At 37.8% G+C, this 288358-nt stretch overlaps 10 protein-coding genes, 1 non-coding gene and 1 pseudogene across 19 annotated transcripts in view; 5 read left to right on the top strand and 7 right to left on the bottom strand.

The window, feature by feature from the left end:
* The window catches only part of evi5l (ecotropic viral integration site 5 like), a 75383-nt gene extending 35310 nt beyond the window's left edge, over positions 1–40073 (bottom strand). The window contains exons 1-9 of the mRNA XM_051704531.1: positions 39852–40073; positions 8680–9075; positions 5394–5583; positions 4730–4954; positions 2980–3054; positions 2706–2831; positions 2216–2359; positions 1768–1857; positions 8–105 (exon numbers count right to left, since the gene is read on the bottom strand). Coding sequence (XP_051560491.1) covers positions 8–105; positions 1768–1857; positions 2216–2359; positions 2706–2831; positions 2980–3054; positions 4730–4954; positions 5394–5583; positions 8680–8921 — 1190 coding nt within the window. The 5' untranslated portion in view covers positions 8922–9075; positions 39852–40073. The remainder of the gene's footprint in view (positions 1–7; positions 106–1767; positions 1858–2215; positions 2360–2705; positions 2832–2979; positions 3055–4729; positions 4955–5393; positions 5584–8679; positions 9076–39851) is intronic.
* An 828-nt stretch (positions 40074–40901) lies between these two features.
* LOC127444885 (ATP-dependent RNA helicase DDX39A-like) lies at positions 40902–51667 on the top strand. The gene is made up of 10 exons (XM_051704502.1): positions 40902–40967; positions 42900–43112; positions 43406–43533; positions 47592–47868; positions 49031–49149; positions 49345–49476; positions 49592–49701; positions 49915–50059; positions 51006–51153; positions 51382–51667. Exons 2-10 carry the CDS (start codon positions 42905–42907, stop codon positions 51396–51398), a joined length of 1284 nt encoding a protein of 427 aa, XP_051560462.1. The 5' UTR covers positions 40902–40967; positions 42900–42904; the 3' UTR covers positions 51399–51667.
* A 45413-nt stretch (positions 51668–97080) lies between these two features.
* On the bottom strand, positions 97081–129121 carry LOC127444899 (UPF0687 protein C20orf27 homolog). Of its 4 annotated transcripts, none has more exons than XM_051704530.1 (6): positions 128868–129118; positions 124146–124245; positions 123648–123784; positions 115621–115771; positions 114720–114845; positions 97081–98916 (listed from the first exon to the last, which is right to left on the bottom strand). In XM_051704530.1, the coding sequence occupies exons 2-6, from the start codon at positions 124162–124164 to the stop codon at positions 98900–98902; spliced, it is 450 nt and encodes a 149-aa protein (XP_051560490.1). In that variant the 5' UTR covers positions 124165–124245; positions 128868–129118; the 3' UTR covers positions 97081–98899. The 4 variants fall into 4 exon arrangements, with proteins under 4 accessions (XP_051560490.1, XP_051560488.1, XP_051560486.1 ...); XM_051704528.1 differs by lacking the exon at positions 97081–98916 and adding an exon at positions 103234–103552 and having other exon boundaries at positions 128868–129119; XM_051704526.1 differs by lacking the exon at positions 97081–98916 and adding an exon at positions 105603–113417 and having other exon boundaries at positions 128868–129121.
* LOC127444891 (uncharacterized) lies at positions 101087–105462 on the top strand. The gene is made up of 9 exons (XM_051704513.1): positions 101087–101183; positions 101623–101684; positions 101989–102158; positions 102264–102325; positions 102548–102702; positions 103163–103308; positions 103661–103722; positions 103803–103960; positions 104190–105462. Exons 2-9 carry the CDS (start codon positions 101645–101647, stop codon positions 104276–104278), a joined length of 882 nt encoding a protein of 293 aa, XP_051560473.1. The 5' UTR covers positions 101087–101183; positions 101623–101644; the 3' UTR covers positions 104279–105462.
* Positions 129122–129281: 160 nt separating the features above from the next.
* LOC127444879 (zinc-binding protein A33-like) lies at positions 129282–139189 on the bottom strand. 5 transcript variants are annotated; one of them, XM_051704492.1, is made up of 8 exons: positions 139063–139189; positions 137706–138348; positions 137436–137531; positions 135339–135572; positions 134275–134422; positions 133300–133344; positions 132503–132529; positions 129282–132395 (listed from the first exon to the last, which is right to left on the bottom strand). In XM_051704492.1, the coding sequence occupies exons 2-8, from the start codon at positions 138339–138341 to the stop codon at positions 131830–131832; spliced, it is 1752 nt and encodes a 583-aa protein (XP_051560452.1). In that variant the 5' UTR covers positions 138342–138348; positions 139063–139189; the 3' UTR covers positions 129282–131829. The 5 variants fall into 5 exon arrangements, with proteins under 5 accessions (XP_051560452.1, XP_051560451.1, XP_051560453.1 ...); XM_051704491.1 differs by having other exon boundaries at positions 137706–138363; positions 139063–139170; XM_051704493.1 differs by having other exon boundaries at positions 137706–138313; positions 139063–139161.
* A 3098-nt stretch (positions 139190–142287) lies between these two features.
* On the bottom strand, positions 142288–157609 carry LOC127444781 (uncharacterized; annotated as a pseudogene).
* LOC127444895 (uncharacterized) lies at positions 157469–161287 on the bottom strand. The gene is made up of 4 exons (XM_051704521.1): positions 158983–161287; positions 158627–158851; positions 158228–158343; positions 157469–157615 (listed from the first exon to the last, which is right to left on the bottom strand). Exons 1-3 carry the CDS (start codon positions 159323–159325, stop codon positions 158228–158230), a joined length of 684 nt encoding a protein of 227 aa, XP_051560481.1. The 5' UTR covers positions 159326–161287; the 3' UTR covers positions 157469–157615.
* Positions 161288–164837: 3550 nt separating this feature from the next.
* Positions 164838–170772, top strand: LOC127444893 (40S ribosomal protein S6-like). The gene is made up of 6 exons (XM_051704518.1): positions 164838–165004; positions 165505–165636; positions 165891–166101; positions 166462–166608; positions 170302–170459; positions 170646–170772. The coding sequence occupies exons 1-6, from the start codon at positions 164999–165001 to the stop codon at positions 170733–170735; spliced, it is 744 nt and encodes a 247-aa protein (XP_051560478.1). The 5' UTR covers positions 164838–164998; the 3' UTR covers positions 170736–170772.
* A 5940-nt stretch (positions 170773–176712) lies between these two features.
* Positions 176713–198108, top strand: LOC127444881 (WD40 repeat-containing protein SMU1-like). Its single transcript, XM_051704497.1, has 13 exons — positions 176713–176770; positions 177321–177531; positions 177776–177928; positions 178950–179060; positions 180383–180460; positions 180708–180836; positions 182187–182306; positions 186728–186844; positions 188731–188858; positions 192458–192584; positions 192667–192834; positions 193895–194047; positions 196529–198108. The coding sequence occupies exons 1-13, from the start codon at positions 176745–176747 to the stop codon at positions 196625–196627; spliced, it is 1620 nt and encodes a 539-aa protein (XP_051560457.1). The 5' UTR covers positions 176713–176744; the 3' UTR covers positions 196628–198108.
* Positions 197751–207924, bottom strand: LOC127444886 (dnaJ homolog subfamily A member 1-like). 2 transcript variants are annotated; one of them, XM_051704504.1, is made up of 9 exons: positions 207643–207895; positions 207257–207410; positions 206496–206676; positions 204613–204717; positions 204173–204400; positions 203955–204069; positions 201560–201675; positions 199566–199666; positions 197751–199268 (listed from the first exon to the last, which is right to left on the bottom strand). In XM_051704504.1, the coding sequence occupies exons 2-9, from the start codon at positions 207386–207388 to the stop codon at positions 199044–199046; spliced, it is 1203 nt and encodes a 400-aa protein (XP_051560464.1). In that variant the 5' UTR covers positions 207389–207410; positions 207643–207895; the 3' UTR covers positions 197751–199043. The 2 variants fall into 2 exon arrangements, with proteins under 2 accessions (XP_051560464.1, XP_051560465.1); XM_051704505.1 differs by having other exon boundaries at positions 197752–199268; positions 207813–207924.
* A 2565-nt stretch (positions 207925–210489) lies between these two features.
* On the bottom strand, positions 210490–210562 carry trnak-uuu (transfer RNA lysine (anticodon UUU)). The gene has a single exon. It is a non-coding gene; the product is annotated as a tRNA-Lys (tRNA).
* Positions 210563–215159: 4597 nt separating this feature from the next.
* On the top strand, positions 215160–242186 carry LOC127444878 (E3 ubiquitin-protein ligase DTX4-like). The gene is made up of 9 exons (XM_051704489.1): positions 215160–215455; positions 215668–215882; positions 225351–226413; positions 234775–234836; positions 234961–235122; positions 235238–235299; positions 236321–236641; positions 238376–238465; positions 239656–242186. Coding segments are annotated over exons 1-9 (2205 nt in total). The 5' UTR covers positions 215160–215453; the 3' UTR covers positions 239884–242186.
* Positions 242187–288358: the final 46172 nt, after the last annotated feature.

Below are 288358 nucleotides of genomic sequence, written 5' to 3'. Positions count from 1 at the left end.
CACTCACTTTTTCATTCTCTTGGGATTGTACTTGACCTGATAAGCCCGTAGGATGAGTTTATCTGGGCAGCTGTCGAACTGATGTGGAATCACCTTCTGAAAGTGCTGCGAGATCAGATGCAGTAATAGATGACACAAAATCATTCCCATACACTAGATTGTTAAAACACACATCAAATTTAATCCTAGAATGCATACGTAACGTCAACCCCCTTAAATGCATACAGTATGTGGGTCAAAAAAGACCCAGGTGAAATCTAGATGCTCATTCTTTACAAAACTACGTATAACTTTGTATAACCCTAATGATAAATGTATTAGTAATTTATGTTTTTAAATTATTGATTTATCTTTTTTCAATTCTAAAGAGTTTCAGAGACATTGAAAATAGAGTAGGAATTTTGGGTGGTAAAATATGAATTGTCTCAACAACTCTACTCACACAATCAGGATAAGGATAAAATGTTTTTAGTAAAAAAAAAAGTTATAAACTTGTAAAATGACAACCTTATGTACTCCATTTTTCTGAATGACACTATATTTCTATATTACTCTGTGTAGCTATATGTTTTTGGGAGTGGTGAGGTGTACTTAAAAAAAATAATAATAATAATAATAATAATAAATAAATAAATAAATAACTTTATTGAGGAATACCAGAAGAGGCAGATCAAAAGATCACTACATGAAAAAATGATGTTCTAAAATCTAGACGCAAGGTCATTTCTAACCCACATTTGTGCTCTACAGTTAAAGGAGTTGTTCACCCAAAAATGAAAATTCTGTCATAATTTACCCTTGTGTTGTTCCAAACGTGTATGACTTTATGAGGAAGAAAAGTATCATAAATGTAGTCCATGTGTCCCATGCTACATATTCCAAGTCTCAAATGACTCACATTTCAGGTTGTTTCTTACCAAAACCTACTGTATGCCTTCAGAAGACTTGGAATATGACACACAAGTCACATGGACTACTTTATGGTAGTTTTTGGTCCTTTCTTAAGCTTTAAAGTGAGTCAATATGAAAGGAATAGTTCACCCAAAAATACTTATTCTCTCATCATTTATTACCCTTACGTTGTCTCAAACTCGTGTGACTTTCTTTCTTCCATAGAACAAAAACAAAGATATTTTAATGGAGATATGATGTCTGTTTGTCCATACAATTCAAGTGAATGGTGACCAAATTCTGTGAAAAATGAAAACAGTGAAAACAGTAAAAACTTTGTAACATTTTGGTCTGTTCTCTCTCAAAACCAACTGGATCGATTTATGCAGCCTTTATGTCATTTCTGGAGCTCAAAATTTGATCACCATTCACTTGCATTGTATGGACAAAGCGATATCTCAATTAAAATATCTTCGTTTGTGTTCCATGGAAGAAAGTCATACAAGTTTAAGATGATGAAAGGGTGATTAAATGATGAGAAAATTCTAATTTTTGGGTGAACTGTTCCTTTAACTGCCACTATATTGAATGTCAGAATGACAACTGAAAGATGGACTGGGATATTCATTAATTTCTTTCTGTGTTCTGCATAAGAAAGAAAGTCATGTGGGTTTGGAATGATACAAGGGTGAGTAAATTATGACAGAATATTCATTTTTGTGTGTACATTTCCTTTAAGTGTTACTTTTGTTTTATGCATCAATGCAGATAGCAGAGAATTAATTTTAGAGAGTAGTCGCAAGTGAGAAAGATAGTAAGGTAAGAGGGGAGGGTGTTGTTTACTGTGTGATAAAAAGGGATTTTTTTTGTCCTAACCTGTGACATTCCCTCCATGTCTAGCTGTATGAGGTCTGTCTGGTTGTACTGCAGTATTGCTATCCCAACTCGGAATATAATCTCCAAACCCTGAGAAAACGGCAAAAGGTTTATTACATAAATACTGACAAAAACATGCACATCCTTTAAATTATTTTTGTCTTTAATACATTTCTTACAAGCGCCTTGATACACTCACACCTTTAAAGAGCCTGAAAACACACATCCAACACATTCACACAGGTTAACCAAGCTGTCTACATTGGGACTTTCCATTGCTCTTAAACTATTTTGACATTATGAATGTGACTATATAAAGTTAACAGACATTTTTAAGTCTCTTTATGTATCTTTCAGAGAAGAGGGTTTTCAGATTTTGTCTGTCATTTTATTCTAAAAAAGTATAGCTAGGACAGAAGCACAAACAGAAAGACTCTTTTGTCCATACCTCATACATAAAGATGTCAAATATACGTGTAGCTATTGGTAGGGGCAGGAAAGTGAGGAATAGCGTGAGGAACCAGGATGAAGCGTACATAGAAGTGTGGAAACTCTGAGAACGGAAATGAACATTCAATTCGGGCAACTGCTCCTAATGGGAATGGAGAACAGAAGAGATACCAGTGAAAGAACTGTCCAGTGACAGAAAAATGGAAACTTCTTTGTTACTGACACAACTTCAGACTATCCACTACTATAAATCTGCTGCCTCCTTGTGGACGAACATTGTATTCCTCCAAAGTCAAACATCTTAAACAGTACATTTGAAAAATGTAATAACATAATAGAAGAAATATATGTATTAGAATAAAGAACAATGAGAATAAAGTAATTGTAATTGTATATCTCTATACCATCTTAACAACATATTATGTTAGACATTATTTTAAATACAACATTTAAAATTAGCTTAGATACAAGTCATTTGTTTCTCTTACCTGTAGCAAGTGTTCAAACTGGTAGATGCACAGACCAAGTTCAGCCATACTGGGTTTAAACAGCTCTCTAAGCCTGTACTCCTGCATTAGTCTAACAAACACACAGAAAGCCTCCTCTTCTGGCATCTACACACACATAATGAATGAGACATTGAGTTCAAGCAAAGCTTTGGGAAACGGGGAAGCTCACAGTATGTCTTGGCTAACAGACATCTCTTTACATGTATTTCATTAAGCATCTTCAGCTCATTATAGCAAAGCAGAAGAAGCAAACCTGCATCAGTAGTAATCCTACGATGAAGGCACTGCCCTGACAATAACCAACCTCCCGATCCACCAGAGAATATGCCTAGGAGACCAACACACATTCACATGTTAATATACAAATGATAAAGTTCACATTTTAAATAACATTTTAGAAAAGTAATATTAAAGTTTACTAAATAAATAAACAGGCCATTGTTTAAATGTGCCTTTAAAGGAACAGTTCACCAAAACATGAAAATTCTTTCATCAGTCGCTCACCCTCATGCCATCCCAGATGTGTATGACTTTCTTTCTTCTGTTGAACACAAACGAAGATTTTTGGAAGAATATTTCAGCTCTGAAGGTCAATACAATGCAAGTGAATGGTGAACAAAACTGCACCAAAAAGCACATAAAGGCAGCATAAAAGTAATCCATAAGACGCCAGTAGTTAAATCCATGTCTTCAGAAGCAATCCAATCAGTTTTACGTATGAAACAGACCAAAATATAACTCTTTTTCACTATAAATCCTGACATCAGCAGTCTCCTTGGCGATCATGATTTGAAGCTCAATTACACTTCCTAGTGTCATCTAGTGCTCTGTGCATGCATCAAGCACTAGGAAGTGTTATCAAGCTTGAAAACATGATCGTGCCTAGAGACTGCAATGATAAGATGTGCAGTGAAAAAGAAGTTGTATTTTGGTCTGTTCTCACCCAAACCGAATAGAACGCTTCTGAAGACATGGATTAAACCACTGAAGTCATATGGATTATTTTTATGCTGCCTTTATGTGTTTTTTGAAGCTTCAAAGTTCTGGACAGCATTCACTTGTTTTGTGAGGATCTACAGAGCTGAAATATTCTTCTAAAAATTATTTTGTGTTCTACACAAAAAAAAAAAAAAAGTCACATCTGGGATGGCATTTAGTTTTTGGATGAACTATTCCTTTAAGACACCTTGCATTTGAAATAAGAAGCAGCGCTTCGAATGAAAATAAAAATTAATCATTTACTCACCCTCATGCCATCCCAGATGTGTATGACTTTCTGTCTTCTGCTGAACACAAACAAAGATTTTTAGAAGAATTTCTCAGCTCTGTAGGTCCACACAATGCAAGTGAATGGGTGCCAAAATGTTTATGCTCCAAAAAGCACATAAAGGCATCATAAAAGTAATCCATATGACTCCAGTGTTTTAATCCATATCTTCAGAAGTGATATGATAGGTATGGGTGAGAAACAGATCAATATTTATGTCCTTTTTTTTTTTTTTTTTTGCTTGAAATTATTCTGCCTGCCCAGTAGATGATGCTATGCATGAAGAATGTGAATCACCAAAAACACAAGAATAAGAATGTGAAAGTGATCTGTTTCTCACCCACACCTAGCATATCATTTCTGAAGATATTGATTTAACCACTGGAGTCATATGGATTACTTTTAAGCTGATTTATGTGATTTTGGAGCTTAAACATTTTGGCACCCATGCACTTACATTGTATGGACCAAAAGTGCTAAGAAATTCTTCTAAAAATCTCCATTTGAGTTCAGCTGATGAAAGAAAGTCATACACATCTGGGATGGCATAAGGGTGAGTAAATGGTGAGAGAATTTCCATTTTTGGTAGAACAATTCCTTCAAGATCAAGAAGTAGTTTTTTTTTTTAATTTATTTATTTGAGTGATAAAATTACTTTTTGTTCAGATCTTGTTTTTATCTTACTGATCTTAAGTAGTAATCTTTTACTTGTCACTCCCCTTTCTCAACGTCTTACCTTCATGACGTTAAACAGAACTTCCTGCCCCAGGCTGTCCTGGCCTTTGAAAAAGTCGTGTTCTGGGTACGTGCGGGCAATGTCTCTGCGTATGAGTTTCTCACATGGAGATGACATTTTTAAGAGTTCAGAATACTGATTCTTCACAGGCATGTCAGTGGCATTACATAACAATTGCCAAACAATTGCTCTGAAATGATGAGGAATGCCTTTCCTAATTAGCTCCTGCGAAATAAGAGAAACATAAAGAAAAAGAGATGAATATATACAAGTTTCAGATTGTTTTCTGTCTATGAAACTTTTATCATGTGGGTTATTATGGGCTTAAAGAGATAGTTCACCCAAAAATGTAAATTCTGAAATCATAAACTCACCTCATGTTGTACAAAATCTGTATGACTTTCTTCCTTTCATGGAACACAAAAGGAGATGTTAGGTAGAATGTTAAGTACTGACAGCATTAGTCACAACTCAGTTTCATTGCATTTTCTTTCCATACAATGAAAGTGAATGGTGACTAAGACTATTTTGTTGAACATCTCCTTTTGTGTTTCATCGGGAAAAAAATGCGAAATACTGACAGCATTTTTATTTATGGGTGTGGGTGAACTATTCCTATAACATGACACATCTAGGCTATTATCATTCAGGACCACTAAATAACCTTCAAAAGTTTGTCCTTTTTTCGTCTCCACTCGTCCCACTCGTTGACGATGCGTCCCCACAGGATCCAGGTGTCCTCTTCCAGATGGGACAGGTTAGAGGACGCAGATGAGCTTGACACCAAAGAGGACCCACTATTTCTCCGAGATCCACTCATTGAACGCATGGATTTAGAATCTGCCTCTAACAACCTGCATGCAAACGAAACACTGAGATTAACTGATATTATTGTCCCTAAAAATCTATCTATCTAATATATATATATACATACATACATACACACAGTTGTGCTCAAAAGTTTGCATACCCCAGCAGAAATTGTGAAATTTTGGCATTGATTTTGAAAATATGACTGATCATGCAAAAAAACTGTCACAGATTTCAGCCACAAATGCCTGAAGAATTGTTCGGGATACAAAGAAAAACCCACAGGTAACCTCAGGAGAAATACAGGCTGCTCTGGAAAAAGATGGTGTGGTTGTTTCAAGGAGCACAATACGATGACACTTGAAGAAAAATGAGCTGCATGGTTGAGTTGCCAGAAAGAAGCCTTTACTGCGCCAATGCCACAAATGACAACACCTTGACATGCCTCACAGCTTCTGGCACACTGTAATTTGGAGTGACGAGACCAAAATAGAGCTTTATGGTCACAACCATAAGTGCTATGTTTGGAGAGGGGTCAACAAATACTGTGCTCCTTGAAACAACCACACCGTCTTCTTCCAGACCAGCCTGTATTTCTCCTGAGGTTACCTGTGGGGTTTTCTTTGTATCCCGAACAATTCTTCTGGCAGTTGTGGCTGAAATCTTTCTTGGTCTACCTGACCTTGGCTTGGTATCAAGAGATCCCTGAATTTTCCACTTCTTAATAAGTGATTGAACAGTACCGACTGGCATTTTCAAGGCTTTTGATATCTTTTTATAACCTTTTCCATCCTTTTCCATCTTCATAAAGTTCCATTACCTTGTTACGCAGGTCTTTTGACAGTTCTTTTCTGCTCCCCATGGCTCAGTATTTAGCCTGCTCAGTGCATCCACATGAGAGCTAACAAACTCATTGACTATTTATACACAGACACTAACTGCAATTTAAAAAGCCACAGGTGTGGGAAATTAACCTTTAATTGCCATTTAAACCAGTGTGTGTCACCTTGTGTGTCTGTAACACGGCCTAACATTCAAGGGTATGTAAACTTTTGATCAGGGCCATTTGGGTGATTTCTGTTACCATTATGATTTAAAAAGGAGCCAAACAACTATGTGATAATAAATGGCTTCATATGATCACTATCCTTAAATAAAAGACAGTTTTTTTTTGCATGATCGGTCATATTTTCAAAATCAATGCCAAAATGTCACAATTTCTGCCAGGGTATGCAAACTTTTGAGCACAACTATATAAACTACCAGTCAAAAATTTTGAAACACTTACTCATTCTTTATTATAATTTTTTTTTCCACATTTTAGAATAATAGTAAAGTCATCAAAACTATGGAATAACATAAATGAAACTATGGGAATTATGTTGAGACTAAACAAAATCCAAAATAAATCAAAACTGTGTTATATTTTAGCATCTTCAAAGTAGTCACCCTTTGCCTAGAATTTGCAGAAATGTACTCTTGACATTTTCTCAACCAACTTCTTGAGGTATCACCCTGGGATGCTTTTTAAACAGTATTGATGTTGGGCACTTATTGGCTGCTTTTCTTTATTATTTAGTCCAAGTCATCAATTTCAAAAACTTTTTTTTTATTATAAAATTTTAGTTTTATAATAAAATAAATTAATATGGTGGCACAATTATATTTTTGTCTACAAAACGAATTTCAAACATTTAAGCATACGCCTTCAGATCAAAAGATTTTTAAGATCATGAGAAACATTTCAGTCAAGTGTTTCAAAACATTTGACTGGTAGTGTGTATATATATATATATTATATATATGCTATACTTAAATTTATCACCCATTTAATCATTCGCCAAGCAAACCTGATTAGTCTGATTTAAGCACACTTACATTTCTACGACTGCATTATCAGCTCCTTTTAAGGGCCCATTAAAGTACTACAAACAGCATGGTAACTGTTGCTATTGTGGCTGCCAGGAAACCACCACAAATGATTAATAGTGAAAGCCTGTTACATATCAGCTGTTACAGGAAGAGGAGCATAACTGCTCCGAGTTTCACACTATGGCACTCACAGGTCAAATGATAAACCACGCACAGCCCTCTTAAGCACGCACAGAGAAGCCTTTGTCAAGACTCTGGTACCATCAGAGTAGACTTTCATGTACATGAAAGATAACACACACATCATATACACATGGTGTTGCACTCTGATACTGATTTGATGTTGCAGACCCTCGCTCGTCAATATTTTCTTGTGTAAGACTGTCAAATTAAAATCTGAAATTAAAATATACACTGAAGATAAGATAAAGATGCACATTCGAATTCTAAAATTGTGCATTCAAATTTTGGATGCGTGCCAAGCACTGACGATTATGGATGGGCAATTCGAGTAATTTTGTGGTACTTGAAATTTAGAATTTAAGTTCAAACCTGTTTTTCTTATGGAAAAAGAAGCACTATGCATAAACAACAACATTTAGATTCAAATATGACAAAAAGTCATTTGTACACATAGAAACAAACATTCCAAGTCTTTTGAAGCAATTCCTTTAACATAATGCAAGACTGTAATGGCAAGATTTAGGTGTGAGAAGCAGTTTCATTTTTGTCCACGGCAGACAAAAGCATAAAGGAAAATCAAATTGCAATATTCGAGTAGTGTTTTTACTAGTCGAATATTTAATGCAGAACAAGTACTCGATTAATCGATTAGTCGTGTACGTCCCTACTGACGATGACTTCAGACAGATAGCTAGACACAGGGCAACTATTATAACAGAATGCAGGAGTCTAGAGTGGTGTTTTAAAGATTTAAGTTCTTTTTAACTTGACATGGCATCTAAAAACGCAGCACTCCTGTGCTGGATGCGAAAAAAAAAAATGACCTAATGGTCAAAGACGTCCGACTAGCGCATATTTACTTAGGAAAATAATGGAAAAACAGCAGGAATGGACACAAAAGGCGTTTGATATGATCGGCCCTTTAGGTGAAGTTATTTGGCCGCACAAGAGGACAAATAATAGCATACTGGTTTGAAATGACATGACAGTGAGTAAATAACGACACAATTTTAATTTTTGTGTGAACCATTCCTTTAACTGATATCAATGCCACACTGTTTGCGTGCATGTTGCTCTTGTTCTACCTGTTCTGTTCCTCCAGTTTAGCCAGAAGCTCGAGCTCATCTGGACTAAGGTTTTCTGAGTCAGCTGGGGAAGCTGCCGGGGCTGAGAGTGCGGTATCATGGGAACTGGAGTCTGGACTGAGCACTGGACTGCCAACAAAGGTTGGGTCAGTTTCCAACCCTGGAGGTGATGAGAGGTCCTCCAGTTGAACAGAACCCACCACGCCTCCCTCTCTCTCTGGACTGCTGCTAGGGCTTGACATGGCTGAGGAACTCGGGCCAAAGTTGAGGAGCCCTGGCCAAGAAATATCAAGCTGAAAGGTAGGAAGTGGGAGGATGCTGGAGGGGTCTCACTGGTTTGACGCTGTGGACATGAACAGGCCTCCTTGATGGCGTGTGTATCAGGCCTGGGTTAGTCTGTGGAAATCAGAGAAGAACTATCAGAGCAGACATTCATATATGACATGTCAATCAATAATATCAATAGTTTCACAATAGTACCCACCCACATTTTCAGCCGTCTTGGTGCCAGAAATATTTTTCCCATTCGTTTTTTTTTTCATAGGGATTTCATAAATTTCTTCATAAAAAAGTTATAAGCCTTGAATCAAACCAACCAGCTTCGAGGTGAAATCACAACATTACAAATTTTGATTTGACAAATATTTGAAAATCAGAAAAAAAAAAAGATGCTAGACTGTGTACTTGCCATCTTTCATGAGGGCATAAACTACAGACCCATAAAGCACTGCGAATGACATAAGCAAATTAAAAATGATGGAAAAATATAAAACTATTGACTTATATAGACTATATCTATAAAACAATAAATTTTAATTTTATTACAACAATATTGTGATATATACAAATATAAAAGTAGTTTGAGAGTGAAGGGAGACCCTTTTGCTGCACTTTGTTGATGGGTTGTGCAGTTCTTAACCAGGAATTCCGCTTTTAAATAAAAATTTTAAGGAAAGACGTAGAAATACAGTGGACTGAAAGATTAAGCAGAAGCATATCTCGTCGATTGACAACTCTGGAGCTCATAGGTGTTACTAGACATTTTTTATGAGGGCTTCAGCCCCCCTAAACTTCATCTCAGCACACCCCCCCACCCCCCAAAATCTGTGACTTTACAATCAGCATGTAAGTGTTTTAAACAGCTGCAGCCACAACGCTGCACTTGTTTGAATCGTGAGGCGCTTTGGTGGCTTTTCCCACCAGTAAATTCTGACTAAATTGCAAGCCAATAGCATTGGAGTGTGGGCTGTAAAGAAGCATATCATTGGTTTCACCCACTGAACGAATAGGCCCGGCCGCGATGTGTGCTACAATCCCCGGCGTCACATCAAACTCGCGCGGGGGGTGCAGGTCCGGCGACGCATTTAATCATCACTGCTCCTATATATATATATATATATATATATATATATATATATATATATATATACACACACACACACACACACACACACACACAGATCAGCCACAACATTAAAACCATCGGACTTGTTGGTCCAGTACATCCCATAGATGCTCAATCCGATTGAGATCTGGGGAATTTGGAGGCCAAGTCAACACCTTGAACTCTTTGTCATGTTCCTCAAACCATTTCTGAACAATTTTTGCAGTGTGGCAGGGGGCATTATCCTGCTGAAAGAGGCCACTGCCATCAGGGAATACCCTTGCCATGAAAGGGTGTATGTGGTCTGCAACAATCTTAAACTAGGTCAAAGTACCATCCACATGAATGCCAGGACCCAAGGTTCCCAGCAGAACATTTCCCAGAGCATCACACTGCCTCCACCTGCCTGCCTTCTTCCCATGGTGCATCCTGCTGCCATCTCCTCCCCAGGTAAATGACACACATGCACCCGGCCGTCCACATGATCTAAAAGAAAATGTGATTCATCAAACCAGGTCACCTTCTTCCATTGCTCCATGGTCCAGTTCTGACGCACACGTGCCCATTGTAGGTGCTTTCGGCGGTGGACTGGTAAGCATGGGCACTCTGACCAGTCTGTGGCTACGCAGCCCCATACGTAGCAAGCTGCGATGCACTGTGTGTTCTGACACCTTTCTATCATGGCCAGCATTACGTTTTTCAGCAATTTGTGCTACAGTAGCTCTTCTGTGGGATCAGACCAGACGGGCTAGCCTTCGCTCCCCACATGCATCACTGAGCCTTAGAAGCCCATGAACCTGTGTTTGTATATATTCCCAGTGGGTCAGAAGTTTACATACACTTTGTTAGTATTTGGTAGCATTGCCTTTAAATTGTTTAACTTGGGTCAAAAATTTTGGGTAGCCTTCCATAAGCTTCTCACAATAAGTTGCTGGAATTTTGGCCTATTCCTCCTGACAGAACTGGTGTAACTGAGTCAGGTTTGTAGGCCTCCTTGCTCACACACGCTTTTTCAGTTCTGCCAACAAATTCTATCGGATTGAGGTCAGGGCTTTGTGATGGCCAATCAATACCTTGACTTTGTTGTCCTTAAGCCATTTTGCCACAACTTTGAGAGGTATGCTTGGGGTCATTGTCCATTTGGAAGACCCATTTGTGACCGAGCTTTAACTTCCTGGCTGATGTCTTGAGATGTTGCTTCAATATATCCACATAATTTTCCTTCCTCATGATGCCATCTATTTTGTGAAGTGCACCAGTCCATCCTGCAGCAAAGCACCCCCACAACATGAGGATGTTGTTCTTCGGCTTGCAAGCCTCACCATTTTTCCAAACATAACAATGGTAATTATGGCCAAACAGTTCACTTTTTGTTTCATTAGACCAGAGGACATTTCTCCAAAAAGTAAGATCTTTGTCCCCATGTGCACTTGCAAACTGTAGTCTGGCTTTTTTATGGTGGTTTTGGAGCAGTGGCTTCTTCTTTGCTGAGCAGCCTTTCAGGTTATGTTGATATACAACTCATTTTACTGTGGATATAGATACTCGTCTACAGGGTTGGGGAGTAACGAAATACAAGTAACGGGATTACGTATTTAAAATACAAAATATAAGTAACTCTATTCCACTACAGTTACAATTTAAATCATTGGTATTTAGAATACAGTAACATTCAAAAAGTATTTTGATTACTGAAGAGATTACTTTGCATTTTATTGTCATTTGTTTCATTTAATATTTAGTCCTTTCAGATGGAAAGATTTATACATATAAATGATGCGATCCAAAGTGCTTTTGAACAGCGGTGAAACACTTTCTTATGATGTGTTACATTCATACGAGCAGACAGAGAAGTACGTTTGAAGTAAGTTTGGAGCACAAGAAATAGAAATAAACCTTGTGTAAATTGTCAGCTTTACGCTAAGCTAAAATGCTATTTCTAGCCATTTTACATGCACGTTGCCAGGCATGATCATATTTATCAAGAAACTTCACAATGGATCATAATTTCTTAGCCATAATTTCTTAATCAAAATTTATTATTATTTTAAATAATCTTAGCCATTTATTTTTTGCCATTTTTGACCTCATATTGACCTTAAGACATGCCAGTCTATTGCATACTGTGGCAACTCAAAAACAAACACAAAGACAATGTTAAGCTCCATTTAACAAACCAGATAGATAGACAGACAGACAGACAGACAGACAGATAGACAGGGACCAAAAAATAAATAAAATGATAGATATTGTGATTTTTAATTTTAACTGAATTTTTTGCCATGTTTTTCCTTATTCATACATTTCAAAATTTCAGTGTTCAAAAACACATTTCAGGAGGTAAAAAAAATGTATTTGCCTAAGTGATAGATAGTATCAGTTATTTCTTTATGCTTTTTTTCTCTTTATTCTTTATTTACATTCCCGATTTCTAATCTGTTCTCTTACTGGTGCCTTTTTTGAGCACTGCATTCTAATTAGCGAGATCTTGTGAGTGTGCAAATGTAACAAGTATAAAATGTATTTACTTACACATGCATTTTACATGTGTAAAATTACACAAAATGTTCAATGTGTACGTGATGTGCCTATATCTGTATGTCTTTGCCCCTTTAATTTTCAGACTGCAATTCTGTGCTCATCGATCATTTCCTGTCTTGGCTCCTCCTCTTCCCTATTGGCATTGTGTCTATTTGGTGAGGTACTGTTTTTTTTTTGTTTGTTTTTTTAATGTATTTTTAATTTGCATGTATATCTTATTATTTATCATGTATATTTAATTATTCTCTTGTTCTGACTTGTTTAAAGCTATATTCCGTTTTCTGTCTCATAACTGAACTTAAACACCTGTTCAGTACATTACATCATTTTTACTTTACAGAAATTCACATAGGGTAAACTCACACAGTTTTTTATTTTATTTTATCAGAGAATAAATCAAGAGTTGACCCAATTACGGATGTCCAGATTATTCATTTCCATCTAACACACCACGCAGACTACACCAGTCACACTTAAGATGTGCACCAATCAGAATAGCTAATTAAACGTCAAAGAATTCTGAGTTTTTAAAAAATTGCACACTCATAATGCTATTTAATTACAATTGCGATTAATTGCACAGCCCATATCAATATTTATACTGTTTATTTTCTCTAAATAGTTTATAAGGATGATTTTTTGATCAGAGGAACCTTCATTTCAACCAAACTGCCATTGTTGCAAAGGAAAAACTGATCTAAGAAAAACCTGTATAACCCTGTTTCATGCTGTGTTACAACAAGCAAGGCCTAGCTGTATTCTACAACAAACCACACACAGATATAGCACTGCTAAGAGAGAGAGAGAGAGAGAGAGAGAGAGAGAGAGAGAGAGAGAGAGAGAGAGAGATGCTGCATTATATGGAGTCTATATGACGTTCTTAAACTGTGGAAGTTGTAAAATGTGTTATGTCAAAGTGCACAATGACTATTTGAGCACATTAAAAGAAAACCACTGACCATTAAATCAAGAGCCACGGCACACTTTTTACAATTAAACAAATCCCATGGCACACCTCTACCCCACTGTCCCACATAACCATCACTGATAGATTTCCTTTTCAAGAACTTCCATGTTTTCTGTCCATTTTAGTTGCATGTTTACTCGTAATGTTTGAAATTCGGCTATGCAAAAAACGCAAGTCACGTAGGTATGATGTATAATGAGATCACAGGTGGCAAGAGTGCTAATTGGGTAATGAATAAAACAATACATTTGCATCTTTTCTAATTTTTATATTTGTTCTTGCTGATTAATTCTTGCAATGCCACAGCAAATAATTTTTATCTATTTATTTATATGGCTCCAGACTAACATTTTAGAGTGGTAGCACCGGTGTTAAATTTGACAAATGGTCACACCAGCACTTGAGTTGGACCCGGTCCAACTGAAAGAAAATTTGTTTTCTTTCACGGTTTCTTTTTATCAGGATCTTGATGATTAAAATACAGTAATCTGAAGACAAACAAAACCTTTTTCCACAATCAGAGGGCATTAGAAAAGATTTTACACAGAAGGAAAGTTCCATTGTATCCAAAGTATTAACTGTGGCATTTGAAATAAGATCATAGTAACCAAAAGTATAAGTAAAACCATGATTATCAGTAACCATAAAACAAATTATGGCATTTTTCATAAAAAAAACACATACAGAAATTAAACTGTATTCTCTCACTACTATATTGATAGAAGTTCATGGTAAACATTTTTTTTTAATATCTGTGATTGAAACCTTACAATTTCTATCTGTTCATTGTGCAGATTTCGCCTTTATTTCTTTTAAATGCTGTTTAGAATGTTGGGGCCGTTTAATAAAAAAAAAAAAAAAACTGGTTTAATCATCAACACATTATGGGCTTTCATAGAGGTTTTAAACAAATAATCAATGCTGAATTCATGACCCAGCCCGTGCTTCTCACAGCTCTGTTTATGATGATCTGCGCGGCTGTGCGCTCGAGACCGGTCCACGTGTAAATGCACGTCTCTGCGCTGATCTGTCCATTGAGCAGCGCTGACTGATCCGGGTAAAGCTGTTTCCTTCCGCGTTTGGAACATTTGCCGTTTGATATTTCTCATACGGAAAAAAAACGACAGAGCACAATCAGAGAATCAGCCAACTTTATAGTCGCACCAATGCGACCTCTTGTAAAGTTTAATCGAACTGTTAGGAAAAATGGTTGAAAAATTTGTCTCAGTCCGGAGCCCTGATTTATTTTGTGGAATCTGATCATTTTCCACGGCACACCTGACAATCTTTCACGGCACAATAGTGTGCCGCGGCACAGTGGTTGGGAAACACTACTTTAAATACTACCATATGAGAGAGAGAGAACGAGACAAAAATAAGCCACAGCTAAAAATACAGGCCAAGATTAAACCTTTTTAAACAAAGTAAACACACACTGTGGACAAATGGCAGTATTCACAACAGAGGAGCTGCCCAATCAAAAGAACCATTAATGAGTGTATGAATCCAATCTCCCCTGACCGAGAAAACACACAAACGCAAGCTCACATCTCTGGCATCCAAACACAATAGCAGCGTCCTGAACCGAACAGTAATCACTTTGTAAGGAAGGACATAAAGCATAAGAAGAGTGTAAGGCTATCATTATCAATTCTATATTCAGCATAGGGACGTGCAAAAGTACTAGAACTGTCGATTTAATGTGTTAATTTAGTGCGATTATTTATAATAATATTATTACAAGGCACTCTGGAATCCTCAATTCTGATTTGTCAGTGGCGGCATCTAGTGATCTAATATCTCTGAGAAACAGCCTCACATCCAGTGATTCAGACCACTCACCCGGGTACTGCGAGTCATCTTTCCTGCTTCTCGGATCATTGTGCGATCTCTATATTTTAGATAATACAATAATTTCAACGCAAAACAATGTTTCATGTGCATTTATTTATTTATTTGGCAAGTATTCTTGTAATAGGCTGGATAATGAGCAGTCAGATGGTCATTTTCACAAAATAAACACCAACAGAACTCTTACGCAAACCGGAGGTTGATTTCAGCTGTTCAGCGATTAGCAACTTCTCGCATATTTACATAATTTCACCACATATCAATATTTTATGTCTATTAACTTATTTATTTGGTTAGCAGCCATGTAATACTGTAAGTGAGATAGGGCTTCGCCTTGGAGTCCTGAGCACCCTGTTTGGATTTATTTTGCAATAACAGCTGGCTGACTGTACATTGTCCCTTACATAACATGTTAAAAAATGAATGCAATCAAAGTACTTCAACCTTGTAGTATATATATAACCTCCTGTTTTTACGAACGTCTCATAAAATTTCAACTGCATCTGGGAGAAATAGTGCACTAGTTTTATTCACACTTTCTATGTCTTTTACGACTTGGGGGGGGGCATAGTGACTAATGTATGTTGTCATGAAATCAGAGACCCTCCCCTCGAAATCCAGACATAAGTGGTCACAGGAGACGCATTTAAGCGACCAGGTTTGAACAGCGATGTGTCTCGTCTGACCACATGAGATCGGATCACCCGAGACGCATCTTAATACCAGGTATAAACAGGGTCATTGATGTGATTAACTGTGATTAATTAAATGTATTTATTGCATGTCATGTAGTTAATTCAATTAAAAATTGTAATCGATTGATAATGTAAAAAAAAATAGCCCCGTAAATTACATATTTTGAAAATCGACTAGTTAGTGCATTGCCTAGACAACTAGTCAACTAATCTGTCTTAAAGAAGTGCTGAATAATACAACTGGTTGAGTTTACTCGACACCAATTAGATGGTGAGTTCAAGTCATGTTTGAATGATCGTATTTACAAGTTGAGTGCAAAAGAACCCCACCAAAGTTGCAATTACCAGTGAGAAGCAAATTGGAAATTGGTATTAATGTAAGGATTTTGACTTGTACGGTTTAGTTTGTATGCATTTTTTGTACTGTTAATGCAAAATAGCAATATAGGGCTTACCCGAAAGTAAGTCACTTTTAGCTGGTTTTTGAGGTGAACAGCATGTGCAATAAAACTATTTTCTCATAATTACATGCGGAGGCACCAGAATGATCAAATAGGTATATAATTCATCAATTACACACCGAATGCACGGCTTTGCTTTTCTTTTCTCTCACACAAGATTATCCCCATGGAGGACTTATGCCACTTTCACAATCCATGTTAAGAGTATCACACAGATGGAAGGTGGTGGACAGACATTCATGGTTTGTCAAAACAGCTACAAAATGGGTAATGGCATAGACAAACTGTGTTTTTTACTGATTACAATAATGCCACTGTGTGTTTGCTGCATCTCTCTCCTTCTCCTCCTGACAAGCAGCACAAGTGTGGTTATTGTAGCTCTAAGCACAGTGCCAATCACATACCCCTCCCCCACCCACAAGCATTTAAATCTAAAACCTCAATCAGTGTCTGTCTGTTGGTCCCTTCATCTGTTGAAATCACATTTATTCAACTGAACCTTCCCTACAGTATGTAGAGATAAGAGCTATGAAGAATATCTGTTATTTAACCAATACTAAAAAAGGATCTTGGCCTAGAGGCTTTAAATTCATTTTTTAAAGGGTTAGTTCACCCAAAAATGAAAATTCTCTCATAATTTACTCACCCTCATGACATCTAAGATGTGTATGACTTTCTTTCTTCTGCAGAACACAAATGAAGATTTTTAGAAGAGTATCTCAGCTGTGTAGGTCCATTCAATGCAGGTGAATGGTGGCCAGGTCTTTGAAGTTCCAGAAAGCAGATCAAGTCAGCATAAACAAAATCCATCAAACTCCAATGGTAACATCAGTGTCTTCTGAAGTGATCCAGTCAGTTTTGGTGAGAACAGACGAAAATGTAATTCCTTTTTCACTGTACATCTTGACAGTCTCCTTGGTGATCATGATTTCAAGCTCGATTACACTTCCTGTTGACCCGTTTCAGTAACGTCACTTTTTCCTCGCAGCCATATTTGTGACCATCAGTGGGAGAAAAAAACCCAGTGAAATGATATCAATAAAAAAAACATTAAAAATTGCTTTTGATCTATCGCGAGTCCCAGGAAAAGTTCATGCAGGTCTGAAGACAGCACAAATATTGCCAAATTGGACTTTTGTGGACATCTAAATATATTTTATCCACGATTCACCTCCGTACGCCGGCGAGTCTGTGGTGTGACCGGCGAGTCCAAACGCCCACCAGCACATCACCGTAAACATCTCTCATTCAAAAGTTACAAATGTTTTTGTGTTGTTTTCTGGCCTGATTTGGTCACAATATTACAAAACATCTGTGATGATCCCATCTATGTAAATGTAAAAGCTGCTTTTAACTCCTGAAGAAGGCTTTTGTCACATCCCACAGCACAACTCATTTAAGGTAAATAGAAACTGGGTCACAAACATGGCGGCGCGGTCATACAGTGATGTCACATGGAACAGGTTAATAGCACCATCTAGCGCTCTGCGCAATGAAAAATGTGTTTGATTTTGGTCTGTTCTCACCCAAAACCAACTGGATCACTTCAAAAGACACTGATTAAACCACTGGAGTCTTATGGATTACCTTTATGCTGCCTTGATCTGCTTTTTGGAGCTTCAATGGCCTGGTCAGTATTCACTTGCATTGTTAGGAACTACAGAGATGAAATATTATTCTAAAAATCTTCATTTGTGTTCTGCAGAAGAAAGAAAGTCATACATCTGGGATGGCATGAGGGTGAGTAAATGATGAGAGATCTTTCATTTTGGGGTGAACTATCCTTTTAAAGCTGCACTACGTATGTTTTTTTTTGCTGTTGTTGTTACAATTAACAAAAGTTCATTATTGAGTAAATACATAAAAAAATATACATGTTCAAACCCCTGTGCTTGTCTTACCACGATTCACTATGGTAAGCCTATAATAATGATTTTTATTTAGAGCTGACAGGATGGATTTGGTGTGAAATCGCAGGGATAAGTAATTTGTCCTTGGGTGTTTACAGCATGTCCGCAAGCTCAGAAAGAAGTTCCAGCTGGGTAGCTCAGCGAGTAAAGACACTGACTACCACCCCTGGAGTCGCGGGTTCGAATCCAGGGTGTGCTGAGTGACTCCAGCCAGGTCTCCTAAGCAACCAAATTGGCCCGGTTGCTAGGGAGGGTAGAGTCACATGGGGTAACCTCCTCGTGGTCGCTATAATGTGGTTCTCGCTCTCGGTGTGGCCATGGAGAATAGCGTGAGCCTCCACACGCACTATGTCTCTGCGGTAACACACTCAACAAGCCATGGATTAAGATGCGTGGATTGATGGTCTCAGACACAGAGGCAACTGAGATTCGTCCTCCGCCACCCGGTCACTACGCCACCACAAGGACTTAGAGCGCATTGGGAATTGGGCATTCCAAAATTGGGGAGAAAAGGGGAGAAAAAAATAAAAAAAGTGTCGTTTATCTTCCTTAAAGTAAGTAATATATCAGTAATAAATGTTTAAAGGAATAACAAAATAATATCACCATGAAAATAGTATGTCGATTCATGACTCCTGCTAAATATCCAGGTAAATATCTCCTCAAACCATGAGATTTATCCATGCAGAAGAGCAGTGCCGAATCATAACTCACGTAAAATTTTCCTCCACAAGTAACTTGCAGTTTTATGCTTCAACCGCTAGAGGGCCAAAAGTTACATAGTGTAGTTATAAATAAAGATAACTGGCAAATAATATTATTTTCTCTTCAAATATATGGGTTTATCTATCATATCAAGGAACATTTAATTTCATTTTAGGCTACCTTTGATTTGACAGAGCAATCAGGGTAAGAAATTAGCAGGGGCTTGGGACAAAAATGCCCAGAAAAAAAAAAAAATCAATGTGATTTTTACTGTTCTACTATCATCCCAAAAAATCTACTGTATGTCACATGTGAGGCAAAATAACAATAATAATAAAAAATAAAAAATAAATCAGGGCCATATTAAACAGAGGTGTGAACATAGCATTAGATCCTGTTAGCATCCAATCTTCACATGACCTTTATGTCTGGTACAAAAGATCATTACCCTCTAACATACCCTCATTGGCAAATGTCACAAATATACACACTGCATTAATTGTGCATTAATTGGTCTGCCTGTCTTGTCTGAATCACAGATGTTTTCATGATTATAATATCTGACAAAAGCATCACTTGGAATCAACAATTAACTAAACAGACACATCTAAAGGCCTACAAGAGGTGAATCATTATCTGGTGAAACAATGAGAGTGCACTGAAAGTCTTTCTATGGAGTAAATCCTATTACATAGATCTTAAGTTCAGACATGCCGTAAATGTTATTAATACACTATGGAAAGGACAGCATGATATTTAATTGCAGTTTGCATGTTGCCATGCTATGTTTTGTTTACGTTCCACTGGCTATTATTTATCTACTGTATGTAAACTACCAATATGACAGTGGTATGACTGTGGACTTTTAATTGATGCCTAACCATCGGTGTGAATGCAGAATCACATGAAAACAAAAATGTTTGGTTACGGATACAATTGTAGAAATATTCGCTATGTGCAGGCTATTCCCAGGCATATGTGTCACTCATGATTAATTTATTACTCAATCAAAACTGTCCCATAACAGGTGAGTTACCGACAAGGAGGTCTGCAATACCTGGAGAAAGCTATGTATAAGCATTCCCATTTATCTCAATTGCAGTTGCTTGGCTGGCATACGACCCCCCTGGGAGTATAAGATTTGAAATATGCCATCTTTGCTCATGGGCACTCAAGTTCTGGACACAACTGTTTTTAAACCAATCACCTGAGCTGTAAATGCCATGTTATTCATCACTCTGGAGCCGGAAAATTCTGGCCGGCACGCAGTCAGGCTGCACGTACTGGATTATGACAAAATTTACATCATGCATCCTGTGCGTGGAGCGATCAGCAACGCTGATGCGTGAAGTATACTTTGGCCTTCACACTGACAGCATGAGCAGCACGTTGATGCATAGCAGTGAGATAAGAGTTTCAGTGCAGAGCTTATTTTTTGCTGTGTGTAGCTTGCTGATTTTTAGCAGAAAATATAGCTCAAAAGCAACCTAACCATGTAATACAGTATTTTGCAATATAGCCTTTAATGATGATAAAACAATATGAAATATTGGAGTAAACTACTCACCCATTGTTTGAAATCAAACATCTATTGGGTACACAAACACACTTTCTATTCATTAAAATGTAATGAATCAAGACGTTTTAAGCAGTTTACACTTTTGAATTCCCTTCCATTTAGATTAATAACTATTTGCAAGTAATGTGATCCATCTCCACATGTGAATTAGATATCACGACAATCAAGTTTATAATAATTCTCAATTAGGTTCTATAATCTCAACAATGCACAAAACACAAAAGGAATTGCGGAATCCAGTCATAAAAATGGAATTTAGTACTATAAAATTTGGAATTTGACATAGTTGCAGTGCTCTTATGGCACTTTTCCACTGCACGTTACGGTTCGACTCGAATGGACTCACTCTGCTCGCTTTACTTTTCTGAGCTTGCTTTCCACTGCAGTTTAGTGCCGCCTCAACGTGGGTGGGATTATAGGCTGATCGTAATAGTTGTGCCGCCTCTACTGCCGTGACATCATCTTAAACACGACACAAACATTACTGACCATAGACAATAACACGACCGCTAGCTGTTAGCCACTAGCTCATTCTGATGTATAAAGCAATTGTTGCATGGTGATTTTACACAAGTGTAACAGCTAAATTAGCTTGGTTGTTTTAGAAGAAAGCTTTCCAGTAGCTGGTCAACTAAACAAAGTGAAGCTTTCAAGAAGAATATAGAGTTAACGTAACAAAACGTACCATCCTCCCATCGTGGACTCCAACAACGCCGAGTCCAGGGCACTCTCCCTCCCATTGCTCGCCGGTCTATTGCCATAGATAGCGTCCATTTGGTCGAACCACTTCCACTTTCTTCTGTTTGAACCACTCCGGCTGTTGTGGTCCTTGATGGTTCTGTAGTCACTTAAGTTTTTTTTACTTTTCCCTACACTGCTGGTAAGTCCGGTGGTAGGCGTGTGCAGACAACAGCTGAGACAGTTCCTGAAAGACTTTTTCGTTTCGTTCGTCGCTAATGAGAGGAACGTCTGCACCTCGTTTATTGACCACGGCGTGGTTTTGTGCACAGCCATTTCTTTTAACAATTCGAAAGTCACGTGAACAAATTATATTGCTGTCGCTAACTTTAAAACTAGCGGGTTAATGTCCTGTGTCACAAATCCAGTGACGCTGGTAGTGACGATTCTCTCTGACCAATCGTTGATCTGCAGGGTTTTGACATCACATTTAGTATCGGCTCGGCTCGCTTGGAACCTCGAAAAAAGTGTCAGGTACTATCCACAGTGGAAAACCCCCAAAAAGCGAGCAGAGTCGAGTCGAGTTGAGCTGTACCGTGCAGTGGAAAAGCCCCATTAGTGAGCCGGTAAGAACCGGTACATTCAGTACCAGCAATGATGACAAAATTATGTCACAGTACTGGCAGCAACTCTTGCGTACCGACAGCTATTTTGTGATGGTGGTACTGTCCCCAGACAGAGAAACGCTCATGGACACCCCACTTCCGGGTGGACTGTGAAAGTCTCAGGGGCAGGTACGTGCACTGGGGGCACATCCACTGCCCCTCTTCCCTCCTGGGCTGAGGTGCCCCTCTAGAGAAAGTAATTTATTTTGCAGATGCTTTTTATCCACAGTGTCAAAGCGATTTATATCTGATAAATAAGACAACACTGTATGCGTGATTTTTTATTTTTCTCCGCTTTTCTCCCCAAATTGGAATGCCCAATTCCCAATGCGCTCCAAGTCCTCGTGGTGGCGTAGTGGCTCGCCTCAATCCGGGTGGCGGAGGATGAATCTCAGTTGCCTCTGCGTCTGTGACCGTCAATCTGTGCATCTTATCACGTGGCTTGTTGAGCGCATTACTGGAGACCTAGCGCATGTGGAGGCTTCACACTATTCTCCACAGCATCCACGCACAACTCACCACACGCTCCACCGAGAGCGAGAACCATATTATAGTGACCACGAGGAGGTTAACCCAACTTGACTCAACCCACCCTAGCAACCGGGCCAACTGGTTGCTTAGGAAGCCTGACTGGAGTCACACAGCACGCCCTGGATTCGAACTTGTGACTCCAGGTGTGGTAGTTAGCGTCTTTGCTTGCTGAGCTACCCAGGCCCCCCAATTGTTTTTATTGTTGATTTATTTAAACATGTGCTAGACGGTCGTCTTCGGCTGTTGCACTGCACCTCTGTTTTGCAGGCCAGCGGTGCAGAAGCGACAGGGGGAGGGAAAGAGTGGTCCTAAATGGGTCCAACGCTTGCCACTTCAGCAGGTCCATATGTGTAAAAAATTGCCATTTATTAGTAATGACATTGCTCGAGTAGGCCCCAATGTGTTAAAAATTTGCATTAGTTCATAAGGTGAACGATCAGTTCACAGAGCTAACGTAAACCTCTAAAAATGTATACTTTTCTTTCATGTTGTTGTTATTTAAACTTAAATGTAGGCTGTCCAATTACTACAATTGCTGCAATCATAAAATTATAACATAAATGATAAAGAATGATAAATAAAGTGAGCCCTTAAACTGTTGATTATGAGGACAAAAGTTGTCCTGACTCTGTGGGGACACGGCTCGTAAAATCCAGACTGTTCTGGTTTTATCGGACGTCTGGTCACCCCTAGCACTTTCACACAGCAAAAGCACTGCCTGTATGTAAGCTGCAGTTTCATGTTTGCACTGCTTTGACTTACATTGTCTATTTCACGCTTTCAGGAGCCCTTCAAAAAAAATGTAACATAAAAAAAATGGTCACTGGTAAAACAACTACGATAACATAATGAAATGTTTGTGATTAATACGTTCCTTGCAACAACAAAAAAACAATTGTAAAAAATACATGCCAACATTTGGATGGCTGTCAAAGAAGAAAGATGCTCTTTAGATCCAGATTATGTAGTCAAGGCATCCACCAGCAGATGCTAACTGGACCATGCTAATTAACCAAACCTTGACCTCCATGAGAGGTAACCACGCTTAAAGAGTATGTGATACCACGTGCGAGTGTATATCATTTTAAATATACTGTATCCCAGTACTATTTATTTCTTTAGGTCAGTGTAAAACTTTATGGAAAGTGCACCTCTAATTTTATAAAGTGACATTCTCTCCTTAAGGGAATTTGGGATTTGCTAAGATGATCACAAAGGCAACACATGAACACACATACACAAAAACATACCTAAATATGCAAACACACAGCTCTAAACAAAGAGATACTAGGACAAGCCGTGTCATATTTCAGAGGCGTGGACTAATTGTTATGTACAGTATGAGACAAAACCGCACCTTGAACATCACACAATAGCTAAAGCTTCATCACAGAGCTTCTCAGCCCTGTGTGACATTCCCTGGTCAATGAGCTCATCGAGACACACAGGAACACACCCTCACCACCACCACCACACCACTGCCTTTCTCAAAGGCAATTAATGATTCACTCACATGCTACATGACATAACATAAGTTTTTCACTGTATCCAATAATTTAGGGTGGACATCAATAATCAAAATGTTTCTAACTAATGTTATGATGGATTTCGGCACTGTTGCTATCAAATTTTTTTCATTATTATTCAATTACTCTAGGCATACAATGATTGATTATTTGAATAATAAAAAGAAAAAAATAATTGTGTTACATGCTTGCTCTCTTGTTGCACAAATCTTCAACAACATTAAGTGGCTTATGCAACCAAGAAGAGACAATATTGCACAAACATGACTAATGGCTTAACAGTTAAGGCCTAAAATGATTATGTGAGGGTTTGCTTGCAACATAATCAAGAAGGATTGGCCACATTATGCTGACTCACCAACAAGTGGCATCTCCTATCAGACATTTTGCATCGGCTCCAATGTGTTTACCTTCCTCTGCGGTGCGACTGTAAGCGTGCCGTGTCAGCAGCGTTAGGAGACCTAGGATCGAATCCCCCATTGAGACCAAGAAGTAATAGTGTTCGCATAATCAGTGACAAGCGTGATTCTGAGGTTGTATTTTTCCCACTAACATTACAATTTTACTCCACAAATGGTTAAGTTCAGGTTTGGGGTTTTGTTTGAGGGGGCGGTGGATACAGTTTATAAAATATGCATTCACAACTCGCTTTTGGTGCCCATCCGCATGGACATTTCATCCTGAAGATGGAGCTCACACGTGCCCATGTATGCCCAACAACAGTTACCGCTTTGGCCATTGGGGGAAGTGTTTTGCATTTCAGTAAGCACAGACTGATTTCAGCTAAAGTCAACAGACTGTTTCCAATTTCACTGTGAGATCTGTCTCTTGGTGCATCAGTCCCGAAAACATGATAGCATATGTAACTGAATTATAATGCTATACGGGGATAACAGAAAATATTATTCCTCAAAGAAAATGATACATTTGCCATAGGCACTGATAAAGTGTCCCTGCCCAGGAACAGGTCTTGTTTACTTAGTCCCATGTTATAATATGCTATATATGCTAGCTACACATCAGAAGAAAGTAATATAAAGTCGATGTGAAAATGGCATTCATTTCTTTTACAATGGGCCAGATTTCAGAGTGAAACACAATATTCAACAAGGAAAAAGAAAGAGAGATAAATATGAGTTTACTGTCAATTGTGAAGGACTACTTGCATCCTGAAACACCACTGGAAACTCCATTTTGACAGCGACATGGAGGCTGAAGGTCAAGTTCACCCTCGAGAGCATCTTGAAATATCTAATTGGTAATGCTTCTTTCTTAAATATATCATTATTTCCATTTATCACCAAAACCTTAAGCATAAAAGTTTTGTTAATTATATAAGCTTTTGTAGAAAGACAGTATTCCTTACAATAGCAGCCTACAGCAACACCTAAATAGCTATTTGGCATTTGGTTAACATTAACCAATAGGCTAGGTGACATCAGCAAAAATGGAAAGTCATTTCAGATGAAAGATTACTAATCTGTTTTTTTTTCTTTGGAATAACTTGCACAGATGCTAAGGTAAAGTGTGTAATTTTTGCACCACTAGCGGCACCAAACAAAATTGCAAAACTAATGACTTAATGAAAGTTTCAAACACTCTGTCCGCTATTGCTACTTCAGTGCACTTCATAATTAAGAAAATTGTCTCATTAGCTGAACTGCAAACAATACATCAACAACTTTTACAAGAAACTGATTACAAGAAAATTATTTTTTGATAGCTAAAATAATTATCCTCAAATTTAGTCAACTATGAACACTAATCATTTGCACCCCAGTTGCTCTAGTGATAATACTTAATGCCTTTCTAATAAAACAATAAAAAAAGAAAAAGCAAAAAAAATCAAAATCTACAACAACAATGACGATAAGCACTGTCATAACAGAAAAAAAAGACATTACGACATGAGATTAAAATGAGATTAATAAACAATTTAGAGGGTAGAATATGAAAAAGACATCCACTGTGTCGCTAAGAGCAGCTGCGGTTAATTTCAATAAGTATGACTAAGTAAACCCCAACAAAAAGCAGCAGTTGAGCAGAACCCCAGAAACATGATTGTCATGGCAAAGGGGCCACAGCTGCTCTGTTAGAAAGTCATCATCTTTCTGCACACATGCAGGGTTAGACCTGCCTTCACATTGGTGTGCTGTTTGAAAACAATGACGTGGAGCAGTGAGCCAGCAGCTATAAACCAAGAGAAAGTGTGACAGTGCCAGAAGACTTATATAAAAAGACAAATATAAAAAGGGAGAAAGAGATACAGAGGGCAAAAAGAGGGTTGGTAAAAGAGAGATTCAAATTGAGAGCTACAGAAAACAAGCTAAAGGGGGAGGTTGCAGAGGACGTGATGTCTTTCACTAGGACTCTTCAGAACATGTGTGCTATAAAGGCTTGTTTGTCCTGACAAAAACACACCGGATGGCACCATATCAGTTTACCATTCAGAGTTTAGGTGACTGTTCATTGCTGTTCTGTAATGTTCTTTCAGATAATGTTTTTTCAGATAATTATTTTGATGTCATTTCAGAAAAACTCAAGACTACCTCAGGAATCACTGATCTAATTACTTTTTAAAACGTTGCCTTCAAAACAACAATTAGTCCACTGTTTATTTGGTTTAGTATTTTCTGGTGTGAAAGTCCACTTTTCATGATCCAATCAATTTCTGATGGATAGATTCAAGTACCACCTTAAATTTTTTCTTGTTGAATAATTTAATTTCTTGTAAATAATTTAAGAAGATTTATTGAAAATAGGCTGTCAATCGCAAATTTTTTTTAACTGTATTAAAGGAGTGCTCTGTGTTCAATACAAGTTAAGCTCAATCGATGTAATCAATGTTGATTACCACAAAAATTTATTTTGACTCGCCCTCCTTTTCTTTAAAAAAAAGCATAGATCAACGTTACTGTGGGGCACTTACAATGGAAGTGAATGGGGGCCAATTTTTTTTTACGTTAAAATAATGACTTTTTCTTTTTTTTCCTTTTTCTCCCAATTTGGAATGCCAAATTCCCAATGTGCTCTAAGTCCTCGTGGTGGTGTAGTGACTCGCCTCAATCCGGGTGGCGGAGGACAAATCTCAGCTGCCTCCGCACCTGAGACCGTCAATCCGTGCATCTTATCAAGTGGCTTGTTGAGCGCGTTACCGCGGAGATAAAGCGCGTGTGGAGGCTTCACCTCATCCACCGCGGCATCCACGCACAACTCACCACACGCCCCACCAAGAGTGAACCACATTATAGCGATCACGAGGAGGTTACCCCGTGTGACTCTACCCTCCCTAGCAACTGGGCCAATTTGCTTGCTTAGGAGACCCGGCTGGAGTCACTCAGCACGCCAAATACTCACTTTTTCAAAAATATAGCCACAAGACATAAAGGATGTGTGTGTAAACATGATTTCCGTGTAATAAAAATCGCTTACTAACCTTTTCTGTGTAAATTTATAGCCAATTTTACAACTTTGTTACCATGACGATGTAATGTCAACAAACCATAAAACCCTAAAATGACTGTAAAAATTACAATTTAAACAACTTTCCAACTCAAATAATATATGAGTTTTAACAGAAGAATTAAAAAGTATAAGCTTCACATTTCTTTGTTTAAACCCTCCAAAAATTGGCACCATTCACTTCCATTGTAAGTGCCTCACTGTAACCTCAATTTTTGCTTTTTTTTTTTTTTTTAAAGAAAAGGAGGGACGAGTCGAAATGAATTTATGTGGTCATCAACATTATGCCACAAATGCTGTCAATTGAGCTTAACTTGTATTGAACCCGGAACATTCCTTTAATTACATGATATGCAGATTAATTAACTGAATTAAATCGCAATTAATCACATTTCAATATAAGATAAAAATTTTATTTATTACATTATAAAATAATTATAAATATAATTATACTAAGTAAACACATAACACTTAACTGCAGTGCCTAGAACTCTAACCAGATGATCTATTAATACTTAGATAGGTCCGAGTAGTTCAACACTGATGTCTTTCATTTTAATCCTATTCTGTGTGCATCTGTTCAGTTTCCAGCCAAAGAAACAATACTTTAGGCTATGCGAGAGCCCCTCACATTGCGTGCATTCAGAATTACATGCATTTCTTTCATCAATACATCTAAAAGCTATCATTTTTTCTTTAATTAAATTCAGTAGGTTAATAGTTAATAACTTTTGATGCCATGGTTACAATAAATTTCCATGCTTTCATGCTGAGAAAACAGACTCATTGACATATTTGCCAAAGTTTCAGCAACCTTTGGACTGGACAGCTCCCGTAACAAAGCACAAGCGATCTACATGCTGGTTTGGGAAACAGGCAGTACGCCATCGTAAAATAACTAGCAACAGTAGTAAAGATGATCGTAAAAGCTTGCAAAGTTATCGGGAAACTCAGCATTTAAGAGTGTGTGGAGTCTCTAAGAGTGTGCAGGGTGTGCAAAATAAAATAAAAAAAGCTGTTAACTTGTTAAGGCTTTCTAGACAACTTCGCAATTTTTCTTTCCTCGATGCCAGAAGGATGGTGGTAATTGAATTAGCAGACAAGTGATGTGACGTGATTCATTCAAAGAGACAGTGACAGGGGTGTGTTTAATTCAGAAGTGATCATCCATATGCTGCCCTATTACCTTCAAAGACTTTATCATAATTAACCACTGTGGCTTTGGAGGGCTGAAAGGTGTCTTTCGGAACTCACTTTTTTATATTGGAAATTCAGTTTGAAATGATCTTACAGTATGACTATCATTATTGCTCTCCCTTCAATGTGCCCTCCGAAGCCATCAGATATGCCGTTGGGAATGCAGGGCTATGCGAGTAACTTTTAGTCAACTTTGTGTGTATGTGTGGGTGTGTCAGGGGGCGGGGCTATTTGAGCACGTGGCCCTTTCTGTTGCAAGGCCCATTTGAAACAGGTGAATCATAGCAAAGGTAATCAGGTAATTTGCAATGTTAAATACATACTGCATCCATGTCACTAATGCTAATGCTAGCATGCCAAGTTTGGCCATAGTATGCATCTGTTACCCCCTTTTATTGTGTTTTATTATGGAATGTGTGAAAAAAATATTTTATAACAAGTATAAAAACAAGACATTTATTGCTACTGCAAAGATTGGTGTTGGGTGATATGAGTGTTACTATGGCAGACAGATAGGAAGATTAGTCAATGGACAAAAGAATAATAATAATGAGGCACATCAATGTGTCACAGGTGTGTATGGTTTACAGACTACTGTTCCATCCAAAAAACGAACATTTCCAGCGTTTGCCACGTGTCTCTGTGTTACAAACTAGATAAATCAGCCTCCAAAGGGAGAACAATCATAGTAGCCATCCTGTAAGATCACTTCAAACTGTATTTCCAGTAAATATGACTTAAAAGGTGAGTTCCGAATAAACGTTATGTTTGAGCCCTACACCTTTCAGCCCTCCAAAGTTCTGACAGTAGATGGAAACATCTGCGAAGGTAATAGAGCACTGGGATGATCACTTCTGAATGAAATGCACCCTGGGTTGTTGTTGTTAATCATCATCTTCTCTGCTTTGTTTTGCATTGCGTTCGACATCCGGGTTAAATAAACATCGCGTAGCACCTCTGTTTCTCGAAGCATGTGCATATTCTGCATAACGCCGAGGCCTATTGTGGACTGACTGAACTGTATACATGCTAGATGGAACCGATCTACAACCGCATTATCTACGTCTGTTAGTTCAATTTAGAAAAAAAAACAGACTAGTGCGATTTCAGTCGAACTAGGCCAACACGTTTACATGACATTTTAAAGACAAATTATTCCTTAATTATTCTGACAGAAATCAGACTTTTAAAGTGCAAGTAAATGCACTCACTAACTGGGGCATAACAAAGATCTAAAATAATACCATTCACTCCTTTGGATTTCATTACAGCATAACCACACTTAATGTCAACAGTAATGGTCAACCGATATGGGTTTTTTTAATGGCCGATATCCAGAGCAGGATGGCAGATAGGCCAGTATAATGTTGATTTGTCACACAATTTAATACGGTAAAAAAATGCATACAATTGCTATAAAACAAAATTAATAAACTCTTATTTAGCACTATAGACCTTAGTCACACTAGCGCAACCTTTGATTTTTTTTTATGGGAATGACAACGAGACTGTAAGGGATAGACTTACAGTCTCTTCAATGGCCTGTACTGAAGTTTAAAGTGTTTTTGGATCATTCCATGGACAAAACATTGATAACATATGTCCAAGAACATTCAGTATACAAAGTACTCCAGACAACATGAATTGTGGAAAATCAGATGTGATCTAGGAACTTTATACAGCTTTATACCGTTCATGCCACTGAAGAGACTGTAAGTCCATCCTTCACAGCCTCGTTGTCATTGCCATTAAAAATCAAAGATGGCGCTAGCGGGGGACCTGGGTAGCTCAGTGAGTAAAGACGCTGACTACCACCCCTGGAGTTTGCGTGTTCGAATCCCAGGGCATGCTGAGTGACTCCAGCCAGGTCTCCTAAGCAACCAAATTGGCCCGGTTGCTAGGGAGGGTAGAGTCACATGGGGTAACCTCCTCGTGGTCGCTATAATGTGGTTTGCTCTTGGTGGGGCACGTGGCGAGTTGTGCATGGATGCAGCGGTGGATGGCGTGAAGCCTCCACACACGCTATGTCTCCGCAGTAACGCACTCAACAAGCCACGTGATAAGATGCGCAGGTTGACGGTCTCAGATGCGGAGGCAACTGAGATTCGTCCTCCACCACCCGGATTGAGTCACTACGCCACCATGAGGACTTAGAGTGCATTGGGAATTGGGCATTCCAAATTGGGGAGAAAAAGGGGAGAAAAGAAAAAAAAAAGAAAGAAAGAAAAAAGATGGCACTAAAATGAATAAAGTCTATATTTACCAAAATTCCACACAAAACTTTAACTTTGTAAAAAAGAATATTTAAAAAAAATATATAAGATTGTGTTTTAAATGGTAGATAGCAGTTGCTTCTGATTTCTGTTTTTTTTATTTATTTGCACGTAAAGACATTTTTAATATATTAGAAAGAAGGAAATAACAGTGGACTCAGCAGTCTAGCAACCATGGATGGCATGCGCTCATTAGCAATCACATTTTCTCACAAAAGACAGAATCAAACCAGTTGTACAAACAATGCACAGTGAATATGACTTATGAATATTTACTTACAGCGCATGTGAAGTGCTTACTTTGAAGTTGATCTCAAATCACTTTTATTGTCATACAACCACATACACAAGTGCAATAGTGGGTGAAAGTCTTGGGTGCAGTTCTGAGCAACATAGCAGTCATGACAGTGATGAGACATATATCAATTTACAATAAACATCAGATTTACACATCACAATTTACATATCTAATATACACATAATTACACACAACACAATATACAAATAATAATATACAATGTATAGTATACAATACACACAATATAGAATACACATACAATACAGAATAAACTTTATACAATAAAAATAGTATATATAGTATATATAAAATGTACAGTAGGTTGTATTGTACTGTATTGACATTCAGGCTATCGGTTGATAGTCAGTTGCCAGTGTGTTGTTAAGAGAGAACATAATTTATGACAGTCCAGTGTGAGATAATAAGATTAATAAAGTGCAGTGCTGATGTATATTGATCGTGAGAGATCAAGAGTTCAAAAGTCTGATTGCTTGGGGGAAGAAGCTGTCGTGAAGTCGGCTGGTGCGGGTCCTGATGCTGCGATACCGCCTGCCTGATGGTAGCAGTGAGAGCAGCCCATGGCTTGGGTGGCTGGAGTCTCTGATGATCCTCCGAGCTTTTTTCACACACCGCCTGGTATATATGTCCTGGAGGGAGGGAAGCTCACCTCCGATGATTTGTCTGGCAGTTCGCACCACCCTTTGCAGTGCTTTGCGGTTGAGGGCAGTGCTGTTGCCGTACCAGGCAGTGATGCAGCCAGTCAGGATGCTCTCTACAGTGCTGGAAGGATGAGTAGCAATGGTCCAAAACCCTGTCCCCTCGTGTGTTGAAACTGATGTGTTGGTGGTATTTTGGTGAAACTGATTTAAAATTGGCTTTGTTAAAGTCCCCGGTTACAATGAACGCAGCCTCAGGGTGCGTGGTTTCCTGCTCACTTATACTCCCATACAGTTCCTTGAGTGCCCGGTCTGTGTCGGCTTGTGGGGGGATGTACACAGCTGTGATAATGACCGCTGTGAATTCCCTCGGTAGCCAGAATGGTTGACACAGAAGCATGAGAAATTCCAGATCAGGAGAGCAGAAAGACTTGATAGAATGTACGTTCCTCTGATCACACCAGGATTTGTTGACCATAAAACATACACCACCACCTCTGCTTTTACCTGAGAGGTCTTTCGCTCTATCCGCTCAGTGCACGGAGAACCCCGCGGGTTCAATGGCTGAGTCTGGAATCTCCGCAGACATCCAAGTTTCTGTTAGGCAGATAATGAAGCAGTCTCTCGTCTTTCGTTGTGATTTTTTTTTCGTTTTTTATTTTTAATAAATTTGCAAAGATTTCAAACAAACTTCTTTCACGTTGTCATTATGGGGTATTGTTTGTAGAATTTTGAGGAAAATAATGAATTTAATCCATTTTGGAATAAGGCTGTAACATAACAAAATGTGGAAAAAGTGAAGCGCTGTGAATACTTTCTGGATGCACTGTAAGTTTTAGTTTAGTTCATCTCAACCCCAGGTTTTAGGTACCATGAATGTTGGTCAGCTTTTAGTGGTGTTCATCACCATAGCAACTTACGCTACATGGCTAACCTGCTCCGAAGCAGGTTTCGTTCTGGATTACAGATTGCTAACAGATCCTGATCCAATGGGCTGTGTGTAAAATGACATCTTTGATGCAATTAAGTCTCTCCCCCATGTCTCTTAAAGCACACTTTACAAGTAAAATCGTAGAAATCCACAAAATCAAGTCATCATGATAAATTATTTGGAATCTAAATGTAGATTTTCAGTATATAGAGTGTTGTATTTTGTTTAAAATTTAATTGCTTTTCATTTACCCTCTTTAGCCATAGCAAACAATATATTTGAATATATAAACATAATATATTAGGGTATCTATATAACAGCCAGTAAGATGGATTAAAATGATACCTGCAAAAAATTATTGTTTTAAAAATATTAAAAGCTCAAGATTGCTATGGAAAGGGGTGAATGCCATCCAAACGTCTTTTTTCTTTCTTGGACTTGAGATGAACATATAGTATTTTACTTGAAGTTATAATAATATAAGCAGTACACAAAATACATCTTTTATAAAAAGAACAAATGCATCTTATTTCTGCATACAGTATTCCAAGTGCTCACTTTTTAATTAATCAATAGTAGCCTTTTTCATGCTTTTTATTTTGCTTTTTTATTTTTTTTTATTTTTTTTTTACTAAAGACAAATGTACAAACTGTACATCAAGGAAGAGAAATAATAAAAAAAAATATGATGTTATTTTGAATAACCATATCAAATAACCATTCACAACATATTCTATGAATAACACATGTAAATCATTCATTTACTTACATGTTATATTTTATTTCAAATAAAGTGGAAAGTTAAGGCATCAACTCCTTTTTTAATAATTATCTTATTAATAAGATATTAATATCTTCTTACCTGTAAATAATTTACAAATTGTGAATTTGGAAGCTCATACATTTTTGCTAGGTTTGAAAAGGTATCCATTCCTTTATTAGTGAACAGTTGGTGATCACTTTTCAGACGTCTATCTGCCCAAAACTTCAATGTATTATCTAATCTATTTGGCATGAAACCAGGATCTTTAGCAATTTCTTGTAAATTAACTATATCTTTCTTATTTTACTGTCTTTTTTTTTTTTTTTTCTAACCAAATTCTAAAAGTACAAATACAGGTGCATCTCAATAAATTAGAATGTCGTGGAAAAGTTCATTTATTTCAGTAATTCAACTCAAATTGTGAAACTCGTGTATTAAATAAATTCAATGCACACAGACTGAAGTAGTTTAAGTCTTTGGTTCTTTTAATTGTGATGATTTTGGCTCACATTTAACAAAAACCCACCAATTCACAATCTCAAAAAATTAGAATACATCATAAGACCAATAAAAAAAACATTTTTAGTGAATTGTTGGCCTTCTGGAAAGTATGTTCATTTACTGTATATGTACTCAATACTTGGTAGGGGCTCCTATTGCTTTAATTACTGCCTCAATTCGGCGTGGCATGGAGGTGATCAGTTTGTGGCACTGCTGAGGTGGTATGGAAGCCCAGGTTTCTTTGACAGTGGCCTTCAGCTCATCTGCATTTTTTGGTCTCTTGTTTCTCATTTTCCTCTTGACAATACCCCATAGATTCTCTATGGGGTTCAGGTCTGGTGAGTTTGCTGGCCAGTCAAGCACACCAACACCATGGTCATTTAACCAACTTTTGGTGCTTTTGGCAGTGTGGGCAGGTGCCAAATCCTGCTGGAAAATGAAATCAGCATCTTTAAAAAGCTGGTCAGCAGAAGGAAGCATGAAGTGCTCCAAAATGTCTTGGTAAACGGGTGCAGTGACTTTGGTTTTCAAAAAACACAATGGACCAACACCAGCAGATGACATTTCATCCCAAATCATCACAGACTGTGGAAACTTAACACTGGACTTCAAGCAACTTGGGCTATGAGCTTCTCCACCCTTCCACCAGACTCTAGGACCTTGGTTTCCAAATGAAATACAAAACTTGCTCTCATCTGAAAAGAGGACTTTGGACCACTGGGCAACAGTCCAGTTCTTCTTCTCCTTAGCCCAGGTAAGATGCCTCTAACGTTGTCTGTGGTTCAGGAGTGGCTTAACAAGAGGAATATGACAACTGTAGCCAAATTCCTTGACACGTCCGTGTGTGGTGGCTCTTGATGCCTTGACCCCAGCCTCAGTCCATTCCTTGTGAAGTTCACCCAAATTCTTGAATCGATTTTGCTTGACAATCCTCTTAAGGCTGCGGTTCTCTCGGTTGGTTGTGCATCTTTTTCTTCCACACTTTTTCCTTCCACTCAACTTTCTGTTAACATGCTTGGATACAGCACTCTGTGAACAGCCAGCTTCTTTGGCAATGAATGTTTGTGGCTTACCCTCCTTGTGAAGGGTGTCAATGATTGTCTTCTGGACAACTGTCAGATCAGCAGTCTTCCCCATGATTGTGTAGCCTAGTGAACCAAACTGAGAGACCATTTTGAAGGCTCAGGAAACCTTTGCAGGTGTTTTGAGTTGATTAGCTGATTGGCATGTCACCATATTCTAATTTTATGAGATAGTGAATTGGTGGGTTTTTGTTAAATGTGAGCCAAAATCATCACAATTAAAAGAACCAAAGACTTAAACTACTTCAGTCTGTGTGCATTGAATTGATTTAATACACGAGTTTCACAATTTGAGTTGAATTACTGAAATAAATGAACTTTTCCATGACATTCTAATTTATTGAGATGCACCTGTAATACAAATATTACCTATTGATTTAAATTTGTTGCTTTGTTTAGGTAGGAACAGGGATATACTAATAGGTTCCCCCATTTGATAAATTTCCATCTTCCTCCATTTCACTTTAGATTCTCTGTTCATCCAAATCAATAAAGGTTGAATTTGGGAATTTGGGAATAGTTTATTAAATTTGGGAATTCTAGTCCTCCAAGCCTTTTTTGACAACTTAAGAATTTTAAGACTAATTCTAGGTTTCAAAATAGTTTATTCCTTTGTCTAAAAACACTTTTTGATATACTAACTGGTAGATTATGAAAAAGGAAAATAAACTTAGGGAGAATATTCATCTTTATAGTCTCTACTCATTTTGTAATCAATAGTAGCCTATATTTATTTGTAATAGTTTTGTATGATATATAAAGTTTTCAATTCAAATAAATATACAAGCTTTTATATTTTAAATAAATGTAAGCTTTTAAAATGAATAAGCCTGTGTGTTTTTGTTGTGGGCCTATATGAATTCACATACGCAGTGATATACCAGCTGTTTTATATTTTTTTTATCACATTAAAAATTTGTTTGCAGCAGTCCTCTTGAGCTTTCTTAGCAGCCACGGTTTCTTCTTGTTGTGTAAATGTCTTTAATTGCTTCATGTGTTTTAAGTCTTCATGATTTCATGCTGAACTCATAAGCAGTGTAAATTTTTGTCTTGTGCACAGTTTAAAATAATTTAAATTCTTATTTTCATAATCATCAGCTTTCAGCAGAGAGGTAAATCCCGCTGATACTCTTGCGAGAAGTGAATCACGTTCTCTCACACGACTGGTTGTGTGCTGCAAACGTCACTCATTCATGTGCACAACCGCGTAATCTAATCTTAAAGTCAGGATCGAAGCCTGAGTTGACAGAGAAAGTTGATGAGCTGCATAATGGTACCAATTAAGCCTGACTGGATTGTTTTGAATTTGTCAACCTGAATCCAATCCTGAAACCCCGAGTTCGTTCAGCAATCTTCATGGCACAGGCCTCTGGCCTGCACAATTTGCAACAACAATATTCTATTTATTGCAGAAAAACAAATGTTTAAGTTTACAAGGCCTAAAAACACAAGTACAAGATCACTGTATGTAAAGTATAAAGACAATGAAGCACTGGCGAGATGGCCCGGAACTCTCTCACACTGGCCCCTGTTACCTCCAGGATTAAAATTCTTCACTTCAATGTCATCATACTCTTTTGGACAGAATGATCACAATCAGAGATGTAACCGCAATATACATTGACAGGGACAAGTCCCCCCCAATAATCAGATATGGCCAGATTTCCCCCACCCCAATAATTGATATCCTCGTTGCTGTTCTGCTGCAGTCCATTATGCCTCACCGTCTTATTGTCATTAAGCTGTTGCAGGAATAACATAAAAAAGTAAAAAATTTTAGCGTGCTCAGTAGTCTAACACCGCACGTCAATGTTATTTGAGTCGCGGGACTCAAGTGTCAGAAGTCAAGCATAAACCTCATGGATTATTCCAGCTGAACGCATCAGCAAGCAGTTCATGAGTGTTAGTGTCTTATAAGATGACAGTATCTAACTAAACATGCTAAATTTGACCACTGTTTTATGATTAAAATGTTGTACCAACCGAAAGTAATTTCCAACAGTGTAAACTATTCACCATTTGGCGAAATTCACCGTTTGGAATGGAAAATATGTCGTGTACAGTGCGCGATTCGGATGTCATTCATAATTGTGAATGCGAAAACATCAACGGTGTAGTTTTCAGCATGTTAGGCTTAAGATAATGTGCGAATGTGTGTACGTTGTAAAGGAGTTGATCTGGCAGGTTTTTGAAGGAGCTTTTTAGAAAATTCACTTGACATTGTCTAAGAAAATTATCAATAAAACACAAAGTAGAGCGTTATCACCCTCAGATTAGAACTAGAACATGGAAAGACCTGCGACTTGTGACTTCTATTGTGCTTTTAGGTTTTGGCAAGGACAGTGTCAGATAATTTTAGTGCAAATATTATTAGGTCATCATTAACAAACAATTTAAGATTTTCTAAATTTCTTTATGCGTTTAATTAATTCTGAATTTTGTACAGCATCTCCTAAGAATCGTCTTTTTATAAGAGTCTTTTTATACGTTTTATTTTGAGTATGTCCTTGTCACGTCAAATGAGCCACCAGTTAATGGAGTAGTTCACCTAAAAATGGAAAATGTACTTACTCACTCATTTACTCACCCTTATGTTGTTCAAAACCCATATGCTGTTACTTTTTCTTGGAACATAAAAATAGATATATTAAGCAGATCTGTTCCATAGAATAACAGTTTATATTGAGCAGGAGCTGTCAAGCTTCATGAAGGACAAATACTATAAAGCGTAATTAAAGTTTCAGTATAAAGACATCATAAAAGTTGTCCAAATGACTTGTGCACTATGTTCCAAGTTTTCTGGGGCCATAGAAAAGCTTAGTGTTGTATGTACTACTTTTATGGTATTTTTATAATGATTTTTTTCCGCTTTAGACCTTGACAGCAGAGGTCAATATGAAGTGTTTTTATATGTAAAAGAGCATCGTTAGGATTCTTGAAGAAAAGATTGATTTAAGATTCTATGGGGGGAAAAAACAATGAGGCAAAACTTGAGGACAGTAAATAATTTTGTATATTTTCTTTCTGCTAGCCAGATGTCATTATAATATAAATTATATACATCTTTTCTTTGATACAGCACAAAAAAGGCTGCATATTGGCATATTATGGCATATTGCTAGCAATGCAGACACAGTGTTTGCCTTGTACTGTGTGAACTTAAAAAAAAAAAAACATATCTTTTAAAACCAAATATTATTAAATTTTGGTCACATTTAAAGCCTTTATTCTGAAAATTACAATTTTATCGCCTTTACTTTTTTAAGGGACCGAGGACCATTATATTTGTGACATCAACACCCGCGACCCCCCCCACCCCTAAAATGGTTTGGTCCCCCCAATGTTCAAGACATGGTTACGGCCTTGGTCACAATGGATTTCCACAATGGAGTTCACTGCTTTCAGGGAAACAACAACAACAACAACAACAACAACAACAACAACAGCAAAACAACATGGGACCCCCACATGTTTGTCCTAAACTGGTAGTAGCACAAAAGAGCGACCGTCAAATGCCGACTCAACTCTCCTCCCAACCAAAACATGTAATCAGACTGCTCTTAACAATTAGAGAAGACAAGAGCCGGATAATTAATCTTTTAAACTGTGATTCAAGCAAGACAACCCACTTTCCAAAATGAATATAAGAAAGAACATCTATTCACCTCATTGGCCTACAAAAATATAGGCCCATTTTATTTTAACCAAAGGCAGACGTGCTTATGCTGAAAAGTTGACAAATGACAAAAAGCAAATGTGTATATCAGCCATTACTGTCTCATGCATGCATATGCTTTGTGTCGAGATGTTACAGTATATGAAGCCATAACAAGCCATTCGAGTCTTTGAAGAAGCTATAAGACAAAGGGCCTAGTTCAGGCAACAACAACAACAAAAAGATGAAAATAAAACATGCCATCGGCATTGGTTCAGTGTGGACAGTGTGTGTGTGATGCAGACTGCTATACTATCATAAAGCCTGTGGTGTGGACTCAAATGCACCTGATGTCACTGTAGGGGAATGCCAACATCATAGGTGTGCAATAGATCAGTAACACATTATAGTTGAAATCTGAAGGGAAATTCTGTGATATGATTGTTTTGATTGTCCAACGAAAAATTCTTAGTTTATTTTAAAGAGGTTGCATTTAAACGCCCTATGCATTTCGGTGTCTGTGTTAATTAAGACAGGTCACAAACACATATGCATCAGGTGCATTTGTTTCAGTGTAAAATAATAAGAGTGTGGATGGAATTTTTCCCTCCTTGGCAACTGGCAGTAGGGCAGGCTGGCACATCATCATCACTGCTGCTCCAGGCAGATGGGAGCGTGAGTAGGATGCGCTGGAATTTTCCCTCTTTGTCCTAAATTACCCCTCTCCCTCTCTCTTTCTCATATAATCCTGCTTTTCATTTTAAAATGGCTGTTGTATACAAATGGATGGATGCAAATACTAAACCAGCCGCCACATAACGGCAGTGATGGAAAATGCATAGATGAATGAGCAATGCCCACCTGAATTTCAGTCTCATAGCTGAAGCCGCTCCGGTGCATTCATAGAGCTTGCCATAGTAAATATAATCGATCACAAATGTGGCAGATACCGAGAATCCTTTCTTGTACGAAGCCGTTGAGCCACTACGGTAAGCCGGGGACTGAATACTGCATCATATTGATGTGTGGATGCTCATTTAGAGGAAAATATGAGGCGCCTGGGCGAGCTTCCTCAAGGAGAGCCGCGGTCGACGCCTACAAGAGAAAGCACCGCCCAGGTCCCGCCTACCACGCTGATCGCAATTTAAGGAAAATATCGATATAAACAATCACAAGTTATTTTATTACGATAAGCAGGCGATAATAATTAATCCCTAACTGCCGTCTACTCTCTGTTTATTTGGGGGCCTCGTTCAGAATAAAGCTTAGTGCATCGTATAACGTCAGCAGATCCCATTTGATTGATAAGTGGACAACCAATAGGAGGACAAATCGGAGGACTGACCATGAATGACAGCTAATTTCACCAATCCCTTGGCGAGTAGTTTACTGGGGTAACTGTTCAGACCAGTTCGCCCAACTTAATGTTAAACCACATTCATCTGATTGTTGTGGTGTTTTTTTTTTGTTTGTTTGTTTGTTTTTTTCAGGATAAGAATTCATCAGTTGCATAACACGTTGTACGTCAAAATGAGATGTCATTGATATAATAATTTATGATCTTTATTATATATGTTTTGTTCAAAATATCTCATGAACGAAACTATATATATATATATATATATATATATATTTCGTATTATTTATTTTATTTTATTTCAAGATAAATACTTTGACCGTGTCTGTGACTTTAGGCTATCATTAGAAGCTAAAACATAGTATGTAGTGTCCTCTTGTGGACACTTTAGGGAATGAAAGCTGGCAAAGCGCGAATTTCCACAACTGCTTTTTAAACCCGCCCTCAAAAGTCGACGCGCATTTATGTTACCCAATCAAAAGCGTTTCTTTCTTCTCAACCATTATTGACGTTGAATACAGCCAATTAGAGCGCTGCGTTTTCGTTTCCGGGAAGCGCTATACACTTAAGGCCTAACTACACGATTTTTGAGTTCCGACGTTCAGTACCAACATCTTAAGGTAAATGAAGTTTTATTTATACGTTTGAATTGTCCTAGTTCATTGTAACACGCGATCATTAGAGGCACAGTTTGTCTTTCGTTTCCTGTTTAATTTTATTTTTTTTCTCAGACGTCATTGTAGACATAAAACAGCAGAAATAGACAGTGGTGGAGAGATCGCGTTTCAGTAGCCGACAAGCACTCAAAGCCTTAACGCAAAAACGAAACCGATTTACGATTAAATAGCCCTATTTTTATGTCTTCGTACATCTCGTGCGATTTCGAAGTCTTGCATAATCTAAATGCAGTGAATATACGAACAGTGCGGGTCTCCTTTAGGCCAGAATAGCGATTTATATAGAAAAGTATGAATTGCGGCTCTATTGTCTGGCGCGCTGAGCGGTAGGCGAGCAGGTTTTACCTGACATGTACATGTATATCAGCTGGTATTAGCGACTTCGTATGGTTAAAAGAGACCATTGAAGGTAATAAATAAATGCATTTTAAAGGGGGTGGATAGTGCTTGATGGTCTCCTTTGTCTTTTTCTTTCTTTTTAGACGTACTAGTAATGCATGAACATTTTTATGCATTGGCATAGTGGAGTATTTAAGTTAATGACTTGATTGAGTTATTCAAAAATGCGTTATAATGCAATTCACAGAAAACAATTAATTAAATACACATTTACTGTAATGAACAAGTCTTTCTGAGTGCAGTCATTTTTTTTTATTATTATTATTTTTTTGGTGGGGGCTTAAAGTAAAAGAAAACATTAAAAGTGGTTATCTAATTATTTCTTTATTATTTTTATCCCCTTTTTCTCCCCAATTTGGAATGCCCATTTCCCACTACTTACTTACTAGGTCCTGGTGGCACGGTTACTCGCCTCAATCCAGGTGGCAGAGGACAAGTCTCAGTTGCCTCCGCTTCTGAGACAGTCAGTCCGCGCATCTTATCACGTGGCTCACTGTGCATGACACCGCGGAGAATAGCATGAGCCACCACATGCTGTGAGTCTCCGCAGTGTCATGCACTGCGAGCCACGTGATAAGATGCGCGGATTGACTGTCTCAGAAGCGGAGGCAACTGAGACTTGTCCTCCGCCACCTGGATTGAGGTGAGTAACCACGCAACCACGAGGACCTAGTAAGTAGTGGGAATTGGGGATAAAAATAATAATAATAAAAAATAAATGAGAGAACGCACAACTTACCACGCGCCCCGTTGAGAGTGAGAACCACTAATCGTGACCACGAGGAGGTTACCCCATGTGACTCTACCCTCCCTAGCAACCGGGCCAATTTGGTTGCTTAGGTGACCTGGCTGGAGTCACTCGGCACACCCTGTATTTAAACTCACGACTCCAGGGGTGGTAGTCAGCATCAATACTCGCTGAGCCTCCCAGGCCCCCTATCTCATTTAAAAAAAAAAAAAAAAAGTGAATCAATTTTAAGGATTAAATTGTGAAATTAAGGATAAAATTGTGCACACTCGTGTGTATTCAAGGTGCGATGATTTTAATACCTTTTAATTGATGGTTAAACCAATTGACATTTTTAAAGTCGTCACATTTTTTTTTTTTAGAAAATGCTACAGATGCTTTTCAAAAATGCTTGAAATGAGCATAGACACATTAAATTATGAACTTGATTCATGTTTAAAACTAGATATTTTCCTTGGACAAACTTTACAACAACCCTTTTACATGGGTTGCAGCTCAACTGGTAGAGCATCGTGTTGCCAGTACCATGATCATGGGTTCGATTCCCAGGGAACACGCAAACTGATACGATGTATGCCTTGAATGCACTGCAAGTCACTTTGGATAAAAGTGTCTACCAAATGCATAAATGTAAAATCAAGAAAAACCTCTAGTAGTTACTTGGCAGACAGTGAGATGATATCTTGGCTTTTCTTTGATGATGTTTTCCCCTCTTGTTACAACAAAAGTAATCATGGCCGAAAACGATGTTGACAACGAACTGTTGGACTACGAGGAGGATGAGGAGCCACAGACCGCAGCAGACAGTGCTGTCCCAGCTGGCAAGAAGGAGGTTAAAGGCTCCTACGTCTCCATTCACAGCTCCGGCTTCCGTGATTTCCTGCTAAAACCAGAGCTGCTCCGTGCCATTGTTGACTGTGGTTTCGAACATCCTTCTGAGGGTGAGGATTTATTAAGTTGAATGGTTTTGAGAATATACTGCTATGTATTGCATTTGAAATATTCAGTTAATCCATTATATGAACCATGTGTATATATCTTTTAAAATGGCTTTGTGGGTTGGAATGACCTTGACCATTTGGTTAGTGTGTGTTTAACAAATGTAAACTACAACCCAATGTTATGGTGTTTCTTGAATCTGCATTATAAAATCAGATCTTATATTTGGCCAATAAATGTATTGTTGTTTTGTTTTGGTTCTTGATTTCATGACTTTGTATGTATATTTCCTCAGTCCAACATGAGTGCATTCCACAAGCCATCCTAGGCATGGACATCCTGTGCCAGGCGAAGTCTGGTATGGGAAAAACTGCCGTATTTGTGCTTGCCACTCTCCAACAGATCGAGCCAGTGGATGGACAGGTGTGTGTACCAATCTGGAAATTGCACTTCTAAACTCACACACTCTGGCTGCATCTGCCTTGCTGTCTAATCAGTTAATGTGTTTTTGAGCGTTTTTGAATGTATGGAAACTTGTCTCAGTTTCCAAACTGTTCAAAGCCCCTTATTTTCAACGTTCTTCCGTATACAACCTCCAAAGGCAGCACTTTTCAGTTTTTGGACGCAGCTGTTGTTTTGCCATTTGTAACACTGTTTAGCCAGTGGTTTATATTAAGTTTTGTCAAGTAACTTTTAGGTATAGTATTAGTAGTTCTTTGCTAGCTAATATGATATGAAACCTTTTTTTATCCTGTAAGAGCAGCTGGGCCAATATTGTGTGAACATGATTTTAGTTATAAATTTGATTGCTAACCTTGTAAAGTTACATCCAGTTTTACAATAGTAACCACTTGCCATTTTAATGTAGTAGATGTTGACCGATTTTGGATTTTACCGATAACTAAGTTGGGCAGTACCTGCAGATAACCGATTAATCAACCGTTAGTTTTTAAAATTGATACTGAATGAAAAAAATAACACTCAAAGTAAAATAGTTCTGAATCTTTTACAAAAATAAACAGTACTGGCTGAACCACAACAATGTATTGTACTTTTTAAAATGAAATAAATATATTAATATTAATATATATGAACTAATATTTTAATTTTAAAGTCAGCTGATATTTAAATTGATGTTGTTTCCTTAGTCCACAAGAGGGCGCAATAAATACATAAATCATTCAGCACCGTTATATTGCATAGAACATTCCTTTCCTGGCTGTTTAAAAAAAAAAAAAAAAAAAAAAGAGCATTTCATTTTCAGCTAATGTGCATAAAATAAAAAAATTTAAGTCGGTCCATATTCTCAAATGTTAAGTCAAAAGTAAAATTTGGGGGGGGGGGATGCTTCAATAGGCTGTTCACTTGGTGTTACACTTGCACTGATTCAAACTACTCCAGACTCAAGCTTCATAATACCAGCAAAATACCACATTGTCTTTTATTCAGTAAAGTTGTATGTAGAGTAGCAATATTCACAGATAGCAGTGGTATTCGGCTGAACTCAGTGGTGAAGCGACTCAGATCATGAGCCCAGGTCAGGGGCTGTTCAAACAGACAGAACACAACAGACTGGAACCGAATGCGAGGATGTTGAGACACACATTTCCAAGTTGAACATCTTTCTTGATAAAGCATTTAAACAACTCATTGCTTAATCTGAGAAACACTTATAAGAGAGCAAGACACAACGGCCAAAGACCTCCACCAACTGTAAGGGGCTGTTCACACTGAACGCATTTGCAACCATCCATTTGTTTTTCTATGTAAACGCGTGCTAGACGAATGTCTTTGTTTCCCTTTGTTTTTGTTTATTCAGCGTCTCTGCAGGAGTGCTGTTTTTAGATGATGTGTCTAATTAAAAATAACTTTAAAAGCATATTAAGACAACAGCTTTCTGTTAAACTGTATTTGTTGCGCCGTGTCTAGCCTTTTTTAGCGCAAGAATGTGATCGATCTGAAGTCATTGTATTACAGTGAGGATACAATTTTGCAATGGGGGGGGAAACTATTGGCGTGGATTTTTGCCAATAACAATAGTTCCAGAAATCTGTTATCGGTGCCGATTAATCGGCAAAATCGGTATATCGGTCGACCTCTACAATGTAGACCCTAAAGCAACCATGAAAAGACGATTTAAACCACTTTCAGCTTAAATAATATACAAGTTTTAACCAGTGCTTTTATAAAATTATAATATTACATTTCTGCCTTTTTAAACCCTCTAAAAATTGGCCCCATTCACTTCCATTGTAAGTGCCTCACTGCAACCTCTTTGTTTTTTTGTTTTTTTTAATCAACATTATGCCACAAATGCTATCGAATTAGCATAACTGAACCCAGAATATTTCTTTTAAAGGTTTAGTTCACCCAAAAATGAAAATTCTCATCATTTATTCACCCTCAAGCCATCCCAGATGTGTATGATTTTTTTATCTGCTAAACACAAAAATTTTTAGAAGAATATTTCACCTCCGTAGGTCCATATAATGAAAGTGAATGAATAAGGGCAACATAAAAGCACTTCATCTTCTGAAGCGATATGATAGGTGTGCGTGGGAAACGGATCAATTTTTAAGTACTTTTTCCTTCACTTTCACTTTCTCCTTCTGTTTTTGGTGAGTCACATTTATGCATATCGCCCCCTACTGGGCAGAGAGGAGAATTTATTATAAAAAATTACTTAAATATTGATCTGTTTCTCACCCACACCTGTCATATGTCTGAACACATGGATTTAACCACTGGAGTCATATGGATTACTTTTATGAGGATTTTGGAGCTTCAAAATTTTGGCACCTATTCACTTGCATTGTATGGACCTACAGAGCTGAAATGTTCTTCTAAAAATCTTGATTTGTGTTCTGCAGAAGAGGGAAAGTCATACACATCTGGAATGCCAGGAGGGAGAGTAAATCATGAAAACTTTCATTTTTGGATCAACTATCCCTTTAAAGGTGCAGTATGTAAGATTCAGAAACCCTTGTTATTAATGACACCTGTGGCCGTTAAGTGAACTGCAGCCAGCTACCTGTTGCTCGTGCTCATGCACACACTCCATAGGGACGTGAGCATCGGCCAAAACAATGACGTAACGTACAAAGAGACTGAACGTGATTCACCAGCATCATGCTGACAGATGAGGCAGCATAATTTAAAATTACACAGTTATGATTGTTTTACTACAAACTTTGATACTGTATATTATATTTGACTCTCCAGTGCTGGAACAGGGCTAAAACAAAGTGTGGCTATAGGTCTGACTATGCGAGACTGTAGTTTGAAGTAATCACTTTTCTTTGCATGATACATTGACTGCATTTATACAATAGCCTATGTCGGTGTTAGCTAGCTAGCCAGCTTTATCAATAGCTGTTAGTTAAATTTGGAGGATGATGACAGTATCTGTTTATAAAATAGGCTGTAAATTATAAATATGTTGACACAATTCAGTATTGATGTGATTCCATCACAACTGTCATTTTGATATATCGATGCGCTATTGTTTTATAATAATAGAATGTATATATTTTCTGTATAACCAAGTTACGTTACACTAATGAATGGGTCATTTTGCATTATCTTGAACATTGTCTAGCATTCATTTCATGTGTTATTGTAGTTTACCTCGCTGAATAATTACAGATTAACATTGTTTATGACAGTTACTGTGCAGGCAAGATCAAGTTAGCTAAAATTACACAGATCAGTTCTCATGGCACTATATTTCACATGCTTTGCAGTTATGTAAGCTTACCTGTCCAATAAGAAGAATGCCAAATCAGGGTCGGTTTTGATCCCCAAAACCAAACTAAGATCCCTCAAGGAATCAAATGCCCTGCCGATGTTCACTCTAGTTTTCGCTCGACCACGATCACGTTTCCGCTTAGCCAGATGGGATTCAGTAGATAAATATTTTTTATTTAATTTTTTTTGGCTTACTCCGAGTTTGTGTAGAAGTCGGTGTTGTACTGGGAGCCGGACGTTTGCTGGATTCCATCTCTGAGATAACGTTACCTAGTGTTGCAGTTTGTTGTCGCTGTTGAATAGCGGAAGAGAAGCTATTACTGTTTGAGGCAAGGCTCTTGGGAGCGTGCATAAACATCACATCCTTTGGATTTTCCCGGCAAAACCAACCCGCTCCCTTCGCATGAAAATCAGTCTACAGGCTTTAATAGGCAGCCTAGGAAGTCCGGGAAGGGCTCATTTTTTAAGTTGCGTTACAAGCCGTTCACACATTGGCAAAAAAAAAGTGAATATTACATGAAGATTGTTACATATTGCACCTTTAAGTGTTTTCAATTACAAACACAAACAGCTATTGGTTATAATTCATCTTTGTTGGTCCATGCAGCTGTTTTTAATCCTATTTGCTGCACGTGGTTACCCCGAATGCAGATTAAGACTAGTATTTGCCCTTGCTGTTGTTAGTGATGGGGAAATCAACCAAAATTCTTACCCTCCTCATTTCTTCTCCACAGGTCTCTGTGTTGGTTATGTGCCACACACGTGAACTGGCCTTCCAGATCAGTAAAGAGTATGAGCGCTTCTCTAAGTACATGTCCAATGTTAAGTGTGCCGTCTTCTTTGGTGGTTTGTCCATAAAGAATGATGAGGAAGTGTTGAAGAAGAGCTGCCCTCACATCGTGGTGGGAACACCAGGGAGGATCCTTGCCCTCATTCGCAACAAGACCCTCAACCTCAAAAACGTCAAACACTTTGTATTGGATGAGTGCGACAAGATGCTGGAGCAGCTGGGTGGGTTTCATTTTGTTTTCAGGTCGGTTTATGGGTTGACAGGAGAAATATAACATTTTTGTATGACAGAAATGAACAGAAAAGTTTGGAGCTGCTGTTGGTGAGAGATTGGGATTAAAGTAGGTTTTAGAGCTGGTTAATTGAAAATAATTTTGCTTTCGAGTGATTCTGCATCTATGCCGAAAATTGACACTTATAAGCCCAAGATGATTTCTATATCGTAAGTCAAAATAAAAATTAGCCAATTGGTTTGCGTTAATACCTCGCCAAGGAGTGCATGTGCACAGTCGCAATACTGTGAGCCCTCTTCAGAGCATGTATGCATATACACATGATTGTTAGAAAGCAGTCACCTGACAGACAGACAGCACTTGGGTACCGAATTGAGTCAGTACTACCAATGCTGTTGAAAGACTTGTATGGCAACTGTTTTAAATTTTAGTTTTAACTTGGTGGCCAAGACGGTACACAACACAACCAAATTAAGCCACTTCACAGTCAAATTCATAAGATGCACAACAAAATGATCAGAAAAGAAATAGTTATATAAACTCTTATTTGTCCTTAAGTGCTCTGGACAATACCTGGATGGGTTTCTACCGGAACTCAATGCACATAACTTCATTAACATTTCCTGGATCTGTAAGAGCAATGATGCAAAAATTATGTCACCGTACCGGCAGCTCTTATAAGGTGTCCTGCTCTCTCGAAAATGGGCTGTGTCCAGGCTATATCTCCCACTCAGACGAAGAAGTGCCCTGGGGGAACGCTCACAAATCACTACAAGAGTTCCCTGGTCAATGTGTCACAAGACAGTGTTGGATGGGGAACTCGTGTAGTGATTTGCAGTGGGACGAGCAGCTCTCTGCATTTTCCGAGCAGCCTCATGATTCATGATGCATCGAGTCAGACTACGCCACACAAGCCGATTTTTCCAGTGATTTTCAGGTGTGAGCTTCTTTAGCATAATCGCACTTCTCGGCCACTATACCAAAGTGTCAGTACTTTTGACATTGTCAATGGTGTAGATAATTAAACTTTTTTTTTTTTTTTTTACATTTTGAGATTCAGTGAAAGCCTGTTGAATTCCATGAACAATAAAAACATTGAATGTGTGCTTGAAGTCTAACTGTGTGTGTGTGTGTGTGTGTGTGTGTGTTAGATATGAGGCGGGATGTCCAGGACATCTTCAGACTGACTCCTCATGAAAAGCAGTGCATGATGTTCAGCGCCACACTGAGCAAAGAGATCCGACCAGTCTGTCGCAAGTTCATGCAAGATGTGAGTACCCCTGCTTTTCTTTGCGTCTTTTCATAAAACTGTGTGTGTGTATACATGTCTCTGTTTGCAATAGAACTTGGGGTCAACACACCAATTTCGCTCAGAAATTGTGTATACACATTTCATGTGAGCTCAAATTGGACAGAATTTAATAGTTCTTTGTTCTTTATTGTAATGGTCTTCCTTTTCTCTCAGCCAATGGAGGTGTTCGTTGATGATGAGACTAAACTCACCCTTCATGGTCTTCAGCAATACTATGTCAAATTGAAGGACAGCGAGAAGAACCGCAAACTGTTTGACCTACTTGACGTTCTTGAGTTCAACCAGGTGACTATCATTTTCACTTTCATTTCAAGTTTTGAATGTCTGCTTGGTACATTCAACAGCCTTGTCTATCTTGTGTGCTAGCCCTTGTCAACTCTAATATAATTGTGAATTATAGGTGGTGATATTTGTGAAGTCTGTTCCACGCTGTGTGGCTCTGTCTCAGCTGCTGGTTGAACAGAATTTCCCTGCCATTGCGATCCACAGAGGCATGGCTCAAGAAGAGAGGTGAGACAGGCTTTCGATCACATTATCTTGAAATAAATTTGAAGTGTTCATTAAAGATTATCTGCTCTTTTACCACCAAGTTGTTTTTTGCTGGGAGAAGATATGCAAATAATTTAATTGGTTTTTGGGCGGATATAAAATACGTGTGAAATGCTAACACCCATTTCGTTACCACTCACTCATTTATTCACTTTCTCATTCTCTGTACCACAGATTGTCTCGGTATCAACAGTTTAAAGATTTTCAACGGAGGATCCTGGTGGCGACTAATCTTTTTGGTCGTGGGATGGATATTGAGCGAGTTAACATTGTTTTCAATTATGACATGCCTGAGGATTCAGACACATATCTGCACAGGGTACATATACGTGTGTGCTGCACAACAGCATTGTACTTCTCATTTAAATAACTCCAATGACCGGAGACTGGGAAATTAAAATTAGGGCTTAAATCAGTATGGCCTAAAGTCTAAAATCTGTAGGTTTCACACATCATGTTCAACATGAGCTGATGTTTCATTGTGTTTGTTTTTTAGCCTTCATATTTTACAGCAGTGATTAGACATTTCACAATTATTAAATAACCGTCTGATCACGGTTATTTTATCTAACCCGCGGTTAGATAAAATAACCGTGATCAGATGGTTATTTAATAATCACGACGGGTCTAATCGCTGATCATTGGGCAGTCAAATTCCAATCACATTTTAATGCCCAAATAATGGAATTTTAAGCGAATATACTGTACAAATGCCATGAACGGCACCAAACTCCCGCGAAAATATAAACCAAGTATAAACTTTGATAGTGAACGCAGAGCGCTCCGGTGTCACTTTAAAGATAGTGTAATGGCAAATGTTCCTGGTTCATACATGCTGTGTTAATGACACGCAGTGACAAAGAGGAGACGATGCACACTTTATTTCTGTGGAGTGATACAATTATGAAACAATATCTCAAAGGTTTTGCTTCATGACAAATAAGGGCTCGTGGGTTTAATCAAAGCATTTAAAATAATGTGTGAAAATGAAGAAATTTGGAAAGAAATATTTTACTATTGTATAGTATAATATACATACACACACACACACACACACATCATTTTATTAAAAATTATAAAATATGACTTCAAAACTAATCGTCAACCAAATTTCATAATAGTGACAGCCCTAGCAGCGATGTTAAATATTTTTTAAAGTGTGTGTGTGGGGTGGGGCGTCTTGTGTTCTTTCTGGAATGTTTTTATGGTATAACATGGGCATCTTAACATTTTCATACTCTATTATTTTGTCCTCTTCCCTTCAGGTAGCTCGTGCTGGTAGGTTTGGCACAAAAGGATTGGCCATTACCTTTGTATCAGATGAGACAGATGCAAAGACCCTGAATGATGTGCAGGACCGCTTTGAAGTCAATGTAGCTGAGTTGCCTGAGGAAATTGACATCTCCACCTATAGTAAGAGCATCTCATGTTTAGGGTTCATTTGGAATCTGCTTGATTCAGAATACCTGAACTTATTGTGTATATTTAGGTATAATTATCAATAGTTTTTCAAAGCCAGATATTTATATACCACAACTTGGAGAGTAAAGCTTGTTTTAACCAATTGTTTTTTGGTGTAATCACTGTCGGCTAATGTTCTGTCTTTCAATTTTTCACAATCTTTTTTTTCTTTTTCTCTAGTTGAGCAGTCCAGATGAGCTGGGAATGTGCTGAAGTTTTGGTAGCTGTTATCCAGCTCTCCCTACTTGTGGCTCAGTGTGGTTTCTGTGACTGTAGAAGAGAGAAATGCCCAGTTTTATTTTCATATGATCTTGCCCATAAACCCCACTAACTTTATTTTATTCCAGGGGATTGGTGGGGGAGTCCTTTTTTTACTTCTGTTAATTGTGGTGGTTTGTTTGGTTGGAGAATTAAAAAAACATTTTGTACTACATAAGTTCTCTGGCTCTTTCTCTGCATGAAGGGTTTGCTGATTGGCCAGTTCTCCATCCTTGCTCCATTAGAGACAAATAAGTAAGCTTCTATGAGCTTGTCTCTACTGTGAGGAAAAACAAGCATTTCCTATTATAGGACTACCTGTTCTGGTAATTGCCAATAGTGTCATTTACATACTTGTTTGTTGTGCATTATCACTCGTAAGAAAGCATGTTCTAAAACATTAATGCTAAATAAATGAACCTTTCTGGAGTTTAAACCAGTAACCTTCATGTTACCAGCTCAGATTCTAAACCACTAAGATACCACCACTCCTGACCGCATATATATATATATATATATATATATATATATATATATATATATATATATATATATATATATATATATATATCAGTTGAAGTCAGAAGTTTACATACACTTAGGTTGAAGTAATTAAAACTCATTTTTTTTAATCACTCCACAGAATTAATATTAACAAACTATAGATTTGGCAAGTCGTTTAGGACATCTACTTTGTGCATGAAATGAGTAATTTTTCCAACAATAGTTTACAGACAGATTGTTTAATTTTAATTTGAATATCACCATTCCAGTGGGTCAGAAGTTTACATACACTGTTAACTGTGCCTTCAAATAGCTTGGAAAATTCCAGAAAATTATGTCAAGCCTTTTAGACAATTAGCTTCTAATAGGAGGTGTATTGAATTGGAGGTGTACCTGTGGATGTATTTTAAGGCCTACCTTCAAACTCAATGCCTCTTTGCTTGACATCATGGGACCTCAGAAAAAAACTGTGGACCTCCACAAGTCTGGTTTATCCTTGGGAGCAATTTCCAAACGCCTGAAGGTACCATGTTCATCTGTACAAACAATAGTACGCAAGTATAAACACCATGGGACCACTCAACCATCATACTGTTCAGGAAGGAGACAAATTCTGTCTCCTAAAGATGAACGGAGTTTGGTGTAAAAAGTGCAAATCAATCCCAGAACAACAGCAAGGGACCTTGTGAAGATGCTGGAGGAAACAGGTAGACAAGCATCTATATCCACAGTAAAATGAGTCCTATATCAACATAACCTGAAAGGCTGCTCAGCAAGCGAGAAGCCACTGCTTCAAAACCGCCATAAAGCCAGACTACAGTTTGCAAGTGTACATAGGGACAAAAATCTCACTTTTTAAAGAAAAGTCCTCTGGTCCGATGAAACAAAAATTGAACTGTTTGGCCATAATGACCATTATTATGTTTGGAGGAAAAAGGGTGAGGCTTGCAAGTTGAAGAACACCATCCCAACCGTGAAGCATGGGGGTGGCAGCAGCATCATGTTGTGGGGGTGCTTTGCTGCTGGAGGGACTGGTGCACTTCACAAAATAGATGGCATCGTGAGGAAGGAAAATGATGTGGATATACTGAAGCAATAGCTCAAGACATCAGCCAGGAAGTTAAAGCTCAGTCACAAATGGGTCTTCCAAATAGACAATGACCCCAAGCATACCTCTAAAGTTGTGGCAAAATGGCTTAAGGACAACAAAGTCAAGGTATTGGAGTGGCCATCACAAAGCCCTGACCTCAATCCGATAGAAAATTTGTGGGCAAATCTGAAAAAGCGTCTGCGAGCAAGGAGGCCTTCAAACCTGACTCAGTTACACCAGTTATTGTGAGAAGCTCGGTTGACATTCTTGGTTGACTTCTCTAATCAACAAGGAATTTCCGTCCACAGAACTGCCGCTCTCTGGATGCTTTTTTGTTTTTGGCACCATTCAGTGTAAATTCTAGAGACTGTTGTGTGTGAAATTCCTGGAGATCAGTAGTTACAGAAATACTCAAACCAGCCCATGTGGCACCAACATCATGCCATGGTCCAAATCATGGAGATATTTTTTTTTTCATTCTGATGGTTGATGTGAACATTAACTGAAGCTCCTGACCCTTATCTGCATAATTTTATACACTGCACTGCTGCCACACAACTGGCTGATTAGATAATTGCATGGATGATTGTTGGTGCCAGACGGGCTGGTTTGAGTATTTCTTTAACTGCTGATCTGATTTTCACACACAATAGTCTCTAGAATTTACTCTGAATGGTGCCAAAAACAAAACCATCCAGAGAGCGGCAGTTCTGTGGACAGAAATGCCTTGTTGTTGAGAGAAGTCAACAGAGAATGGCCAGATTGGTTCGAAAGTCTATGGTCATTTAAATAACCGCTCTGTACAATTGTGGTGAGAAGAATATCATCTCAGAATGCTATTGTGAGATGCGGATTGGTTTCTGCTTTGGCAGCACGAGGGGGACCTACAGGACATTAGGCGGGTGGATTTAATGTTGTGGCTGATTGGTGTATATAAGGTGTGACATATCCAAGTACACAGTGGACTGCAATAATACATTTGTCTTTTTTCAATATTACATGTTCAAATTCTGAGCATTAAAGAAAAAAATTTACTTTGCTAGTCATAGATAATATGAGAGGCAAAATGACCGCTTAATTCTTCTCAGCAAAAACTAATAATGGACTTTAGAAAAGAAAATCTGTATTTGAAATACATGAGAGTACAGAACAAGGAGTGAGATGAATACATGTCAGAATTTTAATTCAGCATATTTTACATTTCAAGTCTCTTTAACGGTATCTTAATTTTAATGGAATATCAATATTTGAATATTAGTCTTATATTTTATATTTATTTCACATTAAGACTATTTAAATTGCACTTATTTTCCCTTTTGCTAATTACTGAACTTTGAAGCTGATTTTGCTGTGAGTGTGTGTTGGAAGTGCTACTGTAGAGTAATTTTTTTAATATTTAAAATTATGTACACTCACTGTAGTCATATCAATCTTGGAGAAAATGCAGCTTTATTCTACATATGGTGCTGGGAGCCATGTTCATATGACCAGCTGAATATTACTTGCTTTATCTAAATAATTCCCTGTAATTGGACCCTTTCACTTGTGGATGAATCATGGCTGATTGTTAATGGCACATTTTTACAATTAAATTGGTAACAGAGGACTTCATATATGTGCCAGCTTAATTTTGTGTATTTTGCTTTGCTGAAATGTCGGTTTAGATTTTTTTTTTAATAAAAAATTACCTTTTATATTCATAAACATTCATTTCAATTAATTTTTGTCTTAGCTGGTGTCCTTGTGACAAGTCCAGTGGTTGTAACCAGGGGGTCAGGAATTGGCTGGTAGGCTGGTCACCAGAATTACACTGGTACAGTAAAACATTTGTCTCCTTTGAAGGCCATTAAAAAATAAACAATTTATATTGATGAAATATATATATATATATATATATATATATATATATATATATATATATATATATTCCCCAAGCAACTTATCTTTTTTTTAAATAAATTTTGCAAGTGCTCCATTATATTATAGATGTTTTATCAGGGATAGGTTGTTTTTTGGAGGGCTCTTAAAAAAAGTGAAATGGACAAGGAGCTCCTAAAATACTTTACCTTAAGAAAGCGGTCTGTTGACATTTGCATTCATCTCAATGGCAATTGCTTGACTACCACAGGGTACGTAAAATGGAGGCTGACATTTTTGCTTCATGGGCACTCAGTTCATGCAAATTTCCTAAACTTAGGATGGCAGGGGAAGAGATTTATATTCATGAACAAAGCCATACCTAATTAGACATAAGTAATATGCATCAGGAAAGTTATACCTGATTAGTCTGATAAACTTTAGCCCAACCAAAACCCTACCTTTTAACCTAACCCTAACCAACCAGGTAGCACTTTCCTCATAAATATGGAGTCTTCCCATGTCATCCCATGCTTAGGAAATCCGATTCTGGGTTCAGCTATCATGTGACTTCCAGCAGCTACCAGAAGGGGCTAAGAGAGACCTGTTAACCAGCCAATCCCTGCCCCCAGAATTTTTGTCTACCTGCTGCCATTTTCGAGAGTGATCAGTCACAAAACACCTAGTGCCGTAACTGAGCCCTCATGAGCAATCTCAGATCTTGTATTTCCAGGGTGTCCTGCGGCAACTGAGTACTCCCATTGAAATAAATGGGGACGCTAACAGCTATCTCCAGGTATATTAGAACTTCTTGATTTTAAACTGATTTTGTTAGGCTACACTTTGACTTGTTGATTGTATTATCATCTACGCTGGTGGCTAGTCCCATGGCAATGTTTTAGTTGTTGTGTTAGATGTTGATAGCTTTCCAAGGTCTTTAGTAAAAACATACTGGTTTGTTTAGCTGTTGTTGATTGTTTTTCAGTAGTTGTATCTGCAAAAGTGCTTTTGCTTGTTGATAGTGTTGTCATCCTAGGTGGTGTACTTGTCCAGTGGTTGTGATTCATTCAGTTAATATTAATGTCTCAATGGATGGAGATGTTGACAGCTCATGAGTCATTGTTGGAAGAGCAGATGAGGTTGTTTACAAAAGTTAGGTTGAGATTTTGTTATTAGTTTTGGAATGATTCCTTGATTGAATTTCATTGTCATCTCAACTGATGTAGGCTACTAGTGTCAAGTCCAATCATTGTGTTTGGTCTAATGACATTTGTGTCTCAATGGATTGAGAAGCTGATAGCTCACCAGTCAGTCTTTAATAAGTTGCTGAGATTGTTGGTAGAAGTGTTGTGCTGTGGTAAATTTTGTTGGCTTTTCAGTTGTGTCTGGAGAATTCTGGTGCAATAGTTGCAATCCATTGGTTGTGAATGATTCTGTTACACTTGCTGTCTAGTGCTTTGTTTAGCTGTAATTGTTGTGGTTTTTCAGTTGTTGTATCTGGAGAATTCATTATTCTTGTAAATTGCACTGCTATACTCACTGTTAGTACACTGTCAGTGCTGAAATGTCACCTAAGGAGACAGCACTTCAGTGTACCCTCATGGCTGCTTGTGCATAATATTATGAACACTTCTAGTAACCTAATTACCTAACATTGACATTGTTAAATTTGTGCATTTGTATTTTGTGCAGAATAATCTATTAGTTTTGCACAAGTATTGCTTCCTTCATCTGATGTGTATTTGCAATCTTCAGTTTTACACATTCATCTAATGGTCGAAGTCCAAGTGTCCCAGGATCAGTGGAGACTGCTTGGGTACAATGGTTACACTGGGGTCCTGTGACTAGTCCTTTCAGTGTCAAGGATATTGATTATAATAAGTCTCACTGTGTTGCCAGGATTATAGTGCAGTGCACAATGGAAGCTGCACTTTAGGGAGATTCTTCAGTCAAGTGGTGGTCTGCTCTTTGCTTCCCCACAGTGTTACAGTGATAATGATGACAACAATGTGGTGCAGATAAGAGCATCCTTGGGTGTCAGAGAGGAAAATGAGGATCTTGTTAAAGATGAATATGATGGCATGGGAAGACGTCTTTCCCTATTTTTTTTTTTTTTTGTTTCCTGCCTGCAAAGACGTTACTTGGATTGTAGGAGCCCTAGTGCAAAGCACCTGTCGGGCCCCCTCAGTTATTTTCACCTTAAGGGTGGGTGGGGTTGGTGGCTGTTTTTGTCTTTGCATTAGAAAATGTTCTCCTTTAATAAAACTATCCTGAATTTCGTCCACACAGTTCAATTTAAGTACTACTTAAAGGTGTAGTTTTTATATTTTATTTTTATGGAATGGTATGCAGAAAATGTTCCTACTCCTTGAAATATATCACCGAAATAAGTGTCCTGAGATATCTCACTGGTCTCTGTGACAGCACTAGGCTCTGTAAACAGCAAACTAAAATGTGTCCGCAGGCATTTTGTGCATTCTCATGCTGTCAGTTGTGATTTCTCAGGTCCAGCAAAGCCTTCTCTGCTGGCGTAACATGCCTAATAAATAAATATTTTTTCATTCTTCCATTCTCATTGACCTTTTTTCCTATGTATTTTCAATCACTTTCCACTCCTAATTCATCTACAAACGAACAGCAAAAAACAAAGTTTATCCAGTCAGAATTTATTCCTCGATGCAACTGTTTCACAAATCGCATGCTCCTTAGCCGAAGCAGCGTGTGAGTCTGAGCTCCACCCCGTTAGGCCTTCAGAATTTCCACAGAATCCCTCAACACTGCAGGGAATAGGCATCTAAAGTCAGATTGTCAGATTCATCAGCCAATCAGATTGATTTATTTGTTCTTGGTGGGTGTGGTCTTTAGGATATGTCCTAGTCCAGGCCTTCTAGCTGGCCTTGAGTGACGCAATCACGCTTTAAGTGATGTACGTAATTTGAAAGCGAAGAGCACGAGATCTTGCTGATGAGTTGGCTGTAACTGCCACATCACCACTGAGAAAGAGATCCTTATGGATTCAAAAATCTGAGATGTTCTGCATGATAATTAAACAGGAAAGGAGGACTGATTTTCACTTCAAGTAAATTGGTAAGTGCTTTTTGCATTGATATAGCAACATCGGGAGTTTTCTAAGTGTAAATTCAGTGTCGGATCAAATTTTGAAAAGTAACCATGTACCCAGATGAAACAAAATTTATTGCAAGCAAAATTTAAATCGCAAATATTATTAGAGAGCTTTTTCTTGGTATTAGACCTCCTTGGTTCTGGCTTTCGTGTGTGGACATGTTTTTAAAATGTCAATTGGTATTAATAGTTGACTGCCACATAATGTATGATAGGCATACAGTGTCTTATTCATTGTGAAACTGTGTTTTCTTAATGGCATGAATCGCACTGAAGGCCTAGACTTAAAATGCACGGGCCGTGGCTGCATGCTGTTGTAGGTCAGTTTAGGGTGCTGCTCTTCTGCTCGGTGCTGGTCTCAACATTATCTTTGGAGTGCAGGGTTTTAATAAGTGGGGGTGTGGCTAATTAAACGGCTTCGTCTTGTGGAAGTTGAAACGGCAAACACACAGCACCTTTAACTCATGATGCTTTTGGGAAACTAAGATGACTAAGACTAACTCTAAGATACGAATTATAGGGCTGAGGATAACACATAGGCTGCCATCTTGTCACCAAAGTGAATGAAATAATTTTTTGTCTTGGCTAAATAAAAAGTTTTGTCCCACTTTTGCTGCACCCACCCTGTATATATGATTTCAGTTTTTTAATTCTATATTTACATACCCAGTCCTCACAGGTATGCAAAAACTTGGTCAAACTCCACACATGCAATCCATATGCATCCTTCAAAAATAATCCATAACAAACACTCAATTTTAACATTCAACTTTTCTGAACACATATTTAATGCAATTTAAAAGCATTGTGTGTGAAATTGTATATTTATCCAAAGAATCCTCAAACGATGAACAAAACCAGGAGCTCTCTTGCACAATGTTTGCTCTACGTCTCCAACACGAGTGTGCCGGAAAGCGGGTGTTGCAGAACTCCGGTGTCTCAAAACTTATTGGTGCTGGTACAGGCTTTTTCATCTCTGGATCAGACACTCTAGGAGCCATGCCAGTGTCAGGCTCAAGTCTCTCTGGACCAGACACTCTAGGACCTGTGTCACTGCTAGACTCAACTCTCTCTTGTACCAAACCTTGCTGTTCAATGTTCTCTGAAATCAGTACAGGTTCATCTATAAGGGCTTCAGCGGCTGACACAGGGTTTTTAAGGTTCATATTCTCTGTCTCTTGCAGACTAGAATATGTGACCTCTTCTAGCACAACAAAATCAGGATCAGCATGCACAATTTCAACCTGCTCAAACAGATTCTCCCTTTGATTGTGGTGTTGTGGGAGAACGGTTTTCAGTCACCTCTGGTTCAAGAACAGAGTTAACACAAGGGTGCAAGTCAACTCTATGGACTCTCTTTATTGGACTTGGCTTTATATACTAGAGAGATTACATTTGATATTATCACACATAAAATATGTACAGTGGCCTAAATTATTAATTTAAGTTATAAGTAAAAATAAAAACATCTGTAAAATGTACATTTCCACCATATTTAAATAGTCAAATAAGACATAAAATAATTGTTAATTTTGAAATGTACATTTCATATCTGAACAAGTATTTTTTTGGAACAATGACTGCACTTACTTTTGTACACTTGCCAAAAGCAAATATTTGTTGATCACATAATTAAAAAAAAAAAAAAAAAAAAGAAGAAGAAAATAATGTTATACTCACATGCCTCAATACATGATATGATGATGCTTAAGAAGATTTTAGAAAAGTTCACAGTTTCCATAAGAGACTCCTCTGTAGCTGTTACTGTGGCAACCACAGTCTGGTTTTGAAAAATTAACTGAGCTATCACTGTCACCAAGTCAGGCCTGATTAAGGGGGAAAGAAGCCATTACTGTACTACTTTAAAAAACTTCACCAATGACTGGGCCAGTAATAGTAAAATTAGTACTCGCCAAAAGCAATGACAAACATTCATTAATTTCTGAGGTCATTCGATAAAGATCTTGTGTTACATGAGGCGAGGAGTAAAGGAAGGCTTTCTTGCAAGAACCACAGCATTTTCTTGTTCCCAGACTTTGCAAATTCGACAAGAGAGAAGCGTGATCGATTCAAGGAATGCAAGAAACTTTTACACCAACAGAAGGTCGCTTTTGCACTGAAATTCCCGGCCAAATTGAGAATAGATGCTAAGGATGGCCGTAAAACATTCACATGCTCACAGCAAGCGATGTCCTTCATAAAGCCAATGGAGTGAGCAAGTCATCTCATTGTACTCACATTGCAGATGAGTGGACAGGCTCACTGAATATTCGCTTGACTGTTTGAAGATTCTGCATGCTTTTTTTTTTTTTTTTTGTGCTGGTTCCGCCTAGCGGCTGGAGTTTATTTTGTAGAATAACACACCTTCAGGACAGTTTTATGGATGAAGCTACATGCTCTTATTTTTTATTCCATCTATTGTTTTATAGATTATCTTTTGCTGTGTAATTCTGTCTTACAAAATTTGCATTGAAACACCGGACTTGAGCAATCCAATGGCATGGTTGTCATGGGGATTCTCGTAGGCGTACATGGACTGTTTGAGTTTGGAGGGATAGACGCCAGTTGGTGCTGTTGTGCACGGGGTTAATGTGCACGTTTTTATTTTTTCTGTTTGTTTGGTTCTAGGGGATGTTCGGGTTTTGATTGTTGCACTAATGTTGGAATGTGGTCTTTATAATCTTGTTTTTGACACACAATCTATTTTTTCTTATATGTCAGAAGTTAATATGAGTGGATTGTCTCTCTCCATGTGGAATGTGAATGGGTTGGGGCACCCCATAAAAAGAAGGAAGGTTATTTCTCTACTTAAGTGTAAGAAATATGATATAGTGTCTCTTCAAGAAACGCATCTTTCTCTGCAGGAAGCTGAAGAATTTGGAAAGATATGGGGTGGGCATATTTTTTTTTTTTTTTAGTGTTGGCTCGAGTAAGAGCAGGAGAGTCATTACGATGATAAGTAAACATCTACAATTCAAATGTCTCAAACAGAAGATAAATTAGGAAGAGTCATTATAGTTTTAGTTGAAATTCAGGGACAAAGTCTTATTTTGGCTAATATTTATGCACCTAACATTGATGATCAGGGCTTTTTTATAGATCTTGAAGGGATGTTGCAAGCTGCTGGCACCCCTCATGATATAATATTGGGAGGAGACTTTAATCTTTTGATGGACTCAGTCCTTGATCTTAGTGAAGCAATAAAAAGTGTGCAAGCCCCCTATAGCAACATTAACGCTTCACAGGATGTGTAAAAATCTTGGTCTTACAGATATTTGGAGAGTTTAGAACCCATCTGGTAGGGACTATAATTTTTTTCATCAGTCCATAAGATTTACTCTAGAATAGATTTTTTTTTTTTTTTTTTTTTTTAAATATCTAAGTCCCTCATTTCATCTGTCGTTGATTGCTCAACTGGAAACATTTTAGTCTCAGATCATGCCCTGGTGTGTTTAGAGGTGTTGCCACATATGAAGAAAAGGAAATCATATAGTTGGCGCTTTAATGTATCCCTTTTGCAAAATCCTGAATTCCAACAAATGCTAAAGGCTGAAATCAATGTCTATATGGAGACTAACTGGTCTTCAGTATCCTCTGTGGGTGTGGCTTGGGAGGCACTTAAGGTGGTTCTTAGGGGCCAGATCATATAGCATGCCACATTCACCAAAATCCAAAGCACAAAAACTCGTGGAATTGGAAGAGAATATTAAAAGTGCAGAGGCAGAGCTGAAGCGCCGAATGTCGTCTAATGGCCTTACAGATTTGAAATTGAAATACAGATATAATACTATTTTGTCGCAGAAGGTGGAGTTTTGGTTATTCAGGGCAAGACAGGCATACTTCGAGTCGGGGGACAAAGCAGGGAAGCTTCTGGCTAGATATATAAAACAGAGAGAGTCTTTTTCTACCATTCCCTCAGTGAAATCTGCTGGTGGTTAAATATTTACCTCAGCCACTGATATTAATAATGCTTTTAAAGAATTCTATCTTGATCTTTATAGTTCCACATCTTCGTCTACTGAAGAGGATATTAGAAACTTTGTTGAATCATTAGAACTTCCTAAACTTTTGGCTGAGCAAAAAAATTATCTTGATTCTGAGATAACCTTGGAGGAGCTTGATCTGGTAATTAAGGCCTTGCCTACAGGCAAGGCTCCAGGGCCAGATGGCTTTGCCGCTGAATTTTTTTAGATCTTATGCTACAGAACTGGCTCCACTTTTGTTAGAAGTTTATACTGAATCATTAAAGAATGGAAAGCTTCCGCCAACCATGACACAAGCCCGGATTAGTCTGATTCTTAAAAGGACAAAGATCCAAACGAGTGTGAGTTACCGTCCAATTTCCCTGATCCAGCTAGATGTTAAAATACCTTCCAGTGGCCAAAGCAGGGCATTAAGTATTTGGGTATTTTATTCCCAGCAAAATTGTGTGATTAGTTAGTTAATTTTGACCCTTTAATAAAAAGGTTTTCGAGCGATGTGGGCAGGTGGGATTCATTACATTTATCTGTGATTGGGAAGGTTAATGTTATTAAAATAAATTGTATTCCAAAATTCAACTACCTGCTACAATCTCTCCCTATAGATGTCCCCCTCTCTTATTTCAAGCAATTTGATAGCATAGTGAAGTCCTTCATTTGGAATGGTAAACGTCCCAGATTACATTTCAATAAGTTGCAAAGGTGGGCTAGGCCTACCCAAGATTTAGTTTTATTATTATGCATTCGGTCTCAGACATTTTGTTCATTGGTCGCTTCCACTTGAGAGAGCGCCTCCCTGGTTTTGTATTGAACAGGAAGTTCTTGCCCCTATTTTGCCACTGCAAAGCCTTTCTATCAAACTAACCGGAGAAGTTAAGTTATCCGCATTTGCACACGGTATGGACAAAAGTGTCCAGAGTGTTTAATTTGGACATTTATTTAAATGTTGCTTCGAGTATATGGCTGAACCCAAAGTTATGTATTGATAAGTCCCCATTCTGCTGGACAGAGTGGATTGTGAGGGAGGTTAATACGCTCAGTGACCTATATCAGAGTGGAGTGTTGAGATCCTTTGAAAATATGGTTCAAAATTTTAGGATTCCCAGGTCTTAATTCTTCAGGTATTTACAGCGGCGCCACCTGCTCTGTACTATTTTTGGGAGTAGCACACACCCCCTAGAGTGGTAGATACTCTGGGAGTGGTGATTACTGCTTTTGGAAAAGGTCATGAGGCATCAGTGTATTACTCCCTGATAATTCAGAGTCTGGGGGACAGAGCTTCAACTTCTCAAGAGATTATGGGAAAAAGATTTAAACTTGGTATTGGAGGAGGGAGTGTGGGCTAGGATTCTAAAAATAAAGTGTTAATTGGACAAACATTTATTAAAATGTTTATATTTTTCTTCACGTTTACTTACTCATAGTTAAGTGCATAGTTATTTCTTAAACTTGGACAAAGACAATTAAGGCTAAGAAATAAGTGTTCAAAGTTATTGGCATGTGAAGTGAGTTTATCTCACGAAAATTGGATAACAAGACATGTAAATGTTTGTCTGTGAGAACAGGATATTTAGCACTTGAAATAAGGAAAAAGATAAATGAATCAACAATTCATATAGATGTAAATTTATCCACACAATACTGACTGTAAAGTAATAGTGAATTACATCAGTTGTTACATTTTCTCCATATTTTTATAGGCAGATGTTGTTTGCTCATGATATATTTTGGACAAATCTCACTATTCGCATTTTTAGAACAAAATAAGTTCTCTGTGCTGGATCCAAAGGTGCTAGGATAGGATAACATGGGTGCCTGCAGGATTTCACCAAAATCAAACAAAGGGAGTCCAAACAGAATACAGATCCCATCAAACCTTGCTCACTTTACACCTAGGTGTGAAATTCAGAAGGATCGAACTCTCAACTCCTATTGGATGAAATGCACTACAGAACGTGTCCCTCAACCATGAAGTCATCGAGAGTATAAAACTCCGGAGATTCCTCCTAAACTTGCTTCCAGCGACAGTATTCGCCGTGTCTAGTTGCAGCCCTGCTGCTCCCAGGTGTAGCCTCGCTGCCCAAGTAAGTAACGTACTTACCTGAACTTTGGCCATACAACCGCCATCTTGCTGGACAAGCCGAGATTTTCCATGTTCCACTGAGCACGCTAACAGATCCGAAGGAGAATGCTGAGAAATCCACGTCTTACCCTTTTTGCCTGCAGAAATGAAGAAGATTTCTCTTCCTTCTGCAACCGATTCGACTTCGCTGATTTCTCCGCCAACCCACCAAGAATCGGCCACCGTACCACCCGCCGACAGAGCGAGGAAACGGCCTCCCGTCATCACCCAAGCTTCGAGGAACCGAGTCGGAGTCAAACGATGGATGGACACACATTCTCCATGTGACTCAAGTAAGAGGTTTACGTCTGGGCAGAGATAGATTATTATAGTGTGTAATTCTTGTGTATCAAGGTTATTGCTTGTACAGTTTACGGACTGCCGAGTCCACTCATTGCTGCTAATAATACTCAAGGTATTTCTGTAACGTACTGTTACCACGAATGAGATATGCTGTGTTGTCGTCCAACCACGTTGGGCTGTTTGTGCATTTCCACCATCGTGGGTGAGACCATCACATTGAGTGAGCCATTCACCGCATCTCTGAGTGATAAAACTAACGGTTGCCGTCCCTCCCACGATCGCTTAACTGGCTTTGGTGCGGTCACCCTGTTCTCTCTCTCTCTCTCTCTCTCTCTAACTAACCGCACGCACACACGACCCCTCACAAACATACCCGCACACACATTTGGCGAACAGATAACTTGGCAATAGAGCCCAGCTTTGTTCCTAAATTGTCGTACCAGCAGAGACACGTCTTAAACAGGCAGACGCCATTAACCAGTCTCTCCGCCCACATTCGCGGCCACATTCTCTGGCCAGAAACCTCGCATGACGCACTCTCCACGAGAGCCATGCCCACCATTTTGTGCACTCCTTCACTCCTTACACACATACATACATACAACCATTCACACACACCTCTACCCTCCTCTCATGTATTATAGGCTTATCTGTTACCATATCTAATCATGTTACTGTTTAGTTTGTAGTTGGAAGTTTATCGACTGTATTGTATTTATTATTAATTGATATTACTGCATCAATAAACTTTGTTATACTTCAAAGAGAAGTGTTTTGGTATTGTTCTGCATGCACCTGTGCCAAGGGCTGGCAGGGGATGTCAGTGCTCAGATTCCTAAGAGAACAATCCTAGATTGAGGCTGCTATACTGTCTGGTTTTAGTCCCTGATTCCAGGGTGGTGCCCTGGCAATATTAATCCTTTATCTATTGATTTTGATAATTGATAGTTATCTTTGATGATTGTTGATTTGAAGGATTAATAAGCTACTGTTGATTCTAATCAATGTTCTGTTGATTTTAATAATTACACTATGTAACACAATTTTTGTTCCTGGGTAGTAAGTGTTATTTCCTAATTGCTTATGCCTCAAAAGTATAGAAAATGGCTATTATTCCCCACAAACTTTGCTTTTGTGACCAAGACAGTGATATTTTGAAATGTACCTATTTCCAATGAGAAAACAGGCGAATTTGTGTCTTTTCCTTCACAAAATCAGAAAAAAACAACATATGAATCCAAATTAACATGTATTTATACTAAAGTAATACAAAAATGACTACAAAAGATTTAGAAGCGAGTAGTTTTTCGAGATTTACGATTATACTGTAAATCACTTTCATGAATCAGCTCCCAAATGTACTCATCATACTTCAAGGTGTCCAGCAAGGTCTTGATGCTGTTGTAATCCTCTTTGAGGTGCACTGAGTGAGTCAGGGGAAGAGACGGGTACTTGTTGCCATTATGGAGCAGCACAGCTTTGAGGCTCATGGATGAGCTGTCAATGAAGAGGCGCCACTCATTCTTGTTACAGGCGATTCCGATTGCCTCGAACAGACTGGTCACATTGTGGCAGAAGCAGAGCCCATCTTGACGGGTGAAGAAGCTGGAAAAAGGTTGATGACGCTTCCTCTGATCTGCAACTTGCACACTTTCATCCAACTAGTCCCACTGCTTGAGCCTAGACGTCAAAAGCTCGGCAATGGACTTGGTGAGACCAAGATCTCTAATCAAGTCATTGAGGTCTTTTTGGTTGGGGTAGTATGGGTTTCTCTCCTCAGCTCCACCTCTGAAATTCCTCTCTCTCTGACTTTCTGCTCTCTTCTAAAGATGGCTGCTCTCACTCCGGAGGAGTGGGTACGGGGAAATCATGGCAGTGTGGCATCGGGGCGATGAAGGAAGGTCCGGTTACGTGATAGCAGGTGCATTCTTGCCAGTCCGACATTTGGAAGGGTCCATCATGCAGAAGCAGCAGTTGCTTGAGTGGTCAGTGGGTTTCCGCAAAATTCTTGGGATAGCGAACTTCATGGCTCTCTTTTCCCCTCTGTACCATCCTACAAAAATACATTTATTTCACCCATGACTGTTGTGTAAGAGATTCTCATATATTTGTTCATATATGATATATTTTTTCAATAACATTGAAAATTGTAAAATATTTTAAAATAAAAACTTTTACAATTTTAAAAATTAAACATTTTATAACATAAAATTCTGAGCAACAATTGTCCATCTTACCTTCCAGAGTTTTTTTTGCAGTGCTCGCAGGTGAAATGAGGTGCCCAGGGTTTGTCTTGATCCCCTACAGGCATGCCGAAATATGCCTTGTAGGCCTTGATAAACTGGCCACAGACATAGCAAAAATGTGTCTGCCGGATGTTTGCAGCCTCTTGATGCCATCTCAGAAAAATGCAGATATGTATCCACTTAGGCAGCTGGAACTAAACTGAACTGGTGGACTTAAAGCCCCTGTATTTATACTACTTTTTATATTACTGGAAAGTTCTAGAAAGTTCTAGAAGTTACTCCAAGTTTACTCAGCACTGAATCTATCTGGAATGTTCTGGAAAATAAGTAAATTTAAAAATATCATTGTCCTGGTCACAAAAGCAAAGTTTGTAGGGAATAATAGCCATTTTCTATACTTTTGAGGCATAAGCAATTAAGAAATAACACTTACTACCCAGGAACCACCCCCCCCCAAAATAACAATAATAAAAAATAATTGTTACACGGTGTTATCTTTGATAATTATTAATTATTGCTAATAACCAAACCCGCTCATGAACGAAGCCCCAACAACACCAAAGCATTAAATTCTGGTGACTTTGAGAGAAGCATTTTTTTATTTTATTTTCTATTTTCTCGAGTGAGTAGAGTTCATGTAACTGTTGGCTAAAGCATTCGTTCCAGTAACCATTCACTACAAATGCATTCTCGCGCTAAAAAAGCAAAAGCAGGTCTCTCGTGACGTGTTTTTGTCAGTTGAAGAAGTTCTTTTTAACTTGACACGGCGTCTAAAAATGCAGCACTCCCTAAAGAGATGCTAAAACACAGTGAAACGTGACACAGTTGTCAAAAGACATCCATCTAGTGAATGTTTACAAGGAAAACGATTAAAAAAACAGCGCGAGCAGATGCAAAAAGATGTTTGGTTTGAACACCCCTTGTCTCAAAATTACCTCTCAAAAAGACAGCCTTTTGTTTCAGTTGACTGAAGGCAAATTTCCACTGAATCCAGCACTGTTTGTTCTCTGTTTGCACAAATATCCCGATACTCTTTTACTGTGTGAGAACTGTTCTAAATGATTCAGAGAGAGAGCACTGAACGAATTGTACTGAATCACTAATTGATTCAGAACATTTTGCAAGCCTGTTTGGCCAATTTACTGAAAAAATAAAAATGACTCAAAAGAATTATTCATTCACCAAGAGAAATAATGGACACACTTCATGGTTGATGAAATATTCTGAGATTAAATGTTTCTCAGGTCAGTCGGAGCACTCATGGTACGCACAGTGTGTACGGCCATTCAGCTGCAGGCACCACTGGTTGGGAAAGGGGTGATTTCAGCAGGGTTGGTTTGTTTAGCTTATGTTACTGAAGTAGTTATAGGACCTTTGAACCTCAAGGTCTTTTCACAAATGTAACATTAGCCTTTGGACTCTCTGTTTATGTTTTCATATTATTTATAAAAGATTTTGAAAATTCAGAAATGTCTGTCAGAGAATTTATTTATATTTTGCTCTGAAGGGGAGTGGAAGCAACTTGTGGTGTTGTATTTGACCCGGGTGTTATTGAAGGTCTTTTATATGAGGTTTTGGTGAAATGCACAGTGCTTTGTTGAGCTGTTGTTGTTTTTAGCTTTTCGGTTAAAATTGTAGAAGTACCTCGTGATTGTTGATTGTACTATAGCTTGTAGAAGTGTACTTGTTGCAATGTGTACTTGTCCCATGGTTGTCCTAAAAGCTATCGACTTTGATCGCTGATCTAAGTTGTTGTTGGACTAATACATGGTGTTTCAAAAAGTTGTGTGAAGCTGAGATGCTAATGTTGACTTTTCAGTTGTCGGAAAACTGCTTATGCTGGTTGATTGCATGATTGTCATTTCAACTGTGGAATGTTTCGTGAGACCAGTTTTTTTTTGGTTCCAGTTGTTGTCTCAAGGGCTGCTAATATTGACAACACACCAATTGTTTGTGGTACCTTATCTAAGACTGTTGTTGAAGACCATAGTTGTATGCTGAGTATTTGTGATTTGCTTTTCATTTGTTGTTTTTGAGAACTCTTTGCAGTTGTTGACTATGTTGCTTCCTCAGCTGGTGTATCAACTGCCAGCCCATTGGTGCCTATTAGTTCTATGGTTCTGTCTCAAGGTGTGCAGATGTTGATGTCTTATCTACCAACATGGGGGGAAACAGATACGTTTTTATCATTATTATTTTATTTTTTCAAAAATGCAATGCTCTGTGTTGCTGTTTGTTTTTCTGCGTATGCATCTGGAGAGTTCCTCATGCTTGTTGACTGCATTGTTATCTCATGGTGTAGCCAACTAGTTTTTAGAGTTGTTGTTATTATAGTTTGCTTTTCAGTTGTATCTGGAGAATTCTTTGTGCTTCTTGACTCTGTTGCTTCCTCAGATGGTGTGCTAGTTTCTATTCCATTTGCTGTGATTTGGTGCAATAAATTTTATTGTCTCTTGGGTTATACAGTAGATACTGATGTGTGAACTATCATTGTTGGAATCATTGAATCATAGTGCTTGGTTGAGTTATTGGTATTTCACTTTTTGTTTCAGGAGAATTCCTTAGGCTTGTTGAATGCAATATTGTTGAAGCAGGTTTACTAGTTTCTAATACAGTGGTTATGACATGATGCAGTGACAGCTGTTTTCTCAAGGGCTGTAGATATTGATTCACCAATTGTTCTAGGAACATTAGCCTATCTGAGATTGATGTCAAAGATGAAGCTGTTTGAATTTTTGCTATTTGCTTTTCATTTGATGTATCTGGAGAACCTGTTTTGCCAGTTGTTCTTGAAACATTATCTGAGACTGAAGTTGATGACATAGTTGTTTGTCAAGTTCTTGTTTTTTGATCTGCATTTGTTGTATCTAGAGAAATTATTGTGACAGTTATTGTCTCAAGGCAGATGTTGCTGATTTACCAATCTTTCTTGGAACATAAGGCACCCCACTATCTAAACTCACTACTTCAGACTTATGTGCCCTCCAGAAGCCTGCATTCTGCGGGTGAACAGCGCCTCATGGTGCCATCTCATAGAGGCACAAAATCACTGTCCTGGACCTTTACATTGACTGTTCCCTGCTGGTGAAATGACCTGCCAAATTCCACCTGAGCAGTTGTGTCTTTAGCCTCTTTCTAAAACAGATAAAGACACATCTTTTCGTGAATCCATACTATCATACTAACACACTGCCTTCATGTTCTTTAAAAAATAAAAAATAAAATTTCCTTGCTATGTGTACTGCTCTATGCTATGTGAGACTTGCATTACAGCACTTATTATATTGGTGCTCCTTTTGTTGGCTGAATCGCTTATATTGTTCTCCTCATTTGTAAGTTGCTTTGGATAAAATCATCTGCTAAATTAATAAATGTAAATGTAAAATGGTTTGTTGAGTTGCTGTTGTAGACTTTGATGACAGTGTTGCTGTTGTTTGAACTGCAGCTGAGGATGGGTATGTACTTTTTTGGTTTGTTCTTGTTGATTATTCAGTTGTTGTTATTTTAGAGTCTGTTATGCTTGTTGAATACAATTTTTTTTTTCTCAGTAAGTCCAGTGGTTGAGATAAGATTAGTTTGTGTCAGTAGGTGTCCCTGGTTTTGTTTTAATCTGTTAAATAGAGAAAAACTAAGCCACAATCCAAACATAATCATGCAAGTGTTTACAACATCCCAACTATTTATCCTAAACAATCATCACATTGCTCAACTTTATCCAAAGGTTTGTAGTATTCACTGACACTTAATGTTCTTTATATGCCCATGAAGGCTGTCAAGTTACAATGCGAAATTACATTTTTTGTCCAATTTAAGATGAAAACGGTGCATTTGAATTTTGGATGTATGCCAAGCTCTGACAATGACTTCAGACTGATTGCACAACATTGCACAAAATTACATTTATTCATTAATAGTTGCAAGGGTTCCATTAGCATCATGTACACTACAATAAAAATGTACAAAGCATATCCTGGTGAAGATAAGATGATTGGCAATGTTCTGTTTACAAATATATTGCATCTAAATCCAAAACCCTGCATACTGTTTAGTGTTTACATTTATTTGGCATAAAAATCCATAACACAAACTACATAGGCCTACAGTTCACTCATATATTACAACAAAATCTATAACTGTGTTGAACAACGTTTAAATGACATTACGACAGCTAAATTTAAATTGAAGGATGATGTGAAATTAATCAAATAAGAACTTTAAGTCAAATTATGCACAACTGAGGACAAAATAATTATCCAATAGTCTGATGCAACAGGTTTACTGACATGGCCTAATGATACGGGCGATGCTGTTTTGCTGCTGCTGATGCTATGATGTCTGGCTGAATAGATGTCAATTTTAGGCAGAGAGTTGTTTCAACACTCTATATGTTCCTGTACCATGTCTTTATTTTTATTTATTTATTTATTTGTATTAATGCCATGTACAATATAATAACAACATATAAACAAATAAGGACAAAGATATATACAAAGACGTACTTAATAACAAAAATGATTATTAACAAATACAAAGACAATTGACAGGACATTAAAAATGGTTTCTGGGCATTGTAATATGTAACCTATATTATATATTTTAATTAACTAGAGCAATTCCAAAGGATGTTCCCTTTATTTTCCTCCTGCCTCCACTTTTTTTTTCCCTCCTCCACCTTCCTTTCTTCTAACTTCCCCCTTTTCTTTCCTCCACCTCCCCCCAACCACCCCCGCCCCCATGCCCCACACATGCAACCGCACACCCCCCATGCCATCCACCATAGCAACAGCAAGGGGACCAAACAGATACACACCACAGGCCCATTCTACAAATGGAAGCTCCCACCAAGGCACCTGTGGTGGGAAGGGTGATTTCCCACCATTGGGGAATCTGGTGAGACACTCTGTTGATGCAGGTTTACCACAGCAGGTACATCCAGACCATGCTGCCATAGCCAGGTCATACCATGTCCTATGACCCATAAGCATTGTCCATAGTCATTCAGAGTGGTCATACATATCATATCAATCAGGCCCCTTCTAGTTATGATGCAAGGTTGGACCTGCGGCATGCACCAGCCAGCACTCCCACCAACACCACAACCACCGACCCAGAGACCGCACCACCACGGGCCGGGGAATGAGAGCAGAGATGACCGGCAGTTGCAGCGAAAGAAAACAGCACGGAAATCAACGATAGAGTTAATAATATCCACAACAATAAATGTATTGATAATATTAATAATAATAATTAAAATAGTTGTCAAATTTAGAAAATCTATAATTTTATATAATATGAGTAAGAATGCAATATATTTTGAGATTTGTGTTTATAGAGGATGAGAGAGGGAGGATAAATGGTTATATAGTAATATACAGTACATAATAGTAATAACAATAATATGCTAATTTTATAGGAAGAGAGAGAACAAAAAGAAACATGATATACAACATATATACAAGTAACAGCAATCTCTATAATAATAATTGTAGAGGATTTAAGAGTAATTTGAGTAATACTATATACTATAATATTTGTATATTATAAATATATATTAAACTTATACTTATTGAGACAAATTAAATAGTGCGGGTGTTTACAGATAGTCAGATACATATGTGAGGCATCAACTCACCAACTAAGTTATGTTAATATTTAGGGATGATAGAAGTGGTGTGAAGATTTGATTAAATTTATATACTGATTTTTAACTGTAAATATATATTTCTCCTTAATGACATGTTCTCTTAAAAGAAGTAGTAATTGTGTTATTGAGATTTGGTCTTTACATTTCCAATTGAGTAATATTGTTTTCTTGGCGATAGCTAGAGACAGAAGCGGAGGTTTTGGATGTTCGGAAGGGTTCATTTGAGATGTATCACCTAAAAGACATAATGATGGAAGTGCAGGGATTCTGCAATTCAAGAAATCTGATAGTTTATTGGTAACTTTCCTGAAGTGATTAACAGGTGGGCATGACCAGAGTGCATGAAGGTAAGAGTCTGGTGTGTTGAGGTTGCAGTAGGTGCATCTGTCTGAAGTTACTAGTCCCATTTTAAAAATCTTGCATTGTGTAATATGTGTTCTGTGTAGAGTTTTATACTGGATTAATTGGATGTTTGTATTTGTACTTATGATGAAGGTGTTTCTACAGACTATTTTCCAGAATTCCTTATCTGTAATGATGTTGATATCTTTTTCCCATTGTTTAACAGGTGCTGACTTCTTGGTATCTATGAATGATATTCGTATATAATTTAGCAAGTAACTTTACAGAATTACTGATTGTGCTGATGTGCTCTGTAAGTTGTTACCAGTAAACAGATGATACAAGTGTGTGTGATACCTTTTCCTTTCCATTTTATATTAGTGAGGTGTTTTGTTGATTGTAAATTCAGGATTATGCCATATGGGTGAGTTGATGTGGTGTGAGCTCATGTGTTGTTAATGTAATAATTTTCCACCAAGCAGCGAGTGTTGTTCTAATCATAGTATTGTTAAATATGCTGTTTGATTTTATTGTGAACGAAGGGAGATCCAATATGGTTATTTATTTACATTCTGCCTGTTCTAACTCTAGCTATGGGTTATGGAAACTGTCACATTTGATCCATTTGCAAAGATATTGTAGTTGAGATGCTAAGGAGTAGTGTTGGAAATTGGGCGCTGTTAGACCTCCTTGATCTTTATTTTTGTTTTTTTAAGTGTTTGTAGGCTTATTTTAGGACTCTTTATTTCCCCCCAGTAAAATTGGCTTATTGTTCTATTTAATTATGTAAACCACTTCTTAGTTGGTTGTACTGGGGTCATGGTGAATAAATAATAGTTTTTGGCAGTATACACATTTTAACTGTTGCTATACACCCTATGATGGAGAGTGGTGAGTTTATCCAGCGATTTAAATCTTCTATTTTTTTTAATAGTGGAATCCATTTGAGGTTGAATTAGTTGGAGAGGTTTGGGTATATGTGTATTCCTAGGTATGTAATATTATTTATTGTAAATGGTGTGTTCTGTATGCTAGTATCGTGTGGTTTCATATTCAGTGGTAAGATTATTGATTTGTTCCAAATGATGGAATAGTCTGATATTTTGGAATAGTCGTTAATGAGTTTAATTGTTTCTGTAAGTGATGTCTTTGGAGTTTGTAAGAAAAGTAAAATATCATCAGCGTATATAGACGCAAAGAGTAATGGGGATTGGGGGTATCCTTGTCTAGTCTCTCTGGAATGGTGGTGATATGATGCCATTTGTTATGACAGATGCCAACGGTGTACTATATAATGTTCTGATCCAGTGAATAAAAGGGTCCCCGATACCAAATTTTTCGAGTGTTGTATGAAGGAAGTGCCAGTTAACTTTATCAAATGCTTTTTCAGCATCTAGTGATACCCTTATTGCTTTTTTTAGTGTTTTGTTTATACAGTTTCATGATAAACTGTTTGGTCTGGATGAATGAGAGATGAGATTACTGATTCAAAACATGTGGCCAAAGCTTTACTAATTATTTTTAAGTCTGTATTGATAAGAGATAATGGGCGATAACTGGTGCATAATGTTGAGTCTTTATGTGGTTTAAGCAGGATTGAGATTAGCGCTGTGTTCATGTGAGGTGGAATAGAAGAGGTATTTTTAATTTCTGCTGTCATTCTCAAGAATAATGGTGATATGGTTGACCAAAAGTGTTTGTAAATTCTGGTGGATATCCATCTAAACCTGGAGCTTTATTGTTTGATTATGAGTCAAGAGCCTTTTTGTATTCAATTTCTGATATAGATTCTTCTAATGATTCTCTTTGGGCTCTGATTAAACTGGTTAGAACTTTATTATTGAGAAAAGTATTAGTATCTTTAATGTTTTGTTCTTTGTTATTGCTGTATAAGTTTTTGTAGAATATACGAAAGGTGTCATTAATATCATGTGAGGTATGGAGTATCTTCCCCTCTGGGTTATTAATTACAGGAATAAATGTTTTTTTTTCCTGTTATGTTTGAGTAGGTTAGCAAGGTATTTTCCAGATTTGTCATCATGTTCAAAGTGTATATATCTTAAGCGTTGTTTTTGGAATTCTATCTTTTTATCTATAATATCTTCATATTTATCCTTTGTTTTATTTAGCTCCTTTTGTATATGTTCATTGGGATTATGAGTGTAAGTGTTGTGTAATTTGTGTATTTTATTTTCTAATTCTTTTTCCAATTTTTGCTCTTTCTTATGTTTGTATGTAGAATTTGATATGATATTTCCTCTTAATATGACCTTAGCCATCTCCCAAAGAGTTAGTGCAGGAATGTCTGGTGTGTTGTTTGTTTCCATGAAGGATGCCCACTCCTTTTTTTTTTTTAAAGTATTCATTACAGTCTCGGTCTTGGAGTAGTGATGTATTCATCCTCCATCTAAATGAGTTTTTTGTAGTATTTCGGTTATTAATAGTAATGGTGATTGGTGCATGGTCAGAGATGACAATAGGGTTAATTGTATTATTTAAGATGTCTGGGATAATGGAATTACTTATTAAGAAATAATCAATACACGGGTGTGATTTATGAACTGATGAGAAATAGGTGTATTCTCTTGAGGTTGGATTTGTAAGTCTCCAGCTATCTCCAAGACCAAGCTTATTCGTGTATTTTTTATGATTTCCGTGGATCGCCAGATTTTAAAATATGGTGTGGTGTTCGATTTGTCTTGTGTTGGGTCAATAAGTGTGTTAAAGTCTCTTCCAATTATGATGGCTGAGTGAGAGATATTGGATATTGAGGAGAAAAAATTATGAAAAATTCTGCATAATTTGTGTTTGGTCTATAGATATTAGCAATATTGTACCAATGTTTTATTGTATATGGAGATATTGATAACAACATATCATCCCTCTGGGTCAGAAATAGTTGAGTAATTAATAGCTAGTATGTTTTTATTAATTAATATTGCAACACCTCTTTTCTTTGAGTTATAGGATGTGGAGTATATCTGTGTTAATTGTGCATTGGTTAATTTCTTGTGTTCTAATTCCGAAAGGTGAGTTTCTTGTAATAAACATGCATCTGCCTTTAGTTTTCTGAGATGGTTTAATATTTTAGTTCTTTCAGCTGGTGAGTTAATGCCTCGCACGTTCCAGCTAACAAATTTCTGATTTACCATTTGTGTTTAATATTATATGGCATTGTTCGATATCTAATACAAGTATCTGTGCCCTGATATGTAAAACAGATAGAAAATATACATGTAGTTCACATTCAACATCAGACAAATACAACATGGAACATTTAAAACATATTTCCTTTTCAGCTGGTTATGCAGATAACATATTTTGAATGTGGTGGACAAGTGCTCATTTATGTTACATTCATTGGCGACATTTTATGTTGAATAACCAGAATATAGTGTTGTTTCTGTAAAGCTGACCATCAACATACAGTTTGTCTATGGTGAGGACAACTTTTCTTCCTTTTGGCGGAATTGTTTCATGATGGGGATCAGTATTTTTCGTCTTTCCTGGATCTCCCAGGGGAATTGATCATTGAGTCTGAAGGTAGTACCTCACAGTTCTTTACCCTTACTCTTGATCAGATCTTTCTGTTTGTAGTGTTCGAATTTTGCAATGATGAGACGTGGATGTTTAGCGTCTGTGTTGTTATTGTTGTTTTTGGATCCGAGGTGGTGGCCGTGGTGAAAGGTGATGTTGTTCACAGTTTCTTTTGGGAGTTTAAGTGCAGAATGCATGAATTCTTTGATTGCCTCTTCTGGGTTGTCCTGTATTTGTTCTGGTATACCCAAAAAAACCAGGTTGTCGCACATACTACGGTACTTAATGTCTAGTATGGTTACTTTTAACAATTTATTTTCGTATGTTAGACTGTTGATTGTTGCAGTGAGTGCTGTAATCTTTGTATGCATTTTGTTATTGTCTTTTGTAGCGACTCTATCTGGGACTGACTAAATTCAAGACTGGTCTTAAGGTCTTTGATGTCTTTGTGAAGCAGTTCAAGAATTGCCAGTTTGTTGTTTATCGATTCTAGGAAACCCACCTCTACTGTAATTGAGCCCTCCTCGGAGTCTGCTGAATATTCCAGACGTGGTTGTTTCTTTTGTGGTTGTGGCATGGTGAGGAGTCTGTAGAAGTCGCCGTCTATGAAATTTCCTAAGATTTCCACGGTGGGTTTGATCCGGTTGTAGTATTATATAATACTATGCAAAACAGCGAGGGAAGTTACCGTAGTAATGTTAGATGTAGATGTTTGCTGAGACCAGGGAGGTATCCTGTATCTGTGACTTCAAAGCCTGTAGGTGCTTTGTCATAGCAGTTGCTGCAGTGACGGGAATTGGCCTCTCCTCTTTAACCAAAAACTCGGACACGTTTTCAAAGGACTCATAGTTGGCTCGGGCCATTCTTTTCCACAAACTATCAATTTTCTGCATGGTCACCTCTATTTTGTTGTGTATGTGAAACATTGTTACTGATTTCCATTGTAGGGCTAGATTAAGTCCATTCAAGGGGCTGAAAATGTCTGCCAAGTAGGACAATTTACAAAGCCAGTCAAAATCAAAGAGGCGGTCTGCAAGTTCAAATTTGGAGTCAATGAAAAAATGATCTGACCTCATCAAATAACTGGACAAGCCAGGTGAGCATTTTGCTGTGTGAAAGCCACCAGACTTCAGTATGCAGTAAGAGCTGGCGGTGTTCACTTCCCATCTCCTCACACAAAAGGGAAAAGAAACAAATGTGCTTAAAATGGAAAAGTGTTCCTCCGCAAGTAACTTGCAGTTTTATGCTTCAACCGATGAAGGGCCAAAAGTTACATAGTGTAGCTTTAAAGCTGCACCATAGAACTTTGTGCTCTCTAGTTACATCTGTGGTTGAACCTTAAAAATGCAAGCAATTTACAGAAGAAATCTTAACGCGAGTTGTGTTTTGGCCCTGCTCTTCTATGCAGGTGGATCTCATGATTTGAGCTTACATGACATCGCCTGTGATCATGACAGGGAGATACTCGGAGCCGGAGTCATAATGTTCTATTTTTTTCATGTTGATATGTTTTTCTATTAAACATTTTAAACCAAAATATAACTTAATTTGATAAATATAAATTACATTTGTATTTACATATTTTTAATGAATGAATTTTACACTTACTATATAGCACTTTTCTTACACTACACTCAAAGCGCTTTTACATAGAGAACAGGGAATTCTTCTCAACCATCACCAGTTACCTGTATCTTTTAATATGACTGTGTTTTATCTACTATTAATGTTTGTATTTTACTACACTTATCAATTTAAAAGGTGAAACTTGTGATCTGGCTGATGAGTTCAATAAAAGACTTTATCATTTTATATTATATTGTACAGCCTCAGTTGATAATGCAAGTAATAGTACGTCTATGCACTGATCACAATAACACTGTAAAATTGGGAGGAGGGAACTTCAAACAGAAAAAAACAAAATTCAATACATTCTTGACCTGAGAGCAAAATTCCACACATTGGGGAAAATATCACAGAAGAATTTGCTACAGGCTCAAGAACATCAGTCCCAGCTGTATAACAGGGTAGCTCGGATATGGGAATTTACACAGGGAGATAAAGTCCTTGTATTACTACCCACATCAAGCCCTAAATTACTTGCAAAGTGGCAAGGGCCCTTTGAGGTCACACGGCAAGTTGGGGAAATCGATTATGAGGTTAAATGAATGGGTAGGGTGGAGCACGGCAAATTTACCTCCTCAACCTCTTAAAACAGTGGAGGGAGGTGGTCTCCGTGGCTTTGGTGATGGTGGTACCAGAGAGGGAGGAGCTCGGGCCGGAGGTGAACCTAAAAGCCAATTGAGGCACCCTGGTCACTTGCGTAGACCACCTCTCACCGTCGCAAATCATGGACGTGGCCTGGTTGCAAAGAGAATTTTCGGATGTGTTCTCACCCCTTCCCTGTCGTACGAACCTCTTAAAACATCATATCGAAACAACCCCAGGGGTAGTGGTACGCAGTCTTCCCTACTGATTACCCGAGCACAAAAAAGTGGTTCGGGAAGAATTAAAGGCCATGCACAATATGGGGGTAGAATCCCACAGTGACTGTGCCAGACTGTGTTGGTTCAGAAGAGCGACGACTCGGTCCGGTTCTGTGTGGATTATAGGAAGGTCAGTGCGGTGTCTAAATTTGATGCGTATCCAATGCCTCATATTGACAAACTGCTCGATCGGTTGCGCCCAGCTCGCTTTTATTCGACACTGGATTTTTATTCGACACAGTTATTGGCAGATCCCCTTAACAACAATGTCCCATGAGAAAACGGCCTTCTCCACATTGTTTGGCTTACACCAGTTCATGAGTACTGGGCTGGCTGGATGGCTCCCTGGCCTTGCACCCCATCACGAACTTTGTTACAAGCGGATACTACTTTTCTGTGTTTAAGGACATGAAATAATGACATAAGGATGAACATCATAACTGAATAGGGGAATCGGGGTAAGGTAAGGACAGTGTTTTGAAACATTTGATTGTTTTGTTTTTATGTACTCAATCAGTAATTGCATTTTGTTAATTTTTAACAAAACAAATCTTCCGTAGTGCAGCTTTAAGTAAAATCTACTTAACTTTATAACATAATATTGTGAGATAATAATATAATAATAAGTGAGAAAATGTAACTTAAACACTTCATAAATACAGTAACTTTTACTTAAAAATCTGATGTACATGGTACTGATGTGTGTGTGTGTGTGTGTGTGTGTGTGTGTGTGTGTATATATATATATATATATATATATATATATATATATATATATATATATATATATATATAAATTTTTAAAATTGAAATGAACATTTTATTAGTATATTTCTTATATTGTACTTTTACTTATAAACTCATGTTTAATCATATACCACAAGGCATGCAAGCTTTCCACAGGGAAGTTTAATGCATGCTATGTGGTCTATTAGAAAACATAATCTTGCATGAGTGGCAAAAGAGACAATACACAGAGCTGTGCATGCAGACATCAAAACACGATGACACAACAATCAATATATATATATATATATATTTATATATATATTATACATACTACCATATACCATATATACTTACTCATTCTTTATTATATATTTTATTTTTCTCACATTTTATAATAATAGTAAAGTCATCAAACTATGGAATAACATAAATTAAACTATGGGAATTATGTTGTGACTAAACAAAATCCAAAATAAGTCAAAACTGTTATATTTTAGCATCTTCATAGTAGTCACCCTTTGCCTAGAATTTGCAGAAATGTACTCTTGACATTTTCTCAACCAACTTCATGAGGTATCACCCTTCATGAGGTATCATATTTTTGTAATTATAAACAGTAGGCCTACCCTAAATGCATTTAAAAACAATAAATACAAAATATAACCATTTGTAACTTGTAACAAAAATGTATAATATTCCCTTACTCCCCTAATAGAGCCAATTACTAATTTAATAGAGCTGAAGTAATGATCTGATAATATTTGTTATGAATTTGTTTCTGCCTAAAGTACAGTTACTCTTAATATAGTAAATTCAATGGTGTGTGTGTGAAAAGTCTATTCATTTATGTCTGTGCATGGCACAGTGTTTTCTCCGGTTCATCTCATCAGTACTCTTTAGAATGTCAGTACTGTTTAGAATGTCGTTTACCCACCAAGGTTTTCATAAAGGTTTGCACCAGAGAACTCTGTGCCGAATTCAGATGGTTTCCACATCTCACGCCTTGCTGCTTCTCACTGGTTCTCGCAGCGCTGTACTGTTTATAAGTTCTCAGCTTTATCCGTTTAGTTTTATTTGGCTAAGTTCAGTATAGATTCTCGACTCACCATTTAGCCCCTGTCAATTAAGTTCTGTTTAATAGATTCTCGGTCCTACTCTTAGTATTCCTGTTTAATTCTACTTGGCTAAGTTCTATTTTAGATTCTCGGTTCGCCATTTAGCCTTTTAGTACATACTTAACTAATGGGTTAATCTGAAGTAGTTTAGTTAAGCCAACTCTGAAACATAGATTTGTAGTTAATAAGAAATATACCAGAAAACAGTCCTTCAGTATGAATCATAATAACAATTTGTTTTACCAGGTAATAGTAATACATTCAAACAATCCAATTAAAATAATAAATCAAACTCCAAGCTATCAGTGAACCAAGCATAATAATATAATTAAAGTTGCATTCCATTCAAACATTTACCAAATATAAGAAATTCAAATTACATACCTGGTAGATTAAAAAAACAACACACAATAATTTCTGTGTGGGTCTTCTGGCTACAGAGACCCTGATTCCTTTGTCATCTCTCCCTAAATGCCAAACAATTCTATTGTTATTTCAGATGTGTGTGTTTGATGTTATTCAGGATTTGGTTTACAATTTAGGGGTTTGAAGGTAGACCTTTGAAACTTGTGATTGAGTAGGTTGTTTGATGTTTACAAAGAATGCACCTAATCTGCATACAGCATCTGGTCCCTGTGAGAGACTTGGGAGGGGCATGTCCCGGATAGAATACAGTATTTTACTAAGTTCTTAAATCTTACTTGTGATTTGACTTTGCTGAATGGGAATGAGACCGTTTTACCAGCTGCACTGAGATTTCTTGAATGATACCAAATATGTATGATCAGAAAACCTTTTACATTACAGAACAGGATAAGTCATAACTTAGTTTTTGGTGACTCTAAAATGACCTGAGGTGAGGTTTGTAAGAGAGGGGGGCAGATGTGAGTGAGATTTGCATTTTATGGTCCTTAATCAGTAGGATGTGGTGTCTCATGTGGAGATGCTCTACTGTGTGAGTTTTATGACATTGGCTCTCAGAGAGAGCCTCTCACAGAGCCTTTTGGGTGTATATACAGTACACAATATTAGGCAGATGATTTTAATGTTGTGGCTGATATATATAGTGTATATATACGTATATAAAAACAAGGTTACTTTATGGTTAATATAGCTATAGTAAAACCATGGTTTCTGAGGGGGAAAAAACATGGTTAGTAAAGTCTACAATATTACTATAGTAAAAGAGCATGCAAAACTGTTTGAGAAAAAATCCTTCTCTGTCATCTAACAATAACTTTTATTTATTTATCAGCTTGTCTTAATTACACTGACTTACCTCAGGCTGCCTTGGGTGTTTTGCTGATGACGATTAAGGCATTCGTCCGTGTTGCTCCTCAAATTTTCTCGACAAAAAAGTCGTAGGAAAAATTATAGATAAAATACAAATACAAGCGCCTAAATATATCATTAAACACTAATTAATTATGAAGCCGTTAACAGATTCTCGCACTTCTACAAGCAAAACCTGAACCAGAGCCCCTTCTAGGTTAACTCTACTTCCAGGTAGAGCTGTATTTCAAAATCTCACAAGCCAATGAGAACTCCTATTTGTTAGGCCCGCCCACACAAGAGTTTTGTGTCAGAACTGCGAATGAAAACTTTTGAAGCGTGACTGAAAACGTGAGCAGCGCATTCGTAAGTCCTGATCAACGAACGCATGCAGAGAATTTAATTAAAGTATGCAAGTTTATGCAAAGTTTGAATTTATTTTTTTCAGTTTGCTTTTATTCATTCTCAGTTTATATTTTTATTAGTTTCTCAAAAAGTTATGTTCAAAACAATTGGCACAAAAGTAATCCCATAGTTTAGAATATACTCATAGCAAAATACACGTGGAAATATAGGACATATATTTATCCAACAGCGCTCTTTACTCATTTTACTCACATAAAAACACAGATTATATACTCCTCAGAATGCGTCAACACCATGGAAAGAACATAGTGAAACCGTTATGCCAAATTAGGTAAATAAATGCTTTAACAGTGTTCAGTATATTAATCTCCAACAGCTGAGGGTGCGGGCAGGAGACTGGTATAAATGTTTGTAGAACAGCAATAGCGCCGCCTACTGTACAGGGGTGAAACTGTTTTTTGTTGTCATTTTACAGACTCTGTTATGTGTATAGACCTTTCGTCAGAAGTTCGTTTCACAAAATCGTCACGGACTTGGTGTGAACAGGCTTTTAGCACAGGCTAAACATTTGTCGTTCAGTAGCAGGGTTTAAAGCAACAGTGACTTGCCTCAGTTGTTATGTTTCTCTCCAGTAATTTATATTTTGATAATTTTTTTTATCATAATAATCCAGCAAAAAATCCAGCACTATTTGAAACTTTAAATAAATATATCTCTCAATTTTATAAGCGCATAAAGACGTGCTAGAATGTGTTCAGTTGTTGTTTGATTTTCAGTTGTATCAGGATAATTAATGGTTGTTAATTTCATTCTTGTCTCAGCAGGAATATCAGTGCAAGTCCTGTGGTTTTAATTGGTTCTGTTGTTCTTGTTGTCTTGTGGACTGCAGATGTTGATGATGAATGGGTATTGCTTTTTTGATTGGTTGTTTTTGGCTTTTCAGTTGTTGTAACCGCAGAAGTTCTTAAGCTTACTGATTGCATTTTAATCTTTTCTGAAGTACTCCTCGCAAGTCCAGTGGTTTTGACTGGCTCTGTTACTTTTTTTTATGGATTGCACTTGTACTTTGACAACAGTGTTGTCACAACGGTTGTTCTTTGAACAGTAGCTGAAAGTTGTTCTATGATTAGTTGTTCGTGTTTGTTTCTCAGTTGTTGTATCTAGAGTATTTATGCTTGTTGAATTCATTCTTGTCTCAGCGGCTTTACTAGTCACCAGTCCAGTGGTTGTGACTGGTTCTGTTACACCTGTAGTTTTTCGGCTGTATCTTTTGATGTCTCACGTGTTATTCTTAGAAAAGTAGTTGGTTGTTCAGCTGTACCTGGAGAATTAATGATTGTTGACACATCTGCTGGTGTAATAGTTGCAATTTCAGTGGTTTTCATTGCATACTCAATTGTAGTTTTTAAGAAATCTCTTCTGATTGTTGATTTTGTTGTTGTGAAAGGAAGAGAGGTGGTTCTTGTCAATTGTGTATAGTTTTATTTTGTGCATTTGTTTCATATTCAGTAGTTGTGATGGATTCAGTTGACAAGTTTTCTGATGTAGTCTGACGGGTGGAATCTTTTAAAGTGGTGCTTGTAAAAACTGTTGCAGGTAATGTAGTAGAAGTAGTTGTATATGTTGTGAGAGTTTTCTGAGTTCTCTTACCTGTCAGTTACAGTATTGCAAATGTCCATAATGCTGTCATGTTGGCTTATTTTTCAGGACATATTAGGAGGAAGATGGTCCACCATTGTAAATATCTTAGACAGAAGATTGGTGGATTACAAATTGTAAAATATATGAGAACTCATTTGTTTGTGTTTGTTTGATATAGTTTAATGCTAATACAGCAGTCAATTAGATTCAAGTATTTTTAAAGCAGCTTTATAAAATTTGACAAGAGATGAATTTGCTAATTAGTTGTTCAGTGTTGCATGGTTTTTCGATGTATGGACTTAACACCCAAAGATTCAGACATGATTGAACATTTAAAAAAAAAAGAACATTGTGTGTGTGTGTGTGTACACGCAGGTTTAACCTACATTGTGGGGACCAGCCAGTGGTCCCCACAAGGGAAATGGCATATTAAATTATGTTTTTTTTATTTTTTTTTATGTAAAAATACAAAAAGGTTTCTGTGAGGGTTAAGTTTAGGGGTAGGGTTAGGGTTAGGGGATAGAATCTATAGTTTGTACTTTATAAAAATCATTATGTCTATGGAGAGTCCTCATAAGGATAGCTAAACCACCGTGTGTGTGTGTGTGTGTGTGTGTGTGTGTGTGTGTGTGTGTGTGTGTGTGTGTAATACACAGTTAACCAAGATATATTGGTTAGACATTGCTTTGTAAAATTCATCACCTCTGTCTCCAGTCTTGCATCCACTGGAGACTCTCAAAGTAGTGGACTGTTCTTTTGATAGAAATCAGTATTGTTTGAACATTCTTTTCAAACATAGTCTAATTTCAAATTAAAGTGTGTGTGTATAAAAGTGTGTATTTTGTCAACCAATCTAAACTAAATGTGCAGAGACACAAGTATAAGGAAGCAATTGGTTGGTTGATTCCCCATTAAAACACTGCTGGACTCAACCAATGTAGGACTATCAGTTCAGAAAACCTGGCAATTCTGTTTGGTGATGCTAGAGGAACAGAACTTGCACACTTCAGCCTTAAAGTAATAGTACACCAAAGAATGAAACTGTTGTCAGGGCTTGACATAATTTTGAATAGGCAAGTTAAAGAGAATTTTTCTTGCCTGAACGGACAAGCAGCCTGATTAAAATCTCAATACGAATGTTAGCTCAATAGGGAATTGCGGGGATTGAGCATAATTTTAATCGTTCCTGCATGTTTCACTTTCAAAATGCAGGGAATTCACTCCATCGGGTCGCCCTCTCTCCTTCACTCATGGTGCAGCGTTCAGCAGCTTGTGAGTGCTAGCAGTGGGGAAGCGCATATTTACTGAACTTTAGATTTTATATATATAAACGGGTATAAACCTATTAATTAGACATGCAAATGGTGTCGTACCACATCTCTATAAGCGAGCGATGTGATAAAATTATTGCTACTGTTTATAATCAACAAAACTGTCTTCATTGTAAGCACGCAAGTCTAATTTTTGTCTCGTCACATCATAGCGGTCCCTCATAATACAACAAGAAAGGCAGAAATTGCAAAAACGCTTTGTGTAATAATGCCATCTGTAGAGTAAAGATAAATGCTTAAAACAGACTTATGCACCTGTTACATCTCTCATCTTTCTAGAGCTCCATCTAATGTATGTATACAAGGTATTTTCTCTGCCATGTAAATCAATTTAAATAAGTATATAACAATATACATTATAATAATATTAATATATTACACACAATGAAAACATATCTATCTTTAATATGCATATCTGTTTAGAATATACAGTATAACTGATTTAGCAGCAAGGTTCTCTCAGGATTTTCTGTTAACATTTTCAATGCATTTTCTCAATATAAACACCACATTTTATAGTAATTAACATTAACTAAGATTGATAAATGCTATAAAAAATTGTTCACTGTTAGTTCATTATAGCTAATGTATTATCTAATGTTAATGAATGGAAGCTTATTGTAAAGTGTTACCAAAAATTCTGTCATTACTCGCCTGTTTCAAACCTTCAAAAATTGACACATAAGTGGCAGTGGTGGCTCAACGGTTAAGGCTCTGGGTTACTGATCAGAAGGTCAGGGGTTCCAGCCCCAGCACCGCTAAGATGCCACTGTTGGGCCCTTGAGCAAGGCCCTTGACCCTATCTGCTCCAGGGGTGCTGTAACATGGCTGACCCTGCAGTCTGACCCCAGCTTAGCTGGGATATGTGAAAAAAAAGAACTTCACTGTATATGTGCAAATGTATAATGTGTGATAAATAAATAAAATAAAAAAAATAAATAAATTAAAATTATAAAAGTTAACACTGCATTAGCTACATCCCTCAATATATGTTAACTAAATTAGGTAGCTTGCGCACCTAGCTAGGTGGCAAATAGCTGGCAAGCAACTGAAACTAGCACCCTAAAAAACAGTAAATACATAGGTAGCTAATATGTATTGATAATACTCGCTAAATCTCTTTGGGTGAGGGGTGAAGATGAATTTAGGTACAGATGCTGCGTTCCATTCAAATCGGATGTGGGATATTCCACTTAATATCTCAGATCTCCGACTGAAGGCATTCCAGCGCCAGATGCTCGGAAGATGACATTAAAGGAAACAAAACTGCAACACTCCCGTTAGCTTAGCAGGTGTTTGACTGTCACCAGAGATGTCTCCCATCAACCCAATTCATAAACAATCTGCAACACAAGCATTTGTGCTACAGGTATGCGATCATCAAAAGAGAGTATAACTGACCATGTTTTGAACACCTGCTACTCTGCTAACCCTTGTTAAACAAGCTTTAATATCATGTAATGTAGGAACTTTGACTAATTTATCGATATTATTTAATAAAAGTGAATGTTTATCGCTTATTTTGTACATCTTCCTGGGTGCCGACAAGATTGTGTGACATCACGCCCCTGCAACTTGGCAAAATAGTTTAATAGTTTAAAATTTTCCCATGACTTTCCAAGTTGTAATTACGACTTCAAGTGGCATTCCATTGCACTTTTCCCAGTAGGAAGTTGGAAAATCCGACTTTCAGAGTTGAATGCAGCAAGAGGCAGATTGCTAACGTTAGCTAGCTAGCTTTGCTAGCATCACTTATTCTTAGCTTATCTTTCTTTATGCTTCTTTTCTAAGTGCCGATAAAAGTTTGACTTGGTCCCAGCCGTCTCGGTAAGCATTGCATTGCAGAATTTACATACTGTTGTGTGTTTTCTTTTGGATGCTTTTTTGCAGATGAACTCTTTGTGGTTTAGGTCAGTGTTTCCCAATCTTTTTTCTGCCATGGCACACATTTTACGATTAAAAAAATCCCATGGCACACCACTATCCCACATAACCATTGTCGATACTTCTCCTTTTCATGAACTTGTCCATGTCTTAGTAGCGTGAACTCATAATATTTGAAATTCGTGTGGCAGGGCGGAGGGAGGGTCTGGGTCGTGATTCCAGAGGACGGAGGAGCCCGGCCGCCTGGAAGTGGAGGAACGGCCGCCGACCGCGAGGGGAGGAGAGGCTCCCAACCAACCGCCTGGAGCGGTTACCGCTGCCAGGGGCGGGGGAGACCCTTACCGTCCACCAAAAACGCGGCGGGGCATTCCATCCGCCAGGGGCCGGAGGACTGCCTCCAGTCCACCCGGGGAGGCGCGGCTGTCGTCTACTAGAGGGTGGAGGAGTGGCCGAGGACCCGACTACAGCGTATCAGAGAACCGGCAAGTAAATTATTATTTTTTTCTCTCCTCTCTCTCTCCCGCTGCCGCTCCGTGTTGGCCTTTTCCCTCTCTTTTTAAATGTTTTGATAATTTTTTTTTTTTTGTTTCCCTCCCCTTGTCACCTCCCCTGATCCCCAGGGAAAGGGGGGTGGGGATGTACGTCATGCCAGGGGCTCCCAGGCCTGAGAGAATGGGGGAGGAATGTTGCAGGGCGGAGGGCGGGGCCGGGTCATGATTTCGCACACTTGGCCCCTAATTGGGCTGATTAGCCCGAGAGGGATAAAGGCCGACTGGAGACGGCAGTGCGGCAGAGAGAGAGTTACGGACAGCTGTCTGACACCTGTGTGTGTGTTTGTCTTTTTGGTTCAGTTTCTCATTTAATATTATTTATATTGTTAAGCCGGTTCTCGCCTCCTCCTTTCCATTGAACTGTGTTACAATTTGGCTATGCAAAAAACGCAAATAACATAGGTACGCTGTCTAATGAGGTCACAGATGCCAAAAGCACGAATTGGATAATGAAAAACCAACAAATTTGTGTCTTTTCCAATTTGTAGATTTGTTTTTGCAAATTAATTCTTGCAGTGGCACAGCAAATAATTGTATGAATTTTTTTTTTATTATTTATTTACTGTATTTATTCACCGTATTTTCCGGAAATAAAGTCGCACCTGACTATAAGTCGTACCGGATCAAAATCGCATTGTTGATAAAGAGAGAAAAAACATAAGTCGCACTGACAGAGGTTGGATCCGGCAGGCACTAGCACCTAGGAGCAGCTGCCCGGCCTCCATTCACCGGTTCAGATGTCAAATGCGCTCCGTGAAGATTACTGTAGGCCCTACCTCATAATCTACGCATCATATCACAGTGTTTTTGGGCTTGTTTAAAACAGGAGAATTTGCTTTTAGTAATCGTGTGTAACAGTTTCTAATATTCAGTTTATGTTTCATTAGAGAAATGCGACAATTAAGACACATCTGTTCATAACATCTGTAACTCTATGCTGTGCACAAATAAACAGCTTTTAGTCTTTGAGTAACACAATACACCTGTTGTATTCTATTCATTCATTCGGTTCACTGACTGAATGTTTTTACTACAAGTGTGATGATGAAGCATCATTTTGTGGGCATGTGAGGAGTTGCGTTTGACAGCGGACTAGAGTTTGTTAGAACAATAATGTTATGATGGACAAAATATTTAAACTGGTTGCATAAAATACTTTGTAATGGAAAATATGCTGAATTGGCAACTATAAAACTCTTCTACTGTCTTAATGCCTTCACTAAAATACTGGAAAAAAGCATTATTTAAACGTATTCATGGCCGTGAGCCAAAAAGAAAGGCGTAAATCCTGTGCTAGTGTGCTTTGTGGTATTGTATGTTAATGCAACCTGCAAAAGGTGTTCGTCCCATTCTTGACCAGACTCAAAAAGATTTGTTAGGAATCCATTGTTTCCATTAAAAATTTATAATTGCAGCAAAGGTTCACATTTGGTGTGAAAAGGCCTATATGCTGTTTTGCTCATGCTTGCGTAAAACGTTGTCAGAGGGAGAAACTTTAAAGAAATGCATTGCTGAGATGCTGATTGTTGAAAAGTCTTGCGAATAGTGAGAATGTTTCTCTGACGCATAGGACTGTTCGCTCCGTGCGTGTGTATTGTGGGGCTGGTGTGGTCAGTGGCGGATTTATGCATGGGCGACATGGGCAGTTGCCCAGGGCGGCATCTTGCGGGGGGGCGGCACGAGGCACCCACACATGGAAGGAAATTGGTACTTTCACCAAAGTGGCATTCAACTGATCACAAAGTATAGTCAGGGCATTTATGATGTAAAAAAACAGTACCATCCATATTTTAAAAAAGTAATTTTTGATCAAATCTAGACAGGCCCCATTTCCAGCAGCCATCACTCCAACACCTTATCCTTGAGTAATCATGCTAAATTGCTAATTTGGTATTAGAAAATCACTTTATTCACTATTATATCAAACACAGTTGAAAGCTATTTGGTTTGTTAAATGAAGCTTAATATTGTGTTTGTTTTTGAGTTGCCACAGTATGCAATAGACTGGCATGTCTTAAGGTCAATATTAGGTCAGAAATGGCAAAAAAGAAACTGCTTTCTCTAGAAACTCGTCAGTCAATCATTGTTTTGAGGAATGAAGGCTATACAATGCTTGAAATTGCCCAAAAAAAACTGACGATTTTGGAATACTAATTGGAAAAGAGTGTTATGGATCTTTACCCAGTTGAGCTTTTGTGGGATCAGCTAGACTGTAAGGTGCATGAGAAGTGCCCGATAAGACAGCCTCATCTGTGGCAAGTGCTACAGGAAGTGTGGGGTGAAATGTCACCTGAGTATCTGGACAAACTGACAGCTAGAATGCCAAGGATCTGCAAAGCTGTCATTGCTGCACGTGGAGGATTTTTTGATGAGAACTCTTTAAAGTAGTTTTAAGGAGCAATATGTAATATATTTACTGTTCTAAAGCACAAAATGATCATAATATGTTATCAGATATTTAGGAAATATGCTAAGTTGAAATACTTGCTTCTCCGAAAACAATGCTACAGCCAGTATCTTCTACTTTGAAATGTCTGTTCCGGGCCGGAATTTCTGTTTGTGATTTGGCCTGTGTGATCCCGCCCACTGCCCATTTCCCAATAGTATTTCAACACCCCGGGTTTCCAGATTTGAAACAAGTTAGCGGGCAAACACAGCGCGCTGCAGCCATGGAAGCCAGCAATACATCTAGCTAACATTGACAGAGTTATAAAAAATCCACATGAGCTGGTTATAATTAGGCAAACAATAAAAAAAAATTGTAAACGTAAACGTTAGCTGATCAACTTACAATACAAGGCTCATTGCTTGCCATTATCAGTTTGCTCATTCCTGTTGCGTGTCCTCAACCTGGCAACCTACGTAAGCTTCAAGTCTGGGGAGAAGGGGGTGGGGGAGACAACTCTCTCCAATATTTTAGATTTGGACTGCAGTACCCATTTTAAACGATTGATGTCAATGTTACATACTGCTCCTTTAAGAAGTTCTGAACATTTTTTTCAAATTGTAATAGTAATGTTTCACATTATTAATGTCCTGACTATACATTGTGATCAGTTGAATGCGACTTTGGTGAATAAAAGTACAATTTCTTTCCATAAGAGCAAAATCTGTACATTATTCCAAACTTTTGGCTGCCAGTGTAGTTAACAAAATTTTTAAAAGCACATTGCATTAGTTGTGCATAGATTATCCACGATAATGAGGAAATTGAGTAAGGGGGTGAACAGTGTGAGAGTGTGGATTCGTAATTCAGTCCCTTGGTAGAAAGGAGAAAAAAATGTTGGCACTCGTCACCTTCAAAGTTGCCCATCCCTGATGTACAGTGTAAACGGAGTTACATTTTGGTCTATTCTCATCCAAAACCAACAGGATTCCATCAAATATACTGTACGGGAACACTGAACACTCATTGCACACTGGGAGATTAATGAAAAACCATACGACTATGATGACTTACTACTAAAAGATTTAAGGGTTTTCTATAACCTGTATAAATGTTACATTTGCACATAATACTACAGTAATTTACATAAATTAAATGTAGGTAAAAAAAAAAAAATACTATCATATCACATTTTAAACAATTCCTAAATAGTCTTTATACAACAAATAAACAAATATACCAAAAACAAAAAAACAAAAATGAAAAAAGTTTTTCAAATCAAAAGACAACTTTTGGTATCAAAGTGCAGGAACATTTGTGGTTTCATTGACATGTGCAAAAAGAACCTGCAGGTGGAGCAAATGAGAGAGGGGAAAAAAAATATTTTTTTATTAATTTGGCCCACTTAAAGTAGGCCTACTGCATTTTTTGTGGGAAAAGCGGGTGTGAGCATTCAGATGCATTGCTGGAATGACATATGCTGATACATCATCTTTTAGGTTTCAATGTGTGCTCAGTCATGAGTGTTCATAGGTTTTGAAAATACAACCCGTGCAATGGGCTAGTTTTAAATCAATTTCAAATCATGTCTCAATAACAGTTTTCTCTACAAGTACATGACAACCACCTGGAATTCTCAGGGTAGGGTAGAGCAGAGTTAGATGTACCAGTTGGGTGACCCCCCTCTATCTAGGAATCTGTGCACAGTTCTTCCTGTGTTCAGTGTATTTTGGAAGGGCCTATCATATCTATTTATTTATTTATTTATTTATTTATTTATTTTTAATTTATTTTTATGACCAGATTAATTAGTTAGTTAATCTGTTTTTAAGAATCTGGGGAAGTGTGTCCACAAGGAAATCCACCTTTGTTTTAAAGGAAAATTGTGTAGTGTGTGTGTGTGTGTGTGTGTGTGTGTGTGTTTTATGTAAAAGAAGGTACCCTCTGCCTTACTAAACTGATAAAATGCAAGGAGGAAGAAATACATTGTTTTTCCCAGGAATAATGATGTTGAAATGTATCCAGCGTAATACATGGACAACAATTATCTATATTTGATTGTTTAGCTTTATGTAAATTATTTTATTTATATTATGTTTTAATTTGTTAATTTATTTAATTTATTAAACTATTTATTAGTTTAATAAATAATTGTAATTTTTATTTATTTTTTAACCTTGAGTTTATTTGACCCCAGATGGTTCTACAAACCTCTGATATTTGCCCTTTTTTTTTATGTTTTTATGGCCCTATGTAATGAATTGCCTAGTCAAGATCCTAAACTATAAATACATATTTTCTACCCATGTCTCCTCGCCTTGAGGACAACTTAAGTAAAAACTTTCACTCTCTCCCCACTTACCCCATTTTTTCCATTAAATAATACTTGTCCATCCTTGCTAAGTCTAGTCTGGGTACACTGTAATTGAACTTTATTCATAATAAAGATGAGTTACATTTAATCGTAAACATTGTTGAAGCAAAATAAGTAAATCACCAACTTTTTGTGATGGTGTTACTTCTATCACATTATCCATTTCTTTGAGTTTTGGAGTTCAGAAAGTGTTAGTGCTAATATAGGTGTCTGTCTGTAGCCGAATTTGTTATGTAATCAACAGAAAACACTTTGATAGTTTTGATATTAGTATTTGCTTTTCATAAAGGTGTTCCCTAAAATAATGCAGTATTTCATTACACACACACACACACACACACACACACACACACACACACACACACACACACAGTGTTGGTGTGGCTATCCTTTTGAGGACTCTCCATAGACATAATGATTTTTATACTGTACGAACTATAGATTCTAACCCTAACCCTCACAAAAAAAAAAAAAAGTTCTGCATTTTTACATAAAAAAAACAAAAACAAAAACAAAAAAAAACATAGTATGCTTTTTAAGCAATTTGAATTATTGGGACACTAGAAATGACCTCATAAACCACATTTATAGCATAATACCCTTGTAATTACCAGTCTGTAACCTAAAAAAATGTCCTCGTAAACCACCCAAACCCACATGCACACACACAAAGCAAAAATTTTATTTTTAGGGGTACAACAGTTTGTCACTGCGGCAGTACCTTCAAAGGTGCACCCACTGCACACTTTACATGTCAGTCAGAAATTAAAGAAGATATTTGTAGCTTATCTGACCTGAAAGGGAAGATTATAAAACCTTAAGTGACTTATCTGTCTCTGAAGGGAACATATTAACATCTTCAAGAGATCGTTCACCCAAAAATCATTTACTCACTCTCATGCCATCCCAGATGTGTATGACTTTCTTCTGCATAACACAAATGAAGATTTTAGAAGAATATCTCAGCTCTGTATGACCTCACGATACAAGTGAATGGTGACCAGAACTCTAAAGGTTCAAATATCACAAAGTCATCATAAAAGTAATCCATATGACTCCAGTGGTTAAATCAATGTCTTCTGAAGCGATCCAATCAGTTTTGGGTGAGAACAAACCAAAATGTAATTCCTTTTTTTACTATATATCTTGACAGTAGTCTCCTTGGCAATTGTGATATTGTGATAAATTTCACTTCCTATAGCGTCATCTAGTGTTCTGCGCCAGAGTCCTTCTAAGGGGATCCTACAAGCTTAGCATAAAATAACATAACGCGGCTGTTCCATAGACATTCTATGGGCGGTACACTGGCGATTTAAGCAAGAGGTCTTTTTTTATGGATGTCTATGGAGGAGATGCCTCAGTGTGCGGAATAAACTGCTTTTGTGAGGAAACAGCTCATCACTTAATGAATTGACTGTCTGTCTGCTAATCTTCAACATGTTTTACACAAAAAATCCTTTTGGAATGAACTATGTGTGGAGTTTACTACGAAAAAATTACTGTTTTATAAGAGAAGACACGGACAATTTTGCGACAGGCAGGTGTCAGTTTAGGGCTCTCCCCATTCATTTGTATGGTATCTGCAAATGGTGACTTACTGTCGTAATACGCTAGTTGGCCGTTATGCTCTCTCATATGATAGAATCGCAGTGGCTATTATCTCAGTAATTAAAATCATTTCTGTTTGCGCGTGCATCAAGCACTAGGAAGTGAAATCAAGCTTGAAATAATGATTGTGCCTAGAGACTGCAATGGCAAGGTGTACAGTGAAAAAGAGTTATATTTTGGTTTGTTCTTACCCAAAACCAAATGGATCGCTTCAGAAGACATTGATCAAACCACTGGATTCGTATGGTAATCCATAAGATTCTACTGGTTAAATCCATGTCTTCAGAAGCAATATGATAGGTGTGGGTGAGAAACAGATCAATATTTAATTCCTTTTTAACTTTTACAGTCTTCCTCTTTTGTTTAGTTTTTTTGGCACCACCTACTGATTGGGGCTGGTCAATTGTGGAGATTTATAGAAAAGTAGGACTTAAATGTTGATCTTTTTCTCACCCACACCTATCATATCATTTCTGAAGACATGGATTTAACCACTGGAGTCTTATGGATTACTTTTATGCTGCCTTCATTTTATTTTTGGAGATTCAAAGTTCTGGCCATCATTCACTTGCATTGTATGGACCTACAGAGCTGAGATAATCTTCTAAAAATCTTAATTTGTGTTCTGCAGAAGAAAGAAAGTCATACACATCTGGGATGGCATGAGGTCGAGTAAATGATGAGAGAATTTTCATTTTTGGGTGAACTATCCATTTAAGATGGATGTGGCTTGGATGTGGATGGATGGCTTCATTTGTAAATTGAAGAAATCTGTAATCTACTCAATTTGATCAAAGGTGGACTGATTTTGCCTAAATGGTTTATCAGTAATCTGACAAATGTTCTGTAGGTATTCCGCTAACCCTCCATTAAGCATTTCAGAGAAGATGCCCTCAACAACAAGAAAGTGTGTGACACTTTAATAGGTCAGCAGAGGACAGAGCAGTGTGCTTAGTCTTGGGAGGCACCAATGTAGAGAATGGTGAGACTTTATTGTGTGAGATGTATTGCACAGGATGTCAAGGAAATAAAAGATAGAATATATTGTTAACTATAGATGGGAGAATGATTGCATTAAATCCAGCAATCACATATCAGAGTGGATAGTTTCGGTGAAAGGAGGGGAATTTTATCTTACGCGCAAATTCTCATGCATCCTCCACTCACCTGACACTCACTAACGTGCGCTTAGCGTATGACAAACCAGTAGACCAATCATGACGGCTGCTGTCAATAATGTGGACTAACTAGTTTTGTATGTGTATCTTTGCTGTGTGTTGAACTATCATGTGTCACTGTCATGTGCTTCAAAAATCAAAACCTGTAGGTGTAGTATATGGGTTTTTGTGCATGTGTTTTGTTTCTTAGGACACAGTGTCTGCATTATTTACTCCTGATATCACAAACAGGAAAAATCACTTATTCTTGAAATAAATAAATTAATGAATGAATCAAACATTTTAAAAATAAAACTTTCCTTCAAACCCTTAACATTAAACCCTGAAACATTATTTTCCTGGTTCTCAGTCAGTGTCTTTATCAATGGTCTATGTCTATTTATTTTTTTGTCCCAAAGCCTCTCTTTCAAGTATTCATGTCTCAATTTGTACATCTCTGGTTCTGTAACAAATTGGGAATTTCTGGCTCCTGTGTCAAAAATTTTAGTCTCTTGTCATGTGTCTGCATTATTAGCCTCAACTCTAGAGGCTTTGTCCCCAGTCACTTTGTCTGCCTGATCCCTCACTCAAACCTGTTTTTTTTTTTTTTTCAGTAAATTCCCTATTGAAAGTTTCTTCACTTTTGCCCACAGAGCCTTTGTTTTCTGCTCCTATTTCTGACCCAGTCATTTCTGGCTCAGTATCATTGCCTCAGTCATTCCCCAACATGATCACATAGGAAGTCCACATGTTGCTACCGAATGTTCCAGTACCCTGACATTGACCCCATTCTGGCGAGTTACTGACAAGCGAAATATCCCATCAGACATGTTTGCATCAATTCTATTGTGTTTATCTTGTCCTGTGGCACTACTGATAGCAAATTGTGGTAGCATCAGAGACAAGTGTTCAGGTTCAACGTGGAAATTCTGACGTATAATCACATTCACAGAAAAAATGGTGAGCGCGATTTGGGTGTTGCATTTTCTCTCAAAGATAACATTTTTACTCCACTGCCAGTTAGGTTTAGGATAGACATTTGGGGGTAGAGTTAATAAGATATGCATTCCACTTTACTGAATCTTTTAAATCTAAAAACTGCATGCTTTGCAACTTGCTTTTGGTGACCTTCTGTGGACATTTCACCTGGAAACTGGACCTCCCACGTGTCCATGTGTTCAACAACAATTCCAGCTTGAGGAAAGGGGAGAGGAGATGAGTTGAGCAGAGAGGCAAGGGATTGCAGGGTGGGAGAGTTGAGAAGGTCAATTGTGATGAGATCCACTCCAGTTTACCATATTTCTGTATATTTCATGGTCTCTCTTACTCTGAGAGATGCTGGACAAAGCGTTCAGGCAAATGTGAGCAGATCTACAATTACTTTAAAAAAGGAGAAGTGGGAGGAATATCACTAGTCAGCATGTCAGTCAGTGTTGCTATCATCAAGGACCCAACATCACCATCTCTCCTTTGCTGTGCTGTCTTGGGGCAATAACCATTTCTCAATGCGGGCGACAGTATCACAATCATAGAAGAGCGGTTGCTATGCAAGATTTGCTGTCGGTACTGTGTGATGTCCTTTTGTCATTGTTGCGGTACATACCGGCTCACTTTGAGCACTGGGTATATGTCTATAGTTGAATGTCTAATGAATTAACACAATGTCATGAGAATCCGTCTGTATTCTTATGTAATGTGTGGTACTAGCAAACGAACATTTGCTTATGTTCACATAGACACAAAAGCATGCAATATTTTATTTTCTGTATTTATTGGCAGCATTTAAAACGTTATAATTGTATGTACACTACCGGTCAAAAGTTTTGAAACACTTAATCATTCTTTATTATATATATATATATATATATATATATATATATATATATATATATATATATATAATATACACTGTATGTATGTATATATATATATATATATATATATATATATATATATATATAACAATTTTTTTTTTCACATTTTAGAATAATAGTAAAGTCATCAAAACTATGGAATAACATAAATGGAACTATGGGAATTATGTTGTGACTAAAAATCCAAAATAAATCAAAACTGTGTTATATTTTAGCATCTTCAAAGTAGTCACCCTTTGCCTAGAATTTGCAGAAATGTACTCTTGACATTTTCTCAACCAACTTCTTGAGGTATCACCCTGGGATGCTTTTTAAACAGTATTGAAGGAGTTCCCATCTATGTTGGGCACTTATTGGCTGCTTTTATTATTTGTTCCAAGTCATCAATGTCAAAATCTTTTTATTTTTTTTATTAAATTTTAGTTTTGTAATTAAATTAATATGATGGCACAATTATATTTTTGTCTACAAAACGAATTTCAAACATTTTAGCATACGCCTTCAGATCAAAAGATTTTTAAGATCATGAGAAACATTTCAGTCAAGTGTTTCAAAAGTTTTGACCAGTAGTGTATAAATGTAACTTTACAGACATACAAGTGTTTACATATCCATATTGAATCCATTAATACTGAATACATGGAATTAATTGTTTATTTACATTCAATGTTGGGCAAGCTACTCCAAAAATGTAGCTAGCTAAGCTACAAACTACTCAACAGAAAAAATAGTTAAGTTAACCTGAAAGCTACACTTCAGAGAAAGTAACAAGTTACACTGTAAGCTACAGTACATGCCAAAAGCAGCTTGCTACATTTAAGGTATTTTTATTTTTTATTTTTTTTAACCATGCTACTGAGAAATGTAGTTAAGCTAATCACTTCGCAATTTGTAGTGAAGCTACTGCCAATATTATTGCATTTATAATCAATGAGATTAATGAAATGTTCAATGCCTTCACGTTTATTTAACGCATTTACCTCATTCGGCATTAAAATATTTTATTCTGTTTTGTGATTTCTGGTACAGTATTCAACTAATTTTTAATGATTATATCCAAGACTAAACTATAAAATGCTAAAATTAAATAAAAATGCAAAGCATTTAATTTTTATTTTGTTTGCCATGGACACAAAATTGCATTTCAGAATATGCTTTGGCACAAAAAAACTAAACAAAAAAAAAAAAACATAAAATAACCACTGAAGCACAATAAAAACCAAAATATATACTGTAAAATCAAAATAGTAACCCACACAAGTTTTCACTTAGGGCCCCCAAAAGGCTAGGACCGGCTCTGAGGAGAACATTTTGTGATGTAAAAATGTTTACTTTTTAGATGCTGTCAAACCACCCATATTGTACATTTCAGCGAATATACAAATATGTATGTTTAAATGTTACAAACGTATAGCTACATATAATAATATAATCAGGTTGTATGCATTCAATAGAGAACATGTTTATAGTTTAATGTGAGTTTTAATAAATGTATTATAAGAAAAGAGAAAACTTTATTAGAAAATAGAGTGCTTTATTATGCAGTAAAATCGAATTTTTAAGCAACAATAAGAGTCTGTTTGCACACGTTTGCTGTGTGAATTGTTTTGAGAGTACTGACCATAGTTTAAAGAAATGTATAAAATCAAATGGGAAAAACTATAATCTATCCACTTTAAGGTTTGACAATTACCTTCAGTTTACTTTCCGAACCAACATAGTGTTACTCACAGACCTGCACTGTTTTGTTCTGTAAGCTCTAGAAACTAGTAAAAGAAAATCCCTCCTTCACCAACCTATCATAATCAAAGTGGCATAAATAATGCTTCTTCAACTTTCTAGTGCTTATAGTTTACCTCGCTAAGACATTTCATGAAACAACTGTACTGTACAAAAATTATTTTTCTGTTCTGTATTGTCAGCTGCCTCTTGGTTCTGAAAAAAAAAAAAAAGTGTGAATACATACTTTTGGGCTAGACAAAGTAGACATCCATTTTCACAAATTATGAGTTCAAGTGTCAAGAAGATGTGATACAGTACCTACACTACACAGTATATATAGTACATGTCCGCTAACCTTCATGTGGTTATAATGTGGTATAAACCCTGGTTATCTTACTTGTATACAGCAAATTGCATAACTGTAGTTACATGTTCTCTTGTCTGAAGGTTTGAATGCAAGACACAACTGTGAAATGGTTCAGACAACTGCTCTTCTGCTCTTTCCTCTTCCTGTTTGTCTTTTTGCCTCTTCTCTGCCTTCCAGCTAATGCAACATATAGTAGTTGAGATCCATTTTTTCTTTTTCTTTTTTTTTTTTTCAAAACAGGTACTGCTTTACATATACCTGTATATCTTTTTATTTATCTAATTGGTGTGTGAACAATTTTGTTACTTTGTTATTGCACGTGGAGGACTGTATGTTATTTGACTTCAGGCTGTGGCACCTTGAGTTAAAGGAATATTCCGGGTTCAATACAAGTTAAGCTCAGTCGACAGCATTTGTGGCATAATGTTGATTACAACAAAATTGAATGTCAACTTGTCCCTCCTTTTCTTTGAAAAAAGCATAATTCTGCGACGATTTAAACAACTCTACAGCTCAAATAATACACAAGTTTTAACAGAAGACTTAATGTACAGTAAATGCTTTTATATAATTATAAGCTTCACAGTTCTTCCTTTAAACCCTCCAAAAATTGGCCTCATTCACTGCCATTGTGCCTTACTGTAACCTTGTTTTTTGCTTCTTCTGTTTTTAAGAAAGAGAGGGATGAGTAAAAAAAAAAAATTTCTTATAAGTTTTTTTTATTATTTATTGTTTTATTTTTTTGGTAATCAACATTCTGCCCGAAGTGCTGTCGATTTATCTTAACTTGTATTAAACCTGGAATATCCCTCTAATGGCCCCTGGTAATGTAAGAGTCTTGTGACCATACTTGGTGACATTAGAGTTTTGCTTGGGGGAAAATTGTTTTGCTGTTTACTGGCACCCACAAAGGGGAAGAAAAAGAAAGAACAATTAAAAAAATGGAACTACAACAGTGTTGCAACCATAAAACCATGAAATGAAAAACTGTCCACATTTTTGTATGATTCCAGTTTGAAATGGACAAATAAAGACCACTTTTCAAATACTAATATTAAAAAGTAAATTATTGATTATTATTTTATTTTTATTATTATTATGCCAGTAAGGAATGTTTGCCATGCTACCTGTGCTTGTTTGGTTATAGGAGCAAGCCTTTTGTGTTATGAGGAACTAGGTTTGCTGGAAATGTTAGTTTCCTCATGTTTGTTTTGTTTTTGTATTATTATTTATGAAACGTAATAAGAACTTGACCTGGCAGCTCTGAACCTTGACATTCCAAGACCTGTGTCTCCCTGCCCTGTTCTTATTACTTAAAAAAAAAAAAAAAGAGCATATTGGAAATGTCTCACATGTAATATATTTTCAGTGCATGTAATCCAAACCCTAACCTAATTTAAAATCTAAATATCGATTACTGTTCCGAGATAAAAAATAAATACATTAAAAAAAACAAACAGCTAATTCTCATGCTTAAAGCTGGCTAACGTTAAAAAACAATAATAAAAATATCTGATTGCATCTCAGTTATCCATTTCATCTAGAATGTATACTGTATGAGTTAATATATTGTATTAAATATTCTATTCAAGTGAATGGGTTTCCTTTGATGGCCTTTTGATTAGAATAATTCTATCAGACAGGTATCTGATTATAAACTATAGAGAACCTTTTGGATATGCAAGAAAAATATACTCAAGATAAGGGAGTCAAATGCAATATTTCATTTATAATTATTTGACATGTACTGCATTATTATGTGATGGAGCCTGAGCTCTTAAACAGAATTTAAAAGATGTGTATAGGTTTTGCCAAACTTTACTCTTTAAATAGGTTATTTTCACTTGTACATGTTATCGTAAGTCATTCCATACCAGGAATCAAGGCTATTATTAACCAGTTTTTCAGCAGTCAAATATCTGAATCCCTATTGGTCTATCCCCTTTTTTCAAGCAATGAAAAAAAAAAAAAGGTTCTCACTTTAAATATCATCTCACCTGTCTGCTGTGCTCTTTAAGAGTCATTTAACTGCTGACAGTAACTTCATCACCATCACAAAGGTTGCTATTTGTATTAATCTTGGATTGTATATTTTTTCTGAAGAGATCAAGAAGTAAGTAGTACACATTTTCTTTTCTTTTCCTTTTTCTTTCTTTTTATTTATATTTTTGATTTTATGTGCTTTGAGTTTATTCTTGGTATCCACTGAATGTGATCTACACTCTGATGCTCCCAATATACACGTTATCAACTCGAATACTAAATCAATTATTCATGCAAAACAAAACCACTATGTAATAATAAGTATATGCTTTTCTGCAATATGTCAATAATTTTAATTGCACTTGAAAGGTGTATGTATATTTACTAAACTTGTAAATATTTGGTAAACATAACTGTATATGTTTATTGCCTGTTCAGCTCTTGATACTTTTTCAGTTATGTTATCAAACTTACCACCCATGTAGATTTTTTTTTAATTTTTTTATCATCCTGCATATTATTAATTTTGTTTAATCGTCTTACTACTACGCTTTATTTTTACTTTTTAGGGATATTGCCAAAAGAACAGCAATGGAGTGGAGACTTTTATTAGGTGTTCTGTGTCTAATCGGTAAGGAGCTTTGAGTAGTCATTATTGTCCCATATCACTGTTCATAATGAGGACAGAACTTAACAATTATAAATTTAGTAATAATAAAAAAATAACAACAACAACAAAAGTTTGTGAGAAGGAATTATACAGTACCATAAAAGGAAATACCATACTACATACTAACCTTGAAAAGATGGTTAATCTTAAGCAATATTCTCTCTATGTTGGGTCTGTTTCAGTGTGCATTGAAATAATGGCCTCAGACGTTGTTTATTATTGGCAATTTGCTGTTTCCCATTTTTTCGAATTTCACCCTGAACAGGAATCCTACATGTGCCTGGAAATTCAGCAACTGAGACAACTTCAACTGCAACATCAGCCAACATCACAGAGTTTATTTTAAATTTCTCCATTAACGGCACTTTCAAGAGTTCCTACTCCAACATGAGTGATCCTGACACCATTCTGCTGAAAGACATCATCACCTCTTATGTAATGTTTTTATATGCTGAGGGATTATTGGACTTGATTGCATTAGCAGTAGATTCATCTTATAGAGCAGAATGAATATCTGTCTTAATCTCTTTATCTTTTTAGATTGGGACAATCTACAAGACACGTTTCACAAACTTTATACAAATACTTATTCAGCAATTCAGGTAAAGCATTGCATAAAATTGTAAAAACTAACAAAAGTACTTTTAGATTTGCTTCATGATAAACTAATGTATACATTTTTTATTTGTTGGCATATTGGTTGGTTCATAGTTTACTTGTTGGTTGGTTAGTCACTTTGTAAGTTAAATGACCAGATGATTCATTATTTAGTTGTTCATTCTTTAATTATTTGCCTATGTTTCAACATGACTGTGCCTTTTTAGGAATGGCTCCATTGTTACAGATAGCATTCTTCAATTTAACAACAATGGCACTCATCCTAATATCACACAACTGAAACAAGCCCTTGTTGATGAAGTTGCAAATGAAACTTTTAACACCACTATCATTAAGGATTCCATCAATGTTATTGAAATTGGTCAGTATGCAATCATTTGTACATTTTCTTTGTAATCAAATGCAGACATCTGTTATATATGGTTTTATAAGTGTACAAATACATCAACAAATATAAACAAGTAATTTGTATCTGTAATGGAATATCATAAACTAATTCATTACCGATCCGCTTGCATTTGTACTCTGCTTCAAAATATGTAGGCCTGCTGTACATGAAATATAAAATATGCTCTGATTGGCTGTGATTGTGCTGTGTTACACTGTAGTTACTCGTTCAGTGCTGAGCTAGGGGCTCTTTACAACACTGTAGCCTATTTGATGACAGTCATATCATTTGGTCTTTTTGGAGCCACTAATTGCTATATTTGTGGTTTAGATTGTGATCGTTAGTGTTATTTGAAATAATTATAAGGATTTTTATCACTCACAATGTACTGTGTCCCATTTTCCTGTTATTCTACACAAAACTTTCCCCAAAGTGACAAACGCAACTGGCAACGGCACGACAACTGCATCTGTTAAAGAGTTTACTATAAATTTTAAAATTCTTCAAACATTCAAGGAAGTCTACTCCAATTTGAGTGCTCCTGAAACCATAGACTTGATAACCAACATCACCTCTCAGGTAATAATTTTATCCAGTGGTTCAATGATTAGACTTATTCTTATATAAGTATTACTTTGCAATAGCAGTGGATGTGGATGATGCTGTGTATTGTCAACATTAAGAACAGATACAAGTGGTGATATAGGCCAACATTTATACAGTTTTTACATATGTTAGATGTAGATTAAATGGCAATTTTTCCAGTCGTAAAACCAAATACGTATTTGACGCATGATTTGATCGATGTGAAGATTTGTCCAGTCTGTAAAATAAATAAATAAATGAATCATACATGATATACATAAAAAGCTACAGAAAAAACATGGCAATCTGTTTTAAACTATTTATCATTTATATTTATCTTTTATAGGTTTCTGTAGTTTACAAGAAACATTTTGTGAACTTCATTCGTATGGTTATTCGTCAATTCAGGTAAACAGTGCATAAAAAATAGCAAATTCTTTTGTTTGTAATTTTTTTGACCATGTTCAAACATGACTGTGCCTTCTCAGGAGTGGCTCCATTGTGGTAGATGGAACGTTTGAATTTGACAAAACTGGCACTATCCCAAGTGTGACAGATGTGACAACAACCCTTCGTGATGCAGTTGCAAATGGAACTATAAGCTTGCAAATTGATTCAAATTCCATCAGTGTTACAGACCCCGCAGGTTAGCAATAAACATTTACAGATACTTTCATCCAATGATTTATATGCAGTTTCTACAGAGCATAATGTCAGCCCATAATAATACTGTATATGTTACATGTGATTGGAATTCTCAAATTAGTTTTTTTTTTTTTTTTATGTCAATTTTCTCCATATTTTGTTGAAGTTATTATTTTTGTTATTATTATTATGTCATGATAATTAATAATACTTTGGGGGTTTTTTAACAGCTTCGGGGTCTCCAGTCTTGGCTGGTATGCTGACAGCATTGTGGATGACCCTTGCATCACTTATGTTGTCAGCTGTGATGCACCTCTAAGCATCACACTTGCATGAGCAAACAAATAAAAATCATACTACTACATCTATCCATCAAAACAAGCCATCTCATGTCAAGTTATCGAGCTGTAATATTTATTGTTCTTTCTTGCCACATGCAAAGGCAGGTATGATACAGATATGTATGGCATGTCTGATTTACTGTATTCTGGGGTCTGTTTTATAAAAAAGGACATCCTGTATGTACGTGTACACTGAGCTGGAGAAATAATGAGGATGGGTTTATACAATTAAACCAAATCTGAACACTCATCCATGCCATATGGTACAAATAAATATTATATTCAAAAATGTATTAGGTTAAAATTTAGAAGTGGATTTGTTTTGCTCTTTTGACAATGGACTGACAAATATATCTTTACTATCTATACCCTACCTACATTCTTAATGCACATTTCTGGTCTTATTGTTAACCATTCATCCATTCAAGCTATTCAAATTGAAGAAAATGTTAGTGTTGAAATTCTTCAATCAGAATGGAATAACTTGCTCTGCCTCAAAACATTCCTTTACTGCTGAAGTCATAATGACAGTGTGGGCGGGGAAAATAGCCAAACTTGTTTTAACCACACCCCCCCAAACTACCTGTCTGCCACTTGCTGTGAACCCCACATGAAACTAGCTTGGAAAACATAGAGGCCAAACTATGAAATCGCATATTAACCTACGACTACTACTATTTCTGCCATAATTGTAGTATGGTAGTAATATACATTTTCAAATTTAGTCAGAGATGGCGAGGAGGTGAATTTTCGGCTGTTTCCCTACCAAAACCCTGTCACTGTTCCCAAATTAATCTGGTTGTGGGCCTGCTGGCATAATCTTTTGCACTTTAAAGGAGGAATTTTGGTTGTGGAGGAAGGAGCAATAAGGTCATGTCTGTGTCAGAGGCATTCCCCTCCGGAATGCTTCCAAATTTAAGACAGTTCCGGAGGGGTTTGCTGAAATTTTCCATGTATTAAAACGATTTAGTGAAAAATATGTTTAGGTAAATATTGCTGTGTATTGTATAGTTAGACAAACCATGTACTGTTATGTTCATTTATCTAAATACATTTGTTTACAAGTCATGTTTCCTTGTGTTCAGTTAGTGAAAAATCAGAGGAAACTTTTACATTTTTGGAAACTGAAAATAAATAAATAAATAAATACACCTTTTTCCTACTCCCCGTGATGCTTTGCACGAAATATGTCCATTACTTACATTAGGAGGTAAACACATGCCCTGTCCCAATACCCACTCTTGCGGTTTCAGACTTGCCTAATTACCCACTTGTCTTATGTATTTCTGGTGTTTAGCCATAGTCACAGTGTGCAAGTAGACATGAAGACTGCGACTGTGTGACTTTTGACTGCACGTTCGGACACTCCTAGACTTAATGATGTTGGTCCTGGTTGCGACAGCTTTTTTAGTAGTTGCAGTCAAAAGACTTAATTGTTGTTGGTAAGGGTGACTGTTGTAGCCCACTTTCAGTGGCAGTAGTTAATAACATTTTTATTTTAAAAATCATTTGCTAAATCGTATACTGTATGTCACACTGACTGATAAATTACCAAAATCACCAAAGGTATTAGGCGAGAACAAACAAAATAAGGTGATTAGACAAGAAGGATAACAAAGAGGTACATAAATATACACATAAATACATATTTAGTAATTATGATGCTGCTGTTATGTCATCCCAACCAGTTGTGAATGTTATACTGCCCTTTACGTTTAAAAAAAAAAAAAAAATGTTTTACTGTCTGATTATAATATATAACATACTGTATATTGAAAAGCTTTCCTTGACGTAATCATAGTGAAAATACGCTGTTTGCCTGGGTAGGAGCGTGGGTAGGGTGTGGGCTCCTGAATGTGATGATCTCTGGGATGCACTTGTATCCATAAAGACCGCTCCGAAGCGGTTTAGTGTGGGTTACGTGCACTGAGTTTTGGCATGTTTCAGACATGGGACAGTCTTGAACACTTGGTGCCACGTGCACACGCAATTAAGTATCAAGTGTGGGTATTGGGACAGGACAACAGTTGTCATTGTGCCGTACACCCATTCATTCTTTTGTTGCAGTGTTGGTCATTCATTCAAAAATCTAGATGTTGGAGCACAGCCTGACGGAGCTTAATACGGAGCTTCTTCTTTGTTAGATGGATGGGATTTGGGAGGACGATTTAAAGAAGTGGCCTCAGGTTGTATGGACAGCCATGAACCGCATGAACTAGCTCAGGTTGTCATTTTAAACCTTGTTTATAGCTGGTGGTCAGCGCTAAATACAGGCGTAAAAGGGGTGCAAAACCTTCTGTGATCTGATCACAAAACCACATCCGGAGGAAGATAAAAAACACATGACCAGTGACCACATCGCTTTTGAGGTTTAAATGCCATCCTTATGCGTCTCAGGCAGCAGTGACGTGCCATCTCTCACCTGTCAATCAAGTGCTGCGCTAAAGCAAGAGTTTAAACTGTTCATGACACCGGTTACATATAGCCTTAAGTAAGGGATAATGTACAATCAGCCTAACATATTGTCCTAACATTGAGCATATGTGGGATGTAAATATCCTGCTGAGCTTACTGCAAGTCACCTTCTGTTAAAAGCATAGAAAGTGCACAATGTTTATTTATTTGTTTGTTGATTTCTTTCTTTTTAATAGTAACACATATCCAATAAAATCCAAATACATTCCAATAAATATTTACATAATACTATGGTGGGGTTCAAGTAGGACTTCACGTGCAAGCTTAAAAAAAGTTCAGTGCTTTTCAAACACATTAAATACAATAGTCACTAGCGGAGCAAAGCAACAACACTGACTCAATCGGTGACGTGAGTTTGGGGCAGGACGATCTGTTTGTCTGACCAATGACATGTTCAGGAAACCTGTTTGAAAAGAGTGGTTTTGCTAATTCATTTGGTGATGCTTGTGGTACAGAAATGGAAAAATCTATACAGTACACCATGCTCCTGGCTATACAATTTTAAAAAGTGTTTTTGCCCTCTGATGATTTTGACCTCTGATGATTAAATCACTAAATACTGCGGTAAGCACTTTTGAATGTCAGTGGGAAGAGAAGCAGGGTGTCCTTTTTCTTAATTATTTAATTTTACTTCATTAAAGGGGTCATGTCACGAGGAATCAAATTTTCCTTGATATTTTGACATATAAGAGGTCTTTCTACTATAAGAACCTACTGTAAATTTCAGAACTCAAAATTTAATCCCCAATGCAATAAAAGCATGTATTGAAACCAAGCTGCCAAAACACCTCGTTCTCTACTTCCACGACTTCCCTACGTCACTAAGGGTACTCATTAATGACTGCCTCTACAGCAACAACATCAACGCCTACTTTACATCATCACACCCTTGGCCCCGTCCACTGGCCCTGGGGCTCAGATCGTAAACACAGAGAGAGACAGAGCAGGGCAAACAGTGTGGCCTAGTGTGGTCTAAATATTCCTAAACACCAAATGGGACCTATCTGGACTATTCTGAATTATTATTATTTTTTGACTGTTGTCATGTCTCTGGCATCACTTTTAAAAGACGCGGTGTCAAATTACAACTCAGTTTTAAACCATTTGGTTACATTCTGCTGCTGCCACATGTTGTGTGCACAAACTGCTCAACATACTGTTCTTTCACCCATCTATGCTATTTTTAATTGTTGGTGTATTTAAACACACACTAGTTGGATGTCTTTGATAGTTTTGATGCATTTCTGATGATGTGCACCTCAGGACAGGATGAGACTGGAAACGGGATATGTGCATCTTCATTGTGCTTTGAACTATGAATTTGCGTCATGTGAATGTGTCTAAAGCGTATTTCAGCGTGGATTGCTTGTGAACCAGTCATAAAACGATTCAAGCTTTGCAAAGGAATTGCCATTGAAGGATGGGGCAGTTAAAAACACTATTGGATACGATCAAAAACGTAAGTAAACTGTTCCACTCATGAATATTTCAAATGTCATGACTGTTTGATAGTTTATGGTGCTGAAACCTTGTCTACACTGGGCGCGTCCATTGACGCGACACAATGGCTTGAGGCTGTCTACACCGGGCGCGTCGACACAAATTTTCTAAACCGTTTATTTGAGTTGTTGTTGGCAGTAGTAGTGCCAGCGCATAATAGAAAGGGAGATCTGTTTACCGTTTACTGCAATGGACACTTCCTTGTCAGACAGCATCATTGATTATAATAGGTTCTATTGCTTTTGACGTGACACGCCTCTCGTGTCCAGTTGTGCTTGAAATGAACAGTTTAGTATATTCGGAAGCACTGTGTTGGATGTGTGTTATGTGTAAACCCTGAAATGTAGTTTAATATTGTGGGGTTTTTCATTCTCTTCCAATTGTATTTCAAAATGTTTTGAGGATCAGAACAGTGGCCATTTATGTTGATGTTTATTTAGGAGCTGAGGCCAAAACCGAGCATTTAGACAGAGAGCAAAAAACAGGGTGGAAAATTATCATTTATTACTAAATTTTGACTGTTTTGGAGAAAAATAAACTTCACTAACATTATCAGTGATCATTATCTAGACCTCAGGGAAGATAATAAAATTATTAAAAAAATAAAAAAAAAGCACTTCATGACCCCTTTAATTAAAGGTGCTGTAAGCAATTTTCACCATTCTGGAATTTCCACAAGAGTGAGCCGTTGAATTAGACAGGACCCCTCTTATCAAAACCATGCACTCCAAACATGGTGTTGAGACCATCACCGAAAAGTAGAGTAGCAGTCTGTCTTCTCATGGTTTTTAAACACTACAGTAGCAAAATAGCGCCCTCAGCTGACAACTGTTATGAATCTAAATATGGCATTAAACCTGATTGTTTCGCTTCAACAACTACATTCTGAGAAGGTGCAAAATGATTCACAGGCAGAAAGTACATCATAGTCTACTGATTGATTGATCAAAGAATTTGTCCATGGCCAGCGGTCAGATTTTTGTTTGCTGTTTATACAGTCTAGTACTGTCACAGAGACTGGCGAGATATCGCAGGACACTTATGTCAGTGATATCTTTCAGGGAGAATTTTTTTTTTCTGCACACCATTCCATAAAAAAATTGCTTACAGCACCTTTAAGGTTTCCCTATTGTCTGTCATAAATCATACACGGGTTAAAAGTAATCTGTTCCAGACTATCTGGGTAAGTGCAGAGTATACTATCAGTACAGAGTACAGACTACACATACTCAAGCTCCAGAACAGCACATTTTGTTGACAAAGCTGAACGTGTAACATTTCAGTTTTATTTAGCCAGATAAATTGATATTGCTCCATTCCCATAAGAACCTATGGGGCCCTATTTTAAAAGTGCTAGTGCTAAGTGCAGTGCTAGGCTATAAGTCATAAGTGCAAAATTAGTGGGAATGGCCATGAAGTTTTGGTATTTTCATGCAAGCATGCACAAAGTCTAGCTGCAAATGTGTCTGGCGAAATTGTGCATGCAAAGCGCTAATAGGCTGGGTCAAGTGCAGTTTAATTCTGAGGTTCTTTGGTTATTGCAGGGTCTGTGTCTTATTACTGTATACAGTCCATTCCCAGTCAAGCACAAGCGTTATAAACAAAGACAGCACAATCATAAGAAGTTAGTAATGTAATTGGACTGTATGCAGTGAATAAGAAGAATAGAAATATGTCCTTACATTCTTTTGTGCATTAACTGTGTCCTTGTTGAATGTCTGGCATAATTCTATGAAGTGACACGCTCCTTTTATACGCATGGAAAATGTGGTTCAGGATTTGGATGTAGGCTCCGTTAAATTACAGAGAATGTAAGTAAATCATTTTCATCTACTGACACACAAAATAATGGCTAGTATTAACAGTGATTGTTTCAGCACGCACTTCACTTCTACCAGTCGATTTTGATAAAAAAAAATTAAAAAAATTTTGAAACATGAAAAAAAATTTACCAAAAATATTTCTATATTCAAATTACACTTAAAATTAAACGAAAATATAATCAAAATAACGAAGTGGTCAAAAAAATCATACCAAATCCAAACATTTTTTCCTCTTCAACTTCTTCCACCGGCCCCTTTTGCAGTGATATAAAAATCACTCTACAACAACAGGTGGAAAAATACCAATATAAATTAGATCATAAATACAACTGTAAATATACACATAGTAATAATAATATTTTAAAAATAAACAATGACCTCTAGATTTGACACAAATCTAATAAATTTTTGTTTCATAAAACGGCGATTGCAGGGACTTAATTTGAAGTTCCTCTATATTTCAGAGTTTGGACATGAACTTTATTACCACCTGCTGGTGGAATCTCCAAAATGCAAATGTAGGAACTGAATTTGGACTTTACGCTGAAAACAGAAATGGTTTTGAATAGCAAACTGCTCTTTGCACCACTTCATTACCGTACAATACACCAACAGTTTGCACACATATGCCCACAGAACTCCCACCCATGCCCACTTGCGCAAAATTGGATAAAACGTAGTGCACACGCTTTTACAATTCTGTTTAAAAACTATGGTTAGGCTGAATTTGTAATGCCAATAGCAGACCTGTCATCAGTAGACTACAGAGACTCCATCTTTACATTAGAGCAGAAACCCATCAGTTGATCTTGAGATCCTCCAGGACTGCGGGTGAGATGGTGTGTTCACATTTCTGGTGCACATTCATGTGCTATAATTTCTGTTTGTTCACATCATTTACAGTTGAAGCCAGAAGTTTACATACACTTTAGCCAAATACATTTAATCTCAGTTTTTCACAATTCCTGACATTTAATCGTAGAAAGCATTCCCTGTCTTAGGACAGTTAGGATCACTACTTTATTTTAATAATGTGAAATGTCAGAGAGAATAGTAGAGAGATTTATTTCAGCTTTTATTTCTTTTACCACCTACCCATTGGGTCAGAATTTTACATACACATTGTTAGTATTTGGTAGCATTGCCTTTAAATTGTTTAATTTGGGTCAGACGTTTTGGGTAGCCTTCCACAAGCTTCTCACAATAAGTTGCTGGAATTTTGGCCCATTCCTCCTGATATAACTGGTGTAACTGAGTCAGGTTTGTAGTCCTCCTTGCTCGCACACGCTTTTTCAGTTCTGCCCACAAATTTTCTATCAAATTGAGGTCAGGGCTTTGTGATGGCCACTCCAATAACTTGACTTTGTTGTCCTTAAGCCTATTTGCCACAACTTTGAAGGTATGCCTGGGGTCATTGTCCATTTGGAAGACCCATTTGCGACTGAGCTTTAACTTCCTGGCTGATGTCTTGAGATGTTGCTTCAATATATCCACATAATTTTCCTTCCTCATGATGCCATCTATTTTGTGAAGTGCACCAGTCCCTCCTGCAGTAAAGCACCCCCACAACATGATGCTGCCACCACCATGCTTCACAGTTGGGATGGTGTTCTTCGGCTTGCAAGCCTCACCCTTTTTCCTCCAAACATAACGATGGTCATCATGGCCGAAAAGTTCCATATTTATTTAATCAGACCAGAGGAAATTCCTCCAAAAAGTAAGGTCTTTGTCCTCATGTGCACTTGCAAACTGTAGTCTGGCTTTTTTATGGTGGTTTTGGAGCAGTGGCTTCTTCCTTGCTGAGCAGCCTTTCAGGTTATGTCGATATAGGACTTGTTTTACTGTGGTTATAGATACTCGTCTACCTGTTTCCTCCAGCATCTTCACAAGTTCCTTTGCTGTTGTTCTGGGATTGAGCTGCACTTTTCACACAAAACTACATTCATCTCTAGGAGACAGAATGCGTCTCCTTCCTGAGCAGTCTGATGGCTGCGTGGTCCCATGGTGTTTATACTTGCGTACTATTGTTTGTACACATGAACGTGGTACCTTTAGGTGTTTGGAAATTGCTCCCAAGAATGAACCAGACTTGTGGAGTAGAGGTCTTCACGGGTCCAAAAATTCATGCCGGAACCCAAAGAGACCTGGAAATGTACTACCCGTACCCATGCAGAACCGAGAAATCCTGGACCCGGACCAGTCTATTATTTGAAAGCTGGAACCTGGACCCTGCCAGAAGACACAGACCCGATCGACACCGATTTCACAGCTGATTTCTATTACCAAGTTAATTTACAAGTTGTGAAAACAAAACTTTCAGTCTTGCCTAATGTAATATTAGTAGCCTTCTCCCCTGTGCCTGGCCATGACTCATCCTCCTTGCCAAGAAAGTTGGTAAAATATATCCAGGTTTTCTGTGATTCCTCTCTTGCTGATTGAAACAGCATAGCTAATCCACTCATTATTTCAGCTTCAAAAGTCCACTTGCTGTCATGGTAACGGATGACAAACGCAACCTGTTTCGAATCAGCTTGGCAGTTTTTTTGTATCTCGTATAATAAGATAGCTTCGACTGTTTGCCCTTTTGAACTATAATAACGATTGCTCGTTCATTCCCACGGCTGCTAACGTTAGCATTGCTAATTTGCTATCGTGTGCCTTAACTCCACTCTGCCTCTGACGTCACTCAACTCGTTGTGGCTCCGCTCCGTTTTTCACCTTATTTCCCACCCGCACTTTCTCATCCTAATTTTACAATGTTTTAAGTTACAACACACACACACACAGCACCATCATCATCAGCACTGTCTGATCACAGCCGGGTCTTGGTGTCAAGCAAAGAGACAGTGAGTTTGAAGGTAGGCCTTAAAATACATCCACAGGTACACCTCCAATTCAGTAAACCTCCCATCAGAAGCTAACTGTCTAAAGGCTTGACATCATTTTCTGGAATTTTCCAAGCTGCTTAAAGGCACAGTTAACTTAGTGTATGTAAACTTCTGCCCCACTGGAATTGTGATATAGTCAATCAAAAGTGAAATAATCTGTCTGTAAACAATTGTTGGAAAAATTACTCATTTCATGCACAAAGTAGATGTCCTAAACGACTTGCCAAAACTATAGTTTGCTAATATTAAATCTGTGGAGTGGTTAAAAAATGAGTTTTAATGACTTCAACCAAAGTGTATGTAAACTTCTAACTTCGACTGTACATGCTTTAGTCACATCTTCTTTGTGTCACTATTTTTGGAGGCGACCTGTTTTTCTTCTCCAATAAACCGCACTCCATCAAGTAACATTGGTGTCCCATGGTGGCGTTCTGTGAATGACAAGGGTAGTTTGTCCTATATTAATTATTGTCCCATTCAAAGTAACAGTGATTTCCAATGCCATACCTCACTTAATGTCCTTTAATTATTCTGAGCATCAAAATGAGCATGTTTTTTATTTATTTTTATTTTTTTTATAGTATTTTAATAACAAAGTGACAAAATCAAAGAATAGAGGCACATCTTCTGTAATTTAGGCATGCGCCAATACCACTTTTTCTCTTCTGATACCGATTCCGAAACCTAAACTTTTAGATCCCAATCCCGGCAGTGTTGTTCTTTTTTGTTTGTTTATACTTCACTATGTAGAACTGATTTTGAGTACTCTTTTGTAAAGAAACACAAACCTCTAACTACACATATTTTCATTATAATAGAGAGACAAAAAAAAACAAAAAAAAAACTGTTACATAAAATATGTAGCTTATTAAGAAAAATCTAAGTGTACTGAATAATGCAGCAGCAAAGTTAACAGTAGCCAAATTATAGTGAAAACCTATAGTGTAAAATAATTCAGTTCTCTTTGCACTTTTTTCATATTGTATCTGGACACTGAAGTGGATTCAGATCTCTTTTATTGTCCACTTGATATGATATGTGCATTTTTCATTCACACAATTATTTCATTGCAACCTCATCAACTTTTATATGATATTAAATATTACTGTAGTAATAATAATAATAATAATAAATATTAGAGTTTTCAGTTATAATTTCTTAACTTTAAAACACTTGGGCTTTTATTTTGGCTGAACACTCCAGGAAGACCTTTGAGTTTCTGTGTGTAGTTCACAGTAGTTTTAATATGCTTCTCATTCACAGTCTGGTGAAACACAATATGGGCTACTTTACTTGTGTTTTTATTGTTCTTTTATGCCATTTTTAGAGCTTGACAGTTGACAGTAACAACTATGAATAACATGCAGTATAGTCTCAACAGACCGATACCCAATCCGTCTAAAAATGCCAGTATCGGAGCCTGTACCAATCCAGGTATCGGATTCGTGCATCCCTAATTTAGAGTGTTTGTTTCATCACTAATTCTTGTATTGTTTCTTAAGCACACCAGAAAATTTAGAGTTGTGGCTTAGATTCATTATCAGAATCAAATGTGATATGTGAAATTTTTCAGTGTTAAATCTGTTGGACAATTAGCATTATTTTTGCAATTCTGTTTACTGACGCTATAGTGGCACAAAAATTACAATTACCTTTAAAATTAGAATTTTGTTATAAATGACTGGAGATCTGTCACCAGTTTGTGTGTGTGTGTGAGAGAGAGAGTTTCTCACCCATGACTCTGGCCTGTAATCTAATTTTGACACTGCTGTCCCTTCTGCTCCTGTTGACCAGAGTGAGTTCCTCCTGTACCACTCCCTCCTGCTGAGCGCTGTACTCACAAACCACCCTCGCTCCCCCTTAAAAGGGCACGGAAAACCAAATCGGGGGGGGGGGGGGTCAAAAAGGGGTGTAGTGGGGGAAATTAGGGGGGAAAATCATCAGTTACCAAGGTAAAAGATTTACTATTTAAACAAATTATATGCCCAGATACAGGTAACCTACAAAGATTTCCCTTGAGATTCAACTGTGCAAAAAATGACACTACTATAACCACGCTAAGTGAGTTTCAGCTAATGGAAAGATCGATGACAGACTGAAATAGGAGTGTGACTATTGATCATGGCATGACATCTAGCATTTGGCTGGATGTTTTATTAGTGGGTACAAACAATCTTATATGCACATTATCTGCTCTGATAGCTCTCATGCTTTCAAAATATTACCCTTATATTAATATTATATATACCCTTTTAAAAATATTTACAGTATGTTACTGCTTGATTTTTTATCTACACTTATCTTTAAATCTATCAGTGTTTTATATCAAGGTTCTCCTTAGTATGAAACCAAAGACAGGATTGAAGAAGCTTAATGGTTATAGTAAGTATCTGGATTGCTATCACAAAGGTTGCTAGATCAATGCCAAGCGAGATTAATTTTTCTGATATCACTTCCATCACCTTAAGCAAGGCATTTAACCCAGGTTGTTCCAGTGGGAACAACCTGGCTTTCCATAATTAAATTAACACACACTTGGAGGTAGTAAAAGAGAGCCAGTTAAAAACCTACAGTCAAAGAGGACTAAGATCTGTGAAGTAAATTTTGGTCTAAGACCATCACAAAAATGCATACCCTCAGGACGTGGTGTGATGCGTGTTGCACGCAGGCGTGGTCTTGCCGTAGACCGAAGCGCGGGGGAAAGGGAGACATCTTTGCCCAGTGTGGGGACTTGCGGTAAAGAGAAGACAATTTCATATTTGTGATGGCTCCTTAAAAATCCCACCTGTAAACACAGTACAACAGTCAGAATTTTCATCATGCATCTTATAATGGGGCTGCTGATCTAAAATTAATATTATGCCCTTGAGAATACCAAATATTTCTGAAAAACAACAACAACTACTGGAGGAACATCCTTAGCACTCTAATTATATAAAGCAAATTAATGTATAGATGAAATTAACGTGATGTCACACTACAGGCAACCGCGCTGTTTGGCCTTTTGAACTATAATAACGATTGCTCGTTCATTTCCACGGCTGCTAACATTAACATTGCTAATTTGCTATCGTGTGCCTTCACTCCGCTCTGCATCTGACATCACTCAGCTTGTTGTGGCTCCGCTCTTTCATCTTATTTCCCGCCCGCACTTTCTCATCCTAATTTTACAATGTTTTAAGTTACAACAGCCGTTCAAGTTTAACATGTTAATTACTGCAGTCAAAATAAATGCAAACACATAATTTTAGTATTGAAGTATTATATAGTATTAGTTTATCCTTTCACAAACAGTAGCCTGTATCCTGTTAGAATTTGTGCATTCAGTCATGTTGAAACGATCGTATTTATGAGTCGTGCACCACAAAGTCGTAGTTGCGAGTGGGAAACTTTGAGCCCAGACTTTCTGAGTTGGGGCATGTGGATTTTAGAATCATGGCGGAAGCAAACTGTTATTGGTAATAATTCAGTTCCCTTTCATAGGAACTTGAGCTGCGTAATCGCTATGGGACACGTCTGAGTGTCACGTGGTCTGAAGCCCTTATACAATCACGCCAATTTATTGGCTGATGGTGCTTAAGCGACGCCCCTAAGGAGCTACGTCATGGGCTCCATAAAGGCACTCGCTTTCATGCCATAGAGTCAGATTTTCTGTTCTTCAGTGCACGATTGTGTCTAAGCCCGTGTTTGTTTCTAGCAACGCATGTCGAAGCGAGGACTATTAATTCTACCTTTTGAGTGTCGAACATGTAAGGACGTCATTTATACAGTGTAAATTTCAGAGCAATTTTCATTGGGTTCTTCCAAACATTACAAGGGTCAGACGGGGACAGCGGTGCTTTTCGAGTCTCTCTATTTCTCACCACGAGGCATTATTCCCACTTGTTCCAATTTCACAGCCTTTGGAGCTCCATGTGCAGGAGCGTTTGGGATTTCCGATTTGTGTCTGAGAGAATTGGAGTGCGAACGGACATCAGATTCTTTCTTTGTGTTTGTCTCCCTTCCCCTGAGCGAAAGCAGGAGTCTCGTCGGACATGCTCTGAGGCCTAGCTCAGCGGCCATTTTCTGATGAACAAAGCGTGCGAAATAGATACCACAAGCGTCTTGATCTGTCACCATTAAAACGCTGTATGAGAGAATTCGTCATTGGAAGGGAAAAAATTGGCCCCTTTGTCGTTCTGGGAGAATGTACATAAATAAAGCAATGGAGGAGTGGCCTCGGCCTTTCTCTCTCTCCCCTCACCATTCGAAGCGAACTGCTTGCAGCGGAAGGGATCATGCAGGGACCGATGGGCCCAGCCGCAGAACGAGGGGGATGGAATAAGAGAATATTCCCCAAAGGAGTGATGGTGAACCAAGTGCGGAGTGCTTTGTCAGTGCCATTATTCTTTCGGGATTCTATCAGGAGATAAAAGGTATTTTAACTAGTTTTTTCTTTCGCCCGTTTGTGGACCACGTGAGCATTCTGGTGAGACAAGAGACGCGCACTGCTATCTCTGCTCGATTTTTCAGTGGCGGCATGGATGTCGCTCTTTTCAGTCAGCCGTTGGATCTACACACGATGGTTTTGCAGTCCAACTAAGCGCATTGTTTTAAAGAATGCCTTTGAGTTAATATCGGCTCCGTTTGGACTTTCCCTTGCCCTTCGGTCGGTATTGGGATAAATTCGCCATTGTATATGCCTCGAACAGCTGACAACCAAAATATGGTTCAGTTTTCTCCCTTGCTGGGGAGCGAACATAATAAAAAAAAAATAATTTAACGCTTCAGAATAAAAAATAAAAAATAAAAAAAGCAGTAACAGAATTCAATGTTCATCAGGCGCAAGTGTACACAAAACACACAGTGAACATAAGCACCACACGTGGTCCCCTCATAAAGAATACTGGGGCTGTTGTGGTGAACCAGTTTTCTCAAATAAACATTCCCCCCAATGTTCATACACTTTTCCCCGTTTAAAATACTAGTGAAAAGATTTATTCTGTCAGCGTCCCTGCTGTAGATACATTTCAGGGTGCTCATTATTTATGCCTAAATACAATAAAGGCAAAACATTTTCATATTCCCTTCAACCAGCCACAATATTGGAGGAGCGAAGGCTTCCCTCCACTGTGCCGCTGTTTCTGGAGCAGTCATCAAAAGTAAACCAAGCGCACCATCTAGTGGTTACAGGTCATGCTGCAGGCGAGAGTCATGCATTAATTCATCTGTCTGCCCATCTGTCGGCTTGGCAGCAGCTGAAGAGAGTTTTCGAGTTGGGTACTTTGAACAATAAGCATGGTTATGTCATTCAGTTCAGATGGCTTACATCCCATTCTGGATTTGAGTAATCTGAATTTCACTCTAATGAAATGTCAATTCAGAATGTTGATGCAGAAACAAATAATGTCACAAGTGCAGCCAGGGGACTGGTTTGTGACAACAGATTTGAAGGACACTCATAAAAAATGTCCATATTATGATTGCGCCGAAGCACAGGCGTTTTCTCAGATTCGCTTTTGGGGGCAAAGGGCAATTTTGCATCCTTCCGTTTGTACTTGCACTGGCACACATTTTCACAAAATGCTTGGATGCAGCGTTGACACCCTTGAGGCTTCAAGGCATCTGCGTTTTTAATTATCTCAATGATTGGTTGGTGTTAGCCCAGGCAGAGACTTTGGCTGCCCAGCATCGAGATGTCATTCTCAGTCATTTGAGCAATCTAGGACTGCATGTAAACCTAGACAAGAGCGTCCTGACAGACTCTGTTTATAGGTGTGGAGCTGGACTCGCAGGCGTGCCTGTCTCCAATTCACGTTTCTGTCATTACGCCACTGTCTAGCGATGTTCAAAGTGGGACGTGTTCTCCCTGCGAGAACATTTCACAGGCTTTTGGGGCTCATGATTGTGGCATGTTGTATGCGAGACCTTTTCAGTTCTGGATGAACTCCACAAAAGTATTTCAACCACTGATGCATGCATTCCATCTCTTCAAAGTGATGCATGAGTGCTACCAAACTCTGTTACGATGGAAACGGACCCACCTTCTGATGTTGGGCATTCCATTAGGACAGGTGTGTCGCCACATGGTGATAATGACAGACACCTTCTCCATGAGTTGCGGCGCTGTATACGAGGGTCGTCCAGCCTAAGGGTTTTGGATGGGCCAGCGGCAATATTGGCACATAAACTGTCTGGAGATGTTCTCGGTGCTGCTGGCGTTAAAGTTTTTCCTCCCGGAGATTCAGGACAGCCATGTCCTCATCCAGTCGGACAAAAGGACAGTGGTGTCCTACATCAATCGCCAGGGAGGAGTGCGCTCTCATGCCATGCTGAGGATGGCACGTCGCATTCATCTGTGGGCACAGGAAAATGTGCCGTCTCTACGAACCGTACATGTTCCGGGCCTGTTGAATTAGGGGGTGGATCTTCTGTCCAGACAGGGCTTGGTGCCTGGAGAGAGGACATTACATCCTCAGATTTTGGAAAAAAATTTGCCTCTCGCCCCCCGCACCGCTGGGCATCGATGCGTTGGTGCATCAGTGGCCGACAGCGTGTCTTTATGTGTTTCTTCAGATCAGTCTGCTGCACAGGGCAGCATTTGCCACCCCCAGTCGGACTTCAGAATCAGAATGAGCTTTATTGCCAAGTATGCTTGCACATACAAGGAATTTGTCTTGGTGACAGGAGCTTCCAGTACACAACAATACAAAAACAGCAACAAGACTTTTAAAAAAATTATTAAAATTGAAAGAAATAGATAAATATTGAAAAGAAAAAAGTATATATAGAATACACAATAGACTAATATATATATATATATATATATATATATATATATATATATATATATATATATATATATATATACACACACACACATACATACACACATACTTACATATACATACCTATACACACACACACATACACACACATACACACATATACAATCGGTTATGTACAGTGCAATGGAATGTAATGGCAGAAGCGGTAGGATGTGTTGGATATTATAAAAAGACTAAGCTGTGTATTGCACATTAATTATTGCTCAAAGGGGCAGTTTAAACTGTTCATGTGATGGATAGCCTGGGTGAAGAAACTGTTCCTGTGCCTGACGGTTCTGGTGCTCAGAGCTCTGAAGCGTCGGCCAGAAGGCAACAGTTCAAAAAGGTAGTGGGCAGGGTGAGTGGGGTCCAGAGTGATTTGGAAGTGTATAGTTCTTGAAGGGGGGAGGGGCAGGGGGCAACCAATAATCCTCTCAGCAGTCTGAACTGTCCTTTGTAGTCTTCTGATGTCTGATTTCATAGCTGAACCAAACCAGACAGTTATTGAAGTGCAGAGGACGGACTCAATTACCGCTGAGTTGAACTGTATCAGCAGCACCTGTGGCAGGTTGAACTTCCTCAACTGGCGAAGGATGTACAACCTCTGCTGGGCCTTTTTCGCAATGGAGTCAATGTGGGTCTCCCACTTCAGGTCCTGTGAGATGGTAGTGCCCAGGAACCTGAATGACTCCACTGCTGCCACAGTGCTGTTTAGAATGGTGAGGGGGGACAGTGTTGGGGGGTTCCTCCTAAAGTCCACAATCATTTCCACCGTTTTGAGCGTGTTCAGCTCAAGGTTGTTTTGACTGCACAAGACAGCCAGCTGTTTAACCTCCCTTCTGTATGCAGACTCCTGGTCATCTCGGATGAGGCCGATGACAGTGGTGTCGTCTGCAAACTTCAGGAGCTTTTCAGAGGGGTCCTTGGCGATGCAGTCATTGGTGTTAACTTGTGGAAGTTATGGGTATGGCCCCTCAGCGGGGAGCTCTTTTGAATGATGGGTTATTCCCCGCTGTGGTTGATACCATTCTCAATGCTAAAGCTCAACTAGGATGTTATATACGTTCAGCTGGTGTGTTTTTGCTTCTTGGTGTACAGCGTGAGGTGAAAATCGAGTTCACTGCCTTGCCGGTACAGTGCTGGAATTTTTGCGGGAGCGTCTCGGGGCCGGGGTTGCCCCAGCAACACTTAAAGTCTATGTTGCCACTATAGCGGTTGAGCATACATTTATCAATGGAGTCTCTGTCAGTAGACATTCTCATGTCTTTCGTTTTATGTGTGGGGTACGCAGGCTTAGACTTTTTCATCCCGTCCGCGTTCCTTTATAGGATTTATCTGTTGTTTTAGAGGCGCTCTCGAGTGCTCCTTTTAAGCCCTTGGCAACAGTCACTGATAAGTTTTTGACTCTTAAAACGGCCCTGCTAGTAGCATTGGCATCGTTTAGAAGAGTTGGTGATTTGCATGCCCTGTCGATCAATCCCTTATGTATGGATTTTGCACCAGGGTGTTCAAGGGGTTAAGACCTCATTTGGGCTATTTACCCATGGTTATTTCGACATAATTTCCCTCGCAGACTATTATTTTTCAGGCTTTCTATCCACCCCATTTGAGTCGGAGGAGTATGAAAGTTTGCATATGCTTTGCCCAGTTTGGGCACTGCGGGTTTATGTTGACCGTACTAGCCAGTGGCGTAAGTCATAACAGTTGTTTGTGTGCTTTGGTGACCGCAACACATTTCGGTGTCCAAGCAAAGGCTGTCTCATTGGCTTATTGATGCAATTTCAAGTGCTTACGAAGAGTGCGGTTTACATTCGCCTTCGGGTATTCGAGCCCATTCTGTGAGGAGCATGGCATCCTCATGGGCTTTGGCTAGAGGTGCGTCCTTGGAGGACATCTGTATGGCAGCAGGGTGGTCCTCTCCACATACATTTGTTAGATTTTATAATCTGGACATGGGTTGACTCCTGCTTCCCAGGTTTTCTCTGTTGGAACAGGAGTAACCTCATAATTCCTTCTTTTTATTCGGATGATTAAGCTCGCTTGTGCATCACTATATGCTTGTCACACGGGCTTAGACAGTTGGCAGCTACTGTTCGCATGGCGTGAATGTATATCGTTCCCATAGCGATTACACAGCATAAGTTCTTACGAAAGGGAACGTCTAGGTTATGTGGAGCGTAACCCTGGTTCCCTGAGTGGGAACGAGACACTGCGTAGCTGGCCATACTCTCTAGCAGCTGCATAGGCTCGTGCCTTCCTGCAGAAAATCTTTACGGCACCTTTATGGAGGCCGTGATGTAGCTCCCTAGGGTCGTCGCTTAAGTGCCATCAGCTAATAAATTGGCATGATTGTATAAGGGCTTCAGACCACGTGACACTCAGACATGTCTCATAGTGATTACGTAGCGTCTTGTTCCCACTCAGGGAACCAAGGTTACGTTCCACGTAACCAAGAGGTTTTACTTGTGGATTTTGACTGCGCAGTAAAGTTTGTATGGATTTTTTGTACTATTAATAAAGAGTAATGGTAAAGTTTTTCAGAAAATAAGACTCATTTTGCTTTTTTATGTAGTGACAGGCTTGTGCAACAAAACTACCTTTCCCATCCTTACTGTATCTGTGGTTGCACAAGAATGATAAAATAGAAAAATAAATCATCAAATACACATATTTAGTCATTTAGCAGACGCTTTTATCCAAAGCGAATTACAAATGAGACACATAGCAAGCAATTTGTCATACAACACTTAATGTGCAACTTAGCTCTTCATTTTGTCACATTAATGCAAAAAAAAAAGCTTTCCTAGAAAGTGGAAAAGAAAGAAATCTGAAATCGCAAACTGGGTCTCAAATCACTTGAACACACATCAAATCGTATTTACAATCTCCAAACTTGTAAGTATGAACTTCACAGGAGGAATGCACCATTACATGGTGGCTATTGTTCTTTTATGCCATTTTTGGAGCTTGACAGTAACAACCATGAATATCATGCGGTATCGGATTTAGATCGTCTCATCAGACTGATACCCAATCTGTCTAAAAAATGCCAGTATCGGAGCCAATACCAATCCTGGTATGCACCATAACATGGTGATATGAAATCATTGTTAGATCATATCTGACCTCATATCTGTCACTCATATTTCACCTCATATGTCACAGCGATTGTGATCAGACTTTGTGCAATTGTAACGGGAGCCAGCTGGTACGTGATAGCTGTGTGGTATGTGTCAAGAGGCACACTAGCCACTGACGCTAGAGGCTGTAGCCTATAGCCTCCTTGTTAGCGCTCACCTCCCATGTCGGCTGACGTCGGTTTGAATCCTGCTAGGAGTGGGTCGAGCAGGACCGGTTACATGATTTCTTCATGAAAAGTTTAAACAGCAGCTGTGAGGCAAGTGGGTCTCATTAGAGCAGATGCAAAAACAATAACGGTGATCTGTGAAATATCATCATTTATGTCAAATCCTGAGTTTGTCCTGATGCACCGATCCTGATGGAAATTTAAAGAAGCCCAAATCTCCAATTATCTTTCGGAAACTGTGTGTTTTAACCCCGCATACGACATGTTTTGGCCTTTTTCAGCTCAATTTATGCAAAACACCCTTTGAAAGCAGTTCTTTTCTGCTGTGCCAAAAGAACACGGAAGTGGCCGAAACCAAGCGTTTGTTTGTAAACAGGAACTTCATCTATAAATATACCCATGGTTACAATCAGAACAGGTTAATTTCATAAATAGTATGTCCAATAACTCTTTTTCATTTTCCTAAATAAAATTAATAAATAAAATTAAAAAAAATTAAAAAATTGCTAAATTTTTCTTTTAAAATGTTCAAAAGTGTTCTCCTTCACCTTAACAAGATATGCACCATCAGGCTCTGGTAGAGCAGTGATGGCTTTATCCTGAAGCATTTCATCACAACTATTGTTAATGGTAGTATCTTCCTCATCATCAGGGAAACGCACTATTCCACCTTTTGAAGTGGAGCCTGGTGAAGAGAAAAAAAGGAGGTAAGATCATAGATATAGTTAGTGGACTAGAAGATACATACTGAGATGAAAGATGTGCAGGCTGCCTCCAGTGTGGGAGGGCTGTTAGAACAAACACACTTTGTGTAAGAGTTAAAAGAGTCAATGAGTCAGTGAGTGAAATGAGAAGTTGAAGACATCCCAAATGTATAAATACAAAAGGCACGTTTAGATTACATCATATTATTTAAAGATACATAAGCTAAACTTTATGTAGGCATGCCTATAAATGCCTTACATAAAAAATAATAATAATAATAATACACATATTCAAATGCAGATATTCAGATAAACATTATTTAACACAGGTGGGTCACTGACCTTTCCTTCCTGTTGCCATGTTGACCTAACGAATACAGTGATGATAATGACTGATGTCAATGAGGTATCATCTCTAAACAACAGACACTGAGACTGACCCCTGTAGAAGAACAAAAGACAAATGTCTGTGAATACTGATCTATGATCAATTTGTATCTCTTATGTTCTACACAGGAGGAGCACAAAAACTGGTGTCAAATCAGTGGCCTTAGCACATTTTTGCCCAGCATGACAACACAGAAGAGGAAAAGTTGCATTTGATATATTTATCTCTTCATTTTCTAGTCTAGCAGAAGAGAAAGCATTATGGTTGTGAATGAGTCATTTTATTTGTATAGCGCTTTTCACAATTAACAGTTTCAAAGCAGCTTCATAGAAAATGATGCTGTAATGTCTGCCTCATTGAGCAGTTTTATTGAAATAAGTCATTAAAAAAAGCATGCCTTAAAATTATTTGCCAGTGAGCAAGCCAAAGACGACTGTTGCAAGGAACCCAAAACTCCATTAGATGTTAGTTAATTAAGAAAAAAAAAAAACCTTGGGAGAAACCAGGCTCAACTGGGGGAGCCAGTTCCCCTCTGAATATTCAGCAAAAATATACAGTAATGCCAATATTAGTTAGCTTTATGTAATACAAGTCATGTGTTAATTGAGTAAACTGAATAGATTTTTGCTGTCTTTGAAGTCCATCCCGAATTTAATGTGGAAGTGCACACAAAATGCAATGAAGTTATTTGGCTGATAAAGTCTTTAGTTGGTAGAAATGTATTGTCTATCTATTTCATTTTAAGAAAAGTAATGCAAGCAGTGGTCAGATAAGTGTTGCTTGCTGTTTGATTGGAGTTTGACCAAGGCAACTATTCGAAAACATTACCCAATATGATCTTAACTGGCATTGCCAAGCTAAACAATCATACAGGGCAAAGTCAAAAACAGCTTCCATGAGACGTAGTTAACAAAATAGAGATAATACAATAATGTCACATACAAAGACTAGCCATGAATTTGTTTCAGTTAAGGAGTTGAGCATTTTAGATCACAACTTGTGTCTCTTCCATTTACCAGGGGACCCACCATTCAAATCGTACCCCTATATTAAGAGCTATTTTCTTGGAATTTTTATTTTGTATTATTGATTATATATATATATATATATATATATATATATATATATATATATATATATAAACAGATCATTAACGTAATATATTTAATATCAGGAGTGGCTCGTCAATATGGGCAGGTAGAGCAGAGCACTACCTAAATATTGATCCACTTGAAACATAGATCCATAATATAAACTGACAATAACGTAATTTGTTAACCCATAAATGTATTCAGAATGCAGACATAAGCATTTAAAAGCAGGCATAGTATAAGTTTTTATTCTATTTTAAGTTGTAATGTAGCCGAAACATCCATTACACTGTGTTTGACATAGATTTGGGAGCATGTGGGGACAGAGGATCTGCTGCCCTCCTGAACTCCACAGCGCCCCTCATTTTCCCCCAGTCGAAATCTGTGGTCAAATATGGTACTGCAACGAGCCCTCATTGAGCACATTTACATGTGCGTTCGGTCACCGATTTTGCTCAATAAACCAACAATGCATATGGTCATGTAAACATAATAAATGCCATTTGTTTAAGGTCATAAACGACAAGAATAAACTGGTCGACATGGGTAGATTTTTGCCAATTACGGCGATGCCGTGGCATGTAAACACCTTAACTGCCATTCTTACTGGCTCATCCAATGTTGAGCACATGCCTCTTCATGGTTTGACATCAAAAGCAAAGAGTAAGTGATTATATTCAAATGTCATGTAAACATGGATGTCTTTCTTTGTCTGATTTTTTAAATAAGATAATTTTTGGGAGTAATCAGTGTACTGGTGTGCATGTAAAGCAAACCAAAGGTAACTTCAGTATTAGTGCACGCTAGCAGTGTGATGGATTGTGAACATGGCAAGCACTATTGATAAAAGTACGTGTAACAGCGTGTCAGTTCTGCTGCAAATTCAAACAAATTGGCCATCAAACAGCTTGATCCTGACAAGCCAGGCATAAAAATAAACTGGAAATTTGGACATCAAAAGACAAAGGCAATAAGACATTTTATGTATTGTATGATGAAAACTTGTAAGTCAACGAGCATTTGCTGTGTGTAAACTGAATAAAAAATGTTTTGTTTCCCATATTTACTTTTTCATTCTTATTTTGCAAGGGTACAGGGGGATGTATAGCCTACAGTATAGAAATATTTCTATTGTAAACATATTTACTACTTGAAACTTAATGTGATTTAAACATTATAATTATTATTAAGCATTTAGCTATTTAGTACTGTTGAAACATGTAAATGGCATGTATTATGATGTGAATAATGAGTTGAAAGAGTTGAAAAATGTCAACAACAACAAAAATACACACACACACAAAAAAAACTGTGGTTATACATGGCAGCAACATTTTTCTTTTGAACATCATGGGGTCAGATGGGTCAAATCAGGCTCAGACAATATATTGACTTATGGTTAAATTATGTTTTCATAAAACTGAGAGTTACTGACATGGTAAAATTATACAAAAAAAAAAGCCCTCTAAACATTATTAGCACCTTCCCTGCACCAAGTGGAACCTAGATTTTATAAAGGGCTTTAAAATGCATGCAGGTTACTTTTCCAACTTCTAAATTATTTATTGTGCATCCCATGGGTATACCTGATTTGAATTTGATTGGCACTGCAGCATGATCCTGCTGGGTTAAGCTCCACTGGAATGTGAGGTGAGCTTCCCTCCCTCCAGGACATATATACAAGGCGGTGTGTGAAAAAAGCTCGGAGGATCATCAGAGACTCCAGCCACCCGAGCCACGGGCTGTTCTCACTGCTACCATCAGGCAGGCGGTATCACAGCATCAGGACCCGCACCAGCCGACTCCATGATAGCTTCTTCCCCCAAGCAATCAGACTTTTGAACTCTTGATCTCCCACGATCAAATACATTAGCACTGCACTTTATTACCCTTACTCTTATATCTCACACCGGACTGTCATAAATTATATTATTATTATTATATTATGTTCTCTCTTAACAACTGACTATCAACCGACAGCCTGAATGTCAATACAGTACAATACTGTACATTCTATATATATATATACTTTTTTATATATTTTTATTTTTTATTTTTATTGAATAATGTGTATCTATATAGTGCGCATTGTATACTGTACAGTGTATGTTATTATTTGTATATTGTTGAGTGTAATTATGTGTATATCAGATGTTTAAATTGTGCTGTGTTAATTTGATGTTATTGTAAATTGGTATATGTCTCATCACTGTCACGACTGCTATGTCGATCGGAACTGCACCCAAGAATTTCACACACCATTGCACTTGTGTATATGGCTGTGTGACAATAAAGTGATTTGATTTGATTTGAAGTAGGTCCCCCACAGCTGTAATGCTTTATTGTCTTCATTAGTTCTCAGTAGTAACAGAAGTTAATATGGCTAAGCATATGAGTAATATTTCATGAGGTCTGTTATTAGGTCTACAAGTTATTACTTTAATATTAAAACCTCATTCAGACTTTAAAGCTAAATTTAAAGAACAATAAGTAAACAAATATAATTCTTAAAACTGTGGCAAAGTCAAAGACTATTTTTTTTTTTTTTTTTTTTGCCAATATTACAGTAAACTGTATTCACATAGTTGCAAATTGAGATCACTGTTTGTGACGATAAGACCTAAATGTGACATGGAACTCTGTGTACAAAACTGCAGGGAGTGAAACCTGTCCTTGTTTTTTTTCCCCCTTCATGCATCCAGATGGGATTCAGAACGTACCCTGATTAATAGTGACCCAGCGAGCATATTCACATGGAAATCTTTTGGCTTAATCGGTGGTGTCATTACGCCAGTTCGGTCAAGGTAATCGAGAAGGACACGACTCACATTTAAGATAAAGAGGCTTAAGTCATACCGCGTTCATCCCGAGTAGCTCAAGAGTTATTTGCAACCCTTCTTCTTCCTGTAAATTCCACACCACCCCTGCGAAATCCCGGCGATAAGAAAAAGCGGCTTATGCAACAAAAGCCGCTTTGAAATGAGTGTGAATTCTGATGGATTGTAAATTACGGAGATGTCTTAGAGAAGATGAGGCACTATGAGCCCGCCTTTGACAAACACACCCTTCAAATGCATATCTCGTTCATTATTTAATGAAAGTACAGCGTGGTGCGTTCTATAATAAAAAAAGAGCGTGCAATGCCCCTCGAGTCTTTGGCATCACTGACAAATGTAATAAAACAGCGATTTATTAAATAGGCAAACGGTTTGCATATTTTATTTTATTTATTTTGTTGTGACAGTAATGTATTCCATGTACACATTGTTATTCATCAAATAGATTTGTCCATTTTATTAAATAAATATAATTGTTAAAGCATGTTTGGAAAAGTAATCTAAAGATGATGCAATTTACGCGAAAGGGTGTGAAGAGACAGGCTATTCCTGTCAGATCGACATTAGGACATCATTTTGAGCCTTTTTATTAATAGCTACAACCTTAACAAACCAAAATATGTTGTAACGTGGGTATAGCCTTTAACTGTGCCCGTCTGCAGAGACACACCTAGTTAGGTGATGGCAACCAGACAGCTTCGGCTAACAAAATAATATCCCATGAAAATACACAGAAAACAAAACTTACCTATCGAATTGAATTTCGGCTTCAGTGGAGACCAGGTTTGTAGCACTGCCTGATGCGCTGTGCCATCAGAGGTTATCTCAGTCCCCTTGAACGCGCAGCAGGTCTGACGCGGTTCCAGATGGTCTCTCTCTCTCTCTCTCTAATATAATATTCATACTCTAGGCCTGTATTGGACAGCTTAGTTGTTAACTGTATACCCATGTCAGCCATATAATTCTTGGGAATGAGACCTGACTACCTGGAATTTATGGAATGCAGCCATGACAGCTAGAACCATGAAACATGGCTGGCTGTTACCCCTTCAGTGAAATACATTACAATGGCTTCAGTTAAGAAGATCCCAGGAAAAATTACTCAGGCACATCTGATAGAGAAACCGGCATTGAGAGGGCAAGATGAGGAAATGCAGTCCTCACATACAGTTTTAATTTATATTTATATATATATATATATATATATATATATATGTATATACAGGGTTGGGGAGTAACGGAATACATGTAACGGGATTACATATTTAAAATAAAAAATATTAGTAACTGTATTCCACAACAGTTACAATTTAAATAATTGGTAATTAGAATACAGTCACATTCAAAAAGTATCTTGATTACTGAAGAGATTACTTTGCATTTTATTGTCATTTGTTTCATTTAATATTTAGTCATTTCAGATGGGAAACATTTATACATATAAATGATGCGATCCAAAGTGCATTTGAACAGCAGTGAAACACTTTCTTATGATGTGTTACATTCAAAGGAGCAGACAGAGAAGTAAGTCTGAAGTAAGTTTGGAGCACAAGAAACAGAAATAAACCTTGTGTAAACTGTCAGCTTTACGCTAAGCTAAAATACTATTTCTAGCCATTTTACATGCACGTTACAAGGCACAATCATATTTTTTTATCAAGAATCATAATTTCTTTTTTCTAGTAAGACCTTTGACATTAGGACAAAAATCATATTCTTGATAATTTTGGTATTGAATTCCTGTAAAAATATCTAAAAATCCTTAAAACAAGATCAGTTTGATTAATCTTGTTGTAGAAACAACATTGTATAAGATATTTAGGTTTTTCAGAGAATGTATTTTTAACATGTGTATTTTGTTTTACTGTACTGGCAGAGTTTTTATAGTCAAAACAAGTAAAAAAATCTACCAGTGCTGAAGAAGTAATCCAAAGTATTTAGAATACGTTACTGACCTTGAGTAATCTAACGGAATACATTACAAATTACATTTTACAGCATGTATTCTGTAATCTGTAGTGGAATACATTTCAAAAGTAACCCTCACAACCCTGTATATACAGATCACTCTAATTTTTTCTTAAATCAGCATCTCAATATGTATGGCAGCCATTCCATTCCACTGTCTGTTGAATTCTGACACAAGCACACCTCATTCTACTTAATGAGGTACTGATTAGGTTATCACCTGAACCACCTATCTTTTTGCAAAAACAGTGCTAGTAGTACCTCAAAAGTAATTGGAATCAAAAAATAACTATTGACCATGCCAAAAAGAGTTGAAAAGAAAAGTTTTCAGTGAGGAAAAGGGTTCAATTCTGGCTTTACTGGTAGAGGGATACAGTGAGCGTCAGGTTGCTTCCATTCTTAAAATGTCAAAGATGGTGGTTCATAAGAACTAGATTGAGTCCAATTTTCAGCTTTGCCCAACACCTGGTCGTCTAATGATTAGACCGACCTGGAGAGGCCTACAATCTACAGTGTCTTGCACCCACTATGAAATTTGGAATGAAAGTGAAGTTATGAAGTTTCAGCAAGGCTGGAATCGGGCAGATTTGTCTTTGTGAAGGATGCATGAATCAAGCCACGTACAACGTTATCCTGGAAGAAAACTTGCTGCTTTCTGCTCTGACAATGTTCCCCAACTCTGAGGACTGGTTATTCCAGCAGGACAATTCTCCATGCCACACAGCCAGGTCAATCAAGGTTTGGATGGTGGACCACTAGATCCAGACCCTGTCATGGTCAGCTCAATCTCCAGACCTGAACCCCTCTGGGATGTGATCAAGAGGAAGATGGATTGTAACAAGCCATCAAACAAAGCCGAGCTGCTTACATTTTCATGCCAGGAGTGGCATGAAGTCACCCAACAGCAATGTGAAAGACTGGTAGAGAGCATGCCAAGATGCATGAAAGTGTGATTGGAAATCAGGGATATTCCACCTACTATTGATTTCTGAACTTTTCCTAAGTTAAAACATTAGTATTGTGTTTAAATATGAAATTTCTTTGCATTATTTGAGGTCTGAAAACACAGATTTTTTTTTTTTTTTTTTTTTGACCAGTTGTCATTTTCTGCAAATAAATGCTCTAAATGACTTTCTATTTGGAAGAAATGTTGTCTGTACTTCATAGAATAAAATTGTTTTCATTTTACTTAAACACATACATATAAATATTAAATCCAGAGAATTTTGCAGTGGTCTCTTTTCCAGAGCTGTATGTTTGTGTATATTTAAGAATTATTTTACTATAATGCACAAATAGTTTTTATGCTTGGTCAAGCAAAATGCAGAAAAAATGGGAGGTAATTTTGCAATCAGGGCACCAAATAACATTTTGTGTGTGTGTGTGTGTGTGTGTGTGTGTGTGTGTGTGTGTGTGTGTATATATATAAAAATGTAATTCCATAGGCTATATACTTCCTATTTGTTCATCAAATTGTATATATGGGATTACATTTTTATTTTTTTTTCTTGTTTTTTTTTTTTTTGGACAAAATCAAGCAAAAATAAAAAAATAAATCACCTTAATAGTAAACAACCCCATATTCCTTCCCATTTTGTAATGGCATATTTACATTTTATGACATCACACAGCTAAAGCTAACTTCCTTACAATGTGTTTAATATGGAATTAACGTGGGTGGGTGGGTGGGTGGGGGGGGGAGGGAAGTGTGCTATTTTTTTTTATTCCCATCCCCTATTGTTTTATTTTTCAGTTAGCCAGCTTCGGTCAGCTGAATAGGCAGGGCATATAATAAGGGGTGCCTCATTTTTGCCAGATTTGTTAGTGCATGGGCTGAAGAAAGGATATAAAGTGTCTGAAAATGTGTCTGTAAAGGTAAAAATCAGTGACTTTGTATCTGCATTATAAAAGGAAATTTGACCTTTTTCATAGTCCACATACACACCGATGCGCTGGGGTTTTTGGTGTAGGTTTATAGGTGATGATGGCTCTGTGCGAAAGACATAATCATGTTTGTCACGTAGACTTAGGAACCAAAATCCATTAGCTGGGCTGGCAGCTATTTTTCCTTTCCTGTTGATGGAGTGGCTGGCCATGCCCAGATCCCAGTCTGTCTTCTCACCCACCTGGACTTCCCAGTAATGCCGGCCAGAGCTGAAACCTTGGCAACTAAGAACACACACCACACGGTCAAACCGTTCGGGTATATCTGGCACATTTTGGTAGCGGTCACTGCAGCGTACTTGTTTACCATCCTCAGAGATGATCAAACGTGGATGGGCAGAGTCTCGATCTAGGGTTATGTCCACTGAAAGGAGAAACAGAGGAGTTGTAAAAACAAGTTTAAATGTGGTGATACAATGGCAAATATTTGGAGTGTCTTATAATGTACAGAGTATAGTAATGATCTCATACTTGCATATTCTGCCACTCTCCACATTTCTACAGGTAGAGGAGAAGCAGAAAACAAATATAATTAAGATAATAAACTAGAAATATATGATAATATTTAACAAATATAAAAACAACACATTTTGGTGACTTGGTACAACACTTCAATCTTTAAAAGTGATGTGCGAGGAAAATTTGTCACTTTTGTACTCTTTGCAATGACATACAGGACATTTTCTTCCAAATTCTACTGTTCGTAAATTGGACTTTCTCTGTTTACATCAAGAGGAATGGATAAACATAGAAAACAGTAAAAAGTGGGGCCATGTAAAGTTAAAACCTTTCATAATAGAGCTGTTCTGGTTGTAGTCCAAAAACCCAGAAGAGAATTAGCATTTTCAAGCCATGGATTCCCTTGGGAATTTTCTTTCCCATGTGATTTGTTTCTTTTGGTTTATATAATGGCAGTTTTGGATTTACGAGTCAAATAAGGTCTGTGGTAAACATTACTTGAAGATACTTAGACGTTTTCTTCTACAACAAAAATTACACACAGTCATACATCAAACATGAATTTTAAAGCCGCATTGAAGCAGCCTACATTTAAAAAGAAAAAAACACACACACACATTCCCGAGGGAACCCTTGGTGAATTAGCCTTCCCGGTTCACCTACAAATTGACGTCACGGCTAAACACCTCTGTTTATGTTATTTATTTACATCTCACACCGAGGTCAGCATCACAGTAGACACTGAAATTCACTTTGAAAAATGGTAAACCAAATAGAGAATTACAGTTGTCTGCAGTGAAAAATCTTACTTGTTTGATCATTTTCTAGTGAGTTTTCTGTGGGAGAGTGCATACCTAACAGCACAAGACATACTAGAGTCACAAACACAGTGATACAGTACATGCATGCAAAAAGCAATGATTTGCTCTTGAAGTCTAAATGATATTAAACATATGATACACAATATTCAAAAAATTGCATTTGGATATTCAAAGTTCTATTGAGTCTGTTCAAACTCTATTCATTAATGGAAAAGTTCACCAAAAAAAAATCCCAGATGTGTATGACTTTCTGTCTTCTGCAAAGCACAAATTAAAATTTTTAGAAGAATATCTCAGCTACAGTGCAAGTAAATGGTAAAATTTGAAGTTCCAGAAAGCACGTGAAGCGATCTAATCGGTTTGGTTTGAGAACAGACCCAAATATAACTCCTTTTTTTGCTATAAATCTTGACATCAGCAGTCTCGGCAATTATGATTTCAAGCTCGATTACACTTCCTTGTGCCATCTAGCACTCTACGCATGCGTCAGGCACTAATGAAGTGTAATCAAACTTGAAATCATGATGGTGCTTAGAGACTGCAATGGCAAGAGGTACAGTGAAAAGGAGTTATGTTTTGGTATATTTTCACCCAAAATTTATTTGATCACTTCGAAGACATTGATTAAACCAGTGGAGTCGTATGTATTACTTTCATGCTACCTTTATGTGCTGTTTGGAGCTTAAATGTTTTGTTCACCATTCACTTGCATTGTATGGACCTACAGAGCTGAGATATTCTTCTAAAAAACTTAATTTGTGTTCTGCCGAAGTAAGAAAGTCATACACATATGAGATGGCATTAGGGTAAATTATGAGATAATTTTCATTTTTGGGTGAACTAATTATTTAATTGACAGAATAATTTCTGTACAAAATACAAAAATGCATATATATATATATATATATATATGAGGATGTATTGGAATATCTGCTTATGATCAGTTTTTGAAGGAACTCTCACATATCTCTGACAGTCTCCGCAGCTCTTCCTGAAATTCTTCCACCATCTGAGTGACGTTCCTTTGCACTACCCCTGAAGTAGGATCAGGGGTCAAGACCACTTCTGCCAAGCTTTTTGTCACAGGGAAACTACTATAAGCTGGATATGTCTGAAAAGATACATAGATAGAGGTATTGAGTACATGAATATAGCAATAAATGAAAAAAACAGATTGGGATATAGATTTCAAAACTACCAATTTGATTGACTGCTGACCGGTTAAAGTGATAGTCCACCCAAAAATGAAAATTCTCTCATCATTTACTCACCCTCATGCCATCCCAGATGTGTATGACTTTCCTTCTTCTGCAGAACACAAATTATGAATATTTCAGTTCTGTAGGTCCATACAATAAAAGTGAATAGGTGTCAAAATTATGATGCTCAAAAAAGCACATAAAAGCAGCAGTAATCCATAAGACTCCAGTGATTTAATCCATATCTTCAGAAGTGATATAATAGGTGTGGGTGACAAACTGATCAATATTTAAGTCCTTTTTTACTTGAAATTCTTCTCCCTGCCCAGCAGGGTCAGTATGCATTAAGAATGTGAATCACCAAAAACACAAGCAGAAGAATGTGAATGTGATCTGTTTCTCACACACACCTATCATATAGCTTCTGAAGATATTGATTTAACCACTGGAGTCATATGGATTATTTTTATGCTTGCTTATGGGATTTTTGAAGCGTCAACATTTTGGCACTCGTTCACTTGCATTATATGGATCAAAAGAGCTGAGAAATTCTTCTAACAATCTTCATTTGAGTTCAGCAGATGAAAGAAAGTCATACACATCTGGGATGGCATGAGGGTGTATGAGTAAATGATGAGATACTATTTATTTTTGGTGAACTATTACTCTAAGTTCTTAATTTTAAGTTGTTTAAGCCTTAGTCTTCGAGAAAGTGTAGGCACACTAAACCATGAAAAATGTGTCAAGATTACAGCTTCTCACTGATCAGCAAAGGAAGATTAGAGAACAAGAAAAACTTTTGAAGCCATTTTCTATTTTATTTTTTACCTTGAAGAAGGTAAAAGGATCTTGGGACTGGGCAAGCTGATTGAGGGTGCTGCATCTTTGTCTCAGTTCGGAGATCTCCATCTGCAGGTCTCGTATGAAGGCCTGAGAGCGAAGCTCTGCAGCGCGTCGTCCCATCTCCACCACCTCCAGAAGCTCAGCCTGGGACCTCTCAACAGCACTCATCAATGTACTAAACATACTCACAGTACCTGCTGCCTCTCGCTCGGCATTCACCTTACGCCAAAGAAGTGAGATAAAGAAGAGAGAGAGTGGTAAATAAGAATGTAAAGAAAAGGAAACTAGAAGAATGTGAAATTAGTAAAAAAAAAAAAAAAAAAAAGAGCAGCTTTGTTTGGGTTTGCTCTGCAATAGTGCATTTTTTACAAAGGTCGTTAAAGGTGAAGGGTGTATTTTCTGCCCTACCTGGGGTCAACAAACGAATTACTAAAATAATTAAGGTTTCTTGAGAACTATCCACTGTCTCTCATTGGTAAAAAAAACAGATAGTCCTTCCCAAACTCACGCCACTGGTTGAGCCAATGTTGCTATTTTGGGAGGGCCGGGGTGCTCAAACAGAGCAATGTTTTCATAGTGCCACAGTTTTAACACTTTTTGGGAGAATCATCCTACAAATGGCTTACTTAAAGGGAAAGTTCAAACTGAAAATCTATTTTCATTTACTCATCCTCATGCTGTTTCAAACTCAAAAGACTTTTTTCTCCTGTATAACACAAACGAAGATATTTTGAAGGATATTTCATGTCTGTTTGTCCTTACAATGTAAGTCAATGGGGTCCAACTGTTTCAAGCTCCAAAAAGAACATAAAGGCGGCACAAAATTTAACCCAAACAACTCAAGTGGTTTAACCCATGTCTTCTGCAACAGCAATAAATTATACAAAATAAACCCCAGGGTCCAAAGAAATGACTCTCAAAATTTTAAATCTAGGCATGACCAAATAGTGTTTACCAGATGCCGACTGGGTCATTCAAGACTAACACATGCGTTTTTACTGACTGGTGAAGATCCTTCCATATGTATACCTTGCCAAACCCCTAACAAGCACATTTTACCGAACTGTAAAACTTTTGGAACTATCAGACAATGCTTTTATACAGACTTGTTTAATAGATATTTTTTTTTAAAAGTACCATCTGAACAGATTTTACAGTTTTTATCTTGTATAAATTTTAAGTGTCTTATTTAATATTGTAAATATTTATTGATGAACCTTTGTTTGCCATGTGAATAGCCTGGTTGCTGACATGGCGTTAAAACTAACTAACTAACTAAATAAATAAATAACCCATGTCTTCTGAAGCAATCTGATCGCTTTAAGTGTGAAACAGTCCAAAACTGAAGTCCTTATTAACTATAAATCTGGACATCCGTCCTGATTCTGTATCACTAAGACGTTGCATTTTCATTTTCTAGTGTTAATCATGAAACTTTTGATGATCACATTACGTTTAAAAGGATCCCCCCCCCCATTTTGCATTTGCAAAATAGCCCAACTGTGCGTAAAAAACACGAACCTGGCAAGATTGTGTCTGGTTCATGTATAGCGCTCTGCTAATGTGTCAAGGGCACGGAAGCGTGTAAATAAGCATCTCTCATTAACAGCGCCAAGGAAACTGTGGATGTCAAGATTTATAGTCTTTAAATAGTATAGAATAAAGAGTTACATTTTGGTCCGTTTCTCACCCAAAACCAAACATATCACTTCAGAAAACATGGATTAAACCACTCGAGATGAATGGATTATATTTATGCTGCCTTTATGTCCTTTTTTGAGCTTGAAAGTTTTAGACCCCATTGACTTGTATTGTATGGACAAAAACACATCATATATCCTTCGAAATGTCTTAATTTGTGTTCTGCATAAGAAAAGTTTTTTGGTTTGTGTTTTTTGTAATGTTTTAGACTTCATGATGATGAGTAAATTATGAGAGAATAATTATTTTGTGTGAACTATCCCTTTAAGCTGAGATAAAAGTATTTTGACATAGAAAATTACACACATCACCTTATATTATATTTATACTGTAAGTATGGATATAATATTTAAAGCATTAGTATAGCATAGATGCACACACTTGAATTTCTGTAAGTGATGTTTGGATCTCCTCTATCTTCCTCTCTCTTACTGTGATCAAACCTTGCAACTCGACCTCCATTATACGTAACTGGGACTGAACACAGATACAAAATGTTAATAAAGATGCAAAAAACCTACCTTGCTATTTCTATGACCTATTATTATTCTATTATAATTTCACATACACTATCCTATTATTTTTTTCTATGGGTATGGACACCACAATACATTCACACTCAACCATTACAGACATGAGTCTCACACTAACCTTCTTAATGTTCATATCCCTCTTGGCATTCACCACAGAATGCCCCTGATGCTCCCTCTCTGCACATACCGAACAAATGCATGCCTGGTCATTCTTGCAGAATAGTTCCAAACTCTTCCCATGTCTGGGACACTGTGGCCCACTGGGACCAACTCCGTTGGTTCTATTCACACTTAGGCTCCGTTTAGGTGTCACAGAAACTGGGGGAGAATAAGATTCCAATGAAGGCTGCACAGAATCACTGGATGCAGATTTTTGGAAGCGGCTTTTCATCTCTGTAAATAGCACATCAGGGAGGGCTACTGGTCTGTGCTGTCCCCCTGGCTTCAGAGCAGATAAAGGATTGGTCGGCGAGTCTGCAGCAGCATTCCTAGGACTCCCAGTAGACTCTGCCATCCGTTTAAACTGCTCAGTGATCTCCTTAAGTGTGTGATTAATGTGGAGCTCAGGGCGCTTGCGGAAGCTCTCCTTGCACAGAGGACAGAGGCAGGCTTTTCCCTGGCCTTCCCAATAGGATGTGATGCATGCTAGGCAGAAGCTGTGGCCACAGGGTGTGGAAACAGGATTGTTGAAGATGTCCAAGCAAATAGAGCAGATAAACTGCTCCTCTGACAGAAATTCAGTAGGAAGTGACATGGTATATCTGAAAACATGCAAACTTGTTGTGGAAAAGAAATGGAATGAGACAGTGTAAGTGGATTTCATTGCCATCAGTCAGTACTTAGGCACTCACACCTATATACAGTATGAACAGTACGCAGCCATTTGTTTTCCAAGTCCCCGACCGATTAGTCAGGTTGGCTATGCTACTTACATCTGTTTGTTTAAAACCTTTAGTGGATATTTTGACACTGAAATGACACTCACTCTCCCATCAAAGACAAGGAAGATGTAATCAAATTGGCATAAAAAGATCATGGTCACTCTAAACTATTGTTAACTAAAATGGTGGAATGAAGTATGACCAGCTACACAGCTATCCACGTTGTGGATAAAAACCATCCCAACTTTTACATTTTGTCTTCTTTTAAAGAGCTGTCAGACAAAAACCAACCAAGAGCCAGAAAACACAACAATTTTGTTTTGTCTCAAATGTAGAATAGCAACAAAAGGCATCATGAAACTTCCAGTGCTCAATGATATGATTATAGGGCTGTTTATGACATATTTTCACCAATTAAAGGCATGTAAAAAAATAAAATAAAATTGGAAATATTTTGCTGTTACAAAGTAAGAGATATCACATTTAGTGACCATTTACACTGAGCACATGGTCCATAAAACTTTGCATTAACACATTTACCTTCGCACATGTAGATGAATACATGGAAGAAAAAAAATCTGAACAACAATTTACCTGCATAGATGTTCCTTTAAAAATCAGCTGCTTTTCAGTCCTTTTCTCTTCCCAGCTGTTTTTTGTTTTTTGCCTTGCTTCTATCCTGCTCAGTATGTGGTGTTTAAGAAACATTAACTATTGCGTGAAGACCTCCTGGAAACAGGTGTGTCTGCATACCAATGGTCGAACACACAACCACACAGTTAGGCTATTCAGTGCACACACCTGGTTTCTCATCGAACCAGTCAGACATGTGCAGATTTTTATTTTCATGACTCTCTCTTTCATTTACATTTTAAATGCTCATGGCTGACACATCACATTGTCTCATAAGAATGGAGTTATAGTTTTCTGAGAGGACATTATCCCTTAATGCATGTAAAAGAAAGTCAGATGACTCACTAAAGATAAAAACAAAGAAAAATTCCCTTTCAAATATAGAAAAGAAAATAATTATTATTAAGACAACAGTGGCACATGCACAGATATAAACAAAATAGCCTTTGTTTCCATTTGGGCAAATTGTAAGGAATATTCTAAGTTTAATATAAATTAAAATTAATTGACAGCATTTGTGGCATACATTTGATTATTACTGTAACCGGTCCTACTCAACTTGCTCCGAGCGAGAATCGAACTGGTATCTCTAGCATGGGAGGCGGGCGCAAAGGAGGCTAAAGGTTACAGCCTCTGGTATCAGTCGCCTCTTGAGGCCAGGGGAGTGAGGTTTACACACTGCACAGCTACCTACTAGCTGGCTACCATTACATTACCACAAAAATTATTTCAACCCATCCATCCCACAGTGAGGCATTTACAATGGAAATTATTAAGATCCAATTTTGGAGTGTTTAAAAGCAGAAATGGGAATCTTATAATTTCATAAAAGAAATCCTCATGGCAGAAAAGGTTGATTCTGTCATACTAAAATCATGTCAACAAACACATTGTTTACATCTTGCGGCTATACTTTTGAGTATTTTAACATATACAGATTGGCCTCATTCACTTCCATTATAAGTGCCTCCCTGAAACCTTGAATTCTATTTTTTTTTTTTTTAAAGAAGAAAATGAGGAACAAGTTGAAGTTAATTTTTGTGTTTATCAACATTATGCCACAAATGCTCTCAGTTGAGCTAAAGGAAATGTTCCAGGTTCAATACAAGTTAAGCTCAATCGACAGCATATGTGGCATATTGTTGATTGCCACAAAAATTCATTTAAACTGGTTCCTCCATTTCTTAAAAAAAATAAAAAAATTAATAAAAATCGAGGTTACAGTGAGGCTTACAATGGAAGTAAATAGGGGCCAATTTTTGAACATTAAAATACTCACTTTTTCAAAAGTATAGCCCCAAGACATAATGAATATGCGTGTAAACATGATTTTAGTGTGATAAAATCCCTTACAAACCTTTTCTCTGGAAAGTTATAGCCAATTTTACAACTTAATTACCATGACGATGTAATGTCCACAAACCCTAAAATCCTAAAATGACTGTAAAAATGACAATTTAAACAACTTTACAGCTCAAATAACACACAAGTTTTAACAGAAGAATTAATGCAAGTGCTTTGATAAAATAAAAAGCTTCACATTTTTGTGTTTAAACCCTCCAAAAATTGGCCACATTCACTTCCATTGTAAGTGCTTCACTGTAACCTCGATTTCTGCTTCATTTTTTTCTTTTTTTCTTTTTAAAGGAAGGACAAGTCAAAATTACATTTTTTGGTCATCAACATAATGCCACAAATGCTGTTGATTGAGCTTAACTTGTATTGAAACCAGGGAATTCACTGAACTGATCAATGACATTCATAAGAAAGAATAAAAAAGGAAAGGTGACAAGCACAGAAAATGAGTGTATGGAAGCTAATTGTTTTGATTACCATGTATTGTCAATTATATGATTAACTTTACAAGCATTCTCATTTCATGTGCTTAAATGTGATGTACAATGAAAACAACAATGGATCCCAAGCAATGACTGCTCATACACTGCCAGATCTCTTGTGTCCATTTAAAAAACAATTCTAAATTGAGTAAAAGCCTTGATATCTTTAGTCCATATTCAGTATTTTGTATTTGCATGCTTAATTGAAATGAATGGGAAGTAATTATTATCTTAAAAAATGAACACAGAAGCGATGGCATCTTTGATAAGAGCAGCACGCTGTGGACGATTAGGAGGTGTAATATGACTGATTGCATAAAGATCTTTTGAGTGTCAGTGCTATTTTGCATCACTTTCACAGATATTAAGGCTGTATTGCAAACAGGAACAAACAATAAAAGAGGGCCGCTTCCTGTGCTTTAATGTAAGGCAGTCACTGGATGGCACTGTGGAACAAGTAAAAGGTAAGAAAACATGGAAAACTCTATGACAAATACAATTGACAAGTGATTCAAGACAGATCCAGAAGAATTTGGAATTCTGCTCTAACCCTGATTAGCTTAGCCAAAAGTTTAGCTCAATCAACAGCATTTGTGGCATAATGTTGATTACTAATAAAAAAATAAAACAAAAATAGTAGTAATCAACTAATAATTCCCTCCTTTTCTATATAAAAAAAAGAGCAAAATACAAGGTTACAGTGAGGCACTTACATTTTAGGTGAATGGGGCCAATACTTGGAAGGTTATAAGGCAGAAATGTGAAGCCTGTAATTTTCTTCTGTTCAATCAGACTACTAAATTACTGTGATTACAGGATTTATGTTTTACATTGTCATGCCAACGAATTTGTAAAATTAAATATTAGTTTACACAGAAAAGGTTAGTAAGTGATTTTATCACACTAAAATCATGTTAGCACACATATTATTTATGACTTGTGGCTATACATTTGAAACAGTGAGTATTTTAACGTTTACGTATTTGCCTCATTCACTTACATTGTAAATGTCTCACTGTGACCCAGATTTTTGCTTTTCTTTTAAGTCCACAAAAGATACTGTCTACACACTGAATGACGAACAGACTGAAATAAGTCTATCAAAAATAAAAATAAAAAATTGTAAACTTGCATAGTGAAAAAGTGCAATGTATAGTGAGTGTGCAATGTGTTATTTTACTACACGCACTTTTTCACTATGCAAGTTTAAAATAAAGAAAAAAATTATTTTTGATAGACATTTTAAACTCTGTCACACAAACATTACAATGCCTTATTTATAATGGCAGATAATCTACAGTATTTAATTATATTTAAAACTATTCTATGTTGGACTCCGGGCAGGACTTCAGACCTGCCATTTGGGGCACATGCCCTGGGTCCCCAGACTCACAGGTGCCCCAAGAAGCGAGACCCCTCCCTGTCATACGGATAAAGTGCCCCACAAGGATATAAGAATATATATCGACTATAACAAGGTTTAGTTGTGATCTTGTAAAGACAGAATGGGTTGCATTTAATTTTATTGAAATTACTCTTATTTTCAAAAGGCGTAAAAAACCTGTAATGTGAATTCAGTATCCCTCTGTAACAATGTTCACAGTTAGAGAAAAGGAGGAAGCGGGAGACGGAGAGTTCCAACTCAAAAGGGTCTTTATTTTCCCACACTTTACAGTGCTTCACAAAACTCAAATAATGCTTTTCAGAGTAACAAGAAATGATGATCACACATCAACACACTGCTGCGTGCAACTCTCTCTCCTCCTGACTGGCATCTAGCTCGCTTTTAAAGCCCATCTCCACCTCACTGCAGTGACAAACAGCTGTTAGACAATCATTGCCAGGTGATGATCCTTACCGTTCTCATCTCCTGATCTCGCTCTCCATTCACAAACCAGCGCCTAACCAAGCCCCCACCACCATTGGGGAGGAGGAACAGGACAGAAAGCAGGGGGAGGAGGGGAGACAGGGGAGAAGGGGAGAGGGGGGGAGAGAGAGAGAGAGAGAGAGAGAGAGAGAGAGAGAGAGAAGGGTCTCTAAGCTCACCGGCTTCCGAATACGCCGCCATGTGGTCCTCTGCCAACTGGATGACCGTTTGGAGCAACGCCGAGTGGTGGAACTGGACCCACTCCGCCGTCCCTCTCGGAAGTTGAGCGATGAACTGCTCCAGTACCACCAGATCGATGACAGCTCAGTCATGTTGCTCAGCCAGCAATCACCTCCGGCAGGCATCCCAGAGCTGTTGGGCGAAGGCGAACAGGCAGCCGTGCTCGCCAATGTCAGGGAGCGAAAGCACTGGCACTGCTGTGCTCCAAGAAGGCCTTTGGATCGTCTAGGGGGCCCATCTTGACCAGCGGGACCTGGGGTGGGGTGGTCACGGGGTCCGGGGTCACGGCGGTAGCACCATCCTGGTGCAGCAAGCTCCAGAACATCTGCTGGTCCTCTGCTTGGGCCTGGAGGAGCGCAATGAATCACTGCTCCTGTTCAGAACACAGCTCAAGGAGGGCTTGATGCTGTGTCTGGTGGATGCTGGCGAGGGTCTTGACCACGTCCTCCAGAGGTGAGGGATCCATGGCAGCATTCTTCCTCCCTTAATTCCTGTGTTTCAGCACCAGTGTTACAATGTTGTAAGTTAGGGAAAAGGAGGAAGTGGGAGACGACGAGATCCAACTCAAAAGGGTCTTTATTTTCCCACACTTTTCAGTGATTCACCAAACTCATATAATATTTTTCAGAGTAACAAGAAATGATGATCACACATCAACAAACTGCTGCATGCAACTCTCTCTCCTCCTGACTGGCGTCTGGCTCGCTTTTAAAGGTCGTCTCCACTCACTGCAATGACAAACAGCTGTTAGACAATCATTGCCAGGTGATGATCCTTACTGTTCTCATCTCCTGATCTCTCTCTTTATTCACAAACCGCCGCCTAACCACGCCCCCACCAACACACCCTCATTTCAGAATATTTAGTTTCACTCATTTTACAGTACTCTTAACCATGGTCAGATATTATGTCTCTGGGCCAAAATACCATCAAAAGTGGTAAAACTGCCCCATAATTTTTAATACATTTTCTTTTGAGATCTTTCATAAATTAAAATAATATATATTCTATTTATTTATATATCTTGTGGTCTAGTTATTTTGTGAAAAAAAATTTACATTTTGCCCTGTAATAATAAGAATAAGAATAAGAATAATAAAAGTAAATTTCTAATACTTTTCATAACAAATGAAACTGAACTCTAAATAGATCTATTTCATACAGTATTTATAAATAATGGTCAATTTATTGATAAATTGAGGATGATTGTTCTAGGTTTCTTGTATTGGCACACTGGTCAAGGATGTATATTCTTATTTCATTTTATCTGTTTATGCTATTTGGAGAGCAGTGTTTTGACTCTATTTGATTTTTACAGAGGATCTCCCAAGTAAACTGTGAAACCTTGGGACACCTATTTTCAGTCAGCGATAATAAGGGGAGTAGAGCGATCGCCTGGCCAAAGGCTTTGGCACCATGACACCAGCCAACAGGGTAGTGAAACCATGGCTTTTGGCACAATGACACTAGCTGACAGGGTAGTGAAACCATGGCTTCTGGAACAATGACACTAGCCGATAGAGCAGTGAAATTTTGGCTATGGTATAATGACACCAGCCAACAGGGTAATGGTTAACATTGTACACATGTTCTCATTCACACATCTGGGAATGGAGAGACCAGAGCCTCTAACACCAATACTCACTGATTGGTCAGTGATCATCCTTCTTCCCCTGTAAAGATTTGTGAAGAGAGGGAAGATACATGCAGGTTGTACAACCTGGAAAAAGAGTTAGGGAAACCCAACCTGCTGCCAGACATATGTCTTCTAGAGACATGGCCTTTGCCCATGCCCAGGAGTAGGCCATAAACCTGGTAGAAGGAGCTTTTTTGCCCACTAGGCACTGTATGCCTTGTGAGTCTTATGGGAGCGCAATAGTTTCTACAACCCAGTGGGACATTCTTTGCTTGGAGATGGCCAAACCCTTTGGCCGGCCTCCAAAGAAAACAAAACAGTTGTTCTGATACCTTGCATTGATACATTTGGTCAATGTACATGTATAATGCCTTAACTGAACAGAGCATGAGTAGTCTCTTAGCCTCGTCCGACTCAACAGAGGAGGGGGGGATTTTTGTAGGGTAACAACCAGAGTCCTAAATGGAGTTTTAAACACTTTGGGTGCATAATCTTTCCTGGATTTAAGAATAGTCTTCGACAGACCTATTCCAAACTCTACACTGGAGTTATGGACCAAAATGCCTGATGGTTGCCACTACGTTTGACTGATGCCAATGCGAGTAGTAGCACAGTCTTCAAAGACAATATGCATAAGCTTATCGCCTCTAGTGGCTCATACGGGGAACCTGTAAGCATGCTTAACACCAGGATGGTAGCAGGGCAAAAAAGGCTCTCAGCCGTCTCGTACCACATAGAATTCTGCTGAAGATGACTATGTTGCCAAGTGTGATGAGGGACCCTCGGGCTGAGTCAGCACTGGAGAGGTCTCATCCATAGCAAGCCAAGTAGGGTGATGGCAGCTGCAGCTGCCATCAAACTCAGCATTCAAATGTAGGAGAATGGACTGAATGTGTTCATCAGTCAGGTGCTAACAAAGTTTTCAAATCGAGATTTTTTCTTAGGAAGGAAACTTGCTGACTGGGCACTCACACACTCTATCAATTTGGCGTGAGGCCCCCATATGCTAGCACAGGTCTCTGTGCTTACACACTTGTCCATTTGACTGAGCTATTAGATTGAGCTATCAGCAACCGAAAGAAAGGTAATGAGGACGCCACTCTGCCTCAGCAGGGAAAGCTCAGAATCTACACATTTGTGCATGTGCGAAGGGCCAGGGACAGCCCATGGGGCATGGCCCTGAACTGGAATGCAGAAGACAAATTTAAAATTGGCCTGGAGCAAGGGGATATCTGCACACATGTGTCTCCAAATCGCTTCACACCAGCCAGTTCAGTGGATGGAAATGAGAAAAAATATTTGTACAAATACCTTTAATGGAGACTTATAAATGTCAAATTCAGGCACCTCAAGTCCAGTATGGGTCTCAGCCCCCCATCTTTCCTTCTTGGCAACCATAAAATGAATGTCTGTAGAAGCCTTTTGTGTCTTGAACACCAGTACTTCCTATATCGCATCATTGACAATGAGGTATTGTACCTCTAAATATAAAAAGAGTCCCGTACCATATGGTGGAGGACAGAACGGCATTGAGGCTTCTTAGGCAGTTGCCTTACATAGCAGTGTTCAACTGTTTGACTGCTAGATTTTTGCTGACTTCTTTGAACATGTTTGTGTCTCGTGCAGTGCCTCGGGTTCTGACATACTGAACAGCACAGACTGAAAATAGTGTTCTCATTCCCAGCATACAATGGCGGGGAATGTGCGAGTGTCATCTTGGGAATGTGGAAGAAACCGCTCCATAGGGTCTATCCAGCATGCATACCTCGCAATGAGTATTTAGGTTTGTGTTGTGACATGGCAGTTCTCTGGCATGAATTTAACACAGTAAAAGCAGGTATCGAAATGACCTGTTACACCACAAACTCGTTTCCGGCTTGCAACAGCAGGGAAGCTGAGAGGGCTGTTTAGGTGACAAAATTGTCAGGATCCTGCCTTCGATCTGGTTTATTTTTTATACTTTAGTGGCAGGATCCTGACACCTATGTTCTGCTTTCTGTTGTGTTTTGTTGTTTTGGACATCTGTTGTATTTTGTACTCATGTGCTTCTCTTCCCTGGGTGCTTCTCATCCTAGTTTTTTTTTTTCTTGCTCCCTTTCTTCGTGTCCTTGCGCCACCCTTTTAGGAAATGAGGAAAGGATGGAAGGAAAGGAAATGAGGACAGAGGAATCTAAGCAAGACGGATTTGTTAAATGAAATGTCCTTTAATTTGTCTGACATCAGAGTGCGTTTTTGCACAGCTGAAGTACCTCGGTGCGCTTGCCGTTATGTTACTGAAACTTATGTATATATATATATATATATATATATATTCATAATAAATCCAAAATATACAAGATGCACTGTTGAAGTATGTGACAATTATTGTTTATTTAAACTGCAAAGGTAAAACATGAATTAAAACTGTTGTGTCAGATGTGAAGGGGGAGGAGAATTTATGCATGCTTCAGTTGCTTCAACCAAAAAATCTTCCGCATAGAAAACTCCTGTGCTTCTTCACTCAAGCATCCTCGGGAAGCTTCCTCTGTCCTCGAACCTTGCCTCCTCATGGTGCATTTAGAGAATTGATACATACTTATTGATGGTGGACTTTGATTGGTTTCCGGGTCACAGGCTCGAGGACGGAGGAGCGAGGAAATGAAGATGCACAATTTAGGAAAAGATAAGCACCCCCTGTCTCGATCCCTGTCCCCGCCCCCTCGTTTCCCTTACTATTAGTTCATGTCCCTCACCTGCCGTCCTCATTTACCTCTTGATTTACCCCCTTTTTATACTCCTCCTGTTTCCCCTCTGGTATATTGTAGATATCACACTTTCGTTCCTGGCTCACAACAGTGGGGAAAGCGAGAAGAAAATTTCTGACAATTTTAGCCATAAGTGTCATCACACTGACACCAGGCCATCCATAGACCTGCCAATTTCCTAAGCAGAGATTTTGTTGACCAGAGTGCCAGTTTGTTATTTGGCACTTTTAACAAGTATCGCAAAAGTGGTTGCACTAGAGACTTAATCTCTCACTGAATAGAAAGAACATAATGTCAATGTGCAATTCTGGAGGGGGCAGCATTGATGGCGAGGCTTGAGAGCGCGCTGACACTGTGAACAACTTCCGCCTTTTTTAATGACAGGGCTCTCTCCAACTTGAACCTTGTCATACTTCGTAGAAAAGTGGACTAAATGCTTTGACATGGCAACTGAGTCAAATTTTCATTCTTGGGAAGGAAACTTACTGACTGGGCACTAACACTTTATCCTTAAATGAAAAACTAAAGCAACAGGTCACTTTGTCCTGATTCCCATCCTCAAGGGAAAAACTGCAAGCACCTCATCTGAGTGCATTCATGTTTCAATAAACATATATGGCGAATGTGAACACCTCCACCGAACGTATCATACAAGTGCCGATTGTGAGGTGCTCTGTTGAACAAAGTTGGTCTCAGTGAGCACTGTTAGAGAACAACACCCAAGCCTGTCAGACAGAGGGATGTTGGGAGAAGGAGAACACTTGTGAAACATTTCTGTCTTTAAAAACTTCAAAAAGATATACTTTTCAAAAAGTAGCTCTTTTACAGTAGTTTTCTTCAAAATACTCTTTTAGGAGTGCAATGTAAACACAATGCAACACCCCTCCCTGCTTGTCGTGGTGATGAGGTTTCTAGTAGATTAGTGTCACTGAATGGCTGGATGCCTGAGTGGTGTCTGGAGAGTAGAATAGGATTTATAGACAATTGCAAGAGTTTTTGGGGTAGACCTGAACTGCTAAAGAGAGACGGACTCCATCCCTCCAGGGAAGGTACCGCTCTCCTCTCTAGTAATTTGGCTCATAGTCTTAATAATGATAGTATCTGACTAACTAGGGCCCAGGTCAGGAAGCAGACAAACTGGTTAATCCGAACATCTGCTAGCTGCCTTGAGACGTCACACAGGTCACATAAACTACAACACATAGAGACTGTATCACCTAGATATCATATAGAGACTGTGTCTGTTCCCCGAACTACCAAACACAAAACCCTCACTAAATCATTTAGAAAACAATTTATTAAGGTCAAACTTGAACAAAACAAACAAATTAAAGGTAAAAATAATATAATGATAGGGCTACTAAATATTAGATCTCTTTCTACCAAAGCACTAATTGTAAATTAAATTATTACAGATCATAGTTTGGATGTGCTCTGTTTGACTGAAACCTGACTTAAACCGGATGAATATATTAGTTTAAATGAATTTACTCCCCCAGGTTTTTGTTATAAATATGAGCCTCGTCTGAAGGGTCGAGGAGGATGTGTTGCTACAATTTACAGTGAAGTTTTTGGTGTTCCTCAGAGGACAGGATATAAATGTAAGTCTTTTGAACTAATAATGCTTAATGTGACACCGTCAGATATAGATATAAATAAAAAACTCTGTCGTCTTTTACCCTTGCTACAGTACACTATATTGCCAAAAGTTTTCGCTCATCTGCCTTTAGACGCATATGAACTTAAGTGACATCCCATTCTTAATCCATAGGGTTTAATATGACGTCGGCCCACCCTTTGCAGCTATAACAGCTTCAACTCTTCTGGGAAGGCTTTCCACAAGGTTTAGGAGTGTGTTTATGGGAATTTTTGACCATTCTTCCAGAAGCGCATTTGTGAGGTCAGACACTGATGTTGGACGAGAAGGCCTGGCTCGCAGTCTTCGCTCTAATTCATCCCAAAGGTGCTCTATCGGGTTGAGGTCAGGACTCTGTGCAGGCCAGTCAAGTTCTTCCACACCAAACTCGCTCATCCATGTCTTTATGGACCTTGCTTTGTGCACTGGTGCGCAGTCATGTTGGAACAGGAAGGGGCCATCCCCAAACTGTTCCCACAAAGTTGGGAGCATGGAATTGTCCAAAATCTCTTGGTATGCTGAAGCATTCAGAGTTCCTTTCACTGGAACTAAGGGGCCAAGCCCAGCTCCTGAAAAACAACCCCACACCATAATCCCCCTCCACCAAACTTCACAGTTGGCACAATGCAGTCAGACAAGTACCGTTCTCCTGGCAACCACCAAACCCAGACTCGTCCATCAGATTGCCAGATGGAGAAGCATGATTCGTCACTCCAGAGAACGCGTCTCCACTGCTCTAGAGTCCAGTGGCGGCGTGCTTTACATCACTGCATCCGACGCTTTGCATTGCACTTGGTGATGTATGGCTTGGATGCAGCTGCTCGGCCATGGAAACCCATTCCATGAAGCTCTCTATGCACTGTTCTTGAGCTAATCTGAAGGCCACATGAACTTTGGAGGTCTGTAGCGATTGACTCTGCAGAAAGTTCACAGTACCACGCTGGAATTCACTGAGCTCCTGAGAGCGGCCCATTCTTTCACAAATGTTTGTAGAAGCAGTCTGCATGCCTAGGTGCTTCATTTTATACACCTGTGGCCATGGAAGTGATTGGAAAACCTGAATTCAATTATTTGGATGGGTGAGCGAATACTTTTGGCAATATAGTGTATATAGATCACCCGGGCCTTATTCTGATTTCCTTGGTGAATTTGCAAATTTGTTAACAGATCTTGTTGTTACTGTAGATAGAGCTTTAATTGTTGGTGACTTCAACTTTCATATAGATAATGAAAATGACACAATGGGATTAGCATTTATCAATATTCTCAACTCTCTTGGAGTCAGACAAAATGTAACAGGACCAACTCATCGCTATAATCATATGCTAGATTTAATTCTGTCATATGGATTTGATGTTGATAATATAGAAATGCTGCTGCAGAGCGATGACATCTCTGATCATTACCTCGTCTCTTGTATGCTGCGATCAGCTAATGTTACTCAATCTACACCACACTATCATTCAGGTAGAACTATTCTTTCAACCACTAAAGATAGCTTCACTGATAATCTTCCAGATCTATCTCATACACGCAGTAAACCCAAAGCCTAGAAGAACTTGATGAAATAACAGAAAATATAAATACAGTCATCTCTAGCACTCTTGATAGTGTTGCCCCCCTTTGATTAAAGAAAATTAAAGAAAAAAGCCCTGCACCATGGTACAATGATCACAGCTCGGAAAATGGAGCGCAAGTGGAAGAATACTAAATTAGAGATATTTTGCGGTGCATGGAAGGATAGTGTCTGTAGCTACAGACAGGCACTAAAAGCTGCCAGGTCAGCATATTTTAGCAAACTCATAGAAAATAACCACAACAATCCTAGGTGTTTATTTAGTACTGTGGTTAAATTGGTTAGGAATAAAGCCTCAACAGAACCAGATATTCTGTCGCAGCACAAGAGTAATGACTTCATGAATTTCTTTACTGATAAAATTGAAATAATCAGAAATAAAATTGGAATTATGCAATCATCTGTCACAGTACCTCAGAAAACAATGTCTCATAATTTTCCTCACGTGCAACTTCAATCCTTCATTGTCATAGGTCATGAAAAGCTAACAAAACTTAGCGAAACATCAAAAGCCACAACATGTTTGTTAGATCCAATACCAACCAAGCTCTTAAAAGAGGTATTCCCTGTAATCTCAGAACCTCTTCTTAATATTATTAACTCTTCGCTATCCTTAGGACATGTCCCAAGAAACCTTCAAATGGCAGTTATCGAACCGCTTATTAAGAAGCCACAACTTGATCCTGGAGAACTGGCTAATTATAGACCGATTTCAAATCTCCCGTTTATGTCGAAAGTATTAGAAAAGGTAGTATCCTCCCAAATATGTTTATTTCTACAGAGAAATAGTATATATGAACAATTTCAGACAGGATTTAGGCCTCATCACAGTACAGAGACTGCACTTATCAGAGTTACAAATGACTTGCTCTTATCATCTGATCGTGGCTGCATTTCATTTCTAGTGCTTTTAGATCTTAGTGCTGCATTCGACATGACAGATCACAACATTCTCTTGAATAGGCTAGAGAATTATGTTGGCATTTGTGGAGTTGCATTAGCATGGTTTAGGTCCTATTTAGCAGACCGCTACCACTTTTTGGAGTGCCACAGGGATCAGTCTTAGGGCCTCTGCTTTTCTCCTTGTATATGCTTCCCCTGGGAGATATCATCAGGAATCACGGAATAAGTTTCCACTGTTATGCTGACGATACCCAACTTTATATTTCTTCAAAACCTGATGAGATTTCACAATTCTCCAAATTAGCAGAGTGTATCAATACAATAAATGATTGGATGGCCAGAAATGTCCTTCTACTCAATTCTGACAAAACAGAGGTACTAATTATTGGACCAAAAACCTCTAAATATAAGCTGCTAAAATATAATTTGACTCTCGATGGATGTACTGTTACATCATCTTCAACAGCGAAAAACTTAGATGTTATATTTGATACCAATCTGTCCTTTGAAAATCAAATTACCAATGTTTGTAGAACTGCATTCTTCCACCTAAGAAATATTGCTAAATTATGACACATATTCTCTGTTGCTGATGCCAAAAAACTAATTAATGCATTCATGACCTCAAGACTAGATTATTGTAATGCATTACTGGGAGGATGTCCAGCAAGATCAATAAATAAACTTCAATTGGTTCAAAAAGCAGCCAGAGTGCTGACAAGAACCAAGAAATATGATCATTTTGTTCATCTGTTAAATTTTGTATTAATATTAAAATTCTGTTAACTACGTACAAAGCTTTGAATGGTCTAGCTCCGCTGTACTTAAGTGACCTTCTACCATGCTATATTCCATCATGTTCATTACGATCGCAAAATTCTGGCCTGTTAATAGTTCCTAGAATATCAAAATCCACAAAAGGAGGTAGATCCTTTTCATATTTGTCTCCTAAACTATGGAATATTCTCCCTAACACTGTTCGAGATGCAGACACACTCACTCAGTTTAAATCTAGACTAAAGACTCATCTATTTAGCCAGGCATACACCTAATTTATCCTTCAACTCACAATTAGGCTGCTTTAGTTAGGTCTGCCAGAACCAGAAACAGTGATCATGATCTATAACTCTGCAATAAATTGAATGGCATCTATGCTAATATTATTTTATTTGTTTCCCTGTCACATCCTCAGGACTGGATCCAGCTCCATTCCTGCTTCGTGTTGGACTCCACTGCTAGGTGTCGCTGTGTGATGATGACTAATAGCAGCCAGTGCCAGCCAAACATCACTTCAGTCTATTACTATGGACTTCTGAGGATGAACTGATGCCAAATCCAACTATAAGATATGGGATACTTCATATGCCATTGCCTGAACCTTGGATTTAGGATAGACCTCACCAAAATTACCGGCCAGGTTGAACTGCAATGCATCTAACTGATCTCTGCCTGCATCACCTCAGTCTAATGATGGACTACACTCTTGAAATGGAATACATAGACTATCAATTAATTGCCAACAAAACCCTTCATCAGCCAATTAACAAGGACAACTGCATCTATGTGAACTTCTGCAGTTAATCCAGGATGGACTTCAAAGACATAAGTCATTAACCTTACAGTTCATACAAAGTCTTTGTTTTAAACACTGACCCTTAACACTTACTTAGTTTAATAATTTTAAACCATGACTTGCACTATACATAAGTAACATTGGCATTATATACATGATGTTAGCCAGAGAGGAACTGGCCCCCACGGTGAGTCTGGTTTCACCCAAGATTATTTTTCTCCATTAACCAACATCTTATGGAGTTTTGTGTTCCTTGCCACAGTCACCTTCGTCTTGCTCACTGGGGTTATAAATACAATTATTATTTAATTACTTATTTTTAAACCCAATTCACAATCGTATTTTATCAAACTGCACAATGATGACTCTAAGACATTATAGATATTACAGTTTTATCATCTGTTAATGCCTGATCTTCTGGATCAGTTGTGAAAGGTGCTATACAAATAAAAATGACTTGACTTAAGAACATAAGAATATGTTAGCACTTGAACCAAAGTTTGTCACTCAAACGGCTGCAAAGTTACCACAGTTTTTTAGTTGTAGTGCCCCCTAGTGGCGCAATTGTACGAAACTTTGCATACATCTTCAAAATGTCCTCCTGACTACTCATACCAAGTTTGGTAAAGTTTCGAGTTTGCATGAGTAGATATTGATCAATTACTTAAATCACGTTCAACCGAAGGAACTTTTTCGCTAATATCTTTGGAACAAATTAACTTATCAAAATTCTTTGAACAACTTTTTGTCAGGGGAGTCTGTAGATGACGTATACCAAATTCCGTGCCAATTGGACAAACGGTCTAGGATGAGTTTTTTTTTTTTTTTAAATGCCGGAAAAACTGTATAGACCAAATGTATATCCGAAATAATCTGATATAGACCCAAGGAATCAGAAGAAAAAGGAATTTAACCCTCACGGTTGCGGAGATATGAGCCAAAACGTAAAAGTGCTTATTGGGATTTGGGACTATTTTGCCAAGTTTGGTGTCTCTAGGACTTACGGTCTTTGCTGCCCATTCGCTTTTAGGGCAGAAAAAAAAATAAGAAGAAGAATATAGCTGCAAGCGACTAATGTCGGGGGCCAAGCACATAGGGCGAGATGACCAAAACAAATAAATTTGACAGAAAAGATCCTGTGGATGCTGTGAACAGCTATTTTGGTGTGACATTTCACCTGCTTTGAGCACAGTTGCAAAATTAGGATTGTCTTAATTTATAGTACCCCCTATCATAAAAAATGTACGAAACTCATTGTTACCTCAGAGTGCTCTCTTGTCCATGTGTACAAATTTTGTTAAGTATAAAAATTGCACACACAAGATACAGGCTAATTAGTCATTATAGGCCATGGCCAAAACATATTTGCTTATATCTTTGGAACGATTCGACGCATCAAAATTCTTTTAAAAACTTTTTGTCAGGAGGATCTGTAGATGACGTACACCAGTTTCATGAGAATCAGGAAAACAGCCTAGGACGAGTTCGAAATTCTTTTTTTTTTTTTTTTTTTTTAATAAATCACAATTGTAAAAATACGTTTATTGCAGAAATGGAAATTCAAATGACCATATCATTGTGGGGCACTGGTGGATTCAGAGAAGCTACAAATTTGTATTGTAGCCTATATGGTTCCGGAGTTATGAGCAAAAACACAAATTAGCTAGTTATACCGCCACATGTGTATATGTAAACTGTTTATTTATCAATCTATTATAGGTTTTCCTGCTTTACAAGAGCCGTTTTGTAAACTTTGTTCACATGGTTATTCGGCAATTCAGGTAAACCTATATATTTATCAATTAAACTGCTCAAAATTCATCATAACAGATTGATTTATGCATGACTTTTTAATTGGTTTATTGTTTTCTTGCTTTAATGGTCTGTTGGTTTGTCACTTTCTAAGTCAATCACCAATTGATGCAATTGTTTTATTCCATTGTTCATTTGCTAAATATTTGACTGTGTTTCAACATAATTGTGCCTTCTCAGGAGCGGCTCCATTGTGACAGATGGTGCCCTTGAATTTAACAACAATAGCACTTTGCCTAATATGTCAGAAGTGACAAACATCTTCGTTCAGGCAGCTACAAATGGAAATTTCAGCTTCCCAGTTGATCCAAAATCTTTCAATGTTTCAGAACCCACAGGAACTGCTGGTCAGTATGTAGATTTACTGTCACTTAATGTAATAATTTTGTTCTCTAATGTAGTGGTCGAGCACAGTTTAACTCAGCAATTATCCATGGTTTGGCCATTTTACTTCACTTTTATTGTTATTTCACTTTCACTAATTTACTGTCAAAACCTCTCAAAAATGCATGTGGCAATTCACAAGAACAAAAAGCAGAAATATATTACTGTTTTATAAGTTTATAATCTAACTGACAAATATACTTAGGTCATTTGTATCTGTAATACCATAAATAAATAAAAGGCTAAATTTAAATATATATATATATATATATATATATATATATATATATATATATATATATATATATATATATATATATATATATATATAGCACTAAAAGTGTCAGTACACCAATTTTGTTTTCTATTTTCGTTTTTATCCCCTTTTCTCCCCAATTTGGAACGCCCAATTCCCACTACTTAGTAGGTCCTCGTGGTGGCAAGGTTACTCACCTCAATTTGGGTGGTGGAGGAAAAGTCTCAGTTGCCTCCGCTTCTGAGACCATCAATCCGCGCATTTTATCACATGGCTCGCTGTGCATGACACCGTGGAGACTCCCAGCATGTGGAGAATCATGCTACTCTCCGCGATCCACGCACAACTAACCACGTGCCCCATTGAGAGCAAGAACCACTAAGCACGATCACGAGGAGGTTACCCCATGTGACTCTACACTCCCTAGCAACTGGGCCAATTTGTTTGCCTAGGAGACCTGGCTGGAGTCACTCAGTACACCTTCGAACTCGTGACTCCAGGGGTGGTAGTCAGTGTCAATACTCGCTGAGCTACCCAGGCCCATACCACATGTTTTTAACAAAAGTGACATGGATCAGTAAATACCCTTAAACCACCTGTCCAAAATAGTAGAATCTCTCCCCTAAACATTTTACATTTACATTTATTCATTTGGCAGACGCTTTTATCCAAAGCGACTTACAAGAGAGGAATACATAAGCGAATCATCTTAGGAGACAGTGGTATGAAAAGTGCTGTATTACAAAGTATCACTAGCATCATAATATTATTCAAAATAGAATAAATTGCAACAGAATTGTTTTTTTTTTTTTTTATGACTGGTTAAGTGCTCATGGAAAAGATGTGTTTTTAGTCATTTTTGAAGACAGAGAGTGAGTCAGCTTCACGGATGGAGTTGGGAAGGTCGTTCCACCAACGTGGTATGATGAAGCTGAAAGTCCGGGAAAGTGTTTTGGTGCCTCTTTGTGTTGGTACAACAAGGCGACGTTCCTTAGCCGACCGCAGACTTCTAGTGGGAGCGTAGCTCTGCATAAATGATTTTAGGTATGCTGGAGCAGACCCAGTAACTGTTCTGTATGCCAGCATCAGAGCCTTGAATTTGATACATGCATCAACCGGTAGCCAGTGGAGAGAGACAAAGAGTGGTGTAACATGTGCTCTCTTTGGTTCATTAAAGACCAGACGTGCTGCTGCATTCTGGATCATTTGGAGGGGTCTAGTTGCACATGCAAGGAGGCCTGCAATGAGAGTGTTACAGTAGTCCAGTCTAGTTATGACAAGTGACTGGACAAGCAGTTGTGTGGCATGTTCAGAGAGGAAGGGTCTTATCTTCCTGATATTGTAGAGTGTAAATCTACATGATCTTGCGGTCTTTGAGATGTGGTCTGTGAAATTTAGTCTGTTGTCGATGGTTACCCCTAGATTTCTGACCGATTTGGAAGGCGTAACTGTAGTTGCACCCAGCTGCACGGTGATGTTGTGTTCAACATCAGGGTTGGCTGGAAAGACAAGGAGTTCAGTCTTGGCTGGGTTGAGTTGCAGGTGGTGCTCCTTCATCCAGGCCAAGATGTCCGCCAGGCAGGCAGAAATTAGAGCAGTCACTGTGGTGTCGTTGGGCTGGAAAGAGAAGTAGAGTTGCGTGTCATCAGCGTAACGGTGGTAAGAGAAACCGTGTGCTTGAATGATGGGTCTCAGTGATGTTGTGTATATAGAGAAGAGAAGTGGCCCAAGCACTGATCCCTGAGGTACCCCAGTAAGTAGCTGATGTGGCTTGGATACCTCACCTCTCCAGGCTACCTTGAAGGACCTACCTGAGAGATAGGAATTAAACCAGTCAAGCACAGTTCCTGTGATGCCCAGCGAGGAAAGGGTAGAGAGTAAGATCTGATGGTTGACTGTGTCAAAGGCTGCAGAAAGGTCCAGCAGAATCAGGACTGATGATCTGGATTCAGCTTTCGCCCGTCTTAGCGACTCGGTGACAGACAGCAGGGCGGTCTCGGTGGAGTGTCCACTTTTGAAGCCTGACTGATTGTCATCCAGCAGCTTGTTCTGTGAGAGATAGGCAGAGATTTGATTGAAAACTGCCCTTTCAAGTGTTTTTGCCATGAATGGTTTGAGAGAGACTGGTCTGTAGTGTTCTATTTGTGTGGGATTAAGTGTGGGTTTCTTCAGCAGCGGGGTTACTCGAGCCTGCTTAAATGTAGTGGGAAAAGTGCCTGTAAGTAGAGATGTGTTAATTATGTGTGTGAGTGCAGGTAGGATGGACGGAGAAATGGCCTGGAGAAGGTGGGAAGGAATGGGGTCAAGGGAACCCAAGGGAACAGGTGGTGGGGTGGTTGGAGAGGAGGAGTTTAGAGACCTCAGTGTCAGTCAGAGGAGAGAACATGGAGACAGAAGAGTTGTATACAGGAGACAGGTGTTTGACAAGGTGTGGTGCAGAGAATGTATTGCTGATGGCTGCAACCTTATTAGTAAAAAATGTGGCGAAGACATCTGCTGTCAGTGATGTGTCAGGCGGTGGAGGGGGAGGGCAGAGAAGTGTGTTGAATGTTCTAAACAAGCTGCGAGTGTCTGTGGTGCTGTTGATCTTGTTCTGGTAATAGGAGGTTTTTGCAGATTTAACATTATCTGAAAAAGTTGCAAGCAGGGACTGATATTTACCTAGATCTGCTGGATCTTTAGATTTCCGCCATCTCCTCTCAGCTGCCCTGAGGTCAGTCCGATGTTCATGAAGGACGTCAGACAGCCAGGGGCTGGGTGGTGTAGCACGTGCTGGCCTAGTGGCGATAGGACAGATGTTGTCTAGACAGGTTGTTAAAGTAGAGCTTAATGTGTCTGTGGCAGTATTTACATTAAGCGTGGTAAATACATTTTGTGTAGGAAGAGATGTAGAGACAGCAGTGGAAAGGCGAGAGGGTGAGAGGGAATGGAGGTTACAGTGAAAGGAAACCAATGGTGGAGTCTGTTTTAATGTAGATAGGAGTGTCATGTTGAATTGAACAAAGTAGTGATCAGAGACATGTAAAGGAGTAACAAGAATATTTGAGTTGGTACAGTTACGTGTAAAGATGAGGTCCAGCTGGTTGCCCGATCTGTGAGTTGCTGTGGTGTGTAGTTTTTCCAAGTCAAATGAGGCCGGGAGAGTATTCAATTCAGTGGCCTGGGGCTTGTCTTGGTGTATGTCTTGGTGTATGTTGAAATCACCAAGAACCACAAGTGGCCTACCATCCTCCGGCAAGGAGGACAGCAGGACATCCAACTCCTCAAGAAAGTTTGTCAGCTGACCTGGAGGGCGATAGATGACAACAACATGGATTTTTGTGGGTTGCATTGTAATAATAGCATGGAATTCAAACTAGTATTGTTACATAGTGAAGAGTGTGGTGAAAAAGTCCAGTTGTTATGAATGAGCAAACCTGTTCCCCCACCCCTACCGGTGTGTCGAGGGGTGTGAGAGAAGGAGAAGTTGTTGGAGAGAGCAGCAGGTGTTGCTGTATCCTCTGGACGTATCCATGTTTCTGTCAGTGCCAGGATGCTGAGGGTGGACTTTGTGGCAAAGGCTGGAATGAAGTCAGCTTTGTTCACAGCTGACTGGCAGTTCCAGAGTCCCACTGAGAAAGAGAGCGGAGCAGGTGCTGAAGTGTAAAGTGGCCATAGGTTGTGTGGGTTGCATTTGGTCTTGCATCGATATCGTGTAAATGGTCTGTAACAGATAACAGGGATGTGCTTGAAGGCATGTGTTATTCGTGAAGTAGACATGTTAGTATATAGAAGGAAAAGAGATACAATAACAAGATACTTAAATGCTATGGTGAGTGGCGCCTTGTCGGTGTCCTTGCTCGGTGGACTCGCACAGGTAGACTCGCTGGTCTTTACACAAGTAGGTCTTCACACGAGGAGGGCTTTACACGAGGGCTACCACTTCTGCTGCCGCTTCCGCGTCAGCATTCGAGTCAAATATATATGTGATGATAATGAGCCGTTCAATGAAAAAGGCAGGACACACCTTAATGCTACTTAGCACAACAAAGCTATTCACGTGGTCAGCCGAAACTAAGGGTCGCGCGAGGTGACAAGTGCGACTTCCATGCACTGCAAATAAATTATGCTGCACTTTAGCAATAAATAATACCCTAAAACAAGTGAAGCACTGTTTATAAACACTAAAAACCACGATAGTTTTACACACACACTGGCCAATCAATGCTAAATCTAGCAGTGAGTAACCTGGGACAAGTCATACATCTTGCATGCAAACATTTCAGAGATATCTGTCATTGATGGGTAACTTGCAGTGTAGGCATTATGGGGAAGACGTGTGTGTGACCAATGCTTCTGAATGGCTGACAAAGCCATAGGATAGGCCACAAGGTCACATGACTAATTATGAGACACCACTAATCTAACTCATCTACACCAAATAGTCATTTACACATTTTAAAATTTATTTTAAAATTCAGAAGAAGAAACATTCTAAATAAAACTAACTTGTAGTGTCATCCATTATGTGCAGCATATCTCTCCTTAATCAGAATGTCTGATTCATGAACATGACTAAAGAGCGACATGACATTTTTTTGCTTCCTTGGTTTCTATTTTTGCAGCATTGCACTTGGTGACCACACCCACTGTGAACTCTTATTGGTCTAAAATCCTCCTAACTGTACATTAATTATTGATCGTTAATGTTGATTGAAATAATAATAATGATTTATATCACTAATAATGTTCTGTGTCCCATTTTCCTATAATTCTACACTAAAAAGTAACCCAGAGTAGCACCAGCACCACAACTGCACCTGTTACACAGTTTAATATAACTTTCAGCATTCTTCAAACATTCAAGGATGTCTACTCCAATATGAACACTAATGAAACCACCCAGCTGGCAAATAACAGCACCTCTCTGGTAATATTTTTGTATCCAATGGCAAATGGTTAGGATTAGGTTAAGATATTTTTTGATCCTGCACCCACATTTTTATAGTTTTTGGATGTGTGTGATTTGTGTCTTTATTTAAATGGTTAGACATTTAATTGTAATACTTTGTAATAGCAGTGGATGCAGCAGTGTTGTTTATAGTCAACATGAAAAACAAATACAAGTGATGATATACATTTATAATATTTTTACATGTTTAGGATATGAAGTTGTGAACGTAAACATAGTTTGCTAAGAGTTTCGTGTACTTGGATTAAATGTGTATTTTCCCTGTCGTAAAACCAAATGTGCTTTTGTAGCATTATTTTATTGTTGTGAAAGTTATTTGTCCAGTCTGAAAATAATAATAATGAACATACAGCTATAAAAAAAACACATGGAAATCTCTTTTAAGTCGTTTGTTTTATATATCTCTATTATAGATTTTCCGATATGCTCATGACATTTTTTATCTTTTAGTCTGCATTTAGAATCAACAAATCACAAAGCAAAATAAGCCATGTCAAGTTATTTACTGTAGTTGTAATATTTGCTATTTTGGCTTTCTTGCCATATGCAGATCAAGGTGCTATGCATGGCATGTCTGATTTTTTGTATTTTGGTCTCTGCTTTACAAATTATGATGCATGTACATGTGTACGCTGAGCTGGAAAAATAATGAGGATGGGTTTATACAATTAAACCAAATCTGAACATTTATCCATGCCATAGTAATGGTACAAATAAATATTATTTAAAAACAGATATTGTGTAACACTTTAGAACTGTTTTTTTTTTCTTTTTTTTTTTTTTTTGCCAGGTTGAAAATTATTTAAAATATATATTGTATATTAATAGCTTTTTTTTAGTCAATGTGAAATTAAATGGACCATACTTCTTTTCTTAATGCACATTTCTGGTCTTATTGTGATATATTCATCCGTACATGCTATTCCAATCCAAAGAAAGAAAGAAAAAATGTTTATCTTCTTATGCTTTGATCAAAAAATGTCATAGCTTGTTTTGACTCTATTGGTTATGGAGGAATAAGGTCACGCCTGTGTTCAAGGCATTTCACACTTCTAAATAATTCCAAAATTTAAGGCAACACAAAATGGTGTTCGCTAAATATCATGTTTCCTTTACTTCATTTTGTGCAAAAAATGTGTGCAAACATTTAGTACAACAAAGTGTAGAAAACGTGTATTTTTGCATTTAGTATCAGCAGCTGATTGGTTTAAATTATGTTTAAAAACACTCTTTAAAGCCATTTTCAGAGCAAACACATAAATATTGAGATATGCACTGAATATTGGCAAAAGACTGAAAATATCAAGATTGACCTGCTTGACCATTTCAAAATGCTATAGAATTTCACAGGCGACACCGGGGCTAGTTGGCAAATGTTTTATACTCCAGTGACTATTTCTCAGGGTAGGTGGTAATTCAATACAATCCAGAAAAAAAAAAAAAAAGAAAAGAAAAAAATGTATGACATGTATGAAGAAAAATATTCAAGAAATTACAAAATAGCAAACAATTTTTGGCAAACTAATATTGTATATGATAAAATGCGTAATTACGTCTGACATTAAATATTTTTGCATAATATTTACGACATAAAAAAACACTACCTATCCTGAGCAAAGTTGCCTGAATGGATGCCAGTGTGGTTTTATTGGGCTCACTTTTTAGCCCAATTTAACCAAATAAAAATGTATATTAATAAAATAAAAAAGGCCTTGATTATTGCCCAATTGTAATTTTTTTGCTTGCATCCCTCCATTCATTTTTGGATGGACTACAAAGACTCTTAATCTAAAGCCTTTCAATTTAATAATTACCATTACAGTTTTAAATGCTGCCTTCCTGTCATTTCGAAAAGTTTGATTGCTTAATCTATTCAATGAATACATGATTTGAATCAGGCCTACTATAGATAAATAATATCTGCATATGTTCAAGCTGAAAAGTCAGAGGAGGATGGGTCATCCAAGCGAACATTAACACAATGTAAGGCCTAAATAAAAATTCATTCTATAGATAATTTTAATTACAGGTCTCTCAGTCAAACTCTGACGGTATCATATCAAATAATCATCCAGTGAAGACTTGGAAGCAACAGAGAAACTCACATTTTACCACATATTTTTTTCTTGTATCATGTTGTCATTATGGGTTGCCTTGTGACAGTTAGTTCATTTACATGCACATTCTTACACCTTTTATGCTTAATAAGTAGACAACGTGTGTGATCATGTAATCGCATTAAACGCCATTCCTTTATCGGTGTAAGGTCATAAACGGCGTAAGAATTAACTGATTGACACACCTAGATTTTTGCCCATTATCCCTATTTCGTGTGCCATATAAACACCTTAACCAACATTCTTACATGCTTCTCCAATGTACGCAAGTGTTGTGCGCATACTTTACATCTTGATGCCAAAATTAATGAGATTTTTTCAAATCTTATGTAATCGCATTTTCTTGCTTTTTCAGATTTTTTAAAGAAGCTGATTTTTGGGAGTAATCCAGAGTACTGGTCTGCATGTAAATGGGTTGATCCGGTTTCAGGTTTGAAGTGCGAATATGTGCGCAAGCATGAGACCGCGAGTGCTGCGCGTGTCGGTTTGGACTCTTCCATACTATGACAAGCCAACAGTTAATATCCTGAACATAATTAAAAGTCAATTCGGCTTGCGATACTATCACAGATCATTTTGACATTCTGCTAGTGCAAATGCAGTTACAAAGAATTACAGCTTTTACTAGTGGAAATTGCATTTTTTTTTAATACCAAGAATGTGTATTCATGCAAATGATGATGTCATTTTTATATCAAGAACTATTTTTTTTCCAAGTACAAATGTAATATTAAAAAAATTGCCCTTTTGCTAGTAATAGCTACATTCCTGATATCAACAATTAGCATTTTAACTAGTGAAAATTGAATTGTTGCTGTGACTCAATAATTCATATCCTGCACATGATGTCAATTCGGCTTGCCATACTAGACTTCCACTAGCTGAATGCTTGACGCCTGATGTAGTGCAGTTTCAACAGTAGGTGGGGATATTGTCAGATGCAACAGAGCCCTTCTATCAAGCGGAGCCTACTAGGTTGGCAAAGCAATGCATCACACGGCGGTCCCATAGACATTATATGGGTAGTCAGCTAATCTTCAACATGTTATACACTAAACAATCCTTTCGGAATTAACTTTGTGTGGAGTTTGCTGACATAAAATTTCTGTTTTATAAGAGAAGACAAGGACAACTGTGACAGGTTTACGTCTAACCCATTCATGTGTATGGTATCCGCCAACGGTGACTTACTTCAAAAGACGCGTCCTACCTAGCACGCAGCCTTCGAAACGAGACACAGCAGAGACGGGCCACTTCTATTAAAATGAATGGGGGAAATTGAAAAGCCCAACGTTCAACGGATGTAGAAAGGAAGTCCCGCCTTACAGGTAAAAGAGCCAATCACCTTTTAGATACAGACATCACCTGTCAATGATCTAGAGAACGCGCATGCGGTATACGAACTTGGGAATTTACGTTTATTTAAACGTAGGCTTAATCTTAAAAGAGGTAAAGTAAAGAAGCACGATTTATGATAACATTGTTTTCAGATTTTACTTCTGATTTGAAACATGTTCTTTGATCATGATGCTGACCAATTGTTTTGCTGATTTCGATCTTTCCCCATCTAAGTAGATAGGAGCCGCACTTGTATGCCGCTTGCTTACATAGAAAAATAGTTGCCCGGGAGCGTTCCAAAGATGGACTGACTTGCTAGAAAGACTTTGGTCACACTTTCTTGTACCATCAAACCTCAGCAAGCCCCCCCAAAACGCCGACTGAATACTGGAAATAAGCCACAAAACCGCAACCAGCGACTAACCATATTTTACAAGCGAATTTCAGTAAAAACAAGCCCCAACTCGCTTTTTCACAGACTGTGATGACGCGTTTCCGCTTTATTTAGCAGCGTGAATCTAGCAAACTTTTTTATTTGATCATTTTTAAAAACATTGAGTGTAAGTTTATAACATTATGCTTTGTGTTATATTACCCTGGAATTAGTTTAAAAAAATTAATTACCACAGCTGCGAGTGGGTTTCGATTACAGCTGTTGAGAGAGTGACAGTAAATTTGGCATCTTCTACCATCTGACTGTCTTAATCAGTCGCTCTCTATTTTTTATTTTCTTCCGGAAAGTCATTCAAATGTAATAGCGGATTTTTTTCTTTTGCTCTTGGGGCAAATGGATAAGTGAAAATAATATGTGCTGTGGACTCCCATTCATCGCTGTTGAAGTTTACTCTGCACACGTTTACTTCCGCGTTACAAAATCCAGTGTGAGAAAAACGTATGCGACCGCTGTTTAAAAATGAGCAGTGAGTGTTCTCGAATCTCGCGATAACTCGGAAGTCTATGTGAGAGTACGAGGCGGATATCCGGTCTCTTTTCGGTGGTGGACTTCAAGCGAGAAAGTCCTTCATAATGAAGGTAGGAGGACTTAAATGGCTGTTTTTTTTTAGTTTACGCGGCCACTAAATGCGTAAAATATCGAACTAGTTGCATTTTAAGGTCTCAAAACAATCCGATGTAGTTGTGTGAAGAGAGTTAGGCCTAATCAATATGTTGGATGGACGCTGATTTTGTTTGAATCGGAGTGCTGCCGTGTCAGTGCAGCAACATGGCAGCGCCCTGAATAGACATGCAGTGAACACATTACAAAAGTTTTGAAGTGTGGTGAGTAGAGGTGAATTGCCCGCCTTTGTCGCCGATACAGTCCCTTTAATTAAAATGTTCAAACATTGTAGGAGTCCTCATAAAGAGTGTCAAACTGATATCAGTTCTGCTATATTGTTAGCGGTTGTTTGGCTAACAGAAATATGTCAAATTTGGACCTCACAATTCTAAATATTTTAGACGAGAAAAGATGTTATGAACCCTGAGTTATATTTCCGCAGTGTGTTTATTCTTTTTTATACTTGTTCCTTTAGCTCAATATCTCGTTCCCCGCCACTGGCTGCCAAAAGCTGATAGAAGTTGACGATGAGCGTAAACTGAGGATTTTCTATGAGAAGCGCATGGCCACAGAGGTGGCTGCAGACACTCTGGGTGATGAGTGGAAGGTGAGTGGTTAAGCACGGAACACTTGACCTGTGGCTGTCATGTAAAGTTGTATGTTACAAACATTTTATTGTCACGTTAATTAGAACTTGTCTTGATTTACTTGAGTCTCCTTTAGATTGCATTTAGGTTACATTTGATTCTTAGGAGCTGTATCTAAACTGATATCCCAATTGCAGTTGTTGATGCGCTTTTGACTTAAACATCTCTAAACTGACTTTAACATTTAGACCTAATATGCAATATTGTTTTGTAGGGCTATGTTGTGCGTATCAGCGGAGGCAACGACAAACAGGGCTTCCCCATGAAGCAGGGTGTGCTGACCCATGGCCGTGTGCGTCTCCTCCTCAGCAAGGGACACTCCTGTTACCGCCCTCGTCGTACTGGCGAGCGCAAACGCAAGTCTGTCCGTGGCTGCATTGTCGACGCCAACCTTAGTGTTCTCAACTTGGTCATTGTCAGGAAGGGTAAGTGTAAATGTCTTTATTTAAGCGATGTTGATACGTCCATGAAACATGTAAGGCACACCAGTAAACCCTTTCTGGTTGTTCAGTAGCCTCAAAGGGGGGACAGTGTGGTGCCATAGTAACAGTGGAGCTGCTAACCGGATAACAACCTGATCAAATTCAAAGTGGCTGGTTGTACTGCATTGCTCTGTCAAAATTATTGCAATGTTTTTAGTGAATGGGGACAGTAGTTCTGTGCAAGTGTGGTGTGATCAGTTATTAAATGTTGAAAAATATAGGCCTTAATTTTCTGCCTGTGTTTATTAGATGTTTATATTTCCTTACCAACTTGTTGACAAATGAGATGTCTCCTTCCATCAGGTGAGAAGGACGTTCCTGGGCTTACTGATAGCACTGTCCCTCGTCGACTGGGACCCAAGAGAGCAAGCAAGATCCGCAAGCTCTTCAACCTGTCCAAAGAGGATGATGTCAGGCAGTATGTGGTCAGGAGACCCCTCACTAAAGAAGGTTTGACTGCTTATGCTAAAAGTTTTAGCACATTTTGGAGTGTATAAATACATTTTGGCTATGATCTTGGCAATTTTTTTTAGCAGGCACCAGTGTGTAACCAAAAAAAAGTCACTAATTACTAGTGCTGTTTGTCCGTTAAAATATTTAATTGCAATTAATTGCTAGATTTTTAATAGTTAATGAAGAATAATTGCAGATTTCGAAAGTGTAAATTTGACTGTATATAGAGCTTGGGGAAACTACGTCACTACGCATTGCATTCTGGGTAGTTGCCGCCATGTTTTAAGACATGCTCATCAGTTATCAGCGATAATAAACAGAAGAAAAAAAACTAAAAATAATAATGGACCGAACGAAGACCAAGTGCAAGATTCTATATAGAGAAAAGCTCAACAAGGAAGCAAAGTTGCGGTACTTAGAAAAAATCAAGGAAATCAACGGGCTCGATCCGTACAAACACAAAGAGTGGTCCGATGATCTTAGCGATCTACCGCACGGCAGATTCAGCCTCAGGCGCATCTGAGTTGAGAGGAGTATCTGAAAAGGTGAAAGTTTTCAGCCGACCTGTGGCAGGCAGGGAAGAAGCTGTGTCAGCACACCCATCAGAACCGCAAAACATGGAAGCCCAGTGTAGTACCTGACCTTCACGTCGTCATCTTTTTAAAAAATCCTCATCCATCTTCTTTTGAGAGAGCTCTACTTTCAGTCTCCTGTTCTCCTTAAACAAGCGGTTAATTTTGGCATGCCTGCAGCTACAAAAAAGACATTCCTGCTGTTCTGCAGTGTTGTCTTTTGAACCAGTGTCATCCATCTGTGAAGCACCATCAGGTGTTGCATCTTCATCCATCTCCGGTCCCTGGCCAGCTAGATCAAGTGGTGCAGGTGCAGCTTTAGTCCATGTGACAGCTTGCTGTCTCTGTGTTCTCCGGTTAAACCGCCCAGAGTGCGTTGCTTTAACTTCTGTATGCCCGAGATGTAATGATGGTACCCAGTCAGGATCACATTCTAGCATTTCATAGGCTGGTTTGCCTAAAAAGAAAAGGCCGAATTTATTTGATTAGTTATGTAGCTATGCAGCCAGTTACTAGTGCAAAGTTTGCAGTGTATCAACATTACTAGCGGTAACAACAAAAACAGATAGATGTGCTTTGATTATATCTTTGTGAAAATGCCGTGATCAAACAAACATGTGTCGGGGAATGTTGTTGAATGTGATGTTTTTCCGTCTTACTGCTGCTACCCATGCCATGCGATGCAGCTTTGTTAACTCTGAGACCTGAGATCCAACGTGTTGTTTCCAGGCGGGAAAGCTGAAAAATCCCACTCCATTTGAAATACGGTTTCCATGCCGGTCGTGACTGCGATTATGGCAGTTAATTACACAACAAGCATTCACCATTGTTACATATTTTTATCTGTATAATACAAACTATACCGTCTATTTCCAATACAACACAGTATCCACCACAGCTTCCGTGTCCTAAAGTCCCAACATGCATTGCTGACGTCATGTTCCCAGAAGCTATACTACGTTTCCTATTAAAATGCATTTACTTAATAGAAAAGAATATGTAATGTTCTATTAACATTTTCCAGAACTTACACAGAGCTGAATGAAATGTCAAATTGGTAAATGCGTTAATCGCGAATAAAAAAATAACGCATTAAATGTTTTAATTTTATCACATGCGATAACGTGTTCATTCCACAGCTCTACAAATAACTTTTGTAATATTTTAACCAGATTACTGACTTCACTGATTTCTTTAATTACTTTATAAAACACTTTACACAAAATCTGTTTTCTGCTCAGTGAATTCAAAATGTATATTTTTACTTGTTGTTCATTGACTTGTTAGTGGCTTCATGTCCTTCAGTTGTCACAGAAACACAAACAGATGTACATATTAACGTAAATTATGTTTTAAATGTATTTTTCATAAATATGTATTCATTGAAAGTCAGTAACTGTAATCTGATTACAATAATTTTAAGTTTAATGCACTACTTTTTTATTAAAAGGTAATTAGACTACAGTAATCAGTTACTTTGTAAATAGATTACACCCAACATGGGCAGGCACAAAATGTACATTAAAGGGATAGTTCACCCAAAAATGAAATTGCCATAAACAATCACTTATGATGTTCCAAACCTGTATGACATTCTTCCATGGAACACGAGATTATCAGCAGAATTACACTCTTAGGGTGCTTTCACACTAGCATTTTGGTGCTCACCTGAGTTCGAATGGAAAAGGTTGGTTCGTTTGGGTGGTGTGAATGCTGTTTTCCAAACTCGGGTGCGCACCCGTGTCCGCTTGAAAAGGTGGTCTGGGGTACGTTTCATATGAACTCTGGTGCGGTTCGCTGCTAATATGAACAGAATCGTACCAAATCACGGAAGTGAACCGCTATTGATGACGTTTAATTTACGTCTTCGATCGCAGTTATTATGAATGAATTTCTCATACCAGCTTGTCCAAATAATTCCCCTTCAGAGAGCAGCTGACATTATTCTCATCTCTTGCAATGCATTCGCGGGCTTGCGGCAGACAAACGCTAATATTCTTTACATTATTGCATCTGCCACCCATTGCCAAAACATAGTTGTCGTTTTGTGCATGTAAAGTTTTGGTGGTAAATCCAAAGAGATGAATACTTTAATAACAGCGAAGCTGATGTCTTATTGTTGCCTAGATACAGTGGTAAATGGCTGCCACTTGTACTCATGTTTATGACTAGTTGTTTTTGGATTTTACTGCTGACTTGAAACATGTTCTTTGCTCATGAACTTATAAATATGTGAACAGAGACAGGGAGGAAACGAACTCCGGTTCAGTCCAAGCAATCGAACCAAGTGTGGAAGCATCTTTAATTACCAGTTACTTTCATTGCTGCTTTTTCCTTACAATAAAAGTGAATGGTGACTGAGGCTGTCTTCCTGACATGACCTTTTGTGTTCAAAGGAAGAATGTCTTATTTGGGACACCATAAGTGTAAGATAAAATGACAATTATTGTATGAACGGTTAGCTTGATAAATATAGGTTTACATGGCACAACAGTAGACCCTTTTTGGCTGGTCAGTAGCTTAAAAGGGGGAAGAATGTGGTGCCAGAGAAATAGTGGAGCTGCTAACCGGATAACAACCTGATCATGTTCTCAGTGGCTGGTTGTACTGCATTGCTCTGTCAAACTTCTAACAAAGACTAGTTGTAGTGAATGTAGACTAAGATTCTATGCAAGTGTGCAGACTGATTAATCTTGTTGACTAGCTTAAAATGTGCATGTAAAGGTGTGGCAAATCAGTTATGATTTGGATTCAGTGGAGCTCTGTTTTGGTCTAGGTTCAGTCATAAAATTGTTTCTCTTAGCATTTGTAAACGGCACAACATGCTGTAGAGTAGTTTGGAGTATGGATTGTGCTTAATATCCTAATGTTTGGTTGGAAGTACACACTTGTAATTAGTGGGGCCCTAGCTTGCTTTTCACCCAGTTCTTTAATGTGGTAGCCATCTGCTGCTTTTTAGATGGACTTCAAGAAACTTTTCACCTGATATTTTGTTTTGGGATCACTTCAGGTACATTAACTGATGTAAAACTAGTTTAGAACTTACTCCATGGACTGCAAGGATGTGAAGTGGGAAATATGTCTAGAGTCTCATGAGTGCTTGTGCTCTTTCTGACAGGTAAGAAGCCCAGGACTAAGGCCCCTAAGATTCAGCGTCTGGTTACGCCCCGTGTGCTGCAGCACAAGCGCAGGCGTATTGCTCTCAAGAAGCAGCGCACACTGAAGAACAAGGAGGAGGCTGCAGAATACACCAAGCTGCTGGCCAAGAGGATGAAGGTACGTTGCCACTTTATTTCTTAAGTGGAAAATCTGATTTGTGGTGGTTTCCTTCATTGTTGCCTAGCTATGTGTCTTGAAGTGTTTACTATTGATAAAGGGATACCTGGATAGAGATCTTAATTTAAATTGCTAAAAAACTGAGCAAATGAGTATCTAATGTTCCTTGCCTTTTCTGTTTTGCAGGAGGCCAAAGAAAAACGTCAAGAACAGATTGCTAAGAGACGGCGTCTCTCCTCTCTGAGAGCATCCAAGTCGGAGTCTAGCCAGAAGTGAGACAGGTTCCTCACAAATAAAACGTGGTTTTGATGAACATTCTGTGTTGTCTTGTATTTTCATTACCATATGGATTAAGGTGGAACATTGCTAACAAGTTGAATTGGTTATTATATAGATGAGTTGTTTATCCTGGCCAATCTATTTATTTGGCAAAACATAACTTAAAAATTTATTAATATTTGTCAGTAGAGATGACTTGTTGTAGAAATGCCTCCATAATTGTACGACTCAATTATTCTGTGTTGAGCTCAGTGGTTTCAGTTTTTATTTAAATTGAGATATAACTAAAGTAAGTTCAGAGAATTGTTAAGGCCAAAGATATGTTTAAATTTAGCATGCAATATGCCCTTTGAATCTCAATTAAAGAAAAGAGCCACACACTTGATCTATGGATGATTCTAGGTTATCTCAGGGCTGACTGATGTGTGGCCTACAAGTATTAGGTCATGAGCCATCACCATTGTGGCATCCAAAAAGAAAAATGCTGGCCTTAACTCACCCTTTTGTTCCAAACCTGTATGATTACTTGTGTGGAACTCGTGTCAGTTTCAGTAAACATTCAATTTCATCCATTTTCTAATTTTATATATATATATATATATATATATATATATATATATATATATATATATATATATATATATATAATGAAAGTGAATGGTAGCCCTTTTGTGTTCCATGGAAAAAAAGTGGCAGAATTTTAACTTTTGAGTGAACTATCTCTAAGGTTGTTCCAGAGTGGCTGCCTTTTAATAGGTGTACAGTTAGTCGCTTTGGAATTTGGGTAGTAGTGTCTGTACAATGACCATCACCTACCTGCAACACCAGCCATCTACAGACTAGCAGATGATAAAATAGGGCATTAAGAATCATTTACCCAGAAATGATATTTCTTTAATAATTCACTCACCCTTATGCGGTTTAAAAGTCATATGACTACTTCAGAACACAAACAATGATTTTTCTTTTGAAGGATGGTGTCTGTTTGTGCATACGATGCAAGGCAATGGGGTCCGAAACTTTCAAGCTCCAAAAAGAACATAAAGGCAGTACAAAAGAAATCATGATTCAATTGGTTTAACCCATGCCTTCTGAAGTTATACAGTTGCTTTGGTTTGATGACAGATCAAAATATATATATAACTCCTTTTTCATTATGAATCTTAACATCCACAGCCTTCTAGGGGCAGCATGATTTGAAACTCGTTTTTGGAATTGCATACTACCATACTATTACTATTTCTGCTATAGAAATATATGACAGAAGTAGTATGGGTAGAATCGGGGCCGGAGTGGGATTCATATTCAGCCTGGGATGTCATTTCCAAGTCAGCCCACACCCAAAAAGGGGTTTGGAGGTGAAGATGATAACAATAAACAAGATCACAGCAAAAATATGCAATATATGTAATCACTTGAAAATTATTTAAGCTCTCCATATCATTATACCACAAACGGCATTCACTACGATTTTCACTTTGTCATAAGACAAAATTGTATGTGTTGTAAAAATAACTGAATGTTAAAGGGATATTTGATCATTTCCTCACCCTCATGTCATCCCAGTTGTGTATGACTTTCTTTTGCAGAACATGAATGAAGATGTTTAGAAGAACTGTTGGTCCATTCAATGCAAGTAAATGAGAAGCAGTGAGAAACAGATCAATAATTAAGTCATTTTTTACTATAAATCTCCACTTTCATAAGCACTCTTCTCTTAAGAGTTCTTCTGTTTTTGGTGATTTACGTAAGCATATCGCCCCCTACTGGGCAGGGAGGAGAATTTATTGTGAGAAAAAAAAAACGTAAATATTGATCTGTTTCTCACCCACACCTATCATATCGCTTCTGAAGACATAGATTAAACCACTGTAGTTCTATGGATTACTTTTATGCTGCATTTATGTGATTTTTGTACCTTCTGAGTTCTGATCACCATTCACTTGCATTGAAAGGACCAACAGAACTGAGAAACTCTTCTAAAAAGCTTCATTTGTGTTCAGCAGAAGACAGAAAGTCATACACATCTGGGATGGCATGAGGGTGAGTAAATGATGAGAGAAATTTCATTTTTGGGTAAACCAAGTTTATTTTAAAGACTATCTAGGCACATAATAACACTATAGAACTGAAAATGTTTATAACTCTTTCAAGATGTACAGGCTCACACTTTAAATGGTCAGTGCTTTGTATTTTAGATCATTAAAATAGCAACAGATCCAGAGAAACAATTAAGGTTGAGTGATTGTTTTTACATTTTTACATGCCATTCAAAAACGTGCCATTTTACAATGATATGAGTGAAATAAAAGACTAAAAAGAAAACATTTTTACTTGGAATGTAAATGTTCAGGACAAAGGCAAAATGGTTACTGTCTCTTTAAGAGGGTTTTATCGCATTATACAACATTGAAGGCACTCTGTGCAGTTTGTTTCGTTGAGTTTATTCTTTTACAAGCTGTAAAGTCCCATTATTTTCGTACCGTGTCGTGCTGTTGCATCTGTATTCGTTTACTTTAAGTATTCTGTTATTTTGTGACAAAAATAATTTTGCTTGCTAGGGAAGAGGATTTCAGAGATTAATTAATTGAGATTGTGAGACTGCAGTCAGTATTAAACTTGTGATGATCTTGTACCTGAAGCACGTTCATCCATTCAGCTATTAATAGCCTATCTGTTCTCGATGGATCTTCCGTGATCCTTCCCGCGCTGTCAAGTGAAGCACATCAGTTTTGTCTCTCACAGGCTACTCTCTCATTAGTTTGGGTGTGAGCTGATAAAATACAGACTGCGTCCGCTATAATACGGAACGCAATTCTGATCCTTTAAATACCGGATGTTACAGACTGTTGGCAATTGTTATGCGACATTTGATGAAAGTTTGTCAATCAACATGCGGACCTAACCTGCCCAAAATTTTTGACCGGCCCAGCGGGAATTCTCCCGATCTTCCCGACTGCCACTCCGGCCCTGGGTAGAATGCAGTTCTGAACTCAGCCATGGATTAAACCACTAAAGGTGTATGGATCACCTTAATGCTGCCTTTGTTCTTTTTGGAGCTTGAATATTTTGGACCCTATTGACTTACATTGTATGGACAAAAACACCTCATATCTCCATCAAAATATCTTTGTTTTTCGCAGAGTTTGTTTTATGAGTTTGAGACGGTATAAAGGTGAGTTAATGATTGTGAACCATTCCTGTAACTTGGGTGTCACTACTATAAATGCAACTGTAAGTAGTTAATAGTGGTTGTGGTATTACAGTTTTTCTCAATCGATTTGGCACATTTACTGAAACAAACTTGCAATTGTCAAAACTCTTAATCCTCACATCACGTGGTACATTCAGCACACCACTCTATGTGACCTGCAAAAGGTGATTACTCAATCAAAAGAATTAACTCATGTTTAAAATGTAAATAAATCCATCAATGAATAAATCATTGTCATCAAAACAAAAGGTTCCTTTATCATTGCTTAGACCAAGACAGGCAAAATGCAAAGACATCTTGTCAAGTGATAGTGTACTCTGAAAGTGTGATGGTTACCCACTATGTAATGTTGTCCAATTGCTAACATTGTACATGTAGGCAGCTGAATAGTACTGATGTCAAAAAGTCATAGCACACAATATACTTTCAACAAAACATTTATTCAAACATTTCTCATCATTGTATGTATACACTTTACAGCCAACCGAAAATACGTAAAGAAAGCTTGTACAGAAAAAAATATATACAACAGCTAAATTCAGGAACTACAATATGTGCAAGAAAAAAGTAAATATGCTGCAAGTTCATCAACCTCATGGGTCTTCCAATCTCTCCTCTCTGTCTGGCCACAACATTTCATCTACATCACACCTGATATCCTCACTTGCAATGCAACAAGGGAAAAATGTTTTGGCATGATGCAGCCACCCCCTACAACAATCTGCTTTGATATCCTCTCAACCAGCATCCATTGCACCCAGTAAGGACAACTGGTCGTGAGGACGCTGATCATAGACCTTCCATCTCCATGCAGAATAAAACTCCTCAATGGGATTTAGGAATGGGGAGTATGGTGGGAGAAACTCCATCAAAAACGTGGGTGGGCAACAAACCATTCCCTGACTGTATTTGTACGATGAAAACTTACGTTGTCCCAAACTATAACATACGTTGGCAGGTAATTTCTTACCAACCCCCACTCATTCTCAGTAATGAGATCCCTGTAAAGAGTTTCCAGGAAATTGAGGAGATGTTGTGTGTTATAGGGCCCAATGATGGGAATGTGGCTGAGAACACCATTCCCACATATGGCAGCACACTTCGTAATGTTCACTCCATGCTGGCCTGGCACCATCAACAGTGGCTCAGTGACCAATAATATTACGGCCACATCTCCTGACTTTGGTCAAGTTGAATCGTGCCTCATCAACATACACAAAATTTGTGGGGATTCATCAGCTCCATCATGCTCTATAAAAGATAGTAAAGCAATTTTTCAGTATAGGAAATAATTTACAGTAGATATTGTAAATCATACAGTTACACATATCCCACATTGTGTAACATATTCTGCATATACAGGTTGTACTTGTCAATACTGAAAGACAAGATTACAGCACTGTGTAGTGTACAATGATGAATTCTTACTTGTACATACATTGCTCTAAATTGTGAGGAAATTGAATTGTTCCCCATCCAAGTCTATCCATCTGACAACTATTACAACAATACCACATAACTATTATGTATCTAATATATGTGTGACAGGTTATTGTGATTGTTAGTTGTTCTAGTTAGCATGTAGGGATTTACACAATGAACATGTGTATAATTGCATTTTAGAGTAATATCATTCAATAGCAAATGAATGCAAACTATTTTGATCTGCAAGCCCTTCTCAATGTATTTTGTGCCAAAGCAGTTATAAATGACTGTAGTCATGTGAACAAATGACCTAATGTTCATATAGTTAGTCATATAGTTTGACGAAGTTTAATAGTCATTTGACGATTGTGCCAAAGTGATTGGGAAAAACTGGAATAGAGGTCTGGCAGCGCTGCAATATTCAGAGGTAGTGAGAATAACAGGGTTTATGCTTGGTGCCAATTGTGCATCTATTGGCCATTTGTCCTGGGACAAATATAATAATTTATGCTCATTCCCATGATTATTTTGCATTGCTTTGGTTGTAAAAATCTTAATAATGCTTTAGAAGAATTATAACTTCTGAGCCACTGCTCCACCCCTATTTAGGCAACCCAATTCCTGTTTTGTCCCATCACCGGGGTATCATATGTGTAATGTTGCCATCAACTGCTGTTAATCTGACATTCATGTTTACAGAATAATCTTATCACTACTCTGTCCGACAGAGAAAATGCATTCTCAATGTGACCAGAAGGGGGCAACACGATCATATTCCAAAACACATGCGACACCTGACACAGATGCGCTTTGCATTCTAAATAGACATGAGCGGTCCCATCACAGTTCATTAAGTGAATTCAGCTCTATGTTTATGATTATGCCTAGTGTTTGTCTAGCTATACTGTTGATAAGGGTAATTCAGTTGCTTGTCCTTTGCTAATAAATAGACCAAATGCATTCTAACCTACAAGGACTGTCAGGATGAGTGTTAATGCAGTGACGTATTTGATCCCGATGAATGATGACTGATAAAACCATAATTGCTTTTGCTTAAAAATGCATTCACTTTTAAGCTTTGGTGCACCGTCTGCCCAAGCGGTCTCTCAGCAGCACCTGATGGCATCGTTGCGGGTTTGTCTATTAATCCCACCACATGCGTCATTAAACCGCACTCTCCCAAAAAAGCCAAAACAATTAGCAAGAGGTTGTTTGATTTCAGACGTCTGAGTAATAAATACAACAGCACGTGTATTGGGCGGTCACGGCCACACGGTGTTCACGTGGCTGGGTACCAACACAGCACAGCGATGGCAGATGTGGGCACATTTTATCTAGACGGTGATTGCATCGACAACCTCGCAGCCATGGACCTTGAAGTGGAATCCGCAGAGTAAGTGAACTGTAATTGACTCTTAATGGAATGAATAGAATTCCAACACTGATTGCTTTGATTCCAGAAAAGGAGACAAAATACGGTAGAAATGTTTTTAGTAACAGTTTCTTCCTGATGAAGTCTGTGATTCTTAATAATATATGTGTTGCGGCACTTAAGGGTGCTTACTGTATGATATCGAAAATAAAATGCAATTTAAGTAATTTTCTGTTTGTTTCTTAATTACCCATGCGGCGAATAATGCAGTCGCTGAGCAATCAAAAGTTTCGTAGAGAATTTAACATTTAAATCTCCACCAATCTACGTCAGAGTGTTTCAAATTATGAACTTCTTTTGTTACGAAGAACGACATGGAAAACGTTTTCCTTACAAACCATGCAACCCAAAAAAAAAAAAAAAAAAAAAAAAAAAAAAAAAAAAGATATCAATAAAACGTTGCGGCATCTTTGCGCACTTAAATAAACACAGACTGTTTGCGTTTATGTTAACAGACGGAAATGTGACATCTTTGCTATCCTAAATCAAGAGTGTCTTGTTGCTTTTGCAGCATAATTCGTCTGATCATGCAATATCTCAAGGAGAATAATCTCCACCGCACTCTGGCGACGCTCCAAGAGGAGACGACCGTGTCTCTCCATACAGTTGACAGCATCGACAGCTTCATTGCGGACATAAACAACGGGCAGTGGGATATAGTGCTGCTCGCAATCCAATATCTGAAACTTCCTGACAAGCTGCTCATTGATCTCTATGAACAGGTAAATAAGCCATGCAATTCTATGCCTCCACACTTAGGTTATATAAATAACTGGCTTTCTACCTTGCATACCATTCACAGTTCTTCAACTTAATGCACTCACACCATATTGACTCCTATGGTACTTTTTGCTTTACACATGTAGCCTACAATTCATTATGTGTTTCCTTTATTGTCTATTGTCTTAAGTTGACACATTGGTGTCAGATCGGTGTCTTGTTAACTTGACCTTTGTGTCTGTACAGATTGTGTTGGAGATGATTGAGTTGGGGGAGCTGGGAGCAGCCCAGTGCTTACTAAAACAAACAGATCCCATGATCATGCTGAAGCACACGCAACCTGAGCGTTACTCACACCTGGAGACTCTTCTCACCCAACCATACTTTGATTTACAAGCGGTAAGTGTCTTGAGTTGATGGTGCAATATAATTAATTTAAATTATGTCATCCAGTAATGCATTAAAAAAAAAGAAGATATAATCGGATTAATGGTTCAGGTGAGATTTTGGGTATATAAATGGCTGTCTGATTGTTGCTGCATCCTTATGTATAACAATATAAAGCAACGTGTATCATATTTCATGCATGATTTTCTAAAGCCTCTACATCAACAACATGATGAATACTTTGCTGATAACATTTTGTATGCAATGTACTACATGTCTACTGCCTCCTGATGAAGGTGTCTGTGCTCTTCCGGAAGTAGAAGACCTTGTAATTTCATTTTTATGATGCACATGTCTTTTTGCTGTGAAATCTTTACTGATTTTAATGAAGTAGAAGGAACAATAATATATATATATATTTTTTTTACTGATACTGTATTTTAAAATGACTTTGTTGAATTGAAACAACTTGTGCTTGATTAAAATTTTGTACATTATTTAAATGTTTTTTTTGAAATGCTTGTATCAAATGTGATAAAACAGGCTTTTGAGGTATATCTCTTAATCATCATTACATTCCATTAATGCACACAGCAATAAAAAAAATAGAGCTTTCAAAAAGCCCAAGGCTTTTTATAACAAACGTCCTGTACAAAAATTAATTGGTGCATCTTAGAATAATAATGACCTTTACAACAGGATATTATATGATATGATATACCTGATATGATAAACAAATGATTTTTTTTTTTTTGTAATCGCAATTTTTTTTCTTCTATTTATTAATTAATTTATTTACAGATTTTGTCTATAGGTTCAAAAAAACAGCTCAATTTAAAAAATGGAAATTTCTGACTATTATTTCATATTTCAGGCTTTATAGGGTTAAGTACTTAGCCAGTGGTAAGAGTTACATTTATTGGGTGGACTATAATAGTATTAGATGCATAATATTTTTGTGAAATGATTATACACATGATTAAGTGTTTTTTTTTTTTTTGTTTTTTTTTCTTTTTCTTACCACTACCATTAGGCATATCCAGTGGGCAGCAGCAAAGAGAAGCGCAGACTGGCTATCTCTCAAGCTTTTGCCGGAGAGGTCTGTTTGGTGCCACCCTCTCGTCTCATGGCTCTGCTGGGCCAGGTTTGTTACCTTTTTTAGTCATGTTTGCCATGACCTGTTGCTTTCTTTAGTATATATCTATTGCAGTTCAATACTTAAAGGTGGACTCATTAATTATTTTTGTTTATGTCGTGTTGGACTGACTCCTAGGGGCGTGGATGCAGCATCATTCAAAAGTATTAGTTTTCAGTTACAGATGCCATTGTATAAATTAACTATACAAAGTCAGCCGTGATTAATCCATGAGTGAAACTGTCCAATAACATGAGGGGACCCTCTCCATGTAGAAGAATAAAATAGCTTTTATAAGGTTACTGATGTATCTGGAATCTCATGTGAGTGGTCATGATTTTATACAACTGCTTTAAAATTACTATTTTCTTTGGGAGTAAACCATTTTAATGATGAAAAAATTACTGAGTGCACCTTTAAAAAGTATTCTGTGCATGTATCCCATGTCCCTTGCTTTGTGTTCAGTTTTTCTTTTACTATGAAAATGTTTTGATCAAACCTAAACATAAGCTGTTAATTTGAACATATACAGGTATATATGAATAGTCACACAAATATGCATGTGAATATGTTAGTTTGCATGTACAATGAGGTCCAAATAGTCTGAGACCACTAATACAAATGCATCTATTTTGCATTTTTCTAATTTAATAATTCTTTTCATACAAATTATATTATCAGTATTACAATTTGAGTGAAATGTTGATTTGAAAAAATAAATAAATAAAAAATAAAATGAACCCCCCTTTTGCTTTAATGACAGTATGTATTTAAGCTGGCATGGACACCACAAGGTCGTACAAGACCTGATGATCCATGTTACCTCAGTTTGATTTGTCACTGAGCATCTTGTGTGCTTCAGTGGAAGCAAGGGAAATGACCTTTTGTAAAGAGGAGTTAATGTCACCGATTTGCTTATTTGAATAGTGATCTAGAAATATTGCAGAATATCCTAAATCTAAAATATTTCTTATTTATGTTATTATGTTCAACTAAGCTACTTAGTTTTAAATTGTATTTAAAAGTTAATATTTAATAATTAATTTGATATTTAAGTTATTAATTTATTTATTTAATTCTAAACTAATTACTTAGTTTATATCATTACTTATCATAAAACTTTCGGTTTATTTCCAGGTTTAAATTAGATTTTTAATGTGGACTCTGACTTTTGAATCCCACAATAAATAATACAAATAAACCTGTTTCCTGGACCTCCAAAAAGTCAGTCTGTGGAGGTTCTTGCAAATGAATCTCTACATTTATATATTTCCTTCAGATGATAAAGACTAAGATATCAGGTCTATTTTGCTTGTGTTTGTTATGAATAGGGTCGTATATGTGAGGGGGCTCTATACAGGTTACAGGAGACCAAAGCACTAAGGCAGTTTGGCTCATTAGCAATGCTGGTATGTATATATTTCATGGGATTAGCATAATTACTCTGTTCAGTAATTCTGTATGTTCTTAATATGAGCCATGTAACACCATCTCTTTTATTAGACAAGTGTTATCGATTTGTCTCTGCTCTTGCTCTTCTAAATATACAAGCTCAGTAGATTAGTATGTCAAGAAAACTACATTTTACCCAAAAGTGTTGATCTATTTCCACCTTGCTGTCTTTTTCTCCATCTCATCCACTTCATCTCTGCTAAGTCTCTGAAGTGGCAGCAGCATCAGGGACTCTTGCCTCCAGGTATGTCATTGGAGCTGTTCCGGGGAAAAGGTGCATTGAAGGACATGGAGGAAGAGCGCTTCCCTACTCAGCTCAGTCGCCTCATAAAGGTTCTGTAAACACAGCAGTGGTAATAGTGTAATCTTATTATGCAATCTCTTTCTGCTCTGATGAGTGAACAGTATCCCTCAAAGGATGCCTTTTTAAACAAACAGACAGCTTGATTAAACTACAGGTTCTAAAATTCTCAAATTCAGTCTAAGATTCTAAATATTCTAGAACATATTTAAAAATCTCAAACTTATTTTATAAATACAGAAATTGGTAATTAATACAGAAAGCGGAAAGAAAAACTGAATTATAAAATCAATTTTAATGATAAAGTTCATATGTCTGACATAGTGAGAGAGTATTAAAGCTGATGTGTAATTTTTTAATGCTCATATATTTTGTCCTATCCCAGCTTAATATGCAGAGACAACTTTTAAGTAAACCATTCATAGGTTGATTTCAATACAGTAAGAGTAAACACTGTGGCGCTATCAAAATTTGCTCTGTTTCTATGAGTGTCCCAGCCAGACACTGCAGCATTAACTCAACCAGTGGCATGAGTTTGGGGAGGAACTATGAATTTGTTCAACCAATGGCAGATGGAGAGATTTGAAAACAATACTTAATTTTGCTATTCCGTTTGGTGCCACTAGTGTTGCAGAAATGACATACAGTACTTCAGCTTTAACACTTAACTTTAGTTGTTGTAAAATTAATCCTAAATTATTATACCGACTCTTTGGAAGAGGTCGTCAAAATAGTTTACGACAAAAATAAATGATGGATCCTATGCAGAGTCTGGGGTAATATTTGCCCCAGGAATCAATTTTCAGTGGGCAATTTTTAGCTATTAAGAAGGTTTTTTTTTTTTTTTGGTCAAATACTCAATTGAATTAATTAACTAAATTCTCAATCTGAGTAATAATCGTTATTACCTAAAATCAACAAGAATTACAAAAGTAGCTGTAAATAATTCACAATGTCATAACACAATAAAAAAAATTACAGAAAGTTTCTTAATTTAGATTATGCAGCTTTCTACTGTATACCATCATGGTAGATTGTAATGTTATCACTCTTTAAAGTCTTTGGAGTTGTTGGATCTTCATTATGAGGAAGTAGCTAGTGAGAATGTCCTACACTCAACAGGACTAGCTCAGCATATGCACATTTAATTGCTTTTGTGACTGGAGGCTTCTCTGTATTCTGCACTCTACTTTGCCCACACCACACTTTTTGATTGCTGTTAACATGCTTAGAAGTTTTGGGGTTAATAGTGACTCAAGGCAGGGTTGACATTGCATAGGTGATCCTGAGCATCCTCAAGGAATTTAAGAGATTGAGAGAGATCACATGTAATCAATGTTTTGCATGTTCTGTTTGTGCATGTGTGTACATGTGTGATACAGTTTGGGCCAAAGTCCCATGTAGAGTGTGCTCGATTCTCTCCTGATGGACAGTACTTGATTACTGGATCTGTTGATGGTTTCATCGAGATCTGGAACTTCAGCACTGGTCAAATTAGGAAGGTGAGTATATACTGTTAAAAACTGTTCTTTAAGCTGAACACCATCAGTATAAAGATGTTTTCAACAACACATCAGATTTGATTTCTTATCTGTAGTCTTTATTTTGGTTATACAGTATGTCAAATTAAGGTGTTAGCTAATTACATTATTCAAAGGGACTAATGTCAAGTCAAGTTACTGGCAACTACAGAGTAAAATTCTACAAATAAAAGGAAAGTGAGAAGGTAAATGGATGAAATATGGTAAACAGTATTACATACAATGGTTTCAGAAAATAAGCCTTTTCCACTCATAGTTTTTATTTCTCCTCCTAATTGATTATAAAATAACCACATATTACTTTTGTGTAATTTACATTTATGGCATTTAACAGATGCTCTTATCCAGAAAGACATACAAAAAGTGCTTTAGCTTCACAAATGGGATCATTGTGATCAACAGATGGCAAGCATACAATAAAGAACATTATCTGCTAGGGAAACATGTGCTTCCTGTATAAATAAACTAGTGCAAAATATAGCCGCATGAGTGGTGGTGGCGGCGTATTGGGTTAAAGCACATAACTGGCAATCAGAAGGTTGCTGGTTAAATCCCCACAGCCATCACCATTGTGTCCTTGAGCAAGGCACTTAACTCCAGGTTGCTCCAGGGGGATTGTCCCTGTAATAAGTGCACTGTAAGTCGCTTTGGATAAAAGCGTCTGCAAAACGCATAAATGTAAATGTAAGTGGCAATTATTGGGGTCCAAACAGTTTGGAAAATTTGAGAAAATGACCATAATTGCCAAAAACAACTCTATCAGGGGTATTCTTTGTAGGTATTACGTCCACCATTTTGAGTTTTCCAAAATACCTTTTAAACTCCTCCTAGGCCATTGGTCAGATTCATTAAATTTTTTATGTATCACAGATACCCTCATGACAAAAAGTTATCAAAAGATATAAGCCAATTAATTTTTTGCCAGTGGCCCAGTTCACTTATCTTCTGAATTATCTGACAAATCCAATTTTTATTATTATTTTTATACCGTTTTGTCATGAGGGTCCCTAGATGATACAAATATACATTTTCAGCAAATTAGACCAACGGTCTCGGAGGAGTTCAAAAAATTATGTTTTTCGGAAAATTCAAAATGGCAGAAAAATTTTAGTGGAGATATTAGCAAAAACATAAAAGTGTGTATTTTAGCACCACCTAATGTGTGTGTGTGTGTGTGTGCACCTGAGTAGTGGGGGGAATTTGGGACCATCCTGCCAAATCTGGTGTCTCTGGGACTTTTTGCTGTCAAGACACTTTTAGGGCAGAAAAATAATAATAATTATAAGAAGAAAATCTGTACAAATAAAAAAGGGTTCCAGCACCTTCAGAGCTTAGACTCATTAGAAATGAGTACCTTTTAAGTAATACTGAAAGAGGTGAGTTATGGACCTGTGTCTGGACTGGAGATTAGGGATCCACTGACCATTGTCCGTTGACTTTCTTGTATGCTATAGGACAAGGCTTTAAACTTGATCCTAGCAGGGACAGGAAGCCTGAGGAGGGAGCATATTAGAAATGTGACATAAGAGTATACTGGGCTGCAGGGGTTTGATTGCATATGCCTTGAGGCCGGCCTGGAGTCCTTTGCAATAATCAAGAAAAGAGCAGACTAGGGCCTGTACCAGAATCTGAGTAGCTTCCCTGGTTAGAAAAGGCCTGACTTTGCAGAGGAATCTCCATGTCTTGATTATGTGTTAGTTTGTGGGGTGACACAAATGACAGGTCCTTGTCCAGTGTGACACCAAGAAGATTGGCTTTCGATGTTCGTGAGAGGATTGAGTTGTCTAATGAAATTAAAAGGTTATGGCAAGGGAAGTTCTCGACTAGGATGAACAGAAGCTTGTTTTTTGATAAATTCAACTTAAGAGGATGGGCAGTCATCCAGGCAGAAATGCTTGGCAGATATGCAGTGATTCATGAGTGTAACTGGTTGTCAGAGGGTGGAAAAATAGAATTAGATTATTGGGTGTCATCTGCATAAGAATGGTAAAAAAAGCCATGGGATGTGACAGCTTTACCAAGTGATTTGTGTAAAGGGAGAACAAAAGTAGTCGGAGGACTGATGCCTATTGTAGATATACTGTAGGTAGTAGGTAGTTGGTGTGGAGATAAAGTGAATCCTGTCCATGATATCTGGAAGCTTCTGGTCTGCTGATGTGAACCATGTGGGTGCAGATCCTGTAATCCCAGGGGCCGGTTGCACCAGCTATACGTAAATTACAACTTAGCCTAGTTGTGGCGTAAATGGGCACGAAGTTACCAGGAGTAACAGATGCAATAAAAAATCTGACTGATATTTTATGACATCAATAAGCTCATGTTTTGCATGACCTATATATTGTATATAAATATGATATTAAAATGAATATATGTCTATTTTTCCAGCCTGTTGTATTAGTATTTATCACCCCTTGTTTATTTTAGAGACAGTTCCTATACATTGTTATTTACACAGGGCAAATATACTATTTATCAAATCTACTTTTATTGCGTATCGTATTATTATTGGGGATATAATTTATTACAGCTGACAGTAACATGAGCAAACAAGGTTTGAACATAAACCGTAACAAATCAAACTGAAATTCACAGCTTTTTAACACTTCTGTGTACAAATTTAAAGGCTGCTTATTGGATCAATACAGGTTAACGTCATATTGTGTGACTACGCATTACTTTACAGAGAGTTTAAGACCTACTAGTTAAGTCTTGCCTTAATAACAGCTGGTGTAACCAAATTAAGCACTGACTTGGTTACAAACTAACTAGTAGTTACTAAACCCTTTAGTGTGAACTTTGTCTCAACTTAAGTGAGACCTTACGCACAGCTGGTGCAACCCTACCCTGTTAACTAAGGATGATTTGGTGGTATTCAGTGTTGAACGCTGTTCAGAAATCTAGCAGAATCAGAACAGACACAGGTTGGCTGTTTGGCTATGTTCAGTTTTTTCAGTCACAGCAATTAGAGTCATTTTAAAGGAGTCTTATCATGAGGAATACATTTTCCAAAAATAGTTGTACTTTGAAAAAATAGCCTACTGCAGCTTTCAGAAATCAAAACATCCTCCCCATTAAAAAAGGACCATTTATCAAAACATTTTTTAATGCATTTGAACACATGACCGCCCATGTTAACACATCCAAAAAAATATTGAGATTACAGTTACGCCTGATGCAATTAACTAATCACAAATAGTGTAAATGATAGCATTTAATTTAGATCTACTCCCATTGCATTGAAAGTTTCTATTTTCAACACATTTTTCACCATGCTTGAGTGTTTTTTATCAATCACAGATATGTTAATGATGTGCATGAATGCAGTGGCGAATCAGATGTATTTAAATTAGTGTATAGGTCTATCAGTTATGATAACCTGTCCTAATGAGTGATTTTTAGGCAGTTTGATGCACAAATGTGTGTTTTGTGTAGTTGAGGAATATAGGCGTCTCCCATCAAATATTTTTGCATAAATTTGACTGATAGTGCGTTGCATCAGCAGTCTCAGAGACATGTGTTCTCCTCGTGTGTTGCAACCAGGAAGTATTCACGTTCACAAAATCAACTATTAGCGCAATTCGAATAGTCCATTTCCCCTCTAAGATTACATTTTACCCATGGTTAGGTTTGGGGGTGCAGTTAGTCAAAATATGCATTCCTCTTCACTGTATTATAGCATTTACTACAAACTATACTTTTAAAAACACTTCCTGCTTTGGCCACTGGGGGCAGTCGTTCAAATCTCAGTAAGCACAGACCAAGTTTAGCTGAAGAACTTTTGCCAAATGTTGCAGAATTAACAGTGAGATCATTATGCCTGATCACACAGCTCAAGAACATAATCTCCTTGGCACATTGAAGCGTTAACATGCATGATCTGTCCTAGGCCTGTTTTGTGGGGGCAAAAATATATTTTCATATTTAGTGTGTCTTAATTTCTCTGTCAGGAGTGCCTGGGTTTCTTCTTAATCCTCAGTGGTATAGAATATGGGTCACCCCAACACTCTATGACGTCTATCAGGTGGAGTCAAAGCAAGTTGGGGCCAAAAATAAATCCTGCCCTTTTCTCAAACATGGACTTCCACCACTAATGGAGTGTACAGTATAAGACTCAAAATAATGCAGCTTTGTGGCTGTTTGGAAGAATATGTTATCAACGTGGTTCTTCAATTTATTAGACTTAAACAAAAGTGACATTCCATCACTGCCTAAATATATTATGTGGGTCTCCTTTTTAAAAGTAAATATAATTATGTGTGAATACACTTCAATTCTGATCATTTTTTATATGATTTAATGGATTATTTTACCATAGTTTGTCTGTGGTTGAATCTTTTGTGTGACTGTTTGCCTCTGACTGTGGCTGTGTCTCTTGTGTATAGGATCTGAAGTACCAAGCTCAGGATAATTTCATGATGATGGATGAGGCTGTGCTGTGTCTGGCAGTCAGTCACGACTCAGACATAATCGCCTCTGGAGCACAGGATGGGAAGATACAGGTAAGGCTATCACTCCCACTCCTAGCATCTAAATTCGTCCACTGGCAAAATGTAATCTTCTAAAGTTCTTACTTTACTATTTTACTTTGAGTATTGCATGTGGATGTTGTACAATACATTATACTATAATACCGTATTAAGATAAATAAAAGGTAGAACATCAACCTATATGCTTAGTTTCTAGCTGATCTACAGAGACATGATCACCCTTGTCACATAGTAAAATTAAAAAAGTTTTTCTTATTACCTTACAAAGTCGTACTGGACAAAGTTTAATGAGTTATTTTTTTCTTTTCAAATTAAATTTTTTTTTCTCTCTCTTGACTCCTACTTCTCTAGTGTACTGAGACATGAGCATGGCTGCTGTGTGTATTCTCCATTTCACTTTTTGATTTGTAACTAGTAGCACCTATAAAAAAAAAATTCTACAGCAAAAAGTTTTCACAAAAAATTTATGTTCTCATATGGGGGCAGCGGGACTAAGTTGTGAAATTTTAAATAATACCAAGCTAAAAAAAGATTTATTTTTTTTATCAAATTGTTTATTATGTTTCCAGGAGTGTTGGTTATTCATATTTTTGAGACGTTACAGACATTACAGCTGATTTTCTGTAAAGCTGCTTTGGAACAATGTGGGAAAGCACAAATAAAAAACTAAACAAATACAATTATTTGACTTATGTTCAGTGTTTTTTTTTTTCTACTTTGGCAACAATCTCAATGTTCTCTCTTTGCTCTGTCAAACAAACAAGTGATAGCATTTTACCAATCAGAAATAAGTATTATTAATTCTGATACAAATAATGATCTGCATCATCCAATAACTGCCAACCATGTTAAAATTAATTTATTCATTATAAATTCTAAACATCATCTGCAGCCTGAAACTGACCTTTTGGTCAGATGTTGGGAGTGAATGCACTTGGTTGCATATGAAAGCTGTAGGATGCTCCCTTGCTATTTAGTGAATGACTTTACCTCCAGTGTGCTGTCTGTTTGCACTGGTCTCAGAACAGTTCAAAATGCACCTTATTTTCATCCTAATTCCATACAAAGCCTCTGAAAGCAATATTTTTATTCTCAATGTAAAAATGCACAGTAAATATAGGATTTCTAATAAAAAACTATCGTGAGTATTGTGAAAAAAAACTAGCGCTATTCTCCACTATAGTGGTCACTGTGTTTAACAACATGCGTTTCGTGATAAATCACTCAAATAAAAAAAAAAAATTGCCTATCAGATGAAACTGGAGACTTTTGACTCAAACAGGTTTCAATGGAAAAACATAATTAGGTTTTCTTGCCAGATGCATTTTTTTGGCGTTTCTCCCAAAGACAAACTCTGCTGAGATCAGTGCCATATTGTTTTGTCACATGACTCCATGCGTCAAAAGTTTAACCCTTTACTGACAGCCCAGATTCTTCTGAACTGAAACCAGTTGGTTTAAATTAAATTATACATAATGTATTGCGACGACAAAACGCAGTCCACGAGGAAGGACACGGGGTCGCACGAAGCTAGTACAGCTTGAGGCATTTTAAAGATATTGTAAGAGACCTCAGTCTCAGGGGGTAGTAGGTCTGAAGGCAGAGCTTAGTTAAAGCCCTTATAGCTTAAATATTAAGTCTTTTAATCACACTGCATCTAATTACAGTTGTGACTGCAATCCTTCCTGAACATGCAGAAAAGTAGAGCACTACAAGCACCATATGGCCTCCTCTATGTACACTTTTGTTCTAGCGTGATGATCTTACATTAGCATATAGGAAACCATGTTGGGTTGTGATCTTGATGTAATATTTCTGGCAGCACAGGTCTAAAAATATAAGAAAAGAAACCATTTATCTTCTGTCATGTGATATGATGTATCACTTTGTTATTCCAGATTTGGAGAATTCACAATGGGCAATGTCTACGCAGATTCGAGCGAGCCCACAGCAAAGCGGTCACCTGTCTCTGTTTCAACAAGGACAGCAGCCAAATATTAAGTTCCTCCTTTGACCAGATCATCAGGTTAAACATCCTATTATATTTACAAACCTTATTTAATTTACAAATCTTGTTACATTTCAGCCGCTTGTTGCACTATGATTTCTCTACTTTCATGCTGTCATAATTGGTGTTCTCTTTATGATTGTATAGTTGACATGAAATAATTTTGGGAAAGTTAACATGTCCCTGCAATGTGACATGCTATACTCCATCTACAACTATATTAAACAGCTTTTTCCTCATTCTTTTATCATCATTATGCACATAGCTTTTTTGACCTTCTATTAACTTGTTAAACCCTAATGCATTTTTGCACTGCCACCTGCAAATTATCACACTCAAATTAAAGAAATAACACAATTCAGACATACTGTGGACTAATTGCAAAACATTGGTCTAATGTTTTTCAGAAAACCCCCCAAATAAAAAAGACTCCAATAATTCATAAATAATATTGTGTGTTTATATTCTTATGATAAACAAAGTTTTTTTTTTTTTTGTCCAAATCCATGATTTGTAAGCATGTAATTCTGGTTCTGTTTACTCTGTCGCACTTTGAAAAGTCTTATTTCATTTTACTAGATGGCAGCAAGCACTAGACATTTTTTTTTCTCTATCACATTCCATCACAATATACAGATCTGAAATGTAGGTGGCGCTCTAACACATTTTAGCCCTCACAGATGTGCTCGTCCATAGACATTCAGCCTCATTTTCAGTTTATGCACCACTCTCATTGTTTCATCGTTTCATTATTTCATCATAACTCGGCCTCTGAGTGGACTAGAAGCTCAATCTAGGTGTCATTAGAAAGCTTAGATCCTCATGTTTGCGATGATATATATAATATTTTAGCATCAATAAGAAAAATGTATTTTCATGATGATTTGTTAGGCATGCTTTTCCTGCTGGATGGCATATTTCATGTTCTGGACATCTAAGATATAACATTGGATTATTCAGCCAACCAAGCTCACAGACAAGTAAAAAAAAATGGCTCATTTTTTAGACAGCTGCCTAAGATAAAAGCAGATATAAAGTTTTTAGCTATGTGGGGCTTACAGCAGCAATGATCGGTGCAATAAAAATACGTATGTACTTGTTTACTTAAATCATGTTTTATTTTGTGATTCTTTTGAAAATCTTTCAAACTACAGTCACATTCCTGAGAATGAGAGCCTTTATTTGATATATGGCTTGTCCATTTAAGTGCCATGTGAAAAAATATTTCTACCTCATTACCTCTAGAGGCGCTAATTTGCGATGCAAATTTTTTCAGGGCTTATTTTGTGTGACATATATGGAAAAGTGATGGTATTTTTTGAAAAGTTCGGATTCTAAACTTTCAAATAATACCTCATATGCCTGACCAATGTATACGGGGACTTTAACGTTTTAAGTGTCAAATTTATTTGTGATATAGCGCCCCTTGTGGACCTGCCGGCGGGACCATAGAGTTTAATTGACAGGCTTCATCTAAAATGGTTCCTTCATACTGAAAAAAAAAAAAAACACTTAAAAGAACAAGTAAAGGCAGAAAATGGATTTAATATGGTGAGAAAAGGAGACTGAAAACCTGGAAATATCAGGGAATTTTAAAATTGTGTTTTTCAGGCCTGAAAAAGTCATGGAAATTGATAAAATCTTAAATTTCAGTGAAAATTCATGGAAATTTTCTGTAGTGAATATAATTTTTTCTATTTTTTCCCTGCTATAAAATAATTCAAATAATTACATTTTCCAAACTGTCAGTGAATTGTTCTTTTGAGTCAGTGCTTTTCAATGATTTTATTGAAATGGGTCACACATCGGTGTAAAAGATTCTTTAGCAAATTGGTCTGAATCAAAATGATTAAAAATCTGTATCCAGAAATCACTAATGCCTGGAAAGATTATAGAAAAGCCATGGAAAATAATTGGGCTGATATGTTGTAGATATCTCGATGTAAAATGCCTAATACCTATACTGCAGATTGGCTTTCTTTGTGTACTTGGTCTTGTTATGGTTTTAGCAGCTCCAACAGTTATTGTCATTTATAAGACAAATTATCATTTTGTAGCTGCATTTACCAGATGTGACATCGGTTGTTTACCCATTTTTATTTAATTGTATTGATGTTCTCATTTGCTTAGCAGAAAAACACAAAGGACTTATGGCTGAATTGCTGTCTTTTTAGGGATCATATTTCTTTTATGTATTTTTTTTTTTTTACGAGAAAAAAACAAAAAAACTCGGATCATAAGAATATTATATCAAAATGATTATCTGTTGCTATGCTATTATCAGCGCCAGAACAGTAGGCTACCTTAATGAAATGTTTTGCCAAGGTTACTTTGTAGATAGAGGGCAGAGGAGGAGGAAATGTTAAATCATAGCCTGGGTGTTAAACATCATTAGGAATATTCCATCACATGCCCAGACCCAGTGTTTCTCTCCCTCTCTCTCAGACCTGACTGCAATACTTTCAAGGCTGGGTGTCATTTCTAGGTGCTCGTGGTGCATGTGGGTGGAAAGAAGCATGATTGGTCACGTGCAGGCGAGAAAGAGAGAGTGTGCACACACAGATAATGTATTTCTGCTCCTTGCTCAGCAACCCAAGCAGGCAATAGGGGCTGACTGAGGCAGACGTTTTGTTATTGCAACTCCTAAGTCGAAATTGGGGGGGGAGTGCTCTGCAATTGGCCCCTTATTTATACATACTAGCTCCTCCCCCTTTGCATTGAATTGGATTTATGCTGTCTGTAGAGTGTGAAGGAGACACGTGAATGCCAGCCTGGCATTACAGATGATGTACTGTATATGGTTGGATTGTTTTTTTTTTTTTTTTAATTGGGATTTTACATAACATGTTTCCGGTGAAACAATAGTTGCCATTTTTAGCTTTAAAACATGCATGCTTTGTTTATTTTTTGTCTTTTTTTTTTTTTTCTTAATTTTATGTTTTCGGGTACATTTGTTGAAAAGTGTCACATTTGAGAGGTTTTGAAAGTGCACATTACAAAAGACTATGTAGTAAGTGCATCATAATGGATTAGATGTATTAGGAATATTCCGACACATGCCCATTGCCAACACCCAAAATCTCTCTCTCTCTCTCTCTCTCTCTCTCAATCTTCACTGCAGTACTTCAGACTATTCATCAGTGCTAAACGCTCATGGTGCATATGTGTGGTATCTCACGTGCATGAGAAACAGAGATGATTTCATTAAAGATATTAGAATCACGTTGTAGGTTGAAGACAAAGCTAGTCATTTTGCTGTATTCTCCTATTATGACCTTAATGGGTTAGTTTACCCCAAAATAAATATGTTATTCATGTGAGGTCTTTCCAAACTAGCATGATTTTTCAGCATTTGGCAGATTGTTGAGTATGTGGAGCTTTAGTCACTATTCACTTTCATTTTGAATCTTTTCCAAAGAAAGTGGCTGACTGGTCATATGGGTTTGAAACAAAATGAGGGCTGGTAAATTATGAAAGTATTTTCATTTTTGGTTGAACTAACCCTTTTTTAAAAAAAATCTAGCTTTTGATTGTCTCTCCTTTTCTTGATTCAAACTTCCTTGCCCATTGCCTCTGTATACATTTACAATTTCGAATTTCTGGATTTGTTTGATCAGACTCCATGGTTTGAAATCAGGAAAGACACTGAAGGAGTTTAGAGGCCATACCTCTTACGTAAATGACGTTATCTTCTCACACGATGGCCACCATGTCATTAGTGCATCGGCGGATGGCACAGTAAAGGTAAGTGTTTATACTGTGGTAAACTTCACATTGTATGCATTTGATATTTGTGGATCTCCTCACTTAGTTGTCTCTTTATCAGATCTGGAACATGAAGACAATGGATTGTACCCACACAATAGAAACACCTGACATTCCTGAGGGTAAAGACATCACTGTTAACAATGTTGTGCTCGTTCCGAAGACCCCTGAGCACTTTGTGGTGTGCAACAGGACCAACACGGTGGTTGTTACGAACATTCATGGCCAGGTGAGAACAAAGATTGGCAGACATTTGATGCTACATAACTGACGTATAGGAAAATTCTTTGGACCCAGCTAAATATTTAATCAACATGATTTGTGGCATAATGTTGGTTACCACATAAAAATATTTGGACCTTTTCTTTAAAAAAGGTTCAAATCGATGTTACAGTAAGGCACTTGCAATGCAAGTGAATGGGGCCAATATTTTGAGGGTTTAAAGGCAGAAATATGACGCTTTTCAATCTATAAAAGCACTTACATTCATTCATCTGTTAAAAATGGTGTATTATTTGAGCTGAAAAATAATACTTTTAAATAATAATTTTTTACAGTCGTTTTAAGGTTTTTGGGTTTACAACTTTACATCGTTATGGCAACAAAGTTGTAAATTTGGATATGACTTTATATAGATAAGGTAATTAAGTGAATTTTATTACTCTAAAATCATATTAACACACATATTGCTTACAGTGGCTACACTTTTTAAACAGTGAGTATTTTAAAGTTAAAGGTCTGGCACCGTTCACTTCCAATTTAAGTGCCTCACTGATACTTCGATTTTTGCTCCTCTTTTTTTTTTTTGTTAAGGACGGACAGGTTGAAATCAGTTTTTGTGGTAGTCAAGTACACACATCTTATAGACTACTTATTTGGTGCTTTTATTTTAGGGTGAACTTGGCACCAATTTACGCCATTTTTGCATAAGAAACCGTGGTTAATTGCTAAATGTTGAACAGAAGTTTTAGTGATGTTTGATTCTGTATTATCAAATTGTGGGAATCAAAAAGCACCAGCTTAAATTTTTTGACTATGTTAAAGCACATGCACAAGCAGCAAACCTCTGTGTGTTGTGCGGTTTGCTAAAAATAGCTACATATTTTGTAATCCAACTGTCTGATGGTGTATTAGACTTGCCTTATTCGGTCGCTTTACCCACTCATTTCTCGACTCACTTGATGACTCACCCTCACATGCTTTTTTCATGCTCTGAAGCATGCCTATACCTTTTACTTCTACGCTGCACATCTTGTGCTCTCACCCCGACCCCTCCCCTTCTCTTCCAGGTTATGAGGAGTTTTTGTTCAGGCATAAGAGAGAAGGCAGACTTTGTGTGCTGCACGTTGTCTCCGCGTGGAGAGTGGATTTATTGCGTGGGAGAGGACTATGTGCTGTACTGCTTCAGCACCATCACGGGCAAGCTGGAGAGAACCCTCACGGTACAGTCCGCCCTCACAGCATGTGCTGCAAAGCAATGAGATATACAGCCTTTAAATTTTTGTTTAACTTCGGTGAAGTTTGATAAGTTCACAGTTGGAAGAAGTTGCCTTCTCTGTATTCGATTGGCTATGCACACATTTTGAAAGAAAGATTGTTGGTAAAAAGTTTTTAAAAGTCTGAAGTTTTTAAGTCTGAACACTTGCTTGCTTAAAGGATTAGTCACCAAAATTCTCTCATAATTTACTCACCCTCATGCCTGCCCAGATGTGTATGACTTTCTTTCTTCTTCAGAACACAAATGAAGATATTTAGAAGAATATTTCAGCTCTGAAGGTCCATAAAATGCAAGTGAATGGGTGCCAAATTTTTGAAGCTCCAGAAAGCACGTACTGTATAGCCATCATAAAAATAATCAGTTCGACTCCATTGGATTAATTCATGTCTTCTGAAGCGAAACCCTAGGTGTGTGTAAGAAATGGATCAATGTTTTTAACTAAAAATTCAGAAGAGTCGAGGTCAAGCGCGTTGGCAAGTTCACGTGAGAACTGATGCGTGAAATACATAAAAAAACGGAAGCGCAGCGTTGTTTACAAAAGAGGAGCATAGAGAATCATAAATAGATGTCTCATTCAGCTGGCTTGAATGTGTCAACTGCGGCGCCATCTCGGAACAGTGAAAAAGGAGAGCTGTTTGAATCCGTTTGAATGCAAGTGATAGAGTGGGGAGATGAATCAGCTGCTAATAAAGGATCTACGTATGTATATCTATGCAGAGGAGGCTTTTGCGCTTACGTCACACGAGAGGCAGTTTGAACTCACCCTCATCAACGTAAAAACCACAAGCTGGCCGGAAGCAAACATTTTTTGTAAAAACAAATTTTTTAAAATATTGATCTATTTCTTACCCACACTTAGCGTTTCACTTCAGAAGACATTAATTAGACCAATAGAATCGTATGGATTATTTTTATAATAGTTATATGTACTTTTTGGTGCTTCAAAAAGTTGACACCCATTCACTTGCATTTTATGGACCTACAGAGCTGAAATATTCTGTTAAAAATCTTCAGTTGTGTTCCGCTGAAGAAAGACAGTCATACACACCTTGAATGGCATGATGGTAAGTAAACTATGAGAGAATTTCCATTTTTAGGTGAAATATTTGTTTAATGCTTTGCCTCTAATTAAGACCAGTGAACAGAATCAGATAAAGGTGGTGTCCAAAAATTTGAGCCCATGTTGAAAACCTGAGATACAAAATCCTATTTAAATCTGGAAATAAACAAGAACTTATGACATTTTTCTATTTAGAAACATGTAAAAAAAAAGAATTGAGACAGCCTTAGAATGTTTTGACAGTGCAATTAATTATATTAAAAATATTGCGGTATAAAAAAATCACACATCTAATCGGACCACCATAATTAGGAATTTTCCTACCAACGGAGCAATTCCAGTTTGAAGTGCCACCTGCCAGTCAGCTGGGGGCAGTAAGCGCAGCTCCAGCTGTACAACGTGCAGCTGTACAGGCAACAAACCAGGGGTCTCCATAAGCATTTTTTAAAGTTTCAAACTACATTTAACTTGACACAGCATCCTAAAAATGCTGTGTTTATGGTTAGAGAAGCTGAAAGCCAGTAAAATGCAACACAGCCACAGTGAGATGCACCAAAAACGTTTGTCTGACGTATGTACAAACAGAACACAAGAACGCATCCTGTCTACCTCAGACACATTGATGTGAACTATAGGCCAGTGATAGGCTTATGTTTAATGATATAGAAATAGTCTCTTTAGGTCACTTTGGATAAGAGTCTGCCAAATGCATAAATGTAAATCATGCTGGAATAACATGGATCAGGTTTTCACACAAACATGTGGAGTCCATGCCAGCTTGAGTGCAAGCTGTCATTAAAGGAATGTTTCGAGTTCAGCACAAGTTAAGCTCAATCGATAGCATTTGTGGCATAATATTGATTACCACAAAAATATATTGCGACTCATCCCTACTTTTCTTTAAAAGAGTAAAAATCGAGGTTACATTGAGGCACTTACAATGGAAGTGAATAGGGGCCAATTTTTGGAGGGTTTAAACACAGAAATGTGAAGCTTATAATTTTATAAAAGCACTTTCATTAATTCTTCTGTTAAAAAGTAAGTGCCTCACTGGATTTATTTATTTTATTTTTTTTTAAAAGAGAGACTTTTTTGTGGTACTAAACATTGTCACAAATGCTGTCGATTGAGCTTAACTTGTATTGAACCCAGAACATTCCTTTAAAGCAAAAAGGGGACATACAAAATACCAAGCAATTCTGAAATTCATGCTAATTTTTCAATTAAAAAAGAAGCTAAATAGATGCTGTCACTAGTGGTCTCACTTCAAATTTTGGACCCCACTCTCGGTATATTGAGAAATTTATGACGGAATTTTCCTGATTTAAATAATAAAATACGTGCATTTGTGTACTTCACCCACAGGTACATGAAAAAGATGTGATTGGCATAACTCACCACCCCCATCAAAATCTCATCGCCACTTACAGTGAGGATGGTCTGCTCAAGCTCTGGAAGCCCTGAATCCCTTCCTGCATGTTCTGGACTCTTTCACGTCTTAGAAACCATGTTCTTGTTTTGTGGTATCCTTGCATACTACATTTTTGTCTCTGCCTTTAAACGACTGCTCTGAAATTGGTTTTCCACCGAAAGCTCTGTATTCAGTATTTATCTTTTAGTTAAAATTTTCCCCACTGTACCATGAGGCTCAAAGTCAAACTTGGACCTCAGCAGTCATGAGTTGCAGGACCTCTCCATCGTCTGCAATTATCTGCATCTAATTTCCAAGTACTAACCCTTCATCTCAAGTCTCTAGTGGGAAACATAAAAACCCCCTGCATGGATGTAGTGGTCTAATCCTATTATTAAGGGCTTTGTAGTATTGTCTGTGATAATATCTGCATGCAAGATTTAGCCCTATCAAAATTAATATGGTAAATGTACTTGTTTTTTGCTGACCATTGTTGGAGTTTCACATCTTACTTGCAATTTTACAGTATATGATTTCTTTGATCAATGTGAGCAAAGACAAATATTCAGTGTACCTTCTCAGAAGTCTTGGATTCTTACATCTTTGTACTTGTGTACATACAGAATTCTGATGTTTAGAATTCATATGATACAATTTTGTTTTGATACTAATGGTTTAGTGTGTTTTAACACTTGACCCAGCATATCTACTTATACTGCATGCAAGTGAACACATTATGCAGATATTGCAATACTGTATGGGAGTTATCTGTATGGTTTGTAGTATGATAATTACAGATTATTTTTATTAAGGGTATTCACAATTTTTTTTTAAGATTGGTATATGTTTTACAGTGTAAGTCTCATAGTATCTTACAGTGCTGGTAAATAGTGTGCTAATATTGCTGCAGTTCAGTTCAAATTTAGCATGAATAAGCCATGACAGTCTTTTCATTGGGTGTCAATTGCTTGATTTTTGCAGTAGATATCCAATAAAGATGTAGATACATTGATACAAGATCATACATCTTTTTGACTTGATTGCGTACCCCTGCTCTATACAGTGTGCCCAACATCCAGTCGCCCAAACCAGAAAAATACAAAAAAGGGACCAAATGAATAACATTGTTACATTTAATTTATAAATAGAACTACAAATGCAAAGTTATTGGTCATAATTACACTTTTTACAATTATTCTTCAAAGACAGCACAGATAATAGCATTATCATATAAAAGACTTTTCTGCTGGGAGAAATGAGACAAGAAAAACAAAATAATAGGGGGAATCATGAATTTTCTGCAAAGTTATACAAGTTGGCTGCAAAACACTTTAAAAAAAAAATTAGTTTTATTTTTTTTACAATTTTGTCTAAGTTGAATGTAATTATAATTTAATGAATTATAATTATCTTTATATAATTTCATTATCTTAAATTCAAAGACAAGTTACCAAAAAAGATTTGAATGTTTTCTCCACTGTTGATTAAACTGTAAAAAATGCAACTTAAATAGGTTTCTTTAAAAAAAAAACAATCTTGGCATTTATTGTCTCCGACAGGATTAAATGAAAAGTATGTGGTTGTGATGTGAAATGTTGATATTTGGCCATATACTAAACTATAAACAACATGCAAGTGTTTTAACAGTAGTAACAAAATTAAACAATAGCACTATTTACAAAATAAAGCTTTTTGAGTTACCACTTCACCAGTTTGCCATTATTTTGAACTTAAACATTTTTTATTTTTATTAGAAGCACTGACAATTTTAAGTGCGACCTTAAACCTTCAAGTTATTTCCTGTATTAATAGTTCAAATAGTTTGAAAAAAACAATTTAGCATTCAGCTGGCAGCTCATAGAAAACATCCAACATTATCAAGATCAACATTATGATTAACATCATGATCTTGCATGTAACCTACAATTAAATGACAATAAACAAAATGCAACACAGATTCTCATGGTTTGTCAAACTGACAAGACAAAATTAAACTTGCCCTTGGTTGTGTCCGCTGAGTCAGGAAACTTCAGACGTCTGAGACAGAAATGGAAAAAAAAAAAGCCGAAAATTATTCCTTTTCAAATCGAATTAAAACCAAAATGGGATGATGAGATTCTGGAATAATGGCACAAACTACTTGGCTGAATGCCCCCTCGTTTTTAAAATGCTACACACATTTCTATAAAATCTCCTTCAATCCTCCATGGCACTAGTCTTACAACTCTTACTGCTTGATGTCATTTTATAGATCCTCTCACTTTTTCACAATTTATCATCAGCTCCACATTTTGGATGGGAACATTGTATCAAACAATGGCATAAGAGATCGGCACTAAGAGGTCTTATTCTAGGCACAGAGCTAGTTGAGAGGTAATGACAATTATTTCCTATTGGTCCTTTTTATTTTCTTGTGTTCCGGCAGAGGTGGCATTTGTTGTTTAACTGAGGGTAAAAGAAAAGGAATCTCTATGAGGTTTGGCACTGTACACCTCCACCAGTGTAAAAGTCTTTCTCCTCTATATAGTGGTAATGACGACGCTCATGGGTCAGGTCACAGTCTTCAAGGTCTGCATAGATATAGAGGTCATCATCCATGCCATCAGGCTCAGTATTTGCTTGTTTTTCAGGTAGGTATCGCTCTAACTTCTTTAGTTTGTCCAATGGGAGGAAGTTCTCTTCAGGGAAGACGACCTTGAAAAGATCATTTACATAAGAGTACACACTAATTATTATTGTGAGTGAGAAGAGAAATAACATGACAGTGGAGAAGTACTGGGAGATAAAGCTAAAGAAAAATCTGTATATTAAAGACTTTTAATGATATTATAAATATTCCTCAGTATTTATATATTTGATAAACACACACAGTATGTTGCCAAGCACTACTGTGGAGACCCATACCTTTTCATATAAAATCAAAATAATTTAATGGTTTGATTAACAAACTACTTCAAGTAAAACAAATGAATGTTAAGAATTCGTACTCACACTGAAAAGAATAATGAGTCTTCCTTTCTCAAATGGCTGACGGTGCACAGGCATCCCTTCATTCAGAACACATTTCTTATCTCCAGGTCTGATCAACTCCCCTACTCATAAGACAAAGAAAGAGAGAAGATTTGCTCTACACATCAACAATAGCTTTTGTAATCTGTTGCATCAGCTTTGACCAAGATCTGACTATGGGTTAAACTGACTATAGGTTAAGATCAACAATAAGTTCAAGTTAGAATCTCAACTGATAAGATATGACTCTAGAGTTAGGATGTTTCTGTAATATGACCACAGAAGCCCAAAGAACCAGCGAATGATAAGAAAGCAGATACTCTCCCTATGTAGACACAGTCTGGATGGACTACAAGAAACAATAGCTAAAGTTACACACACAAACACACACATCCCTAAATATCTGGTGGTACAGGCCTACAAGCCATTAAAGGCCACTGCACACTTCCTACGCGATCGAAGAACGAACGGGTGAGACATAATTTAGAGCAAAGTCTGGCCAAAAAAGAAGGTGTTTTTAAGTTCATTTAGGTGGTTCGTAACAGCTCGCCAGGGTGAACTTTCAGGAAAACTTCTTATCGGCTGCTAAACATCTTACTGCCATTGGTCCAAGTCATCAGTAGGTGTGACCTGGAGCTCAGCATATAAAACTCTTTTGTTTTATATGCTGCTTCACTCATGTCCGATTGCAGCTGAAAGCCATTCGCCAATAGTAAGGTATTCCTATCATAATTTTTTTGTCTGTATTCTATCCATTAACATTCTTTATTCACCCATCTTTGCCATAGTATCAGTGTCATAAATTACAGAGTGTAATCTGCGCATACTATGGCCATGTAAAGCATGTTGGCGCATTAGCACCATAACTGCAAAAGGTGCAGATTACAAATGACATATTATATACTGCATATACAGTAAACTCACCGAGCACTTTATTAGGAATATCTGTACACCTACATATTCATGTGATTATCTAATCAGCCAATCGTGTGGCAGCAGTGCAATGCATAAAATCATGCAGATATGGGTCAGGAGCTTCAGTTAATATTCACATCAACCATCAGAATGGGGAAAAATTGGATTTCAGTGAATTCGACCGTGGCATGATTTGTGGTGCTAGACGGGCTGATTTGAGTATTTCTGTAACTGCTGATCATGCTGAGTTTACTCAGAATGGTGCCAAAAAAAACACACACAAAAACTTCCAGTGAGTGGCAGTTCTGCAGCTGGAAATGCCTTGTTGATGAGAGAGGTCAAGGAGAATGGCCTGACTGGTTTGAGCTGACAGAGGGGCTACGGTAACTCAGATAACCGCTCTGTACAATTGTAGTAAGCCGAATAGCATCTCCGAATGCGCAACACGTTGAACCTTGAGGTGGATGGGCTACAACAGCAGAAGACAATGTTGGGCACTTTATTAGGAACATAGTGTTCATAATAAAGTGCTTGGAGAGTGTATATCACTTTAAATCATCAATGAGTAGTTAAACACTGATCTCATGTGAATTCTACTCATAGAATGAAACATGAAGTCATTGATAAGATTTTAATCTCATAGTAGTTGATGTTTTACATGTAAAGACTAGCGTCCTCATATTTAAATATACCTCTAAACGCCTCCCCCAGTGGTGTGGTGGGTGTCTAAATATTCGCAAACAGAATATCGTTGCTCAGCTTTTTCAAACTTTTTTTTGGCTCTGAGCAAAGAAGGTAGAAGCACCTCGCCTTGATTATGGCAACATCCCACAGCATTAAGGATGCTTGTGGGTCTCTGGAGTAGGCAACTGCAAAAAGATATTTGCACCGTCTGCAAATGTGACGTACTTTTTAAACAGCTGTCTTGCGACCTCCTGCATATAGATGTCATGACTCAATGATCCACCAACAGTGACCAGTGTAGATGACCCAACAACGGTGCTGTTGTTAAACTGAAACCTGCATGTAATGCTTGCACCCTAGAATGTAGAAGAGTTTACCTGGATGGGATGTGATGAGTATAGTTCTTTTGTCCAGTGTTTTAATGGGTTTTTGAAAACCACATAATGACTCGACCAACTGTAGCTCCATGCTCATGATGAGGTCCTCTCCTTGTCTGAAACAAGGAATATATTTAAATATTTTTCTTAATACTGACACATTCTGCACCCCAATTACCTTGCCTGAATGACCATGTATTGTGTCAGATTGTAAGACGCTAAAACAAAAATAATGAGACTGTACTGCCCTCTGCAGGATACTGAACTACCTACAATACAATCAATGATGCTACTCAAATGTATGTAAAAAGAACCAGTGCTCATGTAAAACTTTAGGATGTATTTTTCCAGTGTTTAAAGATAATGATGTACATATCTGATGGAGAACAAAAGTTTTTAAAACAGAATTAAAACAAAAATCAGTATAAAGCACTAAAAGTATCCAAAGGCCAATTTAAGTACTAGGATCTTCAAATATTGAAAATTGTAACCCGAATACGTTCGTTGCCTAAAACAAAACATATACACACCTAAAAGACAAAAAAAAAATAAAATAATTAAAAAAAAGATACAAGATAGCAGTTATATAGATAAGGAAGGTATAGAGTTATTTAGAAGACTAATGGGGGAATTCACTAAGAATAAATAGCGGACTTTATTTGCACATGCTGTCTGCACTGGTATAGCGCCAAATTCACATACAGGAAATATGCATATCAGACAACGCGCCCACAAAGTCCGTTCAGAATGTAATTTGCACGGCACAATTCCGATCTTGCAGGCCGGTTCTGAGCACTACATAGCGGAGGATGAAGCAGACCACCATGATCTGACACACTCTGGCAGGACTAAACAGCATCACTCACTACTGAGATCCAGACACTTGAATCATCTTTTCAACATGCCGAAAGTTGATCTGACTACACTGCACATCCGGAAATATGCCAGGCTATCACGCTCTATCACTTGATGAATTACTACTGCCGTGATTTTTGTGAATGAAGCGCAATCTATAATGAGCCTAATTAATATAGAAAGGTGCAGTGTTTGGGCAGAAAGGAATGATAATGACTTCATTTAAAGGAATATTCCAGGTTCAATACAAGTTAAACTCAATCGACAGCATATGTGGCATTATGTTGAGAATAAATAAATAAATAAATAAATAAATCAAGGTGACAGTGAGGCAATTACAATGGAAGTAAATGGGACAAATTTTTGGAAGGTTTAAAAGGCTGTAATGTGAAGCTTGTAATTTTATAAAAACATTAACATTAATTATTCAGTTAAAACTTGTGTATTATGTGAGCTGTAAAGTCATAGTTCACCCAAAAATGAAAATTCTCTCATTATTTCCCCTCATGCCATGCCAGATGTGAATGACTGACTTTCTTCAGCAGAACACAAACAAAGATTTTCAGAAGAAAAGGTCCATACAATGCAAGTGCATGGTGATCAGACCTTTGTAGCTCCAAAAATCACATGAAGGATACATAAAAATTAATCCATAAAACTCCAGTGTTTAAATCCATATCTTCAGAAGTGATATAATAGGTGTGGGTGTGAAACAGATAAAAATACAAGTCCTTTTCTACTCTAAATCTCCACTTTCACTTTTACATCTAAAAGTCACGAGGTGCATGTTTAGTTTCACTTTCAGATGTGAAAGTTAAAGTTAAATTGAAGATCGAGTAAAAAAGGACTTGAATATTATTGTTTCTCACCCACACCTATTATTTCGCTTCTGAGTCTTATGGATTAATTTTTATGTATCCTTTATGTGATTTTTGGAGCTACAAAAGGTCTGATCACCATGCATTTGCATTGCATGTACCAACAGAGCGGAGATATTATTCTAAAAATCGTTGTTTGTGTTCTGCCGAAGAAAGTAAGTCATACACATCTGGGATGGCATGAGGGTGAGTAAATGATTAGAGAATTTTCATATTTGGGTGAACTCTCCCTTTAAATCGTCATTTACCGGAATTACAGGGTTTACAGCATTATTTTGTTGTAGCAACAAAGTTGTAAAATTGGATAAAACTTTACGCAGGAAAGATTGGCAAGCGATTTCATCACACTAAAGTTGTGTTTACACACATATTGTTTTCGTCTTGTGATACAGTTAGTATTTTAAAATTTACGGATTGGCACCATTCACTTCCATTGTTAGTGCCTCACTGTAACCGAGATTTTTTTCCTTTTTTTAAAAGAGGGACAAGTCGAGATAATTTTTTGTGGTAATCAACATTATGCTATAAATGATGTCGATTGAACTTAACTTGTTTTGAACCCAGAATATTCCTTTAAACTAGATTGTGGATGAGCTGAAATCACACATGCATAACGTACGCCCTTTATGTAGCCCTACTTTTACTAATGTGGACTGCTTTACCTGGTGAAAACTGGATGTGATCTCTGATCTAAGACAATGATAATGTCTCCAGGTTCCAGGCCAGGCTCCTGGTCCCCCTCCCCATGGAAGACTATTTTCTGTCCATCTTTCATACCTGCAATAACACATGACCAACCATTAACTAAATTAACTGTAGCTAACAAAAAGGTTTTTAACAGTTCTGTGCTTTTCAAATCCTTATCTTGTCACTTCCTAACCTTTATCAATGTGCACCTCAAGAATCTTCTTCTGCCGTAGTATCTTGCGACCAGCACATGCTTTGCAGCGGTCACGGTGACCGAGTCGCTGGCCTTGCCCCTGACAGCCAGCACAGACTGTTGATATCTGCTGTACCATGCCAGGTGCTAAGTGATGTAATCGGACCTGTACACCCACCCCACGGCACAATGAACACACTTCTATCACTCCTTTACGGCCTCCACGACCTGCAGTGATAAATAAATTACATGAATAAACAATTATAAAAATAAATAAATAAATAATAAAAAATAAAAAATAGGCTTATTTATTTATTAATTCCAACTATTGAAATACTACCAGAAAAAAAAAAAAAAACATTGAGACAATTTTTTTTTGTTTTTGTAATTGTAATTAAGTGTATTTACCCATATAATTAATTTCAGTCACACACAGTTACCTTCACATTTTTCACAGATTATATTCTTCTGAACAGCCAGTTTCCTGGTGGCTCCATTATATAGGTCCTCCAAAGACACTGTCAACTGATGAACCACATTCTTTCCTGTGTATAACAACAGTAAAATATCACGTTAAGGACATATAGTTCTCTAATTTATGGCTTAACCCTAAACTTACGCAATCATATTAACTTTCGTTAGAACATTTCATTTAGGGCTGTTGATTTAATTCAGTGCAAATAATTATATAAAAAAATAACACGTTAAAAAATGTATACAATTAATCATGCCCCCTGACTGTAATAAATAATTTTCATACCATCGGAGCAATTCAAGCTTGAGGTACCACCTACATGTTTTTACGAGTCACAGTCAGCACGGGGCAGTAAGTGCAACTCCAGCAGCTGTACAGATGACAAACCACAGCAGACAGCTCAATATGAGGACGCTTTCTTGCGTTCAAACACAGCTGGATGGAGCACATCTCTGAGTGCAGGGGTTTTGAGATGTGTTTCAAATTTCAAACTACGTTTAACTTGGCAAAGCATCTTAAAAACACCGTTTATGACGCAACACATCCAAATTGAGATGCTCCAAAAGATTCCGTTTGATGAATGTGTACATGGAAGCACCCTTACAAAAGCCCTTATAGGCCTAATAAGTCTATCTCTGACAAATTGACAAATTCAGTGGCAAAATGGATTGCTGTGGACTGTAGGCTAATGATAAGCATGTTCAATGCTATGGAAATAAACAATATATTGCATTCTAAAGCAACTTTTTTATTGCCTAATAAATGCTTTACTCATCTGCCACAATAATGTAATGTATATTTAAATTAGATGAATTATTGTACTTATAATAGATTATATTTATCATTATTTAATATAATGATTTAATCATTACATATTGAATAATTTTTATTTGAGGGCCTTTCTTGGCATATATTGAAATATGCAATTAATTCTGATTAATTAATTGGCATATAATATAATTAATTCCATTAAAAATTCAGAGTGACTATTTGCACTAGGTGTAAACAGCACCTGACACACAGCGCAGCTATTTGCACTCCAATAGTCTGGTGGAAACAGAAACTGAAGACAAACTGCACCCACTAGTGTCGATGCAGTGGCGTGGAGTGTAACGACGGTGTGGATGTGCTTTTCTCGTTCGGACAACCAGAGTTTGATACTGCCTTTTGTCCCACTATTCCCCATCCTGTTTCCTGTCAACACTCTTAATATTTCCTTTAATACTACTTAAAATTATAAATAAAAATGAATGTAAAGGTTGATTGCCTTGCAATAATTTGTTCACGGTGAAGGTTGGATAATTGAGAGAAAGGTTTGATCAGGGTAAAATTAACCATGGTTTTACTACAGCAATCGTGTTTTTGGCGGAAGCCACAGATTTTTTGCAATTAACCATGGTGTTGCTACAGTAATATTTTGTTAATATAGCAACCATGTTTAATTTTATGGTTACTATAGTTTTACTACAAAATACCATGGTGATTCTATGGTTACTTTAATTTTTGTAAGGGAAGGTTAGGGTTAGGTTTAGGGGTAGGTGTAGGTTGTCTGTGGGACTCCAAATAAACACAAACATGCTGCAGTGATGCCACTATACTGTATGTTAGCATTTAATTAGTGGTGTAAATAGCATCTAACACTACTTGCACTTAGTGCAAATAGCTTCTGCCTTAATTTTATCGATTAACAGCCCTAATTTGATTATGTGAGAGAATATATGCAGTGAAAAAAACAAACAAAAAAAAAAAAAATACAAATGCAATGCTAAAAATGCAAGAAAAGCAGCATATTCACACAATCTGGTTTTAGCAGGACAACCTTACAATTAAAAGGGAAACGCAACACACCTCTTCGTTTCCTGTGAACGCGTCCCCCTCCTCCAAAGAACATGTCAAAAATGTCCATGGGGGAGCCGAAACTTGGCCCTCCACTTCCTCCCTCCTTAATCGCCTTCTCGCCGCCTCTGTCATACGCTACTCTCTTCTTAGCATCTGACAAAACCTCATACGCCTGGGAGATCTGTTTGAACTGAAGGGAGAGAATAGTTAAGGGGATGTTAAAGGTGCACTCAGTAAGCTTTTACTTCATGTCATCTTGGACTTCCACTGACACCTAGTGGCGTGGATGCAGCACCATTCAAACGCAACAGTTTTCTGTTAAAGATGCCATTGTTGAAATTAACTGTTCACAGTCAGCCATGATTCATTTAATCCATGAGTAAAAGCATCCGATAACAGGACAGTTACTGAGATTAAGGAGTAGTATTAGGCTAGTCATGTGATTCAAACATGGCTGCCCCCATGAGGGGACCCTCTCATGTAGTGGAATAAAACAGTTTTATAAGGTTACAGGTAGGACTAAAGTATTCATCTCAAGCGAGTGCTCATTATTTTATACACGTTTCAAAATTACAGTTCATTTCTTAAGGAGTAACACTTTTAAGCCTCAAACAAGTAGTAAAATAGCGAGACACTGCTCTCAAATTCAGTTTAATAACATTAGATCCACACGGAGTTAAACACATGACACCAGAGCTATCTTTTTAACAGTCTGTTATACTATAGACACTGATGACACATAAAAAAGTGCAGGTGCTGTTGAGTCTTACCCTCTCCCCCTCTGTTGGATTTTTATCTGGGTGATATTTCAGTGCCAGTTTACGATATGCTTTCTTCAGCTCTTCAGGGCTGGCATTGGGCTTTACACCCAGCATATCATAAAACCCAGTCTCTTTCACCATAGTTGCCTTCAAACTAGTAATTCTGGGCAAAAGAAACATCAAAATTGAATAGACTCTAAAGATGGCCCATATTTCAGTCGCATGATATTTTATTGGACACCAAACAAGTTAATAGAGAGCACTGACATTTATTGGTGTGAGGAACTACTTGGTAAAACGAGTATCATAATGTAATTATCAACATCAGATTTAACTTGAACAATCGCTTTAGATATTATTGATTTCAGACCTTAGCTTCGTTACTACATAGTTACCTCCTGATTATTTCAAATGCAAGCTACAGTGTCGAGCTATGTAGTGACTGTTTCTAAACAATTTGTTTTAAACAAAACCAAACAAAATTAAAATAACGCAAGAAAGTCCAGACGAACTTAATGAGATTCAAGCTATAACATTTTTTTTTTTTTAACTAAATCAGCGGTACCGTGAAATACGGTGAAATCCCTTCTCGTCTTCTGTGCAGTGTAACAATAACAAACAGCAGACTTCCAGAATCTTCCACCAGCCGTCTTAGATCTTCTTCTCGTGGAGTGTTTCTGAACTTTGATAGCAGTGCGACCTATTTCTGCCACCTACCGTCCATAGTGAAGTATGACAGGCCGTGACTAACAGCTGTTTCCTGCATGGTGCTGTCCACAGCAGCGCAGTACTGGAAGAATTCATAACACAACATCAATATTTGAACGAACTCCCTATACGCGACAGTATTTTATGATGTAAGTTTACTTTTCAGATGCAGGCCTATTATTTATATCAATCATGAAACAAACACTTATAATCATTTGCATTATTTGTATGCTTTACATTTGTTCACATGGACTTATAGAGGGATAGTTCACCCAAAACTGAAAATTATCTCATAATTTACTCACCCTCATGCCATCTAAGATGTGTATGACTTTCTTTTTTCTTCTGCTGAACACAAACAAAGAGTTTTAGAAGAATATTTCAGCTCTGTATGTCCATACAATGCAAGTGAATGGTTACCAGAACTTTGAAGGTCCAAAAATAACATAAAGGCAGCATAAATGTAATCCATATGACTCCAGTGGTTTAATCCATGTCTTCAGAAGAAATATGATAGGTGTAGGTGAGAAAAATATCATTATTTAAGTCCTTTTTTACTATAAATCTCCACTTTCACTTTCAGAATGTGACAGCATGAGAAAGTGTAGATTTGTAGTAAAAAAGGACTTAAATATGAATCATTTTCTCACCACCTATCATGTCATATCAGTCCGATGTGGGATACTCCTACTTCACATCTCCAATCTTCGACCAAAAAGGCATTACATGCTCGGAAGATGACATGTAAGGAAACAAAACTGCAACACTCCTGTTAGCTTAGCAGGTGTTTGACTATCAGCAGAGACGTCTCCCATCAACCCAATTGATAAACAATGCTGCAAAGGTAACATATGTGCTACAGGTATACGATCATCAAAAGAGAATATTATTTACCATGTTTTATACACCTGTCTCTGCAGATGTTTGCTAAACAAGCTTCATCTTGTAATGTAGGAACTTTGACTCATTTATCAATATTATTTAATACAAGTGAATATTTATCACTTACTTTGTATATCTCCTTGGGTGTCGACATGCTTGTGTGATATCACGCACCTGCATCTTGGCAAAATCGGAGTTGAACATTTCTGAACTAATTTCCAAGTTGGAAATCCGACTTCAAGTGGCATTCCATTGCACTTTTCTTAGTAGGAAGTTGGAAAATCTGACTTTCCAAGCTGAATGAAACACAGCATGCACTGGAGTCATATGGATTACTTTTATGCTGTCTTTATGTACTTTTTGGAGCTGCAAAGGTCTGGTCACCATTCATTTGCACTGTATGGACCTACAGAGCTGAGATATTCTTCCAAAAATCTTTGTTTGTGTTCAGCAGAAGAAAGAAAGTCATACACATCTGGGATGGCTCGAGGCGAGTAAATGATGACAGAATTTTCATTTTTGGATGAACTATCCCTTTAAATCCAAAATGAAAAACCTGTCAGGACACAAATCAATTACTTGGAGTAGACTACGGTCAGTTGTAACATTTTTCACATTATGGGGTAAATCTCATTAACCAAATAAGATACGCTACCATTTTTTATTTTCATTTATTTATTTATTTTTTATTTGTCACAAAAGAAGCCAAAAATACATTTGTCTCTAAAGTACTAGTACCCATAAAATATTTCTACCATGTAAATATTTGAAGATATTCTAAATAAGGTCAAGCAAATGAAATTAAACAATTAAGTCTGGCCACGGGTCAATTATTATTATTTTTTACGTACATTTATCAAGCAGTAAAGGTCTCTTATATATTGAATCTATCCATCTATCTGTCTGTCTGTCTATCTATCTATCTATACACACACACACCAAATAAACCTCTTTTCTCTTTCAAACAGCATTTTAAGCATTACACACAGACATCAAAGGCTGATTATTAGGTGATGTTAGTCAAACAGAAATGGCCTATCTTGATCCAGATATGTCTTGAGAATCATGTAACCACTATATTGTATTTTATTTATTTTTTCTTTTTAAATGCTTGGGTTGGCAATAAAGATATACAAGAGATTAAACAACATAGCTGATAAGAAGTGAATTATTGACCAAAATATTGCTCAAAACCATTAGGCTATTATGAAATAAAAACTTTAGAAATTGTTCTAAAGTCATGTTAGGGCCTCTAAAAACCCTTTACAGTAAAGAAGGGCTCAACTTGAAACAAAATGACCGACAGTCGGCGCTCGCACGCTTTTCCTCAAAGAATAGCTGCATAGTAGAGGACTGAAATGTTGCCTAGTTAAGCGATTAGTACAACACAAATAATGTAAAGCAAAAAGCTTGGACCACAACAACGGAGGTTTTGGAGAATCCCTGGAGGGTATGCAGTCTTACTATTTGTTTTTACACAGCTGACTTAAAAAGTCAAGACCAAAGGACCATTTCAGACAACTAACTTGAAACACTACTCTGAAAACATATTTATGCATCCGGACTTTTTGTACTGTTACTCTAGCTGTGAGCAGATCATTTTTGACTAATGATTAATAATAGCCAAACACGTAAAATCGAAAAGGAACCTCCGCCCGAACAGGGACTTGAACCCTGGACCCTCAGATTAAAAGTCTGATGCTCTACCGACTGAGCTATCCGGGCTCTGATGGCAATATTGAGGTCACTTTCTAAGCACTTCAAATTCAATTTAAACTATAATATTATAATATTATAGTAGCGCTTAATGTTAGGTATATTTATTTCTTTTGAAATAATTATTGAAACGTGGCAACAAAGGAGCTTTAACAGTAGCGAGAACAAAACGGAGGGTGGGGTGCGGATGCGGGTGCGGGTGGGGAACATCTATTGTTATGAGTATAAAGTGTAACACCATCTAACAACGTCATTTCACTAAGCTTCATAGTTTAGGAATTTTTATCACCATGCTTCAAAGTTTATGGGTTTTGAGCACTGGTTTTGAAAACCATGGGTCGCGAGTTCAAAACTGCCTAGGAGGTAATTTGTGATGCCTGGTTCCCCTCTGAATTTCGTCAAGAAACAAGCAACTTCTACCAGCAGTTACGAATAATTATTGTAAGAATCAGCTACTAGATTCCATGTTATCGAACTTAGACTCTTAAAGGGCACTTAAATTGCACAACATATTATTATTACTGTTTTTATTTACATTTTAAGTGCTGTGTGAATTGCAGCATTACACACATTCATCAAAGGCTGATTATTAGGTGATGTTGGTCAAACAGATATGGCCTATGTTGACCCAGATATGTCTTGAGTATCAGGTAACTGTAACCACTATATATATATATATATTCATTGTATATGCTTGGGTTGTCAATAAAGAAAAACAAGAGATTAAACAACATATTGCTTAAAACTATTACCATGAAATTTGCAATGCCTCAATGACATGAAGGCATTGTTTAATTTCACTCACTCTATCAACACTTCTTTGTACCTATTTAATGTAATATAGGCTTTTATGTCTAATTTGTCATGGCACAATTTTCATTTGTATAAATCGCTGGATTTGTGTGGTGGATTTATTCTCGGGATTTAAAACAGGCATTGATTAAATGTATATTCTATGGTATATTTAATAAAACAAACAAACAAACTCAACAATATTTTATTACTTGAATTCAAGTGTGCTATTTTACCCTCCAATTCGTCTGTTCAAATATATAATTATTATTATAGTGAACTTTTAACACATGAAATCTTCCCAGCATGAATAGAATAGATAGCATTGTGAATAACTGGCAGAAACACACCTCTTATACAAATAGGGTAGCTTCAGTAAATCAGCAATTCATGCGTCACACAAATACAAACAGTGTCTTCAGTAATTCAACCATTCATGCGTCATGATTCAAATATGGTAACTTTAGTAATTCAGCAATTACTTATGCGTCATTCACTTCCATTCACTTCCACTGCCATTCATTATACTGTAAGGGCCTCACTGTAACCCAGATTTATTTCTTCTTATTTACTGATTTATTTTTAAGAAAGTGAGAGACAAGTCCAATTTTTTTTTTTTTTTTTTTTTTTGTGGTAATCAACATTAGTCTATGCTACAAATGCTGTCGATTAAGCATAACTTGTATTGAACCTGGAACATTCCTTCAAGGGGTGCCTTAAGCCCCCTTGTATCCTACACTCAAAAATATTATCTTTGGCTGAACTTGATTCAGTCATGGACAGCATTTCCAGTGGTTCCATGCAGTCTCAATTTAAACACTTCAAGTAGAGGGAATCTTATTGAATTGAGGTAACCCAACTAAATTAGTTATGTTAAATTAACTCAAATTAATCTCTTTATGTTATAAACTAGTTAGTACAGTGAATGCTAGTATGCTAAATGCATGCTAATGGGAGACACACTATTATTAGCCTAGCAATTGCTCAATGAGTAAAGCAATTCATTCAAGTCATGTTGGAATGATCATATTTACAAGTTGAGCGCATATGAACGCCACCAAAAGTCAAACGAGTGGGAAACTTGTGGATTTTCTTTGAGCCCAGAGTTTCTGAGTTGAGAGCGTTTTGATTTAAGAATCATAGCGGAAGCAAATTATTATTGAAAATAATTTAGTTTTACTTGAGGATTTTGACTGCAGTTAATTTGTATGCAGTTTTTGTTAATGAAGAATACCGTTACAACCTGAAAATAACAATGAAAATAAGACTCTTTTAGCTGGTTTATTATGCAGCAACAAATGTTTGCAACAAAAATACATTTCCCATCATTTCATGTGGCCACACTAGTTTGATAAAATAGATAGATAAAGTGTTCATTACACACCTAAAACTTAGCTTTGCTCTTCATTTTGTTTCATTGTTGCTAAAAAAGCTTCCTGCCTTCGCTAGTAAGTGAAAATGAGAGTGGAAATTTGAAATCGAAATTGGGTCCGTTCTTTCCATCTTAAAGTCACCCAAAAATAAAAGTTCTTTCATGATTTACGCATCCTCCTGGCATCCCAGATGTGTATGACTTTCTTTCTTTTAATAAACAGAAATTAAGATTTTTAGAAGTTCTTTAGGTCCTCACAAAGCAAGTGAATGGGTGCCAAAATTTTGAAGCTGCAAAAAACACATAAAGGGACCATAAAAGTAATCCATAAGACTCCAGTGGTTAAATCCATATCTTCAGACACAGTATGATAGGTGCGGGTGAGAAACAGATATTCTAAATTTTTAAGTAATTTTTTATCATAAATTCTCCTTCCTGCCCAATAGGGGGCAATACACACGAAGAATGTGAATCACCAAAAACAGAAGAAGAAGAAAGAAAAGTGAAAGTGAAGTGGAGATTGACTGAGCAGGAAGGACAATTTCAAGTAAAAAAAGATTAAAATATTGATCTGTTTCTCACCAATAACTATCATATCGCTTCTGAATATATGGATTTAACCAATAAACACCAGAGTTATCTGGAGTACTTTTATGTTGATTTTGGAGCTTCAAAATTTTGGTACCCATTCACTTACATTCAGGGGAGCTTTAAAGTACCTCTGGGCCCATGAGCTCACTGGTCCGATGAGGCCCCCTTCAAGTATGGTTGTGCATTGAACAAGCACTACACGGATGCCATTAAAGGTTGCACACTGTCACCATGTCAACAACCGTATCTCCCGCTGGGCCCCATGGGAGTTGTATGCCCCTGGGCTTCAGCCAGCCTGTATAAGCCCATGCGTTAATGCACCCCTGCTTACATTCTATGGAGCTGAGAAATTCTTCTAAAAATCTTTGTTTGTGTTCAGCAGATGAAAAAAGTCATATACATCTTGGATGGCATAAGGATGAGTATTTGATGAGAGAATTGTCATTTTTGAGTGAACTAACCCTTTAAATCACTTGAATGCAAATCACATTGTATTTAAAATTTCCGACCTCGTAAGTATGAACTTCCCCTGAATGCACCAATAGAGCTTTCTCAACATGTACCTGTTCTTAAAATAAGCGCATGTTCCACTTTTCACAATAGTTGTAACCCTCAAAACTCCAACATAACAAACTCTTCAAAATCTCAACACAACAAAACATTAAACACAACAAGTCTCCCCATTACATTCATCTTGCCCAAATACACATTACATAACACTTAAATTTGACTATTTTCTCTCCATATCAGTTGCCATGCAAAGCATGCAGGGAATTAGAAATCCCCTGACCAGTTTAACAAACAAAAAACATTCATGTTGTCCCAACACAAATATATTAAGTAAAGCTTGAAAGTGTTGAAACAACTCAGTTCATTTTAAGTTCACTTGGTTACATGCATTTCTTCCCAGTTTTGGAATGCCCAATTCACTCTAGGTCCTTCTGGTGGCATAGTGACTTGCCTCAATCCATGCAGTGGAGGACAAATCTCAGTTGCCTCCACTTCTGAGACAGTCAGTCCACTCATCTTATCACATGGCATGTTGAGCATGTTACTGCAGAGACCTAGTGCATGTAGAGGTTCACACTATTCTCTGTGGCATACATGCACAACTCACCACACACCCCACCTAGAGCAAGAACCACATTATAGTGACCATGAGGAGGTTAACCCAATGTGACTCTACCCACCCTAACAACCAGGCCAATTGGTTGCTTAGGAAGCCTGACAGGAGTCACTCAGCACACCCTGGATTTGAACATGCGACTCCAGGTGTGGTAGTTGGTGTCTTCACTTGCTGAGCTACCCAGGCCCCTGTTTATATACATTTTTGAGTAAATTGAACAAGGGAGGATTCAGAAAATCTGACAATAGTAAAAGTAAAACATTTTTTTGTCAAATTCATACCACTATGACTGGCCTCTTTTTTGCTTTTATCAATGAACTTGAACTTTCAACAAGTTCAACAAGTGAGCATAGTCCACTTGACCTTCTCTATAAATGCACATTAGCCTATTATTTACAAAGAAAATCATCTTTGCTAGCATTATAAGAGGCCCTCACAACACCTTAACCTATTTAACAGTATAAAAACGAATAAATTGAGGTTTCAGTGCCGTCAGTAGATTTTATACTTGTTAATTTAGGCAAAGACAGACTGAAATAGGACCAGTTTGTCCTTTATGTCATTTTTGGATAACTTTAATTCATTGTTTGCCATCACCTTTATATTGGTTACTCGCCTCTAAACTACATGAAAAAACATGACCAACCAAACAGGTTTTTGTCCTCTGTGATGTGCTACTCCTCGTCTGTGATGTTGGGTGGTGTTGGGTGTCACTTTCTTTACTCAAAGCGCCGTACACCAAACTACGCGCGAATCCCCGAACTCGGCACAATTACTTGAAGCCTACATGCTTTTCGATAAATCAGAACTTGTGTCGGAATAACTTATTACGCAGAGGGCGAAGAAGCACAGACCTAATCAACGCAAACGCCGGTGTGGATAACAAGGAAGAATAAATATTCGTCCGTTGACTGTTTATCTATTGGGAGTTGTTGCGATTTCTTGCGCACAGCCATGGAAACGATACGAAGATTTCTTCCCTAATGCCGCGATCTTTCGCGTTAGCTTTCCCTAAATAAATGTGAGTACACCGCTGATATTTTTAGACTGTTATGTGCTGGGAATAAGTATTTACAAGGGTTTTACACTCAGAGCACATTCTTGTTTGACTACCGGTGTTTTGCATTCCAGTCATTGCAATGGTACAGACAGTGCTCTCATTTGCAAAACTGTCATTCTGCCTTCACATAAGTCCGATAGATCAGTGATTTCTTGTTGCATGTTTACTTGTAGGGATGCGACGTTACTGGCCTCCGCCGTGGTCGTTTGGGAATGGCTCAACGAGCACGGGCGCTGGCGGCCGTACAGCCCGGTCGTGTCTCACCACATAGAGGAGGTGATACGAAGAGATCCCCGCGGCGGCAGCGTCGTTCTAGGCCAAGCTGACAGCCGCCTGTCCCCCTACATCGTCGATCTGCATTCCATGCATCAGTTCAGACAAGACACAGGTAAGGTGTATTCTCAGTGCAGCATGCAGTGAGTGCGTTTTAAAGATGGCAGAGCACACAGAGTTTAAATATTAGGTGGCAGATATATGCAATATTTAAGCACAGGTGGCTCTGATTTATGAGGATGTACATAAATCCATAGGACGTTTTGTAAAATCAAATGTTTTATCAGTATCTTTGGAAAGCTAATGCGCTGTTAACATACTCTTGCAGTGTGTAAGCATCTACATTTGAGTTAGACTTGTAGCATACGTTTAAATGGAACATGATGGTCAAAGAGTGACATTGAAGTACTTCAATTGTCCACCAATGCGGCCATTGTTTTGTCTGGACAAAGCAAATGTGTAGAGTGTAGAGAAAAAGACATGTAATTCAGTGGTGGAAAGGCTGAGTTGAACATTGTATTAATTTATTTGGCAGGGGCTCTTCAAATGAACAACATTCATAAATGATGTGGGGCACAAAACAAACACCTTTCATTCAACAGAATCTCTGCCTGCAGTTAATAACCTATATGTAATTCTGCCAAAATTAAAGCTACAATGTGCAGGATCTGCTGGACTCTCTGTCAGTCTAGAAATCTCTGACAATCGTACACGGAGCCTGATCCATGACAGAGTTTTTGTGTGGAACTTGACTAGCTTTAGTAGCCTATTTAGTGGATAAAAGATAGAAATCCTTGTCATCCCCCCCCCAAATTTGTACGAGTTTGAACCGGAACTGAGTCCCCCCAGACTCAGTCCACCCAGAGCCCTGATTTTATTATGCTCTAGTGAACATGAGCTGAATGTTGAAAAGTTATGAAGCTCCACTTAGTTTTAGTTTTAAGGCACATTTAGTATTTATTTTAGTTTTAGTATTTGTATTAAGGGATAAATGGAGAAAACAGTCATTTGTGTAATGTGGGTCATATAGCTGAGCTACCCAATGTCCAATTTGTTAATAATAATATTAATTAATAACTAAAAATATTAATTTAAATCTTTGTTAGCATGTCATTAACAGTATGACACTCTCATAACTAAAGTTTACTAGGGCTGCGTTGATATGATCAAATATCTATATATTGCGTTGCTTTTTCTCATGAAATTGTATCAGTATTTTAGATCCATCATCCATGTATCAATATGTATATTCAACTATTTGTGTATTTGTATCATGTCCAGCATTTCAATAATGAAGCAGGTCTTCTAAATAAGGGCAAACTCTGAAAGCGGTGTTTCCCACTGCAGTCAGAGATAGTGATTATGTAGTGTAGTGGTGAAGAAGTTTAGCACTGAGATCCTTTCACTGCGTTTTAAAACATTTCGTTTGACTCTTTCTGTTTAATGTGTCCAAAGACGAGATCCACACAATCCATTTTTCTTTAATGTCTCTTTTAATACCCTTTCTGTGTTTTACAGTCAATTATTGATAAAAAACAATAAAGGAAGCATTTAATTCTAATCACTTGTAGCATGGATGCTGTAAATAAACCATTTGACCAAAACAAACAATTCTGTCAAAGTCCCTGCCTCTGGTCTTAAAGAGACAGTACCGTTTTAGGACTTGTTCTGCAAATCAATGTAAATACATGTAAACAGTAAAAATGATGTATGTTAACAAAACACATGTAATATATATATATATATATATATATATATATATATATATATATATATATATATATATATGCAATGTAATAAATGCATCTTTATCAATGGAACACATGGACTTCATTGGCTATATTTATAAGAAGCTAAAATGTGAGCAAAAAGATGAAAAACTGTTAATAAAATTAGATTTGTAAGATTAATGTTTCCATAACTTACCAATTTAGAAGGTCCCCTGAATAATTAATTACAGCATTAGCTGAAAGACAATTTCTTTCATACTGTATGTAAAAATGGACATTATAATTGTGATCGAATCATGATTTTGTGTTGTACTGTGATATATCAAGTCATGACGTGTATCACGATAAATATTGTATCGTGAGGTGGCTGGCAATAACCAGTCCTACTGTTTACATGGATCAAACTTCATGGACAGGAATTATGTCAATCACACATGCTGTTAACAGAGCTTAAATTATATTTAACCCCCTAATAAACCCAATACTAAAAAAGTGCAATTTATTTTACGTAAATCATTTATACGTTTATTTATTTACATACATAAATAAGTCTTTGACTAGTCAGAGAAAATAGAATACATAGTGTGTTTTATAATCCTTACCCACCTCCTCGTCAGCATCAGTGTCAGAGTACTCAGAATCAACATAATCCAATCAATGTAGTTTAAGCCCTCTGTTACAGAAGCCAAGGTGTCATAATTTAAAAAAGTCCCCGATACGACTAGCACGTTTTCTATCTGCTTTGCTTCTCTCCATGATAGTAGTGATTCCCACTCTGTTGGTAATGCAATGACGTTAGTAGGCTGTCTATTATCACTGTCCAGTGGCATCTTCTTGTTACCATAATGGCAAGTGTAAAGGTTTAAAATCATACCGCAACAAAAACGAAGTATTATTCAGGATAATTTATATTTTATTTAAGTTAGTTTCACAGCCATGAAAATTTATTTTAATTTCAGTTTTTCCCAATTATGTTGTTATTTATTTATTTATTTATTTATTTAAAAAAATTCAATTTGCAAAAATGTTTTCGTACATTTAGTTTTCATTTTAATTTACAATCATAACCTTGCTCCCTTGTGGATAAAGTGCTTCGGTGTAGATATTGTGCACAAAGATGTTACACACAGTACACAGATACACAGTATGCAGATATACAACCAGACACCTCTCAAAAATTATCTTTATACATGCACAGTGTTCTGAAACCCTGGACCATGTGATTAAGGTTATGCCAACTTTTCTCAAGTCATGTTCATTGCAAAACTTCCAACTCAAATTTCTGTTACTGACAATGAGGTAAGGGACATTAGCAACCTTAGTTGATCTGTCAAGACTTGCCCTAGGATCCTGCAAAGTTACTTAGACACACTTGGATTGTGAAGTTCCATAAAGCAGAAACAAACATACTTCCAAATGATAGACTGAAACTATAAAGATTGATAGAGGAGGAAAGAACAGGGGAGTGGTTGTGATTGTGCAACAGGCTGTGTCTTTTCGTCAACTCTGGGCCCCTGGGGGTGCTGTCAGTTACTGTTTTCCATTGAGGCAGGAGATTAGTATAACACACATACACACACAGGAATGGATTGTGTTTCTCCTTATCCAATGACTCTCACATGGTTAGGCTGAAGAGTAGAGGGAATGTTGAGATTTGTTGAAAGAGGCCCTATTATGCTTTTTGGGATTTTACCTTTCCTTTAGTGTGTAATAGCTGTTTGTGCATGTAAAAGGTCTGCAAAGTTACAAAGCACAATGTCCACATCAAAGGGAGTTACTCTGTCTCACAGAAAACACTGCTCCTGAACTGCCTGAAATGCCTGGTTTGCAGTCCTGCCATTACTTCCATGACTTAGCTATGTCACTATGTAACTAATTTGCATAATACCCACCTAAGGGCTACTTTAAGCTGAAACTTGGTTATGGTAAGGGGTGTTACATTTCCGACACATGCTCTAAGCGGTTGACCAATCACAACAGACTGGGCCAGCTGACCAATCGGAGCAGACTAGGCTTTCGGAAAGGGGGGCTTTAAAGAGACAGGAGCTAAAACAGAGCATTTCAGACAGAGGGTGAATAGAGGTGCTGCAGCAATGTACAGTATGAGAATAATAATGTGTTTTTTGAACATTAAAGCATGTAAACCTATTCTAGTAGACCCATAAAAAAAAAAAAATTCTGAACCTGTAAATGAGCATAATATGGTCTCTTTAACTGCTTTCATGCTGACAATTTAGTGAATTTGTCTGCAAGTATATTGCTCCATCCCAAAAACACCCATGCAAACACAGGGTCTGAAATGTAATTTTTAGCCTAACTGCCAAGGTGGCTGGTAGATAAAAATATTTACATGCCAGTCAGATTTCTTACCGGACAATTCTATTTGATTTTTACTAGTGGACAAATAAACAATACTGTAAGCATTTTTAAAAGTGAACCGCCCTTTTTTTTGTATTTTTATTATTTATGACATTTAGAATTCTTCAGATTATTAACTTACAAAGAAACTTAATTTGCATTTTAAACCACATGTCTATTAAAAAACCAGTAGGCCTAATTAAGTCCACATAACACATAACTGTTCACTTTTGCTGATGAAGCTGGTATTTGTAATGTACTGGTCATTGACGCTACCAGTTTAGGACCTATGAGTTGTCTGTTTCTCAAACTAGAGACTTTGATGTATGTGTCTTGTTGTTGTGACTCTAGTCTGTCCACTTCTCTCTCTGTCCTGGTCAGATCCAGTTTGTCTGTAGTTCATAGGAAAGCTTTCCTCTCTTAAAAGCCCAGTAGACTAATGACTTATGTGTTTAATGAGAAATGTGTTTCTTTTCGGCCATTTTTCAAACCAAAATTTGACTTAGAAGTGCAAAATGACTTGCAGGAAATGCAAGTGTACTCAGTACTTGAAAAGATGTCCAAAAGTCATTATACAGTATAACACAACCATGTTCAACTGTTCTAACGAAAATAAATATTTCTTGAGGACCAAATTAGCACATTAGAATGATTTCTCAAGGATTAAGTGACACATTATTTTCCTAGAAGAATGGAGTTATGACTTAAATGATAGAAATATATATATAAACTGCTTTTTTAAACAGGAATAATACTTTTTAACATTGCTAATGTTTTTGGTGAACGGAAGCATTCATTTCTTCCACGAACAAAAATGTCTTAGTGATTCCAAACTTGAACGGTATTGTAATTGCACATCTTTTAAAATACCAGGTGGTAAAATTAGACACCTTAGACATTTTTTTATTAAATACATTTTGCAATCACAGCTTTTATTTTTACAGTTTTATTTAGAAATATGACAGAGTGAGGAAAAAGACAGTGAAAATGTTGTTAGATTGAGAGAGGGAAAGAAAAAAATGGGGGGAGTGCTCGATGGAGGCAAAGAGCCAGCAACAATGGAACAGATGGACAGTGTCTGTACACCTGCTGTAGGGCTTTGTGTTGCTGAAAAGGTCCTGGGATCCTTAACCCAATGTCACAGTTTATGATCTAATGAGGCACAGCCTTTTACCCCCACATACATACTAGCACAAGCTTGCAAACTGAAATGCAGGCAGTGTGATTGGCATGTGAAAATGGACATGGCCATCTGTTGCTGTTGCTGTGGCTGCAATGTGGATAGGAGGCACATAAATACCTAGTTTTATCTGGATAAACATATATATACAGTATAAATACTGCATATATATATAAGATAAACATCATAGTTAGCCATCTACTATTTAAGATCTCCCTAAAGGTGCAAATATACTTCTAGCGAAATCGAAGAAAGTGTGTGATGTCATTTTGAACAAAATCTGGTCAAAAAGGTGTTTTTGAGTTCATTGCGGTGGTTCGAAACAGCTTGTGATTGCGAACTTTCAGGAAAACTCTGTACCGCTATTAAAACACCTTTTTACTGCCATTAGTCCATGTCATTGGTGGGTGACTCCACCTTTGATGCCAATATCTGTTACTTGGTTGATTTCTTCACTCAGTCAAGATCAGTCAACATGAATGCACTGGAGTGCAGGTCCGTGTACTTTTGCGTCCATTTTCTTTTTTAACCCAAAAATGAAAAACAATTTTTGGTTTTAACACTGATAAAACCATTTCATTTTCTATTTAAAAAGGAATAAACGAGATTGGGGGGAAAAGGCTCAATTTTTGTTTTCCTTCAGTGTTTAAAAAATTCATTTACGCCTTGAATATTTGATATGCACATGTGAGCGGCACTGAAACGGCCCTTTCATCTGATTGGTCAACTTGCCCCGTCTTCTGTATCCTACTGCCTTCAGCTAGAATTAGAGTTGGGATCACTCTGCAAATTTGTCTCAATTTTCATTAAATAATGTCCCGAACCACCACTAACTGTAAACTATGCATGCCATATGTATTACAATCTTGCTGCTTGGCACATCATGGTGTTGTTGCGAGGTGCCTCTATGGACGACGCCTGAGAGATCGCAAGCCACGTCACTTGGCCATATGCTGATTGAGAGTTGGTCTATTATATATTATTTTTATTTTTAATAACATAGTATGATTTTGTAGTGACTGTAGTGCCGCGTCCCATTGATAAATATAATTTAAAAAAGTTGCGTCACTTTGTATAAAAGCCCCACGAGTTAATGAGTTAACACAAGTTAACTTATTTCTGACATTTAATAATATATTTACTAAATGTTCATTCAGGCTGAGGCAATTACATCGGCAGCACACTCTATCAGCAGTCTATGGCTTGCAGAAATTAACATTGCGCTTATGAAGATAGGGTGAATAGACGTCCCAATAACAGGGACAGTCCTGATTTTACATGCCGTGTCCCAAGTCCTGACGGACCAGTCAGGAGGCCTTGTTTCCGAATCTTAGCTATTAGAATTTTATGTCCACTCCAGTCCATGTTCATGATGCCTAAACATTAATTTAGCATTCGCTTTTATCCAAAGCAACAGAACCCTTTTTTAATTACATTTATCAATGGGACATGAATACACAGGTACTATTATATCATACAATGTTATTCAAACTAAAAATAATATATAATAGACCAACTCCCTGTCAGCATATGGCCAAGTGTTGTGGCTTGAAATCTCTCACGCGTCGTCCATTAAGAGGCAACAACACCATGATTCCAAGCAGCAAGATTCTAATACATATGGCATGCATAGGTTACAGTTAGTGGTAGTTCGGGTCGGGACAATATTTAATGAAAATTGAGACAAATTTGCAGAGCAATCCCAGCTCTAATTCTGGCTGATAGGATTAAGGCAGTACAGAAGACGGGCGGGTTGAGCAATCTGATAAATGGGGCGTTTCAGTGCTGCTTACATGTGCATATCAAATTTTCAAGCCGTAATATAATTTTTTAAATGATGAAAGAAAACGAAAATTAAGCCATTTTCAACAGAAAATGAGTTTGTATCTGCTTATTCTATTCATCAGTGTTAAAACCAATAAAGAAGAAACCGCATTTTTCATTTTTCATTTTTGAGTTTAAAAAGTAAAAAAGAACGGACGCAAAAGCACACGGACCAGTGTTGCTTGAGCTCTCATTAGAAACATTTGCAAAAAAAAAAAAAAAAAAAACCTTTCCAAGACCATGTCGTTTTTTTGTTTTTTTTTTTATACAAAAGACTATAAAATAAAATAACAGATTATAAACAGATATGTACCTATTATGGCCACTTATAGCATGTTAGCATTAGCGCAATGAATGCAGAATGTAAACATGACAAATTACACATTATGTACTGCATAAATATTACTTACTTGTTAAATTGATATTATGTATTCTATTCATAGTAGCTATTGGTGACACATTTTAATTAGTTAAAGGTGCTGTTAGCAATTGTTTTCATGGAAAAGTATGCAAAAATGTTCCTACTCCCTTATATTAAGAAATAAGTGTCCTGAGATACCTCACCGGTCTCTGTGACAGCTGTAGGCTTTGTAAATGGCAAACAAAAATGTGTCCGCGGACAATGACGATTTTCACCTGGCAATCATTTTGCTCGTTCTTGTAGTGTTGTATTTGAAGCGGATCATTGAGGCTATGATTAATAATGTTTGTCAGTTGAGGGCGCTATTGTGCCACTGTTGAATTTGACAGCCACAGGAACAAATAATGCTGCTATTTTGCTCCGTTTTGGTCTCAAAATTATCTTTGGAGGGCGGGGTTTTGGAATGCTTTGATCAAAGAAAGAAGAACGTAACCGTGAGTGTATTGGAGCCTTAACTCATCTCCTATCTATCATTCAATAACCCTTCCATCACTCTCCACAGAGGCTGAGACTCATGACTCATGGAAGGTAAGAACAAAAAAGTGGAAAAAAGCATGGAGGATAGTTATTTATTCATCTGTTACAGAAATAATTCAGGCCTGGTTGGACTTGGCCTTATTTAATTAAGGGACAATAGTGTCGGGAGGAGATAATCGTGATTCAGCCACGGAACTAGTAAAATGTGTTTAGACACAGTAAAGGGTGATCAAAGAACACTGAGGTTCTGCCTTACTCCACCTCATTTTTGGAACACCCTTTATACTTTCACATATTAAGTTTCATAACACATCTGGAAAATGTGAGTTTTATGAACAGCATGCAATATTTAATTAAAGCAATAAGCCACGAGAGGCTGTGCTTGATTTCACCACAGATCAGTGGTTGGGAAGAACTTGGCCCGACGTGAAGCATGCAAAAGGCAACCCCCTTAAATGTGGTAAAATCACTGTAATGCACAGCCTCATGGCTTTTTGCTTTTATAAAACAGTGGCAATGATTAAAGACATTGATGTTCAATAAACACATTTGTTAATATTAACAATATAAATGAGCAATTCTTCCCCTGACTGTAGGTTGTTTATAGTTGCCAAGCAACGTAGCAATTTATAGCACTAAAATAATCAGAATTTGGGGTCACGGGTGTGCATTTATCAGAATTTTACAACAACATCATTGTACATCAACATTCATTAGATTAAAAATATTGTATTTTTGTTTTGAAGTGTCTGAAGACAGAATAAAAAGAAATAGACCCCGTTTTCACCTGGTCGCTTAAGCTTTTGAAGAATGAAGAATTGAAGAATGCCTACACCACCCCCTCCAGATCCCGATCTGAACCCAGCTGATTCAGACGTATGGGAAGAGTGCAAGCTCATTTCTGTTCTGATGAATAGGTGCAACAATAGGCATTCAGTTGGTTTAAGGTGGGCTCACAGACAATAAGGACTGAACGCTTGGGATTGTGCAATTATTAATCCTGCTGTTCTCCCCTACAATACCAGTTTCTTTGATGTAGTGTTTTTCTTAAACTTAGTGTAAAGGGTAAGGATGGGCAAGGAGGCGGCAGGAGCCAGCTGAGCAGTCGATGAAACTTTTAATGACAGAAATCAACTTAAACACGCAGACACACACACACACAGCAGCTGCGTGTGTCTGTCTCTCTCGAACTGGCGCCTCCGGTTCATCTTTATCCCCCTCCTGGCTGATTAGAACAATTCAGGGTCAGGCATGCATTCTCACGGCCCGGCCACGCCCTCCTCCTCGTCACACTAAAAAAGTGGAATTAAGGCTGCCGTTGGTCAAATAGAAGTTTGCTCTAAAAATCAAGTGTTTTCTGTGATGAGGTATTCGGTAACAATGCAAATGCAGTATGTAACATGTAGACTTTGTTTGTGATGACACTGCAACACTTTATTCAGCCAATTTTAAGGTTTTGGGCCTGGAAAATCAACAGTTGTTTAGGCCTATTAATGCACAGTTGGAGCTGTTTTAGGCCTTATACCCTTGGTTGATATTATTTCACTGTCTCCCCTCTATAATATATAATATCCCTTGTGTTTACCTCCTCAGGTACGTTAAGACCAGTGCGGAGGAGTTTCTTTGACCCTAGCTCAGCACCAGGACAGGGTTGGATATGGGAGTGGGAAAATGACACTGGTTCCTGGGTGGCCTATGACATGGAGGTGAGCATTGCCTTGCAAGCAGCACGAGACCAACAGCAAACCTGGTTGGACCTGACACCCTTGGGCTTTTGCTACCTTGTGGACTTCCAGACCATGACCCAGATTAACAGGCAAACACAGCGACAGTGCCGCATCCAGAGACGCTCAGACATGGTTTATCCACTGGTGTCTGGGCCACTGCCCAAAACCTCACAGGCTTGGGGTAATGGCTTGGGAGCTGGAGGCATGTCTAGAGGAGTTGCATCAGGTGCAGAGTCAACTGGGGCAATTCTTGGGGTAGGAGTTTCTAGTTCCACCCTGAATAGAAAAGGAAGTACGGTTTACCCAAGTGGGACACTTTCGGTGTCATCTCTTGCTCCTGTTGGACAGCCATGTGCCTGCCAGCAATGCATGCTTGTGTTGAGTGTAAAGGCAAATGCCACTGCATCACAGACATTAGGACGCAAATCTCATACAACGAAGCCAAACAGTCATAAATCCAGCTTTGGGACACTTTCAACCCCGTCTTCATCTATTTTAAACTCATATTCTCACACACTTCCACATGGCCTGGCTTCAAAATGCTTGCCTTCAGAAGAGGACAAGAATTCAGCAGCTTTTGCTCAGTCATTGTCGCTTCTTACTTCAGACACTGCCACGCTCTCAGTCTCCTCAAGCCGCCTGCCACCTCCACCTGTTCCCCCACCTCCAACTCTGCCATCACCCAATCAACAGCCTTCTTCCACCGCTAGCTCAACATCTCCAGCAACATTGGTGCCAACTGCCATGCTCATTGACACGTCAAGTATCACATCGTCCACAGTTTTGACGTCGTCTTCAACAACGGTGCCCTCTCAACGCTCTACTGCCTGTGCTGCCCCTCTACCACCTCGTGCCAGTCTAGCAGGCCTTAGTCGGCCTGCTTTGCAGAGGATTGCCATTGCACAGTCACGGGCACTTATTGCCTCTGGGTGAGATGAGTTTTACCTTTTTCTCTCATTATTTTACCTTCTTCTGCCCACAGTAGATGGGAAGAGCTGTTTTTTTTTTACATAAACCACAATGGACCCTTTACACATTTTCGGGTTTTGGAAATCGGAAGTAAACAATTGCTGGGTAAACTTTGGTAGCAGTAAATGGGAGACCACATCTATTTTTGCTTACCCATTTACTCCAACATCAAAAGAAAAAAATGCCAGTATTACGTTTCCACAACTTTCCAAATGAAGATATAGAAAGCGATGGGTTACAGCTATCAGAAGAGAGAAGATGGCAAATTTATTTTCACTCTCTAAGCAGCTGAATTAGAAACCTCATCGAATCTGTGTTAATTTGTTTTTAAAAAACATATTACACAAAGTATAATGTTATAAATTTACACTAAATAATAAAAAAATTGCAAATCTAAAAACGTTTGCTAGATTTACGCTGCTAAATAGGGCGGAAACGCATCATCACAGTCTGTGGAAAAAGGTCTATCTTGCTTTTGGTTGTCAAGAGCTCTTATATACAGTGGGTTACACAAGCGAAAGGTGCAGAGGGAGAGGAAGAATTCCCATTCCTAACACTCACTTCTATCTGAAAGGTAAGATGTAAACCTATCTAAGGCTGTGCCATTAATACAGACTTCACATCTAAGACGGTCTAAGAGGATAGTATGATCAACTGTATTGAAAGCAGCACTAAGATCGAGCAACATTAAAATTGCAGGTCTAGCAGAATCCAAAGTGAGCAGTAAACCATTCGTCACCTTGAATAGTGCAGACTCTGTGCTGTGACGAGCTCTAAAACCAGATTGAAATGGATCTAAAATATTGTTTTCAGATAAGAATGAAGAGAGCTAAGAAAAAACTATTTTCTCCAGGATTTTTGATTAAAAAAAATGGCAGTTTAGAAAGGGGCCGGAAATTATTAAGGTTGCTAGGATCCAAATTTGGCTTCTTAAGAAGTGGCTGGATCACTGCTTGCTTAAAGCAGGATGGAACAATGCCATTATATGATGAGCTATTCATAATATCCAACACACTAAAACCAACAGTGTCCAGCACCTCTCTGAGGAGCTGAGCAGGAATAACATCAACAGAACTCAGTGAGAGATGTACAGTACTGTGCAAAAGTTTTAGGCACTTAAGGTGTTTCACAAAAACATTTGTCTCAAGATTGTTATTTATATCTTCAGCTTTAGTGTGTCAATAGGAAAAATACATTTTAGACTCCCAAACATTACTTTTGCAAATAGAAAAGATTAGAATAGAAGAACAGGGCACTCTGCAAGAGATAGCATTGCCCCCACAGAGCCCCCCACTGAACATCGAGTCCATCTGGGATTACATGAAGAGACAGAAGCAATTGAGACAGCCTAAATAGAAGAACTGTGGTGAATTCTCCAAGAAGCTTGGTACATTCTATCTGCCAACAACCAAGAAAAACAGTGTCCAGGTGTACCTAGGTGAATTGGGGCTGTTTTAAAGGCAAAGGTGGCCACACCAAATATTGATTTAGCTTTTTTATGTTTACTGGACTTTGTATGATGTTAATTGATAAATGAAAACTATTTATGGCATTATTTTTGAAGACATCCTCACTATGCAACATTTTTCACAAGTGCCTAAACTTTTTTTGCCCAGTACTGTAGGTTCAAACCGATCAAACAAAACAGAACAAGTGACTGGTTCAGAGGGGCCATGACTACTAGTGTTAATGCAAGATTGTAAAGCATCAACCTTACCAATAAAGAAATCTAAAAACAAGTCTCAGGTGAAGCATCAAGACAAGAGGTGGCAGCAGGAGTGAGCACTGTATTTATCATGTTAAACATAATTTTTGGATTATGAGGATTTTTAGAGATTATATCAGAAAGATATTTGTTTTTTGCATCTTTTACAGAGTGCTGGTATGCAGATAGGTAATTTCATAAGACACTTGCAGTCTGTCTTTTTACCATTTACGCTCTGCTTTCCTACATTCCTGTCCGAGAGCACATGTGTTATTGTTTAACCAAGGCTGGGTCCTAAGTTTAGGATTTCTAGCTTTAAAAGGAGCAATAGAGTCTAAAATGCTAGTACAGATATTGATAAAATGAGTGACCATCACCTTTGTGCCTTGACTTGGATGAAGTAGCTTCATAGTGCACAACACAGAAGAACCAGAGAGGGCCTCAGATAAATGTCTTGCTGTAGCAGAGGTTACAGAGCATGAATATGACCCAGAGAAATGTGATTTTGGAATAGGACATGGTAGTGTAACAAAAAACAACAGGCTTATGATCAGATAAACAAAACTCAGTAATTTCAACATTGTAGATAGGAATATCAAAAGATAAAACAAGATTAAGAGTATGACCATGATCATGTGTTGAGCCAGTAACATGCTGTGTGAGATTAAATGAGTCACTAAATTGAGCAAACTCCCTAACCAGAGGTTTGGAAGGGCAGCAAACATGAGTATTAAAATCACCAAGAATGATAAGATTGTCCATAGTAGGCACAGTGCTAGATAAAGTAATCAGTAAATTCCTGAATGAAGTCGTTATTATATTTAGGAGGCCTGTAAATGAGAGCACTGGACTGTACAGCTGAGCCTTTAGTAGTAATTGCATTTCAAAACTATTAGAATGTTCTGAGGGCAATAATCACCACTTTAAAACTATTTTTAAAAACTAAAGCCAACCCCCCACCTCGCCCCACAGTCCTAGGGGAGCTAAAAAAGTCACAGTCACTTGGAGAGAGTTCAGATAGAGGATCCAACTTACCAACATGAAGCCAAGTCTCTGTTACAAATAGGAAATCCAGTTCATAAGATCTGAAGAAGTCATTTAAGATGAATGTTTTATTGGAAAGAGTTCTTGCGTTTACCAATGCCATCTTGGCAAAATAGGAATTTCCAGCTTGTAGCGAAGCAGTATCCAGTGACACTTTTGATGGCTTTGAGTATTCCAGTGATCAGAGATTTTGGAGATTGGCACCTTTTCTGATGATTCGCAGTTGCACTGGAGCGCACGCAGATGATGCTGAATCTGGTAGGATGGGCAGCAGACAGGTGTATCGGGGCTCCAAAGTACGCAGAAGGATGTTGTATTTGTGCCAGCCGTGTGCAGAGATCTCTTACTCTTAACCAAGAGACCACTTCGTTTTCCTCGCTTTCTGTGGCGTCTCTTACGATAAAGCGAGCAGCCGGGAATACAGCACACACCCGTGGTAAACGGTGAAGAAAAGCGGGTATAGAAAAATCATTCTTCACCAGGATTTCTAACACACAAGTCCATGACAGAGGATTGTATATTAAGACGGGCTTGGCGATCATAGGACAGTGAAGTACTAATTCCTTGTGAACCCACACACACACGAATAACAAGAACAGACTCAGGACAGGTAACGGGACAGGGACGATGGCATGCCAACCACCACACTGGCGCCATCTTGCACCCATACTGAATGTGTGAATGTTCTAATCCAAAGAGCATCTTGTGTGGTTCAGTGAAAGCAAAGAAATCTGACCTTTTGTACGAATGAATTAACGTGGTCAATGTCATAAATTTGGTTACATTTGATTAGTGACCTACTTTTCAAATGCACTTTTGCACAGTACTGTAGATTCAAACCGATCTAACAAAACAGAACAAGTGACTGATTCAGAGGGGTCATGACTACTAGTGTTAATGCAAGATCGTAGCATCAACCTTAACAATAAAGAAATCTAAAAACAAGTCTCAAGACGAGGTGGCAGCAGGAGTGAGCACTGAAATTGAAATTGAAATAGTAGAAATTGTGCAGAATCTGAAATATTTCTTCATTTTACATCATAACTTTTCTTGGTTTTGCATTTTTCACTGCAAACTGTTTATTTCTAGGTTTAATTTCAGATTTAGAATGTGGGCTCTTTTGCACCCCGCTGTATGTGTGAGAATGCTACAAGCTCACTCGTATATTTGTGTGTTCAGATTATTTTCTTCTGTGTGGGAGTGTTTCTCCTGTTTCTCACACTGCTAAATCATCCATGTCTGCTCCGTTTGATGACCATCTGGGGACAGAATGGTCTCACACTCTCCCTCCCCACCTCCATCCTCCCTTACCCCTCCACCGCCTTTATGTCTATAGCAGTTTCTAAGGCTTTTCCCTCAGAGCTCAGTGGTGATTTTGTGTCACACTGGGTTTCTGCAGCAACCTTTGTTGACACGACAAGGGCTGGTCTGCATTAGCAATACAATGCTGCCTTACTGAAGAGAGACTGTGTGGTTTTGTGCGTGTATGTCTGTGTTAAGAAGGAGCTGGGGTAACAAACAAAAGGTTTTCACAGTCACTGTTGTAACGATTTTGTCCCAGTCTGTCCTCAAGCGTTTGACAAGTATTTTGGAGAGGGGGGTTTGGGGTATGTAGCATGGGGTGGGATGAGCAGCCTCCATTCAGGCAAAGTGGGTGATGCTTGTGAACAGACTGAGAGACAAAAAGGCAATGAAATAAAATGAGGTGGACAATTAAGCAAGTGGCTGCAAAGTCAGCATAGTTTGATAATAGAAGTTGTAGAAATTAAAGGAATATTTCACCCAAAAAGGAAAATTCCAGATGTGTATGACTTTCTTTCTTCTGCAGAACACAAATTAATATTTTTAGAAAAATAGCTCAGTAGGTCCATAAAATGCAAGTGAACGGTAGCCAGAACTTTGAAGCTCCAAAAAAAGCACAAAGGCAGCATAAAAGTAATCCGTACAACTCCAATGGTTAAATGCATGTCTTATGAAGCGATATGATAGGTTTGGGTGAGAAACAGAAATTCTCTTTTTGCTATAAATCTCCACCTTTGACCAGTCCCATCCAGTAGGTGGCGATATGCACTAAGAATGCGAATCACCAAAAAACAGAAGAATCAGACTGTAAAAGTGGAGATTTGTAGAAGAAATTGACTCGAATATTGATCTGTTTCTCACCCACACCTATTATATCGCTTCAGAAGACATGGATTTAACCACTGGAGTCGTATGGATTACTTTTATGCTGCCTTTATGTGCTTTTTGAAGCTTCTAAGTTTTGTTCACCATTCACTTGCATTGTGTGGATCTACAGATCTCAAATGTAAGGATTTTTTTGGTGGACTTTTCAGGCCAGTAGTTCAGATATTTACTGACCCTGCCAACATTTTCACTGGCTCCACCATAAAAATTATATATTTTATTTTTAGTAATGTATTTGTACATGTGTCAGAATTTTCTGTTTATTAAATGTTTCAAGTTTTTAGGAAAATTTAGGAATTATTACATATATATATATGTGTGTGTAATCTCTTTTGACATGTTTTATGAGAAATGAAATGGAACATGATGGCATAGTGTAAAATATTACTGATTGATCAGTTTATAATTTTCAACCTATTCTTACTTATGCTTGCAATTTCAGCATGATATTGTTTCAGCATGATGTTGTGTTGCTAATTTTGATGTGACAAAATATGTATAGCTATAATTACATTGTTAACACATTGTGAATATTTTGATCAACATAAATTGTACCTAATCTAGGTTCTAAAGCAGTTCTAATACTAAAGCAGCTGTAGTTTAAGCAAGGTGATGTCACATTCATGTGTGCTTTCACATGCAGAAGAGTATTAAATTGTGAGAGTCTAGGCTGGAGCTCTTTCTAACAGGACATTTTGCCTTAGACTTATAGCCATCTGGATCCAGAGAGCAGCAGTTGCTGAGCATGTGTCTGAGAGAAAAGAAAAAGACAAGTCTGTTGTTGTAGTGGCAAGACCGAGGGTCAGTAAAGGTCAAAAGCTTCCCCGCTAGCCCAACCCAAACACCCATCTTAACCTCCCATATCAGACACCCTCCCACACTCCAGACATTTCAGTGGGAAAACAACAAAACAGGCACCGATATAGAAACTACAAATGTGGTATTTATGATAGGCCAAAATGCTTTAGAAACCTATCATGTCATCATTTTAAACAAGCACTCAAAACGTACTTCTTCTATCACCTAACCACTTCAGCTTAATTTGTTCAGTTTTCACTTTCGTGTGAAAAACATGCATTGAAGCATGTCTTTTTACAAAACTCTCATTCAAGAGAAATAATGTTGCAATATACAGCAGTGGTTCTCGACTGGATTTGCTTTCGGACTCAGATCAAGTGGTGACTTTAAACCGAACCAAAATGGTTTATCATGCAAAAGTAAACAAAAATGTCCTTAAAATCAAACATCAAAATGTATTAATATAGTCGTATTAATATTACCATTTAAAATCCTTTGTAAAGCTCAACAGGCTTTATAGTTAAATGTCTTTTGAATGTCAATGGTTTCGTAGTCTTGGCAGCCAATAATTCACGTTGTGGTTGGCATAAATCACATTTATCCTCATTGCAATCCAAATTTAATGTATTCTGGGTTATATATTATTTTACATTGCATAATTTTGTTCAATGTTTTCTTCTTGGTTTGCTTCTACCAAGTGACAAATGAAAATGGACCAAAACATTTTAAAATTTGATTGGACAGATGGCCTTTGACATAAACAACCAAAAGTATTGGAACTTTTTTTTTTAAATCCCTTTTAAAAGTGTATTATTTATTACCTCGTTTCTTATTTAATACAGTATTTATTTTGTTGTATTAACCTTGCATGATTATGTTGAGTAGAATTTATTATTTGTATTTAGCATTTGCCTTGTGACCCTGTTAGAATAGATCGGTTGCAACCAACCAGCTGAGAACCAAAGATATGTACAATATACAAAAGTGTCCATGAAGGAGGTATAGTGGCTCTAAAATAGTCTTTTATTTGTCAGGAACGATGATGCTTGCGTCTTAAAGGAACAGTTCACCTAATAATGAAAATTATGTCATTAACCTAATGTCACTCCAAAAATAAATTCAAAATCTTTGTCTTTTTGCCATATAATGAAAGTTAATAGTGAATCTGGAATCTGAAACAAAAACATAAAATCCACAGTAAAAGCTTACAGGTCTTCTGAAGCCTTACGATCACTTTGTGTGACAAACAGACCAAAATGTAATCAAATCATTAATCAACTTCTGTATTCAGCATCAAAATCTAATATGGTGAGAACGTCAATAACATCAATCCTCAAATTGTGTTTTATCGTAAATGGTTGATTGTTCATTGGGAAGTAAAGTGACATCTAGTTCATTGGCCTGCTTAGTGCAAATAGATAACCTTTAGCTCACCCACAGTTTTAGTACTGATTAACATATTTTATCTATTGCCATCTGGAAACTTTAACATTATCTTAAACTTTTGTTTTTAACTGGTCTTATTCAAAGCACACATACAGACAGACTCAGAAAACATCTTTGACAAGAGGATATTACTACAATCATACACATTAAATACAGACACAACAGTTTCAAGAAAACATGCTAGCAGCATTTTTCTTGCTACAAGGAAGTTTTTTTTTTTTCTTGCAAGCAATTTTGCTGTGAGCTGGAAACTTTGTTTTGTTCCTCAGTTGTAAGTTGCTGATTTGATCAGGAACTTGTTTATCATGACAAAATAGTCATTTGATACTTAACTGAAAGTGTTTCAACACTAAGTGTCATATAACTGTTGGAAGAAGAACATTGGCTTATGTGCACAATATATGTTTAACAAGTACTTCAGGGGGCCTGGGTAGCTCAGTGAGTAAAGACGCTGACTACCACCCCTGGAGTCACGAGTTCAAATCCAGGGTGTGCTGAGTGACTCCAGCCAGGTCTCTTAAGCAACCAAATTGGCCCGGTTGCTAGGGTGGATAGAGTCACATGGGGTAATCTCCTCATGGCTGGATGCCGCAGAGAATAGCGTGAAGCCTCCACATGTGCTATGTCTCTGCAGTAATGTGCTCAACAAGCCACATGATAAGATTGATGGTCTCAGACGCAGAGGCAACTGAGATTCGTCCTCCGCCACCTGGATTGAGGCGAGTCACTACACCACCACGAGGACCTAAAGCACATTGGGAATTAGGCATTCCAAATTGGGGAGAAAAGGGGAGGAAAAAAATAGAAACCAAAAAAAAAAAAACAAGTACTTCAAGTACTTTTAATAGGTTTAAGGTTGGGATTTGAGAACCGGTTCCATTAAAAAATGAAAAAAAGCCTGCATTCGCACACTTTAACATTTTCATAATTAGTGATCCATTGAAAAATCTGTTGGTTTGACTCTTTGGTCATAGATAATAACTGAACAGTAAGTATGCCGGTGCTAAGCATTGGTTGGGATCAGACATTTCATGTGTGGTAAATCAAAGCAATGTGTATTTTATTTTGAAGATATAGAAAGACATTTTACAAGACAGTCAGTGTGTCCATTGGCTTATGTAGATTTGTTTTCCCCCTCTAGGGTACCGACAGTACCAGTGAAGAACCTTAATGGCTTCAGCCCTGTTTATCCTGCTTTAGCTGGTAGGAAAATAAAAGTGGTGTTCTTAATATGCCATCAGTTATTGTTATAAATAAAAGTGACACACTGAAAATACCCTATTCAAGAGTTCTGCTTCTTTAACATAGGCATTATGGTGTGTTACAGGTATTACTGGAATTCTGATGAGTGCAGCAGGACTACCTGTATGTTTGACTCGTCCTCCTAAATTAGTTCTGCATCCCCCACCTGTTAGCAAGAGTGACATCAAACCAATTCCTGGTGTTGGACACTGTTGCCGCAAGACCACCAAAAAACAAGCCCGCAAAGGTGAGAATCCTTGGGTACATCTCTTAGAGGCATATATTTACAGATAAAATAATATGCACATTCATGTTCATTTATAATATTATAATATGTGTGCTTGTCATTTATCAATTTCTAGGTAAAACACCTGAGGAGGTGGTGAAGAGGTACTTACAGAAGGTCAGGAACCCACCTGAAGAAGTGAGACATCCTCATTACTTTATTTCCCTAAATGATCTAAAACCTTGTGTGTGATCCTGTTACTGGCTTCAGACATATGAGACATCTGAGCTGGCAACAAAGGACATACAGTACAAATAGCATTGTGGGTCTGTGGTTATACTGTTCTGTGAAAAACACGTTGACAGACAAACGAGCCTGACCGCAACCACCCACTCCCATGACACACTGTGAATGACAAAATCGAGTCATCTCCCTTCACTCTTGAACTACTGAATATGTTGCTATGAAATAAAAATACATTGTTTCTATAATCAGCTACTTTAAATAGTTCTATATTTTTCCATCGTGTTTAATTCAATTACATCATTTGCAATGCTTCATAGGTCTGTAGTACATGCCCTCTTAATGAAGTTAAAGAGAGAGTTCATCCAAAAATGAAAATTGCGTTTACTCACCGTCATGCCATCGCAGATGTGTTTGGTTTTCTTCAGCAGAACAGAAACTAAGATTTTTAGAAATATACCTTAGCTCTATCCACAATATTCCTTTTTTAATATTCCTCTAAATCTTCACTTTCACTTTCAGATGTGAAAGTGAAACTAAACAGGCACCACATGTGACTTTCAGGTGTAAAAGTGATTGTGGAGATTTAGAGTAAAAAAAGGACTTCAGTTTTGATCTGTTTCTCACCCACACCTATTATATCACTTCTGAAGATATGGATTTAACCTATGAATTACTTCTATGTTTCCTTTATGTGATTTTTGGAGCTACAAATGTCTGGTCACCATTCACTTGCATTGTGTGGACCTACATCGCTATTTTTCTAAAAATCTTTGTTTGTGTTCTGCTGAAGAAAGTAAGTCATACACATCTGGGATGGCATGAGGGTGAGTAAATGATGAGAGAATTTTCATTTTTAGGTGAGCTATTCCTTTAAGCCACAGTCTTGTACATTTGTCTTTTTGGCGATTTTCAAATGCTTTATGCATGAAGGCTATTGGTTGTGTGATATTAACATTTTATATGATATGTTCAGGATTGCACTATCTGTATGGAAGCTCTGGGAAGGCCCTCAGGTTATAAGGGTCTAGGTGTGGCGAGTGTTGCCCGTGCAGAGTCAGTAGGAAGACTGGCGCAATGTGGACATCTGTATCATCTGCAGTGTTTAGTGGCCATGTACAATAATGGCAACAAAGATGGCAGCCTGCAGTGTCCCACATGCAAGACAATATATGGAGTAAAGACGGGCAGCCAGCCGCCCGGTAAGATGGAGTACCATGTAATACCGCACTCACTGTCAGGACACCCAGACTGCAAAACCATTCGTATCATCTACAACATACCGCCAGGCATACAGGTATGACTAATCCACGTAGAATAAAGTTACACTCTTTCAAATGGACATTCTTGAAAAACGTTAGGTATTTTCTGTTATGTTGCACCTTTTGGGCTCTGTAACTTGTAAAAAATGTATATACCTGTGTTGCAAGTATTTCTATAAAATGGTATTCCAGGCTTTCAGAAATATGCTCTGGTTGAGGTCAGGCACATAACTTGATTATTTACACAATGGCAAGAAAATAAACAAGATAACAGGATGGAAATAAATACCTAAAGCAGTGTCGGCACCAGGATGAATTACACAGGGGGCATTTGAAATGACTAGGGGGGCACACATTCACTTTACCTTAACTGTTGCCTACTGTGACTCTAAATTACTGGTTGTGTTTTATCATCACCATCTGAAGGACCAAACAACCCACATGACCCTAAAACACACCAAATATTCCAAATAATATTAACCTATAATAAATAATATTATCCTGCTAAAGAATTTAACAAAATTAAGCTAAATATAGTTTAAGAAACAGATACAGTAAGATGCACTAGTGGCAGTCCATGATGACATATTCTGGTGAGGCTAATATGTGAATATTGATTGATCAAACCAAGAAAAGAGTGCAGGTTTTATTATATCTTTTTGCTGAAACCTATGCTAGGGCTGGACAATATGCAAGAAATATGTTCACGATATTTTTGTAAAAAAATATTGCGATATCTGATTACATCTTCAACCCCCCTGCCCCCACTGCCGAGGATGTATGTCATATTTTTGCTTTATTGATTTTGCTTTCAAAATTAAATTCATTTATTGAAACACGAAAAACTTAATCCAGAGATATTTCTAAATTCAAATTGCACTTCAAACGAAATGAAAAAGCAGTTAAAATAAAAAAGTGGTAAAAAAAATCATATTTAACCATCTCTCATTTGCCCTCATGCAAGTATCTGTGTAAAACAACAGGTGGAAAATTACTTATACAAATTAAGATCTAAAGAAAATTACAAATGTACACATGATAATAATTATAGTTTAAATATAAATCAGTTTAAGGTTTACAGTGTTTTTATATTATTTTATTATTTGTGAACCTGCAAAGTTGGGTTCACAATGCATGTTAAGCTCAAACTGTTCCTTGGAAATAAAGCTATGGTAGCTTAACTCCAAGCACCTCCTGAGAATGTCTTCGGACATTTGCAGCATTCTTATAAAAATTTGCCAAATAGTAAACATGTGGCTCCATAGTGCCGACACTTTACCTTAGAGTCGTAATGACCGTTATTTGTCAGTGCCACACCCGATAGTGAAGATGGCATGAAGCAAAGGTCCAAGTTTAGTTACATTAGTATCATTACAATAACCATTTCAAGTTGTTATGACAGTTAAAAACTGCACAAGTTAAGCCTGAACTAATTTTTACTCCAACTAACACTTAAAATGGTCATTGTTTTCTATCTGGATCACTCATTACGGTAGTTTTTACATGAATTCTTATGGAGACTTGAAGCAGAAAACAGTCCAGCAGCTATCAGAATCATCATGGTGCTGCCAAGTAGTTAGTCAGGAAAAAAGTATGAGATATAATAGGGACATGAAGATTGACTGTTTAACAAGAATGACCTAGTACAGCCTGGTGTGGTTTAAGCAGTCAGATTGCAGTCCATCCCCAATACATTTTGTTGTATTTACACTTGGCTTTCACACCATCATTACTTCATTTAATAGCATATCTCCTCTCCCTGTCTCAAGGGCTCTGAGCATCCAAACCCAGGGAAGCCTTTCACTGCAAGAGGATTTCCCCGTCACTGCTATCTCCCAGACAGTGAAAAGGGGCGTAAGGTAAGTCCATATTTCATCTAATATCGCCTTGCCAGACCTTTGACTAAATGGCAAAAGTCGTCTGAATAACATCTAATGTGAGCTATCACAGTTTGCATTGGTCCTACTATTTTGGGTTGGTGTTATCTGAGGAGCATAACTTACACCATATTAAAAGTAATCACTATTAAAAAAAATTAAAAAAAAGTATTGGTGAGTTGATCTCCAAAAATCATTGCACAGAAAACACAGAGCAATAGAGGAAAAAGTTTAGAGACTCTAAGAACAGTACATATAATAAGTGTAGACATTTTACTGGTATAGTTAAGAGAATAAAAAGCAGAATATACAGTTCTGCTGAAAGATATCTAGTTTATTTGCTACTATCTCGGTAGTTGTGTTGAAACAACCAGTCGGATTAGAGCTAGATTCTGAGACTATATTCCATAGAAACATTGCACAGGTTTATAGCTGTTTAAATATACTCTTAAGAAAAGTACCGAAGAGACCAGTTGGCATCACCCTAATGCCATCCCAGGTGTGTATGACTTTTCTTCTGCAGGACACATATTATGATTTTTAGAAAAATATTTCAGCTCTGTAGGTCCATACAATGCAAGAATGTTGACGCTCCAAGAAGCACATAAAGGCATCATAAAAGTAATCCATATGAATCCATTGTTTTAATCCATATCTTCAGAAGTGATATGATAGGTGTGGGTGAGAAACAGATCAATATTAAGTCAATTTGTGCTAGAAATTTTTCACTGTGCCCAGTAGGGGGCGATATGCATGAAGAATGTGAATCACCAAAAACAAAAGAAGAATGTGAAAGTGAAAGTTAATGTGGAGATTTACTGAGCTGGGAGGAGAATAAATAGTAAAAAAGGACTTAAATATTTATCTGTTTCTCAACCACACCTATCACATCACTTCTGAAGACATTGATTTAATCACTGGAGTCATATGGATTACTTTTATGCTGACTTGTGTGATTTTTGGAGCTTCAAATTTTGGCACCCATTCACTTGCATTGTATGGACCTACAGAGCGGAGATATTCTTCTAAATATCTTCATTTGTGTTCTGCAGAAGAAAGAAAGTCCTACACATCTGGGATGACATGAGGGTGAGTAAATGATGAGGGAATTGTAATTTTTGGGTGACCAATTCCTTTAAGGTCTAATGAAATCATGTTTTTGCCGTTCTCAGGTGTTACGGTTGTTGTTGGTGGCGTGGGACCGACGTCTGATCTTCTCAGTGGGCACCTCCAGCACCACAGGAGAATCAGACACTGTCATCTGGAATGAGGTCCACCATAAAACAGAATTTGGCTCCAATCTAACTGGACATGGCTATCCAGATCCTGGCTATCTTGACAATGTACTGGAAGAGCTTAAAGCCCAGGGCATCACTGAAGAGGAGGGACAACTACAGTGAGAACGGAAACAAAAGAAAAAACATTGGCATTTGAGAGACATTAGGGTACTAGATTGTTGAGTTGTGCTGTTGGAATAGGGTTCATTTCTGGAGCACAGAAGTATAAGTGAATAAATATGAGAATAAAGTAATTTCTTTTTTTTTTATCAAATGGTACAGTTGACTATGTAAATGAGCACAGCGGTACAAGTCATCTTTTGACATGTATGCATTCTCAACCTCAATATGGTATTTGGGCATGAAGTAACACAACTAAGATACAAATTATATTTGGTTAAAGAAATGTGTGGTTAAAGGTGAAAGATAGGTTTGAAAGAATGAGGGAAAGAAAGAAACCTGTATGAAAAGCAAGAATGGGAGGTGGAGGGGACTCATGAGGTAGAGAAATGGGGAAATAGGAAGACTGAAAAAATAGTGGTCAAAAAAGAAATGTCATGTTTTATTTGCTTAAGCTGTGTTGTAGTGTGAGTTTGTCTAAGTTGTGTGAAACAATTGCAAGTGTGGGTAATATCATGTACCACCAACTGGATTCCTGGTTCCAAAGCATTCCAAAGCCATTTACTACAATTGAGAGGTATAGTTTGGATTAATAAATGTTTGTTTTATGACTAGTAATATCATGATATCATTCCATGTATTATGTACTATTATGTACTTATGTACCATTTTTGTATGGATGATAGTGTGTGGATAAGATTTAGATTTTAGATCTATCAAAATAGAGCATCAATTCTAGATCGTCTTATTCAAAAACAGTTTAGAGGAAGTGAAGAATTTATTTTAGCTGGTTGAGAACCCCATCTAACAGTTCTTCCTTCGATCTGAATGCTGTATGTAAACTCATTGAGAGACAATGGTCTTCAGTGTTCTTTTTATTGATCATAATTAAAGGAATAGTTCACCCCAAAAATGATAATTCTCTCATTAAGCTATTGTATTGCTTCAGAAGACATTAATTGAACCACTGTCAAATGGAGTACTTTAATGCTGGCTTTATGTCCTTTTTGGAGCTTGAAAGTTTTGGACCCTATTGACTTGTATTGCATGGTCAAAAAAATCTTTGTGTTCTGCAGAAGAAAGACAGTAATACAAGTTTGAGATGGCATGTAAGGGTGAATAAATGATGAGAAAATAATGATTTTTGGATGAACTATTCCTTTAAATGTCACATATTCATGGTACAGAAAAAGTTCTTTAAGCAAAGAAGTGATGGTACACTTTGTGTTTATAAACAGGATGCATTTAAGGTGCTGTAAGTTTTTTTTTTTTTTTTAAATACCACACAAAATGCCCCTACTACATGATAGCTATGTGGCAGTCTTGGGCTCTGCAAACAGCAAAACTTTCTCGTTTGCTGGTATGTTTCTAAAGAGAGAGCATGTGGTTGAAGTTAGCAAAATGGCTGAATTGCTTACAACACCAGTGTATAAGCTCATTTTTGATACAGAAGAAAGTTATTATGCAAAGGAATTACGATTGAGCTGGATATAGGGAATTGGCAAGCACTTCGATAGTTTAATGATCCCCAAGGGACATTTTAGTAATAGATGACCAAAACGAACTGCCTGCCTTTTCTTCGCACTGGGACTTTCAGAAAGGAATACATACAATACAAATTAGCTCTTGTGTTAACTGTTCTTTACTGTCCTTTTTAAACCCTGTTTTTGGCCAGTCTTTATGGTAGGTCAATAATTGACCTGTTTTACAATGATCCACTTGTAGTGACCTAAAGAACATGCCAGTGTTTGTGTGCATGTGGATACTTGCGTTTATGAGCCGATGCATCATGCTTATGCATGCATTTGTGCTTGATTAAATATAAGAGTGTATGCTATGCATCCACCAGCCAGAGGTGAGGTACAGTTTGTTACTGATCTGCCTAACTTTCTTCATTTGTTTATATTTCTTTTTTATATCAATGTTTTCTTCTATTTTCCTAGTTTAGTATATTTTAGAATGTTTTGTATTCTGAATTTTTATACTTAAATGTGAGTCTCAACTGTTTTTAGTTTCTTTTTGCCTGTCTACAGGACAAATGGCATTTCTACTCTTATGAATTGTACAGATTTTCTGAAGTTGTGAAAAAAGTGGACCTCTCAAACTGCACCATAAAAAGTGTCCTACAAACTGTTGAGATCCAGCCAAACTTTCTTTCCATTGTTTAAGATAAGAAGGTGATCTGATAACATACAGGTGCATCTCAATAAATTAGAATGTCGTGGAAAAGTTCATTTATTTCAGTAATACAACTCAAATTGTGAAACTCGTGTATTAAATAAATTCAATGAACACAGACTGAAGTAGTTTAAGTCTTTGGTTCTTTTAATTGTGATGATTTTGGCTCACATTTAACAAAAACCCACCAATTCACTATCTCAAAAAATTAGAATATGGTGACATGCCAGTCAGCTAATCAACTCAAAACACCTGCAAAGGTTTCCTGAGCCTTCAAAATGGTCTCTCAGTTTGGTTCACTAGGCTACACAATCATGGGGAAGACTGCTGATCTGACAGTTGTCCAGAAGACAATCATTGACACCCTTCACAAGGAGGGTAAGCCACAAACATTCATTGCCAAAGAAGCTGGCTGTTCACAGAGTGCTGTATCCAAGCATGTTAACAGAAAGTTGAGTGGAAGGAAAAAGTGTGGAAGAAAAAGATGCACAACCAACCGAGAGAACCGCAGCCTTATGATTGTCAAGCAAAATCGATTCAAGAATTTGGGTGAATTTCACAAGGAATGGACTGACACACAGACGTGTCAAGGAATTTGGCTACAGTTGTCATATTCCTCTTGTTAAGCCACTCCTGAACCACAGACAACGTCAGAGGCGTCTTACCTGGGCTAAGGAGAAGAAGAACTGGACTGTTGCCCAGTGGTCCAAAGTCCTCTTTTCAGATGAGAGCAAGTTTTGTATTTCATTTGGAAACCAAGGTCCTAGAGTCTGGAGGAAGGGTGGAGAAGCTCATAGCCCAAGTTGCTTGAAGTCCAGTGTTAAGTTTCCACAGTCTGTGATGATTTGGGGTGCAATGTCATCTGCTGGTGTTGGTCCATTGTGTTTTTTGAAAACCAAAGTCACTGCACCCATTTACCAAGAAATTTTGGAGCACTTCATGCTTCCTTCTGCTGACCAGCTTTTTAAAGATGCTGATTTCATTTTCCAGCAGGATTTGGCACCTGCCCACACTGCCAAAAGCACCAAAAGTTGGTTAAATGACCATGGTGTTGGTGTGCTTGACTGGCCAGCAAACTCACCAGACCTGAACCCCATAGAGAATCTATGGGGTATTGTCAAGAGGAAAATGAGAAACAAGAGACCAAAAAATGCAGATGAGCTGAAGGCCACTGTCAAAGAAACCTGGGCTTCCATACCACCTCAGCAGTGCCACAAACTGAACACCTCCATGCCACGCCGAATTGAGGCAGTAATTAAAGCAAAAGGAGCCCCTACCAAGTATTGAGTACATATACAGTAAATGAACATACTTTCCAGAAGGCCAACAATTCACTAAAAATGTTTTTTTTATTGGTCTTATGATGTATTCTAATTTTTTGAGATAGTGAATTGGTGGGTTTTTGTTAAATGTGAGCCAAAATCATCACAATTAAAAGAACCAAAGACTTAAACTACTTCAGTCTGTGTGCATTGAATTTATTTAATACATGAGTTTCACAATTTGAGTTGAATTACTGAAATAAATGAACTTTTCCACGACATTCTAATTTATTGAGATGCACCTGTATATACAACGTACAACGATATATATGAAAAAGAGAATCAAATGCTTCACTGCCTTTCATTATCAACCACTAGGGCCTCATTGACATAAAGTGAAAACTCAGGATTGGACCCATAAATTAATAGTTTTCACAGAAATGTATCTTATTCTTATCGATCTTTATTGTTCCCAGAAAAGATCATGGGCAAGGAACAACGTGTAATAATTTAAAGGCACTCATGTCAGTAACCATTTTTTTTTTCTTTAGGGTGGTTTCACATATAGTGTGTTTTAAATTAACCAAAGCCAGTTCAGTTAAAGGGAACCAGCTGCTAATGACCTCAGTGCATTTGGTGTTCACAATGTTAGTGGACTTAAAAGAGGACCCAGTTTCTTTTTTGGTCCTTTTAGCATTTATGCGGTCTCAGAACCCTTGTTGTTCACACAACAACTCCTTAAGAACTCAGACCCCATGGCTGTAAAGATTGTGAAATTTGCCCAGCAGTAACTCGCAAACTTATAATTGTGATTATGATGAGAAATATGTTTAATACACATACACCTTAAGAAGTTTTTTAATATTTAACTTGGAATCTTCTTTAAGGCTTTAAAATTGATTACTGACTTATTTATTGTATAAAAATATTGTGCAGGGACAGAATAACATGAAAAGTATTATTTTAAATGTTAAAACATTTCCAAATCCTTAAAATATGTCTCTTTTTGGTCAACTTTACATTCACACTGTTATTTTTGAAATCCAGACAACCCAGCCAATTATATTATATATCTCCAAAGAAATGGAGCAAGCGTCTCCTCCTGCATGTATTACGCAAACGTTAAATCAAAATGAAACTATCAAAATCCTCGCAAGGTCTGGCAGCCCATCAACTTTGAAAACAGATGTTTATATATGCTTGAATATGTGGCCCCTACAGCTGTCAGCTTATACAAGTCCCCCTCAATAGGGCTCTGTGACTATGAGGGCCCCCAGCCTGCTTATAGGACCCTTTTGCCTTCATGTTTCTAATTGAATTTTTTTTTAGCCACTCTTTAAAAATGTGAAATTTGAATTTTCTGACTATTATTTCATACTTTAGGTTATATAGGGTTAAGCTTTATGCTTTGTATGAAAAGTGCTGTTGAACAAAAACATTTATTATACTATTCATTGCTATAACTGCATTCCTTCCCAATATTACAAAAAATAACTGGGCTTAGGTGGTTGGGAAAAAGAAGATATTGATATTTTATTTTGTGTGGTACAAAAGAATTGACCTAGAAATTTAAAGTTTGTTGAGACAAACTAGTTGGTTTAACAGAACCTTGTCTGAAAGTTTAAAATAGTTTTAAATGCTTGACATTAGAAATGTTACAGGTCTTGCAGTAAGAGAAAGAGAGCATCTTAAAGCAGATTAAAGGACTTGTAAGTTTTGACCTCTGACGTTTGAAATCATGAACATTCAAAAACAGACTCTTAGATCGTTTAAAAATTCTGTTAATATAATCTACTCTAGGGGATTTTGGGTTACATGATGCCTTCACAGGGCTTTTTGATGGGAGAATATTAATGGAAGCCTAGCTGTAGGGTCACTGCAAGCGGAATTTACAATAAAATGGCCAAATGACCACTATTTTTGAGCCCCACACCTTTCAGCCCTTTGAAGCTCTTACAATGGAGGGTAAAGTCTTTAAAGGAAATAGGGTGTAGGGATGATCACTTCTGAATGGAACGCACCTCATCATTCAGGTGAGTTAGAAAATATATAGCAGAGCAAGCCAGAACTGCCTGAACTTTTTGCCAAGTTTCACCAAACCCATATGTACATGCTGTAAGAGTCAATTTGTTAAATTCTTAATATTTAAAGTGTTTGATGAAGTTAAAATATGTCAATGTATTATTGCCCCTTTAAATATATGTATGTTTACACATTACACATTGTTACATTCTTGTTTTTGTATGCATAATTTGTAGTATTTACATCAAGTTTACATTATGTAGTCTCTACATTTCCTTCCCAGCAAAGGTCCGGACAATGACTTACATGGTGTCAGTAGCTATGAAATGACATAAGGAATGCTTAATCAATTTTATGAATTAGTTATTATAAATTGACAAGTTGGCAGCAAAAGTAATTGTAAAAGGAAAAATCATAAAGTCAAATCACTCTCATCAAAATTAGGCAAGGATTATGACAGTGGGGCCCCAGAGACAAAGCCAACGTTGTGGGGTTTGGGGGAATCTCCTACCAAAAGATAAGAAAAACAAAACAAACAAAAAAACAAGTCAAAATCCGCCCCTGACTGGTACCTCTTCATTTTCACAGCACACAAAATCAAACAAACTACAAAAGAACCCAAAAACAAACCGTACTCAGACCACCTCCGAGTACGGTTCGCTTTTGGGTCCTTTTAGGGGGTCTGTGATCATTTGGGTTGCTAACATACTGTATACACGTTATGCCGCTGTGAGAGCGCTTGGAGTGCTCAAATGAACTAGGTGTGAAAACGCCCTTATTTTCCACCAGTAGGAGCTGTTTACACAGTTATGAACCTGTGATGATTCAGACTCTAGATTACCATTAGCATGCCTATCAAAGGCCTTTACAGTCTTTTGACAGTGGTTTATTTATGACTGTCCCCCCCATTAAATCCAATCATGTGAACATTGTAACTACACAACATTTAACTAAAAGCAGCCTTTCCTTTTCATTGTTCAGGGATCATGAGATAATAGCTTCTTTTTGACTGAATGGCTCAGATTAGAAGGAGCCTATGTTTTGTGGGGTACTTGCTTTATGATTTTCTCTAAAATGTTGTTTCTTCATTAGTTTTTCACAATTGCTAAGGCACATTTCTTGACACCTTCACCCATTTTCTCGCAACTTTAAACACAATACTAAATCTTCAAAACTACGTTCACAAAACCCTTGACTCTTCTGGCAAAAGCAAACCATCACCTCCAAAACCATTTAATCTGTGCTCAAAATCAAACAATGCATTCAGATCATACACACAGCCAGTCAATATATAAACACTACAGAGCATTCAGGGCATGTTGTTACAGACCAAAAAAAAAAAAAAAAAAACAAAAAAAGTATAATTACACTTTGCAATTACTGTCAAAAAGTACAGTAATAACTTATAGTACAGTGAATATATTGTGTACTGCAAGTAATACAGTATTGAATGTCTGTATACTCATCAGCACTTGCATACGGTAAAAATAAAGTAGTCCAACTGCAAAACCCCAAAGAACACTCTAAATGAAAAGCACATTACAGTACACTCAAAAAAAAGTCAGTGAGAGATCGCTGCACATCGGGTGATGTTGCCTCCCCTCTAGCCAGGAACTTGCATAATGGCACGGTGACAAAGGATGTTGCGCCCTCTTTTGCACCTTTTTGTTAGGATGAACCCTGTCTCGTCCATGTACTCATGTGCGTCAGCCATCCAGCTGAAAGATTCTCTACAGAAGTAAAAAAAAGAATTTACTGTATTACAAATACAGTACTGTACTACTGTACTGGAATGAAAGTTTGTGTACTGCAGTTACTGTAACATTACTATACAATACTGTATTGATATGCTGGAGAGATGGGCCATACTCTACATACTGTAACAATTATGCACAGTATAGCAATTACCTGCACATATTGGTAATGTTGCTCCTTAACTCTGTTTGAATTCCTTTCTAAAGGCACACAGTACAGCTGCTTTGTCCTTATGTGGTTCTTCTGAACGATCCAGTCAATGGTGGAAATGCTGATGCTGTCAGTTCCTTCGAAGATTACCTGGTCTTCAACTATTTGGGTTTGAATTTCCCTCAAACGGATGGCATTATTGACAATCACCATATTCACCAGGGCAGTCTCCTGCTCAGCTGAAAGAAGTCGCTGCTTGCCTCCAATAGATAACCTCTCAGTTTTGCCAAAAAGGAAATATGACCAATACTGACCTACGGTTACCCATTACTGTGGTAAAAACTACACTGAGAACAAAGTGGAGATTCAGTCTATATGCACTACAACAAGTATCACAGTAACAAGGCAAATTACCGGTTTTCCCTTCTGAAAGTACAGACAATGGAAGCAACCGTGTAACGCTTAGGTTGGGTCGCACTAGCTATCCAACTTCTCTCATAGTCCTCCCATGTATGAGCGCATAATGAACTAGGGTGGTACGGATTTCATCCGAGATTACTTGTCTTTATTGTTGTCTTTGTTCTCATCCTCTTCCTCTCTGCTGTCTTGCAACTTTGGCATTGTTAGGATCCATGGTTAGAAAGCACATGGACATGCCTAGGCCCTATTTATTGACCCTGCAATTCTGATTGCTGTGTTAACAAATTTGAGGCTTAGTGTTTGCACCTGGAGAAAGGTGTGCTCTTTGAGTTTAGGTTGTGATGACTTGAGTTAATTATACTGAGAGCATGTGTTTGCTGAATGAACATATAGTGCAATGATTGATTTATCTGGCCACTTTTGTGTAAGTTTTTACAGAAAGAGTTTTGAATATTGAAACGTGTGGAAACAGGTGAATAGTGTTTATGGTTATGGGAAATGTGTGTGTGTGTGTGGTTTTGGGAATGATGTAAGGTTATGGGGTTTTGTGCTACAGGAACCAGTTTTTGTGTTTAAGCAATCGAGAAAAATGTTAACAGTTTTTCACAATTGTTAAGACACATTTCTTGAAACCTTCACCCATTTTCTCACAACTTTAAACACAAAACCAAATCTTCAAACTACATTCACAAAACCCCCGACTCTTCTGGCAAAATCAAACAATCGTCTCAAAACCATTTAATCTGTGCTCAAAATCAAACAATGCATTCAGATCATACACACAGCCAGACAATATATAAACACTACAGAGCATTCAGTAGACACTACATCAGAAAATGGAGAACACCGCATCCAGGGCATGTAGTTACAGAAAACAATTGTATATAGTAAATGCATTTTGCAATAAAAAAGTAATCACAATTTAGCACAGTGAATATATTGAATACTGTAAGTACTGCAAGTAGTATAGTATTAAATGTCTGTATATTCAGCACTTGCCTACTGTAAAAATACTGTAGTCCAAATGCAAAAGCCCAAAGAAAACTCTAAATGAAAAGCACATTACAGTACACTCAAAAATGTAAAATCAAAGTCAATGAGAGATTAATTCTGCCTTAGCATCATGTCTTCATGCTGGGTCCGGCCAGAGGACTGTATCCACATCACAGGCAATGTTGTCCCTTGCCAGGCAGCAGGGGAAAAAACTTCTGCTTCCCTCATTGTCATTCCATGAACAAGAACATGGTCTATCACAGTTGACCGAATTTCATCTGAAATTACTGTTCTTGGTCTTGCTCTTCCTCATAATCTTCCTCCTCATACACCACATCTTACACGTACTCCTCTGCCTCTCCGATTGTTTCCATCCATTGTTAGTATCAACATTCAACGCACCTGTGCACCCTGTACTGGCGTATATTTTGTACAATTGGTTTGATCACATCATTAGAAACAAGGGTGAACAATTTTTAGTCATTGTGAAGTTGTGTTTATCTTTTGCCGTTTTGCAACACAAGTGCATCACAGTGCAAAATGTGTTTTAGTGAGTGAGAATGTGTTTTGAGTTTTGCAAAAAGAGTGGATGAGATTTGCAAATGGTGTCTAACTACCTAAACTTATTTAAGGTTTTGCCCAAAAAGTGATTGATTTGACAAATGGGTTTAGGCCATGGACCATTTGGTTCAGAGAATAGGGTTTAGTGTTTTAGCAATTCAGAAAACTGTAATGTGATACATTTAATACATACATTTATGTATGTATGAATTAATTTCTACTTAGTGAGTCAATTCGGTAATGCTGATGTATTAGTTGGGGCAAGGCACATTAGTGGATTATGAACTGTAGGTCTGCGAAGGCCAACATGTAGGTCACAGCCTACATAGTGTTTCCCAGTTTGGCTAGGGGCATTGGGAGCCTGTACAGGCAATTTAATGATTTTGCAGAAGCTTTCTATCTTAAAAGAATAGTTCACCCAAAAATTAAAGTCTCAACATGACAGTTTTTGACAATTGCTTACATACGATTTCTGAAACTATGGCTCCTTTTCACTAAACTCTACCCATAAAACCCCAAAACACGCACACAACATGCAAAACGTCACACATCTCTTGCAAAAGCAAACACTTCATTCAAAACTACACTACCTGGCCAAAAAAAAGTTGTAGTTTGAATTTAAATAAGCAGATACTTAAGAGCTTATGACTGGATCATTATCACAGTGATTAATATGTTTCAGATGACAATGCCAAGATTCATCAGGCTCAAATTGTGAAAGAGTGGTTCAGGGAGCATGAGGAATCATTTACACACATAAATTGGCTACCACAGAGTCCTGACCTTAACCCCATTGAAAGTCTTTGGGATGTGCTGGAGAAGACTTTATGGAGTGGTTCGACATCATCGATACAAGATTTCGGCCAAAAATTAATGCAAATCTGGCTGAAATTATTTTTTGTGATGTTACATAAGGTTGTTGAAACAATCCCATTGAAACAATGACACTGAACATCAAAACAATGACGAATACGCACCACAATCAATGTTAAAGGTGGTCCAATGAAATATTAAGAGTATGCAACTTTTTTTTTTTTTTAGGTGGCGATGTGCCACCTACAAAAGTTAATGGTTTCACCGAGTGTGCCTCAAGTACCACTTTTAGTGTGTAAGAGATTGTAAAAAACTGTAACTCACTGATTTACTCATGCCATACTCATGAATATCTTTCTTCTGCTTAACACAAAATATTTTTAGAAGAATATCTCAGCTCTGTAAGTACATACAGTGAAAGTGAATGGGTACCAGAAGTTAAGCTCCAAAAGTACATGAAAGCATCAAGTAATCCATACAACTCCAGTGATTAAATCCACACTGTTAGAAGTGATATAAGTGTGGGTGAAAAATCTCAAGATCAATATTTTAGTCCTTTTTTCACCATGAATCTCCACTTTCACATTCTTATGGATTACTTTTATGCTGCATTTATGTGCTTTTTGGAGCTTCAACCCTTTGGTACCCATTCACTTGTATTGTATGGACCTACAGAGCTGAGATATTCTTCTAAAAATCTTTGCTTGTGTTCAGCAGAAGAAAGTCATACACATCTGTGATGGCATGAGTGGGAGAAAATGATGAGAGAAATTAAATTTTTGTTTGAACAATCCCTTTGTTTTTAAATTGAGAAATTCAAAATTAGGATTCTAAAATCGCTATGGTTACTAAACAGATAAGATGGGATTCAAGAGATATGTTTCTGAAATATGGCCACGATACTTGGAAATCAACTCATACAACAAGTAACATCTGTGTTTATGCATACATGCATTTGTGTTTGATTCAATTTAAAGGAGTATTCTGGGTTCAATACAAGTTAAGCTCGACAGCATTTGTGGCATAATACTGATTACCACAAAATTATTTTTAACTTGTCCCTCCTTTATAAAAAAAAAAAAAAAAAAAGCAAAAAAGCAAAAATCTGTGTTACAGTGGGGCACTTACAATGGAAGTGAATGGGGGCCCATTATTGAACAATAAAATACTCACTTTTACAAAAGTATAGCCACAAGACAAACAATACGTGGGTAAACATGATTTTATTGTGATAAAATCACTATCCTTTTCTGTGTAAAGTTATATCCAATTTTACAATTTTGTTGCCATGACGATATAATGTCAAACCCTAAAACCTTTGATTGTAAAAATTATTTAAACAATTTTACTGCTCAAACAATACATGAGTTTTAACAGAATAACTAAAGTGCTTTTATAAAATAAGCTTCACATATCTGCCTTTAAACCCTCCAAAAACTGTCCTCCATTCACTTCCATTGCAAGCGCCTCACTGTAACCTCAATTTGTGCTTTTTTTTAAAGGAGGAATGAGTTTTTTTTTTTTTTTTTTTTGTGGCAATCAACATTATGTCCCAAACGCTGTCGATTGAGCTTAACTTGTATTGAACCCAGAATATTCCTTTACGATTGTTTGCTATGTATGAAAGTGCGACTGTCGTTTGGAATATTAGTACCGCCGCAGTATGCCTGAGGGATCAGAAACATAATCCAAAGTTTATACAAACGTATGTTATATAAGTTTAAATATTTAACTGCACATTTCACAATACTGTTCTCAAACACTGAAATGATGTTTAGTATTCCAACAATATTCTAATTTGCTTTAAAATAAATCTGATTATATTAGTGGCAAAATGTATTCAATAGTAAAATTCTAACACAGCATTTTAAATGAAATGCATTATGGAGAAGTTTTCCTTGTTAGTTTTGAAGATACATTTCTTTACATTCATTTGAAAAATATCTGATCAAATCTCCATTGCAATAAAATAAAACATTCTGATGACTAATAGTTTAGAGAGTATTGACTTTCACCACAAATGATCTATTGTTCCTATATTAAATTATACTACCAGTGAGCAACACCCAAAATATCTGAACAGCTGTGCAAGTGACAGATGACATATTCTTAAATGCTGAAAAGCATTTAGGATAGTCACAGACTTTACTTAAGAATCTTACTCATAAGCTCATAAGTTACTCTTTAGTTCAGTGGATTGTCAAGACAGGACATTTTTTCATAATTAAAAAAAAAAAAAAAAAAATTTTATGATTCATGCTTGTTGTCAGTCAATGTGCACCCCTTTTTTGGCAAATAAATGAATAAAAGCATTACATAACATACTTCTTAATAACATGAAAAATCACTATAATAGGCCTCATCACCTACAACAATGAGTCCATCTATAGAATGTAGGTGGCATCACTCCCCACTGAAAATAAATGCAACTGTGAAAGTTACTGGGGACCAGGGGCTGCATTACATGTCTTACATTCTATCATATAATCCCATTTTATCTCTTTAGGAACCATAATATCTTCAGTTAAGAAATTTGAACCTGTCAGATCATTAAGACTTAAGACAGGGAGTTTCTGTAATATATATTGGAAAAAAGCATCACCGCAATAATAAAGAAAGCCCAATAGACAATATTAAACTTTTTCTCTCCTATTAAGATCATTTTACAGAGCAATCATTGTGTGGCCATTTCAGTGAACATAATAAAAAACAATTTTGTGAATATGAGACCAAGCAGTTATATGAGTTTAATTCTATCTGAGTCATATCAGAATCCTATCTGGGTTAAATCAAAAGCATTTGCTTGACTTAAGGATGATTTGTTTTAGGACATACTTTCAATACAATGCAGGTTCATAATTAGGGATCATTAGGCATTATTAGAAATGAAGCATCATACATATTTCTAGCTTGGCATGGTATACCAGGTAGCTTTATGAAATTATTTGACTAGACAAATAAAGGTTAAAAACACCACCACAAAATCATTACATTTGTTGTTGTGACCTTGTTCTTCTGACTGTAAAAACCAGTGAGCAATGCTTCTCCAGATGTTCCCTTACCGAAAATGTCAGCATGTCTTCTTAAGTACAAATGTAATAAATATATATGTGTAATATCTTTCATCTTTCTATGTGCATGAAAGGGAAGCAATCCAGTAAACTCTTATTAAAGTTGTTAGAAGCAACTAAAACATTTTTAATTTTTATGTATTTGTTCTTTAATGTGTTCTTTCATAACAGCACTGTACTTTTTAACTGCTATAACACAGATGAATGATGGTGTGTTTTATACAGTGATGTTGTTGATTAATACCAGCTACGTTTTAATATGCAGACTCGTAATCGTGCTGCAGATAACTGAGTCATCAGTGTCCCAATGTATAGTGGGTCACTGCCCTTGCTAATGCCTGAATTTATGTTCATTCATGAATTCATTTAAGAGCCCCAGTTAATCTTTTTGTGACCCTTTTTTTATGTGTATTTTTCAGCACCGTCATTGGCGTTCTATAGTTGCCCTAAGAATTAACCTTAAAAACTTTGCCCATGCACTCTTATAGAATTCTGGTATTGACAGGTACTCTACTTTTCAGCTATGAAAATGACCAAAATGGCAGTAGTGTGTTCATGGTGGTGAACAAAATGGCTAATTAATATGAATCATGCAGTCACAAAGCAAATTAGGTTATGAGGAGCAGAACAGCAAGTCAAACTGCTTGATCAAGTGATTAAGTTGCATTCAAATACTGTAAATTGCTCTGAATTTGAGTCAGTTAATTAGTAGGATAGCGTGGAAATGATCTGACTCTAATTTTACAACTATAATGCTCATGCCTAATACGTCAACAGATGATCAAACTATGCAAAATAACAATCATTTCCTGAACGATACATTGGATTTATGTCAGATGTATTAGGATTTACATGTGATGAAGTGTCATGTCTGAGGCTATATTGGCACCAAACAGAAAACAAAATACAATAACTCCCCCATCTTCCATGCAAATAAACAGGTAGTCCTGCCTCAAACTCATGCCATTGATTTAGCCAGTCTTGTTATGGCTGTCTCAGTTGGGCTGCTCAACCAGCCCTTAGATGCTTCATAATGCAATCAAAAGCATGTTTTGCCATTAACAGCTATTCAAATGTAGCCATGCATTCTGGCAAGACAAAGGGGGTGGGTAAATCTGAAATATGATACCACAATAGAAGATCTGAACAGAAAAAAAAAAAAAAAAAAATATAAATATGGCATAGCAGTCTCCACAAACAGTTGTGTAGAAAACACTGAAGTAGTTAATTGAAATGTGTGTAGGCTTTGTGATTTGGATGGACAGAAATTCTAAAGTAATAAGTATTTAATGTTTCACAGACTACAGTTCTGCTCATAAATATCTAGTTTGCTTGTGCTAAGCAATTTCAACTGTGCATGGTATTCCAGAAAAAAACTGCTCAGATAAGATGGCCAAAGGTCTGAAAAAAAAAACAAAAACAAACAAACTACTAAATGCAGCCTGGTCTTAAAACCAGAGGGGAGATGGAATAGTTTAATTTAGTGTGTTTGTTAATGGAGAGCCAACAGCTATTGCCACTATACAGAATTACATAATTTATTAAATTAAATTTTGGTTATGATTTAGGATTTAATCTAATCAAGATCTACATAAGCAGATTTTCAAGTTCAGTGCTTATATATATATATATATATATATATATATATATATAAAACACCTTTCAATGATTTTTGTCTGTCTATTTATTTGCATATTATTTGAAAGAATTTGCATCTTAGTTCCAACCATCTTGGCCTAATGACTGATAAGTTAAAGGTGCACTAAGTATTTTTTCCTCATTAAAAAAGCTGTACTCCTTAAGAAATTAATCGTAATTTTGAAACATATGTAGGAAATCATGACCACTCACATTAAATAAAGATTCCAGTCATATCAGTAACCTTATAAAAGCTGTTTTATTCTACATGGAGAGGGTCCGCACATGGGGACTGCCATGTTAGAATTACATGACCAGCCAAATACTACTTGCTTAATCTCAGTAACCATCCTGTTATTTGACACTTTCACTCACTGATTAAAGTAATCATAGCTGACTGTAAATTGTACATTTTTACATTGGCATCAGTAACTGAAAACTATTGTATTTGAATGATGCTGCATCCAGGCCTTTGGGTGTCAGTGTAAGTCTAAGATAACATGAACAAGAATTTACTTGCACCTTTAAGCTGATTTATCACAAAAATATGCCAGACATGAGCTATACCCCGCAATCTACTTCTGAATATCAATATGATTGTTCAAGCCCACTATCTTTTAGCAATACTGCCAAAGCATTTTGTTAAAAGAAAGATAAATCATAGCATGTATTAAGCACGGCAACATCTATGAGGTTTGAAAAAGAATTGATGCCATTGCTACATTATTAGTTTCCACAAAATGTGCTGCAGTTCAGAAGATTTGCCAATTCCGGAACAACTAAATAAAGACCTGCTATACCACAATAGGTGTGTCTAGCAAAGGGGTTAAGTCGTGTCTCATTAATTATGCACTCTCTTTGAATTGCACAATGGGATTTTATTTAAAACCACAAAGCATTCTGGTTATGAGCAATCTCTGCATTGTGCAAGAGGATACTTATTGAATTTCAGAGCAACTATGGTTATGAAGTAATGAGAAAAGATCCCTTTAAAAAATGTTCCATGGTAACCACCGTTTCAGCCAAAATGCTATAGTTACCACTTCTTTTGTTCCTACTGTTAAACTGTAATATTGTATTAAGCAGAGGTGGCTAAATGCAAGTTACTTCAGTTTTTGTTGTAACTTGTAACAAAAACTGTAGTAACGGTAGTATTTTGGTGGAGACTATTGTTATTACCATAGTAAATTTTTGGGGCATCACCCATAGACACCATCAGGTATAAGAATTCTTCTCCTTATTTGATGTTTCCCTTCCACCTACTCTGCCCAAAGACAATACCAGCATCTTCTAGGCCAGTGGTTCTCAACTGGTTGTGCTTATGGACCCAGATTTTACATTGGAAATCAAGTGGCGACCACCATAGTAAAAAAAAGTAGATTTCACTGTGAGATCAGGCTGCAAGGGGAGGTAATCTCACTTGAGCCAATGCAAAAATGTCTGATGGGAGATGGCGCTTGTCAATGAGTCGGGCATAATGTGGCTGATCCTAGGGTGCTGGAACTTTCGGAAACAACAATCTGATTTCCTGTGTGATCATTTTGACCTCTCAGTGTGCATTACAATGAGTGAATCTGTACAATAATAAGAAAACCGAAAGATTGCTACTGTCCTTTGTTGATAATAGTCTCGAGTTTGTCAACATCTTTCTCAGAGCAATTGGGGATTTTTAATTAGCCTGATATTGATTTGTCTGCAACTACACTATTTTATCATTAGCTACTTGTTTATTTTCCATTGTACATGTTATTAAAAGATATACTGTATGACAGACTGTGGACTAGAAAACCCACTGTTTGATTTTAACAATTTTTATTAATTCCATTCAACAAATTAAAATCGCAGATAATGCAGAATCAAATTATGTACAATTAAACCCTTCCCCCCTGAACACCCCCACCTGACACAAACACTCACCCCAGTGGCCATAAATATATATTTTTTTTTAAACGCACAAAAAATAAATAAATAGCATGTTTTTTTTGAAAATAATCAAATTGCACACACATTTAAAACTAGAGATCCCTCTCCACTACCCCTCCCCGAAAGCCTTCCAAAAAGGCCAAATATCTTCCCCATTTCTTATCAAATAACCCCAGATTTCCCAGCCTTCTATACATCCCTTCCTCAAAGGCCGCCACCCTCCTCATCTCCGAGCCCCACTCATGAAATGAGGGCGCTCAAATCAACCTCCAACCCCTTAAAGTAACCTGTCTGGCGATCATGACGCTTGTTAGGACCCAACTCTTTATGTGCCGATTCTCAATGTCGATGACCTCCCCATCGCCTAAAATACAGAGTCTGGGGCAAAGTGAAAGCCGAGTGCCCAATACATCACATATAAGACTCTGAACTTTCAACCATAACTCCTGGATCTCAACACACCCCCAAAAGACATGAGTTATGTCTCCAACCTCTGATTGACATCGCCAGCAGGTGGGTGTGTCTTTAAGATCTGGAGGGGGTCCAATAAAATCAATGCAAAATCTTAAATTGCATAAGGTGAACCTTGCATCTCTAGATGCAGGCTTCACATTTTTTTAGGATCTCAGCCCACACCCCCTCCTCCAATGTCAAGTTTAGATCTTTCTCCCATAATTTTTTGAGAGAATTCAAAGTTCCGTCCCCCAGACTCTGAATTAGCAGGGAGTAATACACTGATGCCTCATGACCCTTCCCAAAAGCAGCAATCACCACTCCCAGAGTATCTACCGCACTGGGGGTGGGGGGTGGGGGTGGTGCCAGTCCCAAAAACAGTGCAGAGTAGGTGGCGCAGCTGTAAATACTTATAAAACTGAGATCTGGGAATGCCAAAATGTTGAACTAAATTATTCAAAAGGTCTCAATACTCCACTCTCATATAGGTCACCAAGTGTATTAACCCCCCTCACAATCCAATCTGACCAAAAGAAAGGGGACTTATTAATATATAGTTTAGCCATATGCTCGGGGCTATGTTTAAATAAATATCAGAATTAAACACTGGACACTTTTGTCCATATCGAGTGCAAATGCAAAATAACAGGGTGCGACTTAACCTCTCTGGCTAGTTTAATTGAAAGGCTTGCAGTGGCGAGACAAGGGCAAGAACTTCCTTTTCAATACAAAACCAGGGAGGGGCTCACTCAGGTGGAAGCAACCAATGAGCCAAATGTCTAAGACCGAATACATAATAATAAAACAATCTTGGGTAGGCCTAACCCACCTTTGTCAATCGGCCTATGTAACTTATTGAAATTTAACCTGGGACGCTTACCATTCCAAATGAAGGACTTCGCTATGCTATCAAATTGCTTGAAATAAGAGAGGGGGACATCTACAGGGAGAGACTGTAGCAGGTAGATGAGTTTTGGAATACAATTCATTTTAATAACATTAACCTTCCCAATCATCGATAAATGTAATGAAGCCCACCTGCCCACATCACTCGAAAACCTTTTTATTATGGGATCAAAATCAACTCTGACTAAATCAGACAAATATGCTGGGAATAAGATCTATAAAAAAGCCCTGATCATCAGCGTTAGGTGCGTAGATATTAGCCAAATCAACCTTTGCCCTTGAATGTCAGCTAAAACAATAATGACTCTCCCTAATTTATCTTTAGTCTGTTTGAGACATTTGAATTGTAGATGTTTATAAATCAATATAATGACTCCCTTGCTCTTACTTGAGCCAGCACTAAAGAAAACATGTCCACCCCATATCTTCCCAAATTTTTCAGCTTCCTGCGGGGAGATATGTGTTTCTTGAAGAAACACTATATCATATTTCTTACGTTTAAGAAAAGTAATAACCTTCCTTTTTATGGGGTGCCCCAACCCATTCACATTCCATGTGGAGAGAGAGTACACTCATATCAACATTTGACATTTTGATATAGTAGAAAAAATAAATTGTCAAAAACAAAATTATACAGACCACATTCCCCATTAGTGAAACAATCAAACCCTGAACTTCCCCCCGAACAAAACAAACAGAAAAACGTGCGCATTAACCCCGCTCACGAAAGCACCAACCGGCAACAATCCCTCAACTCAAAAGGTCCATGAACGCCCATGAGCCCCCACGACAACTTTGCCATCGGATTGCTCAATTTTGCCTCACAAATTTGTGAAGCAAAATTACATAACAGAAAATACTTTGTAAAATAAACCCCAGCCAATAGGAAGAATGGACACAAAGAACATGTAGACTCATTCACAGAACCGTCTCAAAAGGTGTGATCTTCCACAAAACAAATTCCAGCTGATATAAAACCATTCAGATTCCTCAGACAGACAAACGAATTCAGTGAGCCAGCTGTTATGAGTTCAGCAGGTGATATAATCATTCCAATGTCCCATAAAAATACACAAAACAAACTCCAGTCAGCAGGAGGAATAAGCATGAAGAACGAACAGATTAACCCACAGCTGTTCCAAAAGGAGTTTTATTCAATAGAACAAGCTCCAGCCGCTAGGCGGAACCAATACAAAAAGAAACATGACCGGCATCCCGGTTCCCTGGATGGTCGATTCAGTTCACTCGGAGGCCACATAAAAGTATATACCATGACTTACACAATCCGTCAACTTTATAAAAGACATCCTTTGTGTGAGCATGTAGATATTTTGCGGTCATCCGTAGTGTCCACTCTCAAACTGGCCGGGAACTTCAATGCAAAAGGTTCTTTAAGGAAAAATGTTATTCACCAAACAAACTCCAGCCGCTCGGCGGAGCCAGCGCAAAAAGAAAAAAACCAAAATGACGCCCAGCTTCCTCAAAAGCCAGAGTAAGTACAGCGAGTCGACCCACTCACATGAGAAACACCCAGTGGTTTACTCACCCACTGATTCTATAAAAGACATTGCCTGATTGGGACATGTAAAAACTTTGTGACTGTCCTTTGTTTCTATTCTCAGTTTGGCCGGAAACAGAGCAAAAGTGATCTTTCACTGATGTAAGAGTTTCTTACATTTCTTGAACCGATCGCGTTTCTCGTCGAACTCGCAAAGTCCAGGAACAAGAAAATATTATGGTTCTTCCAAGAAAGCTTCCCTTTGCTCCACGCCTGGCACAACAAAAGATCTTTATTGGATGATCTCAGAAATTTGGCCAGAATCGATCGGGGCCTTTCTCCCTCAGCAAATCTCTGAGCTGGGTCTCTGTGAGCTCGCTCGATTTCCAGTTTATGGCCTGTTATGTCGAGCAGACTCGGGAAAAGCTCGTCCAGGGATTCCACCATATCTCTGCCCTCATGCTCATGAATTCCAACAATTCGAACGTTATTCCTGCGGCTTCTATTCTCAAGATCTTCAAGATTTTCAAGGAGATGGTCACAAACGGATTAGCGGTTAATTCCCTCTCTGAAGACTCCAGACAATCGATTAGTCTCTCAACATCAGTCACTCTTGTAACTAACTCAGATAATTTTATTTCCATCGCCATAATCGATTGACATATTACAGCGAGATCCTCCAAGTCAGCAAGAACCTTCGTCAGCATCACCGACATGTTGGACAACTGACGCTGGATCACCTCTCCCGCCACTCCATCCAAGTCGAGTCCCCGGTCTGTAAACCTGTCGGGGCTTTCACCCTGAACACGTAAGTGTCTTTTAATGTCTCCAGAGCACGAGGATTGACTTCTATGCCATGTTTTGCCTCAGAGCAAATGTGTAACTGGGTGTATCGAATTCCACCAGATTATAACATGAAAATAATAAATTTAGCAAAGTGCGCAGAGCTCGTCGCTCACACGTCTGCTTCTTGCATGGTGTCACGTGACCTCTCGAAAACCCACTGTTTAACATTTTACTCATTTGACTTTAAGTCATTATCAGAATAGATTTGGAATGCTTTGGTCTTTTACAAGAGTATTATTTAATAACATTTATAGAGAAGTGATCATTCCAGTCAAACATGATTAGATCAAGTGTTATCTTACAGTTGACTGTATAATATAAAAGTTTTTCAGTTTCTTGGCACTAAAATAGATGTGTTATATGGTAGAACGAAAAATTGCCTTAGGATATTAGACCTGTTCATGCTTAGTAGTACGATTATACTATAAAGGATTAATTAGGAGCAACCACTTGTTTTAAGGGAACAACTAGAATGTACAGACTAAACCGAAGTAGAAGATTTTAGGCATTGTTTAAATAAAACTGTCAATGCTGTCTTTGAAAACATTTAAATAATTGCTATGAAATTCAATGGGAAATACCACACCAGCTAAACCACACAAAGAATAAAACCAAAAGTTAAATGAAGGAGAGGGGATGACGCAGGCCGACACAGAATCTGTACGCACAGAACTCAGCAGAAAGTTCCAAAGATTTCAGCAGAATTTAAACACTGATCATATTCTGGCAAATTTAATTCTTCTTTCAGCTACCAATAAGAGTGGTATTCACTCTCAGCTCCATTTAACACATTTGAAATCAGTTGAGGTTTGGGCAGTTCCACAGATTTTTCCCTTAAATACAGCTTCTGTACATCATAATAGTCTTTCTACCATGCATTACCAGTTCATAAAGCTTAACTGAATTTCTCTTAATGTTATTAACCTTGTACCAAGTACGAAGTATTCAGTTAGCTTGCACATTTAGAGTGGGCCTGATTATTAAAATATATGTTTTGCCATGAAAAATCTTGTGACAGTCTAAACGGGGGGAAAATGTCAGCCCACACAAGAAAATAACTGGATTTTAAACACCTGATAGCAGTGTCACTCCTTTCATTCTCTTTTCATACCTTTCTGCCCATTGAATTTAAAAAGTTCTCTTCACCTCTACATCGTTGAAGTTTACACCTGACACCTTAAACTTGTCCTTACTCTGTGCTATTTTTGTATTCTGACCTTACACTCCTTTGTCATACCTGTGTTTTAGCTATACAGAAACCATGTAAAAAATACATAAAATAAAAAATACAAAATAAAAAAAAAAATCTCACTCTATCCCAAGGGCCTGAACCCAGGACCACCAAACCTGATCATTTTAAAATGTTTTAAGTAACTATAGTCATGTATTTCTCTTTTTTTCATCCCATGACTTTAAAAACTTTACACACTGCTGCTTTTTGCTCCACGTATTCTCCACTACCATTTTCCCTCCTCTCTGTTATTTTAGTCCCATAGTATTCAAGTAATATGAGAAGCTTGCCTCTCAACTTTAAATTTGAAACCCAGAACTACCAGACTATTCCCACGTCATTATAAATTGTTTATACACAATGAACTTAATTATTTGAACTTACTTCAGGATATGCCACAAACTGTTGGTGCTTTCCACATTCAGAGTTGACTTTCATCTCTCCTGGTTAATTTTCATTATTTTTAAATTTGTATCAACTTAAAATGTGCAGTATAAGAATAGGTCCATAAGAACTAGCACAACTAGATTTATTGTAGCTAAAGGCTAAATATTTTACAGAATGTATGTGCAATAAAGCTACTTGCCAAACCTCAACAAGTCCCATAAGATTATTTTATCTGTAATTATGTTGTCTTGCATTATCAATTTTTGAGTATCTAAGGGACAGAAACATGTTGAAGGATGGTGCAGAACCAAGGCTTTTACTGAAAGATGGAACTTTCTTTAATAAATCCTTGTTCCTATGACAACTTTGTTAATGCAATGTTAGCAAAATGACTGAAGTCACATACAGCACTTTTAAGCTCTCTTTCTAGATATTAAGGGTCACTGACAAAGCCCAAGGTGCTAAAAATGATAAATGTTTTTCTAAATATCTAGTTTAAAACACGTGCCAAGTTCAGATAAATTTAGGTTTCATACATTTTAAACATTTTTTTTTTTTTTTTTTTGGGGGAAAATTAAAAAATGCTATAAATCTAATTACTTTAAAAATATCATATGTAACCATCAAGTAAAAGGTATTACATTACTTTCCTTGCACCTTATACATGCGTGTACACAACTTAATCATTAATCATGGAAAAAAAGACAAATGAAAGCCAACCAGCCTTCAACAGCCAAATAACAAAAAGGTCAATGCATCTATGTGCACTTCCGCAGTAAAGTCAAGATGGACTTCAAAAGACATTGTCATTAATCTTACAGTTCATACAAAATCCTTTTGTTTAAACATTGGCTACCAACATCTAGTCAGTTTACTAATTTAAACCATGACTTGTACTACACAGACAGGGTTGTGAGGGTTACTTTTGAAATGTATTCCACTACAGATTACAGAATACATGCTGTAAAATGTAATTTGTAACGTATTCTGTTAGATTACTCAAGGTCAGTAACGTATTCTAAATACTTTGGATTACTTCAGCACTGGTAGATTTTTTTCACTTGTTTTGACTAAAACTCTGCCAGTACAGTAAAACAAAATACACGTTAAAAATACATTCTCTGCAGTGTTGTTTCTAAAACAAGATAAATCAAATTGATCTTATTTGAAGGATTTTTAGGTATTTTACAGGAAAACAAAAAATTATCAAGAATAAAATTTTTGCCCTAATATCAAAAGGTCTTACTAGAAAAAGAAATGATCCAACGTGAATTCTTGATAAAAAATATGATCGTGCCTGGTAACGTGCATGTAAAAGGCTACAAATAGCATTTTAGCTTAGCGTAAAGCTGACAATTTACACAAGATTTATTTCTATTTCTTGTGCTCCAAACTTACTTCAAAAGTCTGTCTGCTCGTTTGAATGTAACACATCATAAGCAAGTGTTTCACCGCTGTTCAAATGCACTTTGGATCGCATCATTTATATGTATAAATGTTTTCCATCTGAAAGGACTAAATATTAAATTAAACAAATGACAATAAAATGCAAAGTAATCTCTTCAGTAATCAAAATACTTTTTGAATGTAACTATTCTAATTACCAATGATTTAAATTGTAACTGTAGTGGAATACACTAATATATTTTGTATTTTAAATAGGTAATCCCGTTACATGTATTTCGTTACTCCCCATAGATAACTAATACTGGCATTACAGCTGAAGTCAGAAGTTTACATACATGTAACACAGCTTCACAGCAGAAGGGAAGGAGAACACAGGGAAACGGGTTTTCCAGGCTCAGGTAAGACTTTTAATCAGCCACTTTAATGCTTTACAACTTCACAGGCACGTAGTCACTTAAACACGTCAGCTTCACAGGCACGTAGTTAGTTAGACTCATCAGCTTCACAAACACAACAGATTAAATGCAACCACTTCAGGAGCACCGTGGCCTTCCTTGTGCCAGACTGACACACTCTCTCTCTCTCTCTCTCTCTCTCTCTCTCTCTCTCCTCTGCTGGTGGCGTGGCTGCTTATATACCACTCTCCCCATGCTCACTGGAATTAGAGACAGGTGTTAAACAATCTAGCTCAGGTGCAAGCACCCTTACCGCTTTTTCTCTCTCCGGACGGACGCTTGACCACGCCCCCGCTGCCACAATACACTTATGTTGAAGTCATTAAAACACATTTTTTAACCACTCCACAGATTTTATATTAGCAAACTATAGTTTTGGCAAGTCGTTTAGGACATCTACTTTGTGCATGACAAGTACATTTTCCAACAATTGTTTACAGACAGATTGTTTCACTTTTAACTGACTATCACAATTCCAGTGGGTCAGAAGTTTTCATACACTAAGTTAACTATGCCTTTAAGCAGAAAATGATGTCAAGCCTTTAGACAATTAGCTTCTGATAGGAGGTGTACTGAATTGAAGGTGTACCTGTGGATGTATTTTAAGGCCTACCTTCAAACTCAGGGCCTCTTTGCTTGACATCATGGGAAAATCAGCCAAAAATGTGTGGATCTCCACAAGTCTGGTTCATCCTTGGGAGCAATTTCAAAATGCCTGAAGATACCACGTTCATCTGTACAAACAATAGTATGCAAGTATAAACACCATGGGACCACGCAGCCATCATACCACTCAGGAAGGAGACACATTCTGTCTCCTAGAGATGAACGTAATTTGATGCAAAGTGCAAATCAATCCCAGAACAACAGCAAAAAAGGACCTTGTGAAGACGCTGGAGGAAACAGGTACACAAGTATCTATATACACAGTAAAACGAGTCCTATATCGACATAACCTGAAAGGCTGAAAAAAGGAAAAAGCCACTGCTCCAAAACAATCATAAAAAAGCCAGACTACAGTTTGCAAGTACACATGGGGACAAAGATCTTACTTTTTGGAGAAATGTCCTCTGGTCTGATGAAACAAATTTAACTGTTTGGCCAAAATGACCATCATTATGTTTGAAGGAAAAAGGGTGAGGCTTGCAAGCTGAAGAACACCATCCCAACCATGAAGCATGGGGTGGCAGCATCATGTTGTGGGGATGCTTTGCTGCAGGAGGGTCTGGTGCACTTCACAAAACAGATGGCATCATGAAGGAAAATTATGTGGATATATTGAAGCAACATTTCAAGACATCAGCCAGGAAGTTAAAGCTCATTCGCAAATGAGTCTTCCAAATGGACAATGACCCCAAGCATACCTCCAAAGTTGTGGCAAAATGGCTTAAGGACAAGGTATTGGAGTGGCCATCATAAAGCCCCAACCTCAATCCGATAGAAAATCGGTGGGCAGAACTGGAAAAAGTGTGTGCGAGCAAGGAGGCCTACAAACCTGACTCAGTTACACCAGTTCTGTCAGGAGGAATGGGCCAGAATTCCAGAAACTTATTGTGAGAAGCTTGTGGAAGGCTACCCAAAATGTTTGACCCAAATTAAACAATTTAAAGGCAATGCTACCAAATACTAACAAAGTGTATGTAAACTTCTGACCCACTGGGAATGTGATGAAAGAAACAAAAGCTGAAATAAATTATTCTCTCTACTATAATTCTGACATTTCACATTCTTAAAATAGTGATCCTAACTGACCTAAGACAGGGAATTTTTTCTACGATTAAAAGGAATTGTGAAAAACTGAGTTTAAATGTATTTGGCTAAGGTGTATGTAAACTTCTGACTTCAACTGTATATTCATGCTGTTTAGCCAGATGGGGACTGGCTGCCCCATGAGCCTGGTATCTCCCAAGATTTTGTTCTCCATTAACTTACATCTTATGGAATTTAGTGTACCTTGCCACATTCACCTTTGGCTTGCTCTCTGGGGGTCTAAAAACAAATAATATTTTTTAAGGCATGAACTACAAGAAAAATGAAGTTTTTCATCAAACACCACAATGACTGTTGCGCTCAAGATGGTGCATAGTATGGCTGCTGCATTGCGAGCTCCGACCCAATGTTGCAGTTTGATTGTTTTGTCTACATTTATGTTTTTTTGTCTTTGATGTTGTCTGCCTTACTGTCTACGATAGACAAACACTTTTGGACATTGGTTCTGCAATAGCACACCGAAAACTGGACTTTAAATACCTCAATGCCGACCCGCTGTTTACAAACATGATAGCGGAGCCCTTTGTCTGGGCAGCCTGGCCGCGGAACACAGCCGGAAAAGGGGAAGGAGAGCTGCCGTTCTCAAAGACGTTGCGCAAATCGACCCCCGCTACCCAGCATTCTACTGGCAAATTTTCAGTCTCTGTACCACAAGTTCTGTGAGCTGAGTGCGCGGATCTCTTTCCAACGAGAGACGAGGGACTGCAGCATTATCTGCCTTACAGAAACATGGATGTCTGCAGAGATTCCAGACTCAGCCATCGAACCTGTGGGGTTCTCCGTGCACCGAGCGAACAGAGTGAAAGACCTTTCAGATAAAAGCAGAGGAGGTGGTGTATGTTTTATGATCAACAAATCCTAGTGTGATCAGAGGAACATACATTCTATCAAGTCTTTCTGCTCTCCTGATCTGGAATTTCTCATGCTGTGTCGACCATTCTGGCTACCGAGCGAATTCACAGCAGTCATTATCACAGCTGTGTACATCCCGCCACAAGCCGACACAGACTGGGCACTCAAGGAATGTATGGGAGTATAAGCAAGCAGGAAACCACGCACCCTGAGGCCGCGTTCATTGTGACTGGGGACTTTAACAAAGTCAACTTCAAGTCAATAGCACCAAAATACTACCAACACATCAGTTTCAACAACGAGGGGACCGGGTTTTGGACCATTGCTACTCTCCCTTCCGGGTTGGCTACAAATCCCTCCCCCACCCACCATTTGGCAAATCAGACCACTCTGGCAGAAACTGAAACAGGAAGCACCCGCCCTCAGAACAATCCAGTGCTGGTCAGACCAATCAGATTCTGTGCTACAAGATTGTTTCGATCATGCGGACTGGGAGATGTTACTGTCTGCCTCTGATGATGACAGAGGTCTACGCTGACAGCGTAACGTGTTTTCATCAGGAAGTGCATAGATGACGTAGTGCTGACCAAAACAATACGGATCTACCCTAACCAGAAACCATGGATTAATAGCGATGTTCGTGCGGCACTTAATGCGCGGACCTCCACTTTTAATTCCAGGAACACAGAGGAGCATAAACAAGCCAGCTATGCCCTCCACAAAACTATCAGAGCAGCCTAACGCTAGTACAGGGACAAGATTGAAGGACAGTTCAACACCACTGACTTTAGAAGCATGTGGCAGGGAATTAATATCATCATGGACTTCAAACGGAATAGAAACTCTGCCGTGAACACCGCTGCCTCTTCTGGATGAGCTAAATACTTTATGCTTGTTTTGAGGGAAATAACACCACCCTTGCGGAGAGAGCTTTTGCGGCCGAAGCTACAGAGGTTAGTTCACTCTCCGTCTCTGTAGCGGATGTAACCCAATCCTTCCGATGGGTGAATATCCGTAAAGCCACGGGTCCAGACGGCATTCTGGGCTGCGTCAGAGTGTGCGCAAACCAACTGGCTGGTGTTTTTACGGACATTTTCAACCTTTCCCTTTCCTTGTCTGTAGTCCCCACATGCTTCAAAACATCCACCATTGTGCCTGTACCAAAGCAATCCAAAATCACTTAAGTGACTGGCGTCCTGTTGCTCTGATCCCCATCATCAGCAAATACTTTGAGAGACTAATCAGAAATTACATCTGCTCTGTGCTGCCTGCCTCACTGGATTCACTGCAGTATACATACCACAATAACCGCTCCACTGATGATGCCTTTGCATCTATACTACACACTGCTCTCTCCTGCCTGGAGAAAAGGAACATATGTGTGAGAATACTGTTTGTAGACTACAGCTGAGTTTTCTTAGACTACTCTTCCTGTCCAAGTTGGAGGTTTGGCCAGTTTAAACTTCAATAGAGCCCAGACTTTTTGCTATTTTAGTCAAAGGTCTGGCTATGCCAGACTATGAGATATTTAAATGGAAACCATAAGGTTTTGACTTGAGGCACTTTAAAAATAGCCTGCCCAGTACATTAAAGTTCCTTTAGTACACAATTACCCCATTTACACCAAACATTAAGATGCATCTCGGGATCACATCTGGTCAGGCAAGACACGTCGCTGTTAAAACCTGGCCGTTTAAATGCATCTGTGACCACTTTTGTTCAGATTTCGAGGGGAGTGGCTCTCTGATTTCATGACGACATTAACACTATGTCATTGTTTTACTGTATGATAGGGGAGAGTGGGGCACAAACTACCATGCTAAAAAAATTCAGCATTGCTGGTCACCAGCTTAAGTTGTTGTGGTGATGTAGGCGTGGCCGAGTGACATCTGTGGAGAGCGAGGCCAGAAGAGGAAGAACGGTAAGGATTGACACCTGTGGGAAATTCTCTAACAGCTGTTCTGTGTTACAGTGAGAGCTGGAGAGGGATAAGAGGGCAGTCCAGGCTGCTGAAGAAAGAGAGAGATAGATATATGCATGCAGAAGTGTGTGTGTTCATGTTGTGCTGAAAAGCAAACGGTGGAGAAAATACTGAAAAGTGTTAAAAAAAAAGACTGGATTGTTTATCCGGCACCCGCTTCCGCCTGCACGAGGGAACTAGATTTATCACAGTGGTTCCAAATCACACGCCGTCACGGAGTGCTCGTCCTTTGCCAAACTTAAAGATCCTCGTCAGCATCCACCAAACTCAACATCAGTCTCTACTTGAGCTGCATCAAGAACAGGAGCAGCGCTTCCAGGCCCTCCTTCAAGAGACGATCGACAGGTGCTACGGAGCTTGATGCCCCAGGGGGATTCTACTGAAGTGACCCCGGCCGCCAGCCCCGCCATGCCTCACTTCACGCACACCAAGATGGAACCAGAAGATGACCCGGAGGCGTTCATGGAATTATTTGAGCGGGTGGCGGAAGCATCGGGATGGCCGGAGTCCCAGTGGGCAGTCTGGCTGCTACCACTGCTTTCGGGAGAAGCTCAACTGGCAGCTCAACAACATCCAGCCGCCAACCTCCTGGGGTATCAGGACTTGAAACGAGCCATCTTGTAACGGGCTGGCCGGAGTCCTGAACAACATCGTCAAAATTTTTTGCTCTGTGACATTTAGTGTGCTCGGCCGCCCATTCGCCCAACCTGCTGGTTTTCCCTATCCCTCTCCGCTCTCCCCCACAGGCTGATGAATAAGCTGCCGCGGGTGTGGGTGTGAAGTCTGGGCCTGTCTGTTGGAGCTGCAGGGAACCTAGGCATTTCCAGGACTGATGCCCCGTGATGGAGGTTTAAACATTGGTCCGGATCCCCAACGTGCCACAGGCCACCCCCAATCGAGCAGGAGCATAACGGATACCTGTGAGTATGAAGGTATACATACCTAGCCTTGGTAGATTCAGGTTTTAATCACCAAAACTTGGTTCAATTTCAGGGACAAAAGCATAGTGTTCAGACTGTGGTTAGTCTCTGCCTCTCCCAGCCACTAATTTTGGGTATGAATTGGCCATCATTTACTGCTTTATTAAGGGGAATATGTGTGGATGGGTCCTGAAACAAAGCGTAACGGTGTGTGATTCGCTGGCTGGGGAGGTGGTGCCAGGGCTGTCTACGTCAGCTCCACATAAGGGAGGGGGGAAGTCTCGGCTGCAGGGGACTTCCCTCTGGAGCAGATGTGAGACAAGACCCTTAGGCATGCCTTTGACCAAGTGAAAGTGATTGATGGTCAATGCCTCCAACCAGACATTGCACTTGCATATCCATATTTTTCAATTATTAAGGATCGGTCATATCGAGCGACGCAGGACACTCAGGATACAACCCAATTGTTAATACCGTGGAACTGTCGGGAAATGTTATTCCAGATGGCTCATTATAATCCGATGGTGGGTCACTTAGGGCAGGAAAAGACACTGGCCGGGCATTCGCGGGGATGTTCTTAGGTGGTGTGCGGCATGCCATGAATGTCAGATGGTGAATCCGCCAGCACCCCAAGAGCGCCATTGCGTCCCCTTCCATTGATTGATGTCCCCTTCTAAAAAATTGGTATGGACCTCATCGGGCCATTAGAAATGGACGGCACGCGGGCATTGCTTTATGTTGGTTCTGGTGGACTATGCAACACGATATCTCGAAGCAGTGCTTCTGCGCAACATTTTATACAAATTACTGAGGGTTAAATTGATTCGCACCAGTGTTTACCACCCCCAAACAGACGGGTTACTCGAACGGTTTAACCAGACCCTAAAGAATATGATTCGTAAGTTCGTGCACAAAGATGCTTGAAATTGGGACAAGTGGCTCAAGCCCCTATTATTTGCAGTTGGAGAGGTCCCGAAAGCCTCCACGGGGTTCTCACCATTTGAATTATTGTACGGGCATGGACTGCGCAGTGTACTCTACATCCTACAGGAAAGTTGGGAGGAGGGACCTTCAAACAGCAAAAACAATTCAATACGTTTTTGACCCGAGTGCTCCAGGCTCAAGAACGTCAAAGCCTGCTGTATAATAGGGGTACTCTGTTATGGGAATTTACACCAGGAGATAAATTCCTTTTATTGCTCCCCACAGAGCTCTAAATTACTCGCCAAGTGGCAAGGACCCTTTGAGGTCACAGAGTTGGGGAAATTGACGGTGAAATGAACAGATAGAGGCAGAGCACGTCAGATTTATCACCTCAACCTTGTAAAATCGTGGAGAAAGGCGGTCCCCATGACTTGGCAAAGGTGGTTCCAAAGAGGGAGGAGCTCGGACCGGAGGTGAACTTAAGTCACCAATCGAGTCACCCCAGTCACTTGTGGAGACCACCTCTCACCATCCCAAATCACGGAGGTTGCCAGGAGAATTCTCCGATGTGTCCTTGCCTCTTCCCGGTCGTATGAATCTCAGAGCACCATATCAAGATGACCCCAGGGGTAATTGTATGTAGCCATTCGTACAAATTTCCTGAGCACAAAAAAATAAATAAATAAATAAATAAATAAAATAATTCAGGAAGAATTAAAAGCCATGCTGGATATGGGGGTGATAGAAGAATCCCACAGTGACTGGGGCCAGCCCGGTGGTTTTGGTTCCTAAGAACGACAGCTCAGTCCAGTTCGGTGTGGATTTAAAAAACTCAATGCGGTGTCTAAATTTGATGCATATCCGATGCCTCGGATTGATGAACTGCTTGATCAGTTAGGCGCGGCTGGCTTCACGCAGGTGAAAGCTGCATTTTGCGGTGGGCCGTTATTGCACTCTTCTGACTTCTCTCTCCCTTTTTTCTTGCAGACGGATGCATTGGATAGAGGTTAGGAGCGGTACTGTCCAGATGGTGGAGGGGGAGGAGCGCCCCATGCAGTGCAAGAGACCAAGTACTGTTTAGGAGGAGTGTTTGGCCATTAAGTGGGCAGTCCTCACCCTCCAATATTATCTGTTGGGGCATGCTTTCAACCTCTGTTCGGACCACGCCCCCGCTCCAATGGCTCCATCGCATGAAGGATACCAACACGCAGATCACCCGTTGGTATCTAGCTCTCCAGCCTTTAAGTTCAAGGTGGCCACAGGCGCAGATGGCTGTTGCGGATTTCCTCTCCAGAAAAAAGCCAAAAGTTCATTTTACAGTAGCAAAAGATAAAATTCACATGAAAGTTAATTTTCATCTGTTTTAGTGTTTATTTAAAATGAGGAAACTTGGTAGGCTATAATTTTAATCTCCAATCTATTAGCTAGCATCTTGCATAGTCTTTATTCTTAGTTGGCCAGCAGGAGTGACTTGCCAGGTTTACATTCCAGTTAGCTGATAGGAAACGCTGTAACTGTGTTTCAACATGCCCCAATTAGAATGAACAATTTTAAATTCTATTCAGTCACACATGTAATTTACAAGTGTGTGTTGAGTCATCAATCCTTACATTATTTCAGCCAACACTGTGGCTTTGTGTATTCATTGTCAAGTGTCAATTATTGACACACACACACAAAGTTAATAAATGGCTTTTGACAATGTTTTACTTCTATTTTTATTAGATCAGGTACAGTTGTTACAGGGGGATTTTAAGCTGTCATTTGCTCATGTTACAATGTGCCCCTCACCATGTCACTTTCCTTCTTTCGAGGTAGATGGCGAACAAGTACACACTGTATTCATGAAACAGATCACATTTGTACCAGATATGCAAGATTAATGGGAAAAAAAGAAATACTTTGAACCTCAAGTTACATAAAGAGCCCATATTATGTTAATTTACAGGTTCATAAATTGTGGGGGCCTACTAGAATAGGTTTACATGCTTTAATGTTCAAAACACACATTATTTTTCCTCATCCTGTACATTTCTTTTCCCCGCTCTTCATACTCTGGCCGAAATGCTCTGATTTACCTCCGGTCTCTTTAGCCCCCATTCCGAATAGCCCAGTCTGCTCCGATTGGTCAGCTGGCCTAATCTGTTGTGATTGGTTAACCACGTAGAGCGTGTGTCGGAAATGTAACGCCCCTTACCATAAGGGAGTTTCAGCTCCAGAGTCTTCCCGAGCAGCTGTAAACACTACTGTTACTATGGTAACAGTGGCGTCGGTTTTTGCCATACCAGCTCTAGCCCTAGTCCGATAATGACTGAAATAATGAACATTTGGAAGAACAAGCTGATCGACCCGACCCACCTTCGCAAGCATGACTTGAACAGGACGTTTCACAGTGGTAAGTTTTAACTTTGTAGCTTTCTTACAAGTACACTGTTGGTTATTATGAACTTAAAGCTTCAAGTAAAAGACACAGTGCATCCAAGTTAGTCATCTTTTGCTGGAATGGTGTAGCCGAATATTTTTTGCCCGAGATATGAACAGAACAGAGGCTTACTCTAATACACCCGATAATGTCCAACTGAGAGTTAGTGAGCAAGTTAGCTGTGGAATACCGTGGATGGTGGCCATAACATTACAGCTTTTAATTACATAAGACTCTTGAGATAGACCATTTTGTTACACAGTTTTAGGTAAAAGCTGGCCAACAGCTAAACAGTAAACCCTTACCAAAACAATAACATTACATAGCAAGTTAGCAGAGCACTACCGTGGATTGCAGATGTAAAATGACCATTTGTAAAATAAATCCATCTCCACACTTATCACCATTCATGATAGTAAGAACGACAAACAATCTGCATAATTCTACACAATTGTAGGTAAAAGTGGACCCACAGCTGATTAACAAAACTATTTCAACACAATAACATTAGCTAGCAGAGGCCTACAGTTGTGCACTGGGTGTACATCATAGCTACAACACAAAACTCCACATTTGAACTCTCCGTAACAGATGAATCCACAAATAATCAAGCATAGTTACAGGTTGTGATACTGAAGTGCCAGATTGTCCCATAGTGGGAACTGCACCATCTTTCAGGAGTAACTGTCTTGAAAATCCAGCATTGGTTGTGGTTGTACTACTGAGGAATAGTGGTAAAAATACATTTTAACCACTGATTCAATTAATCTGCCTTAGGAAGTCCAAACAAAGAGGTTTTGCATTCACAGTGAAGAAAACAGCATCTTCTCGACGTGGCGACGACACTAATCAAACTCATCTTGGCCTCGGCTATAACTATGTTTGTTTGAGGGTGGACCAAAGTAGCCTGTAGGCAGGCATTATGCAAATGTATTACATAGTGATGTAGATACTTTACAGAAGAAATGGCTGGACTACAATACAGCCATTTCTTGTAGTTCTTGAGCAGTGATGTCTGTGGGAACAGCATAACTCCCTTTTGCGTGGACTTTGAAACTTAACTTTGTAGACCTTTTACATGCACAAGGAGCTGTAACACACTAAAGGTAAAATCCCAAAAAACATAATAGGGCCCCTTTAAGAAAACCAAAAAGTGTTACTTTGTGCCCTGCTTTCCCCTAACAAACAGCAAAAAAGTCAGAAAAAACAAGGAAAGCGCAAACAAAACCGGCACACAGTTTCTCGCAGATGCTGTTGAAATTAACCTAAGCACAAACACAACATTAAGAGCAAAATTACCCATTGTTTTAGTGGAGTATACCAGTGTTAACCTGAGCTTCAGCCGTGTGTGCTTCTCATCCGTGTCCCTGCATGTTGAAATCAGACACACTGAAGACCCCGGAAGTTCTTGTGCTTGTGAACGCATTTGCTTTTTCAGACTTTTTTCCTTAAAGCAGCATGTAACCAGCAAAGTTTAAAACTCTTGTTGTAGCACAGTGGTTGACAGACAGGTGAGGGGTGTTGATTCATTGCTGTCCAGGACACAGAATGGATAAGTATTTATACCTCGAATACGATGCGGTCACGTGTTTTTGACTAACTCTGTATGTCATTTGTGTGATCAGATTCAGGGCTGTAGCAAGGTATTCTGGGCCCTACCCTAACTATGTTGCTTTGGGTCCTTTTCAAAAAATAAAATACAGTTTAGAATTTGTTCTGTGGACCCCTTGGACCTGTGGGCCCTAGAATCATTACCTCCTTCCACCCCACTAACTATGGCCCTGATCCGATCACAAAACATTTTAGACCCCCATTTAGACCTTTATTTAGCACTGACCACTTGTGATCTGATCACTCGAAACATTACAAGGTGTGAATGGAGTCAATAAGATATTTGCCACATTCAAAAGGGGTGCCTAGAGGTTCTCTAGAGGGTTGAGTCCATGTGGCAATTAACATAACTGTTTAACATCTTTTATAAGCAACATCAAGATATGAATTAACTAGATCTGTTGGAACAAGAAAAGCAGCAGCCAACAACAAAAGAACAAATATACTGTATGTGTATATACACACACAATGTTTTAATGTGTAAAGTTATCTTATAAATAACTTTGCTCGTTAAGTGCACTGAAGATGATAATGATGTCACTAATGCTAAGGTAAACAGTTAATATTAAAAAGTATGATTATATTCAGAAATAAAACACCAAAATACTGTAAAAGTATTCTTCATTAGTTTGTTATACAACCTTATAGTGTGTGTGTGTGTGTGTGTGTATATATATATTCTGCTTTTAGTGTATCCGTAGGAAACAGATTCTAGATTTATATTTGCAAAGGGAATGTTTAAATTGTATAGAACAACAAGGAGCCCTACAAAAAAATAAAAATAATTATGGCCCCCACAGAGCCAGGATTGTGACGAGACAGGAGAGGAATGAGGATCTAAATGCAGCCTTTAATAAAACAAAAGTAAACCAGGTAACTCAGAACATAATGAAACAAAAACACAAGGAACAAAGCACAGCATAATACAGATGAAGACTGACAAAAAAATAAATAAAAAACAGGAGAAAACAAGGGCTTAAATACACAAGTGAAAACAAGGGAACGAGGAACACCTGGGGAAACAATCAGGGGAAAACCAATCATGAAACTACAAAAAAGGACTACAAAACTAACAGGAAATAGGAACAGGGAATCAGAATTTCAACATAAGTCAAAACAAACAACAGAGAATATGTGAAAAGGATCTTAACAGAGTCTGTCTGGGATTACATGAAGATACTGAAGCAATTGAAACAGCCTAAATATATAGAAGAACTGTGGCAAGTTCTCCTAGAAGCTTGAAACATCCTATCTAGAAGAATTAATGCTGTTTTGAAGGGAAATTGTCACAAATATTGATTTAGTTTGTTTACTGGACTTTGTATAATGTTAACTGAAATGAAAACAATTTATGGCATTATTTATGAAGATATCGATGCAAGATGAATTCGGCCACACTGATTGAGAGTCAGCTTTCAGTTTTCCTTCTCACTTTAATAATTAAGGTTTGAATTTGAGGTGATCCTATACCAAAAGGAACAGGCAGTGATGGAGTGCCAAATTGGAATTCCCTTTCAATACCTATATTCAGTAATACACACATCAAATCCATGGCCAGCCTTGCACATGCACTGACTATGGTTTTAGAATTAGCAACCTCACCTAGAATAATAGCGGTCTTGCTTTTTCTCTGTTCTCATTATAAGGGTTAAAAATACATTGCAGTCTTCTCATTTCTTACCCTTTGTTTCTGCAAAATGGTAAAGATTTTCATCTTTGTCCACCTATGCTTGTTACATTGAAGCCCATCTCAAGAGAAAAATTTGTGCTTGGTTGAGACAACACCCTCGTGGTCGCTTATCTCGGATTAAACTTTGAAATAACATGGAAATGGTCCGCTTAGGTGTATCTGGGTATATTTCTGGATCATTGGTTAAGGTTGTGATACAAAAAGTCAATATGCTTAGATCTGAAAAGGAATGATGTAAATAGAAATATGCTGCACATAATTTATTATCATCATCCCTGTCTAATGCTTTTTTTCTGCCACAATCATAACCCTGATGTTACTAGATATTTGTGGTAGCTACAAAGAGGGGCGGACTGACCATAAGGAGAACCGGAACTTTTTCCCAGTGGGCCGGCCACGAAACGGGGCTGAACGGGCCGTGATAAGCTGAAATGGGCCGCTGCATTATGTCGAATGGGCCTCGACAGACTGAAGAGGACCGCAAAACGGTGCCACGATATGCCGAAGAGGGACGGGATATGCAGAAAAGGACAGCAACAAACTCTGTTAATGTCACATGCGTTGACCGTCAGGAAAACAGATGGTGGGAGACATTATGCCGATACCTGCGCCAAGCATTTTATCAATGTAGCACAGCAGTAGAACATGCCCGCAAAGCACAGATAGAGCTCGGAACTTTGTAACATGATTAGAGTGACAAGATAGCTGCCATTTGAACACCTGCACTGCGAGGCACGTTACAAAAGTTGAGGTGTGAGGACGAAGTGAAAGTGTGAGTGCGAGGTGATTGTCTGCGTTCCGCGACTGCTACCGGGTCCTTGAATAACATATAACATGCCAGTAAAGGTAGCCGGTGGAGTTTCTGGTGTCCCCCTAGGGAGTTGGTGCCCTACACAGACTGCATAATATGCGTATAAGGAGCGGCAGTACTGATTACCGGCTAACAGAAACCCTGCTGCTGTCTACAAGGTTCTGTCATAGTGTCTCTTTTTGATAGTGCACTAGCCAGTGCAGAAGTTTGAGACATTGCTGGAGACCCTGCAGGTAATCTACACTTAACCCATTTAATCCCACCGGTTACAATTGTGACCGGGGTCTAAAAAGGAGTTTGATGTATTTTGCACAGAGTCGTCAATGGTAAATGACAGTGCAGACTTTTTTTTGCATGAGTGGTGCAAATAGTCACATGACCAGAGCCATTTAATTCCACTGTGCTCCTGGAAAGATTGTGTCAGTCAAAACTCCATAAAAAGCAAATAAATCCAAACTACCATATTTTGTACATAATTCAAATTGAGTTGTTAATTTTCTGTTGGTGGGGTAGGTTTTGTGTGGATGACTGAAAAATACATCTGGATGAAACATTGTCCACTCATGTTTATAGAGAGATTAACATCACAATTAACTACAACAATTATGCAATTAATCGTGACTTAAAAAAAAGAAAAAAAAATTATCCTTTGACAGCCCATATATCTCTGAATAGAAGCTATGTCAGGATCAATCCAAAAGCCCATTGGCAGCAGGCAGTTAAACCAGTCTGACAGGGCAGAGAAGGGGCAGTCTGGTTCTGTGGTTGGGGACAGGTAAGGATCAGAGCAGACAGGGCCAGTAGATGGAGTAGACAGCTTGTGGTCAAGGGACAGACAGAGGTCAATAGGCAGTGGGACCAGGAGCGAAGTCTGACAGCACCAGACTGGGAGCGGGCTAAGGCAGGGTCAGGGACAGGCAGAAATCTTAACAGGGGTGAAGAGGACAAGGCAACCAGAACCAGACAGGGAGCGGACTTACTCGGGGTCAGATACAGGCTGAGGACAGAGACCAAGAGGGCTGGAGAGGGGCAACCAGAACCAGGCAGGAGCAGGTTGTCAAATGGGCCTAGAATTAAGGAACCAACCGAGAAGGCCAGTTTCCAGCTGGAAGCACAAGGGCTAACAACAATCTGGCACACACAAGAGGAATAAATAGGGAGCAAACTAATCAAGGGGAGTGGGAACAGGTGTGACTTATCATGCTGATGAGCAACCACAGAGATTGCCCCTGCAGAAACCCCGTGGCCACAGTAAGCACATGGCACAGTCAACAAACACAAAAAACACAAAAGGTAGGGGAAGCACAAGGACAAAAATAAATAAATAAATAAACAGAATGTGCTCAGCAGCCCGAAGTCTTCACAATATATACAGTATATATATATATATATATATATATATATATATATATGAACAAAGATTCTTAAGAGAAGTGTCGGACTCATATAAACTAAAAAATAGCTTTAACTCAGATAAGTACATATAACATTTCTGCACAACATTGTACACAACACAAAATATACATTTTAAGGTGAACTTAACATTTCCGTGATCTTCTTTAGCTTACAAATTCATAAAGTTAAGATTTTAAGTACTGCTAACTCAAACAATCAAACACAGAGCTGAGGTTGTGGGGAATACCCATAAGCCCTTGCACTTGAATAATTTAAGCATGTTTGTTTGGTCAAAAGGAACTTATATGGGCATTTAATTATTTTTTATTAAGAATTCGTAGAGATTTAGCTATTTTTTGAATTATTGATTGTTTTACTGTAAACAGCTTTTTTGTGTAAAGTCACCATTAGGGTGATTAGTGTTCCATAAGCGGTCAACTTGGATCCTGTTTAATCCATGTAATTGTTCCTTGCATTTTTGAATACTTTAAGCTGAAGTTTAGCTTTATGTGCACTTCTTTGAGGAATTAGGTTTAATACCTGACCTCAGTTAATATTTTCTTTAGAGTCAACTGAATTAAGTAGAAACAGTGATATAAAGTTAATTTGAAACAACTTGCTATTGCTTATTAAGTTTTATTTGTGCAACATACATTTTCAAGCAAATAACTTTGAACTTATATATTTGTGTATATCTAACAAAGGTTTTAAAGTAATATGATCACAAGTTGAATTTACTTAAAAAGCATGATGCAAAAAGGCTACATATATTTTAAGTAAACCCAACACACGTTTATTTTTCAGTTTATTATTGATGCTAATAAATTGACACTATATATTTTTATTAGACTATTCCAAAACATTCTTGATGTATGTTAGAGCATGTTGTCAGATTTTTAAATATGTATGACATGACATTGGTCAGGTTAATTTATAGATATGATGATGTAAGGAAATGTTCTTATATTAATCATATTAGTAATTTATTGGAATGGGGTCAAGAAAGTGCCCTGATGTTAATGGGATAGTTCACTCCAAAATGAAAATCATGTACTCGCCCTCATATTGTTCCAATCCCATATGGTTTTCTTGCTCTCGTGGAACTCAAAAGGAGATATAGAAGAATGTCAAAGCTTCTCTTTCCCATATGAAAGTGTATGGTGACTGGGAACAGAGTGTTTTGAACATTCTGCTACAGTCAATACTATTTCTGTGCTCCACACAAGAAAGCATCCAAGTCATACAAGTCATACATTTTTTTTTAAACTATTTTGTGAGTGAAGATGTTCTGAAAATGGTTTACATGAAGTCTTGTTGAGATAATATTGAATTACAGAGTAACTTTAGATGCTGGTGGGGCCAGAAATGTGAACAAATGAACAAGAACTGTGAATATGGCAAGCAAAATAATTGGAAAACCCTAAAGACAAATTTCAGACATACAACACTATATTCATGATGTTAGCCAGAGGGGAACTGGTGCCCACAGTGAGCCTGGCTTCTCCCATGGTTATTTTTCTCCATTAACCAACATCTTATGGAGTTTTGTGTTCCTTGCCACAGTCGCCTTCGGCTTTGTCACTGGGGTTATAAATACAATTATTATTTAATTACTTATTTTAAAACACAATTCACAATTGTATTTTATCAAACTACACAATGATGACTCTAAGACATTATAAATATTGCAGTTTCATTTTCTGTTAATGCATGATCTTCTGTAAAGCTGCTTTGAAACAATGTGTGGCACTATACAAATAAAAATGACTTGACAACACAAAAGGAAAGCTTGTCATAAATATCATATCAAAAATTGCAATCAGAAAAACACTATAGAGTATGCAGAGCCACTAAGAACATTTTAAAATTATTGTTTGCTGTATTTTAAATAATTCATATTTATGTATTTTGCTGATCTTATTGATTTAATGCAACATTATCACACGAGAAATCAACATGTTTCTTCCGAAATCTGACTTATCCTGATTTAGATTTTTTTTCTTTATTCTGAATTATTGACACATTTTCAAACCTATAATGCATGTAAAGACACAACAGTATATGTATAACATAAGAACTTAATTTTGTGTAGAAATCTGAATAAGAGTTTTAATATGTATTCAAATCTTTAGATTTGTTTTTACTTGTGTGCCAAGTTTTGTGAGTCTAGAATTACCAAACTATACAGACGTGCTCAAATTTGTTGGTACCCTTACAGCTCATTGAAACAATGCTTCATTCCTCCTGAAAAGTGATGAAATTAAAAGCTATTTTATCATGTATACTTGCATGCCTTTGGAATGTCATAGAATAAAGCAAAGAAGCTGTGAAAAGAGATGAATTATTGCTTATTCTACAAACATTTTCTAAAATGGCCTGGACACATTTGTTGGTACCCCTTAGAAAAGATAATAAATAATTGGATTATAGTGATATTTCAAACTAATTACTTTCTTTAATTAGTATCACACGTCTCCAATCTTGTAATCAGACATTCAGCCTATTTAAATGGAGAAAAGTAGTCACTGTGCTGTTTGGTATCATTGTGTGCACTACACTGAACATGGACCAGAGAAAGCAGAGAGCGTTGTCTGAAGAGATCAGAAAGAAAATAATAGACAAGCATGGTAAAGGTAAATGCTACAAGACCATCTCCAAGCAGCTTGATTTTCCTGTGACAACGGTTGCAAATATTATTTAGAAGTTTAAGGTCCATGGAACTGTAGCTAACCTCCCTGGGCAAGTCTGCAAGAGGGAAATCGCCCCCAGGTTGAACAGAAGGACAGTGCGACTGGTAGAAAAAGAACCAAGGATAACTGCCAAGGACATACAAGCTGAACTCCAAGGTGAAGGTACATCAGTTCCTGATCGTACCATCCATCGCTTTTTGAGCGAAAGTGGGCTCCATGGAAGAAGACCCAGGAGGGCTCCACTTTTGACAGAAAAACATAAAGCCAGACTGGAATTTGCTAAACTGCATATCGACAAGCCACACTCCTTCTGGGAGAATGTCCTTAAGACAAATGAGTCAGAACTGGAGCTTTTTGGCAAGTCATATCAGCTCTATGGTCACAGATGAAAAAATGAAGCTTTCAAAGAAAAGAACACCATACCTACAGTGAAACATGGAGGAGGCTCCATTATGTTTTGGGGCTGCTTTGCTGCGCCTGGCACAGGGTGCCTTGAGTCTGTGCAGGGCACAATGAAATTTCAAGACTATCAAGGCATTCTGGAGTGAAATGTACTGCCCAATGTCAGAAAGCTCTGTCTCAGTCGCAGGTCATGGATCCTCCAACAGGATAATGACCCAAAACACAGTTATAAGCACCCAAGAATGGGTAAGAACAAGACATTGGACAATTCTAAAGTGGCCTTCTATGAGTCCTGATCGGAGTCCTATTGAACATCTATGGAAAGAGCTGAAACTTGCAGTCTGGAGAAGGCACCCATTAAACCTGAGACAGCTGGAGTAGTTTGCACAGGAAGAGTGGGCCAAATTACCTGTTAACAGGTGCAGAAGTCTCATTGAGAGCTACAGAAAACGTTTCATTGCAGTGATTGCCTCTAAAGGTTGTGCAACAAAATATTAGGTTAGCGGTCCCATCATTTTTGTCCATGCCATTTTCATTTGTTTTATTTACAATATGTTGAATAAAAAAAAAAAAAAAGCAAAGTCTGATTTCTATTAAATATGGAATAAACAATGGTGGATTCCAATTACTTTTGTCAGTTTCAAGTTGTTTCAGAGACAATTGTGCATTCTTCACTTTTTTTTTTATTTTTTTATTATTATTTTTTGTGGAGGGGTACCAACAAATTTGAGCATGTCTGTAGATTTTATCCTGTATTTGACCAAATATTAATTAGACTGCAAAAAAAAAAAAAAAAAGGATGGAAGAGAGTATGAGCAAAAAGGTAAATACCCAGTATAACTGAAACATATTATACTTAAAATATAACCGTGCCTCCAGTAGACATATCTGTAAAAAATACAGCCGAAGACCATAAGTACACTGGTGGCCAAAAGTTTGGAATAATGTACAGATTTTACTCCTATGGAAAGAAACTGGTTCTTTTATTCACCAAAGTGGCATCGTCAGTCTGTTTCGATACAGTGATTAGTCACCAAATTCCCACACCTTTCAAACATCAATACGTCTTTAATATGAGCACCTACCTTTCTTTCTTGCAGTCTGTTCATTTGAATCTAAGAGGACCGATGATACAGTTTTACTCAGCAGTCATCGAGTCTGTCCGCTGCACTTCAGTAACTGTCTGGTTTAGTGCAGCTACAAAATCGGATATCAGAAGAATACAAAGGACAGTTCGGACTGCTGAGAGGATTATTGGTTGGCCCCTGCCCTCCCTTCAAGAACTGTACACTTCCAGAGTGAGGAAAAGTGCTGGAAAAATAACTCTGGACCCCAATCACCCTGCCCACTACCTTTTTGAACTGTTGCCTTCTGGCAGGCGCTACACAGCACTGAGCACCAGAACTGTCAGGCACAGGAACAGTTTTTTCCCTCAGGCTATCCATCTCATGAACAGTTAAAACTGCTCCTGTGAGCAATAATTAATGTGCAATACACAGCTTAGTCTATTTATATTATCCAACATACCATACCTCTTATGCCATTACATTCCCTTGCTTCTGTATATAACAGATTTGTATTTGTATATTGTACATACGTAAAATAACGCATCTCTGTCTTGTTGTTGTGTTGTTTGTGCACTGGAAGCTTCTGTCACCAAGACAAATTCCTTGTATGTGTAAGCATACTTGGCAATAAAGCTGATTCTGATATTGCAGAGAGTTCGGCAAGGACAGTTGTATCTTTTGGTGCGCATGGTTATGCATTTGATCAGTGAGCGAGGGTATGTTACTGACCGCAATTAAATTATCATTCTAAAATAATAAATATAGCCTAATTATAATTGTGATGGAATTATGCCTATAATTTTTAATCAGATTTTTTTTCTTCTAAAAAATGCATTCATGGCTAACTGCATGTAATCTGTGTCTGAATTAAAATGTATGTTTTTTTTTTTTTCATGCAAGTGTTTCAGTAAGATGATTATTTGATCCATTTTTGGATTCTTTTGTCTGGACTTTCACTTTTAAAAACCAGTGCCTTTATCAATTTAATTTATACACTATATATATATATATATATATATATATATATATATATATATATATATATATATATATATATATAAAAATGATACATTTTGGCAGTTTTTCAAGCCTTTGAAATATTAAACAACAGCACTTTAGATTGGAAGTTGCAAATCTGTCAAATAAAACTACAATCAACATCACAGGGCATACCGAACACATCATCCAAAAAAAAAAGCCAATTTCTTGCCTCTTGCAATCAGAAACTTGATCACCTGTCTTTAATTTCTATTCAATGTAAGAATGCTCTTTTATATTATTTATTTCACTATTTTTTAAAATAAATATATAAATAAATAAACTGTGGGTTATCTCTCTCAGGTATGTACTGGGACTAATTGTCGGCTGTATCATCTATTTCAAATATGCCTACAGTGGGCTCCAAGAGTCTTAGGACACTTGAGAAAATGCGTCTATTGAGCATTTTTCTTATTTTATAGATTTTTTTCCACTACAGATCAGTGGCGTAACTATGGCGATGTGGGGCAGGGCAGCCACACTGAGGATCGCCATCCAGGGTAGCGTGGTGACCCTCAGTATTGAAATACAGAAATAGATAGATTTTTACTGTTCGTTGTTAATATACAAACTTGATTGAATCTACCTCGTATCTGTAGCTCTAACATTCACTATGCAGCATGAAGCAGATTTATTTAAATTTCAATGTTTTAAATTATAGTCTATTGTTAAGCCTAACATCTCAAGGTATTTCTTTAACTTCTGGCAATTTCATGTCCCAGGGACAATTTTTATTTAAACTAACAGATTTCAACTTTTTCCTTTTTGTTACATGAAGTTCACATTAAAACTAACTTTTAAACTTTATCATGCCGTCATCATTTATTTCTGTCACTTTTCAAATGCTTTTTTGTATAGATTTTTTTTGTTTTAGTCTTGTTCCAGACCCAGACTTTCAATATCAAACTATGAAAATCCATGATTAAAATACAAATCATTAATATTTAAATCTATAAGAAATCTAACCAAAACGTAAACCATTTAAATTTTATTGTGTGAAAATGATATCTATAATTAAAATAATAATAATAAATATTATTATTATTATTGCCCCACAGTTCTTCTACCAAACCAAACAGTTTTGCCACTTATAAAGTTTGTGGAAAGAGCTGTCGAGTGCCGACGTAGTAACACGCACAGATCACAATGACAGCAGAGCAGAGAAGAGACAACACAGCAATTGACAGCAGAGAACTGTGCTGAGAAACTGTATGAAACAACAGTTAAACTGAGATGGGGCATGTAAATGTTTTGCAGCTGGCAGGAAAGACCAGGGTGCGACCAAAACACCGGAAACAGGCCAAGGGGGTCAGCAGCGGCCGCTAGGGAAGGGGCAGGGGCAGAGGCGGTCGCTGGGGAGCGGGCAGGGTCTGTGGCGGCTGCTAGGGAGGGGGCAGGGTCAGCGGTGCCGCTTGGGAACGGGACGCCTCCTGGCATTCAACAGCAGACAGGGCGGGCGCCTCCTTGGGGTCAGCGGCAGACAGGGCTGGCACCTTTTGGCGATCAGCATGAGACTCAGGCATCTCCTGGCAGTCAAAGGCAGACTCAGGCACCTTCTGGTGGTCAGCAGCGGACACGGGTGCCTCATGGGCAGCTGCGGCTGGAACAATCTCCTCTAGGAAAGATGCTTCAAGGAATTAGGCGGAACCATTTCTCCTTGTCCTCTGCCTACGGGTTGTGGAGAGAATGGGAGTGTGGCTAATGGAGGGCAGGGTGGCAGGACACTCAACCTTGGGAGGCGGCCATAAGCTTGTGGTTTCCCACTCTCCCTTTTGGAAAGGTATCCCACGAACTCCCAAAAGGAAAGAATTCTCAGTCCTCCCATCTCCCAGGCACCGAGGGGATCTTTAAGGCAAGAGTTGAATATGTCCTTGAGAGCAACATTGTTGAATTCCAGCCTGTCCACCGCAATGGGGAAGTCGCAGGCAAAGTCCATTACGTCTGCCTCACCTTGACGGAGGGAGCGAAGCCAATCGAGCTGGGCGATGAGCTCACTAACGGAGCCCTTAGTGTTTGGAGATGAGAAGACGAGAACACCCATGATGCTTCTGCTAGGTCCAGTAGTGGCCAGTTCATTCTGTCAGGTTAGAAGGGAGGAGCATGGACCTAAATCCGGGAAGCAACAAATGTTTTTCTTGATCAACATGTAAGCAACATTCTTGATCAGATAAATAACTGTGTTAGCCTTGTTTATAGTTTTGTGGCTGGATCCTGACATCCATGTTTTGTCTCTTGTGCTGTGTGTAGGCACATGGTTTTGTTGTTGTTGCTGTTTTTATTGCCATGTGCTGTCTTGATGATCAATGTCTCCCATCAGGATTTGCAGCAGGTTCTCACTCCCAAAGTGTCAGATAATGATATTTGGACAAGAGCCAAATGTAGACACCAAAAGCGGCCCTTGGAATCTTTATATTGACCCGGCCTGTAAGCTTATTGCTTTCAATGAGAAACCTTTGCTGTCAATACAGTGATGCAAAGGTCATTTGAACTTTTATGATCACAAACCTAGTTTCTCAAAAAACTTGACTAAAATGTATCCTCATTTGAAGTTTATATCTAAAGAAAGTTGTATTATATATTGTGGCATGGGGGTCATGTGTCGGTCTGCAGGAGAGGGAGAGCGGTAAGGCTCGTCACCTGGCTCATAATTATCTCAAACACCCGTCTCTCAATATAGTGATAGCGGAGGGAGACCTAAAAAGCACGCCAGAGCGTCAGAGTGGAGAGAGAGACAGGTGGTAGAGATAATTATGAGCCAGGTGACGAGCCTTCCCGCTCTCCCTCTCCCACAGACTGACACATGACCACACCCCCATGCCACATATATTTATTATGCATTTAGCGTAATTCTACACGTTTAACCAGATGTCCCTGTATATGATAAATTGGGAATAATGTTATGTTGTGGTTTAATTTTCATTTTGAACCCAGAAACATTCATTAGTTTACAGTAGGTTATGTTGTAATCTGTTGTTTAAGAAAATAAAGGAATGAACAGTGACACATTTTATGAAATGGCATCTTATTTACGTAAGTGTAATGTGACAAAGCTAATAAGATTACTTAAATCGTAAAGTATTAATACATCAATGTAGGATTTGCCAGAGTTTAATTCTTGGTCATTAAAAAAAAAAAAAAAAAATGACATACTGTATATATATATATATTGGGGGGAAATGTGCTTCAATTTTATGAAAGTAATATCTCAATGCAAAAACAAATCTTAATGGTCCTAAAATAGGATTTATTTTGTATTTATCCAAAAACATTTTATCTTGATTCTGAGGTGAAAATGGTATCCAATAATTCAAAATTAATTTCAAGGAGAGTGGGTGGTGGAAAGGAGAGTCGATGCAAGAAAAAAAGTAAAAAACAAAAGTGCTGCCCTGTTACTTATGCTAGGATCCACCACTGGTTATAGTACTATACTCTATTTCTTTTGATATACATTACAAATCTGAATCTGGTAATCCCCTTTTTTACAAAATGTATTAGTATTCTGACACTAGTATTTTTATGTACTTTTTAATTGTTATTCTAGAGTATTTTTAATGTAACTGTAACTGTAACAGAATACAGTTGTCTGTTTTTTCTTTTTCTTTTTGGTATCCTGATTACATAATGTTTTCCCAAGTGCTCTGTTACTCCCCAAGTCTACTAATATACAGTAGTTGACATGACATCAAATCACTAGACTATGCTTTCTTCTCTCTCTTTTTGCCTGCGTCCACTTGCCTGACCACATTAAAAATGTATACTTTAATTGTGAATCATTAATTCACTGGTGACAAAACAAAATATTATCATTATTATTATTATTAATATTATTTTATTTTAAAATGTTTTTTATTTCTAGGTATGATGGCAGAAGGAACACCTTCCTCACCATATGTGAGTAAATCAACATTAAAAATATGTGTAAAGATTTTTTTTTTCCTGTAAAGGAAATATGACAGACCAATTAAAATGACAAAGAAATAGACTAATATTTAGAAAATATTGATGCATCTCTAGAAACTTTAAACAACAAATATAAATGAAATAAAACTGATTTTTTATTTATTTATGATCTTTACTTGACAGTATGTATGTGGTGGACTGTTTGTGGAAATATGACTGTACTTTCTACAACTACACAGTCAGTTCCAACCTCATCAGCAGCTCAAACTAGCAGAGTAAAGAACAGCTACTTTTCGAGTGCTATTTGCATACTCCCCAGTACTGATGACAGCTTGTTGCCATTACTTTCTTCACTTCACACCTGAGCATTGCTCCTTAAATGGTAATGCATAGTCTACACAGACTTTTACTTTCATGCATTATGTGTTCTATTTGTAATTCATTGTCTATTGTTATGTTGACATTTTTTTTAGTAGTGCTGTCTATTAATTTCTTGCTCTTATATCCATTTGCATTGCTTGTACTTGTACGCTGATGATTACATTCTTGCATGTACTAAATGAGCAGTCAGAACAGCTAAGAATTCCATTGTACATGTACATTTAGCAACAACGTACTCTATTTTACACTCTAGAAATACAGGCACAGTAGATAAATTCATGTAAAATTATTAACATAAAAAGAGAGCAAATTAGGCCTACTTTTGGATAGTGGTCTATCTATAAACTTGTAGCAAAAACATATATTACCAATAATTTACATGTATAGTTTACATGGTATTACAGAACATAGTAATAATAATAATAATAATAATAATAATAGTAACAGATTTTACTGTAAAAGATATGGATATTGATTAATACAAACCTTCCTGATTTGACTCCTGGCCACAAAATCCACAGGGAAAATGTCCAGAGACTCATGGAAAACACATTCTGTACAAATTTAAAACAACAATGAATGATTACAGATTTGCTAAATTATTCTTAAGATATGTGCTGCGTCTTATGTGTAAACTCTACAATAATTTATACAC

Source organism: Myxocyprinus asiaticus, chromosome 8 (assembly GCF_019703515.2).
Source record: "Myxocyprinus asiaticus isolate MX2 ecotype Aquarium Trade chromosome 8, UBuf_Myxa_2, whole genome shotgun sequence".
In the NCBI taxonomy this organism is placed as follows: Eukaryota; Metazoa; Chordata; class Actinopteri; order Cypriniformes; family Catostomidae; genus Myxocyprinus; species Myxocyprinus asiaticus.
The sequence above is the reverse complement of the archived record's forward strand: the minus strand, read 5'-3'. Positions and strand labels throughout refer to the sequence as shown.

Bases quoted from the DNA above. Each gene is read 5' to 3' on its own strand.
- LOC127444891 (XM_051704513.1), top strand. From the start codon at position 101,645: ATGGAGTGGAGACTTTTATTAGGTGTTCTGTGTCTAATCG. The intron at 101,685-101,988 runs GTAAGGAGCTTT...CACCCTGAACAG, and splicing joins AGGTGTTCTGTGTCTAATCG to GAATCCTACATGTGCCTGGA. The intron at 103,961-104,189 runs GTTAGCAATAAA...GTTTTTTAACAG, and splicing joins CAGTGTTACAGACCCCGCAG to CTTCGGGGTCTCCAGTCTTG.
- LOC127444879 (XM_051704490.1), bottom strand. From the start codon at position 138,416: ATGGCAATGAAATCCACTTACACTGTCTCATTCCATTTCTTTTCCACA. The intron at 135,573-137,435 runs GTGTGTGCATCT...CTTTGGCGTAAG, and splicing joins CATCACTTACAGAAATTCAA to GTGAATGCCGAGCGAGAGGC. The intron at 132,530-133,299 runs GTAAGATTTTTC...CTCTACCTGTAG, and splicing joins ACTAGAAAATGATCAAACAA to AAATGTGGAGAGTGGCAGAA.
- LOC127444881 (XM_051704497.1), top strand. From the start codon at position 176,745: ATGGACCTTGAAGTGGAATCCGCAGA. The intron at 177,929-178,949 runs GTAAGTGTCTTG...CACTACCATTAG, and splicing joins CATACTTTGATTTACAAGCG to GCATATCCAGTGGGCAGCAG. The intron at 194,048-196,528 runs GTACAGTCCGCC...CTTCACCCACAG, and splicing joins AGCTGGAGAGAACCCTCACG to GTACATGAAAAAGATGTGAT.
- LOC127444885 (XM_051704502.1), top strand. From the start codon at position 42,905: ATGGCCGAAAACGATGTTGACAACGAACTGTTGGACTACGAGGAGGAT. The intron at 47,869-49,030 runs GTGGGTTTCATT...TGTGTGTGTTAG, and splicing joins CAAGATGCTGGAGCAGCTGG to ATATGAGGCGGGATGTCCAG. The intron at 49,477-49,591 runs GTGACTATCATT...TGTGAATTATAG, and splicing joins ACGTTCTTGAGTTCAACCAG to GTGGTGATATTTGTGAAGTC.
- LOC127444878 (XM_051704489.1), top strand. The intron at 215,883-225,350 runs GTAAGGTGTATT...TTACCTCCTCAG, and splicing joins TCAGTTCAGACAAGACACAG to GTACGTTAAGACCAGTGCGG. The intron at 236,642-238,375 runs GTATGACTAATC...CCCTGTCTCAAG, and splicing joins ACATACCGCCAGGCATACAG to GGCTCTGAGCATCCAAACCC.
- LOC127444895 (XM_051704521.1), bottom strand. From the start codon at position 159,325: ATGTCTACTTCACGAATAACACATGCCTTCAAGCACATCCCTGTTATC. The intron at 158,852-158,982 runs GTTTGCTCATTC...ATCGCCCTCCAG, and splicing joins CGGTAGGGGTGGGGGAACAG to GTCAGCTGACAAACTTTCTT. The intron at 158,344-158,626 runs GTAACTGTACCA...TATCGCCACTAG, and splicing joins GCTGGACCTCATCTTTACAC to GCCAGCACGTGCTACACCAC.
- LOC127444899 (XM_051704526.1), bottom strand. The intron at 114,846-115,620 runs GTATGCATTTTT...TGCCCTTTTAAG, and splicing joins CATCACACCACGTCCTGAGG to GGGGAGCGAGGGTGGTTTGT. The intron at 113,418-114,719 runs GTGAGAAACTCT...TGTCATTCACAG, and splicing joins ATTACAGGCCAGAGTCATGG to AACGCCACCATGGGACACCA.
- LOC127444893 (XM_051704518.1), top strand. The intron at 166,102-166,461 runs GTAAGTGTAAAT...TCCTTCCATCAG, and splicing joins CTTGGTCATTGTCAGGAAGG to GTGAGAAGGACGTTCCTGGG. The intron at 170,460-170,645 runs GTACGTTGCCAC...TCTGTTTTGCAG, and splicing joins TGCTGGCCAAGAGGATGAAG to GAGGCCAAAGAAAAACGTCA.
- LOC127444886 (XM_051704505.1), bottom strand. From the start codon at position 207,388: ATGGTGAAAGAGACTGGGTTTTATGATATGCTGGGTGTAAAGCCCAAT. The intron at 204,070-204,172 runs GTTAGGAAGTGA...GTGTTATTGCAG, and splicing joins TGAGGTGCACATTGATAAAG to GTATGAAAGATGGACAGAAA. The intron at 199,269-199,565 runs GTGAGTACGAAT...GATCTTTTCAAG, and splicing joins GACTCATTATTCTTTTCAGT to GTCGTCTTCCCTGAAGAGAA.